At 42.2% G+C, this 243793-nt stretch overlaps 4 protein-coding genes and 2 pseudogenes across 13 annotated transcripts in view; 3 read left to right on the forward strand and 3 right to left on the reverse strand.

Annotated features, from left to right (window-relative positions):
• LOC110528191 overlaps positions 1–20696 on the forward strand; it is a 96372-nt gene extending 75676 nt beyond the window's left edge. For both annotated transcript variants that reach the window (XM_036983734.1, XM_036983733.1), the window contains 23 exons: positions 1463–1511; positions 3142–3231; positions 3541–3636; positions 3845–3916; positions 3998–4084; positions 4312–4458; positions 4583–4752; positions 4867–5005; positions 5689–5783; positions 5916–6057; positions 6224–6400; positions 6655–6737; positions 7096–7144; positions 7295–7384; positions 7696–7791; positions 8325–8396; positions 8490–8576; positions 14397–14543; positions 14622–14758; positions 15017–15148; positions 18493–18595; positions 18853–18902; positions 19226–20696. In XM_036983734.1, the coding sequence (XP_036839629.1) occupies positions 1463–1511; positions 3142–3231; positions 3541–3636; positions 3845–3916; positions 3998–4084; positions 4312–4458; positions 4583–4752; positions 4867–5005; positions 5689–5783; positions 5916–6057; positions 6224–6400; positions 6655–6737; positions 7096–7144; positions 7295–7384; positions 7696–7791; positions 8325–8396; positions 8490–8576; positions 14397–14543; positions 14622–14758; positions 15017–15148; positions 18493–18595; positions 18853–18902; positions 19226–19253 (2338 nt within the window). In that variant the 3' untranslated portion in view covers positions 19254–20696. The remainder of the gene's footprint in view (positions 1–1462; positions 1512–3141; positions 3232–3540; positions 3637–3844; positions 3917–3997; positions 4085–4311; positions 4459–4582; positions 4753–4866; positions 5006–5688; positions 5784–5915; positions 6058–6223; positions 6401–6654; positions 6738–7095; positions 7145–7294; positions 7385–7695; positions 7792–8324; positions 8397–8489; positions 8577–14396; positions 14544–14621; positions 14759–15016; positions 15149–18492; positions 18596–18852; positions 18903–19225) is intronic.
• A 6790-nt stretch (positions 20697–27486) lies between these two features.
• LOC110528193 (E3 ubiquitin-protein ligase DTX3L) lies at positions 27487–36954 on the forward strand. 6 transcript variants are annotated; one of them, XM_036983738.1, is made up of 10 exons: positions 27487–27711; positions 28346–28432; positions 32644–32724; positions 32826–32919; positions 33103–33158; positions 33367–33607; positions 33892–34064; positions 34185–35720; positions 35863–36080; positions 36334–36954. In XM_036983738.1, exons 2-10 carry the CDS (start codon positions 28391–28393, stop codon positions 36401–36403), a joined length of 2511 nt encoding a protein of 836 aa, XP_036839633.1. In that variant the 5' UTR covers positions 27487–27711; positions 28346–28390; the 3' UTR covers positions 36404–36954. The 6 variants fall into 6 exon arrangements, with proteins under 6 accessions (XP_036839633.1, XP_021465727.2, XP_036839631.1 ...); XM_021610052.2 differs by having other exon boundaries at positions 27488–27711; positions 32826–32927; positions 33105–33158; XM_036983736.1 differs by lacking the exon at positions 27487–27711 and adding an exon at positions 27743–27904 and having other exon boundaries at positions 28326–28432; positions 32826–32927; positions 33105–33158.
• A 158-nt stretch (positions 36955–37112) lies between these two features.
• On the reverse strand, positions 37113–51423 carry LOC110528994 (annotated as a pseudogene).
• Positions 51424–132740: 81317 nt separating this feature from the next.
• On the forward strand, positions 132741–197857 carry LOC110528194 (RNA-binding motif, single-stranded-interacting protein 2). Of its 2 annotated transcripts, none has more exons than XM_021610055.2 (14): positions 132741–132905; positions 153953–154119; positions 158222–158280; positions 158678–158769; positions 165332–165489; positions 168214–168293; positions 181844–181953; positions 189909–189952; positions 190226–190319; positions 190587–190634; positions 190960–191070; positions 191305–191385; positions 191555–191642; positions 193010–197857. In XM_021610055.2, exons 1-13 carry the CDS (start codon positions 132834–132836, stop codon positions 191633–191635), a joined length of 1197 nt encoding a protein of 398 aa, XP_021465730.1. In that variant the 5' UTR covers positions 132741–132833; the 3' UTR covers positions 191636–191642; positions 193010–197857. The 2 variants fall into 2 exon arrangements, with proteins under 2 accessions (XP_021465730.1, XP_021465729.1); XM_021610054.2 differs by having other exon boundaries at positions 132742–132905; positions 193025–197857.
• A 1892-nt stretch (positions 197858–199749) lies between these two features.
• On the reverse strand, positions 199750–206265 carry LOC110528195 (annotated as a pseudogene).
• Positions 206266–228062: 21797 nt separating this feature from the next.
• On the reverse strand, positions 228063–241415 carry nr1d4b (nuclear receptor subfamily 1, group D, member 4b). Of its 3 annotated transcripts, none has more exons than XM_021610056.2 (6): positions 240559–241415; positions 232652–232957; positions 232318–232551; positions 230226–230779; positions 229710–230106; positions 228063–229603 (listed from the first exon to the last, which is right to left on the reverse strand). In XM_021610056.2, the coding sequence occupies exons 1-6, from the start codon at positions 240572–240574 to the stop codon at positions 229407–229409; spliced, it is 1704 nt and encodes a 567-aa protein (XP_021465731.1). In that variant the 5' UTR covers positions 240575–241415; the 3' UTR covers positions 228063–229406. The 3 variants fall into 3 exon arrangements, with proteins under 3 accessions (XP_021465731.1, XP_036839636.1, XP_036839638.1); XM_036983741.1 differs by lacking the exon at positions 240559–241415 and adding an exon at positions 237744–238416; XM_036983743.1 differs by lacking the exon at positions 240559–241415 and adding an exon at positions 237707–238414.
• Between the last annotated feature and the right edge of the window lie 2378 nt (positions 241416–243793).

Consider the following 243793-nt stretch of genomic DNA (forward strand, 5'->3'; position numbering starts at 1 on the left):
ACATCAACAACATAGGAATCACTACAAAACTTATTGTATGACCTCCTATACACAATATTAGGCCCAGCCTTTGGAACTTTGGTTTTCCTAGATATGGCTACTATATTGTGATCACTACATTTGGATGCTGCTTTAAAGCAAATTTCTGCAGCATTAGTAAAGATATGATCAAAACATGTTGATGATTTCATTCATGTACTGTTCGTAACTACCCTGGTAGGTTGGTTGATAACCCGAACCAGGTTGCAAGCAATAGTTACAGTTTTAAGCTTTCTCTTGAGTGGGCAGCCTGATGAAAGCCAGTCAATATTTAAATCACCCAGAAAATATACCTCTCTATTGATATCACATACATTATCAAGCATTTCACACTTGTTATCCAGATACTGACTGTTAGCACTCCTACCAGAATGAGCTTTAGGTGAGGTAGGTGAACCTGTAGCCATATTACTTCAACACTATTTAACATGAGATCCTCTCTAAGCTTTACATGAATGTGGTTCTGAATATAAACAGCCACACCTCCATCTTTGGCATTTCTATCTTTTCTGTAGATGTTATAACCATGTATTGCTACCACTGTATCATAAAAGGTATTATCTAAATGAGTTTCAGAGATTGTCAATATGAATGTCATTTGTTACTAGCAAATTATTGATTTCATGAACCTTGTTTCTTAAGCTACATGTGTTAACGTGGGCTACTTTTAGCACTTTTCTGGGATGCTTAGCAGAGGTAGACATGCTTGGGTTATTTGTATTAGTGCAGGGTGAGCTGCACACAGAGGTCTTCCTACTAGCACAGCCTCAGTGCTAACAGTACAGTATTACTCTAGTTCATAGGCATATGATTACTGCATACAATAGCTGTAGGATCAACAGAGGCATTCAGGGCAGTAAGAGGACATAAATTAGGTTACTTACATTGTATCTTCCAACGCCCATGGGATAATATACATTTGCTGAAGCATTATGACAACTCAGCGACACAATGGTAGAGATTAAATGAGCTGGGCTTGGGTCATTGATAAGTCACTGTCTCAACACAGCCTTATAATGCTGTGAAAGGATCCAGTGCTTCAAATTATTTGGGTGTATCCTATCCTCCTTGTAATGCAAGCTTTGTTTCCAGAAGGTATCAACATTGTCAGTAAATGAGTTATATGGGCCCTGGTCAAAAGTAGTGCACTAAATAGGGAATAAGGTGATGTTTGGGACGCACACAAAATAAGACTTACATTTTCATGCACTTTGGTCTCATGGTGGTTGAAATGTTTGAAATATAAGACATGGTTCTACTTTTCTACTTTCACATATCAAAGATATATATCTATAAAATGTTCACAAGAATGCAATTCCTTTTTGAAATGTTGCCAAAGCATCTGTTTTGTGTGTGTGTGTGTGTGTGTGTGTGTGTGTGTGTGTGTGTGTGTGTGTGTGTGTGTGTGTGTGTGTTTTTGTAGGTTTATGATGAGGCTGAGTGATGTCATCAGTTCCCAGTACACAGACCAGGTGAGTCAGTGTATTGAGATATTTACTTCTCTTTCTAGCCTGACTTCCATGGGGCACTCCCATACCTTAAGGGAACATTTTGACATTCGCCATATGGTTAGTGAGACCGACCACATTGCAAATGTACGGTCCCTTACTAGACGTCCGAAAACGTTTGTAAAATTTGCGTCGGGCTGGGAATTTGCGTCGGGCCGGGATCTTCCGGGAAGTCATCAAACGAACTCTCTCGGACATTCGGTTTCCGTTTTATAAAATAATCAAATTTTGGTCATTTTTCCGCTGTCCCGGTAAATCCCACAAGAGGGCGAATGCAATCATATTGCAAATGTACAAAACATCACGAATCACGAAGTGGCCTTATCTCCTAAACGGAAAATATTTTGAAGCCGAAACTTGGTGAGCATAGGTTTGGCATAATGGGCAGTTGGCCCCGAACAAGATGGTGTCTGTATGTGATTACGCAACCCCCATGAACTGTAAATCAGTCATTTCTCCCATAAAATTCCAAAGAAAAACTAAATAACACACACACGCAGCTTGGAAGGAAGGACGTATTGGGGTGCGTAGAGACAGACAGTGCCTGCAATAGTTACCTTTGTTCAAGCTATATATTCTGTATATTCTACAGTTCTTACACATGATTAATTGACAAAAAATTGAAAGATTTTCGAAAAACGATCCAGAAAGCACTTTTTTAAGGGGGTGATAATTTTTGGAAAAAAAGTTCACATTTTCAACTTGACTTCCTATGAAATCATATTGCAAATGGACAAAACATATGCCTTATGCACAAGTAAAAACAAACAAAAAAAATGATGCTAATAAAATACGACTAAAGTATGTTGATACAGTTCTTATAAGTGTGTAATTGACACAAAAATCGAAAGAATTTCGAAAAACGGTCCTGAAAACACTTTTTTTAAGGGTGTGAAGTTTTCACAATTTTTGCTATTTTTGACTTTTGACTTCCTATGAAATCATATTGCAAATGAACAAAACATATTCCTTATGCACAAGTAAAAACATATATATATATGACTAAAGTATTTTGATACAGTTCTTATAAGTGTGTAAGTGACAAAAAAAATCGAAAGCATTTCGAAAAACAGGCCAGAAAGCACTTTTTTAATGGGGTGATAAGTTTTTGATTTTTTTTCTCACTTTTTCAAAATTTTACTTTTGGATGTTGACTTGTGTTACATTTGCAAAATGAAAAACCACAGTGGAGAGCACTCGCCACCTGTTGGATTTTTAAAGTGTTACACCTGGCCATATGGCATTTGCAATCAACTTTGAACGAAACGACGCCAAATTGAGTGGTATTGGACACCGTGTACATGGTTTGTCCAGTGCCAATGACTTCCCATTCATTTTTGTCCATTTCAGGGGGGTGTTCCCTTACTTTTATTACTTGCAGGCCTAATGTCAGGTCAAACTCCCTTTTATTACTTGCAGGCCTAATGTCAGGTCAAACTCCCTTTTATTACTTGCAGGCCTAATATCAGGTCAAGGCCATCATGTTGCTTCAATATAGCTTTTGATTGAGAGGCTAAGCTTAGCTTTATTTCCCCCCTTTATTTTATTGTGCTACATGTGTAAACAGGCTATTGGGTATATTTATGTGTTCCAGTGGTACACTCTGAATGATGTGAAGTCAGGTCGTCTTCACCTGGTACTGGAGTGGGTACCAACAGTATCACAACCAGACAGACTGAATAAGGTTAGTTCCACTCCTCCTTTTTTCAGTTTCTTCGTCTCTCATTTCTCAATCTCATTTTCTTTCACTATGCGTTTAGTTCAACAATTTCTCTCCTCCCTCCCTATCATACAATGACGTATTCCTAGAACTCTTTATGCAAAAGACTCATTTTCCGTGTTAGTCATTTATCCAGAGTGACTTTGAACCAGAGACCTTTCGGTTACTGGCCCAATGATCTTAACCGCTAGGCTACCTGACGCCCATAACAGAGCACAACATTATTATTGCAAGATGTTGTTTCAAATTAACTATTTTCTCCCCATGTTCCAGGTGCTGCAGCTGCAGTCTCTCCAGTCCTACCAGAACAAGGCTGTTCCCTCTGCTGCTCTGCTTTTCGTATACATGGACAGAGCCCACTCACTGCCTGTGAGTCACCTCTGACCTTTCACCACTTCACCTCACACACTGCCACTTTGAACATTTGAACTCTGGCTATGCATTGTTGTCTAGTTTTGCAGCTGTGATATGGGTTATGCACAGATGTATGCACAGATGTTGATGGTTTATTTTGTCTAGTTGCTCACAATCAGTATGATTTTGACTGTTGTATCGTGTGGTCTCTGTGTGCTCCTAGTTGAAGAAGAGTGGGAAGGAGCCAAAGGCTGGAGCTGAGCTTGTTCTGGGAGAGACAACATATAGAACCAAGGTGAGGCAGTATCCTTAGAGCTGAAATGCATGACTTGTTATTGGATCTGCCGTGAAAGTCAACTTCTCTGTCTCTCTGAAGGTATGTGATCGTACCAACTCCCCCCAATGGGAAGAGGCTTTCTACTTCCTGGTTCGAGACCCCAGAGAGGAGATTTTCATAGTGAAGGTGAGAGTTCAGTCTGCTTCAGGATGGAGTCACTAAACATCCACACAAATCTCCCAACAGGGATATAAACCAATTTGTACACAAAATTTGAGAGAAGTAAGCTTTTTGTGCGTATGGACATTTTCGGGGCTCTTTTATTTCAGCTCTTGAAACATGGAACCAACACTTTACATGTTGCCTTTATGTTTATGTTCAGTGTAATTCCCTCTTTATTTATCTTTCTCTAGCTCTCCAGTGCTTGGGATCAGGCGATGGGTTCTCTGGTGGTACCAGTCAGAGAGCTGCTGTCAGAACCAGATCTGGTCCTGGATCAGTGGCTGAGTCTGGATGGAGCCTCACCTGACAGTCAGATTCTACTGAGGGCTGAGCTTAAGGTGAGACACATTCACAAACATGTACCAACAATCAACGTTTTGGAGTGTGGGACAAAATGTGCACAGCCTATACAAAGCGCCGCATTATGTACTTTAACTGCACTCTCCATGTTTTTGTTCACAGATCCTGAACTCGAAGATGACTGAGGGTGTTGGGGTACCACAAGGCTCTGTCTCAGGTCCAGAAATTATTATGAGTGGGAGTTACAGTGAGGAGAAGGAACAAATTACCATTGAGCAGCCAGTTACTGCAACAATTGGGGAGAAGCAACACAGTGAGGTGCCCTCTGAGGAGTGAGTTTTTGGCCCTTCCCAATATTAAAATAGTTCAATTGCAGTTATACATTTATTGCAAATTGTATGCAAATGATAAAACCCTTAAGTATATGTCTCTCTGTGTGTTTTCAGATCTGTTGCAGTCTCCAGCCAACCCTCTATCTCTGAAACTGAGGAAGCAGAGGTGGTCTTTGAGGTCCCCAAAGAAGACCCCAGCCCTCCTGAGACACTCCCACCACACACCACCCCTGACCCCAGCTTTGATACTGAGGTGGGAAACAGTGTATGGGTGTCTCTGTATGCGTAATCCCTCGTGGGCAGATTCTGCATGTAGACTGAAAAATCAGTTTAGCCATAATGGTATATGTGAGATAACGAGCAGCAGTAGTTCCAGTCTTTGGGTTTTTGTCACTGGTTATTTGGACATATCAGGATTTGGCGAAGACAGTGCTTAAACAGCTTTACTTCGTGTGCTTCATGCGTTTGCCCACATGGAATTGGAAGGGGGGTGGGGGGTGCCTTGGCTGACAGTTTCCTTTTGTAAGGGTGTGGACTTAGAAAACTGCCAGATCACTCCATTTCTAACACATATAGACCCAGTAGTTAATCACGCTGATTACCAAATTATGCAAGATTTTATTTCTGTTTTAACAGTTAGCCTAGCGGCAGGTAACCTAGCAGTTAAGAGCGTTGGGTCAGTAACCGATAGGTCGCTGGTTCGAACCCCTGAAATGACTAGGTGAAATATTTGTTGATGTGCCCTTAAGCAAGGCACTTAACCCTAATTGCTCTTGTAAGTCGCTCTGGATAAGAGCATCTGCTAAATAACAACAACAAAAAACAATAATTTATGTATTCATAAGACATGTTATAATTGGTTTTGATAGGAATTGCATGGCAGGGGAAAAGGATTGACTGCAGGTGTAAGCATTGGAATGTGTTTTTGACCAACAGATAGAGGAGCCAGAAGAAACTGAGGAACCTATCACCCAACTGTCAGTCACAGCAGACACTGAGGAGCTCCAACCCTGGCAGGGACCAACGGCAGGGTGAGCTCCATTCAACAACAGATCCACAGAGCTTTGCATGTACACTGACTTTGCATTGATAATCTTCAGTGTGGGAAGCAGCTATCAACATGCTGTGTGTGTGTGTGTGTGTGTTCCTTTATGAATATTCAGATCTGTTACAGAGGACATTGCCAGAGCTACAGTGTCTAGCCTTCCTTCTGTGTCTGTACCTGAGGAAGCTGAGGTCATGCCTGATGTCATCCCTGAAACACGCCCTCCTCACACTACCCCTCACCCAAGTTTTGGCACTGAGGTGGGTGCTTTACTGAAGGGACTATAAAAATGATTTATACTACCAAGAACAAAAGTTCAAATTGAAAAATAAATATCTCAAGACCTTATATTGTTTGTATTTTGAGAATGCTAGGATGCCTTCAAAAAGGTTATAGTGTTCCACTGCAGTTCTGTTTGTCCTGTAGGGGGTGCTGAGAATCCATGTACTGGAGGCCCAGGATCTGGTTGCCATGGATAAGCTAATGGGGGGCCTGAAGAAGGGCAAGAGTGACCCCTATGTCAAGATCAACATCGGAGTGGTCAAGTTTAAGAGTCGTGTGATCAAGGAGAACCTCAACCCCACCTGGAACGAGATGTTTGAGGTATGGAGGGACTTGTAGTTTATTCAATTAATCTCTGTCGGCTGTTGAACTGTGTGCCCATTTAGATGAGCGGTAAAAGGGATTGTGCTGTACTGAAGAAAGTAAAAGCAATGCGTGTTAGGACAGACTTTTGATCTTTTTTACAATTACTGTATTAGGAGGGCTTCTCTCATGTAAAAATATATCTGAGACATCTAGAAGTGTGTGTAGTTTTGTTGTTATTGATCTTCCCTTACATATGTGTGTTTCCCCAGACGGTGCTGAACCCCCAGGCTGGTCAGGAGGTCCAGGTAGAGCTGTATGATAAAGACATGGATGCAGATGACTTCCTGGGAAGGTGTGTTGTGACTGGCCCAACTATACACCATTTAATCAGTAACCTGCTATTGATAGTTTAGGACTATGTCCCCAAGGGCACCTTATTCCCTATATAATGCACAACTTTTGACCAGAATCCTATGGTCCCTAGTCAAAATTGGTGCACTAAATATGGAATAGGGTGCTATTTGGGATGCACACAATAAAAGAGTTACAGTTTCATGCACTTTGGTGTCATGGTGGATGAAATGGTTGAAATGTAGGACATCGTTCTACTTTTCTACTTTCACATATCAAATATATAAATGGTCAAAAGAATACAATACCTTTTTGGAGAGTTGCCAAAGCATCTGCTTTGTGTGTGTGTGTGTGTGCAGGTTTATGATGAGGCTGAGTGATGTCATCAGTTCCCAGTACACAGACCAGGTGAGTCAGTGTATTGAGATATTTACTTCTCTTTCTAGCCTGACTTCCATGTGAGGTCATTACTGTTGTCACAGCTTTGCTTTATTTTCCATCTTTATTTTATTGTGCCTCATTTGTTAACAGCCTATTGGGTATATTTCTGTGTTCCAGTGGTACACTCTGAATGATGTGAAGTCGGGTCGCCTTCACCTGGTACTGGAGTGGGTACCAACAGTATCACAACCAGACAGACTGGATCAGGTCAGTTCTTCCTGTTTCAGTTTCTTCTGTCTCCCCGTCTCTCGCTTTCCCTGTTATCTTTTCTTTCACTGAGTTTGATTTAACCCTCTCTTGCCTCCCCCTATTACTCTCTCTCATACAATCATCCTATGACATATTCATACTGTTTACATAAGGAAGTCTTCCTGCATCCAGAATGCAGTTGACTCATATTACATAACTTATATGAGGCTTTTGTACTTATTAGGGACCCCCACCCCACTTAACAATTAAATAGCACAGCATTAGGTTGAAAGATGTGTCATTTTAACTCCTGGCTCCCCATGCTCCAGGTGCTGCAGCTACAGTCTCTCCAGTCCTACCAGAACAAGGCTGTTCCCTCTGCTGCTCTGCTCTTCGTCTACATGGACAGAGCCCACTCACTGCCTGTGAGTCACCTTTCACCTCTGATGTTGTCATGATCTTTATAGCCTACTGTTGTCTGATGTTTGTGATGCGATGATTCAAGTAGTTGTTTCCTTTGGTAGTTGTAAGTCTGTGCACACTTGTTCTCTTGTGTTGTGTAGTTTATTTCATTGGTGAGATATGACCTCAGTGTTATTGATGCAATATGCAGAAATCGCTCTGGCAAATCCTGGTTGCTAAAATTCAAAGAATTAGACTAATTTCAGTTTGTGACTAAACAAGCAATGTATAGTGTAGAGAATCAATGAACCATCTAAATGGCTGTGAAATATATTTTCAGTTGTCTGAATCTGGTGACTGAAACTTATGTTCGGGAAGTATAGAAATAGTGCATAGAACAGATCTACTGCTTCTTAGACTTGCTTTCAATGACAATGACAACCATATAACTCACATCTCTAAAAAGTTACATATTGCGGCTTTAATTGTCTTATGATCAAGATTTGATGGTATCATATTATGTCACTGAGTTACCCATAGTGACATGTGTTTGTAGATGAAGAAGAGTGGGAAGGAGCCAAAGGCTGGAGCTGAGCTTGTTCTGGTGGAGACCACCTACAGAACAAAGGTGAGGTTCTCATCTTACAAGATCATGCTTGTAATTTGTCTTAGATTGACCAAATAACATCTCTTTTTCCCTATCTCCTCGATCTCTCTGAAGGTGTGTGATCGCACCAACTCCCCCCAGTGGGATGAGGCTTTCTACTTTCTGGTTCGTGATCCCAAAGAAGAGATGCTCATAGTGAAGGTGAGAGGTTGTTTATTTGTGATTGCAAGCACTTTGCCTCCTGTTTTATTACTGATTTAACACACAATACGATTTCTTTATTGTCCACCCATGTGGAAGTGTTGTTCAAGTCAGCACATCAGTGTTAATTTTGTCAACAATAACTATGACGAAAAACAACCTATTTTTCCTGACTAAAACTAAACTCAGCAAAAAAAGAAACGTCCTCTCACTGTCAACTGTGTTTATTTTCAGGAAACTTAACATGTGTAAATATTTGTATGAACATAACAAGATTCAACAACTGAGACAAACTGAACAAGTTCCACAGAAATGTGACTAACAGAAATGGAATAGGGGGGGGGGGGTCAAAATAAAAAGTAACAGACAGTATCTGGTGTGGCCACCAGCTGCATTAAGTACTGCAGTGCATCTCCTCCTCATGGACTACACCAGATTTGCCAGTTCTTTCTGTGAGATGTTACCCCACTCTTCCACCAAGGCACCTGCAAGTTTCTGGACATTTTGGGGGGAAATGGCCCTAGCCCTCACCCTTCGATCCAACAGGTCCCAGACGTGCTGAATGGGATTGAGATCCGGGCTCTTCGCTGGCCATGGTAGAACACTGATATTCCTGTCTTGCAGGAACTCTCAGAACGAGCAGTATGGCTGGTGGCTTGTCATGATGGAGGGTCATGTCAGGATGAGCCTGCAGGAAGGGTACCACATGAGGGAGGAGGATGTCTTCTCTGTAACGCACAGCATTGAGATTGCCTGCAATGACAACAAGCTCAGTCCGATGATGCTGTGACACACTGCCCCAGACGATGACGGACCCTCCACCTCCAAATCGATCCCGCTCCAGAGTACAGGCCTCGGTGTAACGCTCATTCCTTCGATGATAAACGCGAATCCGACCATCACCCCTGGTGAGACAAAACCACGACTTGTCAGTGAAGAGCACTTTTTGCCAGTCCTGTCTGGTCCAGCGACGGTGGGTTTGTGCCCATAGGCGACGTTGTTGCCGTTGATGTCTAGTGAGGACCTGCCTTACAACAGGCCTACAAGCCTTCAGTCCAGCCTCTCTCAGCCTATAGTGGACAGTGTGAGGACTGATGGAGGGATTGTGCATTCCTGGTGTAACCCGGGCAGTTGTTGCCATCCTGTACCTGTCCCGCAGGTGTGATGTTCGGATGTACCGATCCTGTGCAGGTGTTGTTACACGTGGTCTGCCACTGCGAGGACGATCAGCTGTCCGTCCTGTCTCCCTGTAGCGCTGTCTTAGGCGTCTCATAGTACGTACATTGCAATTCATTGCCCTGGCCACATCTGCAGTCCTCATGCGTCCTTGCAGCATGCCTAAGGCACGTTCACACAGATGAGCAGGGACCCTGGGCATATTTATTTTTGTGTTTTTCAGAGTCAGTAGAAAGGCCTCTTTAGTGTGCTAAGTTTTCATAACTGTGACCTTAATTGCCTACCGTCTGTAAGCTGTTAGTGTCTTAACAACCGTTCCACAGGTGCATGTTCATTAATTGTTTATGGTTCATTGAACAAGCATGGGAAACAGTGTTTAAACCCTTTACAATGAAGATCTGTTAAATCATTTGGATTTTTACGAATTATCTTTGAAAGACTGAAAAAGGGCCGTTTAATTTTTTTGCTGAGTTTGACGATAACAAGCCGAGATGCCCTGGAAAACTATTACAAATTACTCTTAATTTTTGTTGACGATCAAAATTACACGTGAGACTGACATTTTATTTGACATGACATTCGGACCGCAACACGAGAGAGAGTAAGAGAGAGAGTAAACATTACATTCTCTGGCAACAGCTCAGGTGGACAATCCTGCTGTCAGCATGACAATTGCATGCTCCCTCAAAACTTGAGATCTGTGGCATTGTGTTGTGTGACAAAACTGCACATTTTAGAGGGGACTTTTATTGTCCCCAGCACAAGGTGCACCTGTGTAATGATCGTGCTGTTGAATCAGCTTCTTGATATGCCACATCTGTCTGGTGGATGGATTATCTTGGCAAAGGATAAATGCTCACTAACAGTGATGTACACACATTTGAGAGAAATAAGGTTTTTGTGTGAATGGAAAACTGTTGGGATCTTTTATTTCAGCTCATGAAATATAGGACCAACACTTTCCATGTTTTATTCCGTATAGTTGGTTAGTTACAAGTCAAGTTTCCTTTCATTGGCATAATTGACATCTTTCAGTTGCGCGGTCCTATGGGAAAAATAATATTAGGAGTCAGATTTGTGTCTCATTCGACCACATAGTATTTTGCCATAGCTCAGAGTCTGTCATGTGCCTTTTTCTCAGGAGTGGTTTCCTTCTGGCCACACTCCCATAAAGCTCAGATTGGTGAAATGCTGTTGAGACTTGTCCTTCTGGCAGGTTCTCCCATCTCAGCCATGGAATTCTGTAGTTTCAGAGTGGTCATTGGGTTCTTGGTCACCTCCCTTGCCCAGTTGCTCAGTTTGGTCAAACGGACAGCTCTAGTCATAGGCAGAGTCTGGGTAGTTCCATATTTTTTCCATTACCCAATGATGGATGCAACTGGAGTGTGGTGTCAGGAAAATAACCTCACACTCAACGTCAACAAAACTAAGGAGATGATTGTGGACTTCAGGAAACAGCAGAGGGAACACCCCCCTATCCACATCGATTGAATAGTAGTGGAGAGGGTAGTAAGTTTTAAGTTCCTCGGCGTACACATCACAGACAAACTGAATTGGTCCACCCACACAGACAGCATCGTGAAGAAGGCGCAGCAGCGCCTCTTCAACCTCAGGAGGCTGAAGAAATTCGGCTTGTCACCAAAAGCACTCACAAACTTCTACAGATGCACAATCGAGAGCATCCTGTCGGGCTGTATCACCGCCTGGTACGGCAACTGCTCCGCCCACAACCGTAAGGCTCTCCAGAGGGTAGTGAGGTCTGCACAACGCATCACCGGGGGCAAACTACCTGCCCTCCAGGACACCTACACCACCCGATGTCACAGGAAGGCCATAAAGATCATCAAGGACAACAACCACCCGAGCCACTGCCTGTTCATCCCGCTATCATCCAGAAGGCGAGGTCAGTACAGGTGCATCAAAGCTGGGACCGAGAGACTGAAAAACAGCTTCTATCTCAAGGCCATCAGACTGTTAAACAGCCACCACTAACATTGAGTGGCTGCTGCCAACACACTGACTCAACTCCAGCCACTTTAATAATGGGAATTGATGGGAAATGTAAAATATATCACTAGCCACTTTAAACAATGCTACCTAATATGTTTACATACCCTACATTATTCATCTCATATGTATATACTGTACTCTATATCATCTACTGCATCTTTATGTAATACATGTATCACTAGCCACTTTAACTATGCCACTTTGTTTACATACTCATCTCATATGTACAGTGCCTTGCGAAAGTATTCGGCCCCCTTGAACTTTGCGACCTTTTGCCACATTTCAGGCTTCAAACATAAAGATATAAAACTGTATTTTTTTGTGAAGAAACAACAACAAGTGGGACACAATCATGAAGTGGAACGACATTTATTGGATATTTCAAACTTTTTTAACAAATCAAAAACTGAAAAATTGGGCGTGCAAAATTATTCAGCCCCCTTAAATATAAAACTGTATTTTTTTGTGAAGAAACAACAACAAGTGGGACACAATCATGAAGTGGAACGACATTTATTGGATATTTCAAACTTTTTTAACAAATCAAAAACTGAAAAATTGGGCGTGCAAAATTATTCAGCCCCCTTAAGTTAATACTTTGTAGCGCCACCTTTTGCTGCGATTACAGCTGTAAGTCGCTTGGGGTATGTCTCTATCAGTTTTGCACATCGAGAGACTGACATTTTTTCCCATTCCTCCTTGCAAAACAGCTCGAGCTCAGTGAGGTTGGATAGAGAGCATTTGTGAACAGCAGTTTTCAGTTCTTTCCACAGATTCTCGATTGGATTCAGGTCTGGACTTTGACTTGGCCATTCTAACACCTGGATATGTTTATTTTTGAACCATTCCATTGTAGATTTTGCTTTATGTTTTGGATCATTGTCTTGTTGGAAGACAAATCTCTGTCCCAGTCTCAGGTCTTTTGCAGACTCCATCAGGTTTTCTTCCAGAATGGTCCTGTATTTGGCTCCTTCCATCTTCCCATCAATTTTAACCATCTTCCCTGTCCCTGCTGAAGAAAAGCAGGCCCAAACCATGATGCTGCCACCACCATGTTTGACAGTGGGGATGGTGTGTTCAGCTGTGTTGCTTTTACGCCAAACATAACGTTTTGCATTGTTGCCAAAAAGTTCAATTTTGGTTTCATCTGACCAGAGCACCTTCTTCCACATGTTTGGTGTGTCTCCCAGGTGGCTTGTGGCAAACTTTAAACAACACTTTTTATGGATATCTTTAAGAAATGGCTTTCTTCTTGCCACTCTTCCATAAAGGCCAGATTTGTGCAATATACGACTGATTGTTGTCCTATGGACAGAGTCTCCCACCTCAGCTGTAGATCTCTGCAGTTCATCCAGAGTGATCATGGGCCTCTTGGCTGCATCTCTGATCAGTCTTCTCCTTGTATGAGCTGAAAGTTTAGATGGACGGCCAGGTCTTGGTAGATTTGCAGTGGTCTGATACTCCTTCCATTTCAATATTATCGCTTGCACAGTGCTCCTTGGGATGTTTAAAGCTTGGGAAATCTTTTTGTATCCAAATCCGGCTTTAAACTTCTTCACAACAGTATCTCGAACCTGCCTGGTGTGTTCCTTGTTCTTCATGATGCTCTCTGCGCTTTTAACGGACCTCTGAGACTATCACAGTGCAGGTGCATTTATACGGAGACTTGATTACACACAGGTGGATTGTATTTATCATCATTAGTCATTTAGGTCAACATTGGATCATTCAGAGATCCTCACTGAACTTCTGGAGAGAGTTTGCTGCACTGAAAGTAAAGGGGCTGAATAATTTTGCACGCCCAATTTTTCAGTTTTTGATCTGTTAAAAAAGTTTGAAATATCCAATAAATGTCGTTCCACTTCATGATTGTGTCCCACTTGTTGTTGATTCTTCACAAAAAAATAAAGATATAAAACTGTATGTTTGAAGCCTGAAATGTGGCAAAAGGTCGCAAAGTTCAAGGGGGCCGAATACTTTCGCAAGGCACTGTATATACTGCACTCAATACCATCTACTGTATCTTGCCTATGCCGCTCTGTACCATCACTCATTCATATATCTTTATGTACATATTCTTTATCCCCTTACACTTGTGTCTATAAGGTAATAGTTTTTGAATTGTTAGCTAGATTACTTGTTGGTTATTACTGCATTGTCGGAACTAGAAGCACAAGCATTTCGCTACACTCGCATTAACATCTGCTAACCATGTGTATGTGACAAATAAAATTTGATTTGATTTGAACTGAGCTCAATTTGGAGTGTCATTGCAAAGGCGTGTGAATACTTATGTATTTCATTTTCAATAAATTTGCTAACATTTCTTAAAACATGGGGATAGTAGGCCTAGTTGTACAAGGCTATCTGAATGTGCACATGATGGAAGTTAGTGGTAGGCTAAATATTCATTATGTAATAGGAAAAAAATGCACTGACTATTGTGACTAAAATAGCTGTGTCTAAAACGAGACAAACATTTTCCAGTTTTAGTTGACTGATAACTGAAACTAACAAAGGATGAAATGACTACAATGTGAGCATATCATATCTGCCAAAATTAACACTGCAGCATATTACAGATTGAGAAACTAAAGTATGTCTATTGTCAATGACACATCTCTCTACATGCAGCTCTCTAGTGCTTGGGATCAGGCGATGGGCTCTCTGGTGGTACCAGTCAGAGAGCTGCTGTCACAACCAGATCTGGTCCTGGATCAGTGGCTGAGTTTGGATGGAGCCTCACCTGACAGTCAGATTCTACTGAGGGCTGAACTCAAGGTTACACACAGACACACACTTCTATATCCTCAATTGTTTTTGTTGAAATGACTACTTACGAAATGTATCTTTCAACAGATTCTGGAATCTAAAATGGTGGACCTGATAGGTCATGGAATTCTTCCATGTGCTGCAGGAAACTGTGGGCAGGTGAAGCTGTCTCTCTCCTATGCCTCAAAGAAGAAGAAACTGACCATCACAGTCCACGCCTGCAGGTTTGCATCATTCATATCTCCACCATGTCATATAGCAAGAGCCCAGAGTTGGTTAGGTGATATGATGGTCAGCAAAAACTACTGCCCCTTACATATAGCATAGCTTTAAACTCATTACTAAAGATGGGGTCCCTTCCTGTAATGATATCCCTATCATACATTTTCAAAAATATCCTCGTACTGTACCTCTTTCTCTTACCTTACCAATTGACAATACTTTTTAAGGCCATGGATCACATGTTATGTGTTTGTGTATAGGGATCTGGAGTCGCCCAGTAAAGACGGTCTAGACACCTACGTCTCCCTCATGCTGCTGCCCGACAAAAACAAGGCCACCAAGAGGAAGACAAGCATCAAGAAGAGAGACCTCAACCCAGAATATAACGAAAGGTGTGTGATGTTATCAGCATTGGCGTGTGTGTGTCAGGGTTTCCGTTAGGAAAATGCGGCGCTCGACAAGCGACGGAAGATTTTCATTTATTGGACTTTTGAGAAATTGACCGGTCATCGATATGCATTGCGTGCATATCCCAGGGTGTCCACTCTCTCAGCCAGCACCATAAATAAACAAGGGCCAAGTGAACCACATTTACATGTCCTTAAAATCAGCCTATAACAAATTGCCAAAATACAATTCCTTGTGTTTCGATGTGTAGCATATACAATCTATATTGCCTTATTCGTTTTTACTTTCCTAAAACAATAATTGTCCACCTCACAGTTCAGCTGTATGATATAGAGATAAATATGCCGGTGGCATGCTACGACACCGACATGCTTTTCTTTATCCTTGCCAGATAGGCTTCTGCTATACAGATATAGGTGTACAGAAAGACACTAATTCGTAAATGTTCTATAAAGATAAACATTATGTTGTTAGATTATAGGAGTAACACTGGTAGACCTAAAACATTCATCACCTCAAGATCAACTGTCGAAGTCAGTTGGAGCGCCAGTACACACTGCCTTAATATCATAGGTCTGCAGTATAACAGGCTAATAGCCACACCAAATCTTAACAAACGTTTCTAAACTTTATTAGGGTAAAATAAATAGTAAGTCAAGCAATTGTTTACAGGGAAAATACGAGCAGGATATTATATTGCGGCAAACATTACAGTTGGAACTTAATTTGGTCAAAGAAAATGGCTCAACAGAATGAAGCAAAACACTTGCGAACTGGTTTAAACCTTCTAAAAAATGTTGAACTGTTTATATTACAGCAATTACCAAGAAAGGCTAGTGCCTAATGATATCTATTTTACAACAGGCCTATTAATAACCGTCTTAAACTAAATATAGAGCACACAATTAAAAAGACAGATCAAACTTAATTTAGCCAATGAAAATGTCTCAACAGAATGAAACAAAACATGTTTTGTATATTTAAAGAACTGGTTTAGATAGTAAATAGGCCTACAATAATAAAAATGTAATTAAAAAAGTTTTAAAAATTGCATCCTACCTGCATAGTGAATTGCACAGTAGCCTGCATTTGGACACACCAACGTTATTCTCATTTTTATCCACTACAACATGAAAACTTGTCCATACGGAGGACGTTCCCCTTGTAGGCTTTTCACTATAGGCATACTCTCTAACTTTTGTTTTATTTCAATGAAAAAGGCCTCCATCTTCGCAATCAACAGTAACCCAAGGCTTCTCTGTCCCATCAGCAGCGCGCATGTAAGGCAACATGCAAGGAGTGAGAGAATAGTGCTGAGAACAGTGCCTTCAGAAAGTATTGTGTTACAGCCTGAGTTGAAAATTGATCCAATTGAGATATGAAAAATACCCCATAATGTCAGTAGAATTTTTGAAATTAATTGAAAATTAAAAGCTGAAATGTCTTGAGGCTATAAGTACTCAACCCCTTTGTTATGTCAAGCCTAAATAAGTTCAGGAGTAAAAATGTGCTTAACAAGTCATATAATAAATTGCGTGGACTCACTCTGTGCAATAAGTGTTTAACATGATTTTTTAATGACTACCTCATCTCTGTACCCCACACATATAATTATCTGTAAGGTCCCTCTGTTGAGCAGTTATTTTCAAACACAGATTCAACCACAAAGACAAGGGAGGTTTTCCAAATACCTCGCAAAGAAGGGCACCTATTGGTAGATTATAAAAAAAACATTGAATATCCCTTTGAGCATTGTGAAGTTATTGATAACACTTTGGATGGTGTATCAATACACTCAGTCACTACAAGGATACCTGCATCCTTTCTAACTAAGTTGCCGGAGAGGATGGAAACCGCTCAGGGATTTCACAATAAGGTCAATGGTGACTTTAAAATAGTTACAATGGCTGTGATTGGAAAAAACTGAGAATGGATAAACATTGTAGTTACTCCACAATACTAACCTAATTGACAGTGAAAAGAAGGAAGCCTGTACAGAATACAAATATTCAAAAACATGCATCCTGTTTGCAATAAGATACTAAAGTAACCTGCAAAGAAATTAAGTTTATGTCCTGAATAAAAAGTGGTATGTTTGGGGCAAACACAAAACATCACTGAGTACCACTTTTCATATTTTCAAGCATGGCTGGATCATGTTATGGGTGTTTATTTTTTTATTTAACTATGAAAGTCAGTTAAGAACAATTTATTATTTTCAATGAAGGAACAGTGGGTTAACTGCCTGGTCAGGTGCAGAACGACGGATTTGTACCTTGTCAGCTCGGGGATTTAACCACTAGGCTACCCTGCCGCCCCGCTTGCCATTGGCAAGGACTAGGGATTTTTTGAATGATAAAACAAAATGGAATAGAGATAAACACAGGCAAAATCCTAGAGGAAAACCTGGTTCACTCTGCTTTCCAACAGACACTGGGAGACAAATTCACCTTTCAGCAGGACAATAACCTAAAACAAGGCCAAATATACCCTGGAGTTGCTTACCAAGATGACATTGAATGTTCCTGAGGGGTCTAGTTACAGTTTTGACTTAAATCTTCTTGAAACTCTATGGCAAGACTTGAAAATGGCTGTCTAGCAATGATCAATAACCAACTTGACAGAGCTTGAAGAATTTTTAAAATAATAATGTGCAAAGCATAACTCTGTGTGTCTCGAACTGCTTTGCTTTATCTTGGCCAGGTCGCAATTGTAAATGAGAACTTGTTCTCAACTTGCCTACCTGGTTAAATAAAGGTGAAATAAATTTAAAAATTACCCTGTAATCGCTGCCAATGGTGATTCTAACATGTATTGACTCAGGAGGTTGAATATTTATCTAATCAAGATATAGTGTTTTATTTTTCATCAATTCTAACGTTTGTAAAAAATGTTTCATCCACTTTTTTGTTTTTTGTGTAGATCGTTGACAAAAAAAATGACGAATCCATTTTAATCTAACTTTGTAACACAACAGAATGCAGCCCGCTACAATTTTATTAATCGGCATTTCATTTATTTTATCTGCCAAAAGCCGTCAATTACCAGCTAACAGAAACCCTGGTGTGTGTGTTAGTTATGATCCTCGTGGGTACTCGAAGTCCCCACAAGGATATTAACCAAGGAAGATTCTCTCTCGTGGGATTTCTCAGGTCCCCACGAGGACAAAGGCTATTTTAAGATTAGGGGTCATGTTTAGGTTAAACAGGATTTTGAATGCAAATCAATTTTAGGTCCCCACAATGATTGTGTGTGCACCAGTCAACAGAGTCATTTGAACCTGTGGCAGCAGAATGTAACAGTATTTTCCTCCTGTCTCTCTGTGTAGGTTTGAGTTTGAGCTGTCTGTGGAGGAGGCCAGGCGCAGGCATCTGAGTGTGTCAGTGAAGAACAGCAAAGCCTCCTTCAGGAGCAGCGATCTCATTGGACAGGTCAGCCAGGATTTGGATTACTGCTTCTGCTATTATGGCTATACTGTACTCATCATACTGTACTATCAGCTGGGTAACTTTGGAGTGAACATGGGAGTCTGTACTTTTTTACAAGCAATGCGCACCTTTCTCACCTGGTGTAGATGATGATTCATGCTTCTGTTCTACTCAAGCAAAATCATAACAGTATTATGTAATTACCACTTGTTTAGAATGGTGTATACTAATACATATTAACACCAAACTGTCTTTTTCAGGTGCAGATAGAGCTGGCTCAGATTGACCTGGCCTCAGGGGTCACAGAATGGTGAGTAGTAGCCATAAAACAGAAAGTGGGTGACTAGTGCCTAGATTCAATCCGGAATGGGGAAGATCTGAAATTGAAAGGCAATGTTCCCACGTTTTTGGAGACTGCAGTCACGGTAAACACTGCATATGTCGGCTCAATCAGAAAATACCTTTAAATCTCAATCACGCTATTACGCAGATCTTCCGCGCTCCGGATTTAATTTAGCCCTTATTGATTGTGAGTGTAAAGGTCGGTTGGCCGAAATTTGTACATTTGCACTGTTATTATGTTTGCATCTTCTCATTGGAGATCAACTATTTAATCCTCCTCCCCTCCCCCAGGTTTGACTTGAAACAGGAAGCTGAATAATGGATCTGTCATACCACAGGGTTAAAGTTCACCTGTACAGCCTAACTCACGCCGATGCCTTCCCCCACCTACCACTGCTGCAGCCTTCCCTGTCCTATCACCTGTTAATGTCTATCTCTAAATATCTACATATCAATATTATCACTAAAGACAGGGCTCAATAGGTCAGATCCTGGATTGAACCAGGAGAAAGTCTGTATTATATAGTTTCATCTGAAGTTTATACCTAGTATTAATAGTTAAGCTCAAAATGTGTACATACTTATGAAAAGGTTGAAGGTTATACCTGCATACTTTAAGAACTGATGAGGGTTATACCCGTTTATTAAGGTTACTTTTGAAGTTTACATTAATAACTTGTTAGGGATATTTGAAGATCATATGAAGGTTATGTACGTTAAAGGTTAATGTACTAATGAACGATAGCTACATGCATTTATCTTGCTAAAGTAATATCAGTAAGGAAGGAGTTAATATTATCAAGGTAAAGAGACTCTTGCCTGATCCAGGAAGTGAATAGGGACCAGCATGCGTTGTCAGTATACGGTATCAGATTGGTATTATCAAATAACTTGTAAGCAAAGTAACAATAATTTGAAGATATCAGCGAATTCCATTATATTATGGAATGATGTTTGCTGTGGAAAATTGTTAAGTATGTTAATACTAATAGAAGGATAATGAGGAAGTAAAATGGTAAGTATGTTAATACTAATAGAAGGATAATGAGGAAGTAAAATGGTAAGTATAGTATGAGTCCTTGCGGATTGAGAGAGAAATCAGGTCCGGGACAAGGTAGCACGTCCGGTGAACAGTACACTTTAACCCAAATCCTTTACTCAGTGTCTAGTCAGGAACCTCCCTTATTAAAAGAGCATTGATTTTACTTTGCCGTATGTTATCACAGAGACTTCTATAGTATATACTGTACCAATGGGGCGGCAGGGTAGCCTAGTGGTTAGAGCGTTGGACTAGAAAGGTTGCAAGTTCAAATCCCCAAGCTGACTAGGTACAAATCTGTCATTCTGCCCCTGAACGGGCAGTTCCTAGGCCGTCATTGAAAATAAGAATTTGTTCTTAACTGACTTGCCTAGTTAAAGGTGTATATATATATAAACAGTACTGCCATCCATGCGAAATTCAGCCAATTATCAAGGCACTCTGATATTACAGATACTGACCAGTGAGGTTCAAAAGTGTCATGGAGTGTTATTCATTTCTAACTAATACAAAAAAAGTATTTATCTGTTGCCATTTGTATTTTACTAATTCATCATATATTTTTACTTGCCCTTGTGTTGCTATGCTGCTTTGTGTTTTGATGTGTATCTTTGTTTTTTTAACACATTACAATTGTGCATATATTCATCCTTTCTAGCAGGGTTGTGCTCAATTCAGAATGAAAGGAATGCCTCAAATTCCAATAAAATTACTGAATTTTAATTGAAGTAGTAAATGGGATATATTCTTTGGTATCCTGAAGTGTGACTTTCAGATTCAATTCAATTTCAACGTATGTTTTATGACTGAATAGAATGTATTTCAATTGCACTGAATTCAATTCAAATCTGAAAAAGATTATCCTAAAATCAGTGTGCATCGTGGCAGTCAAATAAAGTTTTTGCACCCAAAAAATGATGTGGTCTTATCTATCATACATGAGTCTTTTATAACTGTTGCAGTCTTACTATCATGATAACGATCAGCGGTAACTACAGAACCAATCTGTAGCCCTGAGAAGTGAAAACCTGGACCGCAACAACCTGATGTCAACTTGCAGTATCACAAATACCTTTTCTGTAAAATTGCCTTTGTCAAGGTGTCCCCCTCCTCTCTGACCTAGTAGCTAGCTGGAAATGCAGGGTTAGTCACATGACACTAGGCAACAAAAAAAAGGCATGCCACAGTTAGGCACACCTGGCATGGCAAGCGTGGGAACCTAGCTAACTAAAATATAAACTAGCTAGCTAGCATAGCAGTGAATAAGCCACCCCCCTAATTAGCTATGTCAAACATGAGGTATGTTTGACAGCACAATACTTTATTTTTGGGGGGGGACAAACTCGATATACTTTGAAATGCTGAAAGCCAGATCGAAACAGTAGAAATGATAATGGACCTACATGCATACAGTTTGACTGTGTCCAGCTCGCTAATAATCCCCAAAATGAAAGCTAGACAGTTAAGGAGCATCGGAAATTAGTGGACAATTATTTGCAAATTTGTAAGGAAACGAAATAACACATTATGGTCCTCCAGACCTCGTTGCAGACTAAATGTGGACCCGGGGGGAAAACGTTTTTTTGACACCCCTGAGCTAGAACCATAAATGATAACTCCAGTGTGATGACTTGTTCAGGGGCCTAATTTATAAACCGTGTGTCAGTACAAAACATACCCCAAAATGTGTGAGTGCCAGTATTCACGCAAACGTTGGCATTTATTTTTTAAAATTGCTTGACTTTAGAATGTGCTTAGCTTCCTGCACACTTTAGACCATGCGATGCGCACACCTTCTAATGTCGCTCCCTTTCAGATGCTCTATTCAGTAGAATTTAACAGATGAACAGACAGTTAATATTTTGCTTTGAAGTGTTTAGGCTACCTATGCCTACTGATCTTTTTTCATTTTTGGAGTAGACATACAAGACAATGTTTCAGAATCCGCAGGCAGTGTTTAGTTTAGGGAAAAAGTAAACAAAATATTATTGAATCTGTTTACAGGTCCACAACATTTTGCATTTTTTTTTGTTCAGTAAATGTCAAATACAGCACATAAACTGAAAAAGTTTTAAACATTCTGCCAACACCTCCAAGTACTTTATATCAAGTTTGCCATTGTTTTTTACTATAGAATCTGCCTTTACCTAATTCCTATAGGCCTACTTCCAAAGTATACAGCAAATAAGGGCATTATTGTCACAGTACCATCAGGAAGTATTCACACACATCTTGACATTGTCCACATTTTGTTGTGTTACAGCCTGAATGTAAAATTTGTGTCACTGGCCTACACCTTATGTCAAAGTGGAATTATGTTTTTAGAAATGTTTACAAATGAATTTAAAATGAAAAGCTGAAATGTCTTCAGTCAAGAAATATTCAACCCCTTTGTTATGGCAAGCCTAAATAAGTTCAAGAGTAAAGATTTAGTTAACAAGTCACGTAATAAGTTGTATGGAATCACTCTGTGTGCAATAAGTGTTTAACATGATTTTGAATGACTACCTCATCTCTGTACCCCACACATACAATTTCAGTGGGGAGAATTTGATAACCTGCAAAATCGGCAGTGTTTTCTACTTACAAAGCATGTAGAGGTCTGTAATTTTTATCATAGGTACACTTCAACTGTGAGAGACGGAATCTAAAACAAAAATCCAGAAAGTCACATTGTATTGTTTTTAAGTAATTAATTTGCATTTTATTGCATGACATAAGTGCAGTGGGGAAAAACGTATATAGTCAGCCACCAATTGTGCAAGTTCTCCCACTTAAAAAGATGAGAGGCCTGTAATTTTCATCATAGGTACACTTCAACTATGACAGACAAAATGAGAAAAAAAATCCAGAAAATCACATTGTAGGATTTAATGAATTTGTTTGCAAATTATGGTGGAAAATAAGTATTTGGTCAATAACAAAAGTTTCTCAATACTTTGTTATATACCCTTTGCTGGCAATGACAGAGGTCAAACGTTTTCTGTAAGTCTTCACAAGGTTTTCACACACTGTTGCTGGTATTTTGGCCCATTCCTCCATGCAGATCTCCTTTAGAGCAGTGATGTTTTGGGGCTGTTGCTGGGCAACACGGACTTTCAACTCCCTCCAAAGATTTTCTATGGGGTTGAGATCTGGAGACTGGCTAGGCCACTCCAGGACCTTGAAATGCTTCTTACGAAGCCACTCCTTCATTGCCTGGGCGGTGTGTTTGGGATCATTGTCATGCTGAAAGACCCAGCCACGTTTCATCTTCAATGCCCTTGCTGATGGAAGGAGGTTTTCACCCAAAATCTCACGATACATGGCCCCATTCATTCACTTTCCTTTACACGGATCAGTCGTCCTGGTACCTTTGCAGAAAAACAGCCCCAAAGCATGATGATTTTTTCAACCCCTTGCTTCACAGTAGGTTCTTTGGATGCAACTCAGCATTCTTTGTCCTCCAAACACGACGAGTTGAGTTTTTACCAAAAAGTTTTATTTTGGTTTCATCTGACCATATGACATTCTCCCAATCTTCTTCTGGATCATCCAAATGCTCTCTAGTAAACTTCAGACGGGCCTGGACATGTACTGGCTTAAGCAGGGGGACACATCTGGCACTGCAGGATTTGAGTCCCTGGCGGCGTAGTGTGTTACTGATGGTAGGCTTTGTTACTTTGGTCCCAGCTCTCTGCAGGTCATTCACTAGGTCCCCCCGTGTGGTTCTGGGACTTTTGCTCACCGTTCTTGTGATCATTTTGACCCCACGGGTGAGATCTTGCGTGGAGCCCCAGATCGAGGGAGATTGTCAGTGGTCTTGTATGTCTTCCATTTCCTAATAATTGCTCCCACAGTTGATTTCTTCAAACCAAGCTGCTTACCTATTGCAGATTTAGTCTTCCCAGCCTGGTGCAGGTCTACAATTTTGTTTCTGGTGTCCTTTGACAGCTCTTTGGTCTTGGCCATAGTGGAGTTTGGAATGTGACTGTTTGAGGTTGTGGACAGGTGTCTTTTATACTGATAACAAGTTCAATCAGGTGCCATTAATACAGGTAAGGAGTCTGTCAGAGAGTGAACACAGATATCCACAAACTGAGCGTGAGGCCCTTGCATTGGTTTGGGCTTGTGACATGCTTCACCCGTATGTATATGGCAGGGAATTTGATCTAGTGACTGATCATAAGGCGTTGGAGGCTATTTACAGTCCTCGTTCAAAGCCATGAGTTCGCATCGAACAGTGGGTGCGGAGACTACAACCGTATGACTTTCGTGTTGTCCACATACCAGGGAAAAACAACATTGCTGACCCTCTGTCTCGTCTAATTGGAAAGACTACAGTGAAAGTCACACATGGAGCATGTGAGATTTGTGGCTGTGAACGCAACTCCAAATGCAATGAGCACAAGGGAAGTGGAGAAAGCATCAGCTACAGATGAAGAGCTAAGAGAGGTGAGAAATGCTATTCAGAGTGGGTGTTAGGAGACATGCCAGGCATATGCACAGATTGCAAATTAAATGTGTGTAATTGGACAATTAGTCCTAAGGGGAACACCCATTGTTTTGCCACATGCACTTTATGCCAGGTCTCTATCCTTAGCTCACGAGGGACATTTGGGCATTGTAGGCACAAAACAACATCTCAGGAGTAAAGTATGGTGGCTGGGCATGGACAAGGCTGCAGAGAGACACGTCAAGTCATGCCATGGTTGTCAGACTGTAGTACGAGCAGATGTGCCAGAACCGCGGAGACCCACAGTGCTACCTGATGGGCCGTGGCAGGACGTTGCCACTGACCTATTGTTACCACTACCAACTGGACACTCAATATTAGTAGTTGTAGACTATTATAGCAGATAATATGAATATGATCTCATGCAGTCTATTACCGCAGAAAAGGTGATTGATAGTCTGGAGACTATTTTCAGTCGTCATGGTCTACCATTAATAATCTGATCGGATTGTGGCCCACAGTACATGTTATCCCAGTTCCAGAACTTCTGCCAGGAAAATGGGATTCAGCATGGAAAAATTATGCCACAATGGGCATAGGCAAATGGTGAAGCGGCAAAATGTCTCCCTCATGAAACGGATTCGCATTGCACTAGCTGAGGGGCTGGACTGGAAGCGGGAGGTAGGCAAGTACGTGACAGTCTATAGGTCCATTGATCACTCTACCACGAGCAAGAGCCCAGCTGAACTCCTTTTCAAAAGGAAAATTCCAGATATAGCTACACCACAGAGTGACCTGGAGACACGGGACTATGATGCTGAGCAGAAAGGGAAAACCAAGATCTATGCAGACAACCTTTGCAGAGCCAAACACTCTGACGTGGACATTGGAGATTAGGTTCTCCTAAAACAGGACAAAACAGACAAGTTCACAACAACCTTCAACAAGACACCACACACTGATCAATAAAGAGGGAAACAATTCAGTTGTTCAATCTCCAACCCGAGCCAGGTATTCAAGGAATAAAGCATTTGGGAAGAGGTATACAATTGAGGAAACAGATCCACAACTAAAGTACACCTCACAACTGAAAGAGACTGTGGAACAGAGTCCTACTCTGAGATATTACATTGAATCCAAACCAGAGACTATCTGTTAGGGATCACCACAAAGACCACAGATTCCCAAGCCAGTCAGGCTTCACAGATAAATTAAACTGCCACAGAAGTTAACACTGCATAACACTGCAAGGGGTAAAGAAAACCAGTATAAACTGAAAAAGGAGGACAAATGCAAAGACTCAATGTTTGAATTATGTTGTGGAAAAGGTGCAGAATGGTTTGCTGCAGTAAGAAAAAAAAAAGAAAAAAATACTGTTTTGTTTTGCTTAGAAGTAAGCTTAAAAGGAAAGTCTATTTGGGCCCCTGAGTAGCACAGCGGTCTAAGACACTGCATCTCAGTGAGGCGTCACTACAGACTCTGGTTTAGATTTTTTATTATATTTATTTCACCTTTATTTAACCAGGTAGGCCAGTTGAGAACAAGTTCTCATTTACAACTGCGACCTGGCCAAGATAAAGCAAAGCAGTGCGACAAAAACAACAGAGTTACACATGGAATAAACAAACGTACAGACAATAACACAATAGAAAAATCTATATACAGTGTGCAAATGTAGTAAGTCATTTTGGATTGGAGATGTTTAATGTGAGTCTGGAAGGAGAGTTTACAGTCTAACCAGATACCTAGTATTTGTAGATCCCATAGGGCGGCGCACAATTGGCCCAGCGTTGTCCGGGTTAGGGTTTTGCCAGGGTAGGCCGTCATTGTAAATAAGAATGTGTTCTTAACTGACTTGGCTAATTATTATAAAGGTTGCATAAAAAAACTAAAATTAGGAGAACAGAAATAACAACATAAAACAGATTTCAGATTTCGGTAACAAAGGTTGCTATAAAGGGTAAAGAATGAGTGTGGTTGTGTATGTCAGGTTGACATTGAAGTTCATATCCAAGTAAAGGGGGATGTTGTGTATTGATGTGATTTACGGATATGACGTCACCACGTCAGTAAAAGGAATGTGTGGCTTTTTACATGGACAGTGATGGAGTAGAAACATGTTGAATTTTACCCCCGAGTCTGGTTGATTCAATTCAGTATAATATCCTAACTTAGCCCACATAGTAAGTATAGGACTGAACAGCTGCTACTAGCTAGCTAATTCATTCACATCAGTCGAGTAGGATGAAACATTAACTAACGTTACATGTCAGTTACACTACTAGCTCAGCACTGGGAATAAACCAGCGTTTCAAAGGACTCATATGCTCATAGGTCTGCGGACAGAGCTCAGTTTTTATGTCATACATAATTATTGATGTAGTTTATAGGCTCATCAGAAACGTCCAGATCCTGAAATAGGCAAAACTAGAAACTGATCTCCATGGGTCATGTGTAGATCCTAGCTTATGACGCGATTTTCAACAGACTGTGGCTGCCTGCCCCATGATTAAATGCCTCAATAATGGAATATCGAATGACATTCATGCTTTCCTGTAAAATCGAGTGGTTGTCTAAACTCATAGGTACTCACGCTTGTGTTGATCAGTATGTTATTGAGCCTATCCACAATTATATAGACTACAGGTTAAAGTGAGTAAGGTTGTAAAAGTTGTGGAAGTGGCTGTCTCACTGACCTAAGCCAATTTGGACTGGACACGTGACCCACGACAGTGACTGTCAATCATCAAATCATTGGAATGAAATTAAAATAAATAAAGTTTATTCGATGACATATGTAAGATAAAAAAAAATTAAGAAAAAATAATTTATAATTTCTGTGTTGTCAGGATGCCACGAATATTAACTGGCCAAAACGTATGGTGCACGGGTTGAACCAGAACGGATCATTAAAACCATGAAATCATTATTTCGTTTCTCGTTATTTAAAATTACCTTCAAAATAAACGTGTGTTGTTTGAGTTCAGATTCAATCAAATAAATGAGCAACGACCCTTTGCTCGTTTTTTTTATCTTGCCATCTACTAGGAAATATTATTGGCCAGAAAGTACACGGACCCGACTAGATGCAATATCTCTTTGGCAGGAGTAGCCTATTTGGACTAGTCCGCCGACAACACATTAATTGAAAGAGTCAACGATTTAATCAATATATTTACCTTTAAAAAACGATAATTGAATTTTGTTTGGAAGTTGGATCGTGAGAATAAAGGCTATACAGTATTTTCATGTACCGTCTATGTGGATTGTGGTTAATTTGGTCCATCCCCCGGATACAGTACCGTGAGTAATAATTTTAGGAAATTAAACCCTACAATGGGCCATAGGCTACAATAGCTGTGTACTACCCCTCTTTTGACGGAAATTGCGTCTAGCCAGCTATAGTGTTGCATTCTTGAATCATCGTTACTTTCGTTTTCGCTTCCACGTCTACAAATTAGATGACATTAAAAACTGAGACAGTTGTACACGCCTGGTATGTAACTTAGACAATATTTTAGCAAAACTTCGGGCCCACCTGGCACCGAAAACAATTTAATAAACTATAGCATAGCCGTAATGTTAAAATAGAAAATATGCATAGAAAATTACAAGTTCACAATGTTTTATTTTTTAATCAATTGAATAATCGGTGAATTAAATTAATTGAACAATGTATTATTCTCGATGTGTATTTATGTTTTAATCTAAAACTACGCGCGTTATATTCTAACTTGGCCTATTCATTCGGATTTAGTAGCCTCAAGTTTTTTAGGCTACTAAATCGAGATAGGCTATCGTCAACCTTGGGCTGTGTTGCAACTTGTGAAACGAAAGTGATACTATTTTCTGTGGCGTCGCGAGTTGGCACAAAACGACCATGAGATTTTCGTATAGATGATATTCATCCAACAAAGGCCTATTTCCTGCTGTGTAGGACACACTGCGTTTGACCGGGTGAAGCAAGAAGACTTAAATCAACATGGCAGAAAATGACGTTGACATGCTGGATGTGTGTGATAATGTGAGTAGGCTGGTTTGAGGACAAATACTTGAGTACCTTTAATATTGCAGCATCCAGCTAACCTCCTTAAGAGGTTCAGATTTCATGGTGTAACTGTTTACAACTTTACATGCTGATCGCATCTCTCCTCCATGTTGATTTTGTCCGCCTACTAGACGTGACCAGGACACGCAGGTTGACATATGAAAACGAACTCTGAACCAACTACAGTGCCTTGCGAAAGTATTCGGCCCCTTGAACTTTGCGACCTTTTGCCACATTTCAAGCTTCAAACATAAATATATAAAACTGTATTTTTTTGTGAAGAATCAACAACAAGTGGGACACAATCATGAAGTGGAACGACATTTATTGGATATTTCAAACTTTTTTAACAAATCAAAAACTGAAAAATTGGGCGTGCAAAATTATTCAGCCCCCTTAAGTTAATACAGCTGCGATTACAGCTGTAAGTCGCTTGGGGTATGTCTCTATCAGTTTTGCACATCGAGAGACTGACATTTTTTCCCATTCCTCGTTGCAAAACAGATCGAGCTCAGTGAGTTTGGATGGAGAGCATTTGTGAACAGCAGTTTTCAGTTCTTTCCACAGATTCGACTGGATTCAGGTCTGGACTTTGACTTGGTCATTCTAACACCTGGATATGTTTATTTTTGAACCATTCCATTGTAGATTTTGCTTTATGTTTTGGATCATTGTCTTGTTGGAAGACAAATCTCCGTCCCAGTCAGGTCTTTTTCAGACTCCATCAGGTTTTCTTCTAGAATGGTCCTGTATTTGGCTCCATCCATCTTCCCATCAATTTTAACCATCTTCCCTGGCCCTGCTGAAGAAAAGCAGGCCCAAACCATGATGCTGCCACCACCATGTTTGACAGTGGGGATGGTGTGTTCAGGGTGATGAGCTGTGTTGCTTTTACGCCAAACATAACGTTTTGCATTGTTGCCAAAAAGTTCAATTTTGGTTTCATCTGACCAGAGCACCTTCTTCCACATGTTTGGTGTGTCTCCCAGGTGGCTTGTGGCAAACTTTAAACAACACTTTTTATGGATATCTTTAAGAAATGGCTTTCTTCTTGCCACTCTTCCATAAAGGCCAGATTTGTGCAATATACGACTGATTGTTGTCCTATGGACAGAGTCTCCCACCTCAGCTGTAGATCTCTGCAGTTCATCCAGAGTGATCATGGGCCTCTTGGCTGCATCTCTGATCAGTCTTCTCCTTGTATGAGCTGAAAGTTTAGAGGGACGGCCAGGTCTTGGTAGATTTGCAGTGGTCTGATACTCCTTCCATTTCATTATTATCGCTTGCACAGTGCTCCTTGGGATGTTTAAAGCTTGGGAAATCTTTTTGTATCCAAATCCGGCTTTAAACTTCTTCACAACAGTATCTCGGACCTGCCTGGTGTGTTCCTTGTTCTTCATGATGCTCTCTGCACTTTTAACGGACCTCTGAGACTATCACAGTGCAGGTGCATTTATACAGAGACTTGATTACACACAGGTGGATTGTATTTATCATCATTAGTCATTTAGGTCAACATTGGATCATTCAGAGATCCTCACTGAACTTCTGGAGAGAGTTTGCTGCACTGAAAGTAAAGGGGCTGAATAATTTTGCACGCCCAATTTTTCAGTTTTTGATTTGTTAAAAAAGTTTGAAATATCCAATAAATGTCGTTCCACTTCATGATTGTGTCCCACTTGTTGTTGATTCTTCACAAAAAAATACAGTTTTATATCTTTATGTTTGAAGCCTGAAATGTGGCAAAAGGTTGCAAAGTTCAAGGGGGCCGAATACTTTCGCAAGGCACTGTATATTCATTTGGAGACAGGTCGAAAAGCATTAAACATTTATGCTAGCTAGCTTAAATTTTTCCTGGGATATAAACATTGGGTTGTTATTTTACCTGAAATGCACAAGGTCCTCTACACCAACAATTAATCCACAGATAAAATGGTAACAGTTAGTTTATAGTAATATCTCCTCCTTCAAGCTTCTTCTTTGAACTTTATATGGTGTTTGGCAACCAACTTTAAGGTGCATTACCACCACCAACTGGACTGTGGACCTCAGTTCACCTATCAATCACCCACGTAGGTATATGCTCCTAAAAACTGATGGGAGAGGTGGAACTTGCAGCATGTCAAGCTTCACAAGTAAAACCAAGTTCTATTGTAGCGCCTGGCTACACTGATGCTCATTGACACACACGAGCAGTGAGGGTGCAATGATTGAATAACATGAATGTGTACATTTATTTTGCAACGCGTGCGGTGTGGTCAGTATGTAATGTGTTGGGTTGGGTTAGGGTCCCGGTCGGGGCTACTTCCAAATTCATTACATTGGTGTCAGAAGTGGAGTGGGGTGGGGTGGGGTGGCGCGGGATGGACTTAGTTAAGAAAAACACCTAGCAACCTGGTCAAGAGGTTTGGATCTCTTGGAGAGTAACTGCGTTGGGTTGACAGTCACTGGACCCGGGTTCCTGGAATATGAATTCGCTACAATATTTATACATTAACTTATTTTTAGCCAAACAGCAGCTTGTTTGATATAATGGGTATATTATTTTGGATATTGAACAGCAGTAATAGATAAGTTGTTTGACATAAGTTCTCCATTTCTAACAGTTTTTAATTAAACGTATCATCTTAGTAGACATTCTTATCCAGAGCGATTTAGGATTAAGTGCCTTGCTCAAAAGCACATTGACAGATTTTTACATCTAGTCAGCTCAGGGATTCAAGCCATCTGTTACTGTCCCAATGCTCTCAACCACTAGGCTACCTTCCACCTTTTAATCTTAAAGGACAAAGGGAACTAACTACCTCTTACTTTCTTCACAGATAATTGTGCACTTGCAACACTCGAGACAGTAAATTCTCCTGATACTGGTAGCAGTGAATCTGCATGAGAGCACCAATCACAGCAATGGCCACATGACAATTCCCAAGGGCAGGTTTATAGCATAAGTACCGTATCAAACGATGCAGCTGGGATAGCCAGGGATATACCTAATAAGCAATAAGGCCTGAGGGGATGTGGTGTATTGCCATTATATACTGAACAAAATATAAACACAGCATTCAACAATTTTACTGAGTTGCAGTTCATATAAGGAAATCAGTCAATTGAAATTAATTAGGCCCTTATCTATGGATTTCACATGACTGGGCAGGGGCGCAGCCATGGGTAGGCATACGCCTATCTACTTCGGAGCCATGTCCACACACTAGGGAGCCCTACAAAAGGGCTTTATTAGAGACAGAAATACTCCTCAGTTTCATCAGCTGTCTGGGTGGCTGGTCTCAGACGATCCCGCAGGTGAAGACGACAGATGTGGAGATCCTGGGATGGCGACAGAGGTGGCTTATGGTAGAGAAATTAACATTCAATTATCTGGCAAAAGCTCTGGTGGGCATACCCACACCCAACTTGACACATCTGTGGCATTGTGTTGTGACAAACCTGCACATTTTAGAATGGCCTTTTGTCCCCAACACAAGGTTCACCTGTGATCATGCTATTTAATAAGCTTCTTGATATGCCACACCTGTCAGGTGGATGGAGTATCTTGGCAAAGGAGAAATGCACACTAACAGAGATGTAAACAAATTTGTGCAAAACATTTGAGAGAAATGAGCTTTTTGTTCATATGGAACATTTCATGTTTTATTTCAGCTCATGAAACATGGGACCAACAACACATTACATTTTGCCTTTATATTTTTGTTCAGTATACCATGTCTAAGAACTGTTATTAAAGGCTCTGTATGGTCAATCCGATGTCTGCAGTGGCCGTACAGCATTTACCGCAATACAGCCTCTACAGAAGTCAGTCAGGGCATTCATACTTCTTGTGCTGCTCATAGCAGAGTTGTTGTAAAGGTCGTGGTCAAGGAAGTGAGTTCGTGTTTATACAGGACCTCCCGCTCCCACCTACCGTCAACCAATCATGTCTATATCGGAGCCCTCCGTATTCTTTAAAAATGTATGTAAATATAAAGCTATTCATGAGAGGGTATACTTATGTTTTACCTAAAAGGTGGCTAAGTAACTTATGTGGAACTAGACGAACCAAACAGTAGTTTGCTTGTGTTCGAATTAGATTATATGAGAACCACATTTCTTCAGGAAGAGAAACTGCACAACGAAAATTGCACTGTATGTGAAAATCTACAACCCGTACACATCTCGCTCTTCTCTTGCAGTCTGACCCAGCCTTGGCTGCCAGTAGAGCACCGCACTATCCACAATGGACGTCTCCTAGCCCCCATGGGAGAGGTGATATGGTAGGTATTGTTTTTCTTACGTGGAATAATTTAATACCACAATTATGAAATGTGCTATTCTGTGATGAGTGAAAATATTAACCCCCTCCTATCTCTTTTAGACCTATTCTTCAGGAACAAGTGGGGAGCCAGTGATAGTAACACAGCCACATTCATGTCCTAGCAGTCACACCCAAAGGACTGTTTTGACTGATAAGCAAAAGGTAAGGAGTAAACAGTGTAATTATGATCATGTCAACTAGTCTGACTCAGGCGATTTTATCTTTATCATACCTGTTTGCATAGACTATCCAATGCTGTTTCATGAAGTTACCAAAACCAATCACAATTAAAGTTAGGGTAAGATCAACATCATACTGATGTTCCTGTTATTCTTTCAGAACCTGTATTTGACAGATGATGAATCTGAAGAAGGACTGGATACACCACCCCAGGTTAACACCACAAGTTGACAATATATTTTTAAATATCTGAATGACATGTAGGACGTTATATAGTATGTAAAGTACATGTTAAAGAATAATCATTATTTTTTATGAAATGTTTTTTCTAAAGCTCTGGATGACAGAAGTAGCTATCAGAGCTAGGACTGAATAAACTGTTGCGTCAACAACCATATTTATCCTCAGACATTTTTTTCAGGATCTGAATCAAGCTAAGGTTGAAGAGAGAAAGCAGCCATCAGCATCTCCAGATGAGGCTACAGTCTACGTCACTGTGAAGTGGCCTAGGAAAGACCTTCCACCAAAATGGGAATCTACACTAGAGAAAACTCTCCAGTCATGGCTCAATAAAGACTTTGGTGATAAGACTACAGATTGTACCTTGAAAGGTCTTTATTACAATGGGTCATGGGCTGAGGTCAAGATAACTCCCTCAACAGGTGAGAATGATGGAGTCAAAAATGTGAAGTTCATTACAAAAATACCTAGTACCCATTTTAAATGTTGAGGATAAAGCCATAGTGGTGCTGCTAAGAAGAAAATATTAACATCAACAGTACATTATTGTGTTGCAGAGTGAATTCTCAAATGCATGCTTTTATCTGGGAACTAATATTTTATTAGATATGTCAGCATGTTTGATTTGGTTACAGTTATTCTGTTATTTTAAATCCTTTTTTGATTCTTAATGTTAATCTTAATATATTAATCTGCCCTATTGAAGATCTAAAAGTACTTCTGAATCAGAGGGCAACACAGATGACTTTCAAAGACCAGGCCAAGACAACCGCTACTGTGCAGTTTCACAAGACTGCACCATCTACATCCTGGAACCAATCAGACTTTAAACCTAGCTCAATGGATGGCTCTCCTCCAACATCACACACTCCACAGGATGTAATTGGCTTTGCTTTTGTAAATGTTTGATTATTTGATTGCATTTTCAAAATCAACTATAATATAAAAAGTATAGATGTAAGATATGTAAATATTTTTAATATTATATTTTCCCACCAGGTCAAACTCCCAATGACTGTAAGGACTATCATTGATCTCAGTGGCATCCCACATGAAGCACAGGTTGCCCTTCAGACCAGGTTCAGTCAGTACCACACTTATCACTCACTGACCTTTACTGGGAACTTTGAGGAAGTGGAGAAGTTCCAAAGAAAGGTGAACAAGGTCATCAAGGAAGCTGAGGCTAGGCCAGCAGGTGATTGGAATGGTTTAGCAGCGACACCAAGTATGACTCACAAGGGAATGAACACCCATGAAGCCCCTGGGCAAACAGAAATGAGCTTTCCAGTCCCACTGACCCTCTTTGGGTACATTAACCAGGCCTACCAGAAGGAGATGGAGGACATACAGAAAAGAAATGGAGTCAAAATCAATGCAGATGTGAAGGTGTCCATCAAAGAAGATTCAGAGAAAACAGGCAGAGATTGTCTGCTGCCCAAAGCCTACCAGGAGTTAATTGACCTCTTCCAGAAGTGTGCAGGTGATTTTCACAGCAACTCCGCACATCTGCCACACATGAATCTAGAAGACCTCCAGAATACGCTGAAGAACATCCAGAATGAGGAGTCCAGGCTGGTGCTGAATGTGTCCGCCAACAGTTGCAATGTGTTTGGGCCGAAGCAGAGCATGGTAGCAGTCAGGAAGGCTTTTGGGGTGGGCCACAGCTCCACAGTGAAGACCTTCGGAATGGATCACAGCTCCACAGATGAGGCCTTTGGATCTGGAAGGAGATCTACAGAGATTCCACAGAAGATTGTACTTGACATCAAAGACCCACTGGTGTCAAGTGGGCTGTCCATGGACCCAGCCCACTGGGAGATGATTCAAAAAATATTTGATGAACAAATAAAAGCAATCCAAAATAAATTTGGAGTAGTTTTCATGAATAATCCCTCTCAGGGGAAGGTCAGAGTGACAACCAGACCTATCAAGTCCCAACACACTGCCTCTCTGGAAAGCCACGCCATCAGAGCTCTCATGCACCTCTACCAGAAGGTTGCCACGTCAACAATGAGCTGCTATCTGCTAGACACTACCCAGGCAGGGACCGTGGGGGATATGCTGGAGAAGATCCGCTCTCGACACCAATGTGTTGGGGCAGGAGAAAAATACGGTCCCTGGAGGCTGATTGGCCTACCGGAGCATTTAGGCCCTGCTGTCAAAGAGCTTGAAGAGAAGCTGGGTGGGCCTGTGTTTAAAGAGGAAGACAAGCAGAGGATTGTGTATCCTGAAGACTTCAACACTGGAGCAGCTGAGGTGGGAGCAGCTGGAGAAGCGACATGCCCCATATGCATGGATATATTTACCAACAAGGAGAAGTTGTCGTGCACCCATGAGTTTTGTAAAGAGTGTCTGAGGCGGTCAGTGGAATCCATGGGCCCCAGCTGTCCTGTGTGTAAGGATGTGTACGGGAAGGTGGAGGGAGACCAGCCTGATGGAACAATGACACACACTATTTCTTACACCAACCTACCTGGATTCACTCAATGTGACACGATAGTTATCAACTATGATATTCCAGATGGAAAACAGACGGTAAAAGCCTCAGGTTCTTCATTATTCTGTAAATGTAAAAGTTGACAATACATTCGCTCCCAATTTCCACTGCAGTGTTTTATATTTACACAGCCATTTGTTGCCTTTGCTATTAGTTTTTGTTTACATTGTCTGTTTTCAGAGAAAACATCCCAACCCTGGAAAGCACTTCTATGGGACCCAAAGAAGGGCTTATCTACCCAATAACATAGAGGGGAATGAGGTCCTGAAGCTGCTGAAGAAAGCATTTAATCAGAGGCTGATTTTCACAGTTGGGATCTCCAGAACCACTGGGGCAGAAAACGTAGTGACCTGGAATGACATTCACCACAAAACCAACATCGGAGGAGGGGCACAAAGGTACACCATCTAAGACTATAGATATGAATACACTTCTGTATGCCTCTAGTGACTAACATAGTTAACATTTTCTTATGTCATGTATAAATGTTTTTTGTATATTTTGCATTGACTTAATTCAGGTCAAGTGTCTACTACTACCTTGTCTGGGGGAACAACATTGATCCCTCATGAGATTAAAACCAGAAGCAAGCTCAGAAATAATTGGAGAATTTGTTTAATTCAAAGTTGTGTGTGCTTTGTGTTTGCCCAGTTTCGGCTATCCTGACCATGACTACCTGAGCAGAGTGAAAGATGAGCTGAAAGCCAAAGGCATCAAATGAAGACATTTTTGGAAATAGAACAGAAGACTAGTTCAGTTGAGATTCGAAGCTGCATACTTTAAAATTATACAGAGAGGGGAAAGCTATACTACGGAATCACGATGTTTGTTGATTGTTTGCCATATCACTGTTCCCTCTCTGGGTTCTGACAATACTACAGTACAAGAGTCTCTTGGAAAATGTTTTGCTGTCAGGGACCTTTTTGGTTAAGAATCTTTGTTTTATGAAGCCATTTGTCTAAATGTCAACTTTCGAGGGATTTAGTTTTGATTGGTATACTGGTATTATTTTAGATGCTTGGATCTAGGCTAACGTGTGAGCTATGACGAAATATGGAACATTCATCTTGTTTAATTATTATGTCAGTGCTTTTAAATAGAATGGTAACATTCAGATTTAAAATCAACCTCAACATATTATAATTATCAGTTGGTGATCTCATTATTAGATAAACAGATCCACTTGCTCACTTAAGGCCCAATAAATGTGTTCTTGTGTGATTAACTCAAGTTTGTTTGATGATTGGTAATGAAAATAAAAAGTAAATTTAAGACTGATGTGGTGAATTTGGTATTAATTGTTGTATCCTCCACAATATGCACACTCTAGTCCAGTCCAGCTAGATATGAAAACACAACCACAGAAGTGACCAAACGATGTAACAACGAACTCGAAATAAAAGGCACTAAAAGAACACAAATCCAGTTGATTGTTTTCTGTACAGTTTTTAAAATTGTATTTATAACAATCTGTTATTTAGCTTGAAAGTACCAAAAACAAACATTCTCTTTCCAGAATAAAGTTTGAGCCTCCATGCATTTTGTACTATAAAAGCTGTGTAATTTCTCATAAAACAAGGACTAATCAAAAACAACTTAAATCCAAGAATGCATGTATGATTTTGCAAAAATGTTCTTTAAAGTAAAATGATTGTACTTTCTGTTCCTAGGCCGTCATTGAAAATAAGAATTTGTTCTTAACTGACTTGCCTAGTTAAATAAAGGTAAATTAAATAGATTTCAATTTAAAAAATGAAATAAAATGCGGCCGCATAAATCAAAAATAACACTTGCTGACAAGTAAGCAAAATTCGGATTTGTTATTCTAGTTACTTGAACATTTGTTTGCCTTTTCTCACATGCATTAAAATATGTCTGATCACCTGACAGAAGCAGCATTTTGGGACAGTGGCTGAGCTTAGACACGTCAAGGTAACCGACACGTCAGGGCAACCAAAACGGCAGCGTTAGCAGCAGGGTACAAAAAGACAGATGATCAGAAACGGCTAAAGGAAGAACAGTGGAGGGAAACGCTACGTAACAGTCCAAAATAAAGAAAGAAATTAATGCCCTTCAGAGAGAGCTGTTACAAAACCATTAAAGCACAAAACTCATTTTCTCAGGTTAGAAGGATTCATCTGTACTGACGTCTGACAGGGCCAGGAGGACAGTCAAGCCCTTACATAAACCACATGAGGAAATGCTGCGAAAAACAAACATACCTTAGACCATTAGTTATCCCATCTCCTTTCTATGTCCATCCACACAGCTGTAACTAAGACACTTGTCCTCTGACACCACAGTCCACTGAAAGGGTGCAGATTGGTGACCTTCTCAGCGAAGGTGTCACACATCTTCTCACAGTATACCTGGTCCGTCCCATCGTTAGCATCCTCTGACCTGCCGTGACATGGGAACTGGGCACACCCACAGCCCACTATATGGACGCATTCCCAAGCCTGGAATCTTCAACATCGTCATAATCATCACATCTCACCAGTAATCAGTCAGTCACTCATTCTCAGTCGCTTCAACAACACTTTGATTACGCTATTTTAACATCACATGAGCCCTACACACCTTTCAGGATAGAAACAAACATATATTGACCTGCGTTACATCTTACGGTATATACACCATAAAACATTGTCTGTGCAAGAAAGAAAACAATTTCATGAACATAGTTTTCTGAGAAAATAATATGGAAATAAGTTGCCATCCGGTATTGACATTTTACACGTGTTGTACACAAATCGTACTGTATTATTCCTGTCTTACACCCCTGCAGACAAAACTGTCATCAAGACAACATTGGTACTGACTTACAAAACTGAGTTCGCCTTCCCCTGCTCAAAATTAACACAAACAAAATTAAATAGAACAATGTTTTTTTCTCTATACAATTCATACAAAACAAATTGCTCCAATTATGTTTTTCTTCTTCCATTTCCTTGTGCACAGAGGTAGTGGCTATTTAGGTAAAGGGACAAAAATAGTAAATAAAAAATGTATTCTATAAAATGTTTTTGTTCATTTTTGACCAGAGGAATCGTAAAAGGACAAAATATAATACTGCAATCACATACAAAAAGGTTGATTTTTGTACAATTTATACAGTGTGCACGCCGTTTCTGTTTATTTTCTTTCAAAGGCAAAAAGAGGGGTGTGTTTGGAATGTTACGCCCCAGGCTAATAGACAGTTTATGCTAGCGGGTCCACCAGGGGCTCCTCATCCCCCCGTGACAGAAGCTCCTTCTTCTCATCTGTGCTGGCCAGGGAGTTGCGGCTGTTGTGGGCTCCCATGTACAGGGTGGCGTACACTGGGTTGGTGAAGTTGGTGGGCTGGGAAGAGACCAGGGAGGACCATTAGATCAACTAAATACATGGTAGTAGGTCTGTGTTTGTATGTTGCCTCATTTGTGTCCATTTGCTTGTGCAGGTATGTGTGACATGGTGCAAGTGTCTGTGTGCTTGCTTGTATTACCTTGTTTACCTTGTCTGGGTCCAGTGTGAAGTCTGAGTCTAGAAGATCCCCGGCATCCTCGTCTGGCTCAACCTCGTAGATCTTGTACGCTGGGTTTCCTATCTCTACGTTCATGGCCCCGTTAGTCATCCTCTGGTGCTGGAAGCCCTTGGCCCTGCAGATACAGAGGTGAAAGGACATGATCACTTAGACACGGACGGGTCCTGAGTCCACACAGCGCGGGCAGCGACATGGCCACATCACGAGGGTCAGGGCTCACATCACTGTCACGGTAACCCAGGAAGCAAATCCAACATTCACCTAGCTAGTATATACTACAGGACACACTGGTCCTGGAGAGGGGTATGTAACAGTATCAAGTAAGCCAACATTACACACACCCTGTAAGTGGTACTACTGAATGCCTACTTCAAAGACACAAGCAAGGTCAAATCTGTCAAATCTGTCCAGAGCAAAGTACAGTTAGTGCATTCATCTTAAAGGGCAATTCGGCCACTTTTCAACCGCATATTCCTTACCTCCATAGCACCACACCTGTGTGTGTCTACATGTGTGAAAATGGAGCATTTCCATATGTGGTTAAAAGTCCTAAAAAATGCTCACCTACCCCTAATCCTAAAGTAGGATTAAATGCTCACCTACCCCTATTCCTAAAGTAGAATTTAAAATGCTCACCTACCCCTAATCCTAAAGTAGGATTAAAATGCTCACCTACCCCTATTCCTAAAGTAGAATTTAAAATGCTCACCTACCCCTAATCCTAAAGTAGGATAAAATGCTCACCTACCCCTAATCCTAAAGTATGATTAAAATGCTCACCTACCCCTATTCCTAAAGTAGAATTTAAAATGCTCACCTACCCCTAATCCTAAAGTAGGATTAAATGATCACCTACCCCTAATCCTAAAGTAGGATTAAATGCTCACCTACCCCTAATCCTAAAATAGGATTAAATGCTCACCTACCCCTAATCCTAAAGTAGGATTAAAATGCTCACCTACCCCTAATCCTAAAGTAGGATTAAAATGCTCACCTACCCCTAATCCCAAAGTAGGATTAAAATGCTAACCTACCCCTAATCATAAAGTAGGATTAAAATGCTCACCTACCCCTAATCCTAAAATAGGATTAAAATGCTCACCTACCCCTAATCCTAAAGTAGGAAGTAGGATTAAATGCTCACCTACCCCTAATCCTAAAGCAGGATTAAATGCGCACCTACCCCTAATCCTAAAGTATGATTAAAATGCTCACCTACCCCTAATCCTAAAGTAGAATTTAAATGCTCACCTACCCCTAATCCTAAAGTAGAATTTAAATGCTCACCTACCCCTAATCCTAAAGTAGGATTAAATGCTCACCTACCCCTAATCCTAAAATAGGATTAAAATGCTCCCCTACCCCTAATCCTAAAGTAGGATTAAAATGCTCACCTACCCCTAATCCTAAAGTAGGATTAAAATGCTCACCTACCCCTACTCCTAAAGTAGGATTAAAATGCTCACCTACCCCTAATCCTAAAGTAGGATTAAAATGCTCACCTACCCCTAATCCTAAAGTAGGATTAAAATGCTCACCTACCCCTAATCCTAAAGTAGGATTAAAATGCTCACCTACCCCTAATCCCAGTTGAAATCATCCACTTTTTCAGCTGAAAGATGATGCCCACAGTTTACCCCTGATATTGCACAACGATTTAGGTCAATAAATCATTGTTTTAGTCTATGTGTAATATATTGGATCGTGTGTTTCATGCCGTGTGTTTCATTATAATATTAATTATATTTATATCTGACGAGGGATGGCTTTAGTTCATTTGGAACCACCTGCAAAACATGTACATGTGCGGGCTCATTACTTCCTGTTTACAACCTGGTAGTTACTACCGCTTACTGCCGTCTGCAAATGCACTTAGTTCGATCTGGAGCTGTTGAATGAGCTGACGGTGAAATGGTGAGTAAGAAAATAGCTAATATTATTATGAGCTAATTTCGTTCACTTGGCTATAGTAAGCAGCCCGGCAAGGCACACGTCAACTGAACGATGTATAATAGGCGCATCACCTAGCTAACATTAGTGACATCAAAAGTGGATGAAGACGTGAAATGACAACACGGCTGCGATACATCGTAGTTTCTGGAGACGTTATGCACGGCAGCGCTAAAGTAGCAGCAAGAGTTGGCCTATGGGTCACTAACAAGTTATATACAAGTTTGGCTTGCTAGCTAGCTATAGTATAGGTGACTGTGCGGTGAAGTTCATTCAGGAAGTATTCATACCCCTGGACTTATTCCACATTTTGTTTTGTTAAAGTCCAAATTCAAAATGGATTTGTTTTACCCATTTACAAACAATACCCCATAATGACAAAGTGAAAACATGTTTTTAGAAATTTTAGCAAGTGTATTAAATTAATTACAGAAATATCAAATGTACACAATTATTCACACCCTTGGGTCAATACATGTTAGAATCACCTTTGGCAGCGATTACAGCTGTGAGTCTCTGGGTAAGTCTAAGAGCTTTGTACACCTGGATTGTACAATATTTTCACATTACTCTTAAAAAGTATATTCAAGGTCTGTCAAGTTGGTTGTTGATAATTGCTAGACAGCCATTTTCAGGTCTTGCCATAGAATTTCAAGGCGATTTTAGTCAAAACTAACTAGGCCTCTCAGCAACATTCAATGTCATCTTGGTAAGCAACTCCAGTGTATATTTGACCTTGTGTTTTAGGTTATTGTCTTGCTGAAAGATGAATTCATCTTCCATTCGGTTACTTTTTTATTCTGAGAAACTCCAGTTCTTAATGATTACAGGCCTTTACATAACATGATGCAGCCACCGCTATGCTTGAAAACATGGAGAGTGATACTCAGTAATGTGTTGTATTGGATTTGCCCCAAACATACTGTAAAACATTTTGTATTCTGGACAAAATGTTAATTGCTTTGCCACATTTTTGCAGTATTACTTTAGTGCCTTGTTGCAATTAGGATGCTTGTTTTGGAATATTTGTTATTCTGTACAGGCATCTTTCTTTTCACAATGTCAATTAGGTTAGTATTGTGGAGTAACTACAATGTTGTTGATCCATCCTCAGTTTTCTCCTATAACAGCCGTTAAACGCTAACTGTTTTAAAGTCACAATTGGCCTCATGGTGAAAACCTTGAGCAGTTTCCTTCCTCTCCGGCTACTGAGTTGGGAAGGATGCCGGTACCTTTGTAGTGACTTGGTGTATTGATACACCATCCAAAGTGTAATTAATGACTTCACCATGCTCAAAGGGATATCCATGTCTGCGTTTTTGGAAAATCTCCCTTGTCTTTGTGGTTGATTCACTTGTCTTTGTGGTTGAAATTCACTGTTCGACTGAGAGACCTTACAGATAATTGTATGCGTGGGGTAAAGAGATGAGATTGACATGATTTTTTAAAATGACTAACACTATTATCATTAGGTGACTTCCTAAGCACATTTTTACTCCTGAATTTATTTAGGCTTGCCAAAACAAAGGGGTTGAATACTTGATTTATCAGTACTAGCTAATGCTACTTACTGCTTTTGTGTTACCAAACACGTCTCCAAAACTGCAAAGCTGTCTCCAAAACTGCAAGGTGTCTCTACAGTAACCTAGCTGTCAACGCGAGTGTGTGCTTGCTGGCCTATGTAATACAAAATGTTCCAAAGTCATAACAAAAAGTGCAAACTACAGTTCAGGTAAAGTTGTAAGGACAAAACATAATTATGTTTTAATTAGCTCGCAAGCTTGCTTTCAATGATGAGAGATTGAGTGTATATACAGTTCATTTGGAATGTATTCAGATTGAATCCATTTTAGAATAAGGCTCTAACCTAACAAAATGTGAAAAAAAGTAAAGGGGTCTGAATACTTTTCGAATGCACTGTAGCTAGTGCAATTAATTAATACCTTAAGGACAACCATCTCTGCAGCCCTCCACCAATCAGGTCTTTATGATAGAGTGGCCAGACGGAAGCCACTCCTCAGTAAAAGGCACATGACAGACCGCTTGGTGTTTGCCAAAAGGCACCTAATGACTCTCAGACCATGAGAAACAAGATTCTCAACAACTCTTTGGCCTGAATGCAAAGCGTCACATCTGGAGGAAACCTGATACCATCCATACGGTGAAGCATAGTGGTGGGCAGCATCATGCTGTCACCACTGGAAGACTAGTCAGGATGGAGGCAAACCTTAACTGAGCAAAGTACAGAGATCCTTAATGAACACCTGCTACAGACTGGGGCGAAGGTTCACCTTCCAACAGGACAACGACCCTAAGCACACAGCCAAGACAACGCAGGAGTGGCTAGGGACAAGTCTTTGAGTGGTCCAGCCACAGCGCAGACTTGAACCCAATCAAACATCTCTGGAGAGACCTGAAAATAGCTGTGCAGCGATGCTCCCCATCCAACCTGATAGAGCTTGAGAGGATCTTACTGATCCGAGCAGTACTCACTGTCAGCCTTGCAGCTGTCGTTGATCCTGGTGAAGTACTTGTGGCAGCTGCACTTGTGGGAGCCCTTGGTGTTGTTGCAGGTGTGGGAACACACTCCAAACTGCTTACACTCATTCTTATCTGAGAACAAACACCCAGCAAAATAATTCAGGTTACAGATCACTAGACTACACCAGACGTCCAGTAACAGAGTGTATTTGGACCAGTGCTGTGGTGCTATAATGTACCTTCACATCTGTTGTTGCCTGTGGTCTGGAAGCCAAGTTTGCAGGCGCAGAAGGCTTCAGAGCCGTTCACCACACAATGGGCCTCATCACCATCGCCACACACTGTCCTGTTACTGCGGCAGTCATTCAGGGCAGAGTCTGAATAGGACGAGACAGGATAAAGAGTTAGACTTACAGACAATTGCATGTACACACAGAGACAGAGACAAACAGGACCGACACCACACGCACACTTCTCTTGTGTGCCGAGATGACACACACCTTTCTTGTTGCAGCCGATCTCGTCAGAGCCGTAGTCCTCACAGTTGTTGAAGTAGTCACAGCGCAGGTTGGAGCTGATGCAGCGGCCGTTGGAGCACTGGAACTCATCCTTCTGACAGACTGGCGTGGTAGGAGGAGTCTCTGGAGGTACAGGGGACATTATGTTAAGTCCATAACCATCCAGTCAACTCCGTAACTATTGTAAAAGTCAACTCCATAACTCTCTACCACTAGAAACAAACTCACGACAGTTGATCTCATCACTGTTGTCCCCGCAGTTGTCAACACTGTCACAGCGCCTGGCTAATGGCAGGCAGACACGGTCGTTGTGGCAGCGGAACTGCCTTGTGGGAGGGCACTGGAATTTCGCTGAGGGATAGAAAGCGAGTTAGAGGAGGAGAGCAGAGATGACAGATGTTAGGTAGGAGTTGAAAGATCCTCAGGGACCGTGTTCTGTTATTGATGTCAGGGGTAATGGTGGGCTCACTGCAATCATCTGGGTTCTCATCAGAGTTGTCTCCACAGTCGTCTTCTCCGTCACACTTCCAGGCCAGGGGTTTACACAGAGTGTTGTTACACTGGAACTCATCCAGGGGGCAGTGTCTACCCACTGAGACAGAGAAGAGAAAGAGTTACTTTTCTCTATGAAATACATACCCACATCTTGTACTTAATGAACATCATAAGTACAGTACAATAATGTTTGTGTATAATGAATGAATTGTTGTATTTTCATGTAAAACCTCCAGTTAGCAACCCATCCCTTATAGGATTAACTGACACAAACAAACATTACAATTTTTTATTTTTTATTTTACTAGGCAGGTCGGTTAAGAACACATTCTTTTTCTCAATGGCAGCCTAGGAACAGTGGGTTAACTGCCTTGTTCAGGGGCAGAACAACATATTTGTACCTTGTCAGCTCGGGGATTTGAACTTGCAACCTTTCGATTACTAGTCCAATGCTCTAACCACTAGGCTACCCTGCCACCCCAGACTGTATGGATGGACAATAATTCAGTGATAATTCTCCAGTGTAAGTGTTTGTGTCTGAAACTCACCTCCGATGTCACACTTCAGGGTCTGCGTCACAGCGCCAGCGGATGGGGATACAGTGGCTGTTCTTACACTGGAACTGATCACTGTCACACTTCACATCACAGCCATTCTGCAACAGGACATCATTATTATTATCATCATCATATCACTCTGATTCAGAAGGGTTAGGTTAAATGCAGAGGACTAATTTTGGTTGAATGCAGTCAGTTGTGCAACTGACTAGGTTTTCCCCTTTCCCTTAATATGTTACTCTAATGACAATGCCATTCATGTGTAAAGGAACAAACCTCTATAGTCCATTAATGTATTCATTGTGACAATGAGCTAGGACTTGTAGGATGGCAGTGATTATTCACATCACTAAGCTTTAACAAGAGAGCATGGAGCAGTGAGGGACTTTTCCCCTTCCATTCATTTGATGTGTGTAATTTTCCACTATTTTCAATAATGGTTTGTGTCCCTGTACCTCGTCTGATCCATCAGCACAGTCATGGTCTCCATCACACGTCCACCTCCCGGCGATGCAGCGACCGTTTGTACAGGAAAACTCACTCTCTGAACACTGCCTCGGCACTGGAGGGAGAGAGGAGATGTGAGGAGAGAAGGAGGAGGGGAGATGAAGGGTTGTGGGAAAGAATAAGAACTTCCAGACACAGACATATCACAGAAAGTCATGAGGGTAAATGGCTGTAACGATGGGGGAAAAGACTGGTAAAGGGACAAATGAAGGATTGGGGAATGGGGATGGGAGTACAATGGGTCACATGGTACAGCAGGGGTCTAGAAGGCTAGTAGGATTGGGCAGGATCTTGGAATCTGGATAGAGTAAGTCCACTTTTTAAGATACGAGGCAGGGAGGATAGTTACTTTTTAAATGTTTTGTATATCTATTTTTCCTAATGGGTATAGGAGGGATAGTTACTTTTAAATGTTTTGTATATCTATTTTTCCTGATGGGTATAGGAGGGATAGTTACTTTTAAATGTTTTGTATATCTATTTTTCCTGATGGGTATAGGAGGGATAGTTACTTTTAAATGTTTTGTATATCTATTTTTCCTAATGGGTATAGGAGGGATAGTTACTTTTAAATGTTTTGTATATCTATTTTTCCTGATGGGTATAGGAGGGATAGTTACTTTTAAATGTTTTGTATATCTATTTTTCCTGATGGGTATAGGAGGGATAGTTACTGTAGGAAGATGTTTGGGTAGATTGGGGGGAGGTCAGAGGTAGGTTGGGGGTTTTGGGGTGTTCGTGCTGATAGTGAAGAGACCTACCACTAACCCACGTCAACAGGCCAGTGTGAAATGCAGAATAAACATGAGATGAGGTGTGCAAATGGTCACAAAGTAAATCAAAGCAAAGCTAATCTTGACCGTGCAGTGCAGTTGAGAGAACACACATACACAATCAACTATTTATCCTTTACAAACTATTAAATTATCTGTTAATGGGAACCTATGTGGCTGAAACCATTCAGTGAAAGAAAGTCTTTCCAGATGAAGGCAGATGTACTATACACCTATTCTGTAGCTCTTATCTACCCATAATGATAAGGGACATGAGGCAGGAACACTAGCGATAGCCCTGGCATCAAATACATGAAGGGGAGCCTAAAGGCAGGATAGAGGGGACCTACCACATTTGTCCTCATCAGAGTGGTCTCCACAGTCGTTGTCATAGTCACACTGCCAGCGACCAGGGACACAACGGTTGTTCTTACAGCGGAACTGGTACGGCTCACACGTCCTCTCTTCTGAGGACACAACAAATACCGTCAGAGTAGGAAGGAATTATATCAGACATTGTAATAATAGACAATTATGTAAAACACAGCACACAAAAGATGCTTGGGAATCTCTCCATTCATTTCGGGCCCCCCCATCCCTCCTGCGTCTTAATGTCTCTACCCCATCCCTCTCTCCATCACTCACCACACTCCTCCTTGGGTTCGTCTGATCCGTCTCCACAGTCATCCTCTCCGTCACACTTCCATCGGGCCGGGATGCAGCGACCAGAGTCCTTACAGCGGAACTCATCCACTCCACACGTCATCTGGGCTGGGGAGGGAGGGGGAGCGAGAGATATCGGGGGGTGTTAGATATCATAGAATAAAAGCAGGGAGGTAGAAAGAGGGAGGGACAGTGGTCAAAAACTGTAGAGAAGATGTTGCAAATTTACAACAAATTTCCTGCAATTGTACACATTTTTCCATAGTGTAGAGAGAACTGATTGTATCTTTTAATAAGATATCGGATTCAACCGTAAACTACAAGTTTAGATAGCTTGCTAGACTAATTTACTACTAAAAAAGATATATATAGCTGGCAAGGGCTAATTGAGTGACTGTCAGTGACTGATATAAGAGAAAAACTGCACAACCAAATTTCAAAATTGTACTATTCTAACTCTCAACAGTAAGTCCATCCGGACCTTTGCCACATTTGCATGACTGGACCTTGTTAAATAGTACTCAAATTCACCTGCTATAAAAAAAAAATAAGGAAGAGGAATCAAGGAGAAGGGAGAAAGAGAGCGATGTTAGATGTCACAGTAGACTGGGCCCTTACTGCAGTTGGCAGGCTCATCAGATCCATCCACACAGTCATTGTCCCTGTCACACACCCAGACACGAGGGATACAGCGCTTGGTGATGGCACACTGGAACTGGTTAGGAGCACACGTCACATCCGCTACGGGGGAGAGAAGAGAAGAGACAGTCACTTACCAATATCCGTACATGATGCATGGCTTTTTCTCCTAGTCTCAAAGTCTTTGTAAACATAGATTTTAAATAATTATACATTTCATTTCAATGTGCGTAGAACATATAGTTTGAAATGAACACGAAACCCGGATGTAAATAGACTAGAAGTTGATGCAGTACACTATAGCTTGGATATCCTCCTTATTCAGGGTTAAAGCAAAACAAACCCCATGACTGAACCTGAAGTGGATCTCAGATGGATTGTCTGGGGCTACGTTAACCTCCCCTTTCATGTAAGAAAGTCATCATTCTTTTAAGGAAAGAGGGAATTCATCATGCTTTTAGGGATATCATTTTGTACATGTATTAAATTGCGAGTTTGACTAATTCCAATCCCTTGCTCAGGGTCCTCCCCATGATATGTTTTATGAAGAAGGACTGAGAAGCTCAGTTAAAGTACACTACATGACCAAACATATGTTGACACCTGCTCGTCAAACATCTAATTCCAAAATCATGGGCTTAATATGGAGTTGGACCCCCCTTTGCTGCTATAACAGCCTTCACTCTTCTGGGAAGTCTTTCCATTAGATGTTGGAACATTGCTGCGGGGACTTGCTTCCATTCAACCACAACAGCATTAGTGAGAGCAAGAGCAGTCCCATTCTGTGAGCTTGTGTGGCCTACAACTTTGTGGCTGAGCCATTGTTGCTCCTAGATGTTTCCACTTTACAATAACAGCACTTACAATTGACTGAGGCAGCTGTAGCAGGGCAAAAATGTTACAAACTAACTTGTTGGAAAGGTTGCATCCTATGACAGTGCCACGTTGACAGTCACTGAGCTCTTCAGTAAGGTCGTTCTACTGCCAATATTTGTCTATCAAGATTGCATGGCTATGTGCTCCATTTATACCCCTGTCAGCATACATACATAAATAAAATATATATGGGGGGAATAATTACATTGATGGAAGCTACAATCCGCAATATTAAAACTGATCTACCCCCTAAAAATGAGAAAACAACCTCTCCAGAATCCATATGACGGAAATCCGTTGCAGTGACGGAGAACTTTAACACCTGTACATATTCCCTCTTTTTAACCTCTTCATACTAGTCAATACTATAGTCAAGGCAGTCTACTCACGACACTCTTTCTCGTCCTCTCCCTCTCCACAGTTATCCTGGCCGTTACAGCGGAAGATCCCTGGGATACAGCGGCTGGGGTGGCTACACTTAAACTGACTGGGCAGACACACGTGGATGTCACAGTTGGTCTCGTCAGCGTTGTCCTGGCAGTCGTTGTCTCCGTCACAGATGTAGGCTGGGTTGGTACAGTTGCCTGTACCACACTGGAACTGGCCGGGCCTGCACTTGAACTCAGCTACAGGGGATACCAATACAACATCAGTCAACCAGGATTTTAGTACAGTGCAGCTATGATAGTTAGTGTTCATGGACTAGGACTGTCTGTCACTCACGGCATTCCGCAGGCTCGTCTGACCGGTCCCCACAATCATCCTCTGTGTCACACTTCCACCAGAACGGAATGCACTTGTCGTTCTTACACACAAACTGCAGAGAAAGAGAGAAGAAGAGACGGATAGAGAATGGGAAAAGCAAGAGGGACCGAGGAAGAAAGAGACGGTGGAGGAAGAGAGGAAAGATTCATTCTGAGCACAACACATAACATCATGAAACAGCTAAGAGACAAGTTGGTTAAACTCACCTGGCTGGCGGTGCAGTTGGACATACACTGCCTCCCATCACTAGCCAGGTAGAAGTTAGTGGGACAGGCACAGTTGTACCCCCCACCAGGCGACAGCAGGCACAGGTTACTGCATCCTCCGTTGTTTGTCTGACACGGGTGGTTGGCCACTATGGGTTAACCAAACACACACCCACACACACAATAGGCCCAGGTCAGGGGAGTGCAAGCACACGTTGATACATGACAGGGTGTTCAGGTGGCGGTAACAGTAGACTTACTCATACCCTCTGGCTGGCGGTAAGGGTGGTAGATGTGGACGTCCATGGGCCGGTGGAGCGTGCTGATCAGCATGGGCTTGTTGGTGCCCTGGGTCTTGTGACACCTGTTGATGGACTTGGTCTCCCAGTCGGTCCAGTAGATGTACTCCTCAAACAGAGTCATGGCAAAGATGTGGGGGATGTCCTGGCGCAGCACTGCAGGGTGGGGAAACACAGAGAAACAGACACGTCAGAAACAAGCAGCAAGTCAGCCAACAGTGATGTATTTACTGATGAGAATGTGTGGTGTGTATAGTGTATGTGAGTTCTGTTTAATGTGTGTGTTGTAATATCAATATATGTATCAAAAGATGTGTGTATGATATTGTGTGTGAGACAGAGTGTGTTACCAGTGTGTCTGTTGGTTCCGTCCAGGCTGGCGAACTCGATGTAGTCCTCTCTGGCATCGGCCCAGTAGATGCGGTCGTTGATGAAGTCCAGAGTGAGGCCGTTGGGCCAGGTGATCCTGTCCTCTACAATCAGTCCTGTTGGAGCCGTCCATCCCTATCCTCCCTATGTGGGGGTTGTCACCCCAGTCTGACCAGTACAGGTACCTGGTAGGGACACAGCTGAGTGTGAGGCTTCAGAACCACTCAGAACACCCATGAGAGTGGTCATAATATCACACTAAATGTTCAGCAAAGTGAGGATCAATGCCATTCTCTCTTGTACTAAAATAATCAACCCTATATACTCAACATTTGAAACGCTATAGTCAATATTTGAGCAGCACTCATCAATGAGAAATATGAAAGGAATTTAACCAGTTCCCGCTTCTTATTTGTAGTTCTGTTTATGTTCATACCCGTTTCGTACGTCGACCGCCACAGCGCGTGGTTCCCTCAGACCGGTGTTGACCAGGACCATCCGGTAGGCCCCAGTCAGCTTGGACACCTCAATGGTGTCCCGCCCCTTGTCACACCAGTACAGGTTCCCTCCCACCCAATCAACAGCTAGACCATCAGGGTTGCTGAGAGATGTGCGGTGAAGGACCTTCCAAAGAGCCAATCAGAAGTCCTGGTTAAGTTCCTTTCGACCAAATGTACCAATCAAATGTTGTATATTTCTAAGACGTCAAAAAGGTCATGGACCCACACTGACCTGTACATCGCTGCCGTTGATGTGCATGCGTCGTATCATGCTGCCCTGAGTGGTCACGTCTGTCCAGTAGATCATCTGTTGTCTGTAGTCAAAGTCCAGCGCCACGGCATTGTTCAGACCCTAATGCAGATACACACAATGGGAGAGAAGTGATCAATTTAGCGTGATGGTCAAAGGGTACAATGGTTTATTTTAATCTGTTTGTAAGTAAGAGGTGTTGAGGCTTCAGTCTCACCTGTTTGAGCAGGGTGTAGTTGGAACCATCCAAGTTGAGTTTCCTCAAGTAGTAACGATTGGCAAAGATCAGGAAGGGCTCCTCCTCTGGACAAAATATATATTTTTATGTAGATTAGGTCAACAAGCTCAAACTGAGTCCCTATTCACCCATGCATGCAGCTTATTCATTAAGATGTGGTTGGTTCCGTGGGTAGAGCTCTATGGTGCAACCAACATACACCCCTTCAGATCTTAAACCCCCCCATACACCCCTTCAGAGCTTAACCCTCCATACACCCCTTCAGAGCTTAACCCTCCATACACCCCTTCAGAGCTTTACACCCCTTCAGATCTTAACCCTCCATACACCCCTTCAGAGCGTAACCCCCCCATACACCCCTTCAGATCTTAACCCCCCCATACACCCATTCTGGTCCTAACCCCCCATACACCCCTTCAGAGCTTAACCCCTCATACACCCCTCCAGAGCTTAACCCCTCATACACCCCTCCAGAGCTTAACCCCTCATACACCCCTCCAGAGATTAACCCCTCATACACCCCTCCAGAGCTTAACCCCTCATACACCCCTCCAGAGCTTAACCCCTCATACACCCCTCCAGAGCTTAACCCCTCATACACCCCTCCAGAGCTTAACCCCTCATACACCCCTCCAGAGCTTAACACCTCATACACCCCTCCAGAGCTTAACCCCTCATACACCCCTCCAGAGCTTAACCCCTCATACACCCCTCCAGAGCTTAACCCCTCATACACCCCTCCAGAGCTTAACCCCTCATACACCCCTCCAGAGCTTAACACCTCATACACCCCTCCAGAGCTTAACCCCTCATACACCCCTCCAGAGCTTAACCCCTCATACACCCCTCCAGAGCTTAACCCCTCATACACCCCTCCAGGTCTTACACCCCTTTAGATGCTAACCCCCCATACAGCCCTTTAGAGCTTAACCCCCCCATACAGCCCTTCAGAGCGTAACCCCGCATGCACCCCATACACCCCTTCAGATCTTAACCTCCCATTTCACCCCTCTAGGTCTTAACCCCCTATACACCCCATCAGATCTTAACCCCCCCATACAACCCATCAGATCTTAACCCCCACATACAACCCATCAGATCTTAACCCCACATACAACCCATCAGATCTTAACCCCACATACAGTGGGGCAAAATAGTATTTAGTCAGCTGACAATTGTGCAAGTTCTCCCACTTAAAAAGATGAGAGAGGCCTGTAATTTTCATCATAGGTACACTTCAACTATGACAGACAAAATCCAGAAAATCACATTGTAGGATTTTAAATGAATTTATTTGCAAATTATGGTGGAAAATAAGTATTTGGTCAATAACAAAGGTTTCTCAACACTTTGTTATATACCCTTTGTTGGCAATGACAGAGTTCAAATGTTTTCTGTAACGGCGGTCAACTGGCCTATGAAGCCTGCCACATCCTGCAGTCCTTCATCGCTGTGGCCTATGCCGGGATCTACCTGTTCCTGTGGCAGAGTGGGAGGGACAGCCAGGCGCTCCAGGTAGAGCGATACCAGCAGAAGGTAACCCAGACCTTGGCCCTGCTGGTGCTGGCCACCCTCCTACACCCTGACCTTTGCCCTCCTGGGGGGTCGCAGCCACGGGGCCATCACCCCACTACAGACCCTTCAGTGTGTTCGCCCGCCTCATGGCCACCTCCATCCTCATGTCTCAGAAGTTCAGACAGGACCTGCTGAAGCTGTGTAGCGGGGGGTGACCACAGACCACTCTATACAGGACTATACAGGGGGAATTGTGTTGAAGGTTATGCTTTTTGTCCATGACAACCCGGATGGGGACTGAAAATCGAATGCCTGAGAGCAGCACTCAACTAGCTGTCAAACACTAGCTACTGTTGTCTTATTTCACTGTAGAGCCTCTAGCCCTGCTCAATATGCCTTAACCAACCATGTTGTTCCACCTCCTACATATGCAATGAAATCACCTGGTTTAAACATCTCTCATCATTACGCAATGCCTAGGTTTACCTCCAATGTACTCACATCCTACCTTACCCTTGTCTGTACACTATGCCTTGAATCTATGCTATTGTGCCCAGAAACCTTCTCCGTTCACTCTCTGTTCCGAACGTGCTAGACAGCCAGTTCGCATAGCCTTTAGCCGCACCCTTATCCTACTTCTCCTCTGGTGATGTAGAGATTAATCCAGGCCCTGCAGTGCCTAGCTCCACTCCCACTCCCCAGGTGCTCTCATTTGTTGACTTCAGTAACCGTAAAAGCCTTGGTTTCATGCATGTTAACATTAGAAGCCTACTCCCTAAGTTTGTTTTACTCACAGCTTTAGCACACTCTGCCAACCCGGATGTCTTAGCCATGTCTGAATCCTGGCTTAGGAAAACCACCAAAAACCCTGAAATCTCCATCGCTAAGTATAACATTTTCCGCAAAGATAGAACTGCCAAGGGGAGCGGTGTTGCAATCTACTGCAAAGATAGCCTGCAGAGTTCTGTATTACTATCCAAGTCTGTACCCAAACAATTCGAGCTTCTACTTCTAAAAATTCACCTTTCCAGAAACAAGTCTCTCACTGTTGCCACTTGCTATAGACTTCACCTCTGCCCCCAGCTGTGCCCTCGATACCATATGTGAATTGATTGCCCCCCATCTATCTTCTGAGCTTGTGCTACAAGGTGACCTAAACTGGGACATGCTTAAAACTTCTTAGGGCTGCAATCCCGTTACCGGGATCGATATGACGACAACAGCCAGTGAAAGTGCAGCATCACTACTCTGGACAGCAGGGAATACGTGGACAACTACAAATACCTGGCTGTCTGGTTAGACTGTAAACTCTCCTTCCAGACTCACATTAAGCATCTCCAATCCAAAATTAAATATAGAATCGGCTTCCTATATCACAACAAAGCATCCTTCACTCACGCTGCCCAAACATACCCTCATAAGGCTGGCCATCCTACTGATCCTAGACTTCGGTGATGTCATCTATAAAATAGCCTCCAACACGCTACTCAACAAATTCGATGCAGTCTATCACAGTGCCATCCGTTTTGTTACCAAAGCCCCATACACTACCCACCATTGCGACCTGTACACTCTCGTTGGTTGGCCCTCGCTTCATATTCGTCGCCAAACCCACTGGCTACAGGTTATCTACAAGTCTCTGCTAGGTAAAGCCCCGCCTTATCTCAGCTCACTGGTCACCATAGCAGCACCCACTCGTAGCACATGCTCCAGCAGGTATATCTCACTGGTCACCCCCAAAGCAAATTCCTCCTTTGGTCATCTTTCCTTCCAGTTCTCTACTGCCAATGACTGGAACGAACTGCAAAAATCTCTGAAGCTGGAGACTCAGATCTCCCTCACTAGCTTTAAGCACCAGCTGTCAGAGCAGCTCACAGATCACTGCACCTGTACATAGCCCATCTGTAAACAGCCAATCTATCTACCTACCTCACCCCCATACTGTATTTATTTATTTATCTTGCTCCTTTGCACCCCAGTATCTCTACTTACACATTGATCTTCTGCACATCTACCATTCCAGTGTTTAATTGCTATATTGTAATTACTGTGCCACCATGTGCTATTTATTACCTTAACCTACCCCATTTGCACTCACTGTATATAGGCTTTTTAAAATGTTGTTCTACTGTATTATCAACTGTATGTTTTGTTTAATCCATGTGTTGTTGTGTGTTGAATTGCTATGCTTCATCTTGGCCAGGTTGCAGTTGCAAATGAGAACTTGTTCTCAACTAGCCTACCTGGTTAAATAAAGGTGAAATAAAAAATGTATTTAAAAAAATATATATTTCCTTCCAAACCGCGGCTGCTATGAAAATTAAATGGGACTGTAGCGACTGTGTTGGCATCAAAATCTGGGGTGTGAACTATGTTTCTATTCAAGTGTTGATTGGCATGGTAATCGCCCGATAGTATTGGAGAAAAGTTGAAAGGACTGACCCCTTTGACGCTGTACGTTAAATTGCGACATGTCATGACATAATGTACATCACGTATAATGCAACTCATTCGGTGTCGTACAACCTCTCCCCACCGGCTGTAGCATTTCTCTCACAGATTAAAAACAAGAAACGGACAGGGTAAAGGGGTATACCTAGTCAATTGTACAACTGAATGCATTCATGTTCATCACTGCAAGCCAACATGACTCTCAAAAGCCGCGACAGCCGCTGTTAACTTTTATTTGAAGGGCAGCGCTAAAGTTGACACATTATATTCACTCTTTACATTGTTTCATTTACATTTTAGAGGTGATAAATTGGACAGATCGGGTGAAAAAAGACGCTTCCCCACACGGCTTATCTCCCCTTTCACTGTCACGCAGTAGGTTTCGCTTCCCCACACGGCTTATCTCCCCTTTCCCTGTCACTCAGTAGGTTTCGCTTCCCCACACGGCTTATCTCCCCTTTCCCTGTCACGCAGTAGGTTTCTCTTCCCCACACGGCTTCTCTCCCCTTTCCCTGTCACGCAGTAGGTTTCGCTTCCCCACACGGCTTATCTCCCCTTTCCCTGTCACTCAGTAGGTTTCTCTTCCCCACACGGCTTATCTCCCCTTTCCCTGTCACGCAGTAGGTTTCTCTTCCCCACACGGCTTATCTCCCCTTTCCCTGTCACTCAGTAGGTTTCTCTTCCCCACACGGCTTATCTCCCCTTTCCCTGTCACGCAGTAGGTTTCTCTTCCCCACACGGCTTCTCTCCCCTTTCCCTGTCACTCAGTAGGTTTCTCTTCCCCACACGGCTTATCTCCCCTTTCCCTGTCACGCAGTAGGTTTCACTTCCCCACACAGCTTATCTCCCCTTTCCCTGTCACGCAGTAGGTTTCACTTCCCCACACGGCTTATCTCCCCTTTCCCTGTCACGCAGTAGGTTTCTCTTCCCCACACGGCTTATCTCCCCTTTCCCTGTCACTCAGTAGGTTTCTCTTCCCCACACGGCTTCTCTCCCCTTTCCCTGTCACGCAGTAGGTTTCTCTTCCCCACACGGCTTATCTCCCCTTTCCCTGTCACGCAGTAGGTTTCGCTTCCCCACACGGCTTATCTCCCCTTTCCCTGTCACGCAGTAGGTTTCTCTTCCCCACACGGCTTATCTCCCCTTTCCCTGTCACGCAGTAGGTTTCGCTTCCCCACACGGCTTCTCTCCCCTTTCCCTGTCACGCAGTAGGTTTCTCTTCCCCACGCGGCTCATCTCCCCTTTCCCTGTCACGCAGTAGGTTTCACTTCCCCACACGGCTTATCTCCCCTTTCCCTGTCACGCAGTAGGTTTCACTTCCCCACACAGCTTATCTCCCCTTTCCCTGTCACGCAGTAGGTTTCACTTCCCCACACAGCTTATCTCCCCTTTCCCTGTCACGCAGTAGGTTTCTCTTCCCCACGCGGCTCATCTCCCCTTTCCCTGTCACGCAGTAGGTTTCACTTCCCCACACAGCTTGTCTCCCCTTTCCCTGTCACGCAGTAGGTTTCTCTTCCCCACCTGCCATTTTTAAAAAGACCCGACGGAGCTCACTGCCTTCTTCAATCATGCAGAGACGGGCAGCATGAATGTTCTCGTCATTGATTTTAGCTGGAAAGGGGAGAAATTGTATTTTACAATGGTATTCATATTACAGTTGACCTGAAAGTATCACATTTTTGGGCGCTAAAATAAGGTAAATTGTACATTACAGCGTGATGTACAAAAGTGCGTTAGCTAACAAAATCTAGACTGTGGGAAAACTACTGCTCCCTATTATGCAGTGACCTGTTGGCCTTCAAGGCAGACGTTTCTATAGGTTTTTGTAAAAACGGTCCCACACAAAGTCAAAATGTGATTAATTGATTCCACTGTCACTCCAAAATGCTGCCCTAATACAGCAGATGCCTTTATCTAGCTTCTGATGGCCTAGCCAATGGCTGTCTTAGCTAGCTATATTTTATCTCCCCAGAGACCAGCAAAGAAAAATCCTGATTGGATTTTCTAAATAATATAATTATCAATATATTAATCTGAAGGAGTAGAACGTCCATTGTTACCCACTGTTTGGGTTAGTAATAATTTGTCGAGTGACTCCATTTTCCCTCAGCATGCCTTTTTTCACTATTCTGAATGTCTAAAGAATCCATATGTTGTTCTGAAATATAAACAAAAAAATACTGTACATGATGAACTCTTATTATGGTGATGATTTGACAAAATTGTTCTGGTCTTGGTCTTTTTTAATGACTGCCACCTCTGTGTTGAGGGAATGTAGGAAACCACGTCTTCAAAGCAAAGACAAACTTTGTAAATCAGGTAACTGGGTATGACTGAGTTGCGTGAAGGCAGACATGAAGGAATCGCCAACGCTCTCTGTAGCGGATTAATCCTCCCATTGTTTTTTCCCCAGCCAGACCCAGGGCACTGTGTAAAATCTGATTATGTGTCAATCTAAACCAGGGTTACAGAACCACACTATCCTCTCATAAGTAACCTGACAAATATAATAGTATATAAGTGTATTTTCATACCCTATCTAATAGAGCTTCTATGGTCATGGTTTATAACAGTGTGATTCTTCACACTAGCCCTGTAGGAAACACTGAACAACCAGGGTCCTTATCTGTGATCAAAGGGTTTCTGCCAAATCAGCCCTAATTCCTGTCATTTTATCTAATTCACATAAATCATCCTCCCTCCCTGCCAAGGATGCCTTATCCTCATTGATAAGACTTAACCTCCTTTTACTTCTAACAGGGGAAACGTAATTTAGCATCATCAAGGTAGTTGATAACGTTAGAGCCTTGACTCCAGTCATATGTATGGTTAACAAATGCAATCAAATTAAGCAACGTAATAAAATAGGAGTGGTTATTGCAATAGCGTTGAAATTATAAATCGATGATAAGGTAGAATGATAAATTCACGGAACTCTTAAAATGAAATAACAACCTTTACACGTCTTAATCAGCAGCGTAAATCAGAAGTGAAAGTTTTAATAGATTGTTTTGTGGTTTGTGCCCTCGGTCCCAGGCAATTATGTGCAGGGAGAAGTTGAGTGTGAGCCAAAGTTCATCACATGCCATGCCAGCCAGCTGGTCAACAGGGGCATGGTTACAGGGATCAGGGTGTAAGAGAGGCAACTCATAGCCAGAGGACCAACAACACCACCGCAAACGCACATACAAATATAAAATAGACAGTTGGGCTACAGTGCGAAATTGAATGCAACTGGACGAATCATGGTGAAATATAATGTTGTTGAAAGCCTGGACAGAGGCTAAGTGAAGGCAATGGCAAAGCTTTAATGGTGAAGGAGCAGAACAGGGGTGTGTGTGTGTGTGTGTCTATGATGGAGCAGTGACTGTCTGATGAGGAACAGGCTGTCTTACTGTAGTGAGCTACTGTGGGTTATAGGCCTACATCATGGGCTGGATAGAATCAGTCTTCATAACTGTAGTGAGCTACTGTGGGTTATAGGCCTACATCATGGGCTGGATAGAATCAGTCTTCATAACTGTAGTGAGCTACTGTGGGTTATAGGCCTACATCATGGGCTGGATAGAATCAGTCTTCATAACTGTAGTGAGCTACTGTGGGTTATAGGCCTACATCATGGGCTGGATAGAATCAGTCTTCATAACTGTAGTGAGCTACTGTGGGTTATAGGCCTACATCATGGGCTGGATAGAATCAGTCTTCATAACTGGATAATAATTGCTTTATTTTCCTGATAAAATTATAGAAAAATAAAAAATATTGTATAACTGTGATTGAGAATAGCCTATGCTCAGTCTATAGATGTCCATTCGTATTATTTTTGAAAGCCACAACAACTTCAGGACAACACCTTTGGGAAATAAAGTTAAAGTCATGAACAGTAGCTGTCTCAAAGCTTTTAAGATAGGCCTAGTAGGAGGACAGGTTATTGGCCATGTGTTTTTCAACCTCGCATGGAGGGATTTTCCCACCCGTTTGTTCTCTCTCATTATTAGTCCTCTGGATACCGTATGTTTTTAAGCTATTCAAATAACTTTGAGATGGAACGTTACATTCATTGTTTGATCGGGAGAAAGCCATACATAAAACAATGAAGCATAGCCTTCAGTCATATTCATAGCCTATCGAATGGAGAGAGAGAAGGGAATATAGGGTACTTTTTTTGAACACCTAGACATAAGATAGTTAAGGAGTGTCCGTGCATCCAACAGAGAAAGAAACAATATTTTGTTTCTGCACTGCTTTGGTGGAATTCTCCGCTCTGTCTGGCCTACATCCCTCTCTTCCGTTCTGTAGGCTACATAAATTTTTTTTTGAAATAGGCAAGACCAAATAGGAATAGGCACATTACTTGGAATATCACCTGTGTATTGCCCTGCTGTGCAATGGAATCAAGTTTAAAATGGGTTAAACCATCAACGATGGCTGTCAATCATCAATAGACGATGCTATCGTAATATTGCGTTGCCCAGCCCTACTTATGACCCACGATCAACTGACATGGAACACCAACAAAGTACTCCATCCAACCAATGATTACAAAATATCTGCAGATGCAGGAGGGATAAACAAAGCGACCATCAAATCCTACATTCATAACTTTCCCTCACTTGGTCCTCTACCACTTAGTAGCATTGTGTTGCTATTTTCCTTCATAGCACGACAACAGTGAACACTGGACACGCTGGCTGGACAGAAAGCATGTGAGAGAATGAGAGACTTACAGACATCCGGGGCCTCGTCCGAGCCGTCTGGGCAGTCTTTCTCTCCATCGCAGTGCCAGCCCTTGGAGATACACGTTACTTGGTCCTTACACACAAACTGCTTTGGACTGCACGTCTTTGGGGCTGAAACACAATACAAATATTAACTAACAATAAAAGTCTGTAGCAGATAACACTATGTAGCAGCAAACACGAAACACAATGTTGAATAGAAAGTTTGATGCATTATGGTTGTTTGAGAAGGCAAAAGCGGCTCAATAATTGTGAACTGCATAACGAAGTGTTAGGTAAAAATATAAAAGGGGGTTTGACAGACATCCCATAATACTTGTTGTATAATATGAGAAGAATGTTGAATCATCGTTGATTAAATGTTATTTCAGATTGATAGGTGAATCATTAGACAAATGCAGTTTTTCTGTTGATTTCTGTTGACGTTTCTATTTCTGTAGAGTCATCTGGCTATTAGAATGAAGGCTAAGGCAGCTTTGAATCTCAACAGTTAAAACAGGGACTAATTGGGCTCAGAGAATGTTGTCCTGATTGGCAGCTCGTTAGTGGAAGGGCACATACCCGCACAGGCAAGGCGCACACACACACACACACTCACAGGCAAGGCGCACACACACACACACACACACACTCACAGGCAAGGCGCACACACACACACACACACACACACACAAGGCGCACACACACACACACACACACACAAGGCGCACACACACACACGGCGCACACACACACAGGCACGGCGCACACACACAGGCAAGGCGCACACACACACACGGCGCACACACACACACTCACAGGCAAGGCGCACACACACACACACACTCACAGGCAAGGCGCACACACACACACACACACTCACAGGCAAGGCGCACACACACACACTCACAGGCAAGGCGCACACACACACACACACTCTCTCACAGGCAAGGCGCACACACACACTCTCACAGGCAAGGCGCACACACACAAGGCGCACACACACACGGCGCACACACACACACACACGGCGCACACACACACACACACGGCGCACACACACACACAAGGCGCACACACACACACACAAGGCGCACACACACACACAAGGCTCACACACACACACAAGGCGCACACACACACACACACACACAAGGCGCACACACACACACACACGGCGCACACACACAAGGCGCACACACACACAAGGCGCACACACACAAGGCGCACACACGGCGCACACACACACACACACGGCGCACACACGGCGCACACACGGCGCACACACGGCGCACACACGGCGCACACACACACACACACGGCGCACACACGGCGCACACACACACACACACACACGGCGCACACACACATGGCGCACACACACACAGGCAAGGCGCACACACAGGCAAGGCGCACACACACACACACACTCACAGGCAAGGCGCACACACATACACACACTCTCACAGGCAAGGCGCACACACACACACTCTCACAGGCAAGGCGCACACACACACACACTCTCACAGGCAAGGCGCACACACACACACTCTCACAGGCAAGGCGCACACACACTCTCACAGGCAAGGCGCACACACACTCTCACAGGCAAGGCGCACACACACTCTCACAGGCAAGGCGCACACACACTCTCACAGGCAAGGCGCACACACACACACACTCACAGGCAAGGCGCACACACACACACACTCTCACAGGCAAGGCGCACACACACACACACACACTCACAGGCAAGGCGCACACACACACACTCTCACAAGGCGCACACACACACACACACACAAGGCGCACACACACACACACACACAAGGCGCACACACACACACTCAAGGCGCACACACACACACACACAAGGTGCACACACACAAGGCGCACACACACACACAAGGTGCACACACAAGGTGCACACACAAGGCGCACACACAAGGCGCACACACACACACAAGGTGCACACACAAGGCGCACACACACACGGCGCACACACACACACACACGGCGCACACACACACACAAGGCGCACACACACACACAAGGCGCACACACACACACACACAAGGCGCACACACACACACAAGGCGCACACACACACACAAGGCGCACACACACACACACACACACACACAAGGCGCACACACACACACAAGGCGCACACACACACACACACACAAGGCGCACACACAAGGCGCACACACACACACAAGGCGCACACACACACACACACAAGGCGCACACACACACACACACACACGGCGCACACACACACGGCGCACACACACACACACGGCGCACACACACACACACACACACACACGGCGCACACACACACACACGGCGCACACACACACACACACACTCACAGGCAAGGCACACAGAGCGAGAGAACGGCCTCCGGCCTTGTCGGCTTTTGCGGCTTGCCCCCAAATATCTAGGTCAGTGTTCCCAGACCAACAGCAGTGATGCAACACGTCTCCAGGCTATCAAAGGACATCTTGTTCCGTAAAACAGTCCTCTAGCCAGAGCCAAAAGGGGGGAAAGAATTCAAAGCCGCACCACTTCACATCGTCTCCGGTGCACACACACACTAAACAGCCTAGTTGTCTAGTCTAGGAGGCTGAGGGAGTGCTGGTTTAGCATGCAAGGCCAGGCAGGCACATGGGGGCTTGGGAGCTTGTGAAGGAAACATTAGGAATTCTGACCTAAAAAGCCAGTCAGGAAAAGTGGGGCTAGTGCTGAGCGATAGGATTGGGCAGTATACCATATATTGGGGTATTTGGAAAAATCCACAGAATGGTTTTTCAATACTGTTAAAACTATTTCTTAAAAAAATGAATACATTTGTAGCTATTTTTTTAAATAAATACCTGCAGTCAACATGTGCAATACATTGCATTCTTCATTTCATCGGTCACATTATTATGTAGTTTACAGTAGTCCCAAGTCACGTGGGGTTTGTTTACAAGCACACATGACAAGAGACCGGACGGAGCCTTGTGAGTCAATCACTGTCATGCAGCACGGGCCAGGTGATCCAATTACTGTATGGAATTCACAACTAAACTATTTGCCAGCTAGATATCTTATAACTATTAAGTTAACTGTCTAAAATGTGCAAAACGCTCTGCAATTGTGCATTTGGTTTGCTAATTTTGTATCTAGTTAGCTATCTAGCTAAGTTGTTAGCTTCTTCCAAAATCAAGCATCCGCTTGGTAACAGCAGAGAATCCCCTCTAACTAATATTAGTTTTGTGTGTGCAGCAGACTGAGTAGCGGATGTGAGTTACTTGTATAGTTTAGGTCAGAAACTTTACAAAATGTTTGCAAAACGCTTGTTAGCATTTACAACAGAAGATGTCATAATAGATCAAGCAGATTGTGTTTATCATTTCTCCCGTTAGATAATTTTTAATTATAAAGCTTTTTCCATTATGAAGGTTACCAAAACTAGTTTCCCAAAACAGTGGTTTTAGCCATCAAGTGAGTTTGTTTACAAAGAAGCACAACAAGCAAAATGGGCGCTTTCTGAGGTGAGTCACTTCTGTAGTGAACTTAAGGGAGGTGATTTTTATTTTATTTTTTTAACTAGGAAAGTCAGCTAAGAACAAATTATTATTTGCAATGACGGCCTAGGAACAGTGGGTCAACTGTCTTTTACCTTGTCAGCTCGGGGATTCAATCTAGCAACCTTTCGGTGACTGGCCCAACGCTCTAACCACTAGGCTACCTGCCGCCCCAATATCCTGATTAAGTTACACTTGTATGAAATTCACTACTAATGTTTGCCAGCTACAGTTTAAGTCAGAAGTTACCATACACTTAGGTTGGAGTCATTTTTCAACCAGTCCACAAACTTCTTGTTAACAAACTATAGTTTTGGCAAGTCGGATAGGACATCTACTTTGTACATGACAATACATTTTTCCAACAATTGTTTACAGACACATTATTTCACTTATAACTAACTGTATCCCAATTCCAGTGGGTCAGAAGTATTTTAATTTTTTATTTCACCAGGTAGTTGAGAACAAGTTCTAATTTGCAACTGCGACCTGGCCCAGATAAAGCGTAGCAATTCGACACATACAACAACAGAGTTACACATGGAATAAACAAAAATACAGTCAATAATATAGTAGAACAAAAGAAAACAAAAAGTCTATATACAGTGACTGCAAATGAGGTAAGTTAAGGAAATAAATAGGGCATGGTGGCAAAGTAATTACAATATAGCAATTAAACACGGGAATGGTAGATCGGCAAAAGATGAATGTGCAGGTAGAGATACTGGGGTGCAAAGGAGCCAAATAAATAAATAAATACCAGTATGGGGATGAGGTAGGTAGATAGATGGGCTGTTTACAGATAGGCTAAGTACAGGTGCAGTGACAGGTGCAGTGATATGTGAGCTGCTCTGACAGCTGGTGCTTAAAGCTAGTGAGGGAGATATGAGTCTCCAACTTCAGAGATTTTTGCAGTTCGTTCCAGTCATGGGCAGCAGAGAACTGGAAAAGGAGACGACCAAAGGAGGAATTGGCTTTGAGGGTGACCAGCGAGATATACCTGCTGGAGCGCGTGCTACGAGTGGGTGCTGCTATGGTGACCAGTGAGCTGAGATAAGGCGGGGCTTTACCTAGCAGAGACTTGTAGATAACCTGTAGCCAGTGGATTTGGCGACGAGTATGAAGCGAGGGCCAACCAAAGAGAGCGTACAGGTCGCAATGGTGGGTAGTGTATGGGGCTTTGGTGACAAAACGGATGTCACTGTGATAAACTGCATCCAGTTTGTTGAGTAGAGTGTTGGAGGCTATTTTGTAGATGACATCACCGAAGTCGAGGATCGGTAGGATGGTCAGTTTTACGAGGGTATGTTTGGCAGCATGAGTGAAGGATGCTTTGCTGCGATATAGGAAGCCGATTCCAGATGTAATTTTGGATTAGAGATGCTTAATGTGAGTCTGGAAGGAGAGTTTACAGTCTAACCAGACACCCAGGTATTTGTAGTCCACGTATTCTAAGTCAGAGCTGTCCAGAGTAGTGATGCTGGACGGGCGAGCATGTGCGGGCAGTGATGGATTGAATAGCATGCATTTAGTTTTACTTGCGTTTAAGAGCAGTTGGAGGCCACGGAAGGAGAGTTATGGCATTGAAGCTCGTCTGGAGGTTAGTTAACACAGTGTCCAAGGAGGCGCCAGAAGCATACAGAATGGTGTCGTCTGCGTAGAGGTGGATCAGAGAATCACCAGCAGCAAGAGCAACATCATTGATGTATACAGAAAAGAGTCGGCCCGAGAATTGAACCCTGTGGCACACCCATAGAGACTGTCAGAGGTCCAGACAACAGTCCCTCCTATTTGACACACAGAACTCTGAGAAGTAGTTAGTGAACCAGGCGAGGCAATCATTTGAGAAACCAAGGCTGTCGAGTCTGCCATTAAGAATGTTGTGATTGACAGAGTCGAAAGCCTTGGCCACGTCGATGAATACGGCTGCACAGTAATGTCGCTTATCGATGGCGGTTATAATGTCGTTTAGAACCTTGAGCGTGGCTGAGGTGCACCCATGACCAGCTCTGAAACCAGATTGCATAGCTGAGAAGGTATGGTGGGATTCGAAATGGTCAGTAATCTGTTTGTTAACTTGGCTCTCGAAGACCTTAGAAAGACAGGATAGGATAGATATAGGTCTGTAGCAGTTTGGGTCTAGAGTGTCACCCCCTTTGAAGAGGGGGATGACCGAGGCAGCTTTCCAATCTTTGGGAATCTCAGACGATATGAAAGAGGTTGAACAGTCTAGTAATAGGGGTTGCAACAATTTCGGCAGATCATTTTAGAAAGAGTGGGTCCAGATTGTCTAGCCCGGCTGATTTGTAGGGATCCAGATTTTGCAGCTCTTTCAGAACATCAGCTATCTGGATTTGGGTAAAGGAGAAATGGTGGGGGCTTTGGCGGGTTGCTGTGGAGGGTGCCGGGCAGTTGACCGAGGAAGGGGTAGCCAAGTGGAAAGCATGGCCAGCCGTAGAGAAATGCTTATTGAAATTCTCAATTATAGTGGATTTATCAGTGGTGACAGTGTTTCCTAGCCTCAGAGCAGTGGGAGGAGGTGCTCTTATTCTCCATGGACTTTACAGTGTCCCAGAACTTTTTTGAGTTAGTACTACAGGATGCAAATTTGATTGAAAAATCTTGCCTGTGTATATTTGTTCCTAACTTCCCTGAAAAGTTGTATATCACAGGGGCTATTCGATGCTATTGCAGAACGCCACAGGATGTTTTTGTGCTGGTCAAGGGCAGACAGGTCTGGAGTGAACCAAGGACTATATCTATTCCTAGTTTAAAAAAAATTGAGGGGCATGCTTATTTAAGATGGTGAGGAAGGCACTTTTAAAGCATAGCCAGGCATCATCTACTGACGGGATGAGGTCAATGTCATTCCAAGTTTACATACATTCCAAGTTTACATACACTAAGTTGACTGTGCCTTTAAACAGCTTGGAAAATTCCAGAAAATTATGTTATGGCTCTAGAGGCTTCTGATAGGCTAATTGACATCATTCGAGTCAATTGGAGGTCTACCTGTGGATGTGTTTCAAGACCTAACTTTAATCTCAGTGCCTCGTTGCTTGACATCATGGGAAAATCAAAAGAAATCAGCCAAGACCTAGGAAAAAAAAAAAACACTGTAGACTCTCACAAGTGTGGTTCATCCTTGGGAGCAATTTCCAAACACCTGAAGGTACCAAGTTCATCTGTACAAACAATAGTACGCAAGTATAAACACCATGGGACCACGTAGCCGCCACACCGCTCAGGAAGGAGACGCGTTCTGTCTCCTAGAGATGAACGTACTTTGGTGTGAAAAGTGCAAATCAATCCCAGAACAACAGCAAAGGACCTTGTGAAGATGCTGAAAGAAACCAGTACAAAGGTATCTCTATCCACAGTAAAACGAGTCCTATATTGATATAACCTGAAAGGCCACTCAGCAAGGAAGAAGCCACTGCTCCAAAAACACCATAAAAAATGCCAGACTATGGTTTGCATCTGCACATGGGGACAAAGATAATACTTTTTGGAGAAATGTCCTCTGGTCTGATGAAACAAAAATAGAACGGTTTGGCCATAATGACCATTGTTATGTTTGGAGGAAAAAGGGGGAAGCTTGCAAGCCAAAGAACACCATCCCAACCATGAAGCACAGGGGTGGCAGCATCATATTGTGGGGGTGCTTTGCTGCAGGAGGGACTGGTGCACTTCACAAAATAGATCATGAGGAGAGAAAATGATGTGGATATATTGAAGCAACATCTCAAGACATCAGTCAGGAAGTTAAAGCTTGGTCGCAAATGGGTCTTCCAAATGGACAATGACCCCAAGCATACTTCCAAAGTTGTGGCAAAATGGCTTAAGGACAACAAAGTCAAGATATTGGAGTGGCCCTGACCTCAATCCTATAGAAAATGTGTGGGCAGAACTGAAAAAGCATGTGCGAGCAAGGAGGCCTACAAACCTGACTCAGTTACACCAGCTCTGTCAGGAGGAATGGGCCAAAATTCTCCCAACTTATTGTGGGGAGCTTGTGGAAGGCTACCCAAAACATCTAACCCAAGTTAAACAATTTAAAAAGACAATGCTACCAAATACTAATTGCGTGTATATGTGAACTTCTGACCCACTGGGAATGTGATGAAAGAAAAAAGCTGAAATAAAATCACTCTACTGTTATTCTGACATTTCACATTCTTAAAATAAGGTGGTGATCCTAACTGACCTAAGACAGGAAATGTTTTGACTAGGATTAAATGTAATTTAAATGTATTTGGCTAAGGTGTATGTAAACTTCCGACTTCAACTGTATATATCGTGTAACCATTAAGTTAACTAAAGTGCATAAATAAATTCTGTCCAGCTGGGTTTTGCTAATTTGCTAATGTTACCTTAGTGGCAAATGTTAGCTTCCAAGGTCAAGCTTCTTGGTAACAGCAGCAGAAACAATCCCCTCCTTGATTAATATCCCAGCTGCCTAATATTTATTTTGTGCGTTCTGCATTTTGAGATACTTGCCCTTGTTAGCATTTACCTAGCATCCGCAATGAGAATACCTAGCATCCGCAATGAGATTCCTTGGTACTTGTTAGCTTTTTCTCAGCATTCTGGTAAATTACATTTTTTTTGGGGGGGGTGGTTTACATTTGGGAAAAATGAAAATAGCACCCCTTGTGTGCATTACCGTTAATACCGTATATCCCGGTATGGCACAGGAACAGTATGAAGGTTGTTTAACAACTAACTGATCTTGGTTCAATTACTTGAATTCCATTTAGTTCAGGGTTTTTGTGAGCCCAATATGCCATTTCTCTAGAGAGTATTTAAATAATTCACAAGATAGATTAAGCCCAGAACTATATGTGCCGCTGGGCAGAAGGAGTTGTAGTTTTCATAAAGCAAACATTCAACCTAGTTCTTTGGTATTACAGCGGTCCACAAGCAAATGCTATAGGTGCATGCCACCACCTACTGTATTGGTTGTGTATAAGCCTACTATTCTGTAGTATGAATTCATTACACTTTCAAAAACAATGCCCTACCAACCCTATTCCACTACTTTGGCCCCATCTAATCCTACACCAGGCCAGCAAGTACTACCACCCCATATATCCTCTGATTTACATTCCATTCCTGCGGTACAGTTGACAACCATGGCCATGAAATAAATAAAAGTAAAAAAAGATATTACAAAATTACTGAAGCACGTTATTCCTATCACTATTGACCTCGGCCTACTCACGGGGATCCTCTTAGGATCCTTCACCCTGGACTCTTCCTCTACTACGCTATTCACTGCCTCAGCCGACAACACCTTATGCACTACTCTGATCCTGGCAACCTCAACCTGCCTTTCTCTCACCGAACACCTCTGATCTCCAGCCCCGACAGTTTACAGACAACTTTTTCCACCGATACTACACATTCCTTTGTGTCATGTCCTCCTGCACTCTTCTCACATCTAGGAATCTCCCTCCTACACACTGCTGCCACATGACATTAAGCTTGATACTTAAAACACTGTATTGGGATCCGGACAAAAGCTCTCACGGGATGACTGACACATCCTAACTTGACTTTAAAGTCGGGGTAAAAACTCAGCATCAAAACTCAGTAGTAGCAGACACTGTCTTATCTGTTTCACCACACCCGCTACCAGGTCTCTGTGGCCCCAAAACGGCGGGCGTCACAGACTCTGGGAATCTTCAAATACCCATTTCAATGGCATCCTGCTCCGGAGAGGAAAACAAGTCACAGTTTTTGTGTCTCCGGTTGTGCAGCACAAACGCGGGAAAAAAAAGACAATTCCACTTCGAGTCACTTTCACCGGCCCAAAATTCCCCAAACTCTTCTCATTCCCAACCTGACGCCAGAAGACAAGGATCCATTCTCTCCAAAAATATCACTCCCACTAGGCAAAAAACATCTTTATCACCATCGGGACAAGGCTCAAACTCGACAGTCTTCACCGCACCTGCCACTGAAGTTAATTCATCCGCACTCTGATCATGTTTAATATCCTTCTGTAAGCACTCCATATTTACTCCGAGTACATGTTCCACTTTCCTCCTTTTTTTCCCTGCCCGCCTTCTTACCAACCTCAATGGGTTCCCCTGACTCCATCTCCAACAACCATTCGGGCATACCCGTCATCCTGTGACCGGGCACTGTCTTCAACCTAATTCAGTGCAGAAACGTGGTAGTTAACTACAATGACCATAATCCTTTGCGCGTGTTATTTTCTGGCTCGGACACAGATAGATACACTTTTACGCCTGCTACGTTAGGTTACATACACACAGACCGCATACGCCGCCGTATGAGAGAGGAATGTACACAACAACGAGAGAGCAAGGGATAGAGTTCGTGAAATAAATGTACTTTTTCAGATGACAAACCAGAATGCCGACACAGTGGTCTGATTTCCGAAAGTTATTCTACAATTTTAGTATATGTATTTAGCCTATACTGAACAAGTCAGAGGATTATTATGAGTGTGACACAGCAGTTCAAGGGAGTTTCAACAAAAAACAAGTTAGCAGACTCCGATATCGTCTTACTGCTATTTGGCCTACAGTGGCCATGCTCCTTTATAAAATCAGCCATAGCTTTCCTCAGTGTACAAACGCCTGTGATACAGCCAAATGAGACATTTGACAGACAGGAGTTGGGCAAACAGGCAGTAGTGTGACAGCCAGGCTGTTTGACTGACAGGGGAACTAGTTATTACTAGAGATACTCAAATTGTATGTGAATGAGGAAATGGAATGTCATCGTCTCTGAAGTTGAAGAGGCACTCATCAGAAGAGTGACCACAGAAAGTAGGGTCTATTGCTGGCTGTGTGTGTGTGTGTGGGGGGGGGGGGGGGGGGGGGGGGTGACCACCGACTGAAACATTCAGTTTGTTTGTTTGATTGTTTTCATCAAATAAACAGGGGCCATGTTGTTTTAGTGCATTGAACTGGCAAGCTTCTAGGGTGAAAGGGGTCTTTATATGGCTCTCTGACACTGGAATATACACATGAACACATACAATTATAGACATGCATGCGCACAAAGACAAGTCTGACTCCGACATGCAGATCTTTTGTTCTGCTCATCCTCTTCCTGACAGTGCTACCATCACCCCAGCCTGTCACTACATTGAATGTCTGCCTCTGTATCTCCATTCTCTCTCCCAAAAGTCACACCTTATCCCTGAATTAATAATGAAATGGAACCACGGCTTGTGTAAAAGGAGCTCTTATTTGTTGTGCGTTTGTTTGGGAGGAGGCTACGGTAGACACCACTAGCAAAGACAGGCCAGGCACCCCCCATCTCCTGTAACTTCCTGTATGTGAACACTGCTTGCTGTGACAGGGCCTACAGAGAGCAACCGTTATGTTTGAAACAGCAGTGTGTGTGTAACGACTTTCCCAGACAGTAATGACTGTTCTGTTCACATAGCCGCAGCTGCTTCAGACAAGACTCAACAAGCAGCTGACAAGAAGACACCGGAGAAAGCAAGAAGTGGGTCAGGAGGTTAGTTAGCTACTGTAGCAGACGTTACTGTACTACTACTGGGACTGTTGTGACCAGCAAGGATGTTCTAAAATGAGGAAGAGACAATAAGTAAAGAGAACGGTGACAAGAATGCCTGAGTATTTCCAGGGTATTTCCAATTTCATATTAGAACTGATAAGTAAAATGAGTATTGCTCATTCTGGATGGCGATGCTGGTTAAGTAACTTATATTAATGAATACATTATGCAATGGTACACTGATGGATAACATCCAAGTGGCTGGAGAAAGGAGAAAGACAGAGGGGGGTAGGGAGGACAAAGTGGAGAGAAAAGGACAGAACAAGGGAAAGAAGGAGAGAAGACAAAAGAAGGTATAGGAAGAGCACCAGGGTGAGACAGCAAGTTCCACTGCTGACCAGCAGGAACAGGAGATAAAGGCCTGAGGTTCAGGCCAGCTCAGGACAGGGGAAAAGCAGATGGAGGAGGGCTGAGGCAGGAGAAGGAGGGAGTAGTTGAGATTAGGGCTGTGGCGGTCATGAAATTTAGTCAGCCTGTGATCGTCAAGCAAATACCTGGGTCGGTCTCACGGTAATTGAACGTTAATTAACAAGCACATTTAGCATCTCCTGGCTTCTATCTCCTACAAGCCACTGATGCAGACCTTTGGAACATCTACATTTTAAAGTCTAATAAATCCATGTAATATAGTCTACACCTTCACAACTTATCCATTACATATTTTAGACAGGTCTAAAGAAGCATGATATGAAGAAAATGTTGACTTAGGTTAGGTCCTGATGTGGCTATGCCATATGGCTGCGGGCTACACTAGTTCATTTAGCAGACAAGATTTGCTTAGAAATCTGTGGCATTATTTTATAGTATGAAGAATACAATTTAACATAGCTGAATAAAATAAAGGATATTTTCTCCAAACGATTTGAGGGAGTGCGCACTGTGTTGAGCGGTTAACAAAGAAATACAGTTGAAGTTGGAAGTTTACATACACCTTAGCCAAATACATTACTCAGTTTTTCACAATTTCTGACATATAATCTTATTAAAAATTCCCTGTCTTAGGTCAGTTAAGATCGCCACTTTATTTTAAGAATTTGAAATGCCAGAATAAGAGTAGAGAGAATGATTTATTTCAGCTTTTATTTCTTTCATCACATTCCCAGTCGGTCAGAAGTTTACATACACTCAATTAGTATTTGGTAGCATTGCCTTTAAAGTGTTTAACTTGGGGCAAACATGTCGGGTAACCTTCCACAAGCTTCCCACAGTAAGTTGCGTGAATTTGGACCCATTCCTCCGGACAGAGCTGGTGTAACTGAGTCAGGTTTGTAGGCCTCCTTGCTTGCAGACACTTTTTCAGTTCTGCCCACAAATTGTCTATAGGATGAGGTCAGGCCTTTGTGATGGCCACTCCAATACCTTGACTTTGTTGTCCTTAAGCCATTTCCCACAACTTTGGTAGTATGCTTGGGGTCGTTGTCCATTTGGAAGACCCATTTGCATTTCTCCAAAAAGTACGATCTTTGTCCCCATCTGCAGTTGCAAACCGTAGTCTGGCTTTTTTATGGTGGTTTTGGAGCAGTGTCTTCTTCCTTGCTGAGCGGCCTTTCAGGTTATATCGATATAGGACTCGTTTTACTGTGGATATAGATACTTTTGTACCCGTTTCCTCCAGCATCTTCACAAGGTCCATTGCTGTTGTTCTGGGATTGATTTGCACTTTTCGCACCAAAGTACGTTCATCTCTAGGAGACAGAACGCTTCTCCTTCCTGAACGGTGTGATGGCTACGTGGTCCCATTGTGTTTACACTTGCGTACTACTATTTGTACAGATGAACGTGGTACCTTCAGGTGTTTGGAAATTGCTCCCAAGGATAAACCAGACCCGTGGAGGTCTAGAATTTGTTTGAGGTCTTGGCTGATTTCTTTTGATTTTCTGTCTGCATAGCACTCAAAACCCATCAGGGTGGTTGTGAAACAAGACCAAGGACCAAGAACAACAAAAGCCAAGCCATTTGAAATAGGTTCAAGTTACTATTGCATTAGATTTCTCAACAGAGTGGGAGAGACCTTGGAATAAGAGTTTGATGGTCAGCATCAATCAGTAAGAGATGTTATGCAATTTTAACAAGTGTTCATGTTATATTTGATGAGCCCTTAGACGAGCCACTGAGGATTTAGTTGATACCCGCAACATCGAAGGACTCTACTATTTGGTTAAAAAAAATTGAAATACCATTAGACTGGCTCAATTAGGTGCCTTACCCCCCTAATTGGCTTTCACAACTACACAATTGAGTAAGAGGTGCTAAAACAGTCTGGCTTGCTCTAAAAACACATTGACAACGTTGACCAAGCTCATGTGAACTAGCTAAAATGTAAGAAGTGCCTTAGCTAACTACCCAACCGAAACCCCCTCAGCCGCTTGGGTCCCACTGAATCTAACCCTTGCACTTGTCTTTTCTTACTAGCAATGATTTTACTGATAGCTACTTTATTTGAAGAAAGTTTTACTTACTATGACTGTGGTAAGATGGTTGTCCTACCTAGTTAATTAAAAATGAATACACTAACTGTAAGTCCCTCTGGGCAAAAATGTCTGCTACATGACAAGAATAGTACAATGTAAAATGTAAAACAAAAGTATAATTAATTATGGTCTTTCAGCTCACTTTCCTACTGTGCAACCCCCTGTCTCTACATGTACTGTATATGTGTGTGTGTGTGTGTGTGTATGTGAGAGAGTGTCTCTCTCTTTGTCCCTCTCCCTCTCCATGTCTGTCTCTCTCCCCTCTCTCTCCACCAGGCTGTAGCTGTCTCTCTATCTCAGTAGATGGATAAACCCTAATAAGCATGCGGAGGCAGCAACACTTTAGTGAGAGAGGCCAATGTCTCTCAAAAGCTTTTAGTCTTCTGACAGCCTGTCACACATACACACATGCGTGTACACACACACACACACACACACACACACACACACACACACACACACACACACACACACACACACACACACACACACACACACACACACACACACACAATATTAAATTGCCAGGGCAGTGTGTCACTTTAATAGGTCAATTAAATGGGCATCTTGCTTTACCCCTGTCGTCCTCCTCTGTTTGTCTGTTCTTCTCTATCTTTTCACTGTCTTCACATGAGTGTAATGACAATTCATTCTCTAGGGGAGGAAGCAGCAAGCTGGTGAGAGGATTTATGGGATACTTTGAAAGGTATCTGTGTTGATCTTGAAACCCATCTGCCGGTGTGGTTAAATAGTGGTTAACACGATGGGCTCCTTTAGTTGTCTAGTTAGTCATCTAAATACTGATAACAAAAGCACAGGTAATGAAATAGTTCTGCTGATTTGATATGTGTTTATATTATTGCATCGTTAATTTGTACATTCTAACTCTGTCACGTTCTGACCTCTATTTCCTTTGTGTTGTATTTATTTAGTATGGTCAGGGTGTGAGTTGGGTGGGCAGTCTATGTTTGTTTTTCTATGTTGTGGGGCAGTTCTATGTTTTCGGCCTAGTATGGTTCTCAATCAGAGGCAGGTGTCATTAGTTGTCTCTGATTGAGAATCATACTTAGGTAGCCTGGGTTTCACTGTGTGTTTGTGGGTGATTGTTCCTGTCTTTGTGTGTGCACCAGATCGGGCTGTTTTGAGTTCTCACGTTTCTTGTTTTCGTTAGTTTGTTCATGTATAGTGTCTTCATTAAAATACAATGAACAACCACCACGCTGCGTTTTGGTCCGCCTCTACTCCACAACAAGAGAACCGTTACAAACTCCGGAAACAGAGAGAGGTAACTTATCAGAGAATAGTAGAGGATCCTCAGGGGAGGAAGAGTGAATTTCAGAAATATGCAAATAGTGACACATTAAAAAAGTTATCCCTTTTACATAAAACTATATTAAATATATTCACATGCCACAAAATACTTGATTAAAACACACTGTTTTGCAATGAAGGTGTATAGAGCATCAACAGCACTCTGTACGGTAGCACTGTAGTGTAGCCGGAGAAGAGCTAGTTTCCGTCCTCATCTGGGTACATTCACTTCAATACAAAACCTAGGAGGCACGTGGTTCTCACCCCCTTTCATAGACTTACACAGTAATTATGACAACTTCCGGAGGACATCCTCCAATCTATCAGAGCTCTTGCAGAATGAACTGACATGTTGTTCACCCAATCAAAGGATCAGAGAATGAATCTAGTACTGAAAGCATAAGCTACAGCTTGCAGTGCAGTGCAGTGCAGTGCATAACATGTGGTGTATAGTTGACTCAAAGGGAAAGAGCAAGAGGGAGAGAGAGGGAGCTATCTATATTTCCTATTTTTTTAACTTTCACTTTCACTTACTTAGCTATTGAATGCAGATAACGTTAGCTTGTTAAACCCAATCAAACACTCAGCTCAAACAAAGAGGGATACTATGTTAGCTAGCTGGCTATGGCTATCCAACACTGGAACTCTTCCAAGTCAAGGTAAGCTTTTGGTTTTATTAATTTATTGCCTCCGTTGCTCGCCGGTGTAACTGCTAAATTCCTTGCTGACTGTACACTGTACACTATACTGCATGATTTTAGGAGGTTTTCAAAGGCGTTAGTTCTAGTAGCAATGTTGACTATGACGTTATGATATGGTGACAATGATGTAGGCTGTGTGTAGCGGTTATGATATGAAAGTTTAACTTGGAAAGGTTTTTTCGACTGGTCACAGACAGCTGATGTGTTGTGCACTGATGTCCATAAGCAAAGAGAAAAGGTGAGAGGAGGAGAGCATGTAGGTGCGAGAAGAAATTATCCAATGATCAAAGGGATCATGCTGTATGTACTGTATGTGGCTGCTATGAAAGTGAACTGTGTTTGCGTGTGATCAGGGGTATATTCAATCCGCCGACACTGTTGAAAAACATTTCTTAAACGGAAGCAAACGGATCTAAATGGGGATAAACATACCTATATTTGTCCAGTTGAATCTCTCTTTGGATAAATGATTACACCCTAGATCAGCTAGATCCAGGCAAGAGTGTGCAAGGCGGTATTGAATGTGTCAATGTCTGTCACCTTGATGACTGAAATTTCTCTCGACCTGAGCACCTAATGTATGTTGTAAACTTTAATTCATATGCGAGTTTGCAGCAACCTCGTGATGGGTATAGGGAAAATTTGAGTATCATGAAGTAGCCTAAACCTATCGATGTTACATTGAGCTGGGTGAATGGAAAATGAATGACAGTCATCCAATATGCTGTAATAGAAATAAGGCCATGCTCATAAAAAAATAATCGTACTCCCTCATCTAAAACAGCACCAACCGCGACTGATAGGTTGAGCCCAAAGCTTCAGTGCATGCATTAACAGTAACATGTGGCACAAGTCTGACCTCTTGTGGCTATGATGAAATAGCATACACTAACGAGCGGTAGAACAGTGGTCCTTTGTGTTTTTGAGAAAGAAATACTTTTACAACGTAACACAGCTATTTACAGGAAATATGTCAGCACACTGTTGATAAATTGTTTGTATTCATGTATATCTATTTATAAAGCTTCCAATGTTCTTGGTCAACAGCCACATGTCCGCCCTATTCGTATATTTTATTATTTCTTATTGGTGTTGCATAGTTGAGAAGGAACATGTGGATCATATACATGCGATTAATAAAATGTGAAACTTGAAACATAATACACCGTTTTTTTAAATGTCTTTTCAAATGAGCAACATATCCAACCAGATGTTTATAGAACATTTCCATGAATGATGAACAACTTTCTTTGAGATTTTAGGATTCAGGAATTGGCTATGGTAGGATATGAAGCTTAGATCATTAATTTAAAGATGAAGATATCTTACACTATTGTAGCCCACAGATACAGGGCCTGCAGAAAGTATTCATACCCCTTGACTCATTACATGTTTTGTTGTGTTACAGCCTGAATTAAAAATGGATTAAACTGATTTTTTTCTCTCACCAATCTACACACAACATCCCATAATGATAAAGTGAAAACATGTTCAGAAATATTAGCACATTTATTGAAAATGAAATTCAGATATCTAATTTACGTATAAAACCAGTCAAAAGTTTGGACACAACTACTCATTCAATTTAAAAATAATAATTTTTTACAAATGTTTTACATTGTAGAATAATGGTGAAGACATCCACAACTATGAAATAACACATATGGAATCATGTAGTAACCAAAAACCGTGTTAAACAAATCAAAATATATTTTAGATTTTAGATTTTTCAAAGTAACCACCCTTTGCCATGATGACAGCATTGCACACTCTCGGCATTCTCTGAACCAGCTTCACCTGAAATGCTGTTGCAACAGTCTTGAAGGAGTTCCCACATATGCTGAGCACTTGTGCTGGCCAGGTCATCTGATGTAGCCCTCCATCACTCTCCTTCTTGGGCAAATAGCCCTTACACAGCCTGGAGGTGTGTTGGGTCATTGTCCTGTTGAAAAACAAATAATATGGCATGTTGCTGCAGAATGCTATGGTAGCCATGCTGGTTAAGTGTGCCTTGAATTCTAAATAAATCATGACAGTGTCACCAGCAAAGCAACCCCACACCATCACACCTCCTCCTCCATGCTTCAAGGTGGGAACCACACATGCAGAGATCCTCCGTTCACCAACTCTGTGTCTCACAAAGACACGATGGTTGGAACCCAAAATCTCACATTTGGACAGATATCACCAGTCGAATCAAATCAAATCAAATGTTATTAGTCACATGTGCCGAATAGAACAGTGAAATGCTTACTTACGAGCCCCTAACCGACAATGCAGTTGTAAAAAATATGGGTAAGAATAGGGAATAAAATTAACAAGTAATTAAAGAGCAGCAGTAAAATAACAATAGGGAGACTATATAAAGGGGGCTACCGGTACAGAGTCAATGTGCGGGGGCACCGGTTAGTTGAGGTAATATGTACATGTTAATGTCTAATCGGTACAAAGTCTAATGTCTAATATCCATTGCTCGTGTTTCTTGGCCCAAGCATCTCTTCTTCTTATTGGTGTCCTTTTATAGTTATTTCTTTGCAGCAATTCGACCATGAAGGTCTGATTCACCCAGTCTCCTCTGAAAATTTGATTTTGAGATCTGTCTGTTACTTGAACTCTCTGAAGCACTTATTTGGGCTGCAATTTCTGAGGCTGGTGAACTTATCCTCTGCAGCAGAGGTAACACTGGGTCTACCTTTCCTGTGGCGGTCCTCCTGAGAGCCAGTTTCATCATAGCACTTGATGGTTTTTATGACTGCACTTGACGAAACTTTCAAAGTTCTTGAAATTTTCCGAATTAATTGACCTTCCTGTCTAAGGTAATGATGGACTGTCATTTCTCTTTGCTTATTTGAGATGTTCTTGCTATAATATGGACTTGGTATTTTACCAAATAGGGCTATCTTCTGTATACCACCATTACCTTGTCACAACACAAATGACTCACTCAAACGCATTAAGAAGGAAAGAAATCGGCCTCCCGGGTGGCGCAGTGGTCTAAGGCTGTGCCACCAGAGATTCTGAGTTCAAGCCCAGGCTCTGTCGCAGCCAGCCGTGACCGGGAGGCCCATGGGACGGGGCACAATTGGCCCAGCGTTGTCCGGGTTAGGGAGGGTTTGGCCGGCAGGGATATCCTTGTCTTATGGTGCACAAGTGACTCCTGTGGCGGGCTGGGCGCAGTGCACGCTGACCAGGTCGCCATGTGTATGGCGTTTCCTCTGACACATTGGTGCGGCAGGCTTCCAGGTTGGATGTGCATTGTGTCAAGAAGCAGTGCGGCTTGGGTGGGTTGTGTTTCTGTCACAATGTTTGTAATAGTGATGGTCGGACCAAGGCGCAGTGTACTTTTAATGAATAAAGTGAAACTTAAGTAAATACAAAACAAATAAAGAATAACCGAACCGTAACGACAATGCAGTGCGAACAGGCAGCTAAACATAAACAATATCCCATAACCCACAGGTGGAAAAATGCAACACCATGATCCCCATTTAGAGACAACGATTACCAGCTGCCTCTAATTGGGAATCATACACAAACACCAACATAGAAAAATAAACCTAGAACAACACATAGAAATAATAAACTAGACTAAACACCCCTAGTCACTCCCTGACCTACTCTACCATAGAAAATACAGGCTTTCTATAGTCAGAACGTAACAGTTTTGGAGGATGCATGGCTTTCAACTTTCACCTCTCCTGAGTCCGTACGGGAGTTGCAGCGATGAGACAAGACTGTAACTACTACCAATTGGGGAGAAAAAGGGGTAAAAAAAAAGTTTTAAAAAGATGGAAAGTAATTGCACAAATTAAGTTTTAACAAGGCACACCTGTTAATTAAAATGCATTTCAGGTGACTACCTCACGAAGCTGGTTGAGAGAATACCAAGAGTGTGCAAAGCTGTCATCAAGGCAAAGCGTGGCTACTTTGAAGAATTTCAAATATAAAATATATTTTGATTTGTTTAACACTTTCTTGGTTACTACATGATTCCATATGTGGTATTCCATAGTTTTATTGTCTTCACTATTATTTTACAATGTAGAAAATATTAAAAATTAAGAAAAACCCTAGAATGAGTAGGTGTGTCCAAACTTTTGATTGGTACTGAGTCAATACTTTGTAAAAGCACCCTTGGCAGCGATTACAGCTGTGAGTCTTTCTGAGTAAGTCTCTAACAGCTTTCCACACCTGGATTGTGCAGCATTTGCCCATTATTCTTTTCAAAATTATTCAAGCTTTGTCAAATTGGTTGTTGATCATTGCAAGACAACCAAGTCTTGCCATAGAATTTCAAGTAGATTTACATCAAAACTGTAACTTGGCCACTCAGGAACATTCACTGGCCTTGTGTTTTAGGTTATTGTCCTGCTGAATGGTGAATTCCTCTCCCAGTGTCTGGTGGAAAGAACCTGAACCAGGTTTTCCTCTAGGATTTTGCCTGCGCTTTTTTTATCCTGAAAAACTCTCCAGTCTTTAACAATTAAAGGCATACCCATAACATGATGCAGCGACCATTATGCTTGAAAATATGGAGAGTGGTACTCAGTAATGTGCTGTATTTGATTTGCCCCAAACATACAGTGCCTTGCAAAAGTATTCACCCCCTTGGCGTTTTTCCTATTTTGTTGCATTACAACCTGTAATTTAATGGACATACACAAAATGTATGTAATGAACATACACAAAATAGACCAAATTGGTGAAGTGAAATGAAAAAAATTACTTGTTTCAAAAAGAAAGAAAAAAATAGGAAAAGTCCATGTGTATTCACCCCTTTGCTATGAAGCCCCTAAACAAGATCTGGTGCAATCAATTACCTTCAGAAGTCACATAATTAAATCAAATCAAATGACATTTTATTTGTCACATTCACATGGTTTGCAGATGTTAATGCGAGTGTAGTGAAATGCTTGTGCTTCTAGTTTCGACAATGCAGTAATAACCCACGAGTAATCTAACCTAATAATTCCACAACTACTACCTTACCTTACAAGTGTAGAGGGATAAAGAATATGTACATAAAGATATATGAATGAGTGATGATATAGAACGGCATAGGCAAGATGCAGTAGATGGTATCGAGTACAGTATATACATATGAGATGAGTAATGTAGGGTATGTAAACATTATATTAAGTGGCATTGTTTAAAGTGGCTAGTGATACATTTTTAAAACCAATTTCCAGAAATTTCTATTATTAAAGTGAGCTGGAGTTGAGTCAATATGTTGGCAGCAGCCACTCAATGTTAGTGGTGGCTGTTTAACAGTCTGATGGCCTTGAGATAGAAGCTGTTTTTCAGTCTCTCGGTCCCTGCTTTGATGCACCTGTACTGACCTCGCCTTCTGGATGATAGCGGGGTGAACAGGCAGTGACTCGGTGGTTGTTGTCCTTGATGATCTTTATGGCCTTCCTGTGACATCGTGTGGTGTAGGTGTCCTGGAGGGCAGGTAGTTTGCCCCGGTGATGCGTTGTGCAGACCTCACTACCCTCTGGAGAGCTTTACGTTTGTGGGCGGAGTAGTTGCCATAACAGGCAACAGGCAACAGATACAGCCCGACAGGATGCTCTCGATTGTGCATCTGTAGAAGTTTGTGAGTGCTTTTGGTGACAAGCCAAATTTCTTCAGCCTCCTGAGGTTGAAGAGGCGCTGCTGCGCCTTCTTCACAACGCTGTTTGTGTGGGTGGACCAATTCAGTTTGTTCGTAATGTGTATGCCGAGGAACTTAAAACTTACTCCCCTCTCCACTACTGTCTTGTCGATGTGGATAGGGGGGTGCTCCCTCTGCTGTTTCCTGAAGTCCACAATCACCTCCTTAGTTTTGTTGACGTTGAGTGTGAGGTTATTTTCCTGACACCACACTCCGAGGGCCCTCACCTCCTACCTGTAGGCTGTCTCGTCGTTGTTGGTAATCAAGCCTACCACTGTAGTGTCGTCCGCAAACTTGATGGTTGAGTTGGAGGAGTGCATGGCCACGCAGTCGTGGGTGAACAGGGAGTACAGGAGAGGGCTCAGAACGCACCCTTGTGGGGCCCCAGTGTTGAGGATCAGCGGGGTGGAGATGTTGTTACCTATCCTCACCACCTGGGGGGGGGGGGGGGGGGTACCCAGTTGCACAGGGCAGGGTCGAGACCCAGGGTCTCAGGCTTAATGACTAGTTTGGAGGGTACTATGGCGTTAAATGCTGAGCTGTAGTCGATGAACAGCATTCCTCTTGTCCAGATGGGTTAGGGCAGTGTGCAGTGTGGTTGCGATTGTGTCGTCTGTGGACCTATTTGGGCGGTAAGCAAATTGGAGTGGGTCTAGGGTGTCAGGTATGGTGGAGGTGATATGGTCCTTGTGACTAGTCTCACAAAGCACTTCATGATGACGGAAGTGAGTGCTACGGGGTGGTAGTCGTTTAGCTCAGTTACCTTAGCTTTCTTGGGAACAGGAACAATGCTGGCCCTCTTGAAGGATGTGGGACCAGCAGACTGGGATAAGGATTGATTGAATATGTCCGTAAACACACCAGCCAGCTGGTCTGCACATGCTCTGAGGACACGGCTGGGGATGCCGTCTGGGCCTGCAGCCTTGCGAGGGTTAACACGTTTAAATGTTTTACTCACGTCGGCTGCAGTGAAGGGGAGTCTGCAGGTTTTGGTAGCGGGCCGTGTCAGATCAAATCAAATTTATTTATATAGCCCTTCGTACATCAGCTGATATCTCAAAGTGCTGTACAGAAAACCAGCCTAAAACCCCAAACAGCAAGCAATGCAGGTGCTAAAGCACGCTGGCTAGGAAAAACTCCCTAGAAAGGCCAAAACCTAGGAAGAAACCTAGAGAGGAACCAGGCTATGAGGGGTGACCAGTCCTCTTCTGGCTGTGCCAGGTGGAGATTATAACAGAACATGGCCAAGATGTTCAAATGTTCATAAATGACCAGCATGGTCAAATAATAATAATAGTTGTTGTCAGTAGTTGTCGAGGGTGCAGCAAGTCAGCACCTCAGGAGTAAATGTCAGTTGGCTTTTCATAGCGGATCATTAAGAGTCTCTACCACTCCTGCTGTCTCTAGAGAGTTGAAAACAGCAGGTCTGGGACAAGTAGCACGTCTGGTGAACAGGTCAGGATTCCATAGCTGCAGGCAGAACAATTGAAACTGGAGCAGCAGTACGGCCAGGTGGACTGGGGACAGCAAGGAGTCATCATGCCAGGTAGTCCTGAGGCGTGGTCCTAGGGCTCAGGTCCTCTGAGAGAGAGAGAATTAGAGAGAGCATAATTCACACAGAACACTGGATTGTCTGTACACTGTATTGTCCTCAAAGCGAGCAAAGAAGTTATTTAGTCTGTCTGGGAGCAAGATATCCTGGTCCGCGACGGGGCTGGTTTTCTTTTTGTAATCCGTGATTGACTGTAGACCCTGCCACATACCGCCGTTGAATTGCAACTTTGTCTCTATACTGATGCTTAGCTTGTTTGATTGCCTTGCGGAGGGAATAGCTACACTGTTTGTATTCGGTCATATTTCCGGTCACCTTGCCCTGGTTAAAAGCAGTGGTTTGCACTTTCAGTTTCGTGCGAATGCTGCCATCAATCCACGGTTTCTGGTTTGGGAATGTTTTAATTGTTGCTGTGGGTACGAACTCGCTCACCGAATCAGCGTATTCGCCAATGTTGTTGTTGGACAAAATGCGGAACATATCCCAATCCACGTGATCGAAGCAGTCTTGAAGCGTGGCATCAGATTGGTCGGATCAGCGTTGAACAGACCTGAGCGCGGGAGCTTCTTGTTTTAGTTTCTGTCTGTAGGCTGGAAGCAACAAAATGGAGTCGTGGTCAGCTTTTCCGAAAAGAGGGCAGGGGAGGGCCTTATATGCGTCGCAGAAGTTAGAATAAGAATTATCCAGGGTTTTTACCAACCCTGGTTGCACAATCAATATGCTGATATAATTTAGGGAGTCTTGTTTTCAGATTAGCCTGAAATGAATGCAGCCTCAGGATATGTGGTTTCCAGTTTACATAGAGTCAAATAAAGTTAGTTCAGGGCCATCGATGTGTCTGCTTGAGGGGGAATATATAGGGCTGTGATTATAATCGAAGAGAATTCCCTTGGTAGATGATGCGGTCGACATATGATTGTGAGGAATTCTATGTCAGGTGAACAGAAGGACTTGAGTTCCTGTATGTTGTTATGATAACACCACGTCTCGTTAATCATAAGTCATACCCCCCCCCCCCCCCCCCCCCGCACCTCTTCTTACTTTGTTTCTGTCAGCGCGATGTGTGAAGAAACCAGCTGGCTGCACCGACTCCGATAGAGTCTCTCGAGTGAGCCATGTTTCCGTGAAGCAAAGAACGTTACAGTCTGATGTCTCTCTTTAATGCTACCCTTGCTCGGATTTCATCAACCTTGTTGTCAAGAGACTGGACTTTGGCGAGTAGTATGCTAGGGAGTGGTGCGCGATGTGCCCGTCTCCGGAGCCTGAAACAGAAGACCGCTTTTACAGCGACGATGTTTAGGTTCGCCGGCTGGGATCCGATCCATTGTCCTGGGTGGAAGGCAAAACACAGGATCCGCTTCGGGAAAGTCATATTCCTGGTCGTAATGATGGTGAGTTGACGTTGCTCTTATATTCAGTAGTTCCTCCCGACTGTATGTACTGAAACCTAAGATTACCTGGGGTACCAATGTAACACATAAAAAAACAAAATACTGCATAATTTCCTAGGAACGCGAAGCGAGGCGGCCATCTCTTTCGGCGCCGGAAGTTGTGAATGAGTTAAATAAAGTCCACCTGTGTGCAATCTAAGTGTCACATGTACATACACCTGTTCTGAAAGGCCCCAGAGTCTGCAACACCACTAAGTAAGGGGCACCACCAAGCAAGCAGCACTATGAAGACCAAGGAGCACTCCAAACTGGTCAGTGACAAAGTTATAGAGAAGTACAGATCAGGGTTTGTGTTATAAAAAAATATCCATAACTTTGAACATCCCACGGAGCACCATTAAATCCATTAATAAAAAATGGAAAGAATATGGCACCACAACAAACCTGGCAAGAGAAGGTCGCCCACCAAAACTCACGAACCAGGAAATGAGGGAATTAATCAGAGAGGCAACAAAGAGACCAAAGATAACCCTGAAGGAGCTGCAAAGCTCCACAGTGGAGATTGGAGTATCTGTCCATAGGACCACTTTAAGCCGTACACTCCACAGAGCTGGGCTTCACGGAAGAGTGGCCAGAAAAATATAAGCAAACATGTTTGGTGTTCACAAAAAGGCATGTGGGAGACTCTTCAAACATATAGAAGAAGGTACTCTGGTCAGATGAGACTAAAATGTAACTTTTTGGCCATCAAGGAAAACGCTATGTGTGGCGCAAACCCAGCATCTCTCATCACCCCGAGAACACCATCTCCACAGGGAAGTATCGTGGTGGCAGCATCATGCTGTCACACCTTTACTCCTGAACTAATTTAGGCGTGTCATGACAAAGGGGTTGAATACTTATTGACTCAAGACATTTCTTCTTTTCACTGTAATTAATTTGTAAAAATGTTGAAAACATAATTCCACTTTGTCATTATGGGGTAACTTTCTTGGTGATGCCTCAGCTTTGTTCAAAACACTTTTCTTTGTCTCATTCCAAACAATGAGAGTGATAGGGAGAGGAATGAGAAGAGGAAGGTCATGGAACAACTGCAATTAAACCGAGGGGAGACGAAATCATCCTTGTCATTGAAGGCTACCACAGCATTCTATTCTCCCATGAGGACATCGCTGGAGGAACACAAGGTCACCACGAAACCTCAATAGAATGTCATCTGTCCTCCCTTTCCCTTTCCTCACCACCGTATTTATCCCGCTCACAGTCTCCTGGCGGTTCTGAGGGAACACAGGGTGTTTTTTTGTCCAGGTTCAGCACAATAGGTCGAGAGGCCAAGGTGACATGGGGATTGTAACTCGGGCCATAGCTGTATCATCATTGTTGTGTTTGTCAATGTTGTGATACTTTTCCTATCTTAATGTTGCTGTAGCTGTCTGTTACTGGCTTTATCCTATTTCATCTGAGTTCTTGGCTCTATCTCTATGCATCTTTCCTTGATTCCTAGCATCCTCTCTCCATGCCTTCTGCTCAAAAGACATTGAAGAAGTACATCAGAGGGGAAGGACCTTGAAACTCCTAATACGGTTGAGAGGGAGGTGAGTAGACGTGGAGACCGGAGGCGAAGAATCCTGGACGGATTGAGATAGAACGGGAGCCCATGCAGAATAAGGTCACCCTGACCTTCCCTGTACCCCTCTGGACTACCACTTCCTCCTCTTCCTGTCTCCGTCTGTGAAGGCTTCCTAGATTGTAACCACTTCAAACACAGCCTTTGTTCAGAGTCACTTCCATATAGAATATCACTCTGTTCTTCCTTCTGCTTTTCTGGGCCTGATACCTTGGGCATCATAGCTAGTTGCTATATTGGAGTGCTTTGGCAGGAACTTGAGGGCGTAATCCGCTGTTGTTACTTGGTTTTCAAGAGTTGAGTGTCTGATGTCCCCGTCGTCAGTTACTGCTGCTATGTGGGCTGTGTTAACCTATCAAATGTAGCAGCCTGGTCCAAGCAGGCTCCTCCTACTAGGAACTTTGGATCAACTTCCTAAAATGAAATCAAAACAGACACAGAGACATCATTTGAGGGAGAATGAGGAAAAGTAAGGAGTTACAAGAAAATACACTATGTGTATTAATGGGCACACTCTCACGTACACACCCACTCACGTACGCACGCACTCCTCCCCCCACACACGCACATATACATACACACACACACACACACACACACACACACACACACACACACACACACACACACACACACACACACACACACACACACAGTCCATCTACTGACCTCAAGATGGCGCCATCTTCCTGGCATTTGTCACACACGCTCCACAAACCAACAGTCAACAGAAAAGTGATTAAAGCAATCAACAAAATCAAGCTATTTTGTTTTCTCCCCTCTGACAAGGCACCTGACAGTTGCTTTTCCCAACTTTTTTTTACAGAGGACTCAGTGAAAGGCACGTACCATCCCTTCACTCTCATGGGAGCTGTGAGCTTGAAAGGGTGCTTTACTCAAAACTCTGAACGCTCAAGTCTGGCAGGCATGTGGTGTAAGACACACACACACACACACACACACACAGGGGTCATGTTGCAGCTGGTCATTATGTCCAATTACAATCATCCTTTTTTCTCTAGAGGAAAAATAATAATCTGACATTCCCCACTGAAGAAGACACAGGTTGATTTTTGGGAAGATCAGGCGACTGTTGGTCTTATTTAAGTTTCAGAAAGGACCGTACTTACGGATACAATGTTGTATTACAGGGCATCGAGCCCCTATTATTAACATCAAAGGAAGTGGAAAAACCCATTTCATCCTTCTGCCTGCTTAACACCTGATTCTGATGTCAGACAGTTGGAATTTTGGATGCTAAGTTTGTTTAAACACATCCTGTAGAACTGCATCCCAGACCAGCATACTGACCTGCACTGCATATACTGCTAGAATTCACATGTCAATGAGAACCTTGTGTTGTTTTTGCAGCCATACTAGTTTGCACTGATATAAAGCAATGGACATCGCAGGATGTAGTAGTGGTAGAAGTGGTAGTAGTAGTAGTAGTAGTAGTGATAATAGTGGTAGTAGTGTGTTGGTCATTACTGAGACGTGGTTAAGAAAGAGTGTTTTGAATACTGATGTAAACTTTTCTGGTTATAACCTTTTTCGGCAAGACAGATCTTCAAAAGGTGGGGCATGGAAAGGATTTACCAAGGATCACCTTCAGTGCTCGGTTGTCTCCACCAAGTTTGTCCCCAAACAATTTTATTTTCTGGTTTTAAGCTTTAAACTTTCAAATAGCTCTTCGATGACTGTTGCTGGGTGTTATGGTCCTCCATTTGCACCGGCCTGTACCCTAAGCTCTCTCCTGGCCCTTTACACTAAGTCTGAATTTGTCCTGCTAGGTTACCTAAACTGGACCTACTTAAACCACTGTCAAGCTCACAGCTCCCATGAGAGTGAAGGGATGGTACGTGCCTTTCTGCATGGGGCTCCCGTTCTATCTCAATCCGTATTTGTCCAGGATTCTTCGCCTCCGGTCTCCACTTCTGCCGAGGTCGACGTCACCGGTCTTCTAGCCATCGCCGATCCAGCTTTAATTTTCCATTTGTTTTGTCTTGTTTTCCCGCACACCTGGTTTGCATTCCCTCATTACTCGTCTTGCATATAACCCTCTGTTTCTCCCCATGTCTGTGTGTGGAATTGTTATATGTAAATGTATATGTACTCCAGGCTGATTTGCGCCGGGTTATTGTAATCCGTGTGTCTTCAGTTTTCTGAGTAACGTGTTTTGTTCGCCTCATTAAAGGGCTCCGTTTGCTACCCATTTCTGCTCTCCTGAGCCTGACTTCCCTGCAGCCAGTTACACACTCCTTTACAAGCACCTGTCCAAGTCCTAAAGTAATGGGACAAAAACTTTCTCAGATTATTACCAATACCACAAGGTATGACTCCAAACACCCAGAAAAGGCTACTCTCCTCGATGTTATCCTCACAAATAATTCTGATACGTATCAGTCTGGTGTTTTCTGTAATGACCTTAGTGATCACTGTTGTACAGCCTGTGTTTGCAATAGCTGCTCAGTGAAATGACCTGTACTGATTTGTCATAGATGCTTGCTAAAAAACTTTATAGAGCAAGCATTCCTTCATGACCTGGTCTCTGTAAATTGGTATAGAACCAGCTTGATCCCCTCTGTCGAAAGACGCTTGGACCTTCTTTTTTTTTTTTTCAGTGATATTGTTAACTTTTTATGGCTGCAGGGGCAGTATTGAATAGCTTGGATAAAAAGGTGCCCATTGTAAATGGCCAGCTCCTTAGTCTCAGTTGCTAATATATGCATATTATTATTAGTATTGGATAGAAAAAACACATGTCACTGACCATTATTTGAGTTGTTTGTTTCTATGTTTTGTTTGGTCAGGGTGTGATATGAGTGGGCATTCTGTTGCATGTCTAGTTAGTCTGTTTCTATGTGTTTTGGCCTGATGGTTCTCAATCAGTGGCAGGTGTTTGTCAGTTGTCTCTGATTGGGAACCATATTTAGGTAGCCTGTTTTGTATTGTGGTTTGTGGGTTATTGTCTATGTGATGTTGCATGATTGCACAGAGTATTGATATCGGTCACGTTAGTCTTTTTATTTTGTATAGTTTGTTCAGTGTACTTTGTGTTTTTCGTCATCCATTAAAATATGCATTCACACCACGCTGTGCTTTGGTCTCCCCTTCACGACGATCGTGACAGAATAACCCACCAACCATGGACGAAGCAGCGTGGTAACGGCCAGCAGCAGCAGCAGCGAACACAAGACTCCTGGACTTGGGAGGAGATTATGGACGGTAAAGGACCCTGGGCACAGCTAGGGGAATATCGCCGTCCCAAGGCAGAGCTGGTGGCAGCGAAGGCAGAGAAGCGCTGTAATGAGGAGGCAGCACGGCAGCGCCGCTGTTGGCACTAGAGGCAGCCCCAAAAAATTATTGGGGGGAGCAGAGGGGGAGTGTGGTGAAGTCAGGTAAGAGACCTGCGCCAACTCCCCGTGCTTACCGGAGAGCGAGAGGGACCGGGCAGGCACCGTGTTATGCGGTGTAGCGCACAGTCTCCCCAGTGCGTGTGCATAGCCCGGTGCGGTACATTCCAGCTCCTCGTATCAGCCGGGCTAGAGTGGGCATCGAGCCAGGTGCCGTGAAGCCGGCTTTACGCATCTGGTCTCCAGTGCGTCTCCTCGGGACGGCGTACATGGCACCAGCACAGCCCAGTGCGGGCTATTCCACCTCGCCGCACTGGCCTGGCTACCGGGAGCATTCAACCAGGTAAGGTTGGGCAGGCTCGGTGCTCAAGAGCTCCAGTGCGCCTGCACGGTCCGGTCTATCCAGTGCCACCTCCACGCACCAGCCCTCCGGTGGCAGCCCCCCGCACCAGGCTGTCTCTCCGTCTCATCCCTACAGGTGCTCCCGCCTGTCCAGCGCTGCCAGAGCCTTCCTCCTGCCCAGCGCTGCTAGAGTCTCCCGTCTGTCCTGAGCTGCTAGAGTCTCCCGTCTGTCCTGAGCTGCTAGAGTCTCCCGTCTGTCCTGAGCTGCTAGAGTCTCCCGTCTGTCCTGAGCTGCTAGAGTCTCCCGTCTGTCCTGAGCTGCTAGAGTCTCCCGTCTGTCCTGAGCTGCTAGAGTCTCCCGTCTGTCCTGAGCTGCTAGAGTCTCCCGTCTGTCCTGAGCTGCTAGAGTCTCCCGTCTGTCCTGAGCTGCTAGAGTCTCCCGTCTGTCCTGAGCTGCTAGAGTCTCCAGTCTGTCCTGAGCTGCTAGAGTCTCCAGTCTGTCCTGAGCCGCCAGTCTGTCCTGAGCCGTCAGAGCCGCCAGTCTGTCCACAACACGGTGCCTGCCCGGTCCCTCTCTCTCTCCGGAAACCACGGGAAGTTGGTGCAGGTCTCCAACCTGACTTCGCCACTTCCCCGTGTGCCTCCCCCCAAGACATTTTTGGGGCTGCCTCTCGGGCTTCCAGCCGCGCTGCCGTGCTACCTCCTCATACCGCCTCCAGCTCAGCCTTGGGGTGGCGATATTCTCCAGCCTGTGCCCATGGTCCCTTGCCGTCCAGAATCTCCTCCCAAGTCCAGTTCTCCAAGTATCGCTGCTGCTGCTGCCCGTTACCACGCTGCTTGGTCCTTTTGTGGTGGGTGTTTCTGTAACGGATCTCGTCCTCCTCTTCTGAGGAGGAGAAGCGAGAAGGATCGGAGGACCAATTTGCAGTGTGGTAAGTGTTCATGATGTAATATTTATTGAATCAAAACTGAACACTGAAATACAAAAACAATAAAGTGAACGAACGAAAACCAAAACAGTCCTGTCTGGCGACATACACAAAGACAGAAAATAAAAAATAAAAAATAAACACCCACAACTCAAAACTGAAACCAGGCTACCTAAGTATGATTCTCAATCAGGGACAACCATTGACAGCTGCCTCTGATTGAGAACCATACTAGGCCGAACATAGAAATCCCAAATGATAGAAAAACGAACATAGACATCCCACCCAACTCATTCCCTGACCATACTTAAACAAAGATAATATCACAGAACTAAGGTCAGAATGTGACAATAGGACACATCACTGCACTCTATACTCTTCGGTAAACTGGCCATCTCTGTATACCCGTCGCAAGACCCACTGGTTGATGCTTATTTATAAAACCCTCTTAGGCTTCACTCCCTCCTGTAGGAGATATCTACTGCAGCCCTCATCCTCCACGTACAAAACCCGTTCTGCCAGTCACATTCTGTTAAAGGTTCCCAAAGCACACACATCCCTGGGTCCTCGTCTTTTCAGTTCACTGCAGCTAGCGACTGGAACGAGCTGCAACAAACTCTCAAACTGGACAGTTTTATCTCAATCTCGTCATTCAAAGACTCAATCATGGACACTCTTACTGAAAGTTGTGGTTGTTTTGTGTGAAGTAGTGTTGTCTCTACCTTCTTGCCCTTTGTGCTGTTGTCTGTGCCCATTAATGTTTGTACCCTGTTTTGTGCTGCTGCCATGTTGTGTTGCTACCATGTTGTTGTCATGTTGTGTTGCTACCATGCTGTGTTGTCATGTGTTGCTGCCATGCTATGTTGTTGTCTTAGGTCTCTCTTTATGTAGTGTTGTGTTGTCTCTCTTGTTGTGATGTGTGCTACCTAAAATCCTACAATTTTATTGAATGTATTTTTATTTTTAATTCCAGCCCCGTCCACGCAGGAGGCCTTTTGCCATTTGGTAGGCCGTCATTGTAAGTACGAATTTGTTCTTAACTGACTTGCCTAGTTAAATTTAAAAAATACTAAATAAAAAGTGGTAGTAGTAGTGATAGTAGTGGTAGCGGTACTAGTAGTGGTAGTGGTAGTGGTAGTAGTAGTAGTATTAGTGATGGTAGTGGTGATGGTAGTGTTAGTAGTCGTAGTGGTAGTAGTAGTGGTATTGGTAGTAGAAGTGGTAGTGATAGTAGTAGTGGTGGTAGTAGTAGTAGTAGTAGTAGTGGTATTAGTGATGGTAGTAGTCGTAGTGGTGGTAGTAGTAGTAGTGGTATTAGTGATGGTAGTAGTGTTAGTAGTGGTAGTAGTCGTAGTGGTCGTAGTGGTGGTAGTAGTAGTAGTGGTATTAGTGATGTTAGTAGTGGTAGTAGTGTTAGTAGTGGTAGTAGTGGTAGTAGTCGTAGTGGTTGTAGTGGTAGTGGTAGTGGTAGTAGTAGTGGTAGTAGAAGTAATGGTAGTAGTATTGGTGGTATCTATTCTTTACTATCTACTGCGTCTTAGCCGCTCTGTCACTGCTCAACCATATATTTTATACTTATATATTCTCATCCATTTCCTTTAATGATTGTGTGTATTAGTTTTGTTGTGGAATTTGTTAAATATTAGGTTTTGTTGTGGAATTGTTAGATATTACCTGTTTGATACTGCTGCACTTTCGGATCTAGAAGCAGAAGAATTTCGCTACACTCACAATAACATCCGCTATCCATGTGTATGTGACCAAAAAATGTTACTTAATTTAATTTGAGTGGTGGTAGTGGTGGTAGTAGTGGCAGTGGTAGTGGTGGTAGTAATGGCAGTAGTAGTAGTGGTGGTAATTGTAGGGGTAGCAATGGTAGTAGTAGGAGTGGTAGTAATAGTAGTAGTGGTAATAGTAATGGCAGTAGTAGTAGTGGTGGTAATAGTAGGGGTAGTAATGATAGTAGTAGGAGTGGTAGTAGTGGTAATAGTAGTGGTGGTAGTAGTAGTAGGAGGAGGAGTGGTAGTAGTAATAGTGGTAGTAGTGGCAGTGGTAGTGGTGGTAGTAATGGCAGTAGTAGTAGTGGTGGTAATAGTAGGGTAGTAATGGTAGTGGTAGTAGTGGTAATGGGAGTGGTAGTAGTAGTAGTGGTGGAAATAGTAGGGGTAGTAATGGTAGTGGTAGTGGTGGTAATAGTAGTGGTAGTAGTAGTAGTGGTGGTAATAGTAGTAGTGGTAGTAGTGATAACTGAGGCAGGCACATCTGTAGACAATCCAACTTCAGAGCAGAGCAGGCTTAGCAGGACCAGCTGTGGAGTGCAGGGAGGTGAAGATAAGACTAAGGAGAAGAGGGGGGAGAGAAGAGGAGCAGAGAGGAGGGGAAGAGAACAGCATAAAATAGAACAGCATAGAATAGAACATTCAAGGGAAAAAAGTGAACTAGAAAATAGTTTGAGAGAATGTTGTAAGGGGAGGCATTTCAAGGCACCAGGCTGATTATGAAGCTATAATACTGTGATGATAAATGTTAAATTCAATGACAGACTTTTCTGGGGCTACAACACCAGACACATACAGTACGTCATCACAGTTTCACTCCAAAACTGTATTAATTTCCTCTTCCACCTCTACAGAGCTGTATCAAATGATAAGTTCTGACATTAGATGCCTCACACATAGCGTTTTGAGTTACAGTAAAGGTGTTGCAACTACAATCAGGGGATGTCAAAAACGATTCAAATGCCTCTTTGGTAAGCAAGCAACACAGGCAAATGAATGACAGACATGCCACATTTTAAACTGCAAATATATTCATATAAAATCATTAATTCAATAATGTGAGTGTTCCCTGTTGAAGGTGGCAGGTAGACTAGCGGTTAAGAGTGTTGGACCAGGCCTCCCGGGTGGCGCAGTGGTTAAGGGCGCTGTACTGCAGCGCCAGCTGTGCCATCAGAGTCCCTGGGTTCGCGCCCAGGCTCTGTCGTAACCGGCTGCGACCGGGAGGTCCGTTGGGCGACGCACAATTGGCCTAGCGTCGTCCGGGTTAGGGAGGGCTTGGTCGGTAGGGATGTCCTTGTCTCATCCCGCACCAGCGACTCCTGTGGTGGGCCGGGCGCAGTGCGCGCTAACCAAGTTGAATGCGCGCTGTGTTAAGAAGCAGTGCGGCTGGTTGGGTTGTGTTGCTATATTGCATGCTAAAAACATGGGGAAATTATATTATTTAATACTAATACTATTAGTATTAACGATCATACCCCCAAGGCATGCTAACCTCTCACCCTTATTAATAACAGGGGGTGTTAGGATGTAGAGAGGATAGCATGTCTTGGGGGTATGATCTTTGACCCTCTGTGACCCTCATTATTCACGATTCATTCAGGATTATCTGTAATCATGGTAGTGTAGAAGTGTTTAGAAACATATTATATTCTTAATAAAAGTCACTCCAAAATGACACAATACATTATTTACCATTCATTTCTATTGGGAACAACATCATCTGAAACACAACCAAAACAAACTGCAAATGTATCCAACAAATGTGTTAAGTCAAACTTGATGTAGTCACAAGCTTGATGTAGCCACCATTAGAGAGACACAGGGAGACCAGAAAAGCCAATGAGGAAACAAATGGTGACAAGTGGGCATTAGCCAGCCAATTGACCTGCACCAAAATAATAAAGATACCCTCTCTGGCATGCTTACTCTTCATATCCTCTCCACTCAGTAAAGTCCTCTGCAGTGTAAAAGTAGCGATTGGGCCTGATCTTCATTGACACTGTTAGCATAAAAGTGTCATTATAGTTAATCTGATTTTTGTCACAATCGGGGCGTGCATTGTTTTCCCTCATCATACTGTACTTTCCTGCCTAATTGAGGCCAGCAATGAGAGGAGCCTCCACCCAGCTCATTCTACTGTTGATGGAAGCCAGATTTGAGCCCCACAGCAGAGACAATCAGACCAGACGGAACACATCAGCATCTACATGCTATTTCCATGGGGACCTTTCTCAGTGTACGCATTGAAGTGATATTCTGGTTAAACTTTTACTAATAATAGTTCAGACCCAAATAGGTTTCTGGTATTTCAATACCTCTTGGTTGTGTGTGCAGATTTGTAGTTAGCCATAGATGACAGTGAACTTGACTTTACGCTGATTTTGCTCACCATTAAGGGACTGTACGTTATTTATAACGAGGGATACCTGGAGAAAATCGGACCTCTCTGAAATGGAAATGGAAACCCGACCCTCCCTGAATCCCTGAATGCTTGAAAAAAAAACAAGGGACCCTCCCCATACCCAAAATAATAATTAGTCACAGGTTACTGGGAGTGGTGGGTAGGAGTCAGGCGCAGAGAGTAGAGGGTTCGGTGATTTGTAGTATTTATTCTCCGGCACAAAACGGTCACCAAATACAGGGTACATAACACTGACCAGCCCAAACACATGACAAACGGTCCGGAGAAAACGAGAACACATCAACAACCGACAGAGAACAAAATGAATCCCGCACAAACCTAAGCGGGGCTAACAGGCTTACATAGACCAAAAATCAAGAAACACAAAAAGGAACAGGTGCAACTAATAAGACTAAACTAACAGAAAAGGAAAAAGTGATCGGTGGCGGCTAGTAGTGCAACTCACGACCGCCGAGCACCGCCCGAACACCTTCGGTGGGAGTCGTGACAATTAAAGCATAAAGTGGATAACAGAGATAACATGTCTACCATTTACCCTCACTCCCAGGACAGACCAGAGCCTTAGATATGCAGTTTTATAAGTATTTGTTTTGTAAGTATTACATGGCAAAGTAGCCAGGAGGCTGTGGATTCGCAGACCACCGTGGACAAGGGGGGTGAAAAGATATCCATTAAAATAAAAGCACTGCATGATTCTATCATCTTATGTCTTTTTTACATTTTATAAACACATTTCATGCAATTCTACATCATTTTACATGACTGGAGACAAGCAGAATCTTTATTAATACCTCGATAGAGCATGACAATGAATGTTGTTGTTTTGATTTCCACACAGGCTGTTGTTAATAAAGAGCATAGTCTAGGTTTGAAACAGTGCTAAAGTTGTCTATCGACTGTAAAAACTGTTTCAGTTACAGCAGAAGAATATGATCAATGAATTAGAGAAAATTACGTTTATTGTTTAACATATCAGCCGCATATCATCAGGTAGGTCTATATGCACTTTCTTTTCTTTTGAAAAACTATAATTTTCTAATTTAGCATCTGCTAGGCTAAATTCACAAACTAGGCATGCATAGCTCACCGCATGATCCTCAAACCAAAGACTGGTCAAACTCGTGTTTCTAATAGTTTATTCGAAGGCACTGTAGAATGACTAAATAGAATAATAAGGATTTTTTTTGTTTCATTATTATTTAATTCTAAGTAATTATTATTATTATTATTTTTTCATTTTAAACAGCCTAAATGTGAAATGTTGTTGAAGTGCTGTTGTTGATGTGTTGAAATGCTGAGTGCTCCTGCCAGCCTGTAGCATGTCACAAAAGCTTTACAATTGATTTCTGAAATGGCAGGTTATAGCCTTAAAATAATAATACTATAGTCTACATAATTCATTTTCGTTTCTTCTTAGGCTACTTGGCTTACTCCTGACTGATTTAGAGTTAGTATGTTGTTTAATAGCCAGTTGAAATGTCCAACGTCTGTTGACAATGACAGAATCCCATCTCCTCGGCTATAGAATATCATAGAGACAAACCAAAGATATCCCATATGCATCGGAGTCACAACTTTTTACAGCTTGTTTCTAGCACTAAGCAGCACTAAGCATACCTCCTCAATTCGAGCCCTGGTTTTAACTTAACACACCAAGCTCTTCACTGACACTGAGATATTTAAGGAGTGCACAGTGACTGAAGAACCTGGCTGACAAAACCTATGGATAGTACACTATAATTCCCTCTGTCAAACAGATAGACCTACCTCTTATTTCTGGAATAGGAAGAAATAGGCTCCAACACAAAGCTCTCTTGTTGTTAGTTGCCTAAAGTCAAATTAAAATGAAGACTGTTTATATGAATTAGGCCTTCTCGATTAGCTTTCTTTCAGCACCCATGCGTTGTCCATCTCCGCGGCTGCTGCTTCATGGTAATCTAAGTTATGTAAATGACTCGAATATGGCTTATTTTGAGGTCAATAACTCTGATAAATAGCTTCATTATGGGCAACGAAACTTTGTTTTTATTCAAATCAATTATAGAAGTAGCAAGCTTACCTCCGGTCCTCCTTATCTTTACGCTCTCCCTCTCAAACTGAACAGGACATCATTAGGCCTAGTCTGTGTGCACAGATATAGATTTTTTTTAAACAAATAAACTATTTTCGGAAGAAGCTTTTAACTCACCTCCTGAAGTGCAACTGTACACAGCACAGTCATTGATTAGGCAGTACAAAAGGACTTACATCAGCCACTGTACACAGCACAGTCATTGATTAGGCAGTACAAAAGGACTTACATCAGCCACTGTACACAGCACAGTCATTGATTAGGCAGTACAAAAGGACTTACATCAGCCACTGTACACAGCACAGTCATTGATTAGGCAGTACAAAAGGAGTTACATCAGCAAGAGCAGGGCAGGCCGGGGCTCATGATTGAGAACACCTATCCATTGCAGTGTATAACGCAGTGTAGCCTAGTTTTATATACACCATCCCAGCAGAGCAAAAACCTGGGAAGGAAGTACATGTTCTTAAAAATATAACTTTGCCCTGTGCTTCTCTGAGCATGGTCTTCATATAGCCTAGGCCTATAGCCTATAGTATAGGCAATGGATAATATTATTGAGACCACACTAGGCACAATTGATATTGCCCTAGTGTGGGGCATCATAGGGCACACATCGAGATACTATAATAAGCAACTCATTCTCAAACCCTGAGCAATATGATATTTAATCGATTACAAATGAACTGCACGATCCTCCCCTGGACTAAATTAAAAATACTAAACCCTTCCCCTGACAAAATTTAAAAAGCATGACCCTCCATTTTCCTCTGAGTAACAATTATGTACATTTCTAACATTCCCTAACTCCTAAATAAGATAATGAGTTACATCATTATTTGGAACTATAATCAGCCCCTCCTTAGTTTGTGCTCCCCCTCCCATTTCTCCCTCATTCCCTCCCTCCCCTCCCTACCTCCACTAGCCTCAGAGCCAGATGGATTATCTCATCAGTCACGTCTCCCAGAGCTCTATGCCTGCTCTGTGTATCCCACCAATACTTTATCCCCAGCCAATGTGAAAGCAGTCAGAATTCTTCACTGAAAAAAAGTTAATGACCTCATCAGCCCCACTCTCTATTTATCTACACTTTGCAAAGGACTCAAACAGGAAACAGCAAATCTAGCCCAGGCACAAAAACCTCTTAAAACAGTGCTTCAAAGAAATACATTGCATAAGGGTTTGGCAGGAGTTTGGGAATGTAATACATAACAATAGAGATAGATAGAGAGACGGAGAGGGTGCGACGGAGATCGAGAGACGGAGAGGGTGCGACGGAGATCGAGAGACGGAGAGGGTGCGACAGAGATCGAGAGATGGAGAGGGGACGACGGAGAGAGAGATGGAGAGGGTGCGACGGAGATCGAGAGATGGAGAGGGTGCGACGGAGATCGAGAGATGGAGAGGGGACGACGGAGAGAGAGATGGAGAGGGTGCGACGGAGATCGAGACGGAGTGGGGGTGTCATGACGTTGCCCTCTTTGGGTACAGCAAGCCCCATACCCCTCTCCCTGCCTCCTTCAACTAGGCTGCTGTGGTCAGAGAGAGGTCGTAAATTCCTGAGGAGAAGACCCTGCCTCATGGCCACACAGTATAAGAGACAGAGTACATTTTCATAGAGAACAAAGGAATTTCTTCCACCTCACAGAACTTGAGGTCCGAACAAATTTCATTTTCCGGATAAGGTATAAAAGATCGGTGAAGAATCCAGCTACGAACTAGTCCATTTGTTACAACTTGGGAAAGCTCATGGGAGACGGTGTGGCCACATTACCATAACGCTGTTTATATAATAGCCTCAGATATGAGGTTTACATGTAATTGTTGTATAAGATGAATGAGTGAGTATGACACTGTTAACACAATTTTACAATGTGAATTTGGACTGTTTAATGAAGGAAACTCCAATTCCCTTTTGAGTTGAAATAAATCAGAGGACCGCCCCTGAGCCCAGTTAGGGTCAGGCATCCTGGGACAGCCCCTTTTCTGCAATTCCGAATAAAACCCAACTTTGAGAAATGATCACGAGACTATGTTTTTCTTCATTAGGAGGGGACAAAGGTTGCAGACCATTGCTGAATCTTTTAACCATACCAAATGGTTAAACTCTTAGACTATCGATACCCAACAGAATAAGAACAAGTCTTTGATATTAATTACTAGACTGCAGCTAGGAATTCGGTATCATTGAATGCGAAGAACGACAACCACCGAAACATCCATTCTACAACAACATGAATGAATGTCACTGAACTATCCACTATAACCACGACTGAGAGAGAGAGATGGACAATTCTATAAAAGAAACACACTTTTCAACAGTGATCAAGACGACACACTGAGCGTAAATATATATATTGATTGCAATTGTTCCCGAATGAGTGAGCATTCATGTATAAAGGATTAGCATTTCAATTGTTATAATTGTCAACTCTGTAGTGACTTCTTAGCTGACCCCCACTCCCCATTTTGTCCACCGGTTTAGCGATGCCGGTTTAGCCCACTAGGGCACATTCTCCTATCATTTCTTGTAACCATATTTACTGTTTGTTTATGCATTTCTGTAAATTTCTTAGTTAGTAATAAATAAATGATTTAAGACAATTGATGTATGGATGACTCATAGTGAAGACTGGGTTCGTGCAGATAACCAACAATTTACGACTTTTGGAATGAGACTAACGTGAGGTAAAGTAAATAATTCATTAATCAGAAGACTATGGATCATATATGAAAATATCTGAAAAGTTATTTTAGGAAATGATAACTTTGTAATCTGAATATTTTCCTTGGTGCCCCGACTTCCTAGTTAATTACAGTTACATGATTAATCAGTTTGATTGCGTAATACTTATTACAGAGAATCTTTGATAAAAACTAAGTCTTCAATTTAATGATAGTAAAGGCACGACAGGGGCGACGGAGAGAGAGAGGTGTGTGACGGGGGGAGACTAGGGGGAGAGAAACTATGGGGAGAGAGAGAGAGAGAGAGAGAGAAGTCCTTAAATTGAATTGAGAGAGAATCCAGAGACAGGAACAAGATCTTCTTATCAGTGCGGGGTTGTCACAGTCCTCTTATCCACAGACGAACACAGTGATTCCTGGCAATCAGACAGCAGCTCTCCCAACCCAACACAGTCCAGCTGAGTTTTCTATATAGAGAGGAGAGCATCCCTTTTCAAGCCCAGCAAAACATAGAGAACCCTCTCTCTCTATCTATCTCTCCCTCCCTCTCTTTCTCTCACATTCTCAATTCACTCCGTGGCGGAGGTCTTTGTGGGCTATACTCAGCCTTGTCTCAGGATGGTGAGTTGGTGGTTGAAGATATCCCTCTTGTGGTGTGGGGGCTGTGCTTTGGCAAAGTGGGTGGGGTTATATCCTTCCTGTTTGGGTGTCCTCGGATGGGGCCACAGTGTCTCCTGACCCCTCCTGTCTCAGCCTCCAGTATTTATGCTGCAGTAGTTTATGTGTCGGGGGGCTGGGGTCAGTTTGTTATATCTGGAGTACTTCTCCTGTCCTATTCGGTGTCCTGTGTGAATCTAAGTGTGCATTCTCTAATTCTCTCCTTCTCTCTTTCTTTCTCTCTCTCGGAGGACCTGAGCCCTAGGACCATGCCCCAGGACTACCTGACATGATGACTCCTTGCTGTCCCCAGTCCACCTGACCGTGCTGCTGCTCCAGTTTAAACTGTTCTGCCTTATTATTATTCGACCATGCTGGTCATTTATGAACATTTGAACATCTTGGCCATGTTCTGTTATAATCTCCACCCGGCACAGCCAGAAGAGGACTGGCCACCTCACATAGCCTGGTTCCTCTCTAGGTTTCTTCCTAGGTTTTGGCCTTTCTAGGGAGTCAGCCAGACTCTTCTGGATCTGCCAGTCAGCCAGACTCTTCCGGATCTGCCAGTCAGCCAGACTCTTCCGGATCTGCCAGTCAGCCAGACTCTTCCGGATCTGCCAGTCAGCCAGACTCTTCCGGATCTGCCAGTCAACCAGACTCTTCCGGATCTGCCAGTCAACCAGGATCTTCCGGATCTGCCAGTCAACCAGGCTCTTCCGGATCTGCCAGTCAACCAGGCTCTTCCGGATCTGCCAGTCAACCAGGCTCTTCCGGATCTGCCAGTCAACCAGGCTCTTCCGGATCTGCCAGTCAACCAGGCTCTTCCGGATCTGCCAGTCAACCAGGCTCTTCCGGATCTGCCAGTCAACCAGGCTCTTCCGGATCTGCCAGTCAACCATGCTCTTCCGGATCTGCCAGTCAACCAGGCTCTTCCGGATCTGCCAGTCAACCAGGCTCTTCCGGATCCGCCAGTCAACCAGGCTCTTCCGGATCTGCCAGTCAACCAGGCTCTTCCGGATCCGCCAGTCAACCAGGCTCTTCCGGATCTGCCAGTCAACCAGGCTCTTCCGGATCCGCCAGTCAACCAGGCTCTTCCGGATCCGCCAGTCAGCCAGGATCTGCCAGAACTGCCAGTCGGCCAGGATCCGCCAGTCGGCCAGGATCCGCCAGTCGGCCAGGATCCGCCAGTCGGCCAGGACCCGCCAGTCGGCCAGGGTCCTACCTACCTGCCTGAGCTTTCTCTCATTCCTGAGCTTTCTCTCACTCCCGAGCTTTCTCTCACTCCCAAGCTTTCTCTCACTCCCGAGCTTTCTCTCACTCCCGAGCTTTCTCTCACTCCCGAGCTTTCTCTCACTCCCGAGCTTCCCCTCAGTCCTGAGCTGCCTCAGTCCCGAGCTGTCCTTCAGTCCCGATCTGCTCCTCAGTCCAGTGGGTTTCTGGGTGAGGACTACTAGGCCATGGTCGGCGGCGAGGGTGGACTATCCAGGGACGCGAGGAGAGGGGACTAAGACATTGACTGAGTGGGTTCCACGTCCCGCGCCGGAGCCGCCACCATGGACAGACGCCCACCCGGACCCTCCCTATTGTTTTGAGGTGCGTTCGGGAGTCCGCACCTTAGGGGGGGGGGGGGTGGGGGGTTCTGTCACGCCCTGGTCTAAGTATTTTGTGTTTTTCTTCATGTATTGGGTCAGGCCAGGGTGTAGCATCGGGTTTTTTGTATTGTGGTGTGTTTTGTCCTGGGTTTTGGTGTGTATGTATTGGGATTGTAGCTAGTGGGGTTATCTAGCGAAGTCTATGGCTGTCTGGAGTGGTTCTCAATCAGAGGCAGGTGTTTATCGTTGTTTCTGATTGGGAACCATATTTAGGCAGCCATATTCTTTGAGTTTGTCGTGGGTGATTGTCCTGAGTGTCTTGATGTCCTTGTTTGATGTTAGTTGACACAAGTATAGGCTGTTTTCGGTTTTCGTTTCGTTTATTGTTTTGTAGTGTTCGTGTTTAGTCGTGTTTACGTTTGTTTAAATAAACATGGATCGCAATCGACACGCTGCAGTTTGGTCCGACTCTCCTTCACTATATGAAAGCCGTTACAATCAGCTGATGTACGAAGGGCTATATAAATAAATTTGATTTGAATTATGTTTACATTGCCAAAGCTAGTGAATTAAACAATAAACAAAAGTGAAAATAAACTAATTTAACAACATAAACAAAAAAATATTAGAAATTAACAGCAAACATTGCACTCACAAAGGTTTCAAAATGATAAAGACATTTTAAGTGTAATATTATCAACTATGTACAGTGTTTTAGCAATGTACAAATAGTTGTAGTAGGAATAGTAGGGAAGATAAATAAACAGATAAGTGTTGGCGGTATTTACAGTGTTTCTGCTCCACTAGTTGCCCTTTTCTCATGGCAACGGGCCACACATCTTGCTGCTGCAATTGCACGTTGTGGTATTTTGCCTTACAGATATGTGAGTTTATCAATGTTGGATTTGTTTTCAAATTCGTTGTGGGTCTGTGTGATCTGTGGGAAATATGTGTCTTGAATGTGGTCATACATTTTGCTTGAGGTTAGGAAGTGCAACTCAGTTTCCACCTCATTTTGTGGACAGTGGGCACATATCCTGTCTTTCCTTGAGAGCCAGGTCTGCCTATGGTGACCTCTCTCAATAGCAAGGCTATTCTCACCGAGTCTGTACATTTTCTTAATTTTGGATCAGTCACAGTGGTCAGGTATTCTGCCACTGTGTACTCTCTGTTGAGGACCAGATTGCGTTCCAATTTGCTCTGTTTCTTGGTAGATTTTTTCCAGTGTGTTGAATAGTTATCTTTTTGCTTTCTCATAATTTTCTTGGGTCTAATTGTGTTGCTGGCCTGGGGCTCCGTGGAGTCTTTGAGTCCCAGAACCAGCTGGCTGTTGTAGTGGAATGTGTGGGCATCGCTTACTTTTAGGTGCTTGTAGAAATTAATAGCTATTTTCTGGATTTTGATAACTAACGGGTATAGTCATAATTCTGCACTGCATGCATTGTTTGAATATTTGTGTTGTACACAAAGTATATTTTTACAGATTTCTGCATGCAATCTCAATTTGTTTGTCCCATTTTGTGAATTCTTGGTGGTGAGTGAACCCCAGACCTCACAAACATCGAGGGCAATGGGTTCTATAATGGATTGAAGTCTTTTTTTTTGCCAGATCCTAATTGGGATGTTGAGTTTTATGTTCCTTTTGATGGCATAGAAGGCCCTTCTTGCCTTGTCTCTTAGATAGTTTACAGCCTTGTGGAAGTTACTTGTGGTGTTGATGTTTAGGCCGAGGTAGGTATTATTCTTTGTGTGCTCTAGTGCAGCAGTGTCTGGGTAGAATTTGTATTTGTTTTCCTGGCAACTGGACCTTTTTTGGAACACCATTATTTTCACTGTCAGGCCCCAAGTCTGACAGAATTCATGCAGAAGATCTAGGTGCTGCTATAGGCCCTCCTTGGTTGGGGACAGAAAGAGCTGCAGACTGTTCTAGTACCCTCACCAATTCATTGATATACACTACCATTCAAAAGTTTGGGGTCACTTAGAAATGTGCTTGTTTTTGAAAGAAAAGCATCAAATTGATCAGAAATACAGTGTAGACATTGTTAATGTTGTAAATGACTATTGTAGCTGGTAACAACTGATTTTGAATGGAATATCTACATAGGTATACAGAGGCCCATAATCAGCAACACTCCTGTGTTCCAATGGCACATTGGGTTAGCCAATCCAAGTTTAGCATTTTAAAAGCTAATTGATCATTAGAAAACCCTTTTGCAATTGTTAGCACAGCTGAAAACTGTTGTGCTGATTAAAGTAGCAACAAAACTGGCCTTCTTTAGACTAGTTGAGTATCTGGAACATCAGCATTTGTGGGTTTGATTACAGGCTCAACATGGCCAGAAACAAATAACGTTCTTCTGAAACTCGTCAGTCTATTATTTTTCTGAGAAATGAAGGCTATTCCATGTGAGAAATTGCCAAGAAACTGAAGATCTCGTACAACGCTGTGTGCTACTCCACAGAACAGCTCAAACTGTTAACCAGAATAGAAAGAGGAGTGGGAGGCCCCGGTGCACAGCTGAGAAAGAAGACAACTACATTAGAGTGTCTAGTTTGAGAAACAGATACCTCACAAGTCCTCAACTGGCAGCTTCATTAAATAAATCCGGCAAAACCACCAGTCTCAATGTCAACAGTGAAGCGGCATCTCCAGGATGCTGTCCTTCTAGGCAGAGTTGCAAAGAAAAGGCAATATCTCAGACTGGCCAAGATTAAAAAGATTAAGATGGGCAAAAGAACACAGACACTGGACAGAGGAACTCTGTCTAGAAGGCCAGCATCCCGAAATCGCCTCTTCACTGTTGACGTTGAAACTGATGTTTTCAGACCCCTTGACCTTTTCCATATATTGTTACGTTACAGCCTGCTATTGACTATGTACAAATCCAGCTTGCGACAGAGCTGCAGGAGTTGTGACCCGCCATTTTGGTTGTTTTGACGCAGTTGTGTCTAGGGGTGGATATTGGGGAGGGAATGCTGTCACCTCCGTGTAGGTGTTTGCCCCCCTGTGTGCTGACAGTGTCAGGTTCTTGTCCAGTTCTGGCATTTAGGTCGCCACAGACTAGTACATGTCCCTGGGCATGGACATGGTTGATCTCCCCCTTTAGTAGGGTGGGGGGGGGAGTCTTACAGGTCTGCTCATCGCTCTGGTGCTCCTGTGTAAGGTGCTGGGGCTACGGTTGAGTGCGATGTCTGTCTCTCATTATAATCAAGACACTATTCACTTTATCTCAGGGGATATCTCAGAGGGTTGCATGTGTTCCTCCTGTGTGTTTCTCCTGTATGTTCTTCCTGTGTGATCATCCTGTGTGATCCTTCTCTGTGTTCTTCCTGTGTGATTCTCCTGTGTGTTCTTCCTGTGTGTTCGTTCATGTAAACTATGCTGGCAATGGATTATGCAATGACCATTATTGAAATGATAGAAGATAAGTTGTCATGGCAGATAGGACATGGCAGATAGAAAGATGCAATACTGCAAAGGGCTTATCAATTTAAGTGTTCCACCCTCCATAGTAGTGTGTGTTGTGAATTATGGTGCCACCAACCTTGATTTGCAAACTGTTATGTGATTGGTTGATCTTGGGAGGTCAGGGCTGCCCTGTCAGAATTTAGCAGTAATATGGACAGCATAATCAACCTGGGTTACCAAGGGAACAACATTCAAAAGACACTATGGGGTTGCTGGATACTGTCACAAACCTGAGATGAATTCATTCACAGGAAGACTGAGTTGAGATCAAGTCTGGGAGAGGCAGTCCCTAGGGAAATATAATTTTCAGAATCAAGATTACCTCAATTCAAGGGTGATGCCCACTAATCTGATTTTAACCAAGAACAGCAGAAACATAATCTGCCTGTCACGTATTGACCATAGAGAGCCGTTATTTTCTATGGTGGAGTAGGTCAGGGCGTGACTGGGGGTTTAGTCTAGTTTATTATTTATCTGTGGGGTTCTAGTTTTGTTTTTCTATGTTGGTGATTTTGTATGATTCCCAATAAGAGGCAGCTGGTAATTGTTGTCTCTAATTGAGGATCGTATTTAAGTAGCATATTTTCCACCTGTGTTTTGTGGGATATTGTTTATGGGTAGTTATAGCCCTCCGTTGTCGTCATGTTTCGTTCTTGCTTTATTGTTTGTGCGTTTCACTAAATAAAGATGTGGAACCCAGATCATGCTGCACGTTGGTCCGAGTATGCTTCAAACGACCGTGACACTGCCTTTGTATTAATCTTAATCTAAGCTATTTCTGTTTTTTATTTTTAATAAATCAACAAAAATGTCTAAACCTGTTTTCGCTTCTTCATTATGGGGTATTGTGTGTAGATTGCTGAGGATTTAACGTAACAAAATGTGGAAAAAGTCAAGGGTTCGGTATACTTCACGAAGGTTTCAGGTATGACCCAGATGAAGACAGTATCAAAGAAACAAAAGTTTATTTCTAGTACAGGGGCAGGCAAAAGATAGGTCAAAAGCAGGTAGAGGTCAGTAATCCAAACAGGGTGCAAAAGGTCCAGAATGGCAGGCAGTATCAGGGTCAGCGCAGGCGTCAATAATCCAGTGAAGTGGGGCAAGGTAAAGAGACTCAGGGTCAGGGCAGGCAGAACGGTCAGAACTGGGAAGGACTAGAAAACAGGAGCAGGGAACAAACACTGGTAGGTTTCACTAAACAAAATGAACTGGCAACAGACAAACAGAGAACACATGTATAAATACACAGGGGATAATGGGGAAGATGTGCGACACCTGGAGGGGGGTGGAGACAAGCATAAAGACAGGTGAAACAGATCAGGGTGTGAGAGAAGGCACTGTATGGAATTGTTTTCAGATTGGTTTTTAATTTTAGGACCTCCGTAGGAAAAAAATCTCTCTATATATACTATCAAAAGTTTTAGGACACTGACTCATTAAAGGGTTTTTCCTTATTTTTTTTACTATTTTCTACATTGTAGAATAATAGTGAAGACATCAACACTATGAAATAACACATATGGAATCATGTAGTAACCAAAAAAAGTGTTAAAAACAAATCAAAATACATTTTATATTTGAGATTCTTCAAATAGCTACCCTTTACCTTGATGACAGCTTTGCACACTCTTGGCATTCTCTCAACCAGCTTCACCTGGAATGCTTTTCCAACAGTCTTGATGGAGTTCCCACATATACTGAGCACTTGTTGGCTGCTTTTCCTTCACTCTGCGGTCCGAATCATCCCAAACCATCTCAATTTGGTTGAGGTCGGGGGATTGTGGAGGCCAGATCATCTGATGCAGCACTCTATCACTCTCCTTCTTGGTCAAATAGCCCTTACACAGCCTGGAGGTGTGTTGGGTCATTGTCCTGTTGAAAAACAAATGATAGTCCCACTAAGCCCAAACCAGATGGGATGGTGTGTCGCTGCAGAATGCTGTGGTAGCCATGCTGGTTCAGTGTGCCTTTAAATCTAAATAGATCACAGACAGTGTCACCAGCAAACCACCCCCACACCATAACACCTTCTCCTGCTTGCTTTACGGTGGGGAGTACACATAAACAGAAAGACACAGCGTTGTGAACCAAAAATCTCCAATTTGGACTCATCAGACCAAAGGACAGATTTCCACCGGTCTAATGTTCTTGGCCCAACCAAGTCTCTTCTTATTATTGGTGTCTTTTAGTAGTGGTTTCTTTGCAGCAATTCGACCATGAAGGCCTGACACACAGAGTCTCCTATGAACAGTTGATGTTGAGATGTGTCTGTTACATGAGCTCTGTGAAGCATTTATTTGGGCTGCATTTTCTGAGGCTGGTAACTCTAATGAACTTTTTCTCTGCAGCAGAGGTAACTCTGGATCTTACATTCCTGTGGCAGTCGTCATGAGAGCCAGTCTCATCATAGCGCTTGATGGTTTTTGCGACTGCACTTGAAGAAACTTTCAAAGTTCTTGAAATGTTCCATATTGACTGACCTTCATATCTTAAAGTAATGATGGACTGTCATTTCTCTTTGTTAATTTGAGCTGTTCTTGCCATAATATGGACTTGGTATTTTACCCCTACTTTGTCACAACACAACTGATTGGCTCAAACGCATTAAGAAGGAAAAATAATCCACAAATCAAACTTTTAAGAAGGCACACCTGTTAATCGAAATGCATTCCAGGTGTCTACCTCATAAAGCTGGTTGAGAGAATGCCAAGAGTGTGCAAAGCTGTCATCAAGGCAAAGGTTGGCTATTTGAAGAATCTCAAATATAAAATACTTCTTTGGTTACTACATGATTCCATATGTGTTATTTCATAGTTTTGATGTCTTCACTATTAATCTACAATGTAGAAAATAGTAAAAATTAAGAAAATCAAATCAAATGTATTTATATAGCCCTTCGTACATCAGCTGATATCTCAAAGTGCTGTACAGAAACCCAGCCTAAAACCCCAAACAGCAAGCAATGCAGGTGTAGAAGCACGGTGGCTAGGAAAAACTCCCTAGAAAGGCCAAAACCTAGGAAGAAACCTAGAGAGGAACCAGGCTATGTGGGGTGGCCAGTCCTCTTCTGGCTGTGCCGGGTGGAGATTACAACAGAACATGGCCAAGATGTTCAAATGTTCATAAATGACCAGCATGGTCCAATAATAATAAGGCAGAACAGTTGAAATTGGAGCAGCAGCACGGCCAGGTGGACTGGGGACAGCAAAGAGTCATCATGTCAAGTAGTCCTGAGACATGGTCCTAGGGCTCAGGTCCTCCGAGAGAGAGAAAGAAAGAGAGAAAGAGAGAATTACAGAGAGCACACTTAAATTCACACAGGACACCGAATAGGACAGGAAAAGTTTGCAGCCATCCACTTCCTTATGTCTGAAATACATGCTTCTAGCGAGGGCAATTTTGGCTTCACCATGTTTCATTGAAATGTACAGCTGTGTGTCATCCGCATAGCAGTGAAAGTTAACATTATGTTTTCGAATGACATCCCCAAGAGGTAAAATATATAGTGAAAACAATAGTGGTCCTAAAATGGAACCTTGAGGAACACCGAAACTTCACAAGTGCAGTCTCAGTGCTATGATGGGGTCTAAAACCAGACTGAAGCATTTTGTATGCATTGTTTGTCTTCAGGAAGGCAGTGAGTTGCTGTGCAACAGCCTTTTCTAAAATGTTTGAGAGGAATGGAAGATTCGATATAGGCCGATAGTTTTTTATATTTTCTGGGTCAAGGTTTGGCTTTTTCAAGAGAGGCTTTATTACTGCCACTTTTAGTGAGTTTGGTACACATCTGGTGGATAGAGAGCCGTTTATTATGTTCAACATAGGAGGGCCAAGCACAGGAAGCAGCTCTTTCAGTAGTTTAGTTGGAATAGGGTCCAGTATGCAGCTTGAAGGTTTAGAGGCCATGATTATTTTCATCATTGTGTCAAGAGACATAGTACTAAAACACTTGAGCGTCTCTCTTGATCCTAGGTCCTGGCAGAGTTGTGCAGACTCAGGACAACTGAGCTTTGAAGGAATCCCCAGATTTAAAGAGGAGTCCGTAATTTGCTTTCTAATAATCATGATCTTTTCCTCAAAGAAGTTCATGAATTTATCACTGCTGAAGTAAAAGCCATCCTCTCATGGGGAATGCTGCTTTTTAGTTAGCTTTGCGACAGTATCAAAAAGGAATTTTGGATTGTTCTTATTTTCCTCAATTAACTTAGAAAAATAGGATGATCGAGCAGCAGTAAGGGCTCTTCGGTACTGCACGGTACTGTCTTTCCAAGCTAGTCGGAAGACTTCCAGTTTGGTGTGGAGCCATTTCCGTTCCAATTTTCTGGAAGCTTGCTTCAGAGCTCGGGTATTTTCTGTGTACCAGGGAGCTAGTTTCTTATGAGAAATGTTTTTAGTTTTTAGGGGTGCAACTGCATCTAGGGTATTGCACAAGGTTAAATTGAGTTCCTCAGTTAGGTGGTTAACTGATTTTTGTCCTCTGGCGTCCTTGGGTAGACAGAGGGAATCTGGAAGGACATCAAGGAATCTTTGTGTTGTCTGTGAATTTATAGCACGACTTTTGATGTTCCTTGGTTGGGGTCTGAGCAGATTATTTGTTGCAATTGCAAACGTAATAAAATGGTGGTCCGATAGTCCAGGATTATGAGGAAAAACATTAAGAACCACAACATTCATTCCATGGGACAAAACTAGGTCCAGAGTATGACTGTGACAGTGAGTGGGTCCAGAGACATGTTGGACAAAACCCACTGAGTCGATGATGGCTCCAAAAGCCTTTTGGAGTGGGTCTGTGGACTTTTCCATGTGAATATTAAAGTCACCAAAGATTAGAATATTATCTGCTATGACTACAAGGTCTGATAGGAATTCAGGGAACTCAATGAGGAACGCTGTATATGGCCCAGGAGGCCTGTAAACAGTAGCTATAAAAAGTGATTGAGTAGGCTGCATAGATTTCATGACTAGAAGCTCAAAAGACGAAAACATATATTTTTTTTTTGTAAATTGAAATTTGCTATCGTAAATGTTGGCAACACCTCCTTTGCGGGATGCACGGGGGATATGGTCACTAGTGTAGCCAGGAGGTGAGGCCTCATTTAACACAGTAAATTCATCAGGCTTAAGCCATGTTTCAGTCAGGCCAATCACATCAAGATTATGATCAGTGATTAGTTCATTGACTATAATTGCCTTTGAAGTAAGGGATCTAACATTAAGTAGCCCTGTTTTGAGATGTGAGATATCATGATCGAATGACAGGAATGGAGGAGGTCTTTATCCTAGTGAGATTGCTAAGGCGAACACCGCCATGTTTAGTTTTGCCCAACCTAGGTCGAGGCACAGACACGGTCTCAATGGGGATAGCTGAGCGGACTACACTGACTGTGCTAGTGGCAGACTCCACTATGCTGGCAGGCTGGCTAACAGCCTGCTGCCTGGCCTGCACCCTATTTCATTGTGGAGCTAGAGGAGTTAGAGCCCTGTCTATGTTGGTAGATAAGATGAGAGCACCCCTCCAGCTAGGATGGAGTCCGTCACTCCTCAGCAGGTCAGGCTTGGTCCTGTTTGTGGGTGAGTCCCAGAAGGAGTCCAATTATCTACAAATTCTATCTTTTGGGAGGGGCAGAAAACAGTTTTCAACCAGCGATTGAGTTGTGAGACTGCTGTAGAGCTCATCACTCCCCCTAACTGGGAGGGGGCCAGAGACAATTACTCGATGCCGACACAAAAACCCTTGAATGAGTAAATGTTCTAAAACTTTTGACCGGTAGTGTATTTGATAAAATATTGAATTTGGGCTTTACTAACATAGCCTTTTTTGTTGGCACAAAACTACCTCCATATGTTTTTTAACAGGTACCGGCTACCTTCAGACATATTAGTTAGTAGGCCAAACCGTTCAGATGCTACAGACGTTTTTGTGATAATACCGATTTTAGGGATGTCTCCTGGTCTAACAAACAGCTGTAGTTCTTCCTCAGGCGGATGCTGTGGCTTGAGAAGCAGCCCATGTAAAGAAACTGCTATCTCTAGCTTAAACTGACAGATTTTGATGGGAATGTTTTTATTATGTTTATTAGTGCGTCAATAGACTCTTAAGGACTTAACCAACAAACTCTCGCTCTACTATACTCGAGTTGGCAAGAGCATTAGCATGTAGCAGAGTTTCTGTGTGTTTTACAGAGCTGGCTATGCTGATAACACATAAGGAATGCCAAGCATGCACAAACAGCCCTTCCCCCATATGCTCTACTCCATATCCCTCCTTCCCGCCCTTCCCTATCCTCCCTTCTCCTTCCTTCCCCCAGCCCTCCTCTCCCTTTCCCTCGCTTTCTCTTTCTCCCTCTCTTCAGTCTCAGAAATCTGTTTCTCAAATGACTTCCATCTGGAGAGTGGAGTAAATACTTAGCTTTGGTGATTCTGGACTCCAGTAAAGAAAAAGGAGAAAGAAAACAGAGTGTCGTAAGTCTAGAACACTGCGTGTACAGTTAAGCGCTCCCAAATGCTGGGTGATTTTAACCCACCGGACTCTTCAGGAAAATCTTCTGCAGTCTGGGAACTTGTGTGAAGAGAAGGAGAGTAGACAGTCTGAAGATACTGGTCCCCAAGATCACTAGGCTTGACTCTCACTAGGCTGGACTCTTAAAATCTATGGCAAGACTTGAAAATGGCTGTCTAATAATGATAAACAACCAACTCGACAGAACTTGAAGAATTTTTTTAATAATAAAGTGCAAATATTCTACAATTCAGGTCTGCAAAGCTCTTAGAGACTTACCAAGAAATACTCACAGCTGTAATCACTGCCAAAGGTGATTCTAAAATGTATTCTCTTAGGGGTGTGACTACTTATGTAAATGAGATATTTGTGTATTTCATTTTTATGAATTTGCTAAAATCTATAAAAATCTGTTTTCACCAATTATGGGGTATCGTGTGATATTGTTTTGTATTTTATTCCTTTTGAATTCAGGCCTTAGAACAACAAAATGTGGAATAAATCAAGTGGTATTAATATTTTCTGAAGGCACTGTAATTGTCACATAATGACTTATCTAATTACTTAATTGAAGGAACAACAAACAACCTACTTGGGTAACACTTTACTTAATGTGGCTTTTTATGAAGCGTTGCATTGCCTTAACAACATGTACAACACCTTACAGACAGTCATAATGCATCAACAAACTGTATAACAGGACATTAAGGCATGAAAGCTGTGATATTGTCAGCTGTAATGTAATACATTAACAATATTTCATGGCATCTCTCGCCTCTCTCACTTTACTTCATAAGAAGTTGTTTCAAGAAAGTATTACCAAAAACGTAAACAGGGTGTTCATTTGACAGCAGGTGCATTCTAGACAGTGATGATTAACATTATGGGACCACAACAAGTCTATCGTCACACCCATTTCAACACATAAAATCTCTTCAGAAAAACGTAATATGGATGTCTACATTATTCCACAAACTAGTAATAGTCTATGAACCAGTAATTAACTGTTTATTAACTACTTACAAACCTTTTATAAACCCTTTATAAATTATATGTTAATTTAAATTGGACTGAAATATAGTATGTGAATGTTGTGACTAGCCATTTCAAAAACAAACACACCTGCTCAGATGAAAACAACAACATTCCCACTGAGCATACATAAAGAGGTGTGGTTGGCTGTACCTACCTAAATGACAGGACGGGCTTTATACAACTGCTGCCTCTAAAGATAGGGTGCATTTTTAATTCAGCCAATGGAAGGGGGTATCCAGAGGAGAGAAGGTTACCATGGTGCAAAAGGCAAGTTATTGATGTAACACTCTCACTATTTGCTTATGTTCCTCTCTTACATTTTCATTATGATAATATAATACATGGAGTGTGCATTTACAACACATTAAAATGAAACATTTGAATGAACAGCTACAGGGCAAATACAGTTGAAGTCGGACGTTTACATACACCTTAGCCAAACACATTTAAACTCAGTTTTTCACAATTCCTGACATTTAATACTAGTAGGAATGCCCTGTTTTAGGTCATTTAGGATCACAACATTATTTTAAGAATGTGAAATGTCAGAATAATAGTAGAGAGTGTAATGGCTGTTGGTGGAAGAAGTTGAGGACCAAGGTGCCGCGTAGTACGTGTTCATCATTAATAGAACAGAACTCTGAATGACAAAACAACAAAGGGAACAACCGAAACAGTTCTGTCTGGTGCAGACACAAAAACAGAAAGCAACTACCCAGAAAACCCATGTGGGCAAGAGCTACCTAAGTATGGTTCTCAATCAGAGACAACGACAGACAGCTGTCCCTGATTGAGGACCATACCCGGCCAAAAACAAAGAAATACAAAAACATAGAAAAAAGAACATAGAATGCCCACCCTAGTCACACCTTGGCCTAACCAAAATAGAGAATAAAAAAGCCTCTCTATGGCCAGGGCGTGACAGAGAGAATGACTTATTTCAGATGTTTTTCTTTCATCACATTCACAGTGGGTCAGAAGTTTACGTACACTCAATTAGTATTTGGTAGTATTGCCTTTAAATTGTTTAAAGGCACACTTTTTCAGTTCTGCCCACAACTTTTCTATGGGATTGAGGTCAGGGCTTTGTGATGGCCATTCCAATAGCTTGACTTTGTTGTCCTTAAGCCATTTTGCCATAACTTTTGAAGTATGCTTGGGGTCATTGTTCATTTGGAAGTCCCATTTGCGCCAAGCTTTAACTTCCTGACTGATGTCTTGAGATGTTGCTTCAATATATCCACATAACTTTTCTGCTTCACAATGCCATCTATTTTGTGAAGTGCACCAGTCCCTCCTGCAGCAAAGCACCCCCACAACATGATGCTACCACCCCCGTGCTTCACGGTTGGGATGGTGTTCTTCGGCTTGCAAGCCTCCCCCTTTTTCCACCAAACATAACGATGGTCATTATGGCCAAACAGTTCTATTTTTGTTTCATCAGACCAGAGGACATTTCTCCAAAAAGTACAATCTTTGTCCCCTTGTGCAGATGCAAACCGTAGTCTGGCTTTTTTATGCCGTTCTTGGAGCAGTGGCTTCTTCCTTGCTGAGCAGCCTTTCAGGTTATCTCGATATAGGACTCGTTTTACTGTGGATACAGATACTTTTGTACCTGTTTCTTCCAGCATCTTCACAAGGTCCTTTGCTGTTGCTCTTGGATTGATTTGCACTTTTCGCACCAAAGTACAGTCATCTCTAGGTGTCACGTATTATCAAGGTGGGTGGAATCAGGCACAGAGAGCAGGTTTCAGTGATTCAACAGTTTATTCTCCGGCGCACAAAAACACGGTCAACCCAACAGACAGGGTGAAATAATCCAACACAGTATCAAAAATAGACCGGAGAAATAACACACACGTATTACAACAAATACATGAATACAAACAATCCCGCACAAAACAAGGGCGGGACAACCTACTACATATAAGGACGTTAATTAAACTAAAATACACACAGGTGAAACTAATAAGACAAAACCAACAGACAAACGAAAAAGGGATCGGTGGTGGCTAGTAGGACGGGTGACACTAGGAGACAGAATGCGTCTCCTTCCTGAGCAGTATGACGACCTCGTTGTCCCATGGTGCTTATACTTGCGTACTATAGTTTGTACAGATGCACGTGGTACCTTCAGGCATTTGAAAATTGCTCCCAAGGATGAACCAGACTTGTGGAGGTCTACAGTTTTCTTCTGAGGTCTTGGCTGATTTCTTTTGATTTTCCCATGATGTCAAGCAAAGAGGCACTGAGTTTGAAGGTAGGCCTTGAAATACATCCACAGGTACCCCTCCAATTGACTCAAATGATGTCAATTAGCCTATCAGAAGTTTCTAAAGACATTACTTAATTTTCTGGAATTTTTCAAGCTGTTTAAAGGCACAGTCAACTTAGTGTATGTAATCTTCTGACCCACTGTAATTGTGATACAGTGAATTATAAGTGAAATAATCAGTCTGCAAACAATTGTTGGAAAAATGACTTGTGCCATGCACTAAGTAGATGTCCTAACCAACTTGCCAAAACTATAGTTCGTTAACAAGAAATTTGTGGAGTGGTTGAAAAACAAGTTTTAATGACTCCATCCTAAGTGCATGTAAACTTCTGACTTCAACTGTAGTTCCTTCCACACCATACACAAAGCATTCTTAAAGCTGTGAAACACTGCTTGTGGAAGACTGGTGGTCCCAGTCAAGACTGGTTGGTTGTGTTTAGAGTGATTTCCCAGTGCTGGTGCAGACATAATGCCATCTCTGTCTTCATTCGACATATAAATCACTATCATGTCTTCTGAGAACAACCATTTTTTTTGGTCCTCGAAAACATATCTTTGGTGCCTAAATGAGCAACAAGATATTGTGTTCTGTTATTGAGACACTACTCACAAACTCGTCTCCCATATACACACGCACACACGCATGCACGCAAGCACGCACGCGCACACACACACACACACACACACACACACACACACACACACACACACACACACACACACACACACACACACACACACACACACACACATAATCAACAATGACCATATGAGTATTGTTTTTCCTCTGCTAATGACTAAGGGTGGCTTGTGCACCAATTAACCCTCTACAAAGCCCCAATCCTCCTCTTTCACGCACTCTGACAAACACATTCCAGCCCTCAGGTACAGAACTGACTGACTGATGTTGTCTGTGTTTGTGTGTGTGGTCTCTTCTGGAGACGATCACTTTCATCTGGAGAAACCAATACACACGCTGTCTCAGTCTATGAAATTATCTCTGTGCATCTGTGTCTAGACTCAATTTCTGATCAATTAAAATGTGGCTCTTTTTTTCTGCTTCTCTACCAGTTTCTTCCCTCTCCACCTTTTCTCCATAATTTCCCCCGTTTTCTCTGTCCATTTATCCTCTCTTTTGGCTTCCCTCTTTCTCTCACTCTGTAGCCAAGGTGCCTGTGTTATGACCGCTTCTCTGCTCTTTCTCCTATTGCTCTGTCCACATTCTGATCTTGATGATAGTCTCAATGACTCAACCCCCTAACCCCTTCCCACCCCCTCACACACAGACACACATGAACCCCCTGAACCCTGTACTACTGCCATTCACAGCGACGCCACACGCTCCTTCCCTCCTTTCCTCCCACATCCACCCACTTTAAGGTTGGTGCACATTGTTCATTCCCACAAGAGTGTGAGCTTGGCGTATAGATGTATGGGGGATATGGGGTTCTCCCTGCATGCAAGGAGGGGGTGGTGGAGGTTTTTATCCTGCTTGAGTTGAATTGTTGTCAGAAGCGATAAAGTGTAAATCAGTTATAAAATAATCCCTTTCTAAATTGTGAAGTCACATAATAAGAAAAATAGGTTATTCAAATGAATAAGTTTGAATAAATAAAGATAGTTCATGGCTGTTAGCTGGCACATAAGATATGATCTTAGTTAGATGTATCACTGGTTTGACCCAGATCCTGACCTGGAAACAACTTTAGGTTCCCCGTCTGTCACGCCCTGACTTGAGAGATCCTTTTTATGTCTCTATTTTGGTTTGGTCAGGGCGTGAGTGTGAGTGGGCATTCTATGTTTTGTTCTATGTTTTCTATTTCTGTGTGTTTGGCAGGGTGTGGTTCTCAATCAGAGGCAGCTGTCTATCGTTGTCTCTGATTGAGAACCATACTTAAGTAGCCTTTTCCCACCTGTGTTTGTGGGTAGTTGTTTTCTGTTTTTTGTGTCTGCACCAGACAGAACTGGTTTGGTTTCGTTCGTTCTCTTTGTTGTTTTCTTATTCAGTGTTCAGTTTTATTAAAAACCATGAACATGTACCACGCTGCACCTAGGTCCTCTTCTTCAAACAGTCGTTACAGAATAACCCACCACCAAAGGACCAAGCAGCGTGGAAGAGAGGACTGGACATGGGAGGACATTCTGGACGGCAAGGGATCCTACACATGGGAGGAGATCCTGCCTGGAAGGGATAGCCTCCCATGGGAACAGGTGGAGGCAGCCAGGAGAGCGGAGGCAGCAGGAGAAGGGAACCAGCGGTATGAGGGAACACGGCTGGCAAGGAAGCCCGAGAGGCTGCCCCTCCCCAAAAATGGGGGGTGCACACGGGGAGTGTGGCAGAGTCAGGTTGGAGACCTGAGCCCACTCCCCGTGCTTACCGTGGCGAGCATGGGATTGGTCAGGCCTCGTGCTATGGGGTGATGCGCACTGTGTCTCGGCCGAGTATTCACAGGACGGTGTGCTCGGTGCCAGTGTCCCGCATTTGCTGGGTGGAAGCTGGCATCCAGCCAGAACGGGTGGGGCCAGCTCTGCGCTCGAGACCGCCAGTGCGCCTCCACGGCCTAGTGTGTCCGATCACTTCCAGCCAGGAACTCCTCCCATGTGTAGGATCCCTTCCCGTCCAGAATGTCCTCCCATGTCCATTCCTCCTTTTTACCACGCTGCTTGGTCCGTTGTTGGTGGGTAGTTCTGTAACGTCTGTTGGTGGAAAAAGGTGAGGACCAAGGTGCAGCGTGGTACGTGCTCATCGTTATTTAATAGAACAGAACACTGAATGACAAAACAAAGGGAACAACCGAAACAGTTCTGTCTGGTGCAGACACAAAAACAGTAAGCAACTACCCACAAAAACCATGTGGGCAAGAGCTCAATCAGAGACAACGACAGACAGCTGTCCCTGATTGAGGACCATACCCGGCCAAAAACAAAGAAATACAAAAACATAGAAAAAAGAACATAGAATGCCCACCCTAGTCACACCCTGGCCTAACCAACATAGAGAATAAAAAGCCTCTCTATGGCCAGGGCGTGACAGAGCAAATTATTTATTTCAGCTTTTTTTCTTTCATCACATTCCCAGTGGGTCCGAAGTTTACGTACACTCAATTAGTATTTGGTAGTATTGCCTTTAAATTGTTTAAAGGCACACTTTTTCAGTTCTGCCCACAAATGTTCTATAGGATTGAGGTCAGGGCTTTGTGATGGCCACTCCAATACCTTGACTTTGTTGTCCTTAAGCCATTTTGCCATAACTTTTGAAGTATGCTTGGGGTCATTGTTCATTTGGAAGACCCATTTGTGCCAAGCTTTAACTTCCTGACTGATGTCTTGAGATGTTGCTTCAATATATCCACATAATTTTTCTGCCTCATGATGCCATCTATTTTGTGAAGTGCACCAGTCCCTCCTGCAGCAAAGCACCCCCACAACATGATGCTGCCACCCCCGTGCTTCACGGTTGGGATGGTGTTCTTCGGCTTGCAAGCCTCCCCCTTTTCCTCCAAACATAACGATGGTCATTATGGCCAAACAGTTCTATTTTTGTTTCATCAGACCAGAGGACATTTCTCCAAAAAGTACAATCTTTGTCCCCATGTGCAGTTGCAAACCGTAGTCTGGCTTTTTTATGCCGTTCTTGGAGCAGTGGCTTCTTCCTTGCTGAGCGGCCTTTCAGGTTATCTCGATATAGGACTTGTTTTTACTGTGGATATAGATACATTTGTACCTGTTTCTTCCATCATCTTCACAAGGTCCTTTGCTATTGCTCTTGGATTGATTTGCACTTTTCGCACCAAAGTACATTCATCTCTAGGAGACAGAATGGGTCTCCTTCCTGAGCAGTATGATGGCTGCGTTGTCCCATGGTGTTTATACAGTGGGGCAAAAAAGTATTTAGTCAGCCACCAATTGTGCAAGTTCTCCCACTTAAAAATATGAGAGAGGCCTGTAATTTTCATCATAGGTGCACTTCAGCCATGACAGACAAAATGAGAAAAAAAATCCAGAAAATCACATTGTAGGATTTTTAATTAATTAATATGCAAATTATGGTGGAAAATAAGTATTTGGTCACCTACAAACAAGCAAGATTTCTGGCTCTCACAGACCTGTAACTTCTTCTTTAAGAGGCTCCTCTGTCCTCCACTCGTTACCTGTATTACTGGCACCTGTTTGAACTTGTTATCAGTATAAAAGACACCTGTCCACAACCTCAAACAGTCACACTCCAAACTCCACTATGGCCAATACCAAAGATCTGTCAAAGGACGCCAGAAACAAAATTGCAGACCTGCACCAGGTTGGGAAGACTGAATCTGCAATAGGTAAGCAGCTTGGTTTGAAGAAATCAACTGTGGGAGCAATTATTAGGAAATGGAAGACATACAAGACCACTGATAATCTCCCTCGATCTGGGGCTCCACGCAAGATCTCACCCAGTGGGGTCAAAATGATCACAAGAACGGTGAGCAAAAATCCCAGAACCACACGGGGGGACCTAGTGAATGACCTGCAGAGAGCTGGGACCAAAGTAACAAAGCCTACCATCAGTAACACACTACGCCGCCAGGGACTCAAATCCTGCAGTGCCAGACGTGTCCCCCTGCTTAAGCCAGTACATGTCCAGGCCCGTCTGAAGTTTGCTAGAGAGCATTTGGATGATCCAGAAGAAGATTGGTAGAATGTCAGATGAAACCAAAATATAACTTTTTGGTAAAAACTCAACTCGTCGTGTTTGGAGGACAAAGAATGCTGAGTTGCATCCAAAGAACACCATACCTACTGTGAAGCATGGGGGTGGAAACATCATGCTTTGGGGCTGTTTTTCTGCAAAGGGACCAGGACGACTGATCCGTGTAAAGGAAAGAATGAATGGGGCCATGTATCGTGAGATTTTGAGTGAAAACCTCCTTCCATCAGCAAGGGCATTGAAGATGAAACGTGGCTGGGTCTTTCAGCATGACAATGATCCCAAACACACCGCCCGGGCAACGAAGGAGTGGCTTCGTAAGAAGCATTTCATGGTGCTGGAGTGGCCTAGCCAGTCTCCAGATCTCAACCCCATAGAAAATCTTTGGAAGGAGTTTAAAGTCTGTGTAGCCCAGCAACAGCCCCAAAACATCACTGCTCTAGAGGAGATCTGCATGGAGGAATGGGCCAAAATACCAGCAACAGTGTGTGAAAACTGTCATTGCCAACAAAGGGTATATAACAAAGTATTGAGATAAACTCTTGTTATTGACCAAATACTTATTTTCCACCATAATTTGCAAATAAATTCATAAAAAAATCCTACAATGTGATTTTCTGGTAACAATTTCTAATTTTGTCTATCATAGTTGAAGTGTACCTACGATGAAAATTACAGGATTCTCTCATCTTTTTAAGTGGGAGAACTTGCACAATTGATGGCTGACTAAATACTTTTTTGCCCCACTGTACTTGCGTACTATTGTTTGTACAGATGCACGTGGTACCTTCAGACGTTTGGAAATTGCTCCCAAGGATGAACCAGACTTGTGGAGGTCTACAGTTTTCTTCTGAGGTCTTGGCTGATTTCTTTTGATTTTACCATGATGTCAAGCAAAGAGGCACTGAGTTTGAAAGTAGGCCTTGAAATACATCCACAGGTATACCTCCAATTGACTCAAATGATGTCAATTAGCCTATCAGAAGCTTCTTAAAGACATTACTTAATTTTCTGGAATTTTACAGTCAACTTAGTGTATGTAAACTTCTGACCCACTGTAATTGTGATACAGTGAATTATAAGTTAAATAATCAGTCTGCAAACAATTGTTGGAAAAATGACTTGTGCCATGCACTAAGTAGATGTCCTAACCAACTTGCCAAAACTATAGTTTGTTAACAAGAAATTTGTGGAGTGGTTAAAAAACGAGTTTTAATGACTCCAACCTAAGTGCATGTAAACTTCCGACTTCAACTGTAGTTCCTTCCACGCCATACACAAAGCATTCTTAAAGCTGTAAAACACTGCTTGTGGAAGACTGGTGGTCCCAGTCAAGACTGGTTGGTTGTGTTTAGAGTGATTTCCCAGTGCTGGTGCAGACATAATGCCATCTCTGTCTTCATTCGACATATAAATCACTATCATGTATTCTGAGAACAACAATTTTTTTTAGGTCCTCCTAAACATATATTTGGTGCCTAAATGAGCAACAAGATACTGTGTTCTGTTATTGAGACACTACTCACAAACTCATCTCCCATAAACACAGACACACAAACACACACACACGCAAGCACACACAAAAAAACACACACACATACTCACACACACACACACACACACACACACACACACACACAACCATATAATCAACAATGCCCATATGAGTATTGTCTTTCATCTGTTAATGGCTAAGGGGTGCTTGTGCACCAATTACCCACCTTCCCTTTAACCCTCTACAAAGCCCCAATCCTCCTCTTTCACACACTCTGACAAACACATTCCAGCCCTTAGGAACAGAACTGACTGACTTATGTTGTCTGTGTTTATGTGTGTGGTCTCTTCTGGAGACGATCACTTTCATCTGGAGTCACCAATACACACGCTGTCTCAGTCTATGAAATTCTCTCTGTACATCTGTGTCTAGACTCAATTTCTGATCAATTAAAATGTGGCTCTTTTTTTCTGCTTCTCTACCAGTTTCTTCCCTCTCCACCTTTTCTCCATAATTTCCCCAGTTTTCTCTGTCCCTTTATCCTCTCTTTTGGCTTCACTCTTTCTCTCACTTTGTAGCCAAGGTGCCTGTGTTATGACCGCTTCTCTGCTCTTTCTCCTATTGCTCTGTCCACATTCTGATCTTGATGACAGTCTCAATGACTAAACCCCCTAACCCCTTCCCACCCCCTCACACACAGACACACATGAACCCCCTGAACCCTGTACTACTGCCATTCACAGCGACGCCACACGCTCCTTCCCTCCTTTCCTTCCACATCCGCCCACTTTAAGGTTGGTGCACACTGTTCATTCCCACAAAAGTGTTGCTTTGAGCTTGGCGTATAGATGTATGGGGGATATGGGGTTCTCCCTGCATGCAAGGAGGGGGTGGTGGAGGTTTTTATCCTGCTTGAGTTGAATTGTTGTCAGAAGCGATAAAGTGTAAATCAGTTATAAAATAATCCCTTTCTAAATTGTGAAGTCACATAATAAGAAAAAGAGGTTATTCAAATGAATAAGTTTGAATAAATAAAGATAGTTCATGGCTGTTAGCTGGCACATAAGATATGATCTTAGTTAGATGTATCACTGGTTTGATCCTGACCTGGAAACAACTTTAGGTTTCCTGTCTGTCACGCCCTGACTTGAGAAATCCTTTTTATGTCTCTATTTTGGTTTGGTCAGGGCGTAAGTTGGGGTGGGCATTCTATGTTTTGTTCTATGTTTTCTATTTCTGTGTGTTTGGCCGGGTGTGGTTCTCAATCAGAGGCAGCTGTCTATCGTTGTCTCTGATTGAGAACCATACTTAGGTAGCCTTTTCCCACCTCTGTTTGTGGGTAGTTGTTTTCTGTTTTTGTGTCTGCACCAGACAGAACTGGTTTGGTTTCGTTCGTTCTCTTTGTTGTTTTCTTATTCAGTGTTCAGTTTTATTAAAAACCATGAACACGTACCACGCTGCACCTAGGTCCTCTTCTTCAAACAGTCGTTACAGAACAACCCACCACCAAAGGACCAAGCAGCGTGGAAGAGAGGACTGGACATGGGAGGACATTCTGGATGGCAAGGGATCCTACACATGGGAGGAGATCCTGGCTGGAAGGGATCGCTTCCCATGGGAACAGGTGGAGGCAGCCAGGAGAGCGGAGGCAGCAGGAGAAGGGAACCAGCAGTGTGAGGGAACACGGCTCGCAAGGAAGCCCGAGAGGCAGCCCCCTCTTTGGGGGGCACACGGGGAATGTGGCAGAGTCAGGTTGGAGAGCTGAACCCGCTCCCAGTGCTTACCGTGGCGAGCATGGAATTGGTCAGGCCCCGTGCTATGGGGTGATGCCCATTGTGTCTCGGCCGAGTATTCACAGGCCGGTGTGCTCGGTGCCAGCGTCCCGCATTTGCTGGGTGGAAGCTGGCATCCAGCCAGAACGGGTGGGGCCAGCTCTGCGCTCGAGACCGCAGTGCGTCTCCACGGCCTAGTGTGTCCGGTGTCTCGGCCAAGGAGGAGGCCGCCTGTATGTCTCCCCAATATGGTGAGTCCTGTGCCTGTTCCCAGAACCAGGTCTCCTGTGTCCCCCCCCAGCCTGGTTAGTTCTGTGCCCGTCTCCTGTCCGGAGCGGCCAGAGCCTCCCTCCTGTCCTGAGCGGCCAGATTCTCCCTCCTGTCCGGAGCGGCCAGAGTCTCCCTCCTGTCCGGAGCGGCCAGAGCCTCCCTCCTGTCCGGAGCGGCCAGAGTCTCCCTCCTGTCCGGAGCGGCCAGAGCCTCCCTCCTGTCCGGAGCGGCCAGAGTCTCCCTCCTGTCCGGAGCGGCCAGAGTCTCCCTCCTGTCCGGAGCGGCCAGAGTCTCCCTCCTGTCCGGAGCGGCCAGAGCCTCCCTCCTGTCCGGACCTGCCAGAGTCTCCCTCCTGTCCGGAGCTGCCAGAGACTCCCTCCTGTCCGGAGCTGCCAGAGACTCCCTCCTGTCCGGAGCTGCCAGAGACTCCCTCCTGTCCGGAGCTGCCAGAGTCTCCCTCCTGTCCGGAGCTGCCAGAGTCTCCCTCCTGTCCGGAGCTGCCAGAGTCTCCCTCCTGTCCGGAGCTGCCAGAGTCTCCCTCCTGTCCGGAGCTGCCAGAGTCTCCCTCCTGTCCGGAGCTGCCAGAGTCTCCCTCCTGTCCGGAGCTGCCAGAGTCTCCCTCCTGTCCGGAGCTGCCAGAGTCTCCCTCCTGTCCGGAGCTGCCAGAGTCTCCCTCCTGTCCGGAGCTGCCAGAGTCTCCCTCCTGTCCGGAGCTGCCAGAGTCTCCCTCCTGTCCGGAGCTGCCAGAGTCTCCCTCCTGTCCGGTGCTGCCAGAGTCGCCCTCCTGTCCGGAGCCCGCTGCGAGGGTCCCCAGTCCGGGGTCGGCGGCGAGGGTCCCCACTCCAGAGGTGCCACCTAAGTGGGCCAAGCCTAAGGTGGAGCGGGGTCCACGTCCTGCACCAGAGCCGCCACTACGGATAGATGCCCATCCAGACTCCCCCCTATAGGTTTAGGTTTTGCGGCCGGAGTCCGCACCTTTGGGGGGTGGGGGGGTGGGGGGGGGGTTCTGTCACGCCCTGACCTTAGAGATCCTTTTTATGTCTCTATTTTGGTTTGGTCAGGGTGTGAGTTGGGGTGGCCATTCTATGTTTTGTTCTATGTTTTCTATTTCTGTGTGTTTGGCCGGGTGAGGCAGCTGTCTACCATTGTCTCTGACTGAGAACCATACTTAGGTAGCCTTTTCCCACCTGTGTTTGTGGGTAGTTGTTTTCTGTTTTTGTGTCTGCACCAGACAGAACTGGTTCGGTTTCGTTCGTTCTCTTTGTTGTTTTGTTGTTCAATGTTGAACACGTACCACGCTGCACCTTGGTCCTCTTCTTCAAACAGACGTTACACTGTCCTGACTGGTGAGACCCAGAGTTCACTCCTTCAAGTGATGAGGCTATTCTAAACTGTGTTTAGGAGGGTGATAAAACAATAAGAATTCATGCCATACCCACACACAAACGCATACACACATGCAAATAGTCTCAAACTACTCTGAAACACACTTAGATAATTCCTTTGATGATGCAGTAATAGCAATACATGGTTATAGCATATACAGGAAAGATAGAACTGCAAATTGTGGAGGTGTTGCTATATAAGTCTTGAGTCATACTCCTGTAAGACTAAGAGAGGATCTCATGTCAGTTGATGTTGAAGTAATATGGCTACAGTCGTGGCCAAAAGTTTTGAGAATGACACAAATATTAATTTCCACAAAGTCTGCTGCTTCAGTGTCTTTAGATATTTTTGTCAGATGTTACTATGGAATACTGACGTATAATTACAATAATTGTATAAGTGTCAGAGGCTTTTATTGACAATTACATGAAGTTGAGGCAAAGAGTCAATATTTTCAGTGTTGACCCTTCTTTTTCAAGACCTCTGAAATCCGCCCTAGCATGCTGTCAATTAACTTCTGGGCCACATCCTGACTGATGGCAGCCCATTCTTGCATAATCAATGCTTGGAGTTTGTCATAATTTGTGGGGGTTTTTTCTTCACCCGCCTCTTGAGGATTGACCACAAGTTCTGAATGGGTCTGGGGAGTTTCCTGGCCATGGACCCAAAATATCGATGTTTTGTTCCCCAAGCCACTTAGTTATCACTTTTGCCTTATGGCAAGGTGCTCCATCATGCTGGAAAAGGCATTGTTGATCACCAAACAGTTCCTGGATGGTTGGGAGAAGTTGCTCTCGGGGGATGTGTTGGTACCATTCTTTGTTCATGGCTGTGTTCTTAGGCAAAATTGTGAGTGAGCCCACTCCCTTGGCTGAGAAGCAACCCCACACATGAATGGTCTCAGGATGCTTTACTGTTGGCATGACACAGGACTGATGGTAGGGCCCACCTTGTCTTCTCCAGACAAGCTTTTTTCTGGATGCCCCAAACAATCGGAAAGGGGATTCATCAGAGAAAATTACTTTACCCCAGTCCTCAGCAGTCCAATCCCGGTACTTTTAGCAGAATATCAGTTTGTCCCTGATGATTTTCCTGGAGAGAAGTGGCTTCTTTGCTGCCCTTCTTCACACCAGGCCATCCTCCAAAAGTATCTGCCTCACTGTGCGTGCAGATGCTGCCATTCCTGAGCAAGCTCTGTGCTGGTGGTGCCCCGATCCCGTAGCTGAATCAACTTTAGGAGACGGCCCTGAAGCCTTCTTCACAACAATTGAACCGCTCTCCTTGAAGTTCTTGATGATCCGATAAATGTTTGATTTAGGTGCAATCTTACTGGCAGCAACATCCTTGCCTCTGAAGCCCTTGTGTGCAAAGCAATGAAGACGACACGTGTTTCCTTTAGGTAACCATGGTTGACAGAGGAAGAACAATGATTCCAAGCACCACCCTCCTTTTGAAGCTTCCAGTCTGTTATTCGAACTCAATCAGCTTGACAGAGTGATCTCCAGCTTTGTCCTCGTCAACACTCACACCTGTGCTAACGAGAGAATCACTGACATGATGTCAGTTGATCCTTTTGTGGCAGGGCTGAAATCCAGTGGAAATGTTTTTTGTGATTCAGTTCATTTGCATGGCAAAGAGGGACTTTGCAATTAATTGCAATTCATCTGATCACTCTTCATAACATTCTTGAGTATATGCAAATTGCCATCATACAAACTGAGGGAGCAGACTTGGTGAAAATTAATATTTGTGTCATTCTCAAAACATTTGGCCACAACTGTACATGTTCCTCTGCCTCACCTTAAGCCTATTCACGTAGGAAGTGAATCTTGTTTCTCATGGTCTGAGAGTGTCACATTCGTTGCAATGAGGAGACAAAGGTGCAGCGTGATATGCATACATTCTTCTTTTAAAACTTCTTCGGGATAGGGGGCAGCATTTTCACTTTTGGATAAATAGCATGTCCAAATTCAACTTCCTGCTACTCATCCCCCGAATATAAGATATGCATATTATTAGTAGATTTGGATAGAGAACACTCTGAAGTTTCTAAAACTGTTTGAATCATGTCTGTGAGTATAACAGAACCTATGTAGCAGGTAAAACCCAGAGGACAAACCATTCAGATTGTTTTTTTGAGGTCACTGTCTATTCAATGAGACTTCATTGGGAAACCAGATTTCTAAGGCACTTTTTTGCAGTTCCTACGGTTTCCACTGGATGTCACCAGTCTTTAGAAATTGGTTGAGGTTATTCCTTTGTGTAATGGAGTACGGCCATCTTGAACAAGTCGTCATGTGTACTGTTTGATAGTTGCGCAAGACCAGAAAGCATGCTTGAGTTTGTTGTCTTCCTGTATTGAACACAGATCATCCCGTCTTCAATGTTATTGATTATTTGTGTTTAAAAATACCTAAAGTTGTATTACAAAAGTAGTTTGAAATGTTTTTCGCAAAATTTACAGGTAACTTTTGAGGTATTTTGTAGTGACGTTGGTCAAGTTGTAACCAGTGTTTTTCTGGATCAAACGCGCCAAAAAATTGACATTTTGGATATATATGGACGGAATTAATCGAACTAAAGGACCGTTTGTGATGTTTATGGGACATATTGGAGTGCCAAAAAAAGAAGCTTGTCAAAGGTAAGGCATGATTTATATTTTATTTCTGTGTTTTGTATCGCGCCTGCAGAGTTGAAATATGCTACTCTCTCATTGTTACTGTTGTGCTATCATCATAAAGCATCTTATGCTTTCGCCGAAAAGCCTTTTTTGAAATCTGACATGTTGGCTGGATTCACAATGAGTGTAGCTTTAATTTGGTATCTTACATGTGTGATTTCTGGATTTTCCATGGCTATTGGCCAAGTGGGACGCTACCGTCCCTCCTATCCCAGAGAGGTTTTAATGAAGAAAGAACACTGAACAAACTAACAAAATAACAAAACGAACGTGAAGCTATACAAAACGATTGCTGACAGGCAACTACACATATACAAGAACCCACAAAACCAAAAGGGAAAATGTTAAACTAAATAGCATCCCCAATCAGAGTCAACGATAAACAGCTGCCTCTGATTGGGAACCAATTCAGGCCACCATAGACATACAATTACCTAGACGTACAAAATACCTACACATACAAAAACCCTAGACAATGCAAAACAAGCCTACCCACCCTCATCACACCCTGACCTAATCAAAATAATAACAAAAACAGAGATAACTCAGGTCAGGGCGTGACAGAGAGTCTTTATGTGCCTTTTGTCAAACCCCAAGCAGGCTGTCATGTGCCTTTTGCACCCATCAAGAAACTGACTGTTAGAACTGCCAAATCCCCATTGATAGACGATGAATTGAAAAACTATATGGCTGAGAGTGATGAGGCAAAGGGAATAGCAAATAAGTCTGAGAACACAGCAGATTGGCAAACATACAGTAAATTGAGAAATCATGTAACTTAACAAAAATAAGAAACTATACCATGGAACAAAGATACATAATGTATCAGAAATGCTTAATTCTGCAGGAGTTATTATTAAGGCTATGTGAGAGGTTATAGACCTACAGTCAGTGTCCAGATTTCAGTTTCCATTTAATCCATCTAGACAGTAGGCTACAGTTCCCTTAACTTGCCATGGGCTTATTTGAAGTCCCGTCTTGTGACTGTCAAATTGGTACAGCACCTCACAAGGGCTCCTGACTGGCGCAGTGGTCTAAGGCACTGCATCTCAGTGCTAGAGGCATCACTACAGACCCAGGTTTGATTCCAGGCTGTATCACAACCGGTTGTAATTGGGAGTACCATAGGGCAGCTGTTATGTCCGTCGTTAGTGGTAGAATGACCGGACCAAGGTGTAGCGTGGTGGGTGTACATTTTCTTTATTAAATGTTCCACCAAAAAAGCAATAAACAACACACCGAACGTAAAGCTTTGGAGTGCACATTCAACAAACAAAGACAAGATCCCCCAACCTAAATGTGGGAAAAAAGGCTGCCTAAGTATGATCCCCAATCAGAGACAACGATAGACAGCTGCCTCTGATTGGGAACCACACTCGGCCAAAAACAAAGAAACAGAAAACATAGAGGATCGTCGCTGGAGGCTCTGGACTGGGGACCGTCGCTGCAGGCTCCGGACTGGGGACCATCGCTGGAGGCTCCTTTCCCTGGATCATCACTGCATGCTTCGTGCCATGGTTCATCCCTGCAGGCTCCGGGCCATGGATCATCACTGGAGGCTTCGTGCCATGGATCATCACTGCAGGCTCCGGGCCATGGATCATCATTGTAGACTTCATGCCATGGATCATCACTGGAGTCTTCGTGACATGGATCATCACTGGAGGCTTCGTGCCATGGATCATCACTGGAGGCTTCGGGCCATGGATCATCACTGGAGGCTTTGTGCCATGGATCATCACTGGAGGCTTCGTACATGGAGCCAGAACAGGTCTCACCGGACTGAGGAGACGTACTAGAAGCCTGATGCGAGGAGTTGCCACTGGGCTTACCAGGCTGGGGAGACACACTGGAGGCCTGGAACGTGGAACCGGAACAGGTCTCACCGGACTGGGGAGATGCACTGGAAGCCTGGTGCGTGGAGCAGGCACCGGATACACTGGGCCATGGAGGCGCACTGGAGGTCTCGAGTGTAGAGCTGGCACAAACCATCCTGGCTGGATGCTTAGTTTCGCCTGGCAAATGCGGGGTGCTGGCACAGGAAGCACTGGGCTGTGAAGGCGCACCGGAGACACAGTGCGCAGAGCCAGCGCAGGATATCCTGGGCCGAAGAGACGCACCGGAGACCAGGAGCACTGAGCCGACACAATCCGTCCTGGCTGAATGCCCACTCTAGCACGGCAAATGAGAGGAGCTGGCATAGAGCGACCGGGCTGTGAATGCGCACTGGAGACACAGTGTGCATTACCGCATAACACGGTGCCTGACCCGTCACACTCTCCCCACGGTAAGCACCGGGAGTTGGCTCAGGTCTAAACCCTGACTCCGCCAATCTCCCCGTGTGCCCCCCCCAAAAAAACTTGTTTTGGAGCTGCCTCTCGGGCTTCCCTCGTTGCCGTGACTCCTGGTCTCATCACCATTCCTCCCTCGCTGTTTCCACCTGTTCCCATGGGAGGCGATCCCTTCCAGGCCAGGATCTCCTCCCACGTCCAGGATCCTTTGCCGTCCAGGATGTCCTCCCATGTCCACTCCTCCTGGCCACCCTGCTTGGTCCGTTTTTGGTGGGATCTTCTGTTATGTCCGTCGTTAGTGGTAGAATGACCGGACCAAGGTGCAGTGTGGTAGGCGTACATTTTCTTTATTAAATGTTCCACCAAAAAAGCAACAAACAACACAACGAACGTAAAGCTTCGGAGTGCACATTCAACAAACAAAGACAAGATCCCCCAACCTAAATGTGGGAAAAAAGGCTGCCTAAGTATGATCCCCACTCAGAGACAACGATAGACAGCTGCCTCTGATTGGGAACCACACTCGGGCCAAAAACAAAGAAACAGAAAACATAGAATGCCCACCCAAATCACACCCTGACCTAACCAAATAGAGAAATAAAAAGGCTCTCTAAGGTCAGGGCGTGACAGCGGCACACGGTTTGGCCGGTGTAGGCCGTCATTGTAAATAAGCATTTGTTCTTTACTGACTTGACTAGTTAAATAAAGGTAAAATACAAATCAAACATAACATAGCCAGAGCTGCTTTTATCACTTCACCAAATATTTTCCAAACATTACTTTTCTGGCTCTCCCTTCTCTTTATTGTTAACTCTGCTTTTGCAACTTTTGTATTTTTTAATTCAAATTCGACAATTTCCATTTTGCCTCTGTGGATTCCCAATGCCCATTCCCAAAAGCATTGTTTGGCGATTGGCTGTGTTGGTTATTTGCGCACATACAGTTAAGCCCTAAAGCTTAGGCTTATGCATCAATGTGGCCTACATGAATTGCACAAGAATGATACATTTATGGATTTTTGAAGGTATTGTTTTTCTTTATTTAATGACCCTAAACCCGTCTGGCCCGCAGATATCACCGTGGGAACTGTGGGTTATGAGTCAACCCGCACATCACTATTGTTCATAACAAACCCCTTTGATATTGCCAACCACATGAATCCCTTTTTTGTTGACAAGATTAGCAAACTTAGGCATGACATCAAACAACAAACCCTGAGCCTTCATGTCATGTATAACGGACCAGATAATGAAAGACATGCACTGCAATGCACTGTACGCTGATGCGACTCAACTGATACAAATCAGCTGTGACAGTAAAATAAATAACTGGCACCCTTAACATAGAGCTCCCATCAGTTTTACAATGGGTAACTAGCAGTAGGCTGGTGCTAAATATCTCAAACTAAAAACATTTTTTGGGGGAAATATCACTCACTCAACCCTAAACGTCATCTAGATCTATTCATGAATAATGTGGCGATTGAGCAAGCTGGGGAGACTGCTGGGTGTAACCCTAGATAGCAAGCTGTCATGGTCAAAACATATAGACTCAATGGTTGCTAAATTAGGAAGAAGTCAGTGCATGATAAGGTGCTGCTCAACTTTCTTCACATCTTAATCCACCAGGCAGGTTCTACAGGCCCTCGTTTTGTCGCACCTGGACTACTGCCTAGTTGTGTGGTCATGTGTGGCAAAGAAGGACATAGGAAAATTGCAGTTGATCCAGAACAGAGCAGCAGGTATTGCACTTAGATGTACACGGAGAGCAAATGTCAGTAGTAGACATGTCAGTCTCTCCTGGCTCAAAGTTGAGAAGAGATTGACTGCATCACTATTGGTCTTTGTGCGAGGTGTTGATGGATTAAAGGTACCGAACTGCCTGTTCAAGCAGTTAGCACACAGTTCGGATACTCATCAGTACCACACAAGACATGCAGCCAGAGGTCTCTTCACAGTCCCCAGGTCCAGAACAAAGGCTGGGAAACACAGTATTAAATAAAGCCATGACTAAATGGAACTCTGCCACCCCAGGAAACTCAAGCTAGCAATTAAACTAGATTAAAAAAACAAATAAAAGAACACCTTATGGCACGACGAGTACTGTGAAGAGATAGACATTTCTATATATTTTGTATTTGTATTTTGCATTGAATTATATTATGTATATTATGCATTGTATGTATTTTATTTGTTCTGCGTTGTTTCCCAGAATCCTTATAAAATACAAAATAATACAAATGTATCTCTCACTTGTGCACACACTTTCATAAACTCACACACATACACATATACACTATACAAAAACAGACAATACTTGGGCACCTTAGAGGTAATCAGTTTGGATTTACGAGTCGAAACCCTGGGATAGGAGTGGGTTGCTTAGCGACGGGCCTGTTGCTGTCCAAACAATGTTAGCATCGTCAAAACGACTAGCTGTGCCAGACCGGGGTCTGAGTGCAACAATGTCACTTGTGTTGTGAGTCCCCATCTGCAGCCAGTCAGTGGTACGCTCCAACCCAACAGCAGTCAGGCAGACAGACTTAGCCTACATCTCTGAGACACAGACACAGTGACACACTCTCGCTCGCTCACACACACTAGGCTATGCATGCACTCATACACACATGCAAGCATATTTTTTGTATTTTATTTAACCTTTATTTTAAAAGGGGTGTTATACTGAGACCAATGTCTCTTTTACAGATGAGCCCTGAATTACATAAATGACAGAAAATAGACACATCAAAAGATAAATACAAAATGCAAGCAGGAATAAGAACACAGTCATAAAAAAGCATATTCATCAGTAATAAGGTCCTCAATCAGCTTTCTGAATTGCCCTGGCAAACGGCTGCGGGAAGATGTTTAGGGGTGGTGGTGCTGTCTTATTCTTCTCTGCTCTGCTGACCAGTATTTTGCACTGTTCATACAGGAGTAATAAAGGCCTAGTGCACTAATTTGGTGGGGTTTAAAATATATATATTATACTTTTTTTCTCTGATTTATCAGGGGGTGCTGCAGCACCATCAGCACCCCTCCATCCTGCGCCTATGCACCTTGTACTTAGCCCTAAACTATATTTTCAGAGTAGCTTCCCCAACATAGCCCTACAGTCGTTATGTTTCGTTTATCAGTAACCCGTTCCATAGGCTCGGTTGGAATTGGCGCGCTAGGACCCAGACGTGTGAAAAAGCACCGCTTGGCCGCGGCAGCAGCATTGGCGGCAGCGGGACTTGCATCGCTCCCAAGCTTCCCGAGCTGCTGACGTCAGCTGGCAGCCTGGGCTGTACTCGCAGCACTGGACATAGAGCCGAGAAAATGCTACTCTCCGTTCCGCCAAGGGCAGACTTCAATCCATACATCGGCTATAACAGCAGAAACAGCAAAAAGGTAAACCCTTTCAGGATTTTCTGTTTTTCTTGCGCTCTCGATCACCCAGTAGGGCATTACGCCCCCGTATCAGTCGCAACAGAAACATATGTAGAGCATGACAGTAGCTTATACAGTGTCCTTGAAAAACAAAGTCTACAAAATAAACTTAAGTCTTTGTAGAGAAAATTGCTGCTCACTATTCTGCACCCGCACAGTGGTATGTGTAAAAACGGCTATTCGATGGTCTGGGCATCTATGCATCCTTAATATGTTTTTTAATTTCATATATGGGAGTTACACCGTAGAGAGAAAGGATGTCGATGTGATTATGTTCAGTCAGAAAAAGTCAATAGCGGATACAAACTTTTATGAGTAACTGTGCCGTATTGGGACAGTGTTGAGCGAATGTGCATAAATGTGAACCCGAATAGGTGGGGGCGGGGAGCAGAAGAGGGAGAAGGAGAATGTGTTATTCAGTGTAGCCTTAACTGATTTCAGTCTCATTTTCAGCATGGTTGTCAATGAACAGTGATATCAATAGTGTAAAATCAAGTATCCATTGTCTACGCAGCCGCGTTAGTTTGGCAAAGTATTTTTCTTTTTTTTAACGAAAGGCACAGATGCCCCACCCCTTGAAAACCCCCACCATTGTGACGATGATTACTTTTCCCATATTATGAATAGCAAAACGACAGTTATATTACATTTATAATGCTGAGTCGTTGTAGCCAACAATAATCAATCTGCAACTGAAAAGTTACAAATCATGTCAGGGTTTTGACATTATGAACCGTTGTAATATAACATATATACATTGTACCACGAATGCAAGAGTGAAAATATGTTTTATAGCCTAACTAGATATTACAATGTTATTATAACATATGATGAAGACAGCTTGCCTGTCGAACCGTTGGAGTGTGCAGCTCCTAGAGTGTGCAGCTCTCTTTTATTTTCAAATTACAACATACAGCACCAGTCAAAAGTTTGGACACACCTACTCATTCAAGGGTTTATCTTTATTTTTACTATTTTGTACATTGTAGAAAAGTAGTGAAGACATCAACACTATGAAATAACACATATGGAATCATGTAGTAACCAAAAAAGTGTTAAACAAATCAAAATATATTTGAGAGTAGTAGCCACCCTTTTCCTTTACAGCTTTGCACACTCTTGGCATTCTCTCAACCAGGTTCACCTGGAATGCTTTTCCAACTTGAAGGAGTTCCCACATATGCTGATCACTTGTTGGCTGCTTTTCCTTTACTCTGAGGTCCAACTCATCCCTAACCATCTCAATTGGGTTGAGGTCAAGTGATTGTGGAGGCCAGGTCATCTGATGCAGCACTTCATCACTCTCCTTCTTGGTCAAATAGCCCTACTAGCATAAATATTGCGTTCAAATGAAACACAATACAAGATCAAAGCCAAATTAATCGGGTTCTATTAATGCAACACCTAAAATATTTGAGAAATGATGCTGTAGTCAGAATCGTTTCGTTACAAATAGGCGAGAGAGAAATGCAATCATGTTTTTTAATAGTTGTTCTGATGAAGTGACAGGTCACCATAATTTACACCATTTTAGTCTCTCTCTGGAATATCAATATAGCCTATGCATACATTAGAGCTATGCAATTAATCTAATATTAATGTCTTGACATGATTTCAAATGGAACTTGATATTGTAAGGTGTTTTATTTAACTTAACTAAATTACTATTAAGATGTACAGTGGGGTCTGAAATGATTGACAACCTTGATAAAGATGAGCATTAATGACTTACTGAAATAAATCATTCAAATACTGAGCTTTATTGTATGCAAAACAAATTTGGAAATTATATTATTTTATACTAATAAAATTGCACAGAGAACAAGATTTTGTTTAACAACTAATATTCTTCTTTCTAAAAAAAGGTAGGGGTCAAAATTATTGACACCCCTCAAGATTCTTATAAATAAAATAGTCAAAAGTTGAGTGTTTAGTCCCATATTCCTAGCACACAATGACTACATCAAGCTTGTGACTCTACAAGCTTGTTGGATGCATTTGCTGTTTGTTTTGGTTGTGTTTCAGATTATTTTGTGCCGATAGAAATTAATGGTAAATAATGTATTTTGGAGTTACTTTTATTGTAAATAAGAATAGAATATGTTTCTAAACACATCTACATTAATGTGGATGTTACCATGATTACGGATTATCGTGAATGAATAGTAAATAATTGAGAGTGAGAAAGTTACAGAGGGTCAAAGATCATACTCCCAAGACACGCTAATCTCCCTGTTATTGGTAATGGTGAGAGTTTAGCATGTCTTGGGGGTATGATCTTTGATACAAAATAAAAGTATGTCATTGACAGTGAATCAAATTAATACAACAAAGGACAATCATTTGTTAATTTGACAACAATCTGTTGAAATCTCACTGGATGTATTATACTTTAGAATTGAATTGGGGGCGTACTTATTTCACTGTACAGAGTTACCTATGGATTGTGGATCAATGGCATGGGGTATCAGTCTACTCAGTGACACCCAAAGAGCATTAGCATTGTAGCTCTTATTGCGGGACTCTGAAACAACTGTGAATACATTTATTGTCAACCTATTTCTATTGAACACTATTCCCGAGGAAAAACAATACTGCGTGGATGTTTTGGAGTCTGATAACTCTGAGGAGGACAATGTGAAAAAATATATTGGGTAACGAGTAGACTGGTACCCCATTTCATTGATCCCCAATCCTTAGGTAAAGCTGTACAGTGCAATAGGAATGTCAATGCAGACAACAGGCTTACTGGAGAGGTGGTTTCACACAGTCACAGTCCCGCGATAAGAGCAACAATGCTAATATTTGCATAAACTCTTCAAAGTTGTGTTCTGTGGGTGTCACCGAGTAGACTGATATCCCATTTCATTGCCTCACATTCCGACCTTGTTTAACATTATCCAGTCTAAATATGGCATGATTCCACCAATTGTAACCTTCTGCATCACTTTCAAATAGTTACTTTTATTATGAAGGCAAACCGCAAATTCCACTATTGTGCCTATTCCTTATTGTGGCTAGCTTCAAAACACATTTCCCGGTTCGGTCGAGCCCCAGTAGCCAGATGAAGCTAGCTGGCTGCTTATAACGTTAGCTTTGGGCAACAGGGTTAAGTAGCTGGCTAACTATTTATTTTCATGAACTGAAGTTTAATTTCAGTAGGCAAACAACAAGTGGCTACCTAGCTAATACTTACTCACAAGGATTCCTAAATCATTGCTAAGAATAATGCAAATGACTGCAGTTTCTACTGGCCATTGTTTTCAGTCTGGTTGTATTGGTGCTAGCTAGGTACCAAGCTAAAGCTAGCTAGCTACCCCAGAAGTTGCGGTCAAACAAATAATGCTTTATTACCAACACAGTATTGTAAACGCATCGCTTGTGGCTGGTGTTTGCTTGTTTGCAGACGTTTTTGTACAGCTTTGACAGTGCTACTGATAGTAGTGGTGGCGCTTGGCTTGCAGGTGCAAATTCAGAACACACAACATTCTATAATAAAACTTTATTTAACGTGTCAAATTAAAAGCTTATTTAATGGGTCGAATAGTGTTATTTGAAACATCAAATCGTGTTATTCTTTTTGGACCCAACGCCGTGGGTCGTTGAGTGTCCAAAAAGATACACATCAAATAACACGATTTGATGTTTCAAATAACACTATTCGACCCATTAAATAAAGCTTTTAAGCCCTTAACCAGCAGTGCAGTTCAAGAAGAAGAACATATTTACCTAGTAGGCTTAAATAAAAAGTAATACTAATAAGTAACACAATAAGAATAACAATATCGAGGCTATATAGAGGGGGCACCGGTACCGAGTCAGTGTGCAGGGGTACAGGCTAGTTGAGGTAATCTGTACATGTAGGTGGGGGCGAAGTGACTATGCATAGGTAACAAACAAACAGAGAGTAGCAGCAGTGTACTTGGCGCTCCAGTACCTCTTGCCGTGGGGTAGCAGAGAAAACAGTCTATAACTTGGCTGACTGGAGTCTCTGACAATGTTATGGGCTTTCCTCTGACACCGCCTATTATATACAGTTGAAGTCGGAAGTTTACATACACCTTAGCCAAGTACATTTAAACTCAGTTTTTCACAATTCTTGACATTTAATCCTAGTAAAAATTCCCTGTCTTAGGTCAGTTAGGATCACCACTTTATTTTAAGACTGAGAAATGTCAGAATAAATGTAGAGAGAATGATTTATTTCAGCTTTTATTTCTTTCATCACATTCCCAGTCGGTCAGAAGTTTACATACACTCAATTAGTATTTGGTAGCATTGCCTTTAATTAAATGGTTTAACTTGGGTTAAACATTTTGGGTAGCCTTCCAAAGCTTTCCACAATAAGTTGGGTGAATTTTGGCCCATTCCTCCTGACAGAGCTGGTCTAACTAAGTCAGGTTTGTAGGCCTTCTTGCTCGCACACGCCTTTTCAGTTCTGCCCACAAATGTTCCATAGGTATGAGGTCAGGGCTTTGTGATGGCCACTCCAATACCTTGACTTTGTTGTCCTTAAGCCATTTTGCCACAACTTTGGAAGTATGCTTGGGGTCATTGTCCATTTGGAAGACCCATTTGCGACCAAGCTTTAACTTCCTGACTGATGTCTTGAGATGCTGCTTCAATATATCCACATAATTTTCCTACCTCATGATGCCATCTATTTTGTGAAGTGCACCAGTCCCTCCTGCAGCAAAGCACCCCCACAACATGATGCTGCCACCCCCGTGCTTCACGGTTGGGATGGTGTTCTTCGGCTTGCAAGCCTCCCCCTTTTTCCTCCAAACATAACTATGGTCATTATGGCCAAACAGTACAATTTTTGTTTCATCAGACCAGAGGACATTTCTCCAAAAAGTATTATCTTTGTCCTCATGTGCAATTGCAAACCGTAGTCTGGCTTTTTTATGTCGGTTTTGGAGCAGTGGCTTCTTCCTTGCTTAGCGGCCTTTCAGGTTACCTCAATATAGGACTCGTTTCACTATGGTTATAGATACTTTTGTACCTGTTTCCTCCAGCATCTTCACACGGTCTCTTAATGTTGTTCTGGGATTGATTTGCACTTTTCACACCAAAGTACGTTCATCTCTAGGAGACAGAACACGTCTTCTTCCTGGGCGGTATGACGGCTGCATGGTCCCATGGTGTTTATACTTGCGTACTATTGTTTGTACAGATGAACGTGGTAGCTTCAATTACTCCCAAGGATGAACCAGACTTTTGGAGGTCTACAATTTTTTTCTGAGGTCTTTGCTGATTTCTTTTGATTTTCCCATGATGTCAAGCAAAGAGGCACTGAGTTTGAAGATAGGCCTTGAAACACATCCACAGGTACACCTCCAAATGACTCAAATTATATCAATTAGCCTATCAGAAGCTTCTAAAGCCATGACATAATTTTCTGGATTTTTCCAAGCTGTTTAAAGGCACAGTCAACTTAGTGTATATAAACTTCTGACCCACCGGAATTGAGATACAGTGAATTATAAGTTAAGAAATCTTTCTGCGAACAATTGTTGGAAAAGTTACTTGTATCATGCACAAAGTAGATATCCTAACCGACTTGCTGAACTATAGTTTGTTAACAAGAAATTTGTGGAGTGGTTGAAAAACTAGTTTTAATGACTCCAACCTAAGTGTATGTAAACTTCCGACTTCAATTGTAAGTTCTGGATTGCAGCAAGCTTGGCCCCAGTGATGTACTGGGCTGTTCGCACTACCCTCTGTAACGCCTTACTGTCAGATGCCGAGCAGTTGCCATACCAGGAGGTGATGCAACCGGTCAGGATACTCTCGATGCTGCAGCTGTAGAACCTTTTGAGGATCTGGGGGCCCATGTCAAATCTTTTCAGTCTCCTAAGGTTTTGTCATGCCCTCTTCATGACTGTCTTGGTATGTTTGAACCATGATAGTTTGTTAGTTATGTGGACACCAAGGAACTTGTTAAAAGGCGGGCCTGTTCGGTCCGCCTTTTCCTGTAGTCCACGATCAGCTCCTTTGTCTTGCTCACATTGAGGAAGAGGTTGTTGTCCTGGCACCACACTGCCAGTTCTCTGACCTCCTCCCAATAGACCATCTCATCGTTTTCGGTGATCAGGCTTACCACTGTTGTGTCGTCAGCAAACTTAATGATGGTGTTGGAGTTCTGTTTGGCCACATGGTCGTGGGTGAACAGGGAGTACAGGAGGGGAATAAGTACACCCCCTGAGGGGCCCCAGTGTTAAGGATCAGTGTGGCAGACATGTTGTTGCCTACTCTTACCACCTGGGTTCGGCTTGTCAGCCAGGATCCAGTTGCAGAGTTAGGTGTTTAGTCCCAGAGTCCTTAGCTTAGTGATGAGCTTCGTGGGCACTATGGTGTTGAACGCTGAGCTGTAGTCAATGAACAGCATTCTCACATAGGTGTTCCTTTTGTCCAGGGGAGAAAGGGCAGTGCGGAGTGCAATTGAGATTGCGTCATCTGTGGATCTATTGGGGCGATATGCAAATTGGAATGGGTTTAGGGTGTCCGGGAGGCTGCTGTTGATGTGAGCCATGACCAGCATTTCATAGCCCTTCATTGCTACTGACGTGAGTGCCACAGGGTGGTAACCATTTAGGCATGTTACCTTTGCTTCCTTGGGCACAGGGACTATGGTGGTCTGCTTGAAACATGTGGGTATTACGGACTCGGTTAGGGACAGGTTGAAAATGTCAGTGAAGACACTTGACAGTTTGTCCACGCATGCTTTGAGTACACTTCCTGGAAATCCGTCTGGCCCAGCGGCTTTGTGAATGTTGACCTGTTTAAAGGTTTTGTTCACATCGGCTACTGAGCATAAAACGCATTTAGCTCGTCTGGTAGGCTGGCTTCACTGGGCAGCTCACGTCTGGGTTTCCCTTTGTAGTCCGTAATAGTTTTCAAGCCCTGCCACATCGGGCCGATACCGATGTTGGCATTTTTAGCTAATATCTGCCGATTCCGATATGTTCACCGATTTAAAGTGCATCCCTAGTAAAAACACAACAGGGAAAACTCACATTATTGAATTACTGATTTTATATGAATATATTTGCAGTGTAAAATGTGGCCTGTCTGTCATTCATTTGCCTGTGTTGCTTGCTTACCAAAAGGTATTTGAGTAGTTTTTGACATCCCCTCCAAGCCTCTCTACTCTATTGTACAGGCCTGTCTGTGGCTGTTGTGTTTACCTTTCCTCTATGAAAGCCTGAGAGAGAGAGAGAGAGAGAGAGAGAGAGAGAGAGAGAGAGAGAGAGAGAGAGAGAGAGAGAGAGAGAGAGAGAGAGAGAGAGAGAGAGAGAGAGAGAGAGAGAGAGAGAGAGAGAGAGAGAGAGAGAGAGAGAGAGAGAGAGAGAGAGAGAGAGAGAGAGAGAGAGAGAGAGAGAGAGAGAGAGAGAGAGAGAGAGAGAGAGAGAGAGAGAGAGAGAGAGAGAGAGAGAGAGAGAGAGAGAGAGAGACTACCAGACTACCAGAACCCACTGGATTATCCAATTACATTGAATGAGTTACAGGACAAAATAAAAACCCTCCAACCCAAAAAGGCCTGTGGTGTTGATGGTATCCTCAATGAAATGATCAAATATACAGACAACAAATTCCAATTGGCTATACTAAAACTCTTTAACATCATACTTAGCTCTGGCATCTTCCCCAATATTTGGAACCAAGGACTGATCACCCCAATCCACAAAAGTGGAGACAAATTTGACCCCAATAACTACCGTGGAATATGTGTCAACAGTAACCTTGGGAAAATCCTCTGCATTATTATTAACAGCAGACTCGTACATTTCCTCAATGAAAACAATGTACTGAGCAAATGTCAAATTGGCTTTTTACCAAATTACCGTACAACAGACCATGTATTCACCCTGCACACCCTAATTGACAACCAAACAAACCAAAACAAAGGCAAAGTCTTCTCATGCTTTGTTGATTTCAAAAAAGCCTTCGACTCAATCTGGCATGAGGGTCTGCTATACAAACTGATGGAAAGTGGTGTTGGGGGTAAAACATACGACATTATAAAATCCATGTACACAAACAACAAGTGTGCGGTTAAAATTGGCAAAAAACACACACATTTCTTCACACAGGGTCGTGGGGTTAGACAGGGATGCAGTTTAAGCCCCACCCTCTTCAACATATATATCAACGAATTGGCGCGGGCACTAGAAAAGTCTGCAGCACCCGGCCTCCCCCTGCTAGAATCCGAAGTCAAATGTCTGCTGTTTGCCGATGATCTGGTGCTTCTGTCACCAACCAAGGAGGGCCTACAGCAGCACCTAGATCTTATGCACAGATTCTGTCAGACCTGGGCCCTGACAGTAAATCTCAGTAAGACCAAAATAATGGTGTTCCAAAAAAGGTCCAGTCACCAGGACCACAAATACAAATTCAATCTAGACACTGTTGCCCTAGAGCACACAAAAAACTATACATACCTTGGCCTAAACATCAGCGCCACAGGTAACTTCCACAAAGCTGTGAACGATCTGAGAGACAAGGCAAGAAGGGCATTCTATGCCATCAAAAGAAACATAAATTTCAACATACCAATTAGGATTTGGCTAAAAATACTTGAATCAGTCATAGAGCCCATTGCCCTTTATGGTTGTGAGGTCTGGGGTCCGCTCACCAACCAAGACTTCACAAAATGGGACAAACACCAAATTGAGACTCTGCACGCAGAATTCTGCAAAAATATCCTCCGTGTACAACGTAGAACACCAAATAATGCATGCAGAGCAGAATTAGGCCGATACCCACTAATTATCAAAATCCAGAAAAGAGCCGTTAAATTCTACAACCACCTAAAAGGAAGTGATTCACAAACCTTCCATAACAAAGCCATCACCTACAGAGAGATGAACCTGGAGAAGAGTCCCCTAAGCAAGCTGGTCCTGGGGCTCTGTTCACAAACACAAACACACCCTACAGAGCCCCAGGACAACAGCACAATTAGACCCAACCAAATCATGAGAAAACAAAAAGATAATTACTTGACACATTGGAAAGAATTAACAAAAAAACAGAGCAAACTAGAATGCTATTTGGCCCTAAACAGAGAGTACACAGCGGCAGAATACCTGACCACTGTGACTGACCCAAAATTAAGGAAAGCTTTGACTATGTACAGACTCAGTGAGCATAGCCTTGCTATTGAGAAAGGCCGCCGTAGGCAGACATGGCTCTCAAGAGAAGACAGGCTATGTGCTCACTGCCCACAAAATGAGGTGGAAACTGAGCTGCACTTCCTAACCTCCTGCCCAATGTATGACCATATTAGAGAGACATATTTCCCTCAGATTACACAGATCCACAAAGAATTCGAAAACAAATCCAAATTTGAAAAACTCCCATATCTACTGGGTGAAATTCCACAGTGTGCCATCACAGCAGCAAGATTTGTGACCTGTTGCCACGAGAAAAGGGCAACCAGTGAAGAACACACACCATTGTAAATACAACCCATATTTATGCTTATTTATTTTATCTTGTGTCCTTTAACCATTTGTACATTGTTAAAACACTGTATATATATATATAATATGACATTTGTAATGTCTTTACTGTTTTGAAACCTCTGTATGTGTAATGTTTACTGTTAATTTTTGTTGTTTTTCACTTTATATTTTCACTTTGTATGTTGTCTACCTCACTTGCTTTGGCAATGTTAACACATGTTTCCCATGCCAATAAAGCCCTTGAATTGAATTGAATTGAGAAATATGCAGGACAGAATGAATACAACAGACGGTGGTGATGTTAACTTTAGCAGTGCATGGTCATGTTTTGACAGTTTGTCTTTCATTTATAGACAATCGTGTCTTCTATTTCATTGCACTAAAACAATTAACATGTTCAGTTATCATACAATTGGCATAATTTTGTTACTGGAGTAAGTGTGATTGAGAGATGAAGTGATTGAGTTTCCCCTTCTGGACATTGTTATTGTTTCTTTTTGTCAGGAACCCATAGCACTGTCATGATACTGGAAAGCCAATGGGCAGTGTTAGAAATGGGGGGGGACCAAGGTAATTGAACCAGTGTGAACCATTATGTATGTCAAATATATTATGATCCATTTATTGAGAGATGGAGTATAATGATGACAACAAGCCATGAGCACTTCAAAATGATCTTTTCAGTGACAGTTTGAGTTCATTGATGTTGAGATTTGAAAAATAATGGAGTAGAGAGAGAGAGTGTTTCCCTTGTTTTTATCCCTATTGTTTATTGTCTATTTCGTTTGCTTTGACAATGTAAACATAAGTTTCCCATGCCAACAAAGCCCTTTGAATGGAATTTAATTTAATATTGATAGCGCGAGTCAGACAGACAGACAGACAGACAGACAGACAGACAGACAGACAGACAGACAGACAGACAGACAGACAGACAGACAGACAGACAGACAGACAGAGAGAGAGAGAGAGAGAGAGAGAGAGAGAGAGAGATAGAGAGAAGTTGACACTGAATTACTACATATTCTCAGCAGAGACAGATTTCTGTTCCCTCTGTTCTTCATTAATACAGAGGTAGGAAGAATGCTGTCACACACACCCACACACTGTGTCGTGGACCTGGAGTTCACTAAGATGTCAAGATCTCATGTGGAGAGATTTCTTACATATCACCCACCCTCCCTCTGTTCCTCTCTACTTTCCCATCCTTCTCCCTCACTCTCTCACTTTCTTTCTAGCTCTCTCTTTTGCTTCTCTATCTCACCCTCTCTCTCCCTTCTCCCTTTCTCTCTCTCTCTCTCCCTTCTCCCTTTCTCTACCTCTCTACCTGTCTGACGTTCCTGTATACAAAGACAAAATAAAGGGCGTTCTGAGCTGAGGGGTGAAAAAAGAGCTTGTGTGTGTGAGGTGATTAACCAACCAGATGGCACCAGGGGTTTGGTTACTGTGGTGCCTCCAGATGCATCCGCTCCTCCTCCCCTGCCTACTACCTAAATTATTTTCCCAAATAAATATAATGAATGGTCAATTTGTTTTGGTCCTGTCCTGAATTTCCTGGTGGAAAATACAAAACGAGGATGCAGGTTATTCCAAAACCAAGGATCGAACATCTTTATTCTGTTCTTTTGTATGTGCACATTTGTGTATTTCACAACCAAATTTCGTACTCAATTAATGTGACCGAATGATGATAGAATGGAAGTTGTCATTTTCAAGGTGTTAATACTGTGTATACTGGTGTTAAGTGCTAAAACCTGTGATAAAATAAAGTATACAGAAGTCATGGTGCCTTGTCTTTGTAAAAAATATATACACATGGAGAAATTATTAAGGTTATTTATTTACGGTCTCATTTCAAGTGACTAAGTAAAAATATATATATATATATATATATATATATATATATATATATATATATATATATATATGACTAAGTATTAGAACTCAACGTGAAAATAAACTTTAGCAGAAGTATTTTGAGGGAAAGATCTGTGTGTTTCATCCTAAGATCCCCTCAGGAGGCCTGGTGGATGTGAGGCCCTGCATGCCTTTCCTTTGAATTCATCTATTTCATACTTTCACTTTCAAACCACCAAAACCTTTGAAATATCATCAACATTAAAGGATACTAATGCAAACCAGGGCACTTATTTCCAGTTCTGTTTTGGCTTTCAAGTTTCTTTCTTTGATGCAGAGAGATCTGAGTTGGGTAGAAATGTTGGAATCTAAAACAATATGCTCAACACAACAACAGGTGTTTGTTCGTATGTCTGAACTGCTCAGAAGATGTCTGAAATGTCTGAAATGCTCACTGTTGTGTCTCTTGTCCTGACCAGTTTGCCTTCATCCATAAAGTATTTTATTTTACTGCAAGTGTAACTGGTGTGAATGGCTAGGTAGTTAGTGGTGCGCACTAGTAGCGTTTCAATCGGTGACGTCACTCCCTCTAAAACCTTGAAGTAGTTGTTTCCCTTTCTCTGCAAGGGGCCGCTGCTTTTGTGGAGCGATAGGTAATGATGCTTCGTGGGAGAGTGTTGTTGATGTATTCAGAGGGTCCCTGGGCCGAGCCTAGGTTGGGGCAAGGAGAGGGATGGAAGACAAACTGTTACATTGATGCTGTTGACCCGGATCACTCAGTTGGGCTCTGCCCAGCTGCTGGGGTTGTTGCGGAGAAGGAAGTAGTGGTGGCTATTCAGCATGATAAATGTCCATTGGGGGCAGGGTCTGGTCAATCAGTCTGTTGGGGGGGGTCTAATGGGGGAGCAGCAGGGGTTATGGAAGCGGAGATAACAGGCCGTGGCTCGGGTGGCTGAGGTCCCTGATGATTTTCTTGGCCTTCCTGCGACACCTGCTGTTGTAGTAGGTGTCCTGGAGGGCAGGCAGTAGGCATCCAATGGTACTTTCGGCTGAGCGTACCACCCTCTGTAGTGCCTTGCCGTCAGAGGCGGTGGATATGCCATACCAGGCTGTGATGCAGCCCGATGGTATGCTCTCGATGGTGCTCCGTAGAACACTGTGAAGGCCCTCGGGGACAGACCAAATTTCTTCAACATCCTGAAGTTGAAGAGTCGCTGTCGTGCCTTCTTCACCACGGACTCCGTCTGGTTTGACCATTTTAGCTCCTAGGAGATGTGTACGCCGAGGAACTTAACATTTTTGACCATCTCCACAGCGGCTTCGTTGATGACGATGGGGGCGTGCTCAGCCTCTGGTTCCTCCTGATGTCTACAATCAGCTCCTTTGATTTGCTGACGTTGAGGGAGTGATAGGTAACGATGCTCCTTGAGTGACTGTTGTCGATGTTGGCAGAGGGTCCCTGGTTCGAGCCCAGGTTGGGGCAAGGATAGGGACCGAAGTGATTCTGTTACACATGCACATAGATTCTTGGCAAATGTAGCCTAACCAAATAATCAAAATAATATTTAAGCTTAGTTATACAGTGCATTCGGAAACTATTTAGACCCCTTCCCTTTTACTACATTTTGTTTTACGTTACAGCCTTCGACCTACACACAAAACCCCATAATGACTAAGCGAAAACAGGTGTTTAGAAATGTGTGCAGATTTATTAAAAATAAATACAGAAATACCTTATTTACATAGGTATTCAGACCCTTTGTGATGAGACTAGAAATTGAGCTCAGGTGCATCCTGTTTCCATTGATCATCCTTGAGATGTTTCCTCAACTTGATTGGAGTCCACCTATGGTACATTTACTTGATTGGACTTGATTTGGAAAGGCACACACCTGTCTATTTAAGGTTCCACAGTTGACAGTGCATGTCAGAGCAAAAACCAAGCCATGAGGTCCAAGGAATTGTCCATAGAGTTCAGAGACAGGATTGTTGTTACGGTTTTCTTCTGGTGAAAGAGATGAGGACCAAAATGCAGCGTGGTTATCTTTATACCTCTTTAATGAAGATGATAAATGCGAACAATATACAAAACACAAGAAACGTGAAAAACCGAAACAGCCCTATCTGGTGCAACAAACACAGAGACAGGAACAATCACCCACAAAATACTCAAAGAATATGGCTTCCTAAATATGGTTCCCAATCAGAGAATGATAAACACCAGCCTCTGAATGAGAACCACTCTAGACAACCATAGAGTTACCTAGACTACTTTACTAAACACAACCCCATCAATCTACAAAAAAACCCTAGACAAGACAAACACATAATTCACCCATGTCACACCCTGGCCTGACCAAAATAATAAAGAAAACACAAAACACTAAGGCCAGGGCGTGACAATTGTGTCGAGGCACAGATCTGGGAAGGGTAACAAAACAATTCTGCAGCATCGAAGATCCCCAAGAACACAGTGGCCTCCATCATTCTTAAATGGAAGAAATTTGGAACCACCAAGACTCTTCCTAGAGCTGGCTACATGGCCAAACTGAGCAATTGGGGGCTGAAGGGCCTTGGTCAATGAGGTGACCAAGAACCAGATGGTCACTCTGACAGAGCTCTATAATTCTTCTGTGGAGATGGGAGAATCTTCGAGATGGACAACCATCTCTGCAGCACTCCACCAATCAAGCCTTTACAGTAGAGTGGCCAGACGGAAGCCACTACTCAGTAAATGGCACATGACACCTTGCTTGGAGTTTGCTGAAAGGCACCTAAAGGACTCAGACCATGAGAAACAAGATGGAACTCTTTGGCCTGAATGACAAGCGTCACATCTTGGGGGAATCCTGGCACCAGCCCCAAGGTGAAGCATGGTGGTGGCAGCATCATGCTGTGGGGATGACTAGTCAAGGTCGAGGGAAAGATGAACGGAATAAAGTACAGAGAGATCCTTGATGAAAACCTGCTCCAGAGCTCTCATGACCTCAGACTGAGGCGAAGGTTCACCTTCCAACAGGACAACAACCCTAAGCACACAGCCAAGACAACGCAAGAATGGCTTTGGGACAAGTCTCTGAATGTCCTTGAGTGGCCCAACCAGAACCCGGACTTGAACCCGATCGAACATCTCTGGAGAGAACTGAAAATAGCTGTGCAGCGACGCTCCCCATCCAACCTGACTGAACTTGAGAGGATCTGCAGAGAAGAATGGGAGAAACTCAAATACAAATACAAGTGCACCAAGCTTGTAGCGTCATATCTAACAAGACTCAAGGCTGTAATTGCTGCCAAAGGTGTTTCAACAATGTACTGAGTATAGGGTCTGACTACTTATGTAAATGTGATATTTCTAAAAACCTGTTTTTGAATTGTCATTATGGGTTATTGTGTGTAGGTTGATGAGAATTGTATGTAGAATTGATGAGATAATACAAACAAACAAAAACATTTAGAATAAGGCTGAAACATAACAAAATGTGGAAAAAGTGAAGGGGTCTGAATACTTCCCGAATGCACTGTAATTCAAGTAAACATTCCCTCTTTGGATTTTCTCATAAATGACCATTGCAGTATGTCATTTTAAGATACTGTTTGATTTTTGAAGGTTTTTGAGTTTAAAATAAATACAATTACATTGTTATAAACATGCATTTAATGTCTTCTCCGTGATATCAAATACTTCCTATTTCAACATGCAGAAATGTAACTTAGATGCCTGGTTCTAAACCTTTCTGATACATTGTACTTTAGAAAGAAACATTTTCATTCTGTTTCAGCAGAAATGTATGCCTAAAATGACACCTCTCTATCTATTTCCTTCTGTTTTCCCCTCCAGTCCTGTTAACATCTATATTTAGTATCTCTGCCAGTAAATCTTCTGTTGGGTGTCTGTACTTTATTACAGACTTGGTATATCTGGGCTGTGTTAGATTGTCTCCTGTGTTTGCCCTGTATGAATTCACGTAAAGAAACATGTATAAACCTTTTGTCCCCCGGGGGTCTTCTCAAACATGGATACACTGCTATTTACAGCTACACCAACTACCAGTGGACATTATCAGACACTACACCTTTATTCATTGTAAGCTGGGCTGGTGTAGTAAATGGGTGGGATAAGTGCAAGACGTTCTACTGGTGTAGTGGATAGGTGTGATAGGTGCAGTAAGTTTGACTGGTGTAGTGGATAGGTGGGATAGGTGCAGTAAGTTCTACTGGTGTAGTTGACGGGTGGGATAGGTGCAGTAAATTCTACTGGTGTAGTGGATAGGTGTGATGGGTGCAGTACGTTTGACTGGTGTAGTGGATAGGTGGGATAGGTGCAGTAAGTTCTACTGGTGTAGTGGATAGGTGTGATGGGTGCAGTACGTTTGACTGGTGTAGTGGATAGGTGGGATAGGTGCAGTAAGTTCTACTGGTGTAGTGGATAGGTGGGATAGGTGCAGTACGTTTGACTGGTGTAGTGGATAGGTGGGATAGGTGCAGTAAGTTCTACTGGTGTAGTGGATAGGTGGGATAGGTGGGATAAGTGCAGTAAGTTCTACTGGTGTAGTGGATGTGTGGGATAGGTGCAGTAAGTTCTACTGGTGTAGTGGATGGGTGGGATATGTGCAGTAAGTTCTACTGGTGTAGTGGATGGGTGGGACAGGTGCAGTAAGTTCTACTGGTGTAGTGGATAGGTGGGATAGGTGCAGTAAGTTCTACTGGTGTAGGGGATGGGTGGGATATGTGCAGTAAGTCAGTGAGTAAGATAAACTCTGCTGGTGTAGTGGCTTGAAACTGGATAAACTTGGCCGGTGCAGTCTCCTTTGTCCCATTGGCTCTGCTCCCACTGTATGTTTATCTAGCTCTCTGTCATTGTTTAATGTGACAGTCTTTGAAAATGGTCTCTCCCTCCATTGCCAACCGCATGAGTAGTCCAAGGAAGAGAGAGAGACAGAGAGAGAAAGAGAGAGAGAGTCCTTGGAGAAAGCACAACTATCTGAAATATGATGCCAAGCACTGCAGTGATCCCAGGCACTGACTGCCTCACATATTGTTAGATCTCATAAGCTGCTATGGGCCACAGTTTTAAAAGCAGGATCTGGTTCCCCAAGCTTCTGCCACCTGCCACATGCAGCTAAAACTCTGCGTGTGTATATTCTGACATCAGTATGCGTACATGAACATTACGCATGTATGTGGGACAGAAAGTCAAAGAAATAAATGAAAGAGAGAGAGAGGGATGCAAGAGAGAGAGGAAAGAGAAAGAAGAAGGTGAGAACAGTAGGTGAGAGATAAAGAGGAAGTGAAGATAAAGAGATGGAGAGATATAGAGAGAGGAATTCAACATAAAGAGATGGAGAGAGATAGATAAAGCCCCTTTGAATTGAGAGAGAGAGAGAGATTTCATGGACGAGTCTGGACTGGAGCCTGGTGTCCTCCGTCACCTGGTAGAAATGTAGAGTGGCTGGCTGGCTGGCTGATGAAAATGACTGCATGATAAGATCAGGAGCAAGCAGAAAAAATATGTCCTGTCTGCCTCTGTACTCTGTACCAGCCTGCCGACTATAAACCACAGCACAGGAACGTTCAGCCAATGTTCAGAGTAATATTTGCCTGTCACCTGAGGCAATAATACAGCCAGGTTGGCAATAATTACTTCCTTTTACTGTAATCAACCAAGCTTTTTGCTTTGTGGTTGTATCAGTGTGTTGGCTGGAGAACAAGAGAGGGAAAAACAAGTATTTCATAAGGTGGATCGGAGAGCACAGTAGTTGAATAGATGGATTGTTTTCAGACAAGTTATATATTTAAATAGGTAGAATGGTTTCATTTGAATATCAAATTGACTGATTGGGTTTAACATAGCAAAAGTGTTAAGCATTTGACTATAAATATTTGGTCTAAATGTACTCAAATGTAGGCAATTTCATTGGATCTGAAAGAGTATTTCTAGTTTATCTAATCCCTCAACTAAACGAATTTCGTATTTTGAACATAATTTTATCCGGACCCAACTGGAGGCTGCCTCAGTCAGACAGTTAACAAATCTGTGTGTCACTCAGTTGGTCAATCAGACAGACAGACGGTCAGTCAGTGGACTCTCCTTTTGGAGGTGGGAGCAAATGCTCCAGCTATAGGATACAGGAAACTAGTCATACCCCCTGATGACAAGCCCAACAGGAGACAGAGATAGAAACAGACAGACAAGAAACAAGACATACAGACAGACAGTAAGTAGAGAGTTAGATTTAAGGGAGAATGGGCTTGTGTGCTAGGATTTCCTGAAATTAATTAACAACAGGGTGGTCCTGGCAGGCCAATTAAATGGTCAGTGAAAAGCAGTGGCTTATTTCACTGGCCCTTTTTCTGCCCATCATGGAGGAAGTGGGGAATATATGAATTTATTAAAGGTTGTCTAATGTATTGATAGGGAGGCTGGAAGCATTTCAGTGTAGGCCTAATGCAGATTGGGTAGCCTAATCTTAGTAGAAAATGTCAGGTTGGTAGCGGAGAGACTGTTGAAGGAAAAAAAGTTGAGGCTTACTTATGGTGTTGTCCTGTGTGTGTGAATTAATGAATGAATCACATTTTATTTTTGTGTCAAATCGCCAGTTCGCAACCCATCCCATAATTAATTCATACACAAACATTACAAAAATTCACTGCGATAATTCAGTGATAATTATTCTGGTGTTCTGTGCAGTGTGCACCGCATAAAGATTGTGTGTGTGTATATGTGTGTGTGCGTTTTGTTTGTGTATGCTCTGAAAACTAGAGTGGTCACAGGATAAGGTAACTACTATGATTTAGTCTGAGGGACCCATACTCTAGACTGTGTAAATGTAAGAAAGCACCTGTGTGGGTATTTACAGTATTCATGACAAGCAGAAGTTGCAGGCTCAGTAGCAACTAGGTTTGGTATGACGGAAGCTGCTCCAGTCCATCCCACATACCTTTCTTGCTGGACTCATAATCCCTCATTTTGGCAAACAGAGAGGAATGAGATTGCGCTGATCTTCCACAGCAGCTGTGTGTGTAGCCCTAGTCTGCTGAATTAAAGGGTACTGTAGTAATCATGTGTTACTCTTACCCTGTGAGATTTCAAGTTTCTATAAAGATGTTTGAATGGGCACATCATTCCTGAATTTGTTTCTTTCTCACATAGCATATACACACACACCCCAACATATTCAGTCATTTCTAGAGTACATACAAGCATGTAATGATCAGTATTCATCTATTCATTAGAAAAAAAAGAGTGAGAAATGTATTTGCTTGCCATGCATACCATTAACACCAACATGGGTTTGCCAGTGTGTGCGTGTGTGTACCTGTGCATGTGAGAGAGAGAGAGAGAGGAATACAACTCCCCCCTGTCTTATTGTGTTTTAATTTGACCAGGGCATGCCTCTATGTCATCTAACATGAGCAAACAGGGAGAATATTTTCAGGCTGAATCAGCATCGGAGAAAGAGGAGATAAAGCCTTGGAGAAATGAGCCTGGCAGCCTGTGCTGCAGGGGGGGGGGGGGGGGGGGGGGGGGTCTGTCGGCTGCCAGTGGTGGCTCATATATGGAGGGGTCAGGGGGGTGTTTTAGGGGACACAAAGGGGGACACTGTGCCTCCGTGAATAGGGTTCAATTAGCGAGATTCATCCCTTGCTCTTGACTCGCCCATCTGCGTCTCAACCTCCCCCTTTGTCCCCTTGGTGCAGCTCATCCACTGGGCTTGGTTTGATTAGAACCCCTTCAGGAGAGACAGGCCGGGAACAGGAGAGGAGAGGGCCTCTATAAGAGAGCTATACTGTAGGCAGGATTCTACACAACACCCTGGAATAAGCTACTGGAGAGAGGATGGCAGGGTTGAGGAGCTTTGGGGAATGTTTCATAAGTCAGACGATGACACGTGGCTGGTAGATTTTGGAAAAATGGCATTAAAACACTAAAATTGATACACACACACACACACACACACACACACTCCTTCACAATGACAAACACTCTCAGCTTCTATACCACTGGTGTTATTTTGCTGTCGTAGGAGTGTTTATGCAAGACTGTTAAAAGCATTGTGTAATGTTGATACACTAAAATTATGTTATTGCATCAATATAGTTGTTTTGGAAATTATTATATTTCTGGGAAGCAACTTCAATGAATCTCCAAATGAATGAAAGAACACTCATTCCAAATGTACTCAAACCATTATTACTGTCAGAAAAAAAAAACTATTTCAGTCAACAGTTGTGAAATAAAAATTACTGGATTCAAGTGAAGCAAAAACATTTTCTTTTGAGTCCAACTATTCCAGACTCATTCATGGGAAACTTCTGTTTTGCCTGTTCCGCAATGCTCCATGTTTGTGTTTAGCGACTCACAGTGCGTTGAATAACTGATCCTCCCCATAGGCTATTGTAGCACCATCCAGAATGCTGAAGTGCTATAGGGAGAGTTTTCATAGGCTGGAATAGAGCTGTTATAAATGCATTAAGCAGCTTGTTATAAACAGCAGGTCAGAGAATGCTGCTGTTCTGTGCCAGGCTCAGCTGACGGGGAACTCTTCTCAAATAGTATTTTGTTAATGATCATTGGGAGCTCTCGTCTCCTCATTTCCCCTTTGCTGTGACATATGTAACCGCGGTGCTTATGAACGTACAGACCTTGGACCTGTTGTGGACTGAGCTGACCTCATTGTTTGAATTGTTTACTTTTTTTCCCCAGGGAGTCGAGCAACAGTTAGCTACGCTGTATTGTTGAGGAGACAATTGACTGAGAGAGAGAGGAGTGAGAGGGAAATGTCTGAACAACCGAGTTAAACCTGTGGTTTTGGAGTAGAGATAAAAGACTGTAAGCCCGACCAGATGTTTGTATCGTGTTTTGAAGTGCTCCCTTTATACAGAGAGTGTGGTATGGGAGAAAAGACAGCTCACGACTTCTCACAAAGAACAAAAGGGAAACATTAATGTTGGTGTATGTTCTTTGAATCATTGGGTTTCGCTGTGCAAAGCAGAGGAATCTTCTGCGGTTTTGAAAGTTTTGATAGTGAAAAAAGGAGCAGTTGCCCAGTATGGAGTAAGCAGAAAAGAGGCCCATTTTCCCAATATGACCTAGACAGCAAAGAGGCCCCACGTTCACTTCAGAATGCAGTATTGGTGAGTGTTGACATGAGGGCTGTGTGATATCGTTTTACGCTTCTCTCACACAATCGCCTGTCTCTTTTGCCTCCATTTTGAAGCTGTGTTCGCTAAAAACCATGGTTTGAGTTTTAGTCCTTTTGAAAGGTAACAGCTGTAACAATTCAAAGAACGCTGTGAATAATTTATGAAAATGTAAGGTACCTGAACTGAATACACTCCCACACATGTTTTTAACTGGCTAGAAAGAGAAGAATCTTCCAACTCACACTTTACATTTTATAATATTTTTCCATTCCAAAATCATGACTAAATAGTTTATCATCTCCGTGGTCTACCAGAAGACCCAAGGGAGCTTTAGTGCATGACACAGCCCTTCCCAATCTATGATACGTAACAGACAAATTCAAATCAGGACCTCGTAGCCAGTTCCAATGCTGATTTTCAATCTTTCTTCTAATCAAGGACTGATTTAGACATAGGACACAGTAGTCCAGATTTCCAGGCTTGAATTTGAATACCCCTGATACATAATCTCCCTCTCTCACTCTCTCTCTCTCTCTACAGCAGTCATATGTGTCCTCCAGCCACCAGATGGCACCCCCCAGTCCCAACACCAACAGCAGCAGCAACAGCAGTGTCGGGGGAGTGGATCAGCTGAGTAAAACGAACCTGTACATCCGCGGTCTTCACCCCGGGACTACAGACCAGGACCTGGTTAAGCTATGCCAGCCGTAGGTCTTCTTCTCCTACTTGCCCACTTTCTTTTACACGGGTAGGGTGAAGTTGCCTCTAGATGCCGATTTAAGATCAGTTTAGTATTTTCATCCTGGTGGTTAGGAGCGGGATGGGAGCGGGATAAACAAATCCTAGATCTGTGCCCACAGGTGAATTCTACCTGGAGCTCTTCAATAGGTGCTACTTTGCCACAAAGTGACTACAGTTATTACTGTCAGGCTACTTATATAAGAGCCTACCCTCAGATCAGAACTGGTTGACTTTGCTGCATTATGGTTGGCTATACAACCTACACGTGTTGCGACAAGGGTTGTTGTGGCTGGATATTCTAAACAGACTGGTGAGGCTCAGCAGGAGAAAACCAACCCCCCCCCCACACACACACAAAACACAACACATACAGTCAAAAAAGGCAGGCTTGCTTTCACTAACAAATAGCGTAACATCCAGCCCAGGCACCAGAAAAACCACACCAGGAGGATAATAGGAGGTAGGGTCTTAGGTGCTGGGGAGTGTGGGAGCGTGAAACAGAAACAACAATGTGGACACACACTGAGTGTGTCCCAATAATATCTCCTTTCTCCTGAAGCGTGCACTTGTTCACTACTTCCAACAAATCTTAAAGCATTGGATTGGTGGAGCCATGGGCTAGTTAAGAGTTTCCACCATATTTCTTATCAAATCAGTGAAGGGAAGTGACAATTGCACACTTTGGGAAGAAGGAGAGAGAATTGGTATGCAGACATAGCCTCTGTTAATAGCATACAGTTTGGATGCATTCTAATTATGTTTGGATAAGTGAAGGAGTGTAGAGTGAGTGACCTAGAGAGGACTAGGACTTCTTAATCGCTATTTAAAACAGAAAACTCGGACTTTACAGGGTAAAGCCTGGAGATTGACATCAAGTTGGAGAGGGAGGGGTGGGTTTGTGTAATATGTGTTGGAGTAGGGGAGGTGGGGGGCATTGGCGGAGAAGCGAACCTTGGAGGTGAAATGCAATTGACTGGGAAAAGAATAGCATGGCATGCTGGGTAAAGAATGCCACAGGCCTGTAAGTGGGTCAGAGTTAAGACCTTCTACCCCATCCGCCCCTCCCTACGACACACACACACACACACACACTTTACAACAACTGTTGATGAAGTTGAGGTAGGAGCAAGGTCAGAGAGTTACTGCCACACAACCTTTGAACTGTTCAACAGGATGCATGACTTTGTTAATGACAACACACAATATTTCTCTCTCAATTACAAAAGAGGGCACATCCCCACCAAAAAGTTAGTGGGCATTGAGTGTTTATGTATGGCCGTGGTCATATGGCTGAAGGTAGAAATGTCCTCCTATTCACAAATCTAAAATCCAATTACCTAACTTCCAATTGTAACCTTAAAACCTTTTGTGACTAGGGGGCAGTATTTTCATTTTTGGAAAAATAACATTCCCGTAGTAAATGGGATATTTTGTCAGGACAAGATGCTAGAATATTCATATAATTGACAGCTTAGGATAGAAAACACTCTAAAGTTTCCAAAACTGTAAAAATATTGTCTGTGAGTATAACAGAACTGATATTGCAGGCGAAAGCCTGAGAAAAATCCAATCCGGAAGTGCCTCATGTTTTGAAAGCGTTGCGTTCCAATGAGTCCCTATTGAGCAGTGAATGGGCTATCAACCAGATTACTTTTTCTCCATATTCCCCAAGGTGTCTACAGCATTGTGACATAGTTTTACGCATTTATGTTGAAGAATACCCGTAAGCGGCTACATTGCGCAACTGGTCACCTGATGGCTCCCAGAGTGATTCTCGCGTAAAATACAGAGGTAGCCATTATTCCAATCGGTCCTACTGAAAAACCAATTGTCCCGGGGATATATTATAGAATAGATAAACACCTTGAGGATTGATTATAAACACCGTTTGCCATGTTTCTGTCGATATTATGGAGCTAATTTTGAATATTTTTCTGCGTTTTCGTGACTGCAATTTCCGGGCGATTTCTCAGCCAAACGTGAAGAACAAACGGAGCTATTTCACCTACAAAAATAATATTTTGGGAAAAAAGGAACATTGGCTATCTAACTGGGAGTCTCGTGAGTGAAAACATCCGAAGCTCATCAAAGGTAAACGATTTAATTTGATTGCTTTTCTGATTTCTGTGACCAAGTTACTTGCTGCTAGCTGGACAAAATGCTATGCTAGGCTATCGATAAACTTACACAGATGCTTGTCTAGCTTTGGCTGTAAAGCATATTTTGAAAATCTGAGATGACAGGGTGATTAACAAAAGGCTAAGCTGTGTCTCAATATATTTCACTTGTGATTTTCATGAATAGGAATATTTTCTAGGAATATTTATGTCCGTTGCGTTATGCTAATTAGTGTCAGTCGATGATTACGCTCCCTCATGCGGGATGGGGAGTCAGAGGTTTTAACCAACAGAGGAATGAAAGAAGATCTGACTCTGTGTCAGAGTTTAGGGGAAACTTCATGTGTGGCTAAAGGCCAGGCTTTAGGACCCAGAGGTGGAAAGAGCGTATGGGAGCTGAGGACAGTCGAGAGCAAGAGAGAGAGGGGACAGGAAGGGGTGAAGGATCCAGTTACACTTTACACTCCACCCCAGTACTCTGTTAGGGCCAGCCAGTGGAACACCAGCCGCACTCGCTGACTGCATTACACAGAGACAGTGGAGGGCAGGACCTCTCTCTCTCTGACTAGCCGCAGTCTCCACTGGAGGCGTAGGTTTGAATCCCACTTCTGACATCCATTTTATTTCACTATCCTATACCATTGTACTGTAAAGTTACACTGCATACTACTAAGCAGTCCTTTAAATGTCCTATTCTACTGCTCTTAGTTTATATTGTAGGAAATTTGGGGGGTAGCCCCGACCGGGATTCAAACCTGGGTTCAGCGACTGTCAAGCCAACACCTTAATTAACTCTATTATGTTTTGCTATATTTTTCGATACTGTCCTGCTATACAGGACAGTCTGTGTCACATTAGACAGTCACTTCTCTAAAGTGCCACCATTTTGGTCGAATAGGCCTATGTTCATAAATATTTGCTGTGTTCATAAATATTTGCTGTGTTCATAAATATTTGCTGTGTTCATAAATATTTGTTGTGTGACCTCAAATTTTTATTTGGTAGCACCAGTGCGCTTAGAAAAATATTCACCCATATAATATATTGAACAGCAAAACTGAAGTTGTGCCTCTAGGTTTGGGAGCAAGCAAAGTTGTTACATTTGTTTATTTGTTTCATGTCCCATGAGCCCTGGCTGTTTTTACATTTGTATCATCATCAGAGTGGCGTGCCATAATCAGAGTGGCGTGCACTGTGAGCATGTTGATACGATACTTTGTATCATTTGACCTATAACCTGTGAGAGTGAAATTCAGCAACACTTGATGGACAGTAGAAGTTATTTGCTTCTGTATTGATAAAAGCAGGGGTGCAACTTTGGTTTTAGAAGTTGTTTTTTCCTGTCAGCCTACCCGACCACTCGGAGGCATCTGCATGGTCCTAAAGCACACTGTTGCCTTATTTTGTATCACATTCAATTATTAAACTGGGGGGGACAAAAATGAAATTTTGGAATGTGGACATGTGGGGGACATGTCCACATTCCAAAATTGCATTTTTGTCCCCCCCAGTTTAATAATTGAATGTGATACAAAATAAGGCAACGGTGTGCTTTAGGACCATGCAGATGCCTCCGAGTGGTCGGGTAGGCTGACAGGAAAAAACAACTTCTAAAACCAATGTGGACATGTCCCCCCCCCCCCATCCCCAGTGAAAGTTGAAATCCTGGATAAAAGTAAATACCAATTTTTTAGTCTTCACCTGGATTTTACTACGTGAAAAACAACGAAGGCTTTTATACATTTCAAAATTACTTACTGCTTGCCTATTGGTCTGATTTGTGTGTGTGTGTGTCTGTGTGTGTGTGTGTGTGTGTGTGCGCGCATGCATAATTACCCAGCATTAGGAAGTGTTTGTGTCTAAATGTTAGGGAGGTTACACAAAATGTCCAATAGTCACCCCCTCCTCATATGGTCTGATGATGTCATGTTTATGTGTTTTTGTTTTGAAGGTATGGGAAGATTGTTTCCACCAAGGCCATCCTGGACAAAACCACCAACAAGTGCAAAGGTGAGAGTTCAGAGTTCAACAGGTTGTTTGGTTCATGGCACAGATGCCACTTACATTTAACCTGGAAAGATAGTATTAGTGTCTAGTGTTGTGTTGTTGACTGTGTCTCCTTAAACAAGCTCATGGATTTATGGACTCAAACTCGATCACAACTGCATTATACAATATTCGATGGTATTAGGCTATATAATATAATCTTAAAGTATTAGTCTGGTTACAGGTCTACTAATATACTGTATAAATCTATAAATCCACTAAACTTTAGACATTTTACAGATTGTCTTTAGACTTTAAACACCTGTAGTTAATCTAACAACCATTTTGAATTACAATCTTACTTATCAATCATGAACATTTTGTACAAATATAAAAATGTGTGTGTATATGTGTTGTGTAGGCTATGGCTTTGTGGACTTTGACAGTCCGACAGCGGCCCAGAAAGCAGTGACCTCCCTGAAGTCCAGTGGTGCCCAGGCTCAGATGGCCAAGGTAAGACACACACTCATTTACATCAACTCCACACACACACTTTATATATTCACAGTCACACATGATCTGTTATAAACGTTTCTATTAGGAGTTCAATCACAATTTCAATGTGACTCCTTACATCCTCAATTTCTTAATTTCATTGCCAAACTCATATGAAAAAAATGCTATTGTATACTATGGTATAAATACTATAGTATTCACTGTCGTGTTTTTGCAGACTTTACTGTAGTATTCATTGTAGTGTATTTACTGTAGTATACTGTAGTATTTACAGTTAGCTATAGTATAAAGAAAACTATAAGAAAACTGTAGTATATACTATAGTAATTAATGTACTGTTTTGTGGATTGTAGTATACTTTAGTATTTACTGTAGTGTTTTTGCAGACTGTAGCATACTTTAGTATTTACTGTAGTGTTTTTGCGGACATTACTGTAGGATTTACTAAAGTGTTTTTGTTTTATTTTCGGTGACAAAGAAGTGGAGTCTTTCTCCTTCAGGAAACCTACTGGAGAAATACTAAAAGAGCAGATTTTCCATAACCTGTATGTAGGTAGGACTGTGGTCTGAACGGATAGTTCAGCGCTTCTGCCCTTTTCTAGAACTTGTAGGGAACATCATATATGATCTATACTTTGCATGTCGGTTTTTCACTTATTGGTGGCACAAATTGCAATATAGGGGAATGGGCAGGGTATATGCAAATGAAATACGTTAGTATTTACTATAGTTTAAAAAGGGTAGTGTTTTTGCAGACATTACTGTAGTATTGACTACAGGTTTTTTTTTGCAGATATTACTATAGTATTTACTATAGTATCCTACAGTATACTACAACATTGTACTACACATGATCGAGGGATACTACAGTGTGTAGTATACTATTCTACAGTATACTACAGTTTACTATAGAATTCTGTAGTAAGTACTGTAGAATTCTATAATAAACTGTAGCATTCTTTTTTATGTGGGAGTGTTCAGCGAACCTGAACTTTCAAATAATTTATTTGATTTGATGGTGAATTGACAGTTAGTTCTGCCAAGTTGGCATCTATATTGAACTACAAAAAGGAGAGACAGTGTTCATGCAAACACACTCCCTCTAACATTCCCAGTGGTTACAAAGGTGAGCTCTTATACTGTATGTTGTTATGGCCTGAATGGTGATAAGTGTTCTCTTGGCACCTTCTCAAGATCTTAGTTAGCTGGCAGTTGGCTGGGTGGGAGGGTAAAGAGGTCACAGCATCTGAGGAGAACAGGAAGTCTATCAGATGGAATGGAGCTGGTTGTTTCTCCTCTTCCCTCTCTTGACCCTTCCTCTCCTCTTCACCTCTATTCTCACATCTCCCCTCGCTCCTTTTCACCCATCCCTCTCTCCCTCTTTCACTCCTCCTTTGTGTGGCTAGCAATATGTGTGTCCTGCTAAGCGGCTCCTGCTGTGGGCCTTGTCCTGAGCTCTTTGTGTGGGTGTTTGCAGTCAAAGGGACTGTTGTGGGCCCATTAAGCTTATCCCTCTGTGCCTCTCAGGCCCCCCATTGAGAGGGCCCCGGGAAGGGTGCCACCGCACCCGCCGTCAATGGGACGGGGACAATGAGCTGGCCTGTGCCTGCCTGGGTTTGTATCTGGGCCTGACACTATAGGACTACAATCACTCCAACCCGGCCCTGCAACAGGGTCCAAGTCACTTCACTACTACAGAGCAAAGATGGAGCAGCACAGGAATTAATACACTAACTTCAGAATTAAGACGAGCCTTGCAACTGAAAATCAGGGTCCATCTAATCACTCCTCCTGCTACCCAGATATTGTATCCAAACACTCACTGTAATAGAAGTTAGAACACAATAGCCTAACTTGCATAAACAGTATACAGTGGCAAGAGAAAGTATGTGACCTTTTGGAATTACCTGGACTTGCATAAATTGGTTATAAAATTTGATCTGATCTTCATCTAAATCACAACAATAGACAAACACTGTCTGCTTAAACTAATAACACACAAACAATTATATGTTTGCATGTCTTTATTGAACACACCGTATAAACATGCACAGTGCAGGGTGTAAAAAGTATGTGGACCCTTGGTTTTAATAACTGGTTGACCCTACTTTGGCAGCAATACCCTCAACCAAACCTTTTCTGTAGTTGTGAATAAGACCTGCACAACAGTCAGGATTAATTTTGGACCATTCCTCTTTACTAAACTGTTTCCGTTCAGCAATATTCTTGGGATGTTTCGTGTGAAACGCTCTCTTGAGGTCATGCCACAGCATCTCAATCGGGTTGAGGTCAGGACTCTTACTAGGCAACTCCAGAAGGCGTATTTTCTTCTGTTGAAGCTATTCTGTCGTTGACTTACTTTTGTGTTTTGGGTCGTTGTCCTGTTGCATCACCCAACTTCTGTTGAGCTTCAATTGGCGGACAGATAGCTTTACATTCTCCTGCAAAATGTCTTGATAAACTTGGGAATTCATTTTTCCATTGATAATAAGCTGTCCAGGCCTTGAGGCAGGAAAGCAGCTCCAAACCATGATGCTCCCTTCACCATACTTTACAGTTGGGATGAGGTTTTAATGCTGGTGTGCTGTGCCTTTCTTTCTCCACACGTATGTTGCCTTTCCTTCCTCGCCTCCAGACCGTAGTCTGGACGGCTCAGGGGAGCCTTCACTTGCTAGCTCCGGGGCCAGGGCAATTTACAGATGCTCTGGGGAAATTCCCACATTTGGGGATCTTATCCACTGCTAATGACGAGTTAGTCTGGAATTCCACTGAAATAGTTCACTTTTATTAAAACTTGTACATCATTTGAGGTCTGAATGACAAAATAAAATAGTGGGCTATTGGAGCAAAAAGAGCGTTGCTCATAGTACGTACGGCTACATCCTCATCACACAATATTCCATTCAAAACCCGAAAGTTAACTTACTACGATACCCATAATGCACTTCAATGTTTTAAAGCTATACCCATACTTTATCAACACATAGCGTTGAATAATGGTAGAGACATAGACGATTACATAGAACATGGAATCCTTCCAAACAACTCAACTTTAGTTTCTTCTGTCCACAGAATATTTTGCCAGTAGCGCTGTGGAACATCCAGGTGCTCTTTTGCGAAGTTCAGACGTGCAGCAATGTTTTTTTAGGACAGCAGTGGCTTCTTCCGTGGTGTCCTCCCATGAACACCATTCTTGTTTAGTGTTTTACGTAGTGTAGACTCGTCAACAGAGATATTAGCATGTTCCAGATATTTCTTTAAGTCTTTAGCTGACACTCTAAGATTCTTCTTAACCTCATTGAGCATTCTGCGCTGTGCTCTTGAAGTCATCTTTGCAGGACAGCCACCCCTAGGGAGAGTAGCAACAGTGCTAAACGTTCTCCATTTATAGACAGTTTGTCTTACCGTGAACTGATGAACATCAAGGCTTTTAGAGATACTGTTTTAACTCTTTCCAGCTTTATGCAAGTCAACAATTCTTAATCTTGCGTCTTCTGAGATCTCTTTTGTTCGAGGCATGGTTCACATCAGGCAGTGCTTCTTGTGAATAGCAAACTCAAATTCTGTGTTTTTTATAGGGCAGGGCAGCTCTAACCAACATCTCCAATCTCGTCTCAATGATTATACTCCAGGTTAGCTGACACCTGACTCCAATTAGCTTTTGTAGAAATCATTAGCCTAGGGGTTCACATACTTTTCCCAACCTACACTGTGAATGTTTAAATGATGTATTCAATATAGACAATAAATATTCAATAATTTGTGAGTTATTAGTTTAAGCAGACTGTGTTTGTCTGTTGTTGTGACCTAGATGAAGATTGTTATGACCAATTTCTGCAGAAATCCAGATAATCCAAAATGCAGCATGGTATGTATCCATAATGTAATTTAATGGAAAATGAATACAAAATACAAAAGAACAAGAGAATCAAAATGAAAACCGAAACAGTCCCAAATGATGCAAACACTGAAACGGAAACTCAAAGGTGAAACCAGGCTACCTAAGTATGGTCCTCAATCAGGGACAACGATTGACAGCTGCCTCTGGTTGAGAACCATACCAGGCCAGAAATCCCAAATCATAGAAAAAAAAACATAGACTGCCCACCCCAGCTCACACCCTGACCATACTAAAACAAAGACAAAACAAAGGAACTAAGGTCAGAACGTGACAATGTTTCCAGTGTGTTGATTCTTTAACAGTGTGGGCCATACTGAGCGTTATCATAACTCCCAGCCAGTCAGTCGTCTCTACAGAGGAGTGTCTATGGGGCTAGCTTTGGGGCTGTCTATGGGGCTGTCTATGGGGCTGGCTGTGTGGCTGTCTATGGGGTGGCTATGGGGCAGGATATTGGGCTGGCTATGGGCTTTCTATACGGCTGCCTACGGGGGTGACTATGGGGCTGTTTAGTCGCTGGCTTGTGGGCTATCTATGGGCTGTCTATGGGGCTGGCTGTGGGCTTTCTATGGGGCTGGCTGTGGGCTTTCTATGGGGCTGCCTTAGGGGGTGTCTATGGGGCAGTTTATGTGACTGTTTATGGGTCTGTTTATGGGCTTGGTGGGGAGGGACAGGGAAATAATGGAAAGTGATATAAATCAACAGCTCTTTGATTTCTAGAGAGTCTTCCTTTCTGCGTACAGACGTCAGCTCACACTCACCACCAGCTCGTCACCATAGATGCATACTGAGCAAGACTCCGGGGTTGTGTGTCACCAGGGGAGAGAGAAAAAATAGAGAGGGAGAGTTGGATAAAAGGAGAGAAAGAGCAATGAAGAGATTCCATTTCACATGTGGTGTGCTTGGGTGTGGTCCAGACATAATTTGAATATCAGCATCAGAGGAACCGTTGAAGAGATGTTGTCCCCGCATGCAGAACAGGATTAGATAGATCAGTCAGTCTTATCTATATTATATGACTGGTCACAGTGCCACTGAGTTGTGTAACAAGGAAGTGTCTCCTTAACCACCAATGTGGTTTAAATCCCAGAAATGAGATTTTCCCTCACTTTGAATACTGGTTAATTTAAGGAGATTTCTATTTATTGTGAGGCCAACACAACGTGACATTGAGAAGTGTTTCAGGATGCTGTGTGTTGACATGCTTCCGTACCATAAATCCACCCAGGAATTCCTCATTGTCAGATCAACAAAGTGACAAGCATGGTACAACACCCAGCTCAACTCCTGCTGAACTGTGCAAACTGAGGCTGCGTCCCAAATGCACCCGATTCCCTATGTAGCGCAATACTTTAGACCTCAAACTGAAGCTCCAGTAGGCAGCTACCTGTGTTCTTCGGCTCTCCTGTCTATTTGACTTAGGATCAAGCTGACTCTTTGCTTATGAATCAACAGAGATAAGTGTGGACTTACTGGTCTGTTGAATGAACCTATATTTTGGCTCAGTTTCTGTACTAAAGGAGGGAGATGGAAATGGAGGGAACAGCGGGATGTAGTGCAGTCATATGGGGTGGTGTCACTTGTGTGGATGGTGTTTTTGACTGGTGGTGACGAGGTGTATGTGGATCTGTAATTTAGACTTGACTGAAATGCTAGCTTTAAACACTGTATCTAAACCTTAGCTCATATCCTCTCTATTACTCCCTGGGGCATGAACCTGGTAACCTGATATTTACTATCACATATCATAACAAGTTGTTGTTTCCTCATGCTCTCTCAAATGTTGCGTAAAAACGTTTGTGAGAGGGAAAGAGAGACTGTGGGAAAGACTGTATCAGGAGAGACAGAGAGACTATTGCATGAGACAGGGAGAAAAGACTGTGTACAGTCAGACACTTTTGTAGTTCCTCCCTCTATCTGCTCTCCCACTGTACCCCCCTCTATTTTCTTTGCTTTTCAATGCTCCTCATTCCCCCTAGTCTCTCCCACCCGCTCTAGTTTTCTCCTTTACCTCCTTCAGTTACAGCAGGTTGTCAGATAGAAGCACAACTCATATGAACAAACCCACTCCTCCCCCATCATTCAATTCTCCCCCTTTTCATGCCCTTCCTCCTGAATATTACTTGCCTTTCTCCTCTCCCCTGTTTGTTGAAGCTCCCTCTTCCATCCCTCCTCCCCTCCTCTCCCTGCATTTGGCCCAGCCCCTACTCACCCGGTTGCCAAGCTCCTGTTGTTGTGCTAACTCTAAACTTCACGCCTGGTTTCCTGTATGTTTCTACATGGTCTCACAAGGTTTCACTTTTGAGCTCTGGAATCGGAATCTTCTCTCATTCCTCTTTTATTCATTCTTCTGGTCTGGGCTCTTTTTCAGTCCTTCCACATTTCCACATACTTTTCCTGCATTATAATGCTTACATTTCCTAGTAGCTGAATGTGTTTTTAAAAGGTGAAAAGTGCTCTTGTACTCACAAAAGCACTCACATACAACCCACATTCAGTCATAAACCACTGACAATACTAATTTGTTATATCGTATATCTTTCATGACCATGACGTCACAAAAATATTTAACAGAATTTAAACAGTGAATGTAAAACCTCTTTGTTTGTGATTACACACTGTGAGTCTGATTTACCCTGTCTGTCTGTTTTCCTTATGCAGCAACAGGAGCAGGACCCCACCAACCTGTACATCTCCAACCTGCCTGTGTCCATGGACGAGCAGGAGCTGGAGAGCATGCTCAAGTCCTTCGGCCAGGTCATCTCCACACGCATCCTCCGCGATGCCAACGGGATCAGCCGTGGCGTTGGCTTTGCCAGGTACACACTACATGCTACACCCGTAGCATCTTTGGCAACGTGTTAAACAAGCAGCTAAAACTACATGTTACGATAGTAGCAGTGGTGTAGTGGAGGGTATATGCAGGAATATGGCATGTACCCACTTTTTTTATTGGGCATTGCGTATACTCACTTCTTAACCCCCCTGATGCATATCAAAGTAGTGTAGTGGAGGTATACGTTGTTTCAATGAAAAATACCTATGGAGCAGATCAGAATGTTTAGCTTAACATTTTGATAAACTATTATTTCTTCTTATTCTAAGCACAGCAATGTGCACATGGCGTTAGGCCTACAGTACGCATGCATGTTCCAACACGCGAATATTCCAAAATGCAATTTGTGGGAAAACACTGTTCTAAAATGCACATGTGAACGGTTTCATGGACAGAGATGGAAATATTCATTAGAAAATTTGAAAGAGGAGAGATTTAAAGATGCAACAACTATTATGGGTTGCTAATATGACTAGGATAATGCTTTTGGCTGCTAGACAATGAAATAAAGTTGATTTGACAACCAATAGAAGAGGAGAGTGAAAATTATGCTGATGCTAATGATAGGCCTAAACATCTTCTGGTAGATAGAAAGGCTTTCCCAAAAACCTTCGCTATTAAATGTTAACTAGCTACAAAGTAGTCTACCTGGCAGAATGATATGATTATTTGCATCAATCCAGTTGCCATTTGTTCTACAAACTCCATCGCATGTGAGCTACAGAAACACCGCCCACCAAACAACAGTGCTAGGTGCCTACACACTTTAATTAAAGGGTAACTACACTCAAAAATCCAAATTTCTTAGATTTTTCTCAGATCTCAAAAGTGGTGTCCTGATGTGGTTTAAGCATTGTTGTGCAATTGTGTTGTTTTTCTATAAAACAAACTGTGAATTTATCTAGGTTTCAATCCAATTGCCAAAAGAGTTTAATGCGAATATTCTAACATCAGCATAAAATGTGCATTTTCCCACCAGAGATGTGCTTCCATCAAACTGACTTGTGGGTAAAAGCCTATATGTGATGACGTAGTACACATGAACATTTATTTTGCGGTTAAATTCCGATCATGTACTGAATAATTCATCGTAACTTACTTCATCTGTAGCCTAATAAACTGCATACTTTCCCCGAGTCTAAATGGGAGTACCACACAACATGTCATCGCGTGACTCCAAGTTTACTTCAATATGATAGTTGCTATATCAATGTTTGCTCCTAAAAGCGTGTCCACCACCATTTCTCGCATAATTAATTTTACAGACACAAAACGACACACATTGTCTAGCGTATTTTGTTTTTGTCGACATTTGGTGAGTTTACAGACGAATTTGCTGTTTCAGTCCGGCCTGTTCTGCAATTTTTTTTATCCAACATGTTATTTACTGGAATAAAAAGGTTGGATGGTAATATAGACAGCGAAAAAAAATAATTAAGGACAAATCAGAAACCTGTGAATTTCTGACTCAGTTGACAGGCTCATTCATCTATTTCAATGGTAGGCCTAATATTAACCTTGCACAGTACACATTTTTTTGCCAAAAAAGAATATACCCACTTCTCCAGGCACTCCTACACCACTGATTAGCAGAGAGGGGTAAGTTGAACCTAAGGGGTAAGTTTAGCCATCCTTGTATCTAGGAAACCATAACCAAAATTAATAATTTGACCAAATATTTTGTAAGAGGTCATTATTTCATGGAGTCAGTGAAGGAGGAAACCACATGAAAAAATGGTTAGGTCCAAAAAACAGATTTTCACCAAGTCAAATGAATGTATTGTGTTAGAGGTCTCATGATGCTTGTATCTAAACCAAAGTAAATCATTTTAAGATTGTTCTATACATCAGTTGGGTCTCTATAAGCTTCAATATGAGGTCCTAAACAGAATGAAGTGCATCCTTGTAGCCAAGGCTATAAATGAGCATTTTTCATTGGTAACACTGTTCCTCCCAACTATAAAAAGTTAGGAGCACCACATGGCATTGAGATACAACCTATATTGGTCCTATATGAATTCTAGCTACTTTTGAAGCACATGGTATGCACTAGAAACTAATATCTGACACTGTAAAGACACTCATTTATTATAAAAGCTAAAATGTTGATACAAATACCTGTCATTGTAATTATTAAGTCATTTGTGGAATATTAGGTTTCTACATTGTGTAAAAGCATCATTTTCCGAAGGAGATGCATTACATTGACAATTGTACACTATCTCTTTAAAAATGTCAGGCTTGTGATGATGACATGCAAGAGATCTCTCATTCATTCATTGCTCTGATTATTGATCTCCTGAAGAAGCTAACCATCACACTACCATCGCCATGCTTGACCGTTGGTATGAGGTTCTTACCGTGGAATGCAGTGTTTGGTTTTCGCCAGTCATAATGGGACCCATGTCGTCCAGAATGCAATACTTTTGACTCAACTGTCCATAGAACATTCTTCCAAGAGCCTTGATGATCATCCAGTTGCTTCCATGTGCTTTTTGGCAAACTGTTTGGTTGACATGGGTCCTAATGCTCCTAATGTTTTGTACACTCAGTGTATTTGTTAGAAAGAATACTATATTTCCCCTGGCTGAGTGATACTGAATGTACAAATGTGTTCAATTTACCCATCTCTTCCCTACATGTTATATCAGCAACAACAAGGGTCACACTGGAGTCTAATGGACTTGAATGTTTGACTTTGTTTCAGGATGGAGTCCACAGAGAAGTGTGAAGCCATTATTCAACATTTTAATGGCAAATTCATTAAGACTCCACCAGGAGTTCCAGGTGAGCAGATCTCTCTACCTGTCTCATCTATGTATTCTCCACCACACCCAGATGTTATGATACCACCTCAGTCATTCACTTCAGGTTGCAAATCAAGACTGTGTCCAGAAACAATTGCTATCCCCTACGCCCTACAAATGTGTGGAGATCTGAGAGGATTGGACCGATATAAGCAATATGGCAAAACTTCAATCTAGCCTACACTATAAAAGAAATCTAGTTGTTTCAACTAAATATTATTAAGTAACTAGTTCCACTGTATTTTTTTGTTTACAAATATGACTGTGGACCTAGTTACACACAGACAGTGCTTATAACATACAATGTTTTCAACTTACATGTTTTATACACGTTGACACACAGTCTTTTATTTAGGTAACATGTCAAAAATGATAGTTTCTAGTTCACTCCTTTCTCAATTGAAAATCATTCCCCCCCTCCTCAATCAATCAATAAATCAATCAATCAATCAATCAATCACATTTATTTATATAGCCTTTTTTTACATCAGCTGAGATCACAAAGTGCTATACAGAAACCCAGCCTAAAACTCCAAACAGCAAGCAGTGCAGATGTAGAAGCATGGCGGCTAGGAAAAACTCCATATAAAGCCAGGAACCTAGGAAGAAACCTAGAGAGGAACCAGGCTCTGAGGGGTGGCCAGTCCTCTTCTGGCTGTGCCGGGTGGAGATTATAACAGTACATGGCCAAGATGTTCAAACGTTCATAGATGATCAGCAGGGTCAAATAATAATCATCACAGTGGTTGTAGAGGGTGCAACAGGTCAGCACCTCAGGAGTAAATGTCAGTTGGCTTTTCATAGCCAATCATTCAGAGTTAGAGACAGCAGCAGCATAATTACTGGAGGCTGAGACAGGAGGGGTCGAGAGACACGGTTGCCCCGTCCGCCAACAGGGCCAACCAGGCAGGATATAACCCCACCTACTTTGCCAAAGCACAGCCCCCACAACACTAGAAGGATATCTTCAACCACCAACTTACTACCCTGAGACAAGGCAGAGTATAGCCCACAAAGATCTCCCCCACGGCACGCACCCGAGGGGGGCGCCAACCCGGACAGGAAGATCACGTCAGAGACTCAACCCACTCAAGTGACGCACACTTCCTAGGGACGGCATGGAAGAGCACCAGTAAGCCAGTGACTCAGCCCCCGTAATAGGGATAGAGGCAGAGAATCCCTGTGGAGAGAGGGGAACCGGCCAGGCAGAGACAGCAAGGGTGGTTCGTCGCTCCAGTGCCTTTCTGTTCACCTTCACATCCCTGGACCAGATTACACTCAATCATAGGACCTACTGAAGAGATGAGTCTTCAATTTTATTTTATTTTATTTCACCTTTATTTAACCAGGTAGGCAAGTTGAGAACAAGTTCTCATTTACAATTGCGACCTGGCCAAGATAAAGCAAAGCAGTTTGACACATACAACGACACAGAGTTACACATGGAGTAAAACAAATATACAGTCAGTAATACAGTAGAAACAAGTCTATATACGATGTGAGCAAATGAGGTGAGATAAGGGAGGTAAAGGCAAAAAAAGGCCACGGTGGCAAAGTAAATACAATATAGCAAGTAAAACACTGGAATGGTAGATTTGCAGTGGAAGAATGTGCAAAGTAGAAATAAAAATGATGGGGTGCCAAGGAGCAAAATAAATAAATATATAAAATAAAATAAATACAGTAGGGAAAGAGGTAGTTGTTTGGGCTAAGTTATAGGTGGGCTATGTACAGGTGCAACAATCTGTGAGCTGCTCTGACAGCTGGTGCTTAAAGCTAGTGAGGGAGATAAGTGTTTCCAGTTTCAGAGATTTTTGTAGTTCGTTCCAGTCATTGGCAGCAGAGAACTGGAAGGAGAGGCGGCCAAAGAAAGAATTGGTTTTGGGTGTGAGCAGAGAGATATACATACTGGAGCGCGTGCTACAGGTGAGTGATGCTATGGTGACCAGCAAGCTGAGATAAGGGGGGACTTTACCTAGCAGGGTCTTGTAGATGACTTGGAGCCAGTGGGTTTGGCGACGAGTATGAAGCGAGGGCCAGCCAACGAGAGCGTACAGGTCGCAATGGTGGGTAGTGTATGGGGCTTTGGTGACAAAATGGATGACACTGTGATGGACTGCATCCAATTTGTTGAGTAGGGTATTGGAGGGTATTTTGTAAATGACATCGCCGAAGTCGAGGATTGGTAGGATGGTCAGTTTTACAAGGGTATGTTTGGCAGCATGAGTGAAGGATGCTTTGTTGCGAAATAGGAAGCCAATTGTAGATTTAACTTTGGATTGGAGATGTTTGATGTGGGTCTGGAAGGAGAGTTTACAGTCTAACCAGACACCTAGGTTTTTGTAGTTGTCCACGTATTCTAAGTCAGAGCCGTCCAGAGTAGTGATGTTGGACAGACGGGCAGGTGCAGGCAGCGATCGATTGAAGAGCATGCATTTACTTTTACTTGTATTTAAGAGCAATTGGAGGCCACGGAAGGAGAGTTGTATGGCATTGAAGCATGCCTGGAGGGTTGTTAACACAGTGTCCAAAGAATGGCCAGAAGTATACAGAATAGTGTCGTCTGCGTAGAGGTGGATCAGAGACTCACCAACAGCAAGAGCGACATCATTGATGTATACAGAGAAGAGAGTCGGTCCAAGAATTGAACCCTGTGGCACCCTTATAGAGACTGCCAGAGGTCCGGACAGCAGACCCTCCGATTTGACACACTGAACTCTATCAGAGAAGTAGTTGGTGAACCAGGCGAGGCAATCATTTGAGAAACCAAGGCTGTCGAGTCTGCCGATGAGGATGTGGTGATTGACGGAGTCAAAAGCCTTGGCCAGATCAATGAATACGGCTGCACAGTATTGTTTCTTATCGATGGCGGTTAAGATATCGTTTAGGACCTTGAGCGTGGCTGAGGTGCACCCATGACCAGCTCTGAAACCAGATTGCATAGCAGAGAAGATATGTTGAGATTCGAAATGGTCGGTAATCTGTTTGTTGACTTGGCTTTCGAAGACCTTAGAAAGGCAGGGTAGGATAGATATAGGATAAAGACTTAAAGGTCGAGACAGAGTCTGCGTCTCTCACATGAATAGGCAGATCATTCCATAGAAATGGAGCTCTATAGGAGAAAGCCCTGCCTCCAGCTGTTTGCTTAGAAATTCTAGGGACAATAAGGAGGCCTGTGTCTTGTGACCGTAGCGTACATGTAGGTATGTGCGGCAGGACCAAATCGGAAAGATAGGTAGGAGTAAGCCCATGTAATACTGCAAAGTTTAACAGTAAAACCTTGAAATCAGCCCTAGCCTTAACAGGAAGCCGGTGTTGAGAGGCTAGCACTGCAGTAATATGATAATTTTTTGGGGTTCTAGTCAAGATTCTAGCAGCCGTGTTTAGCACTAACTGAAGTTTATTTAGTGCTTTTCCGGTTTGCTGGAAAGTAGAGCATTGCAATAGTCTAATCTAAAGGTCGACCGATTATGATTTTTCAATGCCGATACCAATACCAATTATTGGAGGACCAAAAAAAAGCTGATACAGATTAATAGGCCGATTTAAAAAATATATTTTATTTATTTGTAATAATGACAATTACAACAATACTGAATGAACACTTTTATTTTAACTTAATATAATACATCAATCAAATCAATTTAGCCTCAAATAAATAATGAAACATGTTCAATTTGGTTTAAATAATGCAAAAACAAAGTGTCGGAGAAGAAAGTAGAAGTGCAATATGTGCCATGTAAAAAAGCTAACGTCTAAGTCCCTTGCTCAGATCATGAGAACTTATGAAAGCTGGTGGCTCCTTTTAGCATGAGTCTTCAATATTCCCAGGTAAAAAGTTTTAGGTTGAGGTTATTATAGGAATTATAGGACTATTTATCTCTATAACATTTGTATTTCATATACCTTTGACTATTGGATGTTCTTATAGGCACTTTAGTATTGCCAGTGTAACAGTATAGCTTCTGTCCCTCTCCTCGCCCCTACCTGGGCTTGAACCAGGAACACATCTACAACAGCCACCCTCGAAGCATTGCTACCCATCGCTCCACGAAAGCCGCGGCCCTTTCAGAGCAAGCGGAACAACTACTCCAAGCCTCAGAGCGATTGACATTTGAAACGCTAGTAGTGTGCACCCCGCTAACTAACTAGCCATTCCACCTCGGTTACACCAGCCTAATCTCAGGAGTTGATAGGCTTGAAGTCATAAACAGCGCAATGAATGAAGCATTGCAAAGAGCTGCTGGCAAACGCACGAAAGTGCTGTTTGAATGAATGCTTATGAGCCTGCTGCTGCCTACCACCTCTTAATCAGACTATCAAATATCAAATCATAGACTTAATTCTAACATAATAACACACAGAAATACGAGCCTTAGGTCATTAATATGGTCAAATCCGGAAACTATCATTTCGAAAATAAAACGTTCCATATTTTATCTAACGGGTGGCATCTATAAGTCTAAATATTCCTGTTACATTTCACAACCTTCAATGTTATGTCATAATTTCGTAAAATTCTGGCAAATTAGTTCGCAACGAGCCAGGCGGCCCAAATTGTTGCATATACCCTGACTCTGCGTGCAATGAACGCAAGAGAAGTGACACAATTTCCCTAATTTAATATTGCCTGCTAACATGAATTTCTTTTAACCTGTCTAGGGCTAGCAGAACCCCTCGCCAACAGCCAATGAAATTGCAGGGCGCCAAATACAAATCAACAGAAATCTCATACATCAAATTTCTCAAAAGTATTAGGCACCATTTTAAAGATAAAATTCTCGTTAATCCAGCCACAGCGTCTGATTTCAAAAATGCTTTACAGCGAAAGCTCCAGAAACGATTATGTTAGGTTATCACCAACTCACAGAAAAACCTAGCCATTTTTCCAGCCAAAGAGAGGAGTCACAAAAAGCACAAATAGAGATAAAATTCATCAATAACCTTTGATGATCAGATGACACTCAAAGGACTTCATGTTACACAATACATGTACAGTGCCTTGCAAAAGTATTCGGCCCCCTTGAACTTTGCGACCTTTTGACACATTTCAGGCTTCAAACATAAAGATATAAAACTGTATTTTTTTGTGAAGAATCAACAACAAGTGGGACGACATTTATTGGATATTTCAAACTTTTTTAACAAATCAAAAACTGAAAAATTGGGCGTGCAAAATTATTCAGCCCCTTTACTTTCAGTGCAGCAAACTCTCTCCAGAAGTTCAGTGAGGATCTCTGAATGATCCAATGTTGACCTAAATGACTAATGATGATAAATACAATCCACCTGTGTGTAATCAAGTCTCCGTATAAATGCACCTGCACTGTGATAGTCTCAGAGGTCTGTTAAAATTGCAGAGAGCATCATGAAGAACAAGGAACACACCAGGCAGGTCCGAGATACTGTTGTGAAGAAGTTTAAAGCCGGATTTGGATACAAAAAGATTTCCCAAGCTTTAAACATCCCAAGGAGCACTGTGCAAGCGATAACATTGAAATGGAAGGAGTATCAGACCACTGCAAATCTACCAAGACCTGGCCGTCCCTCTAAACTTTCAGCTCATACAAGGAGAAGACTGATCAGAGATGCAGCCAAGAGGCCCATGATCACTCTGGATGAACTGCAGAGATCTACAGCTTAGGTGGGAGACTCTGTCCATAGGACAACAATCAGTCGTATATTGCACAAATCTGGCCTTTATGGAAGAGTGGCAAGAAGAAAGCCATTTCTTAAAGATATCCATAAAAAATGTTGTTTAAAGTTTGCCACAAGCCACCTGGGAGACACACCAAACATGTGGAAGAAGGTGCTCTGGTCAGATGAAACCAAAATTGAACTTTTTGGCAACAATGCAAAACGTTATGTTTGGCGTAAAAGCAACACAGCTCATCACACCATCCCCACTGTCAAATATGGTGGTGGCAGCATCATGGTTTGGGCCTGCTTTTCTTCAGCAAGGACAGGGAAGATGGTTAAAATTGATGGGAAGATGGATGGAGCCAAATACAGGACCATTCTGGAAGAAAACCTGATGGAGTCTGCAAAAGACCTGAGACTGGGACGGAGATTTGTCTTCCAACAAGACAATGATCCAAAACATAAAGCAAAATCTACAATGGAATGGTTCAAAAATAAACATATCCAGGTGTTAGAATGGCCAAGTCAAAGTCCAGACCTGAATCCAATCGAGAATCTATGGAAAGAACTGAAAACTGCTGCTCACAAATGCTCTCCATCCAACCTCACTGAGCTCGAGCTGTTTTGCAAGGAGGAATGGGAAAAAATGTCAGTCTCTCGATGTGCAAAACTGATAGAGACATACCCCAAGCGACTTACAGCTGTAATCGCAGCAAAAGGTGGCGCTACAAAGTATTAACTTAAGGGGGCTGAATAATTTTGCACGCCCAATTTTTCAGTTTTTGATTTGTTAAAAAAGTTTGGAATATCCAATAAATGTCGTTCCACTTCATGATTGTGTCCCACTTGTTGTTGATTCTTCACAAAAAAATACAGTTTTATATCTTTATGTTTGAAGCCTGAAATGTGGCAAAAGGTCGCAAAGTTCAAGGGGGCCGAATACTTTCGCAAGGCACTGTATGTTTTGTTTGGTAAAGTTCATATTTATATCCAAAAATCTTATTTTACATTGGCGCGTTAAGTTCTGTAGTTCCAAAACAGTAGTTCCAAAAGTGATATTGCAGAGAGCCATGAAAATACAATTGTTAGACATGTAAATATAGATACACTTCTCCTTAATGCAACCGCTGTGTCAGATTTCAAAAATACTTCACGGAAAAAGCATCATCTGAGAACGGCACTCAGAGCCCAAACCAGCCAGAGAAATATCCGCCATGTTGGGTAGTCAACATTATTCATAAATAGCATTATAAATATTCACTTACCTTTGATGATCTTCATCAGAATGCACTCCCAGGAATCGCAGTTCCACAATAAATTCTTGTTTTGTTCGATAATGTCCATCATTTATGTCCATTTATGTCCAATATCTTCTTTTGTTAGGGCGTTTGGTAAACAAATCCAAATGCGCGATCTGGTCCATTCGGACGAAACGTTCAAAAAGTTATATTACAGGTCGAAGAAACTTGTCAGACTAAGTATAGAATCAATCTTTAGGATGTTTTTATAATAAATGTTCAATAATGTTCCAACCAGAGAATTCCATTGTTTGTAGAAAAGCAATGGAATGAGAGCTACCTCTCAAGTGAAAGCGCTTGACTGAGAACGAGACCACTGACTCAAAGACCTCTCATCGGGTCCCACATCACAGTAGAAGCCTGAAACAACGTTCTAAAGACGCTTGACATCTAGTGGAAGCCGTAGGAAGTGCAACATAATCAATATCCCACTGTGTATTCAATAGGGGTGAGTTCAAAAACTACAAACCTCAGATTTCCCACTTCCTGTTTGGATTTTTTCTCAGGTTTTTGCCTACCATATGAGTTATGTTATACTCACAGACATCATTCAAGCAATTTTAGAAAATTCAGAGTGTTTTCTATCCAATGCTAATAATTATATGCATATATTAGCATCTGGGACTGAGTAGGAGGCAGTTCACTCTGGGCATGCTATTCAACCAAAAGTGAAAATGCTGCCACCTATCCCAAAAACGTGAAGAAAGGCATTGATGTTTATGGTTAGGTACATTCATGCAACGATTATGCTTTTTTTTCGAAAATACGCTTTCGTTAAATCCTCCCCCGTTTGGCGGCGCTGGCTGTCTGTGTTAAGAAAATAATTTCTTCACAGTTCGCAACGAGCCAGGCGGCCCAAACTGCTGCATATACCCTGACTCTGTTGCACAGAATGCAAGAGAAGTGACACAATTTCCCTAGTTAAAATAAATTAATGTTAGCAGGAAATATGAACTAAATATGCAGGTTTAAAAATATATAATTGATTTTAAGAAAGGCTTTGATGTTTATGGTTAGGTACACATTGGTGCAGCGACAGTGCTTTTTTTTGCGAATGCGCTTTTTAACCTTTCTGATCTCCCCATCCCGGATCCGGGATCGTGAATACAGACTCAAGCTCATTACCATAACGCAACGTTAACTATTCATGAAAATCGCAAATGAAATGAAATAAATATGCTAGCTCTCAAGCTTAGCCTTTTGTTAACAACACTGTCATCTCAGATTTTCAAAATATGCTTCTCAACCATTGCAAAACAAGCATTTGTGTAACAGTATTGATGGCTAACGTAGCATTTAGCATTAGCATTCAGCTGGCAACATTTACACAAAAAAACAGAAAAGCATTCAAATAAAATCATTTACCTTTGAAGAACTTCAGATGTTTTCAATGAGGAGACTCTCAGATAGCAAATGTTCAGTTTTTCCTGAAAGATTATTTGTTTAGGACAAATCGCTCCGTTTTCTGCGTCACGTTTAGCTATGAAAAAACCCCTGTATCCAGGATTGTGTAAATCTATCAGCAAGCTCATTAGCATAACACAACGTTAACTATTTATGAAAATCGCAAATGAAATGAAATAAATATGCCATCTCTCAAGCTTAGCCTTTTGTAAACAACACTGTCATCTCAGATTTTCAAAATATGCTTCTCAACCATAGGAAAACAATAATTTGTGTAAAAGTAGCTAGCTAGCGTTAGCATTTCGCGTTAGCATTAGCGTTAGCATCCAGCACGCAACATTAACAAAAACATAAAAGCCTTCAAATAAAATCATTTACCTTTGAAGAACTTCTGATGTTTTCAATGAGGATACTCTCAGTTAGATAGCAGATGCTCAGTTTTTCCAAAAAGATTCCTTGTGTATTAGAAATAGCTCCGTTTTATACATCACATTTGGCTACCAAAAAAAATCCATAAATTCAGTCCTCAAAACGCAAACTTTTTTCCAAATTAACTCCATAATATCGACTGAAAACATGGCAAACGTTGTTTAGAATCAATCATCAAGGTGTTTTTCACATATCTCTTCATTGATACATCGTTCTTGGACACATGCTTTCTCCCCTGAATCAAATGGTAAAGTAGAAGCAGCTGGCAATTGCACACCGAATTCGACGCAGGACACCAGGCGGACACTTGGAAAATGTAGTCTCTTATGGTCAATCTTCCAATGATATGCCTACAAATACGTCACAATGCTGCTAAGACCTTGGGCGAACGACAGAAAGTGTAGGCTCATTCGTTGCGCAATCACAGCCATATAAGGAGAGAATGGAAAACAGAGCTTCAGAAATTCTGCTAATTCCTGGGTGATGCATCATCTTGGTTTCGCCTGTAGAATGAGTTCTGGGGCACTTACAGACAAAATCTTTGCAGATTCTGAAACTTCAGAGTGTTTTCTTTCCAAAACTGTCAAGAATATGCATAGTCGAGCATCTTTTCGTGACAAAATATTGTGCTTAAAACGGGAACGTTTTTTATCCAAAAATGAAATAGCGCCCCTAGAGCTCTAACAGGTTAAATCACCTGTTTGGCAAAGTAGGCTATGATTCAATGATAAATTAACAGGCACCGCATCGATTATATGCAACGCAGGACAAGCTAGATAAACTAGTAATATCATCAACCATGTGTAGTTAACTAGTGATTATGTTAAGATTGATTGTTTTTTATAAGATGTGTTTAATGCTAGCTAGCACCTTACCTTGGCTCCTTGCTGCACTCTCATAACAGGTATTCAGCCTACCACGCAGTCTCCTCGTGGAGTGCAATGTAATCGGCCATGATCGGTGTCCAAAAATGCCGATTACCGATTGTTTTGAAAACTTGAAATTGGCCCTAATTAATCGGCCATTCCGATTAATCGGTCGACCTCTTGTCTAATCTAGAAGTGACAAAAGCATGGCTAAATATTTCTGCATCGTTTTTGGACAGAAAGTTTCTGATTTTTGCAATGTTACGTAGATTGAAAAAATATGTCCTTGAAACAGTCTTGATATGTACGTCAATAGAGAGATCAGGGTCCAGAGTAACGCTGAGGCCCTTCACAGTTTTATTTGAGACAACTGTTCCAATATCAAGATTAATTGTCAGATCCAACAGAAGATCTCTTTGTTTCTTGGGACCTAGAACTAGCATTTCTGTTTTGTCTGTTTTTGTCCGCCATCCACTTCCTTATGTCTGAAACACAGGCTCCCAAGGAGGGCGATTTTGGGGCTTCACCATGTTTCATCGAAATGTACAGCTGTGTATCGTCCGCATAGCTAACATTATGTTTCCGAATGAAATCACCAAGAGGCAGAGGTGGGACCAAGTCATTGTTATACAAGTCACAAGTAAGTCTCAAGTCTTAGCACTCAAGTCCAAAGTCAAGTTCCAAGTCAAGACAGGCAAGTCAAGTCTCAAGTCCTAAACTTAGAGTTTTGAGTCCTAAACAAGTCATAATGTGCTCCTCACCAAATGTAATACCATTTCATATTTTTAACAAGAGTAATAGTATATTACATTTACGTAAATCATTAATGCTTTAAAAAATATCTATATATTTATTACTTTCCAAATAAGCATTATATTTCCATGGAAATACATGGGTAGCCATGACTTGCAATTCGTTTTTTGTTGATACAGCGTTGTCTTTACATCTGAAAAATAATAATTTTGGGTATCATCTTTCCAAGGGCTCCATCTGAATTCACCTGCCAACATTCCTCTCCACTGCCCAACACAACCTTTTCTCAGCTGGCACAATATGATTGGCTGCTGTCTGATTCAAACTGTAATCCATTAAATGAAGAGTTGATGCGCTGCAAACTTTTTTTAATAGCATCATTTTTAATATTTGGGCTTGGGGAGGGTTTCAAGTCAGTTCGAGTCAAAAGGCTCAAGTCCAAGTTAAGTCATGAGTCATTGGTGTTAAAGTCGAGTTGCAAGTCATCATATTTGGGACTCGAGTCTGACTCGAGTCCAAGTCATGTGACTTGAGTCCACACCTCTGCCAAGAGGTAAAATATATAGTGAAAACAATAGACCTCCTAAAACCTTGAGGAACATTGAAATTTACATTTGATTTGTCAGTGGACAAACCATCCACAGAGACAAACTGATATCTTTCTGACAGATAAGATTTAAACCAGGCCAGAACTTGTTAATGTAGAATAATAGTTTCTAATCTCTCCAAATGAGAGCCTTGGTCTGACGCCATTAAAGGTCATTTACCATCTTCACGAGTGCAGTTTCATGTTCTCAGTCAACTTACCTGGTAAAATACCAGGTAAATAAAATAAAAATAAAATAAAAATAAATGTATTATTATTATTGTTTATTATGTTCAACATAGGAGGGCCAAGCACAGCTCTTTCAGTAGTTTAGTTGGAATAGGGTCCAGTATGCAGATTGAAGGTTTAGAGGCCATGACTATTTTCATCAATGTGTCAAGAGATAAAGTATTAAACAACTTGAGTGTCTCCCTTGAGCCTAGGTCCTGGCAGTGTTGTGCAGACTCAGGGCAACTGAACTTTGGAGAAATACGCAGATTTAAAGAGGAGTCCATAATTTGCTTTCTAATGATCATGATCTTTTCGTCAAAGAAGTTCATGAATTTATCACTGCTGAAGTTAAAACCATCCTCTCTTGGGGAATGCTGCTTTTTAGTTAGCTTTGTGACAGTATCAAAAAAATGTAGGATTGTTCTTATTCTACTTAATTAGGTTGGAAAATTAGGATGATCGAGCAGCAGTGAGGGCTCTTCGATACTGCACGGGACTGCCTTTCCAAGCTAATCGGAATATTTCCAGTTTGGTGTAGCACCATTTCCTTTCCAATTTTCTGGAAGCTTGAAGGGCATCTACAAAATCTTTGGGTTGTCCGAGAATTTATAGCATGGCTTTTGATGATCCTTGGTTGGGGTCTGAGCAGATTATTTGTTGCGATTGCAAACATAATAAAATGGTGGTCCAATTGTCCAGGATTATGAGGAAAAACATGAAGATCCACAATATTTATTCTGCGGGACTAAACTAGGTCCAGAGTATGACTGTGGCAGTGAGTAGGTCCGAAAGCCTTTTGGAGTGGGTCTGTGGACTTTTCCATGTGAATATTAAAGTCCCCAAAAATGTTAATATTATCTGCCGTTGTCTACAAGATCTGATAGGAATTCAGGGAACTCAGTGAGGAACGCTGTATATGGCCCAGGAGGCCTGTAAACAGTACCTATAAATAGTGATTTAGTAGGCTGCATAGATGTCATGAGTAGAAGCTCTAGCTTTGGTTTAGTAAATGTTAGCAACACCTCCGCCTTTGCGGGATGTGCGGGGGATATGGTCACTAGTGTAACCAGGAGGAGAGGCCTCATTTAACACAGTAAATTCATCAGACTTGAGCCATGTTTCAGTCAGGCCAATCACATCAAGATTGTGATCAGTGATTAGTTAATTGACTATAACTGCTTTGGATGTGAGGGATCTAACATTAAGTAGCCCTATTTTGAAATGTGAGATATCACAATCTCTTTCAATAATGACAGGAATGGAGGAGGTCTTTATCCTAGTGAGATTGCTAAAGTCAACACCGCCATGTTTAGTTTTGCCCAACCTAGATCGAGGCACAGACACGGTCTCAATGGGGATAGCTGAGCTGGCTACACTGACCTGTGCTAGTGGCAGACTCCACTAAGCTGGCAGGCTGGCTAACAGCCCGCGTTCTGGCCTGCACCATATCTCATTGTGGAGCTAGATGAGTTGGAGCCCTGTCTATGTTCATAGATAAGATGAGAGCATCCTAATTGAATGAACATACAGTACAAGACAAATTGAGCAAACACATAATTTTAAATTGACAGAATTTTTGCCTACGTTTTCTCATATTTGGACCAACTAAAAATGTTAAGTTCAGGTAACACAGAAAAGTTGAGTAAAGGAAAAAAAGTCTGTGGAGCCAGTTACATAATAATAAGTAGTTGAAACTTCTAGATTTGTGGGTGTTATTTTTAAAGTGTATCAGAGTTAAAGGTAGAGCTAACACGATATTGCTTAAATCTATTAAATCCTCACAGATCTCCACACGTATCTAGAGGTTAGTAGTCTTGGAAACCCGGACCTAGGAGCACTAGGTCTGGGGCGGATGTCTAAATCTCTTGGACATTTTCGAAAAAGGAAAAGCATTTGTTTTCCGATAAAAAATGTCAAGGGTTAGGTTATGGTTGTGGTTAAGGTTAGGGTTAGTGTGAGGGTTGGGGTTAAGGTTAGGGTATGGACGTACCAAGGATCCCACTTAGAATCTACCGTTTAGCTAGGGCAAAAAGCAGATACGGCAGTGATGTCACCGGTGACGCACGTCCCATTTCCAACACCTCTCTGTCCCAACTGATGCTGGAACTTCTAAAGACATATAAGCTGGAGCATTGTTACGTTGTTGGAGGCCATCCATCTGTCTAAGGAAACTAAGAGGTTAGGGGCTAGGATTTTTGTCTGAACAAGTCCTTGGTCTCTGATCCCAGGCTCCTGACTTTACCTCTCAACTCTTCCAGTGGATTATTATTCCTAGCCTCCCATTGAATTCACCCTCTGATTTCATCTGTTTCTCTCCCCACAGTGCCCCCTGAACCATTATTGTGCAAGTTTGCAGACGGGGGACAGAAAAAGAGGCAGAACCAGGGGAAGTACCTTCAGAATGGCAGGCCCTGGGCCAGGGATGGAGAGATGGTGAGTGGCTTGATTACACGGGTGGAGGATTTCATGTATTTATTTTTTAGACTTAGAGACTGCATGTTAGTTCCAAAAAAACTTTAAACAAGAGGTCATTGTCAAAGCAATATAGAGCTGGAATCTGATCTCACATGGATTGTGTGTCTAACCCTAAACATTCATAAAGGGGCAGTGCAGTTAAAAACCTTTTTTGTGGTCGAAATTACACTCTGAAATTGTGAAAATGAAAATGCCCTTTTTGTGTAAGAGCTGTTTTAAAAAATGCCTGGAATTTCAACCTGTTCAGGTGGGATGGAACTTTTTGCCCACATCATGACTTCCCAATGTGATCGGATTATAATATACCAATGAATTTCCATCTGGGTAAGGGGATGGGTTCTAGACCATCCTATTAGCGGATCAGCTCTGACCAGCTGGTCTTTACTGACATTATCAACCTATCCCTGATCCGGTCTTTAATAGCAACTGGTTTCAAGCAGACCACCATAGTCCCTGTGCCCAAGAATTCCAAGGTAACCTTCCTTAAATGACTCTCGCCCCGTAGCACTCACATCTATAGCCACGAAATGCTTTGAAAGACCATCATCCCAGACACCCTAGACAACTCCAGTTGCCCCAACAGAGCCACAGATGACTCAATCTCTATTGCACTCTACACTGCCCTCACCCACCTGGACAAAAGGAATGCTGTTTATTGACTACAGCTCAGCATTCAACACCATAGACCCCTGCAAGCTCAACACCAAGCTCAGGACCTTAGGACTGAACACCTCCCTTTGCAACTGGATCCTGGCGGACCGTCCTCAGGCGGTGAGGGTAGGTAACAACACATCCACCACGCTGACCATCAAAATTGGGCCCCTCAGGGGTGTGTGCTTAGTACCCTCCTGTACTCCCTGTTCAACCACAACTGCATGGCCACGCATGACTCCAACACCATCATCAAGTTTGCTGAAGACACAACGGTGGAAGGTCTGATCACCGACGACGATGAGGCAGCCTATAGGGAGGAGGTCAGAGACTTGGCAGTGTGGTGCCAGGACAACAACCTCTCTCTCAATGTCAGCAAGACAAAGGAGCTGATCTTGGACTACAGGGAACGGAGGGGAGAACACGCCCCCATCCATATCGACGGGGTTGTAGTGGAGTGGGTCGAGAGCTTCAAGTTCCTTGGTGTCCACATAACATGGTCCCCACACACCCACACAGTTGTGCGGAGGGCACGACCACAAGCACTACAGAGGGTGGGGAGTACGGCCCAGTACATCACTGGGGCTGAGCTCCCTGCCATCCAGGACTTCTATATCAGGCACTGTCAGAGGAAAGCCCAAAAATTGTTTAAGACTTCAGACACCCAAGCCATAGACTATTCTCTCTGCTGTAAACACTTTATTTGGCTAGTTTGTCTGTAGATGCTCTACAAACTATCTAAGGTTATCATGTAACATTTAAACTAACTACATTGCCTTCAGAAAGAATTCACACCCCATATTTTGTTATGTTAAAGCCTGAATTTAAAACTGATTACGTTGAGAGTTAGTGTCACGGGCCTACACAGAATACCCCAAAGTGAAATTATGTTTGTGAAAAGATTATTATTATTATCACTCTTTTTAAATAAATGAATACAAAAATTAAAAGCTGAAATGTCTTGAGTCAATAAGTATTCAACCCCTTTGTTATGGCAAACCTAAATATATAACATTGCCAAAAGTATGTGTACACCCCTTCAAATTAGTGGATTTGTCTATTTTAGCCCATCTGTTTTTGACAGGTATATACAATCGAGCACACAGCCATGCAATCTCCATAGACACACATTGGCAGTAGAATGGCCCATATTGAAGAGCTCAGTGACTTTCAAGGTGGCACCGTCATAGGATGCCACCTTTCCAACAAGTCAGTTTGTCAAATTTCTGCCCTGCTATAGCTGCTCCGGTCAACTGTAAGTGCTGTTATTGTGAAGTGGAAACATCTAGGAGCATCAATGGCTTAGCCACGAATAATATAGACACTGATAGTATAGACACTGATAATATAGAGCAGGATAACTTCTCCGAGCATTGGCAGGACAGAGCAGCTATGTCTTGTAAGACGAGGGGCGGGGTTGTGTGTCTTTTTGTCAAGAACTGCTGCTGCGCAATGTTTAATATTAAAGAAGTCTCGAGGTATTGCTCGTCTGAGGTAGAATACTTCATGATAAACTGTAGACCACACTATCTACCAAGAGAGTTCATCTATATTATTCATAGCCGTCTATTTACCACCACAAACCGATGCTGGCACTAAGATCGCACTCAATGAGCTGTATAAGGCCATTAGCAAACAAGAAAATGCTCATCCAGAAGCGGCACTCCTAGTGGCCAGGGACTTTAATGCAGGCAAACTAAAATCTGTTCTACCTCATTTCTACTAGCATGTCACATGTGCAACCAGAGGAAAAAAACACTAGACCACCTTTACTCCACACACAGACGCATAAAAAGCTCATCCTCGCCCTACTAAAGCAGGAAGTACCAGTGACTCTCTCAATACGGAAGCGGTCAGATGACATGGATGCTATGTTACAGGACTGTTTTGCTACCACAGATTGGAAAATGTTCCGGGATTCATAAAAAAAAATATTTCACCTTTATTTCACCTTTATTTAACCTTTATTTAACCAGGTAAGCTAGTTGAGAACAAGTTCTCATTTACAACTGCGACCTGGCCAAGTTAAAGCAAAGCATTGCAGCAGAAACAATACAGAGTTACATGGAATAAACAAGCGTACAGTCAACAATAGAAAAAAATAAAGTCTATATACAGTGTGTGCAAATGGCATGAGAAGGTATGGCAATAAATAGGCCATAGTAGCAAAGTAATTACAATTTAGCAGATTAACACTGGAGTGATAGTTGAGCAGATGATGAGCAGATGATGGTGTGTAAGTAGTGATACTGGTGTGCAAAAGAGCAGCAAAGTAAATAAAAACAAATGGGGATGAGGTAGGTAGATTGGGTGGGCTATTTACTGATGGACTATGTACAGCTGCAGCGATCGGTTAGCTGCTCAGATACAGTGCCTTGCGAAAGTATTCGGCCCCCTTGAACTTTGCAACCTTTTGCCACATTTCAGGCTTCAAACATAAAGATATAAAACTGTATTTTTTTGTGAAGAATCAACAACAAGTGGGACACAATCATGAAGTGGAACGACATTTATTGGATATTTCAAACTTTTTTAACAAATCAAAAACTGAAAAATTGGGCGTGCAAAATTATTCAGCCCCCTTAAGTTAATACTTTGTAGCGCCACCTTTTGCTGCGATTACAGCTGTAAGTCGCTTGGGGTATGTCTCTATCAGTTTTGCACATCGAGAGACTGAATTTTTTTCCCATTACTCCTTGCAAAACAGCTCGAGCTCAGTGAGGTTGGATGGAGAGCATTTGTGAACAGCAGTTTTCAGTTCTTTCCACAGATTCTCGATTGGATTCAGGTCTGGACTTTGACTTGGCCATTCTAACACCTGGATATGTTTATTTTTGAACCATTCCATTGTAGATTTTGCTTTATGTTTTGGATCATTGTCTTGTTGGAAGACAAATCTCCGTCCCAGTCTCAGGTCTTTTGCAGACTCCATCAGGTTTTCTTCCAGAATGGTCCTGTATTTGGCTCCATCCATCTTCCCATCAATTTTAACACTTTTTATGGATATCTTTAAGAAATGGCTTTCTTCTTGCCACTCTTCCATAAAGGCCAGATTTGTGCAATATACGTCTGATTGTTGTCCTATGGACAGAGTCTCCCACCTCAGCTGTAGATCTCTGCAGTTCATCCAGAGTGATCATGGGCCTCTTGGCTGCATCTCTGATCAGTCTTCTCCTTGTATGAGCTGAAAGTTTAGAGGGACGGCCAGGTCTTGGTAGATTTGCAGTGGTCTGATACTCCTTCCATTTCAATATTATCGCTTGCACAGTGCTCCTTGGGATGTTTAAAGCTTGGGAAATCTTTTTGTATCCAAATCCGGCTTTAAACTTCTTCACAACAGTATCTCGGACCTGCCTGGTGTGTTCCTTGTTCTTCATGAAGCTCTCTGCGCTTTTGACGGACCTCTGAGACTATCACAGTGCAGGTGCATTTATACGGAGACTTGATTACACACAGGTGGATTGTATTTATCATCATTAGTCATTTAGGTCAACATTGGATCATTCAGAGATCCTCACTGAACTTCTGGAGAGAGTTTGCTGCACTGAAAGTAAAGGGGCTGAATAATTTTGCACGCCCAATTTTTCAGTTTTTGATTTGTTAAAAAAGTTTGAAATATCCAATAAATGTCATTCCACTTCATGATTGTGTCCCACTTGTTGTTGATTCTTCACAAAAAAATACAGTTTTATATCTTTATGTTTGAAGCCTGAAATGTGGCAAAAGGTCGCAAAGTTCAAGGGGGCCGAATACTTTCGCAAGGCACTGTAGCTGATGTTTAAAGTCAGTGAGGCAAATGTAAGTCTCCAGCATCAGCGATTTTTGCAATTCGTTCCAGTCACTGGCAGCAGAGAACTGGAAGGACAGGCGGCCAAAGGAGGTGCTGGCTTTGGGGATGACCAGTGAGATATACCTGCTGGAGCGCGTGCTACGGGTGGGTGTTGTTATCGTGACCAGTGAGCTGAGATAAGGCGGAGCTTTACCTAGCATAGACTTGTAGATGACCTGGAGCCAGTGGGTCTGGCGACGAATATGTAGCGAGAGCCAGCCGACTAGAGCATACAGGTCGCAGTGGTGGGTGGTATAAGGTGCTTTAGTAACAAAACGGATGGCACTGTGATAGACTGCATCCAATTTGCTGAGTAGAGAAATTGGAAGCTATTTTGTAGATGACATCGCCGAAGTCGAGGATCGGTAGGATAGTCAGTTTTACGAGGGCAAGTTTGACAGTGTGAGTGAAGGAGGCTTTGTTGCGAAATAGGAAGCCGATTCTAGATTTGATTTTGGATTGGAGATGTTTGATATGAGTCTGGAAGGAGAGTTTACAGTCTAGCCAGACACCTAGGTATTTGTAGTTGTCCACATATTCTAGGTTTAAACTGTCCAGAGTAGGGATGCTAGTCGGGCGGACGGGTGCGGGCAGTGAAAGGTTAAAAAGCGTCATCCAATGGCATTGAGGAGCTTACTGTACCACCTTAGTCACCAGCTTCATCAATATGTGCATCAATGACGTTGTCCCTACAGTAACCATACGTACATTTCCCAACCAGAAGCCATGAATTACAGGCAACATCCGCACCGAGCTAAAGGCTAGAGCTGCCGCTTTCAAGGAGCGAGACACGAATCCAAACGCTTATAAGAAATCTTGCTATGCCCTCAGACAAGCAATCAAACAGGCAAAGTATCAATACAGGACTAAGATTGAATCCTACTGCACCGGCTCTGATGCTTGTCGGATATGGCAGGGCTTGAAAAATATTACGGACTACAAAGTGAAACCCAGCTGCGAGTGGCCCAGTGACACGAACTTACCAGATGATCTAAATGCCTTTTATGCTTGCTTCGAGGCAAGCAACACTGAAGCATGCATGAGAGCATCAGCTGTTCCAGACGACTGTGTGATCACGCTCTCTGTAGCTGATGTGAGCAAGACCTTTAAACAGGTCAACATTCACAAAGCTGCGGGTCCAGACAGATTACCAGAACATATACTCCAAGTATGCGTGGACCAACTGGGAAGTGTCTTCACTGACATTTTCAACCTTTCCTTGATCGAGTCTGTAATACCTACTGTACATGTTTCAAACAGACCACCATAGTCCCTGTGCCCAAGAAAGTGAAGGTATCCTGCCTAAATGATTACCGCCCCGTAGCACTCACTTCAGGAGCTATGAAGTGCTATGAAAGGCTGGTCATGGCTCACATCAATACCATCATGCCGGAAACCCTAGACCCACTCCAATTCGGATACCGCCAACAGATCCACAGATGACACAATCTCAGTCTCACTCCACACTGCCCTTTCCCACCTGGACAAAAGGAGCAGCAATGTGAGAATGCTATTCATTGACTAGAGCTCAGCATTCAACACCATAGTGCCCACAAAGCTCATCACTAAGCTATGGACCTAAACTAAACACCTCCCTCTGGAACTGGATCCTGGACTTTCTGAAGGGCCGTCCCCAGGTGGTAAGGGTAGGCAACAACACATCTGCCCCACTGATCCTCAACTGGGGCCCCTTAGGTGTGCATGCTTAGAACCCCTCATGTACTCCCTGTGCACACATGACTGCGTGGACAAGAACGACTCCAACACCATCATTAAGTTTGCAGATGACACAACAGTGGTAGGCCTCACCGACAACGATGAGTTAGCCTATAAGGAGGAGGTTAGAGACCTGGCAGTGTGAGCAAGACAAAGGAGCTGATCGTGGACTATAGGAAAAGGAGGGCCGAACATGCCCCCATTTACATTGACGGGGCTGAAGTGGAGCGGGTCGAGAGTTTCAGGTTCCTTGGTGTCCACATCACCAAGATAGTTGTGAAGAGGGCACGACAACACCTTTCCCCCCTCAGGAGACTGAAAAGATTTGGCATTTGTCCCCAGATCCTTAAAAAGAGAGCATCCTGACCGGTTGCATCACCGCCTGGTATGGCAACCGCTCGGCATCTGACCGTATGGCACTACAGAGGGCAGTGCGTAACACGGAACCCAAACCAGCTGTGCGCGAGCGCCATCATGCATAAGTTTAATTTGTCCCCCCACACCAAACGCGATCACGACACACAGGTTAAAATATCAAAACACTGAACTCTGAACCAATTACATTAATTTGGGGACAGGTCGAAAAGCATTAAACATTTATGGAAATTTAGCTAGCTAGCTTGCTAGCTAATTTGTCCTGTTTAGCTAGCTTGCTGTTGCTAGCTAATTTTTCCTGGGATATAAACATTGAGTTGTTATTTTACCTGAAATGCACAAGGTCCTCTACTCTGACAATTAATCCACACATAAATGGTCAGCCTAATTGTTTCTAGTCATCTCTCCTCTTTCCAGGCTTTTTCTTCTCTTTATATTGCGATTGGCAACTTTCATAAATGAGGTGCATTACCACCACTGAGCTCGTTCGCCTTTCAGTCACCCACGTGGGTATAACCAATGAGGAGATGGCACATCTCCTTCTATAAACCAATGAGGAGATGGGAGAGGCAGGACTTGCAACGCGATCTGCGTCAGAAATAGAACTGACTTCTATTTTAGCCCTTGGCAACGCAAACGCTCGTTGGCGTGTGGGTGCAATAATTGAAAAATCTAGATTTCTAAATTAATTTTGCAACACTCGCGCACGCAACTCGAAGCGGTGTAGTCAGCCTGTAAGGCCCAGTACATCACTGGGGCTACGCTTCCTGAAATCCAGGACTTGTATACTAGGCGGTGTCAGAGGAAGGCCCAAAAAATTGTCAAAGACTCTGGTCACCCAAGCACTACCGGAGCACCAAGACCAAAGTCAAAAGGCTCCTTAACAGCTTCTACCCCCAAGCCATAAGACTGCTGAATAATTAATCAAATGGCCACCCGGACTATTTATATTGACCCCCCTATGCATAGTCACTTTACAAATTACCTCAACTAAGCTGTTTCCCCGCACATTGCCTCGGTACCAGTACCCCCTGTATATAGCCTTGTTAATGTTGTATAATTTTCTTGTGTTACTTTTGCTTATTTTTTAAATATATTTTTTTCACTTTAGTTCATTTGGTAAATATATTCTTAGTTCTATGTCTTGAACTGTATTGTTGGTTAAGAGAGGAAGGCCAGAGTAAGCATTTCACCGTAAGGTTGTATTCGGCGCGTGTGACAAATAGCATTTGATTTGCTTTGATTTATTAGACATACAGTGATGATTTAAAAACATAATTGATTTTATATGTGATTGTTTCCTTTACGTCTTTATTCTGACTTATTTGTGTTGTTTTCCCAGGGAGGGATGACGCTAGCATATGACCCCACAGCCTTACAGAATGGGTGAGTATAGAGAGACAAAAACAGAAAGTCAGCCCACCAACAAAAACAAGTCATGTGTTTGTGGTGAACTATTGACTCCTGGTAGACACAGAAGACATTGCAACACTACTTTATTGTATTGCAATCATCTACTTCAATGTAACATTTTGTAGTTCTATCATCTGGCATCACTTGATAATTACTTTCATGCACATGTGATTATGAATGCTTATTAATGTAAATTCTATAATATAATTTGACATGCATACATCTTGATTTGTGTGTGTTATGCAGGTTCTATTCGTCACCCTACGGTCTGACCCCAAACCGGATGATCGCCCAGACGTCCCTTTCTCCCTACATGCATTCACCCATCTCATCCTTCCAGGTCAAACACTGCACACACACACACACACACACACACACACACACACACACACACACACACACACACACACACACACACACACACACACACACATCGCTACCACCACCACCACCAAACCACCATTCACAAACGCATGGAGGATATCTCTGTAGACGTAGGAGCTATGTCATTGTTGTTTTTCTATCCATATTCAGATTTCATCTCCACTCATTCTCCCCTGTGTGCTTGTGTGTAAAGATCCTGTATTTTCCTCATCCCTCTTTCCAGCTACATAGTCCCTCCTGGATGCACCACCAGTACCTCATGCAGCCTGCAGTGAGTATTAAATAGTGTTATCTACCTCTGCTGCTGCAGCTTCCTCCTTACTATTCTCTTTACATCTGGTTAGCTTGCAGTTCTGCTCATCTATCGCTCTATCTCTCCTTTTTTTTTGTCATTCTGTCTCTTTATATTCCTGTCTCTCTCTCTCTTTCTCTCTCTCTCTCTCTCTCTCTCTCTCTCTCTCTCTGATTTATTGGCTATTTGTCCTTCTCTTTGTTGGAACCCCCCTCTCTCTTTTCCCCATCTCTCTCCCTCTACTTCTCTCTGTCTCACACAACCACTCTCTCTCCTTCCCTCTCTCTTCCTCCACCTCTCTCAGGGCACAGTCCTGACTCCGACCATGGACCATGCTATGTCCATCCAGCCCACCTCCATGATGGGCACCATGACCCAGCAGCTCAGCCACCTATCCCTGGGCGGCACGGGCACGGTTAGTACCCTACAGATACCCACTCCACCTCCCACTCCACCCCTTCAACTACCCACTCTACCCCCCCCCCCCTTTGGTCCCCTAGTCTCATCTCAAGACTAAAACACATTGAACTGAATCAAGTTGTACTGAATTGAAGTTGAAAGTGAAGAGAAAAGCAGTTGCCTGTGTCTCAGTTGGATCTCTACACAGAAATAATGACTGATGATTTATTCTCCTCTCATCCTGTCACAGTTTATGCCTGCCAACACAACTATGCAGGGGACATACATCCCCCAGTACCAACCAGTGCCTCCCTCCAGTGTCCCTGTAGAGGTGAGACCCCAACCAACACCATAAGAATTAACTATGCATAACAAGTTAAGGGGATGACAAAAGGGGGCTTATTTTACAAACGAGTTCAAAACCATGCTTTTACTTAAGCAGTTTTTAACTCAGGGACCTGTTATTACTGTTCCACTCCATTTTCTTCCTTTTCTTGCAGGAGAACGGAGGACAACAGCAACAGGTTGCTATGGAGACACCTGCAGAACACACAAACTACTCATACCAGCACACCAAGTGAAGCTAAGGTAGGGTTATTAACCCCTCCCTGTGCATATATCTGCTAACTTAGTTCAATCAATCAATCAAATGTATTTATAAAGCCCTTCTGTATAGAACCCCAGCCTGAAACCCCAAGCAGCAAGCAATGCAGATGTAGAAGCACGGTGGCTAGGAATAACTCCCTAGAAAGGTTGGAACCTAGGAAGAACCCTAGAGAGGAACCAGGCTCTGAGGGGTGGCCAGTCCTCTTCTGGCTGTGACGGGTGGAGATTACAACAGTACATGGCCAAGATGTTCAAACGTTCATAGATGACCAGCAGGGTCAAATACAGTGCCTTGCGAAAGTATTCGGCCCCCTTGAACTTTGCGACCTCTTGCCACATTTCAGGCTTCAAACATAAAGATATAAAACTGTATTTTTTTGTGAAGAATCAACAACAAGTGGGACACAATCATGAAGTGGAACGACATTTATTGGATATTTCAAACTTTTTTAACAAATCAAAAACTGAAAAATTGGGCGTGCAAAATTATTATTACAGTTTTATATCTTTATGTTTGAAGCCTGAAATGTGGCAAAACGTCGCAAAGTTCAAGGGGGCCGAATACTTTCGCAAGGCACTGTAATAATCATCACAGTGGTTGTAGAGCGTACAACAGGTCAGCACGTCAGGAGTAAATGTCAGTTGGCTTTCATAGCCGATCATTCAGAGTTAGAGACAGCATGTGCGGTAGAGAGAGAGAGTCGAAAACAGCAGGTCTGGGACAAGGTAGAACGTCTGGTGAACAGGTCAGGGTTCCATAGCCTCAGGCAGAACAATTGAAACTGGAGCAGCAGCATGACCAGGTGGACTGGGGACAGCAAGGAGTCATCATGCCAGGTAGTCCTGAGGCATGGTCCTAGGGCTCAGGACCTCGAGAGAAGAGAAAGAGAGAGAGAGAGAAAGAGAGAGAATTAGAGGGAGCATACTTAAATTCACATAAGACACCGGATAAGACAGGATAAATACTCCAGATATAACAGACTGACCCTAGCCCCCCGACACATAAACTACTGCAGCATAATTACTGGAGGCTGAGACAGGAGGGGTCGGGAGACACTGTACAGTACTACAGTGTACAGTACTACTTATATGCTGTCCTTGCCTACTAGGTCCATGTCAGAACATTACATGTTGGTGCCAATTAATGTTAACATGGTTCACTTAAAACAAAAGCTTGTCAGATATTGACCACCTTCAAAAAAAAACATGTATTTATTTATTATTGATCAGCATTCTGTAAATATTATGATTTACACAAATACAGTATGATATGGAGAGTATGTAGAACTGTTACATTTTGTATGTTACATCGACAGTATTATGAAAAGGGAGTAGTGTGACAGGGGTAGGTGTGTGTTTTGCAGCTGGTGATCAGGAGGCCATATTGCAGACTGAACCCCAGAGAGTTGCTTCGCTACAGGAGGACAGCAGAGCTCCACACAACACCACCAAGCCTCGGACTTGAACACGGATGACAAAAGCAACACGTGTGTGCTTTAAAAAACACGTGTGTGCTTTTAAACACTTATTTCGTTGGGACTTTTCCTCTCTCTTCTTCAAGGATCGATCAACCAAAGGTGGGAGCCTTCTGCAATGGAAGCTTTGATGTCTTTTAATAACTGAAAAAAGAAAGAATGTTGAACAAAGAAACAAATTAGGAAAGGGATAAAGACAGAGCATTATTTTTGTGCATGTAATATAGCAAATTTGTATTTTTAAAAAAGCATTCTGGAGTTTCAGAGTGATACAAGGAAAAGAGTAACAACACAATGTGTCTTTAATTTTTGGGTAAAATATGCAAAAATGTATTTTAATTGTTTTATGTCTGTTTTTTGACATTCTATTCACAGCAGTTGGACAATGTTTTGTACAGATTTTAAAAAGTAAAAAACAAACATTTAGTTGGTATAATATTTCTAGTGTAGGCTACTTTTAAGAATGGAAAATGCGAAACACACCGTTTAAAGCTACTTCTCCCTTAAACTGATCCAGTAAGGCTAAGTTCAGTTAACTCACTGGCAGATGGTTACATGAATTATTTATAAATTATTTAAAATAACGTCAAACTTAAACCTTATAAAGCATTCCCTTCATAAACATTCAGAATGTGTTATGAGCAGAGGACAATCATGATCATTCTTATTTATATGTACATCATAGTTCTATTTTTGATATTTGGAAATATTCAAACATGTCACTTGCGTATTGTGTAGATTTTATTTAATTAAATTCTTTATTTAACAAGTCCGGTAAAAGCCAAACACTGGCAATAAACATATTATCACTTGTAAAATAATTCATAGGAGCTAAATTATATAAAAAAGTTTAAAAAATCTGATATTATTGTAAAACTATATTATGAGAAAAAATGTACTATTGTTTTTTTGGTTATAATGCAATATGACACATCCAAATTTCACCTTCTATTTAAAAAAAACTTGAGACAAATTGGATTGTCTGAAAGTTACAATATTATTTTCAACATTGAATAAATGATTACTATTACCATACTATACAATAACAAGGCCCTCTCTCTATATTCAAAGGAAAAATAAGACAGTACATAAAATGCAAACTCTTTTGAAATTATTACCTACATTTATTCACTGCAATTATGCTTGAATTCACAGATAATATAATAAATATTCTACAAAATAGTTGACCTGGTTTATGTGTTGGGTGCGAGAGTTCATGTCCCAACAGTGTCCATAAGAAGTGGTTTTAAGCGGTTTTGTTCTGGTAGCTGTTCAGATGTCCATAGTGAATTTGACCTTTTGTACAAAGTAGACAGACAAATAATTGGACATGCCTTAGAATTGAGCAGTTGGATTAGTATGAGATATGTGTACAAAAAGAGTGCAATTGTTTTGATTTAAAAAGCAAAACAACGAGGGGAGTTAAAAGTAGGTCTAAAAGGAGTCCTTAATAGCAGTCCTTTGTTGTTGAGAAAGGGAGCTACAAGTATTTATCAATGCTGCTGTTGTCTCCGGAGTTTTAATTTCTGACAATGAGTTGTATTTTACAATTTTTTTAGAAAAAGTAAAGTATGTTTTCTCTTTTTGGGCTTTCACTTGAACCCTTCTGAGCTATCATACCTTTTGTTGTCGTTCTAAAACATATTTTATATTAATTTCTTTACAGTAATCTAGATTTTATAAGTAGGGAAAGATCTTTCCAAGAGTTTAGATGTAAGCTTTTTTTATTTTGTAGGAGATTCATAGGATTTTTTTTGATTGTGTTCGTGCATTTCCACATGGTCCATACAAACACAGAGATGATTTTGTGTTTCTTCAAGTTGATTTCCGTTCCAGAGCACTGTGTTGCTCACTATGATATCATTTTTCAGGCCCGTGTGAAATAGTTTTTAACTAAAACGCGTCCACATCTATCCTAGAGACACTAAATTAAACTCAATGACAACCATGCCACCTTGCCCACCTTCCCAGATCAGTCCAGTGGAGATGTACGTGTCTAGGGTAAACACATTCTATTGTATCTGTCAGAGAGAATGATGATGCTACCCAGAAAACACATAACATAACATGAAAGTGCCATTCAAAACTAACTGTCCCATAACAAACTGTTCCACAGAAGTTAACTTAACATTGGATGAATTCATTCTAGTTTCAACAAAGACAAACATTTGTGAAATTGGCGGGTTTTGTTAGGAATTCTGACCAGTGTTTCTAAGCCTTAATTGTAACATACTTCAGAAGGGGAACCCTGTTTCTCCTCATTGATGGCAATTCCTTTCAATCATGGTTGAGGGTATGGCCAAGAAAAGATCATACAGATGCCATCAATATCAGATGTTATGTTGTCATAATATTATAAAGGGCTGAGTTTAACACACCTGGTTAAAACCTAGTGTTACCCTAGTAAACATCCCCCCCATCACACTTGATCTCGGGTTTTCGTCATTGTTCAGGATGGATGACATCAAAGTTACTGTTTCTTCTTCATTGTGCATCTCTGAACCTCTCTCCACCTACCAAATGTTTTTTTTTATGATGATTTATGTCTGCAACACCAAAGATGATGAAGCCATCCAACTGTCAGGAAAGTCAGACTTTCTATCTTGGAGACAAATGCTGCTCTCGTCTCTATTGGCATACGTAACTAGAACGATGCTGTAGTAACATCCTCTCAAAGTGGCAGTACCCTGGTAGATGGTAAACAAGCAATATGTTTCACTTAAGTTCTGAATGTGTTGAGTGTTGAATAGAGAGTCGTAGATATGTGTGCTTTGTTTTATCGACATATGCTCGTTTCAGTTTGGTACACCCAAAGAAAGACCAGTGTATGGTGTCTTTAATACAGAGAACAGGGGCAGGGGCCTACTTTGCTTTTTTAGTGTCAATGATGAGAGCTGAGCATTTATCTCTTTCTGTAAGGACTAGAACTTTTGTATGTGCTCTTTTTGGTTGAGCAGTTGTCAAAACCATAGTTATTTCCTGTTTCCACTTCTGTTGAGTGTTTTGTGTGCCTTGTGATCTGTCCAGAAAATACAAAAGTGATCACTTGCAGGTTTTAAGCTACAGTGCACCTCATGAAGGAACATGTGAGAATGTTGTGAGAATGTAGTACTAGTCAGGTAATCCATTATGTCATTATGATGAATGCTGTTAAAGTCATCCAAAATACATATTTGTTAGTCATCTTCAGACCTAAAAGCAGTCTATTGTCAAGGTGACTCTATCTGTTCTGTAGATCCAAATATAGATTTTGGAGTGAACGATCACTTTAAGTTACACTCTCCACAATGAACTGTAAATCATTGTCTGAGCGAGCACGCTTTAGGCTATTGTATTTTCCTTGCTGCGTATCTTTGACAGGTATCTTGTAATACTTCGGAAAAATACTAAAAACAGGATGTGCAACAAATGTTGAACTTGCACTTATTTTCAATCCATGTTTATGTACATGAAAACCCTAATACCTAGCATTCTCTTGTCTTTGTCTTCGCTTGTTGTCCAGATCATGTAGCTTCAATGGCTAATGTCATAGTTTCAAAATGTTTTGCTGCTAAAATGGGATGTCCAAGCAGTGGAGAGATGGGAGCCAAATTGGATGTTCAAAATTGTCTTACTTAAACGTAGTAAATTGGATTCAAGTATAGTTAACATGAGCACATTTTTTATTATATTTTAGACACATTTTGTGAAAGTTGTACTCAGAGATAACACGCTATTTGATAGTTGTTTTGGAATCTCTTCGGTAATTCACCAACTTTGTGTGAGAAATCTGACATTTTGAACATACTGCCTCATCTCGCTCACTGCTTGTAAACATTTTCCTTATTTATACAAGAACACATTTTGTACAGTTTGTTAAAGGGGAGAGGTTTCGTTATTTGGTTAGTTTGCTAGTAAGCTGGTTAGTCACTTGGCTACTTCGTCTTCCTGTGACAGAGATGCTCAAGTAACCCTTGTTTTTATTAATTGGAAATATATGTTTTGTTTCCTTTCTGTCTTGGTTTTACTCTTTGAATATGAATATGTCAATTTTCTTTTTTAATAAAAAAAATCTTGTTTTTAATGGTTGTATTCCAAAACAGTTCCAAGAATACAATGGGGGAAAAAGACACAAGTCAATTACATAAATACCAAGTTTATTTTAGTGTTGAACAAATTGTATTGTGTTTGTTCAATATAAATGTTTCATGTGGTAAGCAAAGTGTTTGATACCCATGAAAAAGGTGCAAGCTCCTTCCTCTTTAGGTTATCATAGTAATACCCAAACATAATTGTATTGACCAAGCCTTGACATTGTAATAATGCTACTGCATTCAAAATGCCATACATTGCCCTCTCAGTTAAGTCACAATAGAACTTGTAACTGATAAACCAATATTCTGATCTAATATGATCGTTCATTTCACTTCTTCCCTTTTGATTTAAAGTGATTCTGTATGTATCTGTATGGATCTGTATGTATCTGTATGTATCTGGGTATGTATCTGTGTAGCTAAAAGCTACTCCTACAAGATGCAGAGCCTTCACGTCCATATAGAAACCACTCTAACCACATTGTAGTCTCAAACTTTATCTTGCCATACCTGGAACCGTGGGAATATATATATAGCATCATCTATAAAGATTGACAAAATAACTGACAATAGAATAAACTCTAGCGAACATATTTGAAGATACTCTGTCGTATCAAAACTACAATTAAATGTTTTTAACTCAACCCTGCTGAGTTCCAAAGACTTCCTGAATCCACATGATACATGTAGTTTAGGAAAACAGGAAGGAGATATATTTACAGAAAGATTGCATGCTTTGAAAGAGACCGTGTCAGTGGTAACTTGTTTTATTTTCTTTGGGCTGAATTGACGACAGACAGGAAGTGTAAATCTGTTTTCCTGAAGACTAGAGAGATCAATAAGTTAAAGTACCATACTGTCTTAGGCCTCAATTCAATCAGGTCGAGTGTTAATAACCTGCTTTGGAAGAGATCCACGTGGCAGATGTTCTGGCGGTGTTGGAGGTGTATCTGTCGTATGAGCGGACAAATAAGTGAGCAGCTGCTCTTGTGTGTCACAAACCACCACTCCCTTATTATCCGTATTCTGTTAGAAGTTAGGAAGTGTAGACTAATGCATGTTTTCATGTTCATTTGAATGGGCGGGATTTATAGCCTATCAGTTTAATCGAGGTGCAGACAATAGAATATCACGCATTTGAGTGTTTGAACTTGTAATGCGGCTGCATGAACTAACGCAGCTGGTGGTTTCGTTGGGTCCAATGGTAGTGTCCGCGGTAAGTTATCTCTAGAGCCGCTTGTTGATTTGACAGCTTAACGCAGTTTTACCTCCGACACGCCAAAACAACCACGATACGGGTGTCGGCTTGTGCGAATCGGAGATCATCTAGCCCTTAGGGTACCAGAACATAATTACAAATCATTTGCAGACTGCAAATTGAACGCAAGAAGCCCAAACAGCTATATTTGACTAAACATAATCATTTCAAACCTTGTTTCAGTAAAATTAGTATATTATCAAATATACATTGAGTGTACAAAACATTAGGAACACCTGTACTTTCCCCGACATAGACTGATTAGGTGAATCCAGGTGAAAGCTATGATCTCTTATTGATATCACTTGTTAAATCCACTTCAATCAGTGTCTATGAAGGGGAGACGGGTTAAAGAAGGATTTTTTTGCCTTGAGACAGTTGAGAGATTGATTGTGTATGTGTGCCATTCAGAGGGTGAATGGGAAAGACAAAAGATTTAAATGCCTTTGATCGGGATATGGTAGCAGGTGCCAGGCACACCGGTTTGTGTCAAGAATTGCAACTCTGCTGGGTTTTTCACACTCAACAGTTTCCTGTGTGTATCAAGAATGATCCACCAAACAAAGCACATCCAGCCAACTTGACACAACTGTGGGAAGCAATGGAGTTAACATGGGCCAGCATCCCTTTTGGAATGATTTTGACACCTTGTAGAGTCAATGCCCTGACAAATCGAGGCTGTTCTGAAGGTGTTGTTAATGTTTGGTATACTCAGTGTATCGCTCTATTATGTGTGGGAATACTTTGGAAAAGTTTTCCAAAATTAAAATGTTGGTGTTTTTACAGCCTATGTCAAAAATAAAAAGAACATTTGCTCAGTAAACTTGGGGGGCCAAATAAAATCCCCTGCGGACCGTCAGTTTGGGAACCCTGTCCTAGTTAATATTAGCCTAGGGCTCTATTCAATCCGTATTGCGGAAGTTCAGCTTTGGCATAGACTGCATTCACAGTAAATGTTGCATATGTCAGCTCAATCGAAAATTACTTAAACATTTATATTGCGCAATCTGTCACGCTTCAGCGATACAGATTGAAAAGAGAGCCTTAATGCTGTTTATCTTTATTTGCTTTCGCTCCCCAGCTACTCAATTGAATGGTAAACAGTCTGTCACGACATGAGACTCTTTTATTGACCACAGAAGAGCCAGGGTCGTTTGAGAAGAAGACGGAAATGAAATGAGCTCTTAGAACTTAAGGTTGAGAGAGATTGGGCTGAGTGTAAATGAGAAACAGACAGATTGAGAGACAGAAGGGTAGACAAATAGATAGAAGAATTAGTCGCGGCTCCCTCCAAAACACGAAAGTAGGAAGCTGAACAGGTATATAATGTCCAGGTAGAGGTTCAGGGTGGCAAAGACGTACTCCTCTGGACTCATAGTGTAGCGCTTGTTGCCTATCAGCAGCTGGGTGTCAAACGCCAGGAACTAAGAGAGAGAGAGAGAGAGAGAGCAAGAGAGAGATAAAAAAAGGGTTTTATTGTCACGTACACCATTTTGCTACAGGCTGTAACCCAATGATTAGGGCCAGGAGTTTGTCCTGACCACGTGACCTTGACCAGAAAAAACTCTGGGTCTTGCCAATGATGAATGTGTGTTGAATATCTGCCACTCACCAGAGTGAAGAGGATAGCTCCTATCACAGCGTAGATGGCTTGTAACCAGGGAACCTGGGGGGGTAAGAATGTTATCGAACAGCGCTAAGATACAGGCCACTAATTTAGGAAAGACACTGGGGCTCTTCCAGATCATCTATGAGATTACCCTTCAGCTAATCCTTCTTATTCATGCTAGTATGCTACCCACCCGAATAGGGTGAGCGAGGGCCAAAAGCCTTACCGTCACTCTATATATAAACTCACTGTCACAACTATTCTTATTGCGGTCTGGAAAGATACGCACAGCCATTACACCATCAATATCTAGTTCTGCTTATGTACAGTGTCAATGGAAGCTAAGCAGACAAGACAGGCTACTTACATATCCAAAAGGGATGACGATGGAGAGTATGATGCAACAGTACAGCATGACCATGGTCAGGACAAACAGGACTCCCTGGTAAGAGGTGAAGTCAATCTACAGTAGGAAACGAGGGAGAGAGAATAATGGTGTTTTGTTAAAATGCACTCATGATCAATCAATTGGATTGTGCCATGGCTCATAAAACAATGTTATGAAGATGGGTTCATTTTTCTCACCTTGGTCTGGAAGCTGAAGATGGTGACAGACATACACACCACAGCAGTGATGCCCAGACACAGGACCACAGACTTGGTGTTGTAGAAGCTGGAGAGAGAGAGAGTAGAGACAGACATTGATTAATCCATCAATTAGTTATAAAGAAATAAAGCAATAACACTTGCTTGTCTTTTCCTAATTGCACTGACTTTGCTGATAACTACTTTCACGAGGAAAAATGTAACTACTATGACTGTGATCTGTGGTTGTCTCACCTAGATGTAGCTATCTATAGATGAATGCACTAACTAAGTTAGTCTGGATAAAAGTTTCTGCTAAATGACTAAAATGTGAATTGTAGTCATCCTTCCCATCCATGTGGATGTTGATAGATGTGTTCATTCTTATCTTCATCTTATCTTCATCATTTATTTCAACATATGTTTGTAATTGGGCCAGGAGTTTGACCGGTTCCTGTGACCTGGCCAGGAAAAACTCCTAGCCCCACCTATGTCAACATCTGAGTCCCCCAACCAACCCTACCCACACATGAAACACACGAGTTAGTCATTTACCTGGACACAAAGCCCATCATGCAGGCCAGGCTGAGAGTCTGAAAGCAGGAGAGAGGAAGGCATGCAGACAGAGCCAAGATAGGTATAGAGCAGAGTCAATGAGGTACACAGACAGACGGACGGGCAGGGAGACTATTGGGTACATGCTATTCTCTTGAATTGCTCTAATATTTATTCCTCATTATACTCACAAAGAGAGACAGCAGAATGAGGTTCCAGGGAAACTGCCTCCTGTTATAGAGATGAAGAGAATTCAGGATGGTAAATTCACTCTTTCATATTGCATGTTATCATTCTACCATCATTGTATGACTACCATTTACTGTGGATGATCACAACCCTAATCTATGAAGGATGTTAGAAATACCGTATTAACGTGTTATATCTGCTTAATACATGTGTAAAGTGTTGGTGTTCATGCATATTAAAACTACATTTAACTATTTGATTGATTGAATGTCCCATCTGGTTTTTGACGTGACAGCCCAGATGTGATGTAAGTGCTGCGTACTGCCCAGATTGTCATTTTCATAGGAGGGAGACTATTACCTGATTTGTTCACCACAGCAGTTCAGTGCAATGTAGGTGGCCAAGAACATCATGCTGTCGAAAGCCAAAAAAGAAACCAGTTCATTATTAGCACAATTACATGGCTGAATCCCAAATCACTCCCTTCCCCTCACCCTGTTATTTGCACGTTTACGCACGCCTCGGAAATATGCACAAGTGTCCCAAAACTGAGGGAGTGAAAATTATGGAGGGTTTAGGGGCTAATTGGCTCATTCCACATAATGAGTGTATTTTGCAGCCCTCTGATATTTTAAGTTGAAATTGTGTACTAATATTGAATTTGAATTTTGAAAGCCTATCATATTAAATTAAGTGCCCTTTAATTTAGACAACATGGGGAATTAAATCAGTCAGATTTTATATGAATATAAACTTGCTGAAGTACCAAAATAGGTCATTTTGACATCATGTCCCTCTGTGACTTCAAGGAAAATGTTTACCCGCTTCATTTAACTTTTCAACACAATTGTAAAGCTCTAGTTATTTTGTTTATTTGACAAAGTCATTTCTGAAGATTATTATTTAATGTGGTCAGTGAATCATTCTGTCCCTCATTTTAAGATCCACCCTGTTACTTGAGCTGAACTCCCGTTTTAATATGGTGAAACTATTTCCTTTTCATTATTTTTTTCAAAAGAAACATCTAATAGTCAAATAGTGTAAAAACATGTGAGCTGGTTCATCTCTTTTTACCCATTTGGTGGTGTGTTGTGGTGAAAAACTGAGCGGGTCGAGCTTAACATGTCAACCCTGTTATGCATAGATAGACAGGCTAGAAATGTTTTAACAATACATTTAAAAATGGTGAAGCTTGCATTCAATTACCCCTCCCTGTTCCACACAACAACCTCCCATTCCCTCTGTCACAAGGGGATTCATGGCTGATTGATCAAGTCTTCAACCCTGTTACGGTCAACCCTGTTATTTTATTTGACACTTAATAGGCACTTATTATAGTATTTTTTTTATTTAACCCTTATGAGATGGGAAAATGTTGTTCTTTTATTAAGTTAAACATGCTTTTTATGACAGAATGTTAAAATTAGGTTTAAAAAATGTTGTTGACCAAGTTACACTTCTCAGAAGATACTGACTTGGTGGAACAACCCAATTAGACCCTCCTATAGCCACTTTGACCGAGTCAGCTATGCTGCCGGTTTCAGAACAAAGTGGTATAGCATAACGCATTGCATTATTTTTTGAGTTTGATCAATTTAACACAAAATAATGGAGAGGCGTGCCTAATTATGAGTCACCTGTATTTGTTTGTCAGATTTTGATGCTTGGTACATGTAACATATGAAATACCACCCAAATTAAATATTTAACTGCTACTGAGGTGTATATCTTGTAAAACGACAGGGGGAACTTTCTCATTTGTATTTCGGGCTTGTCTTATTATTTAAATGGGGAACATGAATTGCATCATTCAAGTCTCGAGTGTGTTCCGAAGTTGATGGGTTTATTTGATCCCCTTGCCACTCTTGAAGTCACCCTATGAGATCCGCCAGCAACACGTGACAACAGAGGGCCCTGCGAGCGAGTTGATAGGGGCAAGGGGCTAGGGGCTGGTTTGGGAGTAACCGTCTGATGAAAAGTGAGGGCATGTCAATCAAGATGTTTGTTGTCACTTACTAGGAGCACATGTACAGGTGGGGGTGTGCCTGAATGTAAAACCTCACTGGTGCACTGTGGAGAGATGAGAGAGTGTTACACTATGTTGAGTACACACTCACACAAACACACACAGACACATACACACACACTCATTTTGGATATATTTACAATGTAATGGATATGATACATACCAGAATGTGAAGAGAGCAACAATGGCCACAGTCACAAAGAGTTGGATCATCAGGATGGCATAGACCTTTAACAATACAGAGAGGAGGAATAAGAGGGGATGGCCAAGATACACCCTCAGTATACTATACTGCATGCTGGATCATGCATGGGTGACATGTTTAAAGAAGTCAGTGTAGCTCAGTTACAGTAATATTATTATCTGGATCGTATTCATTTGGGCACACAGTGGAAAAACGTTTTGCAACGGAAAACAAAAATGAGTGTTTCTAATTGGACGAGTATTTCTTATAAGTCCAGGTTGTCCCTCCCTGTTTCAGTACCTTTCTGATGAAGATCCTCCTGACGGCCTGGTCGTCCCAGGAGAACTGGGTCTGCATCTCCTCATAGTCTGACAGGGAGGGAAGAGGGTTAAACATCTTGTTAAAACAGCAGATGTGTGTAAGGATTCACCTCTATCCTCTGGGTACATCACACGCTGTAATGTTCGTTGCTGCCCATCTACCTTTGTTCTATAGTAAGGTGTGTGTGTGCAACCGGATGCAGAAGAAGAGCACTACATAATGTAGCCATAAAGGAGCCCATTGTTAAAGGGGATGAGATATTCCTGTGTAACTGACTATTATAGATACAAAGACGTTTTGATATTACCTGCAGTAGCCTCTTCATAGCTGGGTGGGTACTCTTTGCCTGTCTTTGGAGACACCTGAATGTATGGTGAGAGACACAAATGGTCAGAGATACCAGTCGTTAGAAGTAGTATCAAACTGAAAGACACTTTAACAAAACTTCAGAAAACACTTCACCCTTACAGGGCCGGCTCGCCCTTAACACGGATCACGTTGTGCATGTAGAGCCCCCGATCGCTAGGGGCCCCACAATTTAATAACATTTATGGAAAACACTTAGGCTATGGATGAAAGTTTGAATAGTAAAATACACAAAATGTCAATTTGATATTTAGTAGTGCATGAGCAGGTTTCCTCTTGTTATGTCAGTCACTGAATGACATAGCGATGAACCATGGCTTTAAATGGACTAATGTTCTCTTGAGTCATGTTTTGTGTCCATATAAAAAAAAACTTTTCGCAAGAGGTGGGGGGGGGCATCCAACCAAATCTCAATGGGGCCCGCAAAAGGCTAGAGCCGGCCCTGCACTCTTATAGTATAAAACTCACTTCATTCAACTCAACTTCTTTCAACTCAACTTCCTTTTGCTGCTATAAAACAAAATGGCCAGGTGAAGTATAACAGTTGAAGTTTAACAAACAATTTATGAACATGCTATTTTGTATTCTATGATTCTATTCATGCATTCAACTCCTCATGATCCACTGAAAATCCAGATAGGCTACATGTAGAGGCCTGTATCAGTGTAAACAAGCCTCCATGTTTCATCAGTGTTTAGGATAGGATAAGGATTAGGATACTCTTAGTAGGCAGCCATCTTAGTTTTGCCGACTTATGCTGCATTCGTAACCAAGTGGGAGGTGGGAATTTACAAATTTTGATGTCACAAATACCAGTTGGATGCATTCACATGCTTTAAATTCGTTCACAAATGTTGATTGGCTACAAGCTGCGTAAACCATAAACTAAAAGTACAGTTGTCATGCTTGTAAAAAAATATATAATTTTCAAAAACCATATTAATAGATTGCTTTCTATAAATAATGTTTTGTCGTTGCATTTAACTGCTGAAAATGATGTTATCGCAGTCCTTTCCTTAGTTGGTGATGTCAGAGGTCAGCATGTGGGAGAAGTGAGAGCTCAAGATGATAGACGAGTTTCCCACTAGTAATTACCAGTTGGAGGGTCATTCAAGTTGATTTTTCCCAGTCGTATTTGTTAAATTCCCAGTTGGTTATGAACACATCAATAGATGGTGCGTTCCTCTGCCCAGGCGTTGCTGACGCATGCCAGATCTTACAATGACTGGATAGGTATTTAACATATAACTTAACCACATATTATGTTATAGCAATCTGGTGCCTGGCGGCACAGTCGATGACGTGGCACACAACCATTGGTTGATCCATGTAACGTCTGAGCAGGGGAACGCGTGTACAGTGAATGAGTATAACATTATAGAAAGATAAATATTTGTCCATCTCTCTTTCTCAGTTTTTTAGATTATAGTTTCGATGATATTCACAGTATATCACAGAGAGAAAACCACAAATAATGTCTGGAATTGGAAATTCAGAACAGCAACCAATTTCTGCTCACCTCAGCTTTGAAGCACTAATCTGGTAAGAGAGAAAGACATCTTTACCTTTCCCTTGGTCATGTTTGCGTCTTTTTTTGAATCCCTTTAGTGTTGACTTTCTGTTGTTTACGGTGTTGTTGTTGTCCTTGTTCTTATGATGTCATTCAGGCTTGTCAACATCAGTAGTAGATTTCCTTCTATATGATGAAGCTCCCTCTGTGTCCTTTTCTTTTTGTGTCCCTTCCGTCTTGTTTCTGTTATTTTCTTCTAGGTTTCCCTCAGTTGTGGTACAGTAGAAGAGAGAGATTGAAGTTGTTCTTACAGTGGCTGTGCTGAATCTGTCTCCACTGTGCAGATTACAACCAACCAAGCCCTATATAGAGCACTATTAGGAGGTTAATCCCTTTCCAACCCTGATCGCATTTCCCCCCATATCTCTGCTCTAATGAGGCCGTTCGAGCAACATCCAGGTAAGGTTCCAGCATTGGGACGTGCAGGAATGTACCACTGCCTTAACTCAGAAAGGGGTGGTTGATATTTTGAAGTAACGGGGGGGGACATATCTGAATTACATGTGTGTTATGTAGCATACTGACCCCCATAGCAGAATTACAGTAGTAGGAAGGGGGCCTCTGCCAGTCAAACCCATCCCACACATCATCCAAATCTATTTTAATAATACACTTTATAAACCTTTTAGAAAACCATCAATAATATCCACCTCTTTGTCTCTCTGTCTGTCTGGCCCTCTCCTCCCCCTGATTCCCTCTTCCTCTATCTAGACCAGCAGTCCCCAACCAATTCCACAATTCCATGAATGATAGTCCTCAAGAGCCATTAGAAACATTATTTCATATAACTTATTATCTAATCAACCATGTATTTTTCTGAATGAATTTCAAATAATACAATAAATAGATAGGAAAAACACAGCTCTTGTGAAACAGTGACATCATGTCTTTGTGTAAGACTAGTTTAGTAACAACCAGGTAGGATTAATGAGATAGAGGTTAAGAACATTATGTTCCTGAGACGACCCACACATAGAATCATAATGGGATTTACCTGAAACAGTCATACCACAACAACCTTTGATCTTGAGCTGTAACATTCATTAAGATCCTTTTCTAGAACCTATTGTCTTATCTAACCTCTAGTCTCCCTATTCCACTGCTATCACACAGTATCTACATGGAAAGCATAAGTCAACAACAGTATGGTTATTGTGAGAAACTCCTATCTGCTTTCCTTGTGGCTCAGGTATGACATAGCTTGACTGAAACTATAAAATCAGACAAGGCTTTTGTTTCTCACAGTTATGCCTGTCTGTGGTTATCTATCCTAGTCCTTGGTTGCTATCACTGTGCTTTATTTCTTGATCAATCATAAGAGCCATACCACCAGCCTATTTACAAATGCTGAAGTATTCAAACATATCCATGACACACACAACATAACAATTGTTTATGAAGTCAAATAAGTTGACCCACACACATGATCATAATAAGATTTAACAGAGCCAGAGGGAGTGGTTTGAAATAATAGATGCTCTACTCTACTCTACTCTACTCTACTCTACTCTACTCTACTTTACTCTACTCTAGTAGCACTGTCTGGAACAGGACTGCCAGCACAACCTGGATATCCCTGATGGAAAACAGTGATTGGATTCCTGATTGGACTGTCCTGTTAGTAAGTGTGAAGGGCACAGCCTAAAGTTTAGGCAGTACATTTCCACTTCCACATCCCATGTCTATAGAGGGCAGCAGAAACCAGGTCAGGTGCTGAGAGTGCCAGTAGGCTTGAGAATGATCGGCAGGTGATTGCAGATTGAGAGGGGGCTTGATTAGCTTATGTTATGTTATGTTATATGATATTATGTTATGTTATGTTATATGATATTATGTTATGTTATATGATATTATGTTATGTTATGTTATGTTATATGATATTATGTTATGTTATGTTATATGATATTATGTTATGTTATATGATATTATGTTATGTTATATGATATTATGTTATGTTATATGATATTATGTTATGTTATATGATATTATGTTATGTTATGTTATATGATATTATGTTATGTTATGTTATATGATATTATGTTATGTTATGTTATATGATATTATGTTATGTTATGTTATATGATATTATGTTATGTTATGTTATATGATATTATGTTATGTTATGTTATAAATCAAATCAAATTTTATTTGTCACATACACATGGTTAGCAGATGTTAATGCGAGTGTAGCGAAATGCTTGTGCTTCTAGTTCCGACAATGCAGTAATAACAAGTAATCTAACTAACAATTCCAAAACTACTGTCTTGTACACAGTGTAAGGGGATAAAGAATATGTACATAAGGATATATGAATGAGTGATGGTACAGAGCAGCATAGGCAAGATACAGTAGATGGTATCGGGTACAGTATGTACAAATGAGATGAGTATGTAAACAAAGTGGCATAGTATAGTATAAAGTGGCTAGTGATACATGTATTACATAAGGATACCGTCGATGATATAGAGTACAGTATATACGTATGCATATGAGATGAATAATGTAGGGTAAGTAACATTTATATAAGGTAGCATTGTTTAAAGTGGCTAGTGATATATTTACATCATTTCCCATCAATTCCCATTATTAAAGTGGCTGGAGTTGAGTCAGTGTCAGTGTGTTGGCAGCAGCCACTCAGTGTTAGTGGTGGCTGTTTAACAGTCTGATGGCCTTGAGATAGAAGCTGTTTTTCAGTCTCTCGGTCCCAGCTTTGATGCACCTGTACTGACCTCGCCTTCTGGATGATAGCGGGGTGAACAGGCAGTGGCTCGGGTGGTTGATGTCCTTGATGATCTTTATGGCCTTCCTGTGACATCGGGTGGTGTAGGTGTCCTGGAGGGCAGGTAGTTTGCCCCCAGTGATGCGTTGTGCAGACCTCACTACCCTCTGGAGAGCCTTACGGTTGAGGGCGGTGCAGTTGCCATACCAGGCGGTGATACAGCCCGCCAGGATGCTCTCGATTGTGCATCTGTAGAAGTTTGTGAGTGCTTTTGGTGACAAGCCGAATTTCTTCAGCCTCCTGAGGTTGAAGAGGCGCTGCTGCGCCTTCTTCACGATACTGTCTGTGTGAGTGGACCAATTCAGTTTGTCTGTGATGTGTATGCCGAGGAACTTAAAACTTGCTACCCTCTCCACTACTGTTCCATCGATGTGGATAGGGGGGTGTTCCCTCTGCTGTTTCCTGAAGTCCACAATCATCTCCTTAGTTTTGTTGACGTTGAGTGTGAGGTTGTTTTCCTGACACCACACTCCGAGGGCCCTCACCTCCTCCCTGTAGGCCATCTCATCGTTGTTGGTAATCAAGCCTACCACTGTTGTGTCGTCCGCAAACTTGATGATTGAGTTGGAGGCGTGCGTGGCCACGCAGTCGTGGGTGAACAGGGAGTACAGGAGAGGGCTCAGAACGCACCCTTGTGGGGCCCCAGTGTTGAGGATCAGCGGGGAGGAGATGTTGTTGCCTACCCTCACCACCTGGGGGCGGCCCGTCAGGAAGTCCAGTACCCAGTTGCACAGGGCGGGGTCGAGACCCAGGGTCTCGAGCTTGATGACGAGCTTGGAGGGTACTATGGTGTTGAATGCCGAGCTGTAGTCGATGAACAGCATTCTCACATAGGTATTCCTCTTGTCCAGATGGGTTAGGGCAGTGTGCAGTGTGGTTGAGATTGCATCGTCTGTGGACCTATTTGGGCGGTAAGCAAATTGGAGTGGGTCTAGGGTGTCAGGTAGGGTGGAGGTGATATGGTCCTTGACTAGTCTCTCAAAGCACTTCATGATGACGGATGTGAGTGCTACGGGGCGGTAGTCATTTAGCTCAGTTACCTTAGCTTTCTTGGGAACAGGAACAATGGTGGCCCTCTTGAAGCATGTGGGAACAGCAGACTGGTATAGGGATTGATTGAATATGTCCGTAAACACACCGGCCAGCTGGTCTGCGCATGCTCTGAGGGCGCGGCTGGGGATGCCGTCTGGGCCTGCAGCCTTGCGAGGGTTAACACGTTTAAATGTCTTACTCACCTCGGCTGCAGTGAAGGAGAGACCGCATGTTTTCGTTGCAGGCCGTGTCAGTGGCACTGTATTGTCCTCAAAGCGGGCAAAAAAGTTATTTAGTCTGCCTGGGAGCAAGACATCCTGGTCCGTGACTGGGCTGGATTTCTTCCTGTAGTCCGTGATTGACTGTAGACCCTGCCACATGCCTCTTGTGTCTGAGCCGTTGAATTGAGATTCTACTTTGTCTCTGTACTGGCGCTTAGCTTGTTTGATAGCCTTGCGGAGGGAATAGCTGCACTGTTTGTATTCGGTCATGTTACCAGACACCTTGCCCTGATTAAAAGCAGTGGTTCGCGCTTTCAGTTTCACACGAATGCTGCCATCAATCCACGGTTTCTGGTTAGGGAATGTTTTAATCGTTGCTATGGGAACGACATCTTCAACGCACGTTCTAATGAACTCGCACACCGAATCAGCGTATTCGTCAATGTTGTTATCTGACGCAATACGAAACATCTCCCAGTCCACGTGATGGAAGCAGTCTTGGAGTGTGGAGTCAGCTTGGTCGGACCAGCGTTGGACAGACCTCAGCGTGGGAGCCTCTTGTTTTAGTTTCTGTCTGTAGGCAGGGATCAACAAAATGGAGTCGTGGTCAGCTTTTCCGAAAGGGGGGCGGGGCAGGGCCTTATATGCGTCGCGGAAGTTAGAGTAACAATGGTCCAAGGTCTTTCCTCCCCTGGTTGCGCAATCGATATGCTGATAAAATTTGGGGAGTCTTGTTTTCAGATTAGCCTTGTTAAAATCCCCAGCTACAATGAATGCAGCCTCCGGATAAATTGTTTCCAGTTTGCAGAGAGTTAAATAAAGTTCGTTCAGAGCCATCGATGTGTCTGCTTGGGGGGGGATATATACGGCTGTGATTATAATCGAAGAGAATTCTCTTGGTAGATAATGCGGTCTACATTTGATTGTGAGGAATTCTAAATCAGGTGAACAGAAGGATTTGAGTTCCTGTATGTTTCTTTCATCGCACCATGTCACGTTGGCCATGAGGCATACGCCCCCGCCCCTCTTCTTACCAGAAAGATGTTTGTTTCTGTCTGCGCGATGTGTGGAGAAACCCGTTGGCTGCACCGCTTCGGATAGCGTCTCTCCAGTGAGCCATGTTTCAGTGAAGCAAAGGACGTTACAGTCTCTGATGTCCCTCTGGAATGCTACCCTTGCTCGGATTTCATCAACCTTGTTGTCAAGAGACTGGACATTGGCAAGAAGAATGCTAGGGAGTGGTGCGCGCTGTGCCCGTCTCCGGAGTCTGACAAGAAGACCGCCTCGTTTCCCTCTCTTTCGGAGTCGTTTTTTTGGGTCGCTGCATAGGATCCACTCCGTTGTCCTGTTTGTAAGGCAGAACACAGGATCCGCGTCGCGAAAAACATATTCTTGGTCGTACTGATGGTGAGTTGATGCTGATCTTATATTCAGTAGTTCTTCTCGACTGTATGTAATGAAACCTAAGATGACCTGGGGTACTAATGTAAGAAATAACACGTAAAAAAACAAAAAACTGCATAGTTTCCTAGGAACGCGAAGCGAGGCGGCCATCTCTGTCGGCGCCGGAAGTGTTATATGATATTATGTTATGTTATGTTATATGATATTATGTTATGTTATATGATATTATGTTATGTTATATGATATTATGTTATGTTATATGATATTATGTTATGTTATATGATATTATGTTATGTTATATGATATTATGTTATGTTATGTTATATGATATTATGTTATGTTATGTTATATGATATTATGTTATGTTATATGATATTATGCTATGTTATATGATATTATGTTATGTTATATGATATTATGTTATGTTATATGATATTATGTTATGTTATATGATATTATGCTATGTTATATGATATTATGTTATGTTATATGATATTATGTTATGTTATGTTATATGATATTATGTTATGTTATGTTATATGATATTATGTTATGTTATGTTATGTTATGTTATATGATATTATGTTATGTTATGTTATATGATATTATGTTATGTTATGTTATATGATATTATGTTATGTTATATGATATTATGTTATGTTATATGATATTATGTTATGTTATGTTATATGATATTATGTTATGTTATGTTATATGATATTGTGGTATGTTATATGATATTATGTTATGTTATGTTATATGATATTATGTTATGTTATATGATATTATGTTATGTTATGTTATATGATATTATGTTATGTTATATGATATTATGTTATGTTATGTTATGTTATATGATATTATGTTATGTTATGTTATATGATATTATGTTATGTTATGTTATATGATATTATGTTATGTTATATGATATTATGTTATGTTATATGATATTATGTTATGTTATATGATATTATGTTATGTTATGTTATATGATATTATGTTATGTTATGTTATATGATATTATGTTATGTTATGTTATATGATATTATGTTATGTTATGTTATATGATATTATGTTATGTTATGTTATATGATATTATGTTATGTTATATGATATTATGTTATGTTATATGATATTATGTTATGTTATATGATATTATGTTATGTTATGTTATGTTATATGATATTATGTTATGTTATATGATATTATGTTATGTTATATGATATTATGTTATGTTATATGATATTATGTTATGTTATGTTATATGATATTATGTTATGTTATGTTATATGATATTATGTTATGTTATGTTATGTTATATGATATTATGTTATGTTATGTTATATGATATTATGTTATGTTATGTTATATGATATTATGTTATGTTATATGATATTATGTTATGTTATATGATATTATGTTATGTTATATGATATTATGTTATGTTATGTCATATGATATTATGTTATGTTATGTTATATGATATTATGGTATGTTATATGATATTATGTTATGTTATGTTATATGATATTATGTTATGTTATATGATATTATGTTATGTTATGTTATATGATATTATGTTATGTTATGTTATGTTATATGATATTATGTTATGTTATGTTATATGATATTATGTTATGTTATGTTATGTTATATGATATTATGTTATGTTATGTTATATGATATTATGTTATGTTATGTTATATGTTATTATGTTATGTTATGTTATGTTATATGATATTATGTTATGTTATATGATATTATGTTATGTTATATGATATTATGTTATGTTATGTTATGTTATATGATATTATGTTATGTTATATGATATTATGTTATGTTATGTTATATGATATTATGTTATGTTATGTTATGTTATGTTATATGATATTATGTTATGTTATGTTATATGATATTATGTTATGTTATGTTATATGATATTATGTTATATGATATTATGTTATGTTATATGATATTATGTTATGTTATATGATATTATGTTATGTTATATGATATTATGTTATGTTATGTTATATGATATTATGTTATGTTATGTTATATGATATTATGGTATGTTATATGATATTATGTTATGTTATGTTATATGATATTATTTTATGTTATATGATATTATGTTATGTTATGTTATATGATATTATGTTATGTTATGTTATGTTATATGATATTATGTTATGTTATGTTATATGATATTATGTTATGTTATGTTATGTTATATGATATTATGTTATGTTATGTTATATGATGTTATGTTATGTTATATGATATTATGTTATGTTATATGATATTATGTTATGTTATGTTATGTTATATGATATTATGTTATGTTATATGATATTATGTTATGTTATATGATATTATGTTATGTTATATGATATTATGTTATGTTATGTTATGTTGTGTTATATGATATTATGTTATGTTATGTTATATGATATTATGTTATGTTATGTTATATGATATTATGTTATGTTATGTTATATGATATATTGTTATGTTATGTTATATGATATTATGTTATGTTATGTTATATGATATTATGTTATGTTATGTTATATGATATTATGTTATGTTATGTTATATGATATTATGTTATATGATATCATGTTAATGCATGCCTTATTGTTTATTTTTTTAAATTATTTTTATCACCAACAATTGAACATCTATGAACTGCTTAGGATTGCTGACTACAGAGCCTGGAAAGAGCTCACCCTGGTATTTAAGCTCTCTTTTTAGACACATGTAGCCAAAACCCTGTTCACTTTTGTGTAAAAATCAGACTGTGATACCAATTCTTGGTGTACAGTCTGAAACAAAGCACTGCAAAAACTTGGAAAGTTTTCTTACAAGCCAGAATGTTGAATAATATTACATTTGAACTTACCGGTTGTTTGTGAGGGTGGTCCTTCAGCTTGTCAAACATTTTACCCAACTTTTTTGAGTGCTGATACTGGCTTTGAGATTTCCTGGCACATGTCCAAAATCATGTAAACACCTGCAACACTTGCGTTAGTACAGTGCCTTCGGAAAGTATTCAGACCCCTTCCCCTTTTCCACATTTTGCTACGTTACAGCCTTATTCTAAAATGTATTAAATGATTTTCTCATCAATCTACACACAATACTCCAAAACAACAAAGCATAAAGAGGTTTGTTTTATTTTTTGAATCAACAGAAATACCTTATGAAATTGTGCTCAGATGCATCTTGTTTCCATTGGTCATCCTTGAGATGTTTCTACAACTTGATTGGAGTCCACCTGTGGTAAATTCAATTGACTAGACATGATTTGGAAAGGCACACACCAGTCTATATAAGGTCCCACAGTTGACAGTGCATGTCAGAGCAAAAACCAAGCCATGAGGTCCAAGGAATTGTCCGTAGAGCTCTGAGACAGGATTGTGTTAAGGCACAGATCTGGGGAAGGGTACCAAAAAATGTCTGCAGCATTGAAGGTCCCCAAGAACACAGCGGACTCCACCATTCTCAAATGGAAGAAGTTTGGAACCTCCAAGACTCTTCCTAGAGCTGGCCCCCCAGCCAAACTGACCAATCGGGGGAGTAGGGCCTTGGTCAGGGAGGTGACCAAGAACCCGATGGTCATTCTGACAGAGCTTCAATGTTCCTCTATGGAGATGGGAGAACCTTCCAGATGGACAACCATCTCTGCTGCACTCCACCAATCAGGCTTTTATGGTAGAGTGGCCAGACGGAAGCCACTCTTCCGTAAAGGGCACATGACAGCCCGCTTGCCGAAAGGCATATAAAGGACTCTCAGACCATGAGAAGCAAAGATTCTCTGGTCTGAAGAAACCAAGATTCAACTCTTTGGCCTGAATGACATGATCACGTCTGGAGGAAACCTGGCACCATCCCTACGGTGAAGCATGGTGGTGGCAGCATCATGCTGTGGGGATGTTTTTTAGTGGCAGGGACTGGGAGTCTAGTTCAGATTGAGTTTAAGATGAAGGGAGCCAAGTACAGAGAAATCCTGGAGCAAAGGTTCACCTTCCAACAGGACAAAAAACCTAAGCACACAGCCAAGACAACGCAAGAGTGGCTTCGGGACAGATCTCTGAATGTCCTTGAGTGGCCCAGACTTGAACGTGATCGAACATCTCTGGAGAGACCTGAAAATAGCTTTGCAGCGACGCTCCCCATCCAACCTGACAGAGCTTGAGAGGATCTGCAGAGAAGAATGGGAGAAACTCCTCAAATACAGGTGTGCCAAGCTTGTGGTGTCCTACCCAATAAGACTCCAGGCTGTAATCACTGCCAAAGGTGCTTCAACAAAGTAGTAAAAGGTCTGAATACTTATGTAAATGTGATTTTTCAGTTTTTAACATTTTTAGTAAGTTTGCAAACATTTCTGAAAACCTGTTTTTGCTTTGTCATTATGGGATATTGATGATGGCAAAAAAAAAGATTTCATCCATTTTAGAATTAGGCTGTAACGTAACAAAATGTGGAAAAGGTCAAGGGGTCTGAATAGTTTCCGAAAGCACTGTATGCATGTATCGGGTTCTTGTGCACGGCCTTAGCTGATGAGCGAACAAGTATTGATTGCCACACACAGAGACCCACATTTTAAAGTCGATTTTATAATACTTTCCTGTGGATATTTTGTCTGAAATTTTGACCCGACTAAAAACCAACCCCTTGGACAATTGGCAGAGAATGTAACTATCTTCACTTATGCTTACTTACTTCCACCTTATATGCACACATTCAGACAGGTCAATGAACATTATGTCAGGCCTAAAACCCCTAGACATAGTGAGAACTAGCCGAAGATGTACTCTTAAGGATCCTACCATTACTAGTTCAGGTCCAAGGACCTTAAATGTTATTTTCAGAGGTAGACTGGCTCTGGCAGCCAAAACAGACCCGTTACACACTGGTGTTTGGAAAAGGCTAGATACCTAATTGGTACAGGTGGTCCCTCTGTCTCTGTCTGTCTTCCATAAACACACGTTGTAACATGGAGATATGGCCATCTGGGAACACTAACCATAACCCTAACCTTTTGTTTTTTGAAAATAAATCATTGCTGATATCTCACTGGTTAAATTGATACACACTTTTTTATAGGGTTAGGGTTAGTTATCTCACACGGCCATAATACATATTATGTCCACGTTACCTTAAAGGGGCTTTCTGCAGTTGAAACAATACCAAAACGTTTACCCCACCTCTGTTTTGGTAAAAAGCTGACGGATGGACCTGGAGAAATGTAACCACTCTTAAATTTGTAGACAGAGCTATTAATGCACGGACAAAATTATAGTTTTATACATTTACAATGTTTACAAAAATTGTCATAAAACATGAGGCATTATTTATTAATAAGTAATATTCCTCTACTCTAATCAATGAGTATGTAATGAATTTACAAATCCAAAGATGGATTTAGCATCTGCAGATTGCCCTTTTAATCATTAAGGGGGGAGGGGGACTAAACGGACTTTAGATCAGCACCCAGTAGCAATCCTACTCCAATCGAGTCAGCAGCTTGCTGTGTCATGCTCATTATGACCGCTAGATGGTGTCAGTGTACCATCTGTAAAGTTATGGTCATAGATGTAAAACGTTCCATATCTATGGCTATGGTGTCATACTCTGCTGTATGGTTCTTTACATTACTGTAAGAATACACAAAACCCTGATGGGAAATGGTATTCTCTGTTAAAGAACTCAATTTGATCATTGAAATATCTAGAGACGTTTGCAAGATGGATACCAAGAGTTATTTTCTGTTGAGGTTGAAACATTTTTTTTTTAAATTAAATTTGATTTATTTCACATTTATTTAACCAGGTAGACCAGTTGAGAACAAGTTCTCATTTACAACTGCGAATTGGCCAAAATAAAACAAAGCAGTGCAAAAACAACAACACAGAGTTACCCATAAACAAACGTACAGTAAATAACACAAAATAAAATAAAAATGGAAAAATCTATGTACAGTGTGTGCAAATGTAGAAGGGTAGGGAGGTAAGGCAATAAATAGGCCATAGAGGCAAAAATAATTACAATTTAGCATTAATACTGGAGTGATAGATGTGCAAGTAGAGATACTGGGGTGCAAAAGAGCAAGAGGGTAAGTAATAATATGTGGATGAGGTAGTTGGGTGTGCTATTTACAGATTGGCTGTGTACAGGTACAGTGATCAAGAGGGAGATGTAAGACTCCAGCTTCAGAGATTTTTGCAATTCGCGACCATGACATTGCTGGGCCATATTTAGTGTAGTTGTCCAACTTTATCTGTCTGTCTGTCTGTCTGTCTGTCTCTCTGAGTCCCTCTGTTGTTATGTCAACTGCTTGTTTCTCTTTTACTGTGCAAAGAGCAGATAAAGGGGGATTCATAAAATATGAATAGCAACTGCAGGGAATATTTACCACAGAGTGGAACCGACTATATTGGTTCATAATTGATGCATGATTGACTTTTCGTAGTTTAGTCATTCACAGTATGGTTTTTCTTACTTGATAAACTTCAGTTCTAGAATTACATCATTCATATGTTATGTAGTCTGTGACGCACTTGCTATCTCTTCAGCTGTAATCATCCACTAGGTGGCGCATGAAGACCTGTTTTCGTGCCGTGTGTTCTAGACAGTGCAGTGTTCTACACTGTACATTCTGTTCCCAAAGCTTGGCGCTATTTATACCTTTCAAATCTGCTCTCTCTAGCTGAAAAAGATTTGGGAGGTTTTGGCTTCCTTGCTTGACAAACTGCAGTATTTTAGGGTAAAATCAGGTAAAGAAGCCATCAATCTGGTGCCAGAGTGAATATGTAGCTTCACTGACAGCTGGCTGGTAATTCAATGCAAACATTTTCAAAAATAAAACTGCCATAAAGTACTTTAATTCATATCTGTCTGATGTGAAAGCACTACATTATTTGTAAGGGACGGGATCAATGACTTACATAAACCCTGGAAAGCGAAAGCTATGCATTGGCCAATAAGAGGTTTGAAGCCACTGTTGTGTTGGCCACATTGGCACTCCCCAGAAGAAGCAGTCCTCCACAGGAATTAATCACATTTCAATTCAAACAAAATCATATATATATTTAAGTATTTTTGTAGTTGTAGTGAAGACAGTAACATTAGTACTTTCTAAATAATTATACTTGAAGAAAAATGCTTTTATATATATATTTGTTTATGTTTAGGTCACATAATATCAATTAAAACTATGCATTAAGGTATATGTAATTTAATCATATATTAAACTTGTCAAACACAAATGTAGACATTAATAAATTCATTTTTTATAGCTTCCAAAATATGTTTTACAATGGTGGGTGAGTAAGAAAGATCAAGGCGAGTATATACACAGCACTGTTCAAAAGTTTAGACACACCTACTCATTCAAGGGTCTATCTTTATTTTGACTACTTTCTACATTGTAGAATGACATCAAAACTATGAAATAACACATACAGTGGGGCAAAAAAGTATTTAGTCAGCAACCAATTGTGCAAGTTCTCCTGCTTAAAAAGATGAGAGAGGCCTGTAATTTTCATCGTAGGTACACTTCAACTATGACAGACAAAATGAGGGGGGAAAATCCAGAAAATCACATTGTAGGATTTTAAATGAATTTATTTGCAAATTATGGTGGAAAATAAGTATTTGGTCAATAACAAAAGTTTATCTCAATACTTTGTTATATACCCTTTGTTGGCAATGACAGAGGTCAAACGTTTTCTGTAAGTCTTCACAAGGTTTTCACACACTGTTGCTGGTATTTTGGCCCATTCCTCCATGCAGATCTCCTCTAGAGCAGTGATGTTTTGGGGCTGTTGCTGGGCAACACAGACTTTCAACTCCCTCCAAAGATTTTCTATGGGGTTGAGATCTGGAGACTGGGTAGACCATTCCAGGAACTTGAAATGCTTCTTACGAAGCCACTCCTTCGTTGCCTGGGCAGTGTGTTTGGGATCATTGTCATGCTGAAAGACCCAGCCACGTTTCATCTTCAATGCCCTTGCTGATGGAAGGAGGTTTTCACTCAAAATCTCACGATACATGGCCCCATTCATTCTTTCCTTTACATGGATCAGTCGTCCTGGTCCCTTTGCAGAAAAACAGCCCCAAAGCATGATGTTTCCACCCCCATGCTTCACAGTAGGTATGGTGTTCTTTGGATCCAACTCAGCATTCTTTGTCCTCCAAACACGACGAGTTGAGTTTTTACCAAAAAGTTATATTTTGGTTTCATCTGTCCATATGACATTCTCCCAGTCTTCTTCTGGATCATCCAAATGCTCTCTAGCAAAGTTCAGACGGGCCTGGACATGTACTAGCTTAAGCAGGGAGACACGTCTGGCACTGCAGGATTTGAGTCCCTGGTGGCGTAGTGTGTTACTGATGGTAGGCTTTGTTACTTTGGTCCCAGCTCTCTGGAGGTCATTCACTAGGTCCCCCCGTGTGGTTCTGGGATTTTTGCTCACCGTTCTTGTGATCATTTTGACCCCACGGGGTGAGCTCTTGCGTGGAGCCCCAGAGGGAGATTATCAGTGGTCTTGTATGTCTTCCATTTCCTAATAATTGCTCCCACAGTTAATTTCTTCAAACCAAGCTGCTTACCTATTGCAGATTCAGTCTTCCCAGCCTGGTGCAGGTCTACAATTTTGTTTCTGGTGTCCTTTGACAGCTCTTTGGTATTGGCCATAATGGAGTTTGGAGTGTGACTGTTTGAGGTTGTGGACAGGTGTCATTTATACTGATAACAAGTTCAAACAGGTGCCATTAATACAGGTAACGAGTGGAGGGCAGCGGAGCCTCTTAAAGAAGAGGTTACAGGTCTGTGAGAGCCAGAAATCTTGCTTGTTTGTAGGTGACCAAATACTTATTTTCCACCATAATTTGCAAATAAATTCATTAAAAATCCTACAATGTGATTTTCTGGATTTTTTTCTCATTTTGTCTGTCATAGTTGAAGTGTACCTATGATGAAAATCTTTTTAAGTGGGAGAACTTGCACAATTGATGGCTGACTAAATACTTTTTCATCATCATCTAAATACTTTTTTTCCCCACTGTATGGAATCCTGTAGTAACCAAAAAAGTGTATACCAAATCAAAATATATTTTATATTTGATATTCTTCAAAGTAGCCACCCATTGCCTTGATGACAGCTTTGCACACTCTTGGCATTCTCTCAACCAGCTTCATGAGGTAGACACCTGGAATGCGTTTCAATTAGGTGTGCCTTGTTAAAAGTTCATTTGTGGAATTTCTTTCCTTCTTAATGTGTTTGAGCCAATCAGTTTTGTCGTGACAAGGTAGGGGTGGTATATGGAAGATAGCCCTATTTGGTAAAAGACCAAGTCCATATTATGGCAAGAACAGATCAAATAAGCAAAGAGAAATGACAGTCCATCAATACTTTAAGACATGAAGGTCAGTCAATCCGGAACATTTTAAGGACTTTGAAAGTTTCTTCAAGTGCAGTCGCAAACAATCAAGTGCTATGATGAAACTGGCTCTCATGAGGACCGCCACAGGAAAGGAAGACCCAGAGTTACCTCTGCTGCACGTTCATTAGAATTAACTGCACCTCAGATTGCAGCCCAAATAAATGCGTCACAGAGTTCAAGTAACAGACACATCTCAACATCAACTGTTCAGAGGAGAGTGTATCAGGAGTGAGTGTATAAGGCCTTCATGGTCAAATTGCTGCCAAGAAACCACTACTAAAAGACACCAATAATAAGAAGAGACTTGCTTGAGCCAAGAAACACGAGCAATGGACATTAGACCGGTGTAAATTTGTCCTTTGGTCTGATGAGTCCAAATTTGAGAGTTTTGGTTCCAACTGCCGTGTCTTCGTGAGATGCAGAGTAGGTGAATGAATGATCTCCGCATGTATGTTTCCCACCGTGAAGCATGGAGGGGGATGTGTGATGGTGTTTAGCTGGTGACACTGTCTGTGATTTATTTAGAATTCAAGGCACACTTAACCAGCATGGCTACGACAACATTCTCAAGCGATACGCCATCCCTTCTGGTTTTCGCTTAGATGGACTATCTATTGTTTTTCAACAGGACAATAACTTCTAGGCTGTGTAAGTGTTATTTGACCAAGAAGGAGAGCAGTCATGGGTGATCAGATGACCTGGCCTCAACAATCACCTGACCTCTCATTCTCCGTGGCCGGTGTGAGTAAGACATTTAAACGTGTTAAACCTCGCAAGGCTGCCGGCCCGGACGGCATCCCTAGCCGCGTCCCCAGAGCATGCGCAGACCAGCTGGCTGGTGTGTTTACGGACATATTAAATCTCTCCCTATCCCAATCTGCTGTCCCCACATGCTACAAGATGGCCACTGTTGTTCCTGTACCCAAGAAGGCAAAGGTAAATTAAGTAAATTACTATCGCCTCATAGCACTCACTTCTGTCATCATGAAGTGCTTTGAGAGACTAGTCAAGGATCATATCACCTTCACCATACCTGTCACCCTAGACCCACTTCAATTTTCTTACCGCCCCAATTGGTCCACAGACGATGCATTCGTCATCACACTGCACTCTGCCCTATCCCATCTGGACAAGAGGAATACCTATGTAAGAATGCTGTTCATTGACTATAGCTCAGCATTCAACACCATAGTACCCTCCAAGCTCATATTTAAGCTTGAGTCCCTGGTTCTCAACCCCGCCCTGTGCAATTGGGTCCTGGACTTTATGACCAGGTGATGAAGGTAGGAAACGACACCTCTACTTCGCTGATCCTCAACACTGGAGCCCCACAAGGGTCACTACTCAGCCCCCTCCTGTACTCCCTGATCACCCATGACTGTGAGGCCATGCACGCCTCCAACTCAATCATCAAATTTGCAGACGACACAACAGTAGTGGGCTTGATTACACACGACTGGACAGCCTACAGGCACTGTAGGCACTGTGGTGAACACAGACACTGTGGTGAAATTTGGCTTGTCACCTAAAACCTTCACAAACTTCTACAGATGCACAATTGAGAGCATCCTGTCAGGCTGTATCACCGCCTGGTACGGCAACTACACCACCCACAACCGCAAGGCTCTCCAGAGGGTGGTGTGGTCTGCACAATGCATCACCGGCAGCAAACTACCTGCTCTCTTGGACACCTACAGCACCCGATGTCACAGGAAGGCCAAAAAGATCATCAAGGACAACAACCACCCGAGCCACTGCCTGTTCACCCCGCTACCATCCAGAAGGCGAGGTCAGTACAGGGGCATCAAAGCTGGGACCCTGGAGACTGAAAATAGCTTCTATCTCAAGGCCATCAGACTGTTAAACAGTCATCACTAACACAGAAAAGCTGCTGCCTACATACAGACTTGAAATCATTGGCCACTTTAATAAATGGATCACTAGTCACTTTAATAATGCCACTTTAATAATGTTTACATATCTTGCATCACTCATCTCATATGTATATGCTGTATTTTATACCATCTATTGCATCTTGTCTATGCTGTTCTGTCATTGCTCGTCCATATATTTATGTTTATATACTCTTGTTCCATTCTTTTACTTAGATTTGGGATTATTAGGTAGTTGTTGTGGAACTGTTAGATTACATGTTAGATGTTGCTGCACTTTCAGAACTTGAAACACAAGCATTTCGCTACACTCTCAATAACATCTGCTAACCATGTGTATGTGACCAATAACATTTGATTTGATTTGAATTTAGATGGTTTGGGATGGGTTGGACCGCAGAGTGAAGGAAAAGCAGCCAACAAGTGCTCAGCATATGTGGGAACTCCTTCAAGACTGTTGGAAAAGCATTCCAGGTGAAGCTGGTTGAGAGGATGCCAAGAGTGTGCAAAACTGTCATCAAGGCAAAGGGTGGCTACATTGAAGAATATCAGATATGTATGTTGGTCACAGATACATTAACAATAAAAGGTAGGGACATGGATCAGAAAACCAGTCAGTATCTGGTGTGACCACCATTTGCCTAATGCATTTTCCCCCTCCAGGAATTGTGTGCAGATCCTTGCGACATGGGGCACCGCATTATCATGCTGAAACATGAGGTGATGGTGGCGGATGAATGGCACGATAATGGGCCTCAGGATCTCGTCACAGTGTCTCTGTGCATTCAAATTGCCATTGATAAAATGCAATTGTGTTCGTTGTCCGTAGCTTATTTCTGCCCATACCATAACCCCACCGCCACCATGGGGCACTCTGTTCACAACATTGACATCAGCAACCGCTTGCCCACATGATGCCATACACACATGTGGTTGTGAGGCCGGTTGGAAAAACTACCAAATGCCAAATTCAAAGTTGGAGGTGGCTTATGATAGAGAAATGAACGTTGAATTATCTGGCAATAGATTAGATGGACATTCCTGCAGTCAGCATGCCAATTGCACACTCCTTCAAAACTTGAGACATATGTGGCATTGTGTTGTGTGACAAAACTGCACATTTTAGTGTGGCCTTTTGTCTCCAGCACAATGTGCACCTGTGTAATGATCATGCTGTTTAATCAGATTCTTGAAATGCCACACCTGTCAGGTGGATGGTTTATCTTGGCTAAGGAGAAATGCTCACCAACAGGTATGTAAACACATTTGTGCACACAATTTGAGAGAAATATGATTTTTGTGTGTATGGAATAGTTCTGGGATATTTTATTTCAGTTCATGAAACATGGGACCAACATTTTACATGTTGCGTTTATATTTTTGTTCAGTGTATATATACAGTGCCTTCGGAAACTATTCAGACCGCTTGACTTTTTCCACATTTTTTTAGGTTACAGGCTATTCTGAAATTGATTAAATTGTTTGTTTTTTCTCATCAACCTACACACATAATGTGAAAGCAAAAACAGGTTTTAAGAAATGTATAAAAAATAAAACACCTGAAATATCACATTTACATAAGTATTCAGACCCTTTACTCAGTACTTAATTGAAGCACCTTTGGTAGTGATTATAGCCTCGAGTCATCTTGGGTATGACTCTACAAGCTTGGCACAGCTGTATTTGGGGAGTTTCTCCCATTCTTCTCTGCACATCCTCCCAAGCTCTGTCAGGTTGGATGGGGACTGTTACTGCACAGATATTTTCAGGTCTCTCCAGGGATGTTCGATCGGGTACAAGTCCGGACTCTGCCTGGGCCACTCAAGGACATTCAGAGACATGTCCGGAAGCCACTCCTGCATTGTCTTGGCTGTGTGCTTAGGGTCATTGTCCTGTTGGAAGGGGAACCTTCACCCCAGTCTGAGGTCCTGAGTGCTCTGGAGCAGGCTTTCATCAAGGATCTCTCTATACTTTGCTCCATTCATTTTTCCCCGATCCTGACTAGTCTCTCAGTCCCTGCCGTTGAAAAACATTCCCACAGCATGATGCTGCCACCACCATGCTTCACCGTAGGAATGGTGCCAGGTTTCCTCCAGACGTGACGTTTGGCATTCAGGCGAAAGAGTTAAATCTTGGTTTCATCAGACCAGAGAATCTTGTTTCTCATGGTTTGAGAGTCTTTAGGTGCCTTTTGACAAACTTCAAGCAGGCTGTCATGTGCCTTTTACTGAGGAGTGGATTGCTGCCACCACCTGTTCTCGGCGTGATGAGAGGTGTTGGGTTTGCGCCAGAAAAAGCTCAATTTTAGTATCATCTGACCATCTGTACCTTCTTTCATATGTTTGGGGAGTCTCCAAAATGTGTTTTAGCGAAGACCAAACGTGTTTGCTTATTATTTTCTTCAAGTAATGGCTTTATTCTGGCCACTCTTCCATAAAGCCCAGCTCTGTGGAGTGTACGGCTTAAAGTGGTCCTATGGACAGATAATCCAATCTCCGCTGTGGAGCTTTGCAGCTCCTTCAGGGTTATCTTTGGTCTCTTTGTTGCCTCTGATTAATGCCCTCCTTGCCTGGTCCATGAGTTTTGGTGGGCGGCCCTCTCTTGGCAGGTTTGTTGTGGTCCCCAAGTCTTTCCATTTTTATTAATGGATATAATGGTGCTCTGTGGGATGTTCAAAGTTTTTGATATTTTTTTATAACCCAACCCTGATCTGTACTTCTGCACAACTTTGTCCCTGACTTGTTTGGTGAGCTTCTTGGTCTTCATGGTGCCACTTGCTTGGTGGTGCCCCATGCTTAGTGGTGTTGCAAACTCTGGGGTCTTTCAGAACAGGTGCCTTGCGAAAGTATTCGGCCCCCTTGAACTTTGCGACCTTTTGCCACATTTCAGGCTTCAAACATAAAGATATAAAACTGTATTTTTTGTGAAGAATCAACAACAAGTGGGACACAATCATGAAGTGGAACAACATTTATTGGATATTTCAAACTTTTTTAACAAATCAAAAACTGAAAAATTGGGTGTGCAAAATTATTCAGCCCCTTTACTTTCAGTGCAGCAAACTCTCTCCAGAAGTTCAGTGAGGATCTCTGAATGATCCAATGTTGACCTAAATGACTAATGATGATAAATACAATCCACCTGTGTGTAATCAAGTATCCGTATAAATGCACCTGCACTGTGATAGTCTCAGAGGTCCGTTAAAAGCGCAGAGAGCATCATGAAGAACAAGGAACACACCAGGCAGGTCCGAGATACTGATGTGAAGAAGTTAAAAGCCGGATTTGGATACAAAAAGATTTCCCAAGCTTTAAACATCCCAAGGAGCACTGTGCAAGCGATAATATTGAAATGGAAGGAGTATCAGACCACTGCAAATCTACCAAGACCTGGCCGTCCCTCTAAACTTTCAGCTCATACAAGGAGAAGACTGATCAGAGATGCAGCCAAGAGACCCATGATCACTCTGGATGAACTGCAGAGATCTACAGCTGAGGTGGGAGACTCTGTCCATAGGACAACAATCAGTCGTATATTGCACAAATCTGGCCTTTATGGAAGAGTGGCAAGAAGAAAGACATTTCTTAAAGATATCCATAAAAAGTGTTGTTTAAAGTTTGCCACAAGCCACCTGGGAGACACACCAAACATGTGGAAGAGGGTGCTCTGGTCAGATGAAACCAAAATTGAAATTTTTGGCAACAATGCAAAACGTTATGTTTGGCGTAAAAGCAACACAGCTCATCACCCTGAACACACCATCCCCACTGTCAAACATGGTGGTGGCAGCATCATGGTTTGGGCCTGCTTTTCTACAGCAGGGACAGGGAAGATGGTTAAAATTGATGGGAAGATGGATGGAGCCAAATACAGGACCATTCTGGAAGAAAACCTGATGGAGTCTGCAAAAGACCTGAGACTGGGACGGAGATTTGTCTTCCAACAAGACAATGATCCAAAACATAAAGCAAAATCTACAATGGAATGGTTCAAAAATAAACATATCCAGGTGTTAGAATGGCCAAGTCAAAGTCCAGACCTGAATCCAATCGAGAATCTGTGGAAAGAACTGAAAACTGCTGTTCACAAATGCTCTCCATCCAACCTCACTGAGCTCGAGCTGTTTTGCAAGGAGGAATGGGAAAAAATGTCAGTCTCTCGATGTGCAAAACTAATAGAGACATACCCCAAGCGACTTACAGCTGTAATCGCAGCAAAAGGTGGCGCTACAAAGTATTAACTTAAGGGGGCTGAATAATTTTGCACGCCCAATTTTTCAGTTTTTGATTTGTTAAAAAAGTTTGAAATATCCAATAAATGTCGTTCCACTTCATGATTGTGTCGCACTGGTTGTTGATTCTTCACAAAAAAATACAGTTTTATATATTTATGTTTGAAGCCTGAAATGTGGCAAAAGGTCGCAAAGTTCAAGGGGGCCGAATACTTTCGCAAGGCACTGTATATACTGAGATCATGTGACAAATCATGTGACACTTAGATTGCCCACAGGTGGACTTTATTTAACAAATTGTGTGACTTCTGAAGGTAATTGGTTTCACCATATCTTATTTAGGGGCTTCATAGCAAAGGGGGTGAATACATATGCACGCACCACTTTTCCGTTTACAAGGAATTTTTTACATTTCACTTCACCAATTTGGACTATTTTGTGTATGTCCATTACATGAAATCCAAATAAAAATCTATTTAAATGTCAGGTTGTAATGCAACAAAATAGGAAACACGCCAATGGGGATGAACACTTTTGCAAGTCACTGTATCTTGTGGGTCCTCAAATGTTAGATGAGCTCTGAATGCTCACTGTATCTTGTGGGTCCTCAAATGTTAGAGGAGCTCTGAATGCTCACTGTATCTTTCACTGATCATCATCTTTTTAATATCAGGACACATACACACATGCACACACACACATGCATTGCACATGCACACACACACATGCATTGCACATGCACACACACACAGATTCTCTCGCTCTTCAGTAATCATAATAGCTGTTCTCTTTTGTTAATCTCCAGAAAAGCACAGATGGATGTCAGTTACACTGTGGACACGTCCCGTTGTTTTAACTTTTCTCTGTATGTATCTGGCTCTGCGGCAAGTAGCGCTGGGCTGGGTCAGATGACTTCATCTACTCCGAGTCACGTTCAGAAACACTTGACACATTTACCCACATTATATTCTTTAAAATATATTTTGACACGGTTAGCATCCTAAGCATTCTGTCTCTGCATGGTTCATTGTTATATCTGCTCTGTGAGGATGAGTGTGTTTATCTGTAGGTTGTGTGCTTATATAGGACATGTTTGGTAGAGTTAATGGTAATAGTGGCTTTTATGTAAGTCGGTGACACAAAAAAAGTCAGAGTTAAGAAGAGTCGTACAGATAAAGTACAGTATATAATGTCATTTAATATTGGTTCTCTATGGAAGAAGTTTAAACATGAAACATTTACAAAATATACACGAGGTGATGCATGGATCAATTAACAATAGTTATATTTCAATAATATAGGTTCAAATCAAACACTTTTTTACATGGTTTGTGCACATGGTTCCATCGGTTGCTCTCTTGTTGCGGTAAGAATGAGGGGTGGGGTTTGTAATGCTCCAGGGAAGACCAATGGACACATACAGTAGATGCACACCTTGCATCACCCAAACAATCGGGCACCTCTTGAACATGGCACCGTTGCTTTGTCTTCAATGGTGCTAACATCATACAGCAATCAACTCAAACAAATGGAGTAGGAACCAGTCACAAATATTATATCTAATATGTACAACAATAGAATACCTTAAAACATAACCCGACAAATATGGTCTAAAATGTCCAAATAGTATCTCCCTGATTACAGCATACAAATACAATCCATCCTACTCTCAATTCTTACAAATGGAAATAATCAATTTTCTCATCAAATCCCAAATATTTGATTTCCAAAAAGATAGATGACGTGATTTTGAAAATAGCTTAGGTCATTATAACAGTGTATAACACAGTCAGTTAGGGATCTAATAGTGTGTTTTATACATTGCTATTGCTCTATTATATGGGTTGATTTCAGATGTGTGTTGATGTATGGAAAGTGCTTTGTTATTCATTGAACAGCCTGTGTAGGGTGAATGTGTAGGAAGAAAAGATATAGTTTGTGTGTATTTCCCTTTCTCACGTGAAGAGGGTGTCCTTCCTTCTTGCTGGTTTGCCCCTGTCTGTCTGTTGCAGACAGAAGGACATAGTGAAGCGTGGAATCAGAGAGGAGGAATGGAACAGAATTTTGGTCTTCAATCACTGTCACCGGGAGTTATGGGTAATGGAGGATTTTTAGACCCTCGTCCCTCAACTTTGGGAGCTGAGTTGGTCTAAGATGGTGCTTTGCCATTTAACTCACAGCACACCGACTTGTTCAGCAGACTATAAGTCTATGAGTCTTTTAGAGGTTTTACCAGCTCTGAGTATTGTTCATGAGGTCATAGTTCAAGAGTCTCCACCCTCCTCTTTTCCTCCATCTTCCTTTGAGATGCCTCTCAGTCCACTCATTCACCTTGTCCAACCCTGCTTCTGTCCCAGTTCCAGCTCCAGCAAACACAGCTCATTGAAGAGAGCCTGATGGTGACTGGCTGGTGGCTTATGGCTGGAGTGAAGGGATCATGAGGGTGTTTCCCAAGAGGACTGCCCCTTTCGGGGGTCCGGTAGTCAGTGGGTGTCCCTGTGGGCTGTGGTTTCTCCAGGCCCTTAGAGGTCGATGCTGAAGGCCAGCAGTTTGTCAGAGTGCAGGTTGTTGAGGGTGCGCAGGTCGGGCAGGCGCAGCAGCAGCTTGGGGAAGAGGGTGCTGTCGTCAGGGCGACGGCGGGTGATGAGCGAGCGCAGGGCTTTGATCAGACTCTCCTGAAGCTGCTCCACTGCAACAACGTCAGCCATACCTGAACGGTCTGCGAGACGAGAGGAGAGAGGGTTAGATGCATCGCGAAAAAGCAAAACAAAACATATGTGATTTTTAAAGAGATTTTTAAAGTGTGTCGCTTATGAGTCTCTTACCAGCAGACACTAGCACCACAGCCATGAAGAGGGCCATCTCATCGGGCTCTAGACCTAGAGCTCCCAGCTTCTCACTAAACTCAAACATGGCGTCCAGCAGAGTGCCCATACCCAGCGCCCGCAGGGACATCAGGGGGTATGTTTGGCCGTTCAGGAAGGTCACCGTCTTCTCCTTGGGGTCGAACAGCGAGCAGAATCTGACCATCAGCACCTGGAAGGTGCCAGCCTTAAGCAGCATGACCTGGTCATGCTGGCTGAGACTCTGGAACCCTGGGATGCTCTTGGCAAACTCCACCACCTCCTTGACGGCTGGGGTGAAGCACTGGGAGAAGGCCTCCCATATCTGCTGGCTGGAACGGTCACGGGGGGCCACGGGACATGCGTTCAAGGGACACGCCTGAGAGAGAGGGAGAGGGTTAGAATGGCTCTATGACACTCCTACAATCATGTGTGTATTGTATATATAGTAATACTAAGGAAATATTTTTACTAAGGAAGTATTTTAATGAGACTCACCAGAACTTTGGCACCTCCATTCAACTTCCAGGGGCAGGTAGTCTGGTTTTGAGACTTGCCAGCTGGAAAGCTGTTTTGATTGGCTTGGAAGGTCTGAGCTGGCTGGCTACCATTGGACAATGGGCATTGACTCTGATTGGATGATGGTTGGTAGGTATACTGGGCGTTGTCAACATTGTTGTTGCGTGGGCAGCGCGAGGGGGTCTGGTAGCTTTGTGTGGGGTGTGACTGGTACCCCTGAGAGGGGTTGGAATGGGAGTGGGTTTGGTGTGCCGGGTGAGAGTAGCCAGACTCATGTGCTGGATTGTTACGGACATTGTTGTTGTTGATGTTGACGGCCATCTTGATTACTGGCTTCACATCCTCTTGGGCGAAGATGTTGTGGTAGGCAGAGGAAATGGAATCTCCAGATTCTGGACTGGCTGGGGCCTCAGAGGAAGAAGGTGAGGAGTCAATCTCCATGGATGCTGATTCATTGAGGCTGTTCATGTAGCTCTGCATCTCGTCCAATAGCCTCTGCTTCTCACGCTTGGGGATACGCCCAAAACGCACAGCTGAGGAGAAGGAGGACAAGGGGAAAATAAGTTAGCTAACGAATTGATCACTTTCCCGATGGCAGTTACTAGAGCTAGTATAGCAGTGGCCTGATACTTATCTATCTAATTCAATCTTTTACTCCCTGACACTGATTGTGAGTGCAATCACTGTATGGCATGATTACTGACTAATCCTACAGGGTATAGAGAGCTGGGGGAGATTTCTCTCCTCTCTATATAACCAATCTGTTTCAATCAACCATCAAATGACATGGTATACCACCCCCTTTCCTCTCCTCATTTGACTCCTTCATCCCCCTCTTTATCTCTCCAAACTTCCCATCCCCCTCTCTATAGCACACCTCCTCTGCCAAAGCTATTTATAGTCTGCTACTGTATGCTACACCCCTTCCCCCAATCTCTTTCCCTCCTGCTCCCTCTATCCTGATCACTCTCTTCCTCTTTCTTCCTCACCCCTCGCTCCTCTCTATGTTTCTGTTAAGGACTCGTTCCTTTCTCTATGAAAATAGGTTACTGGGTCCGCTGGAGTAAACATTGTCATTGACCGAGTGACAGAGGAGGGAGGAGAGGAGATGTCAACGTAAAGGAGAGTGAGAAGGTAAAGGACTGAGAGGGTAAAGGAGTAAGAGGATAATTGAATGAGAGTTAGGGAGTAAGGGAATGAGAATTAGAGTGAAGGGTAAAAAGCTGGAAAGGGAAAATGGGTTAGATGAGTGACATCAAAAATGTAGTTTTAAATGAATTCCTTGTATTCATACATTAAATATTCAAATATCAAAGGTATAAAAAAAAAGCTACACCTATGCTGTGATAATAGAGCCTTTTCAGTAATTGGCGCAATGGTGGGTAATTTTCCTCCTCACTAGCGTTTTCCTTTTATAGGTCACCTCAAAATGTTTGCTCCAGAAAAGTAGATGATTTATTATCACCTAGTTTAGAGAGATCTCAGGAGTATACGGTGGCCTGTAGGGAAATGATGCCATACAGGAGAGGGATGGAGCTGAGCATCTAACTGTACCAACTGTACTATCAATATTTGAATAGTTTACCAGTATTAGAACATGGACTATTACATTTATTTTACCTTTATTTAACTAGGCAAGTCAGTTAAGAACAAATTCTTAATTTCAATGACAGCCTAGGAACAGTGGGTTAACTGCTTTGTTCAGGGGCAGAAAGACAGATTTTGACCTTGTCAGCTCGGGGATTCGATCTTGCAACCTTTCAGTTACAAGTCCAATGCTCTAACCACTAGGCTACAAGCCTGAATGTTATAGACTTTAGATGTGCAAACACTTTCAATCTGACACAGATGGTATAATGAATTGACAATAAAAAACTGTATTTGCAACTATTTTTCCCATGACTGATGACTACTGGGACTCCTCATCTGCTTCTGTCATCAATCAGAGATGGAGAAGGAGTGGAAGAAAGAACAGAAGGAGAGATGAAGGAGAGAGAGAATGGATGGGGCATCGAGAAGGTGTGACTGAAGAAGGAGAATGATGCCAGATATAGATGGAATGTTCTCTTACCATCTCTGGACATGCCCACGGAGAGACACTTCTTGAAACGGCAGTGCTGGCACCGGTTGCGGTTCATGCGCATGATCAGGCAGCTTTCATTCTTCACACACATCTTGTAGTGGATGTTCTGCTGGATGCTGCGGCGGAAGAAACCCTTGCAGCCTTCACAGGCGTGAACGCCGTAATGGAAGCCAGACGCAATGTCCCCACACACCTTACACAGGAGCACCATGCCTCCTGTCTCTGTGAGGTACACAAAGAGAGGAATGATTGGTTAGACATTATAATAGACAAATATAATAAGAAAAAATAAAAACAGAAAGCCAGTAGAAGTGGTACTTACTGGTGAAGGTGCCAGTGAATCCGCAGGGCCTCTTGGCCAACATAGGGTGGGCGTAGGTATTGCCAGAGGATGTAGTGGTTGTAGAGGCATTGGCTTCAGGGAACTGGAAGACTAGTTTGGGTGAAGGTCCTCCCCTGTTCTCCCCTCTTTCTCTCTTCAGAGGGCCGATCTCGGGGAAGGAGACAGGCTCAGGAGATGACGATTGGGAATGGGAGGACCGGGGGGACTGGGTCTGGTACCCGCTGGAGGGGCTGCCAGGGCTGGGGCTGGCACTACCAGATGAGCCAGCATACAGTATCACACCACCTGGAGGGCAAAGAGGACGAGAAGAGAGAGAGGCAGTTAGTGTCACTGCTGTCACCGTGACACAAGGAAGCAGACAGAAGGCTATGCTGCCAGCAAACTATCTGTGCAAAGATGCTTAAGATCAATATCCATATCTGTGTTGAAATAGTTCCACACGCACACAGACAGGCACACAATGTAGGTAGGTAAACTAACAGATAAGTGATGAGCAATAGGCTATTTTGATTAGGTGCCTGTCTTTACTTGGATGGATTACCAAACATGAACACACCTCCTGCATGTTTAGTCGACATTTAAAACATAACCAGTCTCAAAGAAGCCGATAAAAGGTCAAATAAGGTAAGAATGTGTCTGGAGAATGAGGTCAAATCTAACTGGGGACCGACTTGATATTTGTCAATAGTCTTTTTCCAAAATGTGCATATAAGACTTCAAAACTAGCATTATCATTCTAGCTTTGTCTAATTCAGTGTTAGATGATGTGGGACCTTGAATTTATACAAAAACAAAATAATAAAACAATTCCCACAATGGCCAGGTTTTGATACAAATATGTCTTGGCTATATAAGTTACTCAAAGTTCTCACTCAAATTCTTCAATGTTCGAAAGCAAGTTGGGGATGTAAACTCAGAAATGTCTCATTACTGCCTCCCTCTCCCTCCCTCCCTCCCTGTAAAGATCGTGCTCTGTGTACGAGAAGAGCGACAGCCCCTCACGTGTACGCTGAGCCAGCCAGCCTGGAGCCAGCTGCCTGCTCGCTCTAAAAGCAAGCCTTGCTTTTCCCCCTGGCGGCACGCCCGGAGCTTGCTCAAACCGCCAGCCACCTGACCGCCGACTCACATGGACTCCTGACACAGTTCCTGTTAGGGCTCACAAGGCGCTTTCCGCAGTCCCGTGTAGACAACAGCCGCAGTACAATAACAGGCAGCTGGGAGCTCACGTTTGAAAGAGAGAGGGCTTTAGTACTGTACGTACAGAGGGAAGGCAGGGCAGTCTACTGTGTGTATACTGCCATGCATTCCACTGAGCCTCCGGAAACCCAGAGGGTGCGACATACAAAGCTGTTTTCTTGGTGTTTTACTCAGTCAAGGGAAGTTATATGTATCACAAACCCGTGCCCACATAGATTGAATTATTTTTTTCAGTGACAGAACAAGCAAATTAAAGCATTCTTACACATAGGCTATGTCCAACTGCAAGCGCATAGGTGTTACATCAGTTCCTTTGAACCTTGTTATGTGAGTTACAATTCATGCAGTTACAGTTGAAGTCGGAAGTTTACATACACTTAGGTTGAAGTCATTAAAACTCGTTTTTCAACCACTCCACAAATCTCTTGTTAACAAACTATAGTTTTGGCAAGTCGGTTTGGATATCTACTGTGTGCATGACACAAGTCATTTTTCCAACAATTGTTTACATACAGATTATTTCACTTATAATTCACTGCATCACAATTCCAGTGGGTCAGAAGTTTACATACACTAAGTTAACTGTGCCTTTAAACAGCTTGGAAAATTCCAGAAGATTATGTCATGGCTTTAGAAGCTTCTGATAGGCTAATTGAAATAATTTGAGTCAATTGGAGGTGTACCTGTGGATGTATTTCAAGGCCTACCTTCAAACTCAGTGCCTCTTTGCTTGACATCATGGGAAAATCCATATAAACCAGCCATGATCTCAGAAAAAAAATTCTAGACCTCCACAAGTCTGGTTCATCCTTGGGAGCAATTTCCAAACGCACAAAGGTACCACGTTCATCTGCACAAACAATAGTATGCAAGTATAAACACCATGGGACCACGCAGCCGTCATATCGCTCAGGAAGGAGACGCGTTCTGTCATCTAGAGATGAACGTACTTTGGTGCGAAAAGTGCAAATCAATCTCAGAACAACAGCAAATTACTTTGTGAAGATGCTGGAGGAAACAGCTTAAAAAGTATCTATATCCACAGTAAAACGAGTCCTCTATCAACATAAACTGAGAAAAAAAAGGCCAGACTATGGTTTGCATCTGCACATGGGGACAAAGATAATACTTTTTGGAGAAATGTCCTCTGGTCTGATGAAACAAAAATAGAACTGTTTGGCCATAATGACCATCGTTATGTTTGGAGGAAAAAGGGGGAGGCTTGCATGCCGAAGAACATCATCCCAACCGTGAAGCACGTGGGTGGCAGCATCATGTTGTGGGGGTGCTTTGCTGTAGGAGGGACTGGTGCACTTCACAAAATAGAGGATATCATGAGGAAGGGAAATTATGTGGATATATTGAAGCAACATCTCAAGACATAAGTCAGGAAGTTAAAGCTTGGTTGCAAATGGGTCTTCCAAATGGACAATGACCCCAAGCATACTTCCAAAGTTGTGGCAATATGGCTTAAGGACAACAAAGTCAAGGTATTGGAGTGGCCATCACAAAGCCCTGACCTCAATCCTATAGAACATTTGTGGGCAGAACTGAAAAAGTGTGTGCGAGCAAGGAGGCCTTCAAACCTGATTCAGTTACACCAGCTCTGTCAGGACAATGGGCTAAAATTCACCCAACGTATTGTGGGAAGCTTGTGGAAGGCTACCTGAAACATTTGACCCAAGTTAAACAATTTAAAGGCAATGCTATCAAATACTAGTTGAGTGTTTGTAAACTTCTGACCCACTGGGAATGTGACGAAAGAAATAAAAGCTGAAATAAATCACTCTCTACTATTATTCTGACATTTCACATTCTTAAAATAAAGTGGTGATCCTAATAGACCTAAAACAGGGAATTATTGCTAGGATTAAATGTCAGGAATTGTGAAAAACTGGGTTTAAATGTATTTGGCTAAGGTGTATGTAAACTTCTGACTTCAACTGTAGTTTTCTGACTGATTACACACCTGATTGAATATAATTTCAATCAGACTTTTATGTTTTCAATACAGGTCAGACAAATTTGCAAATTCAATAGCATATGACTCCAATATCTTGACTGTCAGTTTATTTCATATTTGCATCCTTTACCTCGTTTTTCCCAGGGACCTTGAATTATCTATGAAACATCATGTAGATCTGCCTCCTGCCTTCCCTTCTTTCTCTCTCTGCTGGAGGAGACACGTGCATCTGGCTGGGAATGTCTGTTTAGCTTAAATTGAGTGTGCCTGATTGTAATTCCTCTGCCAGCACGTGTCAACACTGACTGACGGAGATGAACTCTGCTGGGGCTTCACTGTTTGCATGTGGCTTCCTCTACGCTACCTGACAGCCCCATGTGAAGTTTAGGCTCCACACCCAACTAAGTTGTTCCCAGTGATTGTCACATAGTCCTGAGTTGTTAGTTAGGTTTCCAGTGTCAGGTGTCAGCTCTGTGAGGGTAACCTGACCCCTGGCCTTCTCTATGGCAGAGAAAGAGTAATTTAACAGGAACCTGAGTTTGGCCTGGAGCACTACACTATGACACAGGTCATATGTGATATGTGGGGTAGGGCAGTATGATAGTAAATAGACAGTAACTAACCCCTCCTTCCTTCCCCTCTCATGGGAGTCCCATCCACCGTTAGATGGGAATCAGCCAGGTGGCATGTTTGTATACCATATGTATAGCATATCTATCAGGAAACGCCTTTTCTAACTTCCTTACCCTCTCGTGTAATGGGGTGGCACATGGACCACTTGACCATGAGGTAAGAGTCAGGTGGGAAAACACTCAGCTTGGACAGAAATACATATCTTTCAAACCAAATATGAATTTTATTTTATTTACCTCTAACCCTAATTGTATAAAGACCAAATAGCTCATAAACCATATTGTAATTATGTCCTTTATAACATGACAATCTAATGACTATGAGTTGAGTTTTTTCAAGGTAAAGCCCACATCCCTTCCCATCCGATAACCAGCTTCTCACCTTACCCCCTGTCCTAAAGTCACATATATAATGGTACCACAGCCACTGCTGTTGTAGAACCTCCATACTCTGTCACTGAGGTTGAGGTCAGCTTTATCTCCAGTGCTTAGAGGGAAGTCAGCTAAACGGCCAGGGCTTAAATCAGGTGAGGAGACTCGTGTGAGCTAATCTCATAGTGGGCAGGGCTGGAGGGGAGTGCCAGACAACGTGAGTCACACCAATGCCCTCCCTCTCTCTGTGACCCCTAACACCCTTACTCACTCCCTCCTTCCCTTGTTCCCTCCAGACACTGTCTCCTTGTGTAATCTATAATCTCATTGGCCTTCATTTGTAAGTGTTTGGTGGTTTACTGAAAGAGTGACTCTATAAGTAAATTACAGTGAATAAGACTGGTATTCAGAGAGGTGTAAAATTGGTTAAAAACAAAATACATTGAATACAAGTAGAGTAATAATAATATATTTTCCAGTTACTCATATAAACAGAATAGTCTTTGCAATTATTGGCAGAAGTAGGGCAATATAACAATTATCTTGGAGTAGAAGCCTATAGTTACTTTGACAAAGTAGGCAAACATATTATAGCTATATTATACAGACAGACTTGACGACCATTCAAACAGAATGTTCGAGGTTTTGAGTTCGCTAGTTGGGTTTATTTGTCAGAGTCATTTATGATATCAATGAGTGGACTATTGCTACAATGTAGGCTATCCTCAACACGTGACATTTTGGCTATTGATACGATGTATAAGAAATGTATCACAATGTCCGCTATATTGGATATACTGTATAATAAGTCATAGTATTCAGTTGTCTTTCCCAAAGAAAATATATCGCCGTAAAGAAATGAACACAAACCTAGTTAATAGGCTGATAAACGTTCGGACACACTGACCAATCTCTTGCAAAGGCATAACAGGAGTCCCCCGGAAAGGCTGTGAGTAAACCTGGAGCGCGCGAGAAAGACTGATAAATTCGTGAGGGCGGGGTGGGAATCACGCGCGGCACGTGGATGCCAAAGTTAATGCACGTGATGTCGCGCTAGGCATGCACCGTGGGCACTCGGGTAAATCAAGAGCATGATGTCCACCATTATCAGACGGTTGCCATGCATGTAATGGCTCAGATACTTATTAGACTCGAGGACATGGCTGTAAATAGGGAGCGCGGTAATTCCATACCAATGTCACAATCCCGTTACGTGCTGTCTTCGGGGAAATACTGTATCTTTGGCATTGGAGTTATTCCAGCCTCCACTGTGTACGCTAATAACATTACGTTTATGGTAATTGCTTCCTATTATCAGTATCACCTGACTCTAAATGCAATGCTTGTGTATTGAATATTTAATTAATGCTATTAGAATATCTTTCACTTTAGAATAGTGAGTGGTAAATTGAGTCACCTAGTACAGGGATTTCCTTTATTAGGGAACCACCCCCATATTGTGTCCTGCCAGAGATGAATTTACTGCTATGAATGTATGTCCTATGGAGGCCAACTTGGTCAACATATCTGTTGAAATTAAGGTTGACCACTACCCATTATTGAGTGGGCTTGTGGGCATCATTCCACTGATTCCAGTGATCCATTAGCCAATAGGATATGGTTGGCACCCAAACATATATTTAATTTAACTTAGTCTAATTCATATTTGCATAAATACCTTTTGTATTCAATATCTTGTATTTTTGAATATCTTATTAAATAGTATTGGTAAAATTGTTTTGACTAGCTCTGCTGGCATATGCAATCGATCAGGGAAGATAGTGATAAAACTGTTTTTGTGATCTATTCCCCATCTATTTCATTTGGATCTGGCTTAAATAGCTTGTTTGTGCTTAAAAGTTGGCCTTCAAGTCATGACCAGTTCATTAATAAATTGCTTTGGCTCACATGTCTATGGAATAGGCGTGATAGGTTCTTGACACGTGTTGAGAGCAAAAAGTTGCGCAGCAGCGCTGAACTATAGGGGAGTCGCAGGGCGCGTGACCAGTTCTGTCAATGAGTCACAGACCCGTAAACACGCAATCTCAGGTCAAAGAAGGGAACACCTTTCTGGAGTAGTGCTGATGAAAGGATTCGAATGGCTTTGTTTTCCCCTCGTCATCCGGTTTGATTAGATTGCGCCAACAATTCTAAACTCTCCAAGTCAAGGCAACTTTAAGCACAAAGTGCATCTTCGCAACAGATAATCAAAGTTGTTCCAAATTATGTAAAGAAACAATATATCCATAAAATAATATTGTATGATTAGAAACTGACTAGGTACATGAAGGATAGCCCAGCTATAGCACGACAGAGCATGTAAGGTCGGACCGGTGCTGCACATGAGTTGAAGCCCAAAGGCCGTCGGTTGGCGATATTGAGTCGTTTCATTTTATCATCCAAAGGAAACGTATGCAGAACGTATGGACCGGTTCGTACACAAAACATTATCCATTCAGGATGCAAAGGCGTCGATTTCGTCCTTCACTCGATTTAATGGTGAGAAGGCGGAAAATAAAAACATTTTTCTCCACCATGCTAAAGTGTCTAATGATACTCCCGGTTGTTGCGTTTCGCATTCAGCCAATCAGGTTGCAGCAGTCTGCTACGACACCAGGGGTGAAAAAAACAGACTGCTGCAAACTGATTAGATTAATGCATTGGAGGGTCGTTGAAGTGGATTTGTCCCAGTTGTATGTGGTAAATACTACCTTCCCACTTGGTTATAAATGCAGCAAAAGCTTGATGATTAGTTGACAAGATGACTCCAATGTTGTACATAAACCCTGGATAACTAATATTGGCACTCCCCAGTAAGAGCAGTCCTCCATAGGAATGAATGGAATTGTACAGTATTTCAATGAAATGCTTCAAGGACAAAATTACATGTATTTATGATTGGTTAGTAATCTCTAAAAATATATACTTATTTGTATTTATTTTATTTAACCTTTATTTAACTAGGCAAGTCAGTTAAAGAACAAATTATTATTTACAATGACACCTACCCCGGCCAAACCCTAACCTTCAAGGAAAATATATATTATATTTTTTATTTCATGTTTAGCTCACATAATATAATTTAAAAGTATGCATTACAGTGTCTGTAATATAATACATGTGACAAAAACGAATGTTGACAAATAATACATCATACATTTCTATAGCTTCCCAAATACTTTTTACAACGGTGTGGGTGTGCCAAGATGGAGGCGAAATGGCTTCAACACAGCGCCCCCTATTAGTCATCTAGTGTATATATAAATCATTGCTTGAATCAGGTGTGCTAGCTCTGGAATAGATCAAATACATGGAAGGGCTGGGGGTCCCCGAGGAGAGGTTTGAGAACCTCTACAACTCAATGAAGGCTTGGCAACCTTCAGGTTTATGGATCAAGCTTCATAAATTACATTTCATTAATGTATCCATTTATATGGATATGCAGTGTAGCCGCTGGAAATACATGATGACATGAACAATCAACTCATTCATTCTGAAATAATAACATTTTACAAAGATAATCACAGGAACTGCCCTGCGTATTACCATTACGCACGCAAGGTATAGCCTATGCACCAAACACAGTGAAGGAAAATGCCAACATAGTACATATTACATTTACTCAGTAGTGTTAATTTACAAGTACAGTATAGGCAAATATATTGATACCTTAGCCTACAACTGACAATAGCATAGATTGGTAATAACGTAATGAAACTCACCAGGGCTGTTTTCCATGTTTTCCGGTGTTTGGTTGATTTATAAACGATATTCAAATGATTTAATGTTGGTTTGTCTCTGCGTCAATGAGGAGTTTCGTTGATATAGGTTATACAGTCATGAACCGCCAAGAAAGCATAGAGTTGGTAGCCAATCCCAATGACAAAAGCAATGAGACTGTGCGCAGGTCCTTCAAACCCGTCAAGTGTGAAAGATATCAAAACTGATTTAAAGTTGAGCAAAACCTAAACAGGTTTCGGTTTGGCGAAATAGTTACAAATCGTCTTCAATGTGCGTAATTGCGAACAGGTTCAGTGCCTTTGTTGCCCGTAGCCTGATTCGCTTGGTGTCCGTAGGTCGTGTGATGTACAGTAGGCTGAACTAAACGTTCTTTGAAAATAAATTCCAAGCATTCAGCTCTAGTGCCAGTGTAGTCACCATCAACATCTCCAAAGACATAAGTGTGGGAGTAGTTTAAGCACACCCATCCATTAATAGGCAATCCACTTCGCCCACACTAACCAGCACGTTTTCAGGTGTCTGAGAAATGTGACCAGTTTTTTTTGACCCCCGTTTTTTTTGTTCCTTTCAATCTCTGTCGTAGGTTTTGTATGTTAGGGATTACACTGTCTCTCTCTCTTTTTTCTCTCTCTCTCTTTTTCTCTCTGTATGCCTATGTCACGCTCTATTAGAATATCTCATCCACCTCTTTTACTCCACCTTTCTTTATTCGTTCTCACGTTTTCATTGGTGGAGAGCTAGAGTGGAGGCGAGACAGTTAGACTCACTCGACATTGGAATGCTGGTAAAGCTCCGCTGCATGTGCGCGCGGCATGTGAGCCACCGAACACGATGTCCTACTGACACACATTCTATGCAAATGTCAGGGGCCTTGTGATAAGAAGGGGGAGGGAGGGGGCTAGCACATTGAAGTAGGCGGAGCTCACCGTGACTACCGCTCCCTCCACCCTTCCTCCTCTCCACACGTTCTGCCTTCAGAAGCGATTCTGTTTTTGCTAGAATCTCAGCATCGGAAATTGCCATGATGAGAATGTGGGTCAACACCAGTTATGAAAAAACACATCAAATATCAAAGTTTTCTGTAAAGGCACATCGTAGGCATCCCGGATGTCCAAGTTTTTTGCGCATAAACATGGATCTGAATTTAGGTCATTGAGCTCCGCTGGAGGGACTCATCTCAGTACATGCGCCTCAAATTTTCTTATCATATAGCGGGTTTTGAATAAATAAATCATGATGAGTCACGCAGATGTATACAACTAGGTTATAAAACATTATTATACAACTGGTCAAATAGGGGTTGTTTGTGTTATGTTTTCTCTGTGGCGGCTGGTTAGATTTGGTCAATGCTGATAGGCTGCTAGACGTCATCACTTTTAAACCATTGTAGGCCTATAATAGCCTATAGCCAGAGAACGTCCTCACGTGTTATCCGTAATGAAGCAGCGCCACTCCGTGGTGGAGTTCACTGTGCCGCGGCTCACTCCTGCTGGCCAAACGTTATGGTTTGCAGGGGCAGTATGTGAATTATATATGCGTCATATGGCACAAGCTTTAGACCACGTTGCTTCTGATTCAAGAAAAGTTTATAGCCTAGAGTCATTCGTCATTATCATGTTTCAGACATTGCTCATTGTTGGTCATATAACCATACATGAAACTGGGCCCTCTGGGTATTACTGTAGTCTCGAAAACCTGATCCCAGGCAACACAGGAACTACTATACTGCCCACATTACTACTTTATCCGCTTTAATAAAATACAAAATAGTACCTAGCAAGATAGAGATTGCCTTTGTCATTTTTAATGTATGCATTTCGCAAGTGTCTCGTTTGCATCAACTCCCTTAACTAAAACCATCGCAAAGGTTCAAACTTGAACTCGTATTTTTCCGAGTTCCCAGTTGTTTTCCCAGTTGTTTTTCATGACTTCAGTGATCTTCAGTTCGGAAAGTCGGAGCTCTATAAATAGGCCCGAGTTCCCGAGTTGGATGACCGTTAAAATCGAGTTTTCCAGTCGGAGCTCGTTATTTCCCCAATTTCCGCTTGTTTTTAACGCACTGAAGTCGGAGATTTCCGAGTTCCCAGTTGTTTTGAACGCGGCAATAGTCCCCGGATTTTTTTCACCCGTTATAGGCGGTTTTCTAGACTAGTATTAATGTGTAATTACGCACAGAATGACACGAAAGTACTTCAGTTTACAGAAATACAAAAATTATTTATATCAACTCATATTTAGAATCGGTAACTGACACGTTATTAAGCACAACATAAATGTGGCATAACATTATTTTTAAAGGAACATCAAAGAAGTTTGTCGGATTTTGAATAAATAAGTGGTGACAAAGTTGATTGGTTATGAAACACTTTACCAGAGTTGATTGGTTATGACAAACTTGACCAAAGTTGCTTGGTTATTATGACACACGTAATCACACTTAGCCACTGATTTCATAGCTCAGTGTGTGTATAGGCTACTGTAAGTAGGCCACAATATATTGACTGTTTCACCAACTGTAGTTGCGAGGGATTAATTATCGGGTTTGATTTGTAGGGTCATAGTATTTGTACATCGTCTTTAAATGGATACATGGTCCTGCTCTCTCTAGTGGACTGACTATTCCCTTCTCTACCCTGGCACGGGTAGCCTTTGACACGACAGTCAGATCCATGTCCTCACGTGTTTTTTTGTAATGAAGCAGCGCCACTCGCTGGTGGAATTCATTGTGCCGCGGCTCACTCCTACTGGTCAACCGTCATGGTTTAGCAGGGCAGTAGGTGATTTAGTTATGCATCATATGGCACAAGCTTCAGACCAGTTGTTTCCGATTCAAGAAACGTGTGTAAAGTTAGTCGTCATTATCATGTTTCAGATATTGGTCATTGGTCATATAACTAACTCATCTTGAAACTGCTCCCTTTGTGTATTGCGCAGAATTACACTTAATTCCTACAGTTTACAGAATTTAGAAACTATTTTTTCAACCCATGTTCAGAATGGGTAAATTACACATTCATAAGTACAACATATATAGTACCAGTCAAAAGTTTGGACACACCTACTCATTCAAGGGTTTTTCTTTATTTTGTTAGTATTTTCTACATTGTAGAATAATAGGGAAGACATCAAAACTATGAAATAACACATGAAATCATGTAGTAACCAAAAGGTGTTTAACAAATCAAAATATATTTTATATTTGATATTCTTCAAAGT

Source organism: Oncorhynchus mykiss, chromosome 7 (genome assembly GCF_013265735.2).
Source record: "Oncorhynchus mykiss isolate Arlee chromosome 7, USDA_OmykA_1.1, whole genome shotgun sequence".
In the NCBI taxonomy this organism is placed as follows: domain Eukaryota; kingdom Metazoa; phylum Chordata; class Actinopteri; order Salmoniformes; family Salmonidae; genus Oncorhynchus; species Oncorhynchus mykiss.

Coding starts and splice junctions, on each gene's coding strand:
- LOC110528193 (XM_021610052.2), top strand. CDS start 28,391: ATGGCAGAAAATGACGTTGACATGCTGGATGTGTGTGATAAT. Junction 32,725..32,825: donor CCCATGGGAGAGGTGATATG/GTAGGTATTGTT, acceptor TATCTCTTTTAG/ACCTATTCTTCAGGAACAAG. Junction 36,081..36,333: donor ATCGGAGGAGGGGCACAAAG/GTACACCATCTA, acceptor GTGTTTGCCCAG/TTTCGGCTATCCTGACCATG.
- LOC110528194 (XM_021610055.2), top strand. CDS start 132,834: ATGCTACTCTCCGTTCCGCCAAGGGCAGACTTCAATCCATACATCGGC. Junction 181,954..189,908: donor GGGCCAGGGATGGAGAGATG/GTGAGTGGCTTG, acceptor TTGTTTTCCCAG/GGAGGGATGACGCTAGCATA. Junction 191,071..191,304: donor CCCTGGGCGGCACGGGCACG/GTTAGTACCCTA, acceptor ATCCTGTCACAG/TTTATGCCTGCCAACACAAC.
- nr1d4b (XM_036983741.1), bottom strand. Junction 232,552..232,651: donor ATTCACTGGCACCTTCACCA/GTAAGTACCACT, acceptor TGTACCTCACAG/AGACAGGAGGCATGGTGCTC. Junction 230,780..232,317: donor CGTGGGCATGTCCAGAGATG/GTAAGAGAACAT, acceptor CCTTCTCCTCAG/CTGTGCGTTTTGGGCGTATC.